The following is a 220,134-nucleotide window of genomic DNA, read 5'->3' as shown; positions in this document are numbered from 1 at the left end:
AAATGAGAGCGGGTTGGGAAAGATATAAAACGAGTGCGTTTATACCAATTTCTCCAACTTTCATTGAATCTAAAATCTGTACCGCCATGAACACTTATAACGATATATTGATGCCGCACACCTCATCTACACAATATATATATATATATGAAACTGTGGGAATCTGACTTTCCAGGGAAACATCCTTTTGGGTTCCCCTTGATATGTCCTTAACACAAACCTCAGCAAACAACCAAGAGCAGCTTTATTAAAACCACTCAAAGTTAGTCTAAAATTAAATGATAGGACATGTCAAAGGGTTCTAAATGAGGTTAAACTTTGGAAAAAAGAGTGATACTAGCCATGAATTCTTTACTAACAACCTATAGAATTTTGTGTACTGTAGACCCATGTTATGATATACTGAGTATATCAGTTATACTGTACGTGTGTATTTGTATTTGCAGTGGAAGGCATGCTGATCGTGACCAGTGGTAACGTGGTCACTGCCATCACCGCCCTCTCCATGTCTGCTATTTCCACCAACGGCCAGATCAAAGGAGGTTTGTCATCCACTATTTCATATTTCTCCCACTAATTATATAGCAGCATGCCCTTGGTTCATGCGTGTGATGAATGCACACCCTGTCTTCCCCCAGTATGTACCTGCTGCTTCGAGCGCTAGCTCCTGAACCCCGCCTTGTCATCAGTTGGTTGTCTAGAGTAGTGTAGTGACTCCCTCTGAAGTTTTCAGTCATGGTTTTCCATTATTTTCTTAGAGTCGTCATATTAAGCACGTCTTCTCTGTTTACTTATTCCGTCGAGTATCTTGATGCAATTACCATATCACATCACCTCTATCCTTTGTGTCCTCCTGTGTACATGGTGTATTCGTGCTTAATGGTACTCAGGTGTGTAGGTCTGCATACAATAACCATTTGCTCCACAACTCCACTCAACTTCCATCGCCACTCCACTCCACACCACTTGTTGCCCCACTCCACTCCACCTGTTGTCCCACTCCACACTACTTGCCCTCCCCCCCATCATTTCTCCACCCTGCTACCTGCCACTGCTCACATATTCATCACTAAACAAAGCAAGAATACGTTTCCGTCTTTGAAGACAAAAAGTAGAATGCAAGTCAGCGTTGTTAATATTTTAGAATGTAGATCAGGCATTGGAGACGTCACTTAATATGACTGTTGATTACTGACCTTGTAGCTCGTCAGAGAGAACATATTCCCTTGATAATTGTTGATCAAAGATAATGTTTAATGTGTATGTGTCTGTATTGCAAATTATTTCACATTGTTGCCATACAGTAAAGGTAATAAAATAAGTTTCTAGATCAGTTGTGTTCTGATTGGGTACACGTGACCACCTTTCCCTGTTCTTCCCTCTACTTTTCCCTCACCTCACACATGTGCTGCATGTCACTTATACACTAGCTTCATTGATTGTTGCTGCCAACAGTAGCAAGTTTATTGTGTGCACTCCACACTCATCCTGTGAATGGTAGTATATTGTGCACCCCATATTCCTCCTGTGAGCAGTAGTAAATTGTGCACTTATGTACCTGGGATGTATATGTGATAAGAGGTAGTTTATTGTGCACTCCATGCTTATCCTGTGAGTGGAAGCTTATTGGATGCTCACAGAATGCTCACTCATCCTGTGAGCAGTAGTATATTGTGCACACCATACTTATCATGTGAACTGTAATATATTGTGCACACCATACTCATCTTGTGAGATATATATAATATATTGTGCATACCACACTCATCATGTGAGATATGGTTGAAATATATTGTGCACAACATACTCATCTTGTGAGATTAGTATACTGTGCACACCATACTCATCTTGTGAGATGTAGTATATTGTGCAAACCATACTCATCATGTGAGATATAATATATTGTGCACACCATACTCATGTGAGCTGTAATATACTGTGCACACCATACTCATCATGTGCTCTGTAATATATTGTGCACACCAAACCAATCTTGTGAGCAGTATTTGGTAAGTTATCTCTTCTCATCAAATACTGTAGTTTACATCTGATTACATGTCTCATCTATCCTTCTCCCAGGCACTGAAGTGCCTTTCCATCACTTTTCATATTAAAATTCCATGACTCTCTGCAGGTGGGACTTACTACATGATCAGTCGCTCGCTGGGACCGGAGTTTGGAGGAGCTATTGGCTTGATTTTCTCCCTGGCCAATGCCATTGCTGCCTCCATGTACGTCGTCGGGTTTTGTGAGTCCTTGAATGACTTGCTCAAGTCCCAGGGACTCCTGATTTTCGACAATGGTGTAAATGATGTGAGGGTGATTGGCAGTATTACACTCGTCATCCTCTTTGCTATCTGTATCATCGGCATGGAGTGGGAAGCTAGGGTGAGTTACTGTGGTGTGCTCAATTATTCTCTCATTGACTAGAACTTTCATGATTCAAGATGACAATTTAAATCACAAAACTACTGTACACAAACTTTAGGTACCTGTACTGGTAATTAATTAGTTTACTAAGGACACAATATCTATTTTGTAATGGGTGGCAGAAAGATTTTAGAGTTCAAGAAGTAGACCTCAGTGTTCCATGGACTAAGCAATTTACAGCTGTGGTGAACTAATTAGATTTATTTTATTATATCATTAATAAAAATTTTATTAATACTGTACTGTATATATACTGTATTTATTATTACAGTATAGAGTATGTGCATACACACAAGTCAGAGCAAAATATTTAAGTAGAGTATTATTAAAATGTTGATCTATGTACAGGCACAAGTAGTTCTACTGGTGGTGCTTCTGGTGGCCATCTTGGACTTTATCATCGGTGCCTTTGTGGGTCCTCTTACTGATGAAGAGATCGCCATGGGTTTCGTCGGCGTCAATGGTAAGGATCCTGTTTTGGCATTGGACTTTTGTTTTTCTGCTGGGGCTTGTCCCAAGTGCTCTCTAATGTTGTTGCCAGGAGTGACAGAGATAGGCACATACCTGTAGTATAGTAGTTAGATCAGTCGACTCGCAACCTATTGTAACCAAGTTCGATTCATGGGCAGGGTGAGGGGATATGGACATGTTTCCTTACACATCAGGTCTCTGTTAACCTAGCAGTAAATAGGAAGTTTGGTAACTATAATAGCTGGCATACTGGGAAAGATCAATTTTTGGCCTAAGGGGACCTTGATAACCTGCAAGGCTTTCTGTTCCCAGCACTAGAAAATTATTATCAGATTGAATGGAGTACATACAGCAGGGACAAGGGTGAGGGGAGAGGGAACAAGAGCCCTTACCAATGCTCAATGCCTTTTACTTCTTGCTGCAGGGACGGTGCTGTCCAACAACCTCTACTCAGACTACCGTGATGAGGGAGCCCAGAGTGGGGAGGAAGGCAACATGGGATTCTTTGGTGTCTTCAGTGTTTTCTTCCCTGCCTGTACCGGCATCCTGGCTGGTGCCAACATCTCTGGTGACCTGAAGGTATGTACAAGGAAGAGTGGTCAGGACTAAGATGCATTGCAATGTTTGGATATATATATATATATATAAGTACTTGAAGGAATTCACAATGGCATCTTATTTATCCCATTTAATTAAGAATGAAATAAGTTAAAATATAAAATTTGTATATTCTCTTTAACTGCACTCAGACTAAAGATATTTTCACATATGCAAACATAATGTAGATGTAATATTTTTGTTGGATCTTAAAATAGTATTAGTAAATTGTACAATGATTCATCAGATCTATTAAAGATTACTTTGTTCTTTAATTAGGTTTTATCATAATCATATCAATACAGTATATATATAGACTCATACATATCAAAACATAGATCAATACACTCACAATATGTGTAAACTCTCATACTGACCTGACATTTATGGATCATCAGGACCCATCAGCAGCCATCCCAAGGGAACAATTCTGGCCATCGTTATCACCTACATATCCTACATGTTCCTTGTGGTGTTGGCTGGGGCTGTGGAATTGAGGGATGCAACTGGAAATGTCACTCAAGTCTTGGACTCGTCTTACAGCAACTGTACAGGCATAGTCTGTGAATTCGGTCTTCTCAACAGCTCTCAGGTACGTTGCTAACACACTAATTATGTGCTGAAGTGAATTTGTATTCCGCAATAACACATAATGGGCATTTAAGTTTGTACTGTATTGTCCAGTTGGACGCTAAAACCTTGTACTTTTGTCATGTCACCTCTTGTTCATTTGGCTTCTGAGTCTTTTGCTTGTGTTGCATCAGTCAACCTTCATGATGAATCAGTTAATAAAAAATACTGTATTGGACTATTATTTGTTTAATAACAATGGGTTTGCTAATACAGTAAGTAGTTTACCATTTTGGAAAAGAGAAAGAAAATTAGACAATGTTGTTCAAGTGTATCAAAAGGTAGGAAAAGTTGAATAAGAAAAATGTAAAAGAAATTATTCCAGAAAGAAGATATTCCAGATATACATAGTACCAGAAAACATTTAATGAACATGGAAAACTATAATCAGGCTTTGAGTTATATGAAATGCAAAATTCTGAGCAGATCATTTGCCTATTGTCTTAACTTAGGTCTACTGTTTGTAGGACCGGATCATGCTTAGTCAGGCAGGACAGCATACTGGCACAAAAGCCACGGAGAACTTCAAGCAGTCTCTGCAGGGTCATAATGGTGCTAGGGAGTCACTGGAGAATATTTAATCGGCACAGAATGACTGATAACAGTCCATTCGTGAAAACTCAAAACTTTTTATGTGCTGACACAATCAGGTGGCAGCATTACACACACTTCTGGGTTTCCTGGCCTTCTAATATACTTCATACAGTAATAAACATTCTGCTCACAGGAAGTGGGACAGGAAGATTGGGTTTCATAGCAGTCAAATGTTATGCTTAGAAAGGCACTTTTCACGCAACTCGAAGTCTGATTTCAGAGCTCACTCATCCTGCTGTTAGCTAAAGAAAGAATCTGTAATAAATGCAAAGATAAATAACAAGCAAGATGCCTGTATTGCAGAACATTGTCCTAAGGGAAGGTATCACTTGCAGGGGAGATGGTAATGAACTTAAATCATTTGTATACCTAATGGATCACCTGTCTAATCGAGACAGAAAGCACACCAAGTTATAGTAGAATGAGAGGCTCAACCTTGCTTTGCCCAAGTCTCAACTGGAAACATAATCTAGCATTCCAGAATCACACTCATGAAAAACCTTCAAATTGAAGTGATGTTGATCTGGGCATTGCCTCTTCTTCTGCAACAGCACAACTCATTGCTGTAACCTATCCAATCAGCCTGCCTACATAAATTTAGTTTATATTAATTTTGATCTTATGATTTTCTCTATTACGTTTATTCAAATTTAGTATTCTTTCAGTTATCAGTGTAGTAGTGAGTAATATTAGAGCACAGAGGTAAAGGTCAAATTCATGAACACTATCCACCCAAATCACTACCAGCTTTCCTTGCCTCGTCCTCAGCATATGATCCTGTCCTATGCATACAGTGATCTTACCTTAGGGAGCAGCTAAATGAGATGGCTCAGATAATGTAAACGTTGAATGTTTCTTTTCAAACTAAGTTATGGACAACTGCAAGTGCAAATGACAAGATGTTGTGTGCCAAAAGAATAGAAAGTTTCAAAAGTAAATTGAGTAAATACTCTGACAGAGAACATTTGGCAGTTCCAAGTCCTTGATGCAATTGATGTAACAATGAATGATGACTGCCTCTTTCTTTATTGTGTGTAATGATCGCTCTTCCCCAACATACATTCATTCTCTCAATTTGACCCACCCCTCTCTTGCAGGTAATGGAGCTGGTGGCCATCTTCGGCCCACTGATCTATGCTGGTTGCTTTGCTGCCACCATCTCCTCTGCTCTGGCCTCCATTGTCTCGGCACCCAAAGTTTTCCAGGTAATGTACTGCACCTACTACAGTTCAGTTTGATGAATAAATTAATATTATTTTATATACTAGATTTCAAGCATGGGCAAGTTTGCCCACTCAAAGTATACGGGACAGAAGTATTTAAAATTAAATTTATTCATGGGTTTATTATATTTGCTAACCTGTTGGTTTTTAAAACAAGCAAGTTAGGATGTACGTGTACTCTGGAAACTAAAATTTTTAAACTGACTTTAAAACAACTTCAATTATTTATGATACAGTATACTGTTACACCTGATCATGGGGGGCCATTATGTAGCTATATATATATATATATAGCTACATAACTAATACAAAAAAAGTTATATAAAGTTTGTTCAGTTTTATTTGCATGTACTGTAGTAGTTTGTGATTTATTTATTTATATATTAAATTGCTTTACTTTCCATGAAGACTTAAGATTTTTTTCCTTGCAGGCTTTGTGTAAGGATAAGCTGTACCCATTTATTGAGTTCTTCGCTAAGGGCTATGGCAGGGGAGAGGAGCCATACCGTGGCTACGTCCTTACCTTCGTCATCGTGCTCGTCTTTACATTGATTGGTAGGTTGTGAAGTTCATGCAAGGGGCAGAGGCGTCTCTGTTGGGTCGTGGGTCATGGCATGTAAGGGGACAGAAATATTTGTGTTGGGTCATGTAAGGTGGCAGAGACATCTGTTGGTTCATGGCTTATGGTATATAATGGTCTGAGACACCTGTGCTGGGAGCATAGTGTTGGGGGGGGCACCTGGGTCATTCTGAGTAAATTAAATTTGACTGGAAGATAATATTTAATGTTTTAAGTTTAGAAAGTATATTTAATTGTCAAAATACCTCAAATACATATTAAGAATATAGTAATGTATAATAAAAGTATAGTATATATAGTAAAATATATAAAATTATAATATAGTAATGTATCATAAAGGTATATTAATAGTGAATAATTCAACAGCGACCACAGTCCATTAATCATGTGCCTTCTCTCCCTTCGCCTTGTCAGCTCGCCTCGATTCAATTGCTCCCATCATCACCAACTTCTTCCTGGCCGCCTACGCCCTCATCAACTTCTCCACCTTCCATGCCTCCCTACAGCACATTCCCAGCTGGAGACCCACCTTCAAGGTTTGTTCCACCATCTTGTATTGATTTTGTTGATACAACATGATGGAGTCTTCCCCAAATAGATAATTTTGGAGGGGACCCATCATTGAAACGGATATTTAATGTCCAGGACCCGGATTTATGAAGCAGTTACGCTAGCACTTACGAACCTGTATATATTTTCTCAATCTTTGGTGGCTTTGTTTACAATTATTAAGCAGTTAATGAGCTCCGAAGCACCAGGAGGCTGTTTATAACAATAACAATAGTTGATTGGCAAGTTTTCATGCATGCAAACTGTTTAATAAATGTAACCAAATCCGTCAAAGATTGAGGAAAGATGTACACGTTCGTACGTACTTGCGTAACTGCTTCGTGAATCTGGGTACAGAGACTTAATTATATGCTCTTTTTAAGTAAATTCTATAATACAAAATATTTTTTGCAGTTACACAAATGACAGATTATAATACAGTATTTGTTTTATTATTGCATGCTTATTCCAGTGGTATATTAATATATTTGTGCATTGCAGTACTATAACAAGTGGCTGAGTCTGGTTGGGGACTGTTGTGTACAGCCATCATGTTCCTCATCCAGTGGTACACAGCACTCATCACTGTCGTCATCATCCTCGTCCTTTACATCATTGTGTCCTACAGAAAGCCAGGTAATCTTCCATTCCCAGCTTTTGTTCAAATTTTCCTCTCTTCTTCTCTGTTTGTACTTTCTTACTCAAAGCATTTCCTTTCTTAGCCTAACAGGAAGGGTATTGAATTTGAATATCAGGACAAGAAGTCGTTTAAGCTTATCGAGGTCCCCTTCATTAAGGATGAGGCTGTATATACAATCAACTATTCAGTGCTGACCTTAACCTGTCTGAATGACATACATAGTTCCCTGGTTCCACACCTTTGGCATAAAATTATTGTCAGTGGCAGGAACTTGCTAGTAATTATTAGTCATCTTGCCTGGCCACCTGAGCCGACTCCCACCAAAACAACAGCACCACACCACCCTGACTTAAGGCATGTCACATGCTTCCTGACTGTATGTCATGTTAGCAGTCAGGGACTGGATTTTCAGTTAAATATGGCCGAGTTTTTACAGTCTGAATTTTTGCATTCTGTGTTCAAGAGTTCGACTTGCTAGCAGTGCCTAAAGTTGTGAATGTTTACAGCTATGGCTTAGCTCTGTGAGACTATACCATTTGACTGTGCATTCCATTCCTCTCTTATCACACTATCACACCAAACTACATGCTCTTCTCTCACTTATGATATCTGTATATAAGGCTTAATCACTGCAATCACCTCAAACTCACTGGTAACTATGAATTGTCTTCTCATAAGCTTACTTCTTGCATAAAGAATAATTTGTTAAATAGCTACATAAGTTCTCCGAAGATGTGACTTATGGCCAGCAGAGTTTGTCGACTGGGCTCTGACAAATTATTTTGTTTTTGTGTTAGCAGGTCCTTTGCCTTAGGGACCAAGCAGTAGACTCAGAAAATATCATTAATAATAAAATTTTGCCGAAACTAAAAATTATTATAGCTTCAGGAAATATTGAATGTGTAAATGAATGTCAGTAGCTTTAAGTGGAAATAATGTTGAGGCTCACTACTGAAAATGATGTTTTATCTGTAAATGCTTTATCAAATCAAATCCTTTATTTGAAAAAAGCCCTTACAGCCAAAATGTCATCTTCAGTGATGTCTTCTCTCAGATTTGTATTTCATAATAATTGCATGGCTTTTGTCTTCCAGATGTAAACTGGGGGTCATCAACACAAGCACAGACGTACAACCTTGCTCTGAGCTCAGTCTTGACTCTAAATCAGATGGAAGAGCATATCAAAACCTACCGTCCCCAGATCCTGGTGTTGAGTGGGTCACCCTCCTCCAGGCCGCCTCTTATCCACTTTGCACATTCCATCACGAAGAATATGTCCCTTCTGGTCACAGGTCACTGCTTCAAAGTAAGTTATTTGCACAAATTAGGTGGACAAATGATAGACAACAATTGTTCTTATGATAATGGGGTAGATACAGTAAAAAGAAATGTATTTAAATAGTCAGATGACAACAAAATGATAATAGGTAGTAAGAAAGTTGACACTTTACTTTATGATCACAGGAGCAACAGTCACAAAGGTTACGGGCAAGACTGATAGCAGAAGCCACTAGCTGGTTGTATCGACACAAGGTGAAGGCCTTCTACTCCATTGCTGACGGCCCCTCTATGGATTTGGCTGCCAGGATGCTAATGTGTAATGTGGGACTGGGTAAATTACGACCCAATTTAGTCCTCATGGGTTACAAGTCCACCTGGCAGACATGCCCATCTGAGGAACTACAGAGTTATTTCAAAACCATCCAGTGAGTGACTATACTATGTTTTATTTGTATAAATATTTATGTATTTTGCCATAATTGTGTTTGTTAGAAATTGTATAATGTTTCTCTTATGCCTTGTATTTCTTATATTTATAAATGTGATATCCCTACAGTTATGCTTTTGGCTTGTACCTGGCTGTTGGAATCTTGCGCGTAGAGGGCGGCCTTGACTATTCTAACCTCACAGAGGTGCCACAGGAGGAAGAAGAAGCCACCTACAATGCTAATGCTGCTGCCAACCCTACGTCTTCCAGTGCCCCCACTACATCCAGCCCCAATCCCTCAGCTTTACCTTCATCTGTTTCTGCAGGCAGCTTTGATCACTACCAAAATGAAGCTGATCTTCATCCTGATTCCTGTAAGTAATGACATTGATCAATCAAGTTTTTGTCCAAATTTTCCTTGATACAAGTGAAATAACTTCAGAAGCACTATTCTACTGCGTAACGTGTTTTCCATACTCACTGGGTACATGGCTCAGATAACAACTGAGGGACTGCAAACAAAATATATAGTTTTTCAATACTTTCATTACTGTTTTTTTATTACTGTTGATGTAAAAAATTTTGTATTGCAGGTAAAATGTATAATTTAAAAAAAAATTATAATTTAGAATATCCATTGCCTATTATATAACTTTGACACTGAATCAAATACACCCTAAATATTATGACCAGGTCATGCACGATTTTGCAGAATAAAGACACATGGAATTGGTAAAGATTTTTTAAATCTGCAAAGTGTGGATGATTTTTTACTACAATTAGCACAATCGGAGTCAGGGTTTGATTCTTAGGCAGAACAAGACATTTGGGCACACTTCCTTGCATGCACACCTGCCTGTGTTGTGAATTGTATTCTAGGAAAGATTAGCCATTAGCTAGGAGGATTTTGATGCTCCTCATAGACTTCCTGTTACCGACAATGAGAATCGTACATAGTTTGTTTATTGGAGACAGGAAGCCTGTAATTAGGCTTATCGAGGTCTGCCTAAGCCTGCTTTTACCTTCCCCAAGAAGCAACTTAAGCGATGCTTCGGTCCAACTCCTGGATACCTATATTTACTGCTAGGTGAACAAAGACATCAGATGAAAGGAAACAGGCCGAACTGTTTCTATCCTGCCCAAGAATTGACCCAGAGTCCCTCAGTTGTGTGCCATGGACATAGACCATTGAACTCCAGGATCCGTGTCTCTAAATATTCATCCCTTCTGGAAATATCACACTTGTTGTGTGCAGCTTTATCAGTCCTGTATTTACAGCGACACTGGTGTCAATGTGATACCATAGTGACACCAGTGGTACCACAGTGCCAGGCCAACACACTTACACATTTCCAGAGATTGAATGTGTATGAAAAATTTAATGCAATATATTTTAAAACTGCCATTCTTCAAATGGAAATTCACAAATGCATATGAAGGTCCACAAACCCTGATCTTTGTTGATGGAAATAAATTAGAAGAAAAAAACAAAAACAAATTGCAGCTTGTTTTGAGAAGATAATAAATTCAAGTTAATACTATAGCACACAGTCAGTTAAAACAACTGCAACAACTAATTTTTAGTAAGTTTTTGATCTATATAATTTGCTGTTTGTATACTTAATGTATTATTAATAATAAAATTATTATAATGTTAATTATCACTAATTATTTTTATTATAAATAATTTTTTATTAAAGACAGAGCTACATTAAAGCCTTACATGGCCATATTATATAGCTGCATAATGCTCAGGACTACATTAATTAAAGCTCAAGATGACATTAACCCTTCTCAGTAGGAAATTGCCTTGAAATTGAGAAGCGATGCTTAAGTTTACGTGATTTGCTAATACAATATTTAAATACTTCACTTCTGAAATCTAATTTTCACATGCCTTTTATAGAATTTGTAGCATACACTTCTGACTGTTTATTCTAAAACAGCTGCTGCTGGGGGACAGACCAATGCTGCAACATCAAATAATGATGAAAGCAACCCATCATTCCTGGAGGGCATGAAGATGGGCAAGAAGAAGAAAGACCCCATGTACCGCCTGCCCAATGGTGAGGTTGTTGCACCGCAGGTTGTGGACGCTATGCTTCGCTTCACTCGTAAACAGCCCAAGGGAACCATTGATGTGTGGTGGCTCTATGATGATGGCGGTAAGTTGCTAGTTGATGGAACTTGTTGTAGTTGGGTCCTGTCAGCATCCTAACATGATGACCCAATTTATTTTAGAAGGCTTAGACCTTTAATTCTTTTTTTTATATGAATAACCTAAACCAATTATTTTTTATATATGCACTATATCAAACTTAATACCATCATCAACATCACTACCACATTTCCACCTTTCATGGTGTGGGGAGATATCAGCCAAGAAGACATATAGGATTCCAAAAGAAAAGAAAAGAATAAAGATAGTTCCCCCCTTCCCTCCAAAAAAATTATTCATCATACCCTCCATACTACATATTGTAGCATTATGTAGAACCAGCATTGCTACACCCCAATAGTACATCCATTAATGCCCCTCACTACTTAATACGAGTTCAAGAAGGTGTCAAGTGCTTCGTGTGAGCTGTCATCCAAACATTGTCAAATGTTTTTAACAAACTGATTCTAGCTTTCATAATTCTGTATCAGTTTTCATGCTTAGTTTCTTTCTCCACACATGCACCCTATCTGTCCAGTGTGTTCTTCATATTTGAAATGATTTTTGCTTATGTGATGATAACTCGTTCTAGTTTTCTGTAATTCACTTTCTGTATATCATAACCAACAAATTACCATCCTGATCCTTGCCCTCAGGTCTGACAATGTTGATCCCTTACATCCTTACTACCCGAGCAGCCTGGTCCTCCTGCAAATTGAGGGTCTTCTGCCTTGCTAACAAGAAGGTAATTACAGTATAACCTTTATTTTAATTGTATACATTATTATGAGAGTTCAATCCTGAGTGTTGAACAATACTATACTGAAGTCTAGAACCATTTATAAGTTTGGATTCTCACTTTTACTTAATGTGTTCTCAAACTATAGTTTTATTTCTTTAATTTCATCTGGTGAGTGTTTTACTAGTGTAGTGGTAAAGTGTTAGTTTTCTCTAGTGTAGATGGTTCAGTACAGTATTTGGAAGGAATGGATGCCAGTCAGCTTATTTGTGCTCACTACCTATTGTGCTTTGCCATCACTGATAATAATTTCAATTTCATATTAGGCCATATTTTTGTGTGCAAGGTCATGGGAAGTTAAACGAATTAAAACATTTAAGAAATACTGCATATAAAGGTTCAGTTTTTAAAGTAGTCTCATATAAACATAGCAAGAAGGTATCTTTTATATAGGTGCTTCTAGATGTATGGGGGATTTAGGCTAGGTAGGAAAGGTATGTGAAGCATTTTGTGGGTGAACGAAACAAGTGGGTTTCCACTAGGTGAGGCAAACAGGTTCATGACTTGAAGCAGGAAATTGCTTGAAATTAATAGGAGGACATTGAAGTCAAGCGTTACAATGTGAAATACCCAGACAAGGGGTTTAGCACAACCTAGATTGTGTATCAAGTATTAGTACAGGGTAAGCAAGACTCTTGGGATTGCTTTATGACCTTTCCTAAGTAGTGCAATATAGTGAGGAACAGAGGGCATGACAATGATTGCAAGTTGAGAAGGATTGAGCTAATTTAGAACCAAATCGATCTGAAGCAAGGAATCTCTCTGCCATGGATCATTACATGGGAGGAAGGGCAAGACCAGAAGTCAATTGCACATTTATGGAAACACTAAATACGGCATATGATAAGTGATTATTGTATGTCCAATTAAATGTGAGCATAAGGTGGGTAAATAATAAAGCAGAAGGAGGTCATTGATTTTAAATAATAAACTATTATAACTTGTCAATTCATTTTATCACACATAAAATGTATCATCATAGATAAACAAGCACTTCAACACTCCAGACGTCATCCACTGCCAACCCTACTGCTTCAGAAGACCAGACATACAGTGCTCATCATGAATCACTCGAATGCACTCTTCAAGTGTCTTCCATCATTCGTTTATCTGACATGCCCAAACCTTCTCAATATGCTGTCTCCAGTTTTGCTATTTCTTGATTTTTGTACTCTAGGCATAAACTTGACAAAAATAGGAGACAGCATGGAGAATTAGTACTACTTTACTACAGTAAATCATGCACAGCATCTTGCCATTGTAAAAACCTAAATGACAGAACTTCAGTATTCATATGTTACGAACAATACATTTAATCCCTCTTTACAAACTGCTTCCACTTAACTTTACTCTCTACCACATCTTTAGTGCTGTTGGCTCTTAATTTCTACTAGATCACACACTGTCCTCTTTGTGATCATCCTCTCCTCTTAACCTCAGATTCATTCAAGTACACTTTTCTTCAGTTTATCATCATCCATTTTTTAGATAGTACTGTAACTCTTCTATCTTGTGTAGGATGACTTGGCCTCTGAGCACCGGCGAATGATTGAGCTGCTGTGCAAGTTCCGAATTGACTTCTCTGATGTCGTGATGGTGCCTGATGTGACACGACGTCCCAGGGAAGAGTCTGTGAGGGATTTCAATAACCTCATCAGCAGCTTCAAGGTTCCACCAGAGGAAGAAGATGGAGGTATGTTGAATATTTTTGTAACCATGCCTTAGCTAAAAACTCTGAAAAGGTAATACTTCTAATGGTATGTCTTAAATCAGTGTGATCATGGTTCTTGTTATGTTTAATAAGTTTAGTTTTGAATAAATTTGAAATGGTAACATTTTTCATCAAAAAGTATATTTGACCTCTTTCTCCTAAATATAAACACTATAGATTTCTTAACTGTGTTTTTGCTTTGACTCTTTGCATGTTAGGTGAGGTGCTTCAGGAGTTCAGAAATATGGAAGAGAAGGTCCTTATTTATTTATTTATTTATTTATTTATTATACTTGTTCCTTTAGGTGCTGACTAGCAGTTTCTTGTTAGTTTTGTAGTACTGTAATGTCTTAATTTCTTTAATTACATAATCTTCAATCTCTTCAGTATAATGGGTTTGGAGGGTGTCTAGTGATTATTTAGAAGACAGCTAGATTTAGAGGATGCTGGATGTCACAATATGAACAATACTGGATGTTTAGTCCCAATAAATTAAGTGTTAAGTAATTTTCAATATGAAGTTACCTGTTGGGTAACTTCATATTGAAAATTTGGTTGTCGAGAGGAACAGAGGCCCATAGTGTCTGTGGGGCTGGTGTGGGACATTGTGGAGGGCTGGAGTGTCATCTAGGGTAGCTGCTGCTGTTGAAGGAGTACAGTTGCTATGTTCTGATGCAGGTCTGAGGACGAGTTGCAGTGTACTGGATCCATGGCTTATTTATATGATCTAGCATCTTGGCTGATGTAAACAAATCTTTAGCAGCATTGGGATTGTTGTCAAAATAGGAACCCATTAATGGTGATCGTTGTTACAAGTCTGTAGATGCTGGTGGTATGTAGTGATAGGAGTGTCTCTTACAGTTTCTGAGTTGTATGCGAGTTAGGAGTTCTAGGCAAGATTTGCCTAGAAATCTCTTATTCATTTCACAGTACGTTCACAAATTATGAATCATACACAACTTATTTGTTCATAATTAATTTGTAATAATAATTATGATAACTTTGGTAACAGAATAGGTCTGTCATTCTTCTACCACAATAATTATAACCACTATAATTTCCATCTCCATTTTTGAACCCTTTGATTTTCATGACTTTTTTTTTTCTCCAGTCAAAATCTGTGAGGGGATCACGGAGTCAGAGTTAGTAGCTCTGAAGGACAAGACCAACCGCCACATCCGTCTGAGGGAGCTGCTGCTGGAACACTCAAGAGAGGCCTCTTTCATTGTTATGTGAGTTGGGAAAGTTTTTTGGGTATTGTAGATCATGCTTGCATGTTTGGGGAAAAGGGAGAGTGAAAGGGTGGAAAGGAGGGGTAAGTGAGGGATGGAGAAGGAGGAAAAAGGGATGTAGAGAATGAAAGAATCAGGAGGACCGACTGTTACTAGATAGTTTCTGGACAGACTGAGGGCAGAAAATCATATACCATTCATCAAACAAATGACTCCTCTCAACGGACAAAATACAGGGATGCCACGAGAGAAGAAATAGCCAACCTAAAGCTATAATGATAAAGACTATTAACCAACGATAAACGATAACCGATATAAACGATAACCAAGCCCCTCAGGACTGAACTTGGGGCAATGTATGTCACCACATTTCCAAGCCCTTAACAGAAATATAAGCACAGCCACCAAAACACTTTCCTCTTCCAACAGGAACTCCCCATAAAAAAAGATACTCCCCCACTGACCATATGAGAGCTCTGCTAAAGATGACTTTAACTCCACCTTACACCTTTATAATTAGCCTATTAATAAAGCGCACTAATATATAACAATTAAGACAAACTTATATTGTTTTACTAGGAAGGGAAGGTGGGAGAGTGAGAGTGTGTGTGGGAAGGGGAGGTGAGAAAAATAGAAGCAGGAGGAAAAAAGGGGTAAAACATTTTCCTAGTACTTGCTAGCTGTTGCTGGTCCATGTCTGTATTACTACCAAGAGCTCGTTGTATAGATCACGTATTGCATGATACTGACATCATTGATAAGCAATAACCTATAGCAGTCTCATGCAAACTTTGAATTTTCTCCTCATTTGAGGATTATGTTGTAAGAATTCACACTTCTATTCAAATGACATTGCACCTCTTTTTTATTTCTTTATTGGCATATTTAAACAAATAACCCAACTCAAGTTGACAGGTGTCATTTATACAAATAGAGTAAATTGTCTTGAAATTATATGTTAGTCCTACTTACTTTCTCCTGTGTTTGTGTAAACCATATATGCAGTAGGTAGTTTTAATATTTTAATTCTCAAATTTTATACTGCACAGTAATCATCTCTATTACTGTATATTAACCTTCCTGTATACAGTAATAAGACCTGCATAATAAAATATTTAAATTGTTTATTAGAAATTCTGTACTGTACTATAATTTAAATGATGCTTCAGAATTTTGCATTTATTAACTCAAATTTTCCCTTGAAATAATGTGTGCAATATGGATTACATCTTAATATTATTGATGGATTAATAGATAAGGTTGTCAATTCCAAATATGAGTGAGACATTAATGTGTATATGGTTGACAGGACCCTGCCCATGCCTGCTGTGGGGACGGTGTCGGCGCCACTCTACATGGCTTGGCTGGAAACCCTCACGCACCAGATGCCACCCTTCCTCCTCCTCCGTGGCAATCAGTCCTCAGTTCTTACCTTCTACTCTTGAGAACCCCCACGCACTCGGTGCTACACTGGACACTGCTTCAACCATTGTGTGTTGCTCATCCAGCACTCCTCCATCTCTTATTTAAATTTACATGTTTTCCAAGGTGCTCAGGATGTATCCTACAGCCATTTGATACTTTTGTTCAAGAATTATCAATTTACTTCATCCCTTCATCCATATCTCTGTAATTCATCCTGAAGTAGCAAGAATTCCTTAAGTTATAAAATATTGCTCTTAAAATTGCTAGGTATGCAAATAGGCTATGGAACTAACAATACTAATGGTGCTAGATGTACCAAGTTATGAGCTATGGGATCAGTCTTTAGTACTTATTATTAATGAATTTCTTCAGGAAATGTTTAAAATAAATATTTTCAAAAGACAGTGTGGAGACGTTCAGTAACAGAATGTCAGAAATTTATTTTAAGTTGCTCCTTATATTCCACAAAGGAATAGGGCATGGAAGCTATAGATACAGTTTATAGATACTCATTATGTAGATGTAATGAATTTGTAGTGCAGATTGAGGAGGCAAGAGGGTTTAGCTGTTAATTTGAATATACAGTAGTACTGTATCACATGTAAACGAAAACATATACATAATGATATGGGGTGATTATATGGATGTGGCAGGTTAAAGAGCAAATAAAGAACAGCACAAAAGTTAGTATGTAAGATGCAAAGTGTTTTGGCAAACTGCTACGAGAGACCATGACATGACAGTTGAAGTGGTCTCTTATGAGACTGGGAGCTCCTCTTGCCTCTTGAGGTTGGAAATGGAGAGAAGGTTATGGGGAACAAAAAAGTGAACAATCTCATGCCATTCCCTTGTTCATTTTTATATTCATACCCTTAAAGATGTCCGCAAAATTTATATACAAAGCAATAAGCCTTTTATTTTTGGTAATTTTTCTGTGATAGTACAATAAGTAATGTTGGGTTGATGTGAGGGACATTGTATGGTTAATATAATGATTATACATTTGGTGTGTATAATAATTATGCATATAGTTTCTTTGGCAATTATAAATTTGGCCTGTCTAATAATTACATTTGATTTGATTGATAACAATATGCATTTTGAGCATTTCATAAATAAATATTTGATCTCTATACAGTATTTGTTTAATATGTTGGACAATTCTACAATTGGTCTCGTATCTACATTTTGTGTGATGACTGTATAATACATGGTGTCTGTTAACTATAATTTGTTATTGGAGAAATGTATATTTTATCCAATTGCTATAGAGTATGTTTATCCAATAAATGTACAAATTGTGTGAGACTTGCACACTTTGTCTGACACCCAGCAATAGAAACGTGTACATAAAAAATTTTTTGCTAAATTTGTCAGACAACTGACATTTTAGCGGACACTGTCTTGCTAAGTGTCGATTGTGCAGGCTCGGTACTGTACTGTGCAGGCTCGGTACTGTACTGTGCAAGTATATTAAAAACATAGCCATTAAATTGATACAAACCAATGCATGTGTAATTTATTTATTTATATTAGGTTATTAATATATAATGATACTTTTCACAAATAATGTTCAAGCATTAAACAAAAATTACATATTTTGTTAGTTATTTTTCCAGTTATTCCAGTTCCAGTTAAAGTGTATTAATCTTACTAAAGTAAGATTAGATTAAGTATTGCCTTGGTTACCAATTCTTTGTCCAGTGTATATATAAATGATTTAAAAATTGATTATACCAAATCATAAATACATATGCATTGTTATACATACTGTATTGCTAAAGTAACGTAAATCAAATTTAAATGGGCTAACCCCAACAAATTTCAAACATGAGAAGGGAGAGTGTGTGTGGGAGCCTGAGACTGCCAAAAGTGAAGACAACCCAAAAATTAGCACAAATTATTCTTGTTAATCTATGCTTCCTCTACTCTCCAGCCATTCAAAATAATGTAGATCAATAAAAGAATAAATATTTAATATTCCACAGTTTGTTAATGTACATATTTTTCAAGGTATTCTCTCTTTGGATACAAGCTGTTATCATGCTGGGTTGGGAATATATAATTGTTTTCTCTTCCATTTGATGACATCCATAAATATAATATTTAATACAGTATTCATCCTCAAATTTTGATAATTAATTCCCAATAAAATAAATCCATTAACCATCACAATATAATGTTTCACTCAACAAAAGTGTCCTTCCGTTGGGAATGCATTGACAAACTCGAGTATATATTCTTGATGTTCACTCAAGCTAATATCTTGCTCATTACAGTCATTAATTGAAAATTTCTTTATTTTTTTTTAAATATTTTAATGAAGTCAAAATAATTGAAGGGAAGTGTCCTGGACAAGGGGTACACCTGCTGGACATTCACCGTAATGTTAATGTAACGTTTGTCGCTACTCTAGCCCATTGATCAGGGCACTATATCATTCTTTAAGCTAAACATCAGGATGTTTAGCTTTAGGATGTTCATCAAATAATCCAGATAAGGCTTCCCGTTAAGAAATTTGGAAGAGCTACAACATTAAAGTACAGTACATCATTTTGATGTACTGTACAGTACATCAACCAGGTAACAGTACTTACTGTACTGTAATTATAAGAAATTGCTAACCCAGTATAACTATATAGCAGGTATACTAAGCTTGCTCTGAAGAACATTAGCTGAGCATGGAATAAAGTGAAGATAATGACCTGAATTTTGTTTGGCAGAAAATATGGAATGTGTGTGCACGATTTCAGTAGTTTTATTGTAGAATTCCTCAAATGGTCAAGATTATGAGACTGGGTCAAAGGCTTGGAGAGAAATTCTTAAATAATCTAAAAAGTGAAATCTTGGAAATAGAGCCTTTTGAGGAATATCTCTGTGTGGACATGGAGCTGACACATAAACAAGAAAAAGAAGTGGCGAGGACTTCTGACTCCAAGATGGACATTGACTGAAGCACATGGGTAAGTTCTTTGCGGAAGTGAACAAAGTGATTTAAACTGCAACAGAAATGAACCTGAATTATCAGTTTAGTTTACAGATTAGGAGAGTTGCTGAAAATTACATAGCACCTTACCACAACACCTTCATGGAAAAGCAAAAGGTAGTAAGACATGCCAGCATAAAGAATTATTCAAAGCCCACTACATGGCCAGCAGCCACACCAACACCTCAGTCACTAAAACTGCAGTTACTCCAACACCTCCAGTTGCATCTAACATCTATGGTTGTCATCAAGTCAGTCATTAAGTTTTGCAACCCTGATGATGAATAAAAGCTCAGAACCTTCACCCCTGGATTCAATGTTCAATCAGTCACCAATTGATGGATGAGTTAATATCTAATTATTATCCACCAAATGGATACAATCCCTCTTTTAAAGCAACATATGCCATTGATGTGGACCAAACCACACACTAGAAAGTGAAAGGACGACGACGTTTTGGTCCGTCCTGGACCATTCTCAAGTCGATTCTCAAGATGTTTATACATAAGCCATTGATGTTAGGTGTCCACTCATCCCCGTCCCCTCACTCAGAACATTTAATATTAAGAACAACTAGAAACTCTATGGAAAATAAAACAATAATTTCAGACTTCAGTGAGTCACAAAGCCTTGCGGTGTAGAGGTGGCACCACGCACATGAGATATACCTTCAAATTATTAAAATAATAATATGAATTTTAGTATTAATTATATTTTCATGTCTGCGTAACAATACTTAAACTGATAAGCATTAGATAAAATTAAAACTACGTGGAATTTGATAATGCACATGATCGAAGGAATTGTCATGAAATTTAAATTGACGCAAAAGTCAGTTATACCAATAGAATGAATTAAATTATATATTTGCTCGTTCGTTCATCGTAAACAACGGAATGATTTATATTGTCTAATTGTGTGTTTCAACACGTGGTTAGATTTTCTCTTGACGTGACTTTGGCCTACTTATGAGGTCACATGTCTTCTATATACGTTATTGAATAACGGTTAGATCAGTAGTTTTAGCACAAATCTTCTCTATATTTATTAGGTTCTTTACTTTGGAATGAGGATGAAAGAATAACTTTTAAAGTTCATTATAATAAAATAAAATAAAGGTGTTACCGGAGAAGAGCTTGAGACGCGTGGGAGCCGGGCAGTGGCCCACAGACCTTACCAGGTAGGTACATTAAAGTCACTTGCACACGGGATTATACTAACCCGAGGACCACCAGCTCTCTCTCTAGTGCCCACGAAAGGTACAGGAAGCCGGGGGCTTGTCAGAGGTAGCTCCATTGTTCCTGAGGATGTTTAGCCAGCTGGATTTTGAACTGTAGCAATGTCTGCATTTATGGCTCGGGCGGGTAAGCGGTACCATGTGTTTATAACTCTTTGGGGAAAAAAAATGTTTTTCTGTCCTATATTGTGGCTTGTTGAGCTTGAAGTTATTGCCCCTTGTATGTGGTATGTGTGACTTTTGAAAGAAAACTTGGAGGTCCGTTTCTCGGTGTATATTTGTCACATAATTACCCGCATTATTGAGGAGTAATTATCCGCATCGATTACTCAACGTCCATTCAGTTCATGTAGGCTGTCTTGAGGTTATCTTGAGATGATTTCGGGGCTTTAGTGCCCCCGCGGCCCGGTCCTCGACCAGGCCTCCACCCGCAGGAAGCAGCCCGTGACAGCTGACTAACACCCAGGTACCTATTTTACTGCTAGGTAACAGGCATAGGGTGAAATAAACTGTGCCCGTTGTTTCTCGCCGGCGCCTGGGATCGAACCCAGGACCACAGGATCATGTAACTTCCATTTGTATAATAAAAGTGTATCGTATTATGCAACACGACAGTCTATGTCGTTCGTTGTGATGTTCCTGCACTGACGGTAGATGTGTAATCACAATGTGTTATTGTGATGTGTAATCACCGAGACGAAGTTTATGGTCACGCCACCGTCCTCTCGGAGGTCAAGCCTATAGTCAACGTCAGGTAGGGCCAGCTTTCTCGAACTGGTCAATTCGGCACTTGTCAGGAGTCAACACTTTGGTCTTGGTAAATTGCCATGGCAGTTCAGTAAAGAGTTGTCGTGTTGGGTAAAAATATATTGTAGCTCTTTGCATATTATACTTTGTTGCTTTTTCAGTGTCTGGGTCATTGAAAGTTGAAATTAGTGTTAATGACTTTATTTTATTTTGTCTTATATTACGTGTACAAAGATAGATGTATTGCAGGTGTTAACAAGTTCAAGTATGCTTATTGAGACAAGAAAAAAATACATCTCAAAGGTATAGAATAGCTCAGGCTATTTCTACCCCTCTTTTTTATTTTGTTTTATTCAATTAACTTTTGTTTTTACTTTTGCTTTTTGACTCCTGTTTCCCATAGTCACATTGAAAGTTTAAATGCGGCTTTGTTTATGCTACGTGAGCAGACCATCAGCTGGGTGTAACTGCAGTACCTACTTAACGCAACAATATACACTTACGAGAGCGTACTTACTCAACTTGCACTGTGTTCAAGAGATACTTGTTGATCGGTAAAGTATAAGTATACTTATACAAACTAAGTATACTTGTTGATCGGTAAACTAAGTGGGTGACCATAATAACCTCCATGCAGAGATTGATTAAGCCCAACACCAAACCAAGGATCAATTATTTGTAGCAAAGCACATACAATACATCACTCGAGACAGTACATAATCACACCTAAGGATTATTAATGACAAATTGGGACAAAATCTGTGTTCTCACCTTGTTACACACACTTCTTCAATCTTGGTCACATTATCAGTAATAACACGATATAATGTAGATGAAAGTAAACTTCTGGAAACTTTATACCAGCTAATTCCGTCATCACAAAACTGTCTTCTGCAATTTAATAATTAAACTAGAGCTTTCTCCAACAAACTACTGTATTCATTAACGTATTTCAATACAGTATATTTCAACATGTTAGTAGTTATTATTATTGTTGTTACAGTTGTCTATTATTATTTATCGTGCCCCTCCCCCCAGACTACACAGCCATATGGTCTAAGTAACACATTCCAGCTCTGGAACCATTCAGTGTTTATGGATTATGCTGCAACCTATCGTGAATAATCAACACTACATCATAACCTCAGAGTCCCATGACGTAAAGCAAACACATCAATAACAAACTTTCCACGACAAAAATATACCTTTAGGGAAAAGGTGTGGTCAGGAGGCCTGACTAACCTGATATTGCTAAGCTACTGAACCTCTATAGGAGTTCAGCTTGTATGTGAATTTGAGTCACATAAAATGTATAACATGTCAAAGCCAGGGTCATGCACTAGAATATTTAATTACGTCTTAGATTTGTTTGAAATTCAGCCGTTACAGGTAGGTTTTAACTGTTAATTTTATAATACCTGAAATTCTTGAAACTCTATATTTTCTCTCTCTAGTAGATAAACAAATTAGCTACATATAAAAGCTAAGGTTATTATTTATTTAATGCTTAATCATTATAGAAAACATTTCCAGTACAAAGTGATTCTGTAAACAAAAATATCGTTATAATTCTATATAGATTATAAATGGAAACGGTAAAAAGTCGGTAAACAAACGCTAAGGTCTGACTATGACCTCTTTTTACAAAAAGCTACTACTCAAAGGTAAAGTATAGGGTAGTGACTAAACTACTCTCACAGGACAAATATCCTGTGAGGTGCTCAATAAAAAAAAGTCGGGGCTCTCGTCAACAGCGTTAACACGACTAAAACAAGCGAAAACGAAACGGGAAAAAGGGAGGAAACCCCACCTCCATTTAAAACTTTGACCCAAATATCAGAGTAACAAGATTATCGCGAATAACCGAACTCAATTATGGGCTCACCATAGCCTGTGCTACATGGACATTGCGTTCTGAGTAGCTAAATCTAAAACAACAACATCGTCAACAGTTAATCGGACGGAGCCACTTCAAATCAGCTTGAGGCCAGTTTAGGATATGGAGCCTTCATTTTTTTTTTTGCAGGGCAATCAAACCAGAATAATCTGGTTCTGGTCAGACTGAATAGTCTGCCAAATTTGCGCCTTACTAGCATTTTTTTTATATTTATATTACTAGATTAATTTCCAGCACTACACTTTTTTCTGGCCATCACTGCACTGTAGAGGAAGTCAGCACAGTTTGAAGGAAATTTGGTTACAAATTTCCAATACATTGATATTAGTTAAAGTATCAATTGGGTCTGGTAAAGGCCACCCCAAAGTTGACGTCATTATTTCAATAAATTGTAATACAATGTAGTCTGTAATACCCATTTTAAGTAGTATTTAATCTAAGGATAATGCTGGGTTTAAGTGCGGCACCTTGAGTGAGGGTCGAGCCACCATGGTCAACACTCATATTGATATACAGTATTGATAATCTTTACTTACGAAGTAAAGTACATAAGATGACATTTTGCTAAAAGTTTCATGAAGGATAAACTTGACCCAATCAAGTAGGACCCCAACCACTAGAAATATATAATATATTACGTGATGAATACAAAGATTAATTCGGGTACTGAGCTTGGTGGTAGGAATACTGGTGCCGTCTGGTGACGGGGGGTTACATATGGTCTTGAAGGGGCTGGCTGGGGTTAGTACACACGAGACCTGCGTCTTGTACACTCGTGCGGCTCGTCGTCGCCATCTTGATTCACCTTGAAGATAACGAAGGTAGGCACTATGAACTCGGTCAGTGTAAGAGTAATGGAGAAGCTGCAGAGAACAATTTATGAAAATATTATTTTGATTGTAATTATTAACATTAAAAGAGGCTCAACATTTTTATTGTTTTGAAGAAATTAGTAATAAGGTTCTCAATGGGCGCGATTGGAGCATTAAGTGGATGAGATGTCTTCTCTGGAACAACAATACTCTAGGAACAGCTTCGCCTCTAGAGTTGTCTCATGATACGGATGAAGGACTGATGACTTGCGAATACTGAGAAATAATGAATACTTCTTATACATGTAAGTCTGTTCAAAGGAGTCATCTTCTATGCTACGGAGGAAAACTGATGACTTGGGAACACTGAATACTTCTGTTGACAGTTACAGCAAGAAAGATAACTTTTGTCGCTTTACAGAAGACAGAATTTACCCTTTAGGGCACCGGTCTTGAGTGGTATCTGGTTGGAGTGTTTGTGAAGCCGGAGCCAAGATGAAGAGGGTGCTGAGCTGGAAGAACAGGAAACTGTTCCATATCAACCGGGTGGACACGGAGGAGCAGCTGAAGGCGGCCGAGGTCAACCATAAGAAAAAAATGAAGGGTAGGAATATTGACATCAGTGTTAAATATGTAAAGATATTTCATATATTTGTTAGACCCTTAGTTGATAACCGCGCCATATACGTGGTTAACGTCCCCACCTGTCCCCGAACTATACTAGTCTAACTAGTATTTAATATGAAGCTATGTGTATAATTCTTGGTATCCCAAGATGTATAAGAATCATGAACAGGAAAGAATTAAAGCTCCCAAGTATACTAGAAAGAATTATGCAATTTAGCATGAAAGACCAGACATTTCTAGCAATCCTACTCACTTTTTGCCTGCATTATTTCACTTTGGTGTAGTGTTCCACTCACCGGCTTGCTAACCCTCTATTTCAACCCGGCCGGATCAGCGCATCGTGATTTTGTTCGCCTCATTGTTTGCTCGCCTGTCTTCACGGTGTGTGTAATATACGTTTCTAAGCATGAGTGAAACCCTGCCATTTTTTCTAATAGTACTTATCCACCATTTTTTAAATCTTTAGCTCTGGTACTGGAGAATGTGACATGTTTGTGATATGTTGTTTTAGATTCGGCTACTCGGAACATAAAGCTCCAAGCAGCACGGGCCATAGTGAGCTCGTCGTACTTACCTGGCACAGGAGATGTGCTCATGATTAGTGATGGGACTTGAAATCCCTTTGAGAGTTTCTGGATCTAAACACCCTAATAAATACAGTACCTTAACTCTAGCCTGTTTTCAATATATATATATATATAATATATATATATATATATAATATATATATATATATATATATATATATATATATATATATATATATAATATGTCTCCCTTCATGTGACATTCTTTCCTCGTGTAACCCATACATTACTACAGTACACATATTTCAGTGATAAGCTCACCGTCATATCTTCCTAATTAGCTTTCCTGTTTAGCTAGTTTCACTTGGCATGATTAAATAATTCATTGTGTCGGGGGGAACAGGCAACCAGTATATACATATAGTATATATTAGGCTTATATCAAGGTCCCTCCCCAGAATGCAACCCCATAATCTAACTCCTGGGTACCTATTTACTGGTAAGAGGACAGGAACATTAGGTGATAGGAAACGCGCCCAACCATTTCTGCTGCGCCCGGGATTCGAACCCGGAATTCTCGATTGTGAATCGAGAACTAACCCGACTGTGCTACTGGGACCCAACTAGGTTAAATAGCGACCCAAATAGGTTACCAGAAGTGAAATTATCGTAGCCACCATTCCTGAGCTTCCCTCCTCTATCTTCCTTTATTATCTTAATTTCTCGGATCATGCAGCTTTATTCCCAAATTGTCAGCATCAGTGCCTCCTTCACACTTTGTTCAATCTTTGTTCTTTTTACATTAGCTGCTCTGTTCTCTGCTTATCTTGCTAGTTTTGGTCTAAATTGATCTTTGTTTCCTATTTCTATCTTATATTTCCCACTACACTTTATATAACCTCTCATATTTCATATTTTTGTTGTTTTGATCATGTGTGCTTGCGTGTGAACGGTTGCATGTGCTTGTGTGTGCATGGTCTCATGTGCATATGAATGGGCTTGACTGTACATAGCTACATGTGCACTGTTATTAACCACGCTATCGTGAATTTGTAGTTTGTCATGGATGAATAGTTTATCCCAAATACTGTTGAGGGTTTAAATCTTGGAATGAGTAGCAGCTAACTGGTGTCTGGGACACTGCTAGTTGTGAGCACCCTGGCAAGAATAAGAATAAAAACAATAAACATTCAGAATTTTAGTGTCATTTTTCCTACGTGGATACTTAGACATACATATATGTCGTACCTAATAGCCAGAATCGTACTACTTGGCCTAGTATGCAAGGCCCGATTTGCCTAACAAGCAAGTGATTTTCGTTATTTTTAAATAGTTCTTTCCAAGTTGGTTTATTCCGGTTAATATTATTTTATTAAGAAAATTAATTACTGTATTATTTATTTATGAAACGTAACCATTAAGGAAAACTTCTCTTAATGATGTCACTGACTGCTTCATGTTAAGCAATCTTTCTCACTGATTTACGATAGATGAGACCATGGTTGCCGTATTGGTCTGCCGATGCATAAACGCAGATACACTAGTGTTAGTGGAGATAGGGACAGCAAAGTGCATGGCAACACCAATACTCATGGTCCGATGGTCTAGGCGGGTTCCCACAGAGGAATTAGGAACAGCCAACAGAAAGTCCCCAGCATAAGGGGCTGGGGAGCATGTTGGTGGTCTTCTTACTCTTGTAGTATATGGTGAGTTGTATATAGCTTATAGTATATATCCTCTTGTATCGGGCGTATATTGCTCACCATATAATAAGAGTAAGAAGACCGCCAATGTGCACTGGTCGACGTTTCGGTCCAGGACGGACCGAAACGTCGTCATCCCTTCACTTTCTAGTGTGTGGTTTGGTTAACAAGACCGCTAACTCAGAGGTGTACCGTAACTGTGTCTCGACGAATATATACTGAGATACACCTTCAGTCCTGACTGTTCAGGATTAAAGGCACTTGCTGGTTGGTCAGTAACCTATTGTGGTGCCTTTAGTGTCTCCTCTTCACCTTATCCTACATGGTTTTCAACCCGTCCTCAGACCAAGTCCATTCCATCCAGCGGTCGGCCACAAAGACGCATTCATCTATTTTATCATGCTGTTCAATCAAAATAGGAATTTTCTCATATAAATTAATAGTTATATATTAGCATACTGTGCATATCTAGTCATAGGTTAGGTTAGGTGTTTAGGTTTTGTTGGCGGTTATTTGTATTTGTAGTACGTGGATGGAGCATTTACAGCCTCGTTGTTCGAACAAACGTCTTCAGCGAAGCACTTGTTCCGGAAGTGTTTGAACGTCATCAGTTGAGTCGTGTATAAACCGTTTTTCATTCATAAACAAGGGGTTTTGGCGGGTGCATGGAATCACTTTGGCCTTTGTTTATGAGGACGCGCTGCGTGATCACAAACAGCGGGAAGAGTGACCTGAGCGGTAAGATACTCAATTATATTATCACAAATGCGGTGCTTAAAATTCCGTGAGGTATTCGCCACGTATCGAGCTGGACAGCTCAACCATTTAAATAATTAAACACCACCAGATCCAAGACATAAGACCCACGGATCTACATATTGTTTATATAAGAGACAGTAATTTGTAGATTAGTAAATGCAAGCTAAAATTTAATTTTCGGGTACTCCTTAATAGTTTGATCAAGTAAGGCAAAATGCTATTATAGCTAGGTAATAATTGGGAACGCAATATATATAGCAAACGATAGTTTGTAACGCAATATATAAGACGACAGTTGGTGATACAATGTATAGCAAGGCGATAGATGGTGTCTCAACGTATAGCAAGGAGAGTTGAACCACTTGTCTATGCATAAAGTAATAACGAAGTCTGTCGATGTATCCTATTGCCTCAATATTTTCTACCCGCTATATTCCTCGTATATTGTGGTGTTCCTCCATTTCCGTACATCATTCTTATCACTCTGCCAACCACAAGTGGCAGTGCAGACTCTCACTTTGCTATAAAGCGTAATCTGCTGTACTCACCTGAACTTGGATTTCCTAAGTTCTCCGTTGTCGAGAAATGCAAGATTTATCGAGGTCTCCCTAGCCAACGACTAACCTTCCCCAGGATGCAACAAACAACAGTTGACGATTGATTGATTGATAAAGATTAAGCCACCCAAGAGAACAGTTGACGAACTCTCAGGTACATATATATACTGCCGGGTGCACAGAGATGCCAGGTGTAAAGAAACGTGCCAAAACGTCTTGCCCTGCCCGGGAATCGAACCCAGAATCAATAGATTGTGAGCTACCTACGTCAACCTAGGAACGTGGGTGTGACCTCATAAAATAGTCGATCTCAAGGTTACTCCCTAACACAAGATGATGCAGGTTCTATTGCGATTGAAGGTTATGAGGACGTAATAAATATCAGATTTCTTAACAGTATTGAAATCAATTTATTTAAAAGTCAAAAGCACTCACGATTCAACATTTTGTATATAAACGAGAGCATTAATGAATAACCGCACATTTAAAATTGCATTCCTCTTTGTGCCAATTACCTAGCTTGCAATTGCATCAAGAGTAGCTCAATTACTCAAATAATTGACGGACACAGTCGTGCTTAAGCACGCGCGTGCGCACATCGCCCCCTGCCTACACTGAATTATGTCAATAACAGGGCGATATTAAATTTTCAGTCCGATCGAGTTGAGAGAATGTTTGCGGAGGTGACCAGTTCAGTCGGGGTGCAGTCGAATAACTGGCGTTTCACACAGCTCATTGTATAATCAGTGAAACTGTAAAATATAAAGTTAGATTGGATTAGGATATGCCAGGTTACACTGGACTAGGTAGATATGTTTTAGTACAAAAAAAATTGTGGCTAGTCATCTATTGTAGAAAATAACCTCTATCCATCCATTGTAGAAAATAACCTCTATCCATCCATTGTAGAAAATAACCTCGATCCATCCAATCAGTTACAGTCTATCAGACATCATCGATAACTCACTTCTGCACTAAAGTCCCAGACTCCCTTGCACGCAAATTCACTTGTGAAAAGACAAAATAATACCCGCATCGTTTGTCAAGAAAATAGTCCTTTTGACAGGAAGTGACTAAAGTAATTATGGAATGGTTGCGGAATAAAAAATGTAAAGGGGTGGTAAATGGGAAATCAGAATAGTAATAATTGAGTAAAATATAAAATGTGCTGAATAATGTGTAGAAAAATCGAATTGTACATTACAAAATGTAAGACAGTAAAGAATACTATTTTTTTAACACTATAGTGGATACATGAACAGTGATCTGACGTATTTACAAGCTAGGTCTCCCTCCTAAAGCTCATCTTAGTCTTACCCTACTTAATTTCCCCAATACACGACCAGACAGGCGAACAGTGTGTGTCCACTCGTCCCTCTGTTCCTCCCCTGCTCAAACCCGGGTTGTTTGCACTTGGGAGGCGAGCTGTTCGGTTGTGGTGGTTCGAAAAGGTTCGAACAACCACAACCGAAGGTTCGAAAAGACTAAAATACAAATTTAAAATTTTTCGGATGACAGACGTGTACCTTTTCTCTCCCATGGTGTCCAGGTACTGAGGGACGATGTGCTTCCCCGCCAGGAGACACGGATGTGGACTCGCTGACATACCCATCCAACATGAATACCTACACAGGCACTCAAGCCACATTCCGGTCCCTACGTCAGCTGACCCGAGAAGTGCTGCCGAGACTTGAAAATTACCGCAACTTAGCGAGCATTGTGCAAGCTCCAGGCGCCGGCCAGAGACCCACCCTTGATGACCTCCACCAGCCGCCGCCGGGCAAGGTATACTCTGCTTCAGTCGTTGTATACAAAATTTGGAATGGTATATAGCTGAAAAAAACAAAGAAAATACATAGAAAGTTTACAATTACATAAGAAATAAAGGTTTCTAACTCAGATTGATCTACCCAATAAAGGTTATTTAGGGGTCTACATGCGAATAACAAAAACAAAATTGAATAGGTAAACTATTAAATGAACATTATGGAGTAAATTATGAAAGAGGCTTGCGAATGATAATGGCAAGTGATCTTGAGCCAAATAAACCATGCATTACGATTAATAAGGCCAATAAATATTAGGCTTCTTTGCTACTGAAGACATTATGGGTCATTACTTCGTCCTTTTCTGGAATATTTTACTAGTATTTAAATACAATGACCAAAACAGTAGTCAATATTCCAGAATAGGACGTAGTAGATAATACTTTCTTGAATCGAAACTCGAAATATTTCCCAGTACCGAGAGCAAAGATGACACCAAGACAAAATTCATCCAAACCCGCTGTTTAAATATAGCTGAATTGATTTAGTCTTGACAGGAGACTAAAGAATATTTAACTTTATATTTAAGATTACCAAAGAGAATAACACTTTCGACCCATTAAAATACTTTAATAGACCACAAATATTAAACGCAACCAGTATATTTTTTCAAATTAAACTTTCCATAACTAAGCAGCCTAGTTTGGCTGTAATGAGCTGCTGCTGTTTTTTGAAATGTTAAATTTGTAAACAGAAACAATTCAGATACGAGTATATTTGTGCCGATATATCTCGAGGAAACTAATTGTAATATCGTCCGCATTATAGGTGACTTAATGCTGACACCCCAGACATGTTTTTGCCTCCAGCCTTGTGTTCTCTCCCTCAGGATCCGGTCGGGGCGTCAAGGGAAAGTGGTGAGGAAAAATCTAGCGGAGAAGGTAAATTCGGCTGGATACAGGGTGTACTATTACGCTGCCTTCTCAACATCTGGGGAGTTATCCTCTTCCTCAGACTCCCCTGGGTGGTGGGTCAGGCGGGAGTGTGTAAGTAGCCTCGTACACGTGTAGTGTGAATGGTGGACCGGACCAGAGTGTGTATGTGACCTCATGCAGTTAAAGTGTGGCGGTGGACCATAGTGTATATATAGATCCGTACACGTGTGATATGGGTGGTAGGACAGGCCGGTGTGTATAGTGTAGTACACCTATGCGTTTGGTTCCTACGTGTGATAACCTGTAAAGGTGAAAAGTGCCCTGACGCTGAGGAGATAACTGCTTGAGAAAACAAAGAGGATAAGCTACCAGTTATCCTAGGACGGTTTGGAAATAATCACTGGAATAATTTTTATTTATATGATGTAAAATATTGATTGCTTACCGACCTGCAATAGGATGCATTAAGCACACAACGAAAGGTTATTTGTTCAGATCTGTTTAACTCTTACAGAAAATATTTAAATCTCTCATCCTTCCATCTTAGTAATGCTTGCCACATTCATAGTTTATAAATAATTTAAAGTCTATGGTATTGAGCAGTAAACGAAATAAGTTTCATATTTAAATTTATACATGAAACACGGTAACGTGAAGTGCTCACACACTCCCCATTATATGAAAACTATAATATTTTTGTATTAGAAGTTTCGTATATAATGTATTACTGGTAATTTATTTTCTTTTGAGTATCTATGCAAGTCTACTGGAAGGCCGTGTTAGAAATAACGATTAGTAACCTCTGTTTCGTCTGTAGAAACTATACCATGCGCTGTTTATTCGATTGTGATCAGTGTATATGGTTTAATTAGTTAGAATTATGTACATAAATTGACCTGTATAGGTCTTGGACAAGCTGGTGTGTACTCGCCTATTTGTGCTTGCGGGGGTTGAGCTTTGGCTCTTTGGTCCCTCTCTGTGTGTGTGTGTGTGTGTGTGTGTAAGTGTACTCACACCTGGATACGAAGATATAGGTGTAATTATGGGTGACATTATGTATAGAACTACTGATCAGTTTTTTGTGTCTCCTAAACATTCCATGGTGGTTGTTGAGGCAGGAATTGCAGAATTCATGGTGCTGGAGGATTAGTGTCACGTTGAACATGTTTCCATAAAATATGTTGTCACGGATGTATATAGATTTTCGATTACAAAAAGCATCTGGCATAATTTATATATGCGAGTGTAATAGCATTAATATGCTGAAGTGGTAGAAGTCCATGTGTGGCTACGTCTGTGGTAGAAAATAATAATAATAATAATAATAAAAATAATAATGTCCAGAGTCCCGCTTACCAAATGTCTGTTGCCTAAAGCAATGATTTCACCCTTCTGTTTCCTATTAGTTTCTTTTAGAAACTATATATTGAGTTTGCTATTTTCTAAATCGTGGTATGTGTGTGGTGTTTAATTTTGTATAGTGTACTTATGCACGAATATAAACTGTTCCTGTGGCGCAGTGGTAAAACACTCGCCAGGTGCTTCTCGCGCGCTTTAGCCTGGGTTCGTATCCTGGCCGGGGAGGATTGACCGGGTGCTAATCCTTAACTGTTGCACAGCCACTAGCACGCATAGCACCTTAATCCTAATGTTCCCCGGAATACGACCCGCCAAATCGTTTAACAACCAAATACCTATTCACTGCTGAGGAAACAGAGACAGTTTCCCCCATATGTCTCTGTTCACCCAGCAGTGAATGGGTACCTGGTAGTTAAACGATTTGGCGGGTCGTATTCCCGGGAAAATTAGGATTAAGGATCTGCCCGAAACGTTCTGTTTGGTAGTGGTTGTACAATAATGTAAGAACTCTTGTATATATATTGAGACGTGATCTGGAATAGCGCAGTTACTATCCTGGCAGGTGTTGTACCAAATCTCACATTAATAAAAAATAATAAAGCTGCCGAGTCCTTTACGGTGTACCAATTACGGGCAAAAAACGAGAATAAAAACTTTAAAAGATTTAATATAACAAAAAATGACTAATTTTACACAAAATAATAAACACTGACAAAAAAACCTTGACCACTTAGCTTAACACAATTAAAAAGAAAATGCATACAGGTGAATTTACGTTACTGACAAAAAGGTGAATGTGAAAAAGGTGAAAAGGTGAATGAAAGAAGGTATAATGTGCTCTGAATGTTAACCGTCACCCGTTCGTAAGAACATCAAGATAAGGGAAAACACAAGTGAGCTGAGAGAGCACCAAGAGGCTTTTGGTTGGCCACGGCCCTGCCCAGGGCGTTTATAACTGCGGCGATGTCATACTGACGCGAAGCTGAATCGTAGACGAGCAACCGGCAGGGTAAGTAGCAGTTTGCTGGTGGTAAATTGGAGCCGGCGAGTCGCAGGTGCGCGTCTCTCGTGGTGGGAGGGGGAGAAGGAGAGACTGACAATACGTTTTGGCACGTATTGTTGGAGATTCTTGATGTTGGTGGATAATGTAGAAGCATACTGATACTGGAGTGGCCTGGTGAGGCCACTCTAGACCGACAACCAGAGCGCAACTCCATAGTCTCCTGAGACTGATGGATGCCTACTACTACTACTACTGATACTGAAGATATAAGGAACAGGTATAATACACTGCTGTGCAGAGGATAACCGTAACGATATAAGTAACAAAACTGGTAATTCGGTAGCGTATAATACATTATACAGTTTAGATTTTTCCCACAATGTGCGTTTAGCCTGCTTTAACGAATTGTTGTGAATTTTAATGGTAATATTAAAATGAAGTATGAAGATTATTGTATCATTTATTTGTTTTCTGAATATTTCATTGTTACCTTGTATTGTATTTATTTTTAGGGATTATATCATTGATTTTCTGGGAATTGAGAGTTGGTAAGTGAAACTACATAAATATAATACGTATTGGATATTTTAGCTGAGAATTAAGGAGAGAACGCAGCTATATATATATTAAAAAAAAACTGGTTTTGTACAGTGGCAAAGATTTATTTGTTTATACACATGAGCTGATCCTGTTACATAACAGCCTTAGCATTTTGTTTACTGTGGACCCATGATATGATATACTAAGGTGTGGACGTGTGTGTGTGTTTGCAGTTTTTATTATTATTATTTTCTACCACAGACGTGGCCACACATTTACAATTTGTATTTGCAGTGGAAGGCTTGCTGATTGTGACCAGTGGTAACGTGGTCACTGCCATCACCGCTCTCTCTATGTCTGCTATTTCCACCAACGGCCAGATCAAAGGAGGTTTGTCATCCACTATTTCATATGTATCCCACTAATTATATAACAGCATGCCCTTGGTGACCAAAGAACCCGGATTCTGGATTAGAGTCGCGGGCGCTGATTAACGTAATTGTATAAACTCACCTATTTGTACCTGTGAGTGTAGGTTACTCGTCTATATAAACTTGCCTGTGTGTTTGTAATAGGATGCGTGTGAGTACTTTCATGCAAATTCCCCCATATATATTTGTAGGGAATGATCAACTTGGATCCGCCTACTATACATTGGTTAATTTGAGTGATGCTTTATTAACTCAAGTATCTTCTGTCATATTTATGACTGTATCGGGCTTGGCGCCTCCACGTTTTCTTGTAGTACAGTCCAGTTAATGCTGGCGTCTACACCCTTTTGTAGCGCATTTTACATGTCTCAGTATTATGGCCTTTCCTGCACTACCTGTTACATCTTGTAAATTCTAACTTGTTCCAGTGCATCGTGTGTCACCGAAGCTGCACTTTGTTCAACAAATTACATGTCTCGTTTATCTTTCTAATGCTACATAAATGCCTGTCATTAAAAGTTTGTCTCCCACAGGCGGTACCTACTACATGATCAGTCGGTCGTTGGGACCGGAGTTTGGAGGGTCCATTGGGTTAATCTTCTCCCTGGCCAATGCCATTGCTGCCTCCATGTACATTGTTGGCTTCTGCGAGTCCTTGAATGACTTGCTGAAGTCCCAGGGATTGCTGATCTTCGACAATGGTGTAAATGATGTTAGGGTGATTGGCAGCATTGCCCTAGTTATTCTCTTCGCGATCTGCGTCATCGGCATGCAGTGGGAGGCTAGGGTAAGTTGTGATGCCGGGCTGTTGATACTCTCCTGGAGTTGAGCTCACGTGATTCACGATGACCTAGTTAAAATGTGAAGTAAATTAAATTAGGAGATTTTATTTACTTGGCAGCCTATACAAATCAAAAGTGCATTTCAAATAATTGTTCAATATGTATTTTTTGCATAGAAGCTAAAACAAAATATTGATGAGCGTAATATCTTGACCAGCCTAATTTATATACAGGCACAAGTGGTTCTCCTGGTGGTGCTTCTGGTGGCCATCTTGGACTTTTTCATCGGTGCCTTCGTGGGTCCTCTTACTGAAGATGAGTTCGCCAAAGGTTTCGTTGGACTCAATGGTAAGTGATCCTGGCCCGGTTTTGGTATCTTATCATTAACCTAATGGGCTCTGTCATATTTATATGACTGTGTATATAGAACTTGTGCTGTAATCTATGAGAACATCGGTACTCATTGACCAACAAACGTGCACTCCTAGTACTTTTATAGAGAGGTAGTAAGGGGACGTGTAGTATAAGTAGTGAATGGGGGACAAACACAGCAGAGGGACAAGGGTGAGGGGAGAGGGAACAAGAGCCCTTACCAATGCCCAATGCCTTGTACTTCTCGCTGCAGGGACGGTGCTGTCCAACAACCTCTACTCTGACTACCGTGATGAGGGAGCCCAGAGTGGGGAGGAAGGCAACATGGGATTCTTTGGTGTCTTCAGTGTTTTCTTCCCTGCCTGTACCGGCATCCTGGCTGGCGCCAACATCTCTGGTGACCTGAAGGTATGTACAAGGAAGAGTGGTCAGGACTAAGATGTGTTGCAACTTTTTAGTCATATATGAGTACCTGAAATAATTCAGCGGTGTCTGTATATCCTTTCTAATTTGGGAAACATAATTTAAAAATAAATGTAAACATTTATGTACTGTATATTCTTTTATCAAATATTATTACTGTAAAATTTACACCACTGAACCAAAATACAGAAATATAAATGTTGAAATATGCATTAATTTAACATTATATATATTAATGAGTTAACACGTTAATAATAATGTATTAGGAAATAAGAAACTAGCCACTGAGTGCAATGTTAAATCATTTAGTTACTTGGGATTTGTGGCAATTAAGTTCTTGAAATAAAAAATATCTCAAGTCAATTAGGAAATTAAAATTATATCATTAGGCAGCCACAGTGTTCATGTATTTGTTTAATCTTCAAGAATTTGTTAATTAATTTACATGGATCATCAGGACCCATCAGCAGCCATCCCCAAGGGTACGATTCTGGCCATAATAATCACCTACATATCCTACATGTGTATTGTGGTGTTGGCTGGGGCTGTGGCGGTGAGGGATGCCACTGGCAATGTCACTCAAATAGCAGACTGGTCTTTCACCAATTGTACAGACACTGTCTGTGAATATGGTCTTCTCAACAGCTCTCAGGTACGTCGCTAGCATACTGTCATCTACTGCAGTGTTCGTACTCTACAATGACACTTACTAGTCGTTAAAATCTTGTATTAATGTTATAATCGATTTCTTATGTTTCCAGTTCTGTTGTTTCTCGCACTATAATCTACCTTCATGATGAATCGGGTTAGAAAATGATGCACGTAAACTTATTTTTTGTATAGAAATTTCATACATTGTCACTTGCATGAAATTATAGTATTGACTGCCACTTGTCTACATTCCGTGTAATGATGCCTCCCCCACACATCCATTCTCTGTCAATGTGTTTACCATCTCTCTCATTTTAATTGACAGTATTAGAATATAACTGACCCCTTCAGGTAATGGAGCTGGTGTCCATCTTCGGCCCACTGATCTATGCTGGTTGCTTTGCTGCCACCATCTCCTCTGCTCTGGCCTCCATTGTCTCGGCACCCAAAGTTTTCCAGGTAATGTGCTGGACCCTCTTCTGTGTAAATCGATATAAGTATAGCCTATTATATACATTTTCTTCAATAATAAAACATGAAAAATATGGCCTTACATACCACAACTCAATCACAATAAATGAAAGCAAACTTTGTTCCATAAAATCGACACAGAAATTTCACTTTCCTAGTCACTCTTGAGCTAGATTTTAAATAAAGACATTTCCCAACAGGAACATTTCTTCCTTACGGGCGAATCATTAGCAACTGAGCATGACTTAGACCTCTGCTACATACCTATACATTTTGCCCCTGCGAACGACGTGTCCCTCACAATTATTCCAAAACTCGTGAATTGGCGATGGGTGTCACGAAGCCGTGGGCAAATGCAGAGTTATCAATGATTTTAGACCAAATGGCATGAGATGCTCTTTAATTACAGTATTTGATTCATTCGGAGATATTGAAAAAGATTTTCATAATCTACCCTAAGTTTGATAATGTAGGTTTGTAGACTAGACTTTCATCTCATGTTCTCTTGATTCCATGCATGACTAACCAGTCTGTGAGATAAGTTGTTCATATTAAATGAACTTATAGCTAGCTCTGATCTAGTAGTAGTAGGCATCCATCAGTCTCGGGAGACTCTGGAGTTGCGCTCTGGTTGTCGGTCTGGAGTGGCCTCCTCAGGGTGCAAAGCCAGGGTTGGTTGATACGAGGAAGAAGCTGTCACCCATGCAGCAGGCACACCCCTCCACATAAGTGTGGAGACGGAGGGGACCCTCTCCTACCTATACTCTGTAATTCCACACATGGAATAAGCCTATATCATCTCAAGAAGAAGATATAATACACTGCATTGTAAGCACACAAACTAAGCCGTGGGTTGTTGAGTTATACAACCCATCTTTCATCTCGAATAATAAACATAGCATTTTGACGTCAAAATCCCAAACGGACAAAATATAATGTACAATATATCATTGCGGCTCACAAGCACCATTTTCTCTCTGCGTGGGTTCATCGGTTGTCGGATTCCGGCAGTTTAAGACATCATATTTGTGACGTGGCAACTCGATAGGACGGGCTGACTTATAATCTAATAAAAAAACACCTATCGTGCTTACTCGGGGGTCTCTCCTTTCTCTTATTCCTCTTCCATACACACTTCACTCTCAGACCCATGCAGAGCCTTTTTTTTAAGACATTTCCCCCACCCACCCACCCCCGAACAAATACAAGGATACCAAAGTAAAGCATGGACACGCAGAATGCAGCATTCAGCTTATTTTGCTTCATGTCTACTTATTTCACTCGTATAAATACACACAATAAGAATATCTCTTGGAGCTGAGCACACTTCATATACAAAACATATTATCAATATTATATAAGTAATAATTACTGTAGTAAAGCAAAATTGAGGCATTTCAGCTTTACAAATAAGATATAAAAAAGGTAAATCTAGAGAATCTGATGGATAAAATAACTGCTGTAATAGGTTTTTGGTTCATGTATATTATATTGGGATTTGTTATTTGTTCATTGATTTCCACACACATCCATGGAGACACAAGATTTTTTTTCTTGCAGGCCATGTGTAAGGATAAGCTTTACCCATTCATCGAGTTCTTCGCTAAAGGCTACGGTAAGGGCGAACAGCCTTACCGAGGCTACGTCCTCACCTTCGTCATCGTACTGGTCTTTACTCTCATAGGTAGGCCCACGGGATGGGTATGGGGGTGCATAATAAAGAAAGAAATTGAATTAGTAGGCTGCCAAGTTGTCGGACCTGGGAAATTGTGGTGTGGGAATCTGTTTCACCCTAGCATTTAGAGGGGGAGGGGACTGAAGATTCTATTTATCCATAGTTGCAAAATGAACAGTGGACAGTGACAATTTATACACTCAGTATTAATGCTACTTACTATAAGGATATTTTTGAATGGCTCCCGGTATGCACGGTGTTTCATACAAGTGGTGTTGCTGTATGTGATCGTGAACTCACGGGTCAGTGCAATGTTGGGATGCTTGGGTCATGGCAGTGTGGGGAAAGGGCTCATCTGGGTCATGACAGTGTGGTTATATAAATCATTGCAGTGTGGGCCACTTGGGTTATTACTGCGTTGGGGGTTGAAGGTCATCCAGAGTAAATACTGTATTCAGCATCATTGGAAACAAATTTTTGAAGTCTTAATTTCAGGAAGTTCATTCAATTTGTTAAATATTTCAAAAAGTGTAAGATACAAATTGATTGTCTTTTAATTTACATAAATTAGTGATATATAAAGTAGTTGTAATATTGTAATCAAGGCAGTGGTTATTTTAAAACGCCATGTATCATTTTAAGGCTATAGCATTAATTTGCTGAATTGAATCATATCCCAGCTTTTTAGAAATTTGAGAGACTGTATCTAAGCTTGTGATAAATGTGAATATGGAGACCATGGCTAAGTTTGTCATAAAGGTATATTAATAGTGAATAATTCAGCAGTGACCACCGTCCATTAATCGGGTGCCTTTTCTCCCTTCCCCTTATCAGCTCGCCTGGACGCAATTGCTCCCATCATCACCAACTTCTTCCTGGCCGCCTACGCCCTCATCAACTTCTCCACCTTCCATGCCTCCCTACAGCACATCCCCAGCTGGAGACCCACCTTCAAGGTTTGTTCCATCATCTTGTATTGATTTTGTTAATACAACACATTAGAGTACAGTATAATTCCATACCCTTTGGGAGGGACTCATGAAATAGTTTTGGTTTAAACCCTACTTTACAAACTTTTAATTATTTATTTTTGTCGCTTCCTTATTAAAGATTATGTAATGCAAAAAAGTTTTTTTCAATGGTTCGAAACAGTGTGGATGTTTTGTTCAATTAAAATGCTTAATGCTTAATGGAAGAAAAGTCCGAAAAATACAATGTTCACTTTTTCGGAGCTACAGGTGTTCTTCGTTTCCCTCTGGTGTGTGAAACTGCTGGACCACCTTGTAGCCTACAGTTAATGTAAAAGAATCTTTCCGGTATCATTATTTTGTTATAATTGGAATGTTTTCTGACCAAACTCGCCAACTTCCGGAAAAGTGGACTGGATAACCCTCCCCTCGGTGGCTTAGATGCTGTTTTATGTGTTTTCTAAACCTCTCCAAAAAGAGTTTCAACTCTGTATTTTTTTATTGGAAGAAAGCTCCACTGTGTGTTTCAATTCGAATTACTGGTTAGGGTCATCAAGCATTAATGGTTAGCTAAAAAGAAAAATCAGTATAGTTTTGTGCTACATTGTAGTAACAATTGTCTTGCTAACAAAGGTTAAATCACATAGTGAGATATGGGATTTGTCTTGTCTTCATTTGTCCATCATTAATCTTGATTGACTAAATGTTGTCAATTCACTTTGAGAATGTCTTAAATTAGTTGAAGATTAGTATATGAGTGGAACGCCTTACGTCAATTTGCTTTTTTGGCCTGATTTGGTTTTGAACAAACATTAAATGTACTGTAACTGTTATTTATTTACTTTGTAACAGGAATTGTAAAATGACTGCCATATAATGACCTTTTTTTTTAGTTGCTCTGGCATAGTTGGATTGGTTTTATTTGATCGTAGTGCATGACTGATCCAGTGGTATATTAATATATTTGTGCATTGCAGTACTATAACAAGTGGCTGAGTCTGGTTGGTGGACTGTTGTGTACAGCCATCATGTTCCTCATCCAGTGGTACACAGCACTCATCACTGTCGTCATCATCATCATCCTTTACATCATTGTGTCCTACAGAAAGCCAGGTAATCCTCTCCCTTCGGTCGAGTTCTTCTCTATCCTTTCCATTTATATGTATTAACCTTCTTTCTTTCCCTTCTCTCTCCCATGGTTTTATTCTTGTCTTTCCTAGCTTTGAGCCTGTATTTTCTCTTACTACTTTTTATCTTCATTATCTTTCTCCTATCATGACAAATGTTGCATGTGGCTATTTAATATTTTCAGCGTTGAGGGCTAAGAGTTCTATCGAAATCCTTACTTGCTCTTAGTCTAGTGGATATCACTTTATGCCTTTATCACCTGAAACATCAGTTAAACCCAAGCTGTTTCATTTGACAATCATAAAATAATTATACAGTCATACATTTGGCACCTATTCTATTTACTAGGTTAAAATGTAATATATATAATCTGCCTATGTTGCATTAAATTATAATAGTTCACGATGAAATGTTGCATTGGTGTACATGTACAGTACTTCATGAATGTTGTATAAGTATTTAGCATAGTGTTAATGAACACAGTAATGTAAAAGGACTACAATAATGATAAAACTATTACTCCGTGTTTTGGGGCAGAACTCTCTACGAAGTCGAGAACTTCGTGGCAAGTTCACATAATTTTGTATCCAAGTGTGGAACAAAAGTTTGATTCCACAGCAAGTGAAATCAAATATATGAAATATATATCGCAGATGATACGCGAGACTGAAGTTAAGACCATCTAAGACCAATGATGTCTAGGCGAATTCTGGTACTGTACATCGACGTTATATTATATAACGTCGATACTTATATAACGATTATATAACGACGATTATGTAAAGTCGATTATGTATCGACGTAATATATCGTCGATACTTGTATAACGATACAATTATATAACGACAGTAAATACACTATATAGTGTATTTGCAATACACTATATAGTGTATTACAAGTATTTAGTAGTGAAAGATTTTTGCCAAAATAACTGAGAATACACACATTTTAAGAACGTTAAATAAATACAGTATAGGTATTGTCATGGAACATTTTTGGGGACAGCGAGGTGACACTTCGCATTTTAAAAAACAAAATTAGTTATGGAAATATTTAAGTTAAATTGCGTTTTATGTTCAGATTCAGATGTGGATGTTTAGATTCTGATGCACATAGCACAGAAATTACTAACATTTAAATGTAAAAATATACCCAATTGTTTTAAGTAATGATTATTAACTGCGGTCAGCCTCCCGAAGATAAGTCTGGCCTGAATAGTTATTATGCTTATAATAATGGCACACTTTTCGGTTAGTCTACAGTAGTAAAATATAATGACATGAGGGAGAGATATAAGAACACAGGAGCAATACAACCTGCTCTAATGTTAACTAAATGGTTTTGTCTTCCAGATGTAAACTGGGGGTCATCAACACAGGCACAGATGTACACTCTGGCATTGAGTTCCGCCACATCTCTAAATCAGATGGAGGAGCATATCAAGACTTACCGTCCCCAGATCCTGGTGTTGAGTGGGGTGCCCTCCTCCAGGCCGCCTCTTGTCCACTTTGCACACTCCATCACCAAGAACATGTCCCTCCTGGTCACTGGACATTGTTTTAAAGTAATTTGCCCGAAAGTTGTTATTTTCATGATCACTGGGTAGATAAATAGTTATGTAGATGACCACAAAATTATAATAGTTTGAAAGTTGGCAATTTACTTCATAACCACAGGAACAGCAGCCACAGATGTTGCGAGAGAAACTGGTAGCAGAGGCCACTAGCTGGTTGTATCGACACAAGGTGAAGGCCTTCCACACCATTGCTGACGGCCCCTCTATGGAGTTCGCTGCCAGGATACTCATGTGTAATGTGGGCCTGGGTAAAATCCGTCCCAATTTAGTCCTCATGGGTTACAAGTCCAACTGGCAGACTTGCCCAGCTGAGGAACTACAGAGTTATTTCAAGACCATCCAGTGAGTGTTAGACTCAAAGTTATTAAACTCTCATTATACTAGATAATGCCTGATTAAGTTGTCACTGTTGTCCAAAGTTTAATGTAATTTATTTATAGTAGTTACAATAATAAAAAATGCAACCCTGTCAAAAACGCTCTGTTTTTACTTGTAATTCTGACATTCATAGCTGCTACGTCCCTACAGTTATGCCTTCAGCTTGCATCTGGCAGTTGGGATCTTGTGTGTGGAGGGTGGCCTTGACTACTCTGACCTGACAGAAGTGCCACAAGACGAATATGATGCCAACTACAATGCTAATGCCTCTGCCAACCCTACCTCCTCCAGTGTTCCCAACATTCCCGACCTCAATGCTTCGGCTTTACCCACGTCTGTGTCTGCAGTCAGCCTTGATCACTACCAAAATGCAGCCGATCTTCATTCTGGTATTGTAAACTTGTGTACCAAAGTTTTTGTAATTAAGCCATGTTTGAACATAACTCGGTACAAATTTGCATTTTAATTTTCATAGACGATATGAACACGAACAAATATATTACTAAAATAAACTTGTCAGCATGATTTGTTTATACTGAATCGTAATGATTTCTTACAAACCATGGCAAGTGAAACTTGAAATATGGCATTATGTTCATAAAAAATAAGTCTCCTCAGAGTTACCATATTTGCGCTGTTCACTAAATTGTGATTATTATTCACTGACTCAAATATTTTACTACACTGATTTATTGATAGTGTTGATGTCCATCCATATTATACACTTCTCTAATGTTCTTTACGTTTGTCTGACTCAGTCTACTAAAGAATCACAGTTTGACTGCTATATAGTCGAAATGGTTTAGCGGTTGTTCTGATAATTGCCTTGCCTCACAGTCTGACGATGTAAAGTGATAAAACTCGTGTCCTGAGATGTGACGACCTGGAGATACTCCTCTTGACCGGGTGTTAACACACTTGTGTTTAAATATTTCACTCTTGAAATGTAAGCGCATCAAAGTTCACGTGTCTTGAAGATTTGTGGCATATGATTCTGATTGTTTATTTTAAAGCACCTGCTGTTGGAGGGAACATCAACGTTGCACCATTCCAAGAGGGCAAGAAGATATGCAAGAAAAAAGATATGAGGATAGGCAAGAAGAAAGATCCCATGTACCGCCTGCCCAATGGCAAGATAGTTGCACCGCAGGTAGTGGATAATATGCTTCGCTTCACTCGTAAACAGCCCAAGGGAACTATTGATGTGTGGTGGATCTACGATGATGGAGGTAAGTGGCCACCTCGTGGAACTTGTTACAGTTGGGTCCTGATAGCATGTTAACGTGGTGACCCAACTTATCTTGTAACGCGGGAACTCTCTTTGAACGCGCTCTTAACCCTCCCAACCCAACCCAAGTTGGTTTTGGTATGTTATTTAGACTTGTACATATAAGTGCATACATACTCAAGGCTTTATGCATACATGCTCATGCTTTACATCCTACCATGTCGAGAGCTTCAGTGTTTTAACAACACTGTTAAATTTTTATACATATGTACTGTAGCTATTTAGTACGATAAACTCTGTAACGCAGTCATCTCACACGGATTGAACCACAGTTTTATTTCTGGGCAGGGCGAAACGCTTGGGCACATTTCCTTACGTATGATGCATCTGTTCACCTAGCAGTAAATAGGTTCAATGGAGCTAGTTTTTTTTTTTTTGTTTTTTTGAAATATATACAAGAGTTGTTACATTCTTGTACAGCCACTAGTACGCGTAGCGTTTCGGGCAGGACCCTGGAATACGATCCCCTGCCGCGAAGAATCGTTTTTCATCCAAGTACACATTTTACTGTTGCGTTAAACAGAGGCTACAGTTAAGGAATTGCGCCCAGTAAATCCTCCCCGGCCAGGATACGAACCCATGACAGCGCTCGCGGAACGCCAGGCGAGTGTCTTACCACTACACCACGGAGACTGTACACCACTAGTCAACTGTTGTGGTTGTATCCTGGGAACTGAACAGTCACTCGTGGAAATTATGGGGACCTCGATAACATAAGCGACTTCCAGTCCCTTACAGTGGGAAACCCTCCACGTGGTATTTAACAGTTATCCATGTACATCTTAAAGAATTGCAATTTACATTTTCTCTATCACAGCGCGGAAAACATGGTATTGCAATACAGGACTAGGCTATTTTCGAGAAACTGGATGTTTAAACTGAAAAATAATTTTCTGTAGCAAATAATAAAATTTCTAATAAGATTTTTAATTTATTTGTTCAATAAATTAATATCAAAGATCTGATGATAACTAGTTTTAATTTTCTGTAACTCATTGCCTATATTTTATAACCAACAAATTACCATCCTGATCCATCGCCTCAGGTCTGACTATGTTGATCCCTTACATCCTTACTACCCGAGCAGCCTGGTCCTCCTGCAACTGAGGGTCTTCTGTCTAGCTAACAAGAAGGTAACAAACTTTTATTTCAGTGTTATACGCTAGTTTTAGATATCATGAGTCTAACCCTGCTTGGTTCCTCAGCATTACAGTATTTTCAACAATCAGAAGTTTGAATTTCAGTTTTACTTAATAGTTCTCATTATAGTTTTATATCTTCAGTTTCATTTAATGAGTCTTTTTAAGTCTGGTGGTGTAGTGCTAGTTTCCTGTTATGTCTCGAGGGTGAAAGCATTTAAAGTCACAAATGTATAACGAGGGAAGTTCTCACGAAATTAAAAACTAAAATCAAGTAAGTGATCTCAAATCGTCCAAATTCAATTACACATCTTACTTGACTTGAAATAAGTTATCAGCATAGCATTAACAAGAAGCTTCTTAAAGTGATCAATAGCCAAACTCTAACACAGGAGGTTGTACAGCCTATCATCGTTCATTTGATAACTATTAACTTCTATCTTGTGTAGGATGACCTGGCCTCTGAACACAGGCGGATGATTGAGCTGCTGTGCAAGTTCCGATTGACTTCTCAGACGTGGTGATGGTGCCTGGTGTCACACGGCGGCCCAGTGAGGAGTCTGTGAGGGATTTCAATAACCTCATCAGCAGCTTCAAGGTGCCGTCAGAGGAAGAGGGTGGAGGTGTGTTTAATAATATTTTTCTAGCAAAGCCTGAGCTAAGACTTTGAAGATATAATACCGGTACTTATAATCATACTTGAGTTGCATTTGTATGATCTTCGTGCTTGTTAGCATTTTGTATTTAAGTATATTCAATTATTTGTACAAGTCGGAAATGATACATTTTCTCACCAGAGAATATCTTTTGACCTTTTAATTAATACAAACACTAAAGAGTTTGTAACTTATTTATTTGCTGTAACTCGCTTCATATTAATCAAGGTGTTTCAGTTAATAGATTTGGGAGAGAAGGCATTGATAATCAAATACTGCAGTTCTTTTAGTTCAATTGTTTCATGCATAGGTTAAACTATATATGTGTGTGTGTGTGTGTGTGTACTCACCTAGTTGTACTCACCTAGTTGTGTTTGCGGGGGTTGAGCTCTGGCTCTTTGGTCCCGCCTCTCAACCGTCAATCAACAGGTGTACAGATTCCTGAGCCTATCGGGCTCTGTCATATCTACACTTGAAACTGTGTATGGAGTGAGCCTCCACCACATCACTTCCTAATGCATTCCATTTGTCTACTATTCTGACACTGAAAATTCTTTCTAACGTCTCTATGGCTCATTTGGACACTCAATTTCCACCTGTGTCCCCCTAGTGCATGTGCCCCCTTGTGTTAAAAAGTCTGTCTTTATCTACCCTATCAATTCCACTGAGAATCTTGTATGTAGTGATCATGTCCCCTTTAACTCTTCTGTCTCCCAGTGACGTGAGGTTTAATTCCCGTAGTCTCTCCTCGTAGCTCATACCCCTCAGTTCGGGTACTAGTCTGGTGGCAACCTTTCAACCTTTCCAGTTTAGTCTTATGCTTGACTAGATATGGACTCCATGCTGGAGCCGCATACTCCAGGACACATACTCTGTGTGTGTGTATTCGCAGAGTTATGCTTGCGGGGGATTAAGCTTTAACTCTCTGGTCCGGCCTCATACCCTCCACCTGAATGATCCCAAAATTTTATATTTTAATATATATATTATATATATATATATATATATATATATATATATATATATATATATATATATATATATAATGTCGTACCTAGTAGCCAGAACGCACTTCTCAGCCTACTATGCAAGGCCCGATTTGCCTAATAAGCCAAGTTTTCATGAATTAATTGTTTTTCGACTACCTAACCTACCTAACCTAACCTAACCTAACTTTTTCTGTTACCTAACCTAACCTAACCTATAAAGATAGGTTAGGTTAGGTTAGGTAGGGTTGGTTAGGTTCGGTCATATATCTACGTTAATTTTAACTCCAATAAAAAAAATTGACCTCATACATAATGAAATAGGTAGCTTATCATTTCATAAGAAGAAAATTAGAGAAAATATATTAATTCAGGAAAACTTGGCTTATTAGGCAAATCGGGCCTTGCATAGTAGGCTGAGAAGTGCGTTCTGGCTACTAGGTACGACATATATATATATATATATATATATATATATATATATATATATATATATATATATATATATATATATATATATATATATATATATATATATATATGGGATGTGGAAAACTCCACATCCCAGAAAGATTTCTGGATGTGGAGTTCATTGATTTCATTGTTTTCTAATCTATTTTTTACAGGTGTGGGCAACTTTGCAAGGAACTTTCTTGTCTGTGAAAAAAGTTGTCGACGTAAGCCCCCATCAGCAGGACCCAAAGCTCTGCCTTGGAGAAGATTCAAGTAAAAACCAAACGTCCTTCACTGGATTCATCACAGCTATTACTCTTCAAGCAGCTCTCAGCAGCACCTCTGATCAAGCCTCCACAACTGCAGCAACATTGTAGTAGACTCAGACGGCGTTGTGTCAGTCACTGCCGATTGGAATGATATTGGCCCGGTGGAAATAGTTGATGTTGAAGAGGAGGAGTTGTGTGATCAGACATATAACAGTTTTTTCCTGGCTGAATCTCAAGGATACAAAGGACTTTTCAGGTCCTGCAAAAGTTATGGCGGGTATTTCCTAACAGACGAAGAGGTGGCGTCTGGAGGCTTGGTGGTGGTTAACAGTGTGGCCAGCAACTGCATCACAGACGAGACTCAAGTGTCGTGGGTGGGCAGCGAGGGCGGGTATGGTGAAGGTCTAACGACTCTGTGCCCGACCTTGTTGACTAACGGCACCTTGGGGTCACGCACTTGTCTCAGCGAACTGGAGTGTAGCGTATGTCGTATTCCCGCCACACTTCGCTTCACCATCTTTGGCGACATCCATGACTTTGACAGATACTACTTCTTGCGTATAATGCCCGACGGGAATGTTTACTTCCAAGGACAAGAAACATGCAATATCACTCAAGAGGGCAACAAATGGATCCTGAGATCTCGTCTACATCGCCGGGAGTGGCAGCTACAACGAGGCTCCCAGCCAGTAGGGCGCCGTCGCTGGTGCTCTGGTGACGAAAACACAACTCTGACATTGACGTCCTGCAACATCTTACAGTTCTCCTCCCATGATGGCGTCTGTTTACCTCGGAGCCAGCGATGTGACGGTAACAAAGACTCTCCTGACGAAGCGACGAAGAACATTGTGGGGAACGACTCATAAATAAGGGACCCGGATATAACACTTTCAACAGTCCATTCCACGGAGAAATCAAGAAAGGATATGTACTTTACCAATTTTATCTACATAGCATTGACAAAATAACAACGGAACACGGAGTGGCCAAGGTGCAGGCGGGTATAAGGTTAGTTTGGACCGATGCTCGACTACGGTTTATTGACACTAAGATGAAAGCCAACTACATGAACTGCACCGATATCTGGATTCCCAAACTCGTTATGACCGCCGGCGAATATAGCGGACCACATCTCGAGCCTCAAATCTTTTTTGACTACTGCTTCGTACACTGGAAGAAGAAACCACCAGAGGAACAAAACATGAATGATCCATTAATGGGTAAGTTATGAACACAGTTGTTAAATTAAGATGATAAAGTTCAACAATTATAAGGCAGCCTGTTGATATTATTTTACTTTTGTGCGATGATATTCGTTAAGATAACCTTGACCGGTTTTCATATATTTGATCCCAACCCTTCACACCTACTACAACACTACCACACCCACTACAACACTACCACACCGACCACAAGACTACCACACCCACCACAAGACTACCACACCCACCACAAGACTACCACACCCACCACAAGACTACCACACCCACCACAACACTACAACACTACCATACCCACCACATATTGCAAATACCTCAAATTTTAATTCAAATGTTTTATTAATAAATGCTTGTACATATATACAGTTAGGTTAGTTTACACAAATTATTTACTTAAAGTCGTAATAATAATATTATAACACGTAATATATGTATGCCGTATACTATGTAAGGTGTTTAGAAACTATCCCTGCAATATAGGATTTATGACGTTGTGTAGTTAGTGCTGACAATAAAGATGATATAACTCTCAGCGATCAGAGAGGTAGGCATATTATTAAAGTTAAGGTTTGGGCGTGGGAAATAGGTTCTGTTGCTGAATGCACTGCTCTGTAATTTTTGTTTCAAGGATTTTAAAGATAACTCATCAAGAGACTCCAAATTTGCCACAAGAATTACAAGAGCATTATTGGATTGCCTATCACATCCCAAACAAGGTTCACAGGTTTCAGATTGTAATGTAGTTATTTCTTGAAAATATTTTTTAGCGATTTCGTATATTCAACATTATTTGTGTTTTTCAGCATTATTTTTAAATATTGTAAAATGTATAATTCATGATTTCATGACGATATGTTTCTTTCATCAGGCAAATTAACGTCTTCCAGGCAAGTCAACATTACTCGGTACATGAAGGTGAGCATGGAATACCCGTGTCATCTTAAAGTCTATCGGTATCCATTCGGGACCTACTTGTGCAACATTTCCTTCTCTCTTGTGAGAGCTCACTTGGAGATGTCGCTGAAGCCAGTTGATGGTGAAGTAGGGGCGTACAATGTGCCTTACGTCTTTGACCACGACCTACTCGACTACCACCTGATGAACGTCACCGCCGAGGCCCATCCTGAACACGTCATGTTGACCCTCCACCTGACGGGCCAGTTCGACTACCATCTCCTCAATAGCTTCGCCCCGAGCGCCCTCATGTTCTTCATTTCGTATGCGACGCTCTTCTTCCCCATCACAGACTTCAACGAGAGGATCATGGTGTCCCTCACCTCCATGCTGGTGCTGGCAGGTTTCTTCGCCCAGGCCAGCGACTCCTACATCAAGACGCCGTATTTCAAGCTCATCGATATCTGGTACTTCGTGCTCATTATGCTGTGCTTCGCCGTGGTCATCTCCAACACTGTGGTCAACTCCATGCGGATCAAGGGCTCCAGGTCCTTCTCCAAGATGTGGCCAGCCTCCTCCAACACCTCCATCGATGATCAGAAGCTGAAAGCCAACACCAGGGCCCAAGTTTTTAATATAATTTGCAAAATTGTTCTTCTTCTTTGCTTTCAGTTGCTTGTGGTGTTATATTTCTTGTTCGGCAATGAAATTATATAATATATCAAATATGTGTATATCAAGAAGAAATTAACACATAATGAATATTGTGAGTGTACGACCATACGTAGTCGACCATACGTAGTCACACTAGAATGTGTTGAATAGTTAAGCCTAATTGAAGTAAGGTTCGAGATTAGGTTCAGTTGGCAATTTGTGGCATTTGCACAGCCTGTCCTTAGACCAGGTTCGTTCGAACCTCATCAGTTGTGAATCGTGTGTACAGCCCGTCCTCTAAACAAAGACCCAAAGACCATTCCATGTACCCGCCAAACCCTGGTTTATGGATGAAAAATGGTTTACACACGACTCACAACTTATGACGTCCGAACACTTCCGGAACAAGCGCTTCACTGACGACTTTTGTTCGAACTACAACGCTGTAAATGCTTCACCCACGTACTACAAATACAATAATCGCCAACAGAACCTGAATACCTAACCTAACCTAACCAGTCCCTAAATATGCACAGTATGCTAATATTTAATAATATTAATTTGTATTTGAGAAAAGCTCTGTTTTGAATGAACAGAATGTAAAAATTTACGAGTGCGTCTTTGGGGTCGACCGCTGGATAGAATGGACTTAGTCTGAGTACGGGCTGAATAATCACCAACAGAACCTAAACACCCATCCTAACCTAACCAAAGCCCATTTATTCCCTGTTTTGTGCTTTGTCTACTTCTTTGTGGTTTTGCTTCTTACGGTTTTAGGGTTTCTGTACCATGTTTGGTGTTCCTTGTGTGTAATTTGTTGCTAAAGTGTGGGTGTTGTTTTTGTTCGTCCTATGACGTGATTTCTTGTATTTATTGTGCTTCTTTTATATAAAAAAAAAATCCTCTTGGGTGATGGGTTGTGTCGGTGGCTGAGTTTGTGGTTAAGTAGGTCCTTCCCAAGCATTTGACTGAAGTGTGGATGCACAATTTTCCAGCAAGGCGGAGAATACAGAAGCTTGTATGTTAAATGTGGTTGTCGAACGAGTTTTCGGGCGGGTTGTTGCAAATGCTTGTTATGCCTCAGATTTACTTCATTTCCGCCTATCTGAGTGGACACTAAAGTGAAATGGCGATTTGTTGTGCTTGCGGGGGTTGAGCTTCTGCTATTTGGTCCCGCCTTTCAACTTTCAATTAACTGGTGTACTCTTAAGTGTGCACTTAAGAGTGTAATGATCGTAGTGGAAGCACTTGTGGCACTGTTTTAGTGGATGAGATGCCAATACATCTGAATCCATGTAGAGCAACATGGGTTTCCTCGGCTGGAGAGTTTAACTTTAGGTTTAGAGTCGGACGTTGATTGGCTTCCTTCCAAATGAGTTCTTCTGACACAGAAGTTGGGTTGTGTGTTGATAATGTCAGGAATAGGCGTATAAGATATGAAAGTACTAATACGTCGACCGTAGAAGGTCCTCACAGCCTGGGTTGTACTCTCGTAGTGGGATTAATATCAGACTGGCTTCTTCTAGTGCAGTGGCGGATGGCAGGGGGGAAGAACCCTCAGGCCCCTGAAGAACCTCTTCGTTCTTGAAGAGTCCACTGCCGTCTTCAACGATGTCATCAATGGTTCAACGTCGGTGATTTCCTCCGTGTGTAGAGTACTTCCGGTTGAGTGAATTGGCGGGAGCCCCGGAACATCACATTTATCGTGTGCATCATGATATATAAAGTACCAGAAGCGAGGGCAAGAGTAACCAGCTCCTGCCGCCTCAGCGGCTCAAAGTAGCAGTGGAAGACGACGACTGGCTGTCTGTAGGGCTTGCCTGCTATTGCTCTCCAATGCTGTACTAATGATAAATTTCTCCGGCACTAACAGAAGTTGTCTGCCTACCTCAGAGTATTCTGCTTTTTTTTTAACTCGTTGTGGGCAACAAACTTTTTTTGTAGTAAACAGTTTAACTTTGCACCTTCATTTAAATGAAACTAACTTTTATATAGTCGTGTGATTGTAAATTGACTTGACCAGAAATTTATAATGTATTTAACAGTCGGATTGGATCGGATTGATGTCCATAGGAATGGAAAGGATGGGGGAGGTAGAGGGATGGGGAGATGAAATTCAGGAAGAGGATGCGGGTGTAGAGAGAGAGGAGGTTTGAAAGTTCGGTGGCCTGTCCACCATGGGTTGACATTTTTGTATGTGTTGTTTGTTTGCGTATGTGTTATGTTGGGTTGTCAGTACATTGGCTGGGGGGGCTAGTGTTTGTGACCTTGTTGGTGTCCTAAAGCACTAGAGCCATGGAGTTGGCTGAAGGAGGCTAATCTTAGAAACATCAGGGTAGTTACACTTCTGCCGCCACGACAAATAGTTTTTTGGTTTTATATTTTTTGTAGGTGTTTTATTTATTTATATATTTTTTTTTTTTATTATTTTTTTTTTATTTATTTATTTTTTTTTTATTTTTTTTTTTTTTATTTTATTATTTTTTTTCTTTCTTTCTTTATTCTTCATTTGGTGTAGATTGGGTCTGGGATGGGCCACTCATCTGGATCGTCTGGCAGACCGCTTAGTATCTGAGGGCTTGGGAAGGCCTCATCATGGATATGTCTGATCACTTTTTGTTGGAGAGTGATTCTTCTGGTTCTGTGTGGTGGTTCGTGGATCTCGTAGTCGCTGGTGGTGTTTTCTGCTACGAAGGGATCTTCTGGGTCTGGGACATACATGTTCTTCATACGGTACAGCTGTCTTCTGGCCAGGTAGCTGAGCCTAATGTTCATTGGCTTCATGTTGAGCGTCTCATGGATCAGGTCAGTTCTTACCCTGTCCCTCAGAGTCAGGCCCTCTGCAAAGCGAAGTGCTTTGTTTTGTACTCGTTGAATCTTCAACATGTTGGATTTGTTGGTGAGGTTCAGGGGAACGTAGGGGTATTCCAAGCTAGGCCTTATGATCATTCTGTACAGGTGGAGCTTGATGTGGGATGGGGCTTGGTTTGAAACGGAAGAGCCTCTCCAGTGAGCCCCGGGCCATCGCTGTCTTCTGGGATACGTACTGGGAGGAGTTGAGTAGCCTGTTGAAGTTGTACCCGAGCACTGTGTTGGAGTTTGAGATGGCTATGGGTTCACCCCTGATTCTTATTCCCCCCTCATTTTCAATAGATTTAACAGTAATTATATAATGTGGCTCGATGTGAGTCGATTAGTTCCTTGTTGTAGAGCAAACATTGCCACCATGTCCTAAAAGATGAGGCAGTCCTTGTCAAGTCCATTTATAGGAATAGGTTAGATTTTTACTATTGATCACTAAGCAATTTCTACTAATATAAATAAACCTTCAGATATTTTCGTCTAACTCCCTACAATTGTGGCGTATTTTATAACTTAAATACTGTAGTCTAACTTAGCTTAGTGCCATTTATTATATTTATAGTCAATAAGGAGCAATAGGTTATGGTATTATAGGTTTTGGTGGTTGTGGTCCTTTCTCACGAAGCCACTAATACACGTAATATTACGGTACATGCTTTCATACATGACAACATGTAGAGGTTTGTGATCTCTTACGTGTTCTGTGGTCAAACTCATTTATTTATTTATTTACTTTATTATTCATTTATTTAATTTATTTATTTAACCTTTTTCTTTTTTTTTCTTTTTTTCCTTTCCTTTTTTTTCCTTTTTTTCTTGTTTCTCTCTCTCTCTCTCTCCAAAATTTTCTGTTGACATAGAAAATACTGTAATCCTAAATGTAAGTTATGTATATTAAACATTGAAGTCAGACCAATCCATATTTTTATAACAAACATCAAGCTAACCTGGTTGCTTGAAAATGTACCTTTGTTGCTACTCAATTAAAATAATTTGATTAACCTTTGAATCTAAACTTTCCAGAGTACATGAAAACAATTGCTTATTTGTAATGTAAAGATCATTACAACTCATAATTTTAAACCCTTATATACAGTATTATTACTTAAATACAAATTTGTTACAGCTCTGAAAAAATTACTGATAATAATGATACTTAGTTTAGTCTGACCTGATTGGGTGTGTAACTAATATTTTTAGTAAATCACTTCAAATGTCTTGGTAAATTTTGTTGCCAATTACATTCGCCAATTAGTAAATAATAAACTCTTAAAAAAAATACTATCAATCTCTTAAATTGTGATGTAAACCCTGATTAGCAGATTACATACTGTAGTACCAAAGCATTTTCTCTTAGCATCCATGGCAATATCTAGTTTGGCCCTATCATCATAATTATCAAAATCCATTGCCCATTTATTTAGTTTCTGTGGCTATACTGTAATCCATTGTTATATAGTATTGTATCTATACATCTATTATTGCCCATGCTATGCTTTCTCTCTCCACTATGTTGAATTAATGTTTCTCCAGTGCTAATCTAACATGAAACCAACATTAATAACTGATATTACATTAATTCAATTTGTTGTTTTGTATTTTAGGAAATTTGCTGGAAATGAGACAAATTGAATATTTCGACATTTTTTGTGGTTTTATTAGCTTTCAGTTTTCAATGCTCCAATTTATAAAAATGGTCACAGATACTGTAAAGTACTTGTATCATTAATTCAGTAATACTGAAAGCACAGACTAACAAGCTGCATCATGAAGAAAATGGTCATAGAGTATAGTACTGTACTGTCCTTCATGAGAAAATCAGCAGGTACCATGAGGAGGAATTGAACCCGCACACTTGGTACTCCCAGCCTAGTTGATACAGCTTGGAAGTACCAATTGAAACTTACTTTTTTATCGATACATCACGTTAATGCGATTTCATTGTAATTACACAAGTGTAGTTGCAGGATGAGAGCTACACTCGCAGTGTCCCACCGTCTCGGTACTCTTTGTCGTATAACGCTTTGAAACTACTGACAGTTTTGGCCTCCACCACCAGCACACTTAACGTGTTCCAACCGTCTACCACTGTTTCCAAAAGAAAACTTTCTAATAATTTTTCGGCACCTTTGTTTCTTTAGCTTGAACAAGTTTTTTTCTTAGTCCTCTTGTTCGGTGTTGTGTACTATCCTTCGTGTCGCTAATACATTGCACATCCCAAAAACCATGCTAATGAATAAGGAAACTAATTCATCTACAGTATTGTACTTTTGAAATGTATTTTTTATTTTTAGTACAATAAATTTAATTCTCCCAGTGTGTCTATAAACTGTACAGAAAAGAAACAAACATTTTGTTGCATTAATTATTTTTAGAAAAATACGGCATAATTTTACCTCGATACACAATACAGTACTGTATATGTACCTCATATCTGCAAGTGTGTAGGATAACTCAGCACTACTGCACATTATAAGGTAAAATGCCAACACTTATGAGCACTGTTTCCTGGTACAACTTGAATTTCTCTAGGATTCTCAAAAGACCACGAGGCAAGTCAAAATGTACTGCAAAAACATTGGTCATAGTAAAGGTGTTGCAGGATATTGTGCACATACACGTGTGATGAGACGAATTACTGTACTGTATTGGGATTTCTCTCTAAATGTTGTGTTAATTCGTGTAGAGTATTTTTTTTTAACAAGAAGAATTGGCAGGGATTGAGCTCGGCTCCTAGGTCCCACCTTACAACTGTCAACTAAAGCAATGAACCTCAAATCTGGTATTTTATTGTGCAGTCTCATATCTTGCAGTGTAATTTGTGTGTGCAAATATTAGCATGTGGACACATATGTCCAATATGTGTATGTATATCTGAATTTAATGATACTTTGCTATTCTCTATGTAGCTTGACTTTAATATTTATTTTATTTATTCCTCTAAATTATCTTTTACAAAGAAGGAAAGGAGAATAGATAAAACTATTTAAGTAGAAACATATAGTAATACAAAAAATTGGCATGGATAAGTGAACTTAAACCTGCCTTTAAGCAATATGAAGCAATGCGAAGATTCTACTATATCACCACAGCAGCAATTGAAAATGTGTTGAAACATTTTGGATTTTTTATGAAATAACTAATCGTAGCCAATTATAAAGACTGCTATTCTAGCCTATTCAGTACTGTATAAGTAATATCTTTGATCTGCATAATATAGCTACTAGAGCATTAAGAAGCATATTAATGCCACTAACTAAAACAAATATATTACAAATTACATAAACAAACTAGTAGCTACTGTACAACTCCACTGTATTTAAAATTTGGTGCCCAATTAAAACTGTTGTATTAAAATGCATAGCTTTCAGAATATTTTGTAAAGTAACTCATACCATTTAACATCTCCAAAAGTAATATTAATCATTAAAATAGGCAAAGATTTAATCTTCGCTACAAAAAAATATACAGAGTACAGTATGCTCAATACAATACATTTCAAAATCTTCAGATCCCTTTTAGCAAATATTTGCATTATCTAAAAAAAATATACATTGATATTCAGTCATAAATGAACACACATACAGTATGTATATACTAAAGCATACAGATAAATAACAAATATTGATACCAAATATAAATTCCAGATAGTAAACATCCTCACTGTGTTTTGAATACCTGAGGTATTGGTGTATCCAGCAACTGCACCATATATTACTAGTATGTTATTGTCCCATACTTTTATATATATGCTGATCACACACTAGGCTTAAATACCTGGATGAAAGGCAATATTAATTTCCATATTACAGACTACCTAGTCAACAGAATATTCTCATACTTTATGACAGAGTCAACATCATCTGTTATTTTGCTGTCGCATTACTCGTGGCCCGCCACCCAATATTACACAATCTGGTCGAGCAACCTTTGCCTCTTGGACAGCACCACTTGTTACTTTTGTGTTGGTTACATCAAGCAGCCGCAATGATGGAGCCAGTCGAATTATCTCTTGTAAGCCATAGTCAGAGATAGCACAGCCAGACACTACTAAAGTGTGCAGATGTTTAGTTGTTGAGCCAAATGCACGAACTAGCTTATCAGATAAGCCTTCATCTGGAACCTGACAAGCTTCACAATGCAAATCATCCTCGTGGTCTCCTGCTGGCTCTTCTCTGTTTTCTCCTGTATCATCATTATCCTCCTTATTCTGATTGTTTTTACATGAATTATCTTTCTTTCCTTCTCTTTCATCTGAAATTGCCCGGCTTGAACTGTCCCGTGCTTTCCCTTGTGCTTCACCTGTACAAGATTTATGCTCTCTCTTCTCATATCCTTGCACTGCACCATTATCTTCATCATCATCGCAATCATCATCTTCATCATCCTCTTCATCATCATCGTCATCATCACTGTTTTCCTCTGCTTCAACTGGCCTTCCATCTTTACCAATAAAATAGTGCCTGTCTTCATCTTCCTCTTCTGCACGGTGCTGTTGGACAACAGGAGCATTCCTTACCCACTGGAGACCCATTCCATCCAGTTCCTCATCATTTACCTGTCGCCACTGAGGTCCATTTGGTCCAACATTGATAACCACAACTTGCTGCCTTTCTTCTTGCCACCGAGGATCTGGCATAATGAGGTTGTGCCCTCCTGGTGGTTCCTCTGGCAAACGTTTAACTGGTCCCATTGGACCTAAGTATAGGGCTCTCAGTTTCCCATTTCTCACTACTGATATCACTTCATTGTCTTCTAAGCTAGTTCCTCTCAAGTCCAATTCCTCTAAATTCTGAAAACCGAACCGAAAACCAAGTGCAAGGTACGCCATTGCTCTGCCTACCTTTGGTAAATTTCTTAATACCAATTTTTTTAAAGAATCAACTTTACTAAGCACCATGACATCGTAATCATCCACCCAAGTACACTTGATAATTTTCAAGCACTCTAATCTAGGAAGAATTTTTTGTGTTCTCTTAAAATATGACCCATCTCTTAAGGGTGAAGGCAGATTCACAAACTCACAGTCAACAAGACTAAATTTACTGAGAGACTGAACAGGCAAAAAATCTGCCATTTTGAGTTTGTTGGCATCAATATAAGCTTCACTTAATGTTAATTCCTGAAGGTTTGGGCATTTCTCTCCAATAAGCTTTAAAAGACCTGCACTTATGAGAGGAGTTTTCCACTTGGGGGTCCCTGCATATTTCTTCTTGTGTCCTCGCAGAATTAAACGACGAGTAGTTGCACGCAAAAACACATGGCAACGCTTTAACTGCTGCAAAGATAAGCACCCTTCACTGAAGTTTACATCAATCCACAATGACTTGTCACCTGCCACTTTGTTGAATCGTTCACATGTTCTGAAAATAAAGACATTAAATTTATATCAAGCATATAATACCACAAATCAGCAATTTACCTTCAACATTATCTCAAACTTTTAACTAATTTTATATTAAATATTTTTAAGTAAATACTTTATTATATCCAACAACAGTCCTGTTGACCTGGACTAGGCACGTCCTATTTAAACCCAACCCTTCTCCCCCATATACCTATCCAATCAATTCACCATCTATACCTATCCACCATCACCCCAAAAGGTGGCGCGGCAAACAGACCTCCAGCAAGGACAAATATTGCCTACCCTTGGCTGAAGGGTAGGCAATATTCTCTCTCTAAAAATGCAGCAGCAGCATACAATGAGTTGTGGGTAAATGTTGGAATAACTGAGATGTTGTGCATAATATTGTGAATTTGTTTATTTTTGGACATTCATGGTGTTCAAAAAGAGAACTTGATAAACAGCACTAAAGGATACCTGATCATCTAGACTGATTCATACATAAGATTGAAAGCAGCAGCATCTAACAGCCTGGTTGACCAGACCACCAATCAGGAAGTCTGGTTAGAAACCGAGCTATGGAGACATTCATTCCCAGAACCATAAACAGGTAGACAACAGGTAGGTTAGTCAAATGTTCAGCTAACACAAATGGGAGGTTGGCCCCTTATTTGTATTACCGAGTTTTGATTGTATTTGTATATGTATACTATTCTATATAATTTGTTCAGTACTGTACATGGGAAAATTAATCAACTCCCTTCAATAAGTCTAAGTTGAGAATCAAGTCAAGGACTATTCAGACACTAACACACCCTGAGGAAAACAACTCAGAAAGAACACTCAAAACCTCCTCAGAAAAGATAACGCTGGTGAAGAAATGCAAAATGCAAGCAGACACAAAGGTATACAACCCTGAAATAAATTCAGGGAGAACTATTAACTAAGGACACACAAGATGGGGATGCATAGGCACAATTGTGAAGCATAATGAATAAATACATGCTATGTATAGCCCCGCCCCATGGGACAACCACGTTCAAAAGAACATGAACCCCCCCCCCACCCCCCTTGATCTAAATAATACAAAGGATATAGGGTGTAAAGTTACTGCCAGCTATGTGAGAGGTGGAATGCTTTAGTGAACTACAGCTGCCATCTGGTGATCTCTCGCCTCTATGTGCACACCAGATTCTGGTCCTGGCGCTTGGTAGACCTGCACAAGTTCCAGAGACCTGGGTGCTTTGTGAATGTCTCAATGGTGCCAGAGCAAATGCACCAGGAATTTAAAAAGAACCAGCCCAGAAAGATAAGCAAAATAAATGAATTTTTGTGTATGTTATCATTCATAATTATTTATATGCAAACAAAATAATTGTATATTACGGCTGAATATTCTAAAATGTGCATTATATAATTTACTATAAGAAAAAGCAGAAAAATTAGATGAACAGCCAAAAAAAAAAAAAAAAGAGCTCATTTTATGAAATCTGGATTTCACTCACATCTGGCTCTGATCTGGAACAATATGATCTGCTTTTTGAGGAAGTGGTGAATGTGGATAATATTTTCTTCAAGTGACCCTATTATGGGAATTATAATATAGGCTGCAGTGCAAAATATACTGTAGTCGATTACTATAAATTTGCCTTAAGTATATCCCTATACTGTACACATATACTGTTCAATAATTATGTAAATTGAATGTATTATTATTATTATTATTATTATTATTATTATTATTATTATTAAAGTACTTAAAATTTGCTTTGCACATTTTTTTTAGTAATTTTGTCACCAGCTATTGCTAAATGAAGACCACTGGTTATTATAATCCACAATCTTTGTTGCAATGAACAAATTACATGAAAATATTTATTGACCATGAAGTACATTGTGGCTTACCGACTTACGATAGTGTCGTCAACTAACGATATTCGTTGATACATGTTCAGGTCGACCGAGCACATGCTTTCCGGTCGCATGGGCCGACCTGTCTCAGTTTACTAGAGCCGCCCTTTTAGTGACGATCACACTTATAAGAAATTCCATTTTTGTGGTGATTCTTTGCTTTTTGAACATATAAGTGATTATTATATAACACGCCATGGGTCCCAAAAAAGTTTGTGGTAAGGTTTAACCCAAGAAAACACATGTGAGGCTGACCACAGAGAAAAAAACAAGTGATCCTTTGTAAACATGAAAATGGTATGAGGGTTATTGATGTGGAGAATGTCCCTTCTTGATTTATTATGAAAATGCGTGCAGCATGGGAAGAACTGCAAACTTTTGTTGAAAGGACTCACCCAAACAAGCTGCAGTAGGTCGTTGCCTTAACCTTTTCAATGACATTGTGATGCATCACTACAGATAAATGTTAAAGCAAAGGGAAAAACAAGTGTTGCTAGACAAATTTTTAGTGAGACAAACAAGCAGTGAACCACAACCAGGTCCTAGTGGTATGCAAGCAAAATGTTGGAGAGAGTGTACCCCAGAGAAATCATCACTGCCTGATGTTATAATGGAAGGGGACTCCTCTTCCAAACAGTAACACATCTCCTCCTTTCCCCCTCATCACCATCTTCCATATACCATCAAGAGTCCTCCATAAAGGTAAGATAAACATATGTACTGTATTGTAGTAAGAGAAAAAAAATTGTATTCAGTATAAAATGTATTTTTAAATTAATATTTTTGGGTGTGTGGAACGAATTAATTCAATTCTCTTTATTTCTTATGGGAAAAATCGTTTTGACTTATGATATTTTGACTTACGATATGTCTCTGGGAACGGATTACCATCGTAATCGGGGCCCCACTGTATAGCCTATTTTAAAAATGTTATACTGTATTCTTAATTAATTAAATTCCATATTGCATACTCTTTAACATGCACGTTATATACATGATTATATTTGTCAAGATGGTATAGATGATTACTAACTGCATGGTGATCTTTACTCTTAAATTTGTCAAATATATGCCATCTATATATAATTTGGACTGGTATATTTTAATTTGTAAATGAACTATTAAAAAATCCAAAATGGTTTAGTATCATACAAGTTAATGATTAGTCTGTATTAAGAAAGACTGAGAAACAGGGCAACTTGTTCCAAGTTCTCCTAACAACTGGTCGACATGTCCCTCCCCCCCAAAAGCAGGGCAAAATAGCTGTGCATGTTGTAAAGAGCACAAAAGTATCTGATACCTGCCAGAACTTCTGGCTTCAGGCCAGGTCAAGCCTGGCCTCAGGCCGGGTCGAATATGTCCTCAGGCCGGGCTCAGGGAGTAAAAGAACTCTCAGAACCCTCTCCAAGTATGCTCCAGGTAACTTGCAGGGTGTTGAAGCCTGTGCTGTTAGCTGACAGCTGAATGTTTTGAAAATAGTAATATGGATAGTTATTTGTCAGCAAGATAAGCCATCCCATTTCCAACCCAAAGTTTCCAGCAAACCATGCTGTTGTAATTTTCTTTGGCTTTTTTTTTTTTTACTATTTAAATGAGTTAGGGTGTTATGTTGGGCTTAAAGCAGGATAATGTTGTGAGAGATCAGGTTAGGTAAGGACAAGTTAGGTAGGGACACATTAGGTATGGGCAGGTTAGATAGGAAAAGGTTAGGTAGAGAGAGAGGCTAGGTAGAGAGGGGCTAGATACGTAAAGGTTAGGTAGAGAGGGGCTAGGTAGGGAAAGACTAAGTAGGTAAAGGTTAGGTAGGGACCAGTTAGGTAGGCAGAGGGTAGGTACAGACAGGTTAGGTAGATGCTAGGTATGGATAGGCTAGGTAGGGACAGGTTAGGTAGGGACAAGTTAGGTAGGGACAGGTTAGATAAGAGCAGGTTAGATAAGAGCAGGTTAGATAAGAACAGATTAGATAAGAAGATTAGGTTTTTACCAAACTAGAAATAAGGTAAAATATAAAACAACGCAACTTGTGGAATATAATCAGCCATATTTAAGACTGATGATGCTTGGGAGTGTTTTAGCAAGACTCAAAATGTTTATGGAAAATCAGAGATAAGTTCTGGCTGTGCTTCTGTGCTCAAGTTTCAATATACCTAAACAAAAAATGGATTTAAGATTTGTCAAAATCTAAATCGCCCTTTGAGCTAGTTTTTTTTCTAAATGGTTTGATCAAATAAGTCATTGATTGCGTCAAGGTCTTATGAAGAGTGACTTACTGTGAGAGAGTGAGAAGATCCCGAGACTTGAGGTACGAGAATATAAGTAGAAGGACGTCATCTGAAAGGTCAAGTATGGAGGCTGGGCCAAAAAAAGCCATACTGGCCTTCTTTGAGTGGAAAAACTACAGCGAGCCAGACACCACAGAAACAATCACAAAGCATCAGCCTCGCGCGAGTCCGATACCTCCGTCATCACAACACAACCCAATACACAACTGAAATATACTAACAAAATACTTATTAAATCAAACAAAATTGCATTTATATTTATATTAACATTAAGACAGGTAAAGCAAAAATCTAAAAAAATATTTTGCTAATTATGACCGTAGTAGCAACGAGTCTTCCTAAGCCAAAGCCACGATATATGAAGCGAACAAATCTATTTGGTGTTGACAGCGTTCATTGTGTACATTAAAAAACCTAAACAAAACTCCCGTATGTCTCCAGTAATTTGTAGCGTCATTCAGATAGTCTTTTAGAACAGCTGAAAGGATATTAATACCAGGGATTTTATTTTAGTTATCATATTCAAAGTTGTTAATGACCAAACGTGAATTCATTCCATCTACAGCGGGAATTTCAAACACAGTGAAGGCAAGGAGGGTGTTGAAAACTATATTTACACAAATAAATAATAATAAAATATAACTTTTTGTATAAACTAGCTCAGATACACATAATTTTACTGCTAAGCTAATCCATATGACATGTTCCACTGGATGGATGGTCATAGCTCGAATGTGAATCTAGATCTAGTCTACTCGTTTGCACTAGTAAAATTCTAGTACTTTACTAGTAAATTCAGTTTAGCATAGTCTCTGGGCAGAGTATGAGAACATCTCCTAATATCCGTGAGTGCATTAAACTAGCTACAACGCTCCAGGTAACTCACGTCATTTAGTGTAAAATCATTCACTATAACATTGAAGAGCGAGTTCTGTATAGTTTCTACACTAACCCCACCAGCTCCATAACTGATACAGCCAGCTCTCCAGGGCTGGAAACCACCATGAAGACCCCCATCCATCGCCAGATCTCTAGTATCAGCTATTGATACAGATAATGGCTCCAATCGAGCCTCCACTTACGGGCTCACCATAGCCCGTGCTACTGGAACTTCTTGTTCTGAGTAGCTGAATCAAAAACAACAAAACAACCTGTACAGTATAGTTAGTTGTTTTATCGACGGAGTATTTGGAGTATCTGCTGTCAGAAGACTCGTAATACCGCTCACAGGATGAATATGGGGTGTGTAATAAACTACCGTTCGCATGAGTATGGAGTGCACAATAAATTTATAATTCATAATTCACAAGACTGAATAAATTGCATCTTTGTCTTATGTTCTGTGTATGTAAAATCTTATGAATAAATTATTTTATTGTTGCTATTATTGTTATAAAAAAAATTGTTGGTGGCCTCCACGTGCGTGCGAGCGGCCACCTGTACGTTGTAGTCGTTCGTATAGACCCGCGTAAACAAACACAGGTGAATACGATAGTCCTTGGTGGAGATCAACACGATAACCGTAGGGAGGGAGGAAGGGGGAAGGTGTATAGGGGAAGACGAGAAGAAGAGGGACGGATAAATGAGGCATGAAGGAGAGACGGAAATATGCATGTGTGAGTACACACACACACACGCACAAACACATGGGGCGTTAGGGCGCTGAGTGGACAGCGCGCGGGTCTCGTAATCCTGTGGCCCGGGTTCGATTCCCGGCAACGGCGAGTAACAATGGGCAGTTTCTTTCACCCTGATGCCCTTGTTACCCAGCAGTAAATAGGTACCTGGGAGTTAGACAGCTGTTACGGGTGTAACAGACTGCTTCCTGGGTGTATGTGGAAAAAATAATTAGTTAGTTAGTAGTCAGTAACAGATGATTGATTGATGGGCCGAAGGCGGCGGGCCGAAAGAGCAGAGCTCAACCCCTGCAAGCACAACTAGGTGAATACATACACACACACAAACAGAGGCTACAGGATGACTTGGACAGACTGAAGGAATGGTCCAACAAATGGCTGCTAGAGTTTAACTCAAGCAAATGCAAAGTGATGAAGATAGGGAGCAGTAGGGAGCAGGAGACCAAACACAAGGTACCAACTGGGAGAGGAAATCATTCAGGAGTCAGGACGAGAAAAAGATCTGGGGGTTGATATCACACCAGGACTGTCCCCTGAAGTCCACATAAAAAGGATAACATCAGGGGCGTATGCAAAGCTGGCGAACATAAGAACTGCCTTCAGAAACTTGTGTAAGGAAGCATTCAGAACCTTGTATACCTCATATGTCAGACCAATACTGGAATATGCGGCTCCACCGTGGAGTCCACATCTAGTCAAACACAAAATGGGGTTAGGAAAGGTTCAGAGGTATGCCACCAAGCTAGTTCTCGAACTGAGAGGAATGAGCTATGAGGAAATATTACTGGAACTGAACCTCACAACACTGGAAGACAGAAGAGTTAGGAGAGACATGATCACAACCTACAAAATTCTCAGAGGAATTGACAGGGTAGAAAAAGATAAACTGTTTAACACGGGTGGTACGCGAACAATAGGACACAGGTGGAAACTGAGTACCCAAATGAGCCACAGGGACCCTAGAAATTATTTTTGTGTGTCAGAGTATTTAATAAATGGAATGCATTAGGCAGTGATGTGGTGGAGGAAGACTCCATACACAGTCTCAAATGTAGATGATAGAGCCTAATAGGCTCAGGAATTTGTACACCGGTTAATTGCCAAATGAGAGGCGGGATCAAAAAGCCGAAACTCAACCCCCGCAAGTAAAACTAGGTGAGTACACACACACACCAATAAACACTATACAGGACTCATATACATAAGTAATTATTACACCATATATTACGCTTGATGGTGAGCGAGATACCGACACAAGAAAGAAAACAATCAATTAATGATAATTCCGGCCGTTTATATCCATGTGGAAGAGTATGAATCCTTAGTTCCAGGTCGGAGAGTGGCCAGAAGAGTTGATTCATCGTCTCCTGCCAGGCTCAGTGTGTATATATATCTTGGTTAATACAACCCGTTATTATTTGATGATAGGGCCACACTCCCGGTCCCTCCTGTGGTGACCCACACTCACACTGACCGTCACATTGCAGCAAACTTAAAAACAATATTCGGAGTATTTCCTGTTTTACAGGAATGCTTCGACGAAAATTAAACTGCAGCGATTGGGATCGTCACGAAGGGTCACTGACCCCCAGCGTTCGGGGCCACCATGAGGGGTCACTGATCCCCAGCATCCGGGGCCACCATGAGGGGTCACTGACCCCCAGCGTCCGGGGCCACCATGAGGGGTCACTGACCCCCAGCATCCGGGGCCACCATGACGGGTCACTAACCTCGACACTTCTTTACTACCCTCGTCGTCACCTCCGACTCCGGCACCTCTTTCTTCTGTTGGCTTTCCAGATGTCTTCAGGTGAGTGGGTTTTTAGTTTGGTTTAGTTCATTTATTATACGCCCCATACCCATCTTGTGGGCGGTAGTGTAAAGTTTAGGCTTAGGGATGGAGCCCCACAATTCATTTAGCTAAGCAAGTTACAATCTTGATGAGCTAGTTACAAAATTCAGTATAAGTCGTCACATCATCAATGAGTTCGAGATCGATCACAAGTACAGTTTTTTTAATTTAGCAACTGACATATGTGGAGAGCTAGTGTCACAATTGATATTAGGCTATTAGGCTATTAGGACAATATCCAATTCTGGCCCCAGACACCACTCGGTACCCCTACTTAAATCTCTGAATATGTTAGACATTAAGTCACTGCACATTCTCTCATGTGTATTATACATATATAAAACGCTAAACTATAATGCCAATCCTGATCTCAAAAGCTTCATAGAAGGTTGTATCAGAACCCATGAGCATCACACCAGAAATAAATACAGTTTTGATATTCCTAGAGTACGACTTAATCAAACTAGAAATGCTCTACAAATCAAGGGGCCCAGAATGTGGAATGACCTTCCCAACCATGTTAAAGACTGTACCTCTCTCAACCAGTTTAAGTTAAAAGCGAAGCTATACCTAATAAATTCCCTGTAACCTACCTTACCCTTCTATTGTCAACCAATGTCTGTTTTTTTCTTTAAAGAGCGCTGTTTGTCGACATAATTGTATTTGTGCTGCTTTTTCATCTATGTTTTCATTTCTTGTTTTCATTCTACTCATTATGCTCAATTAGTATTAAGCTTGTCATTTAAGTTTATCATGCCCGAAACGCTTTGCGTAATAGTGGCTTTAGGCATTGTATGTACTAGCTATACCTATAAGTTAAACAATCCTTGTAAATATTTATTGTATGTATGTACCTTACCTAAATAAAATTGTATTGTATTGTATTGTATTGTATTGATATATTTGTCCTGCACACCGCCCCCCCCTCCCCCTCATCCACTGGGCAGCGGCGGATAGGTTACAATCACTTAGTTTCTACCTTGATGAGCTAGTTACAAAATTCAAAGCACATCTTCACATCAACAATGGCCTCGAGACCGACCACAAGTACAGCTTCTATTTTAAGCAACTGTGAGTGAGTAAGTAGATTTGACCGTTATATATTTCCTAAGGAGTTCGCTGGCACTAGTGAATCAGACTTACACCGAGTGCATTAACACAGGGACAACGAGGCTAGCAGGCGGGGCATAGAGAGCCAGACCACATTTCCCCGTAGACAGTTAGGTCAGTACTGTTGAGGACGTATTTCTTTGACGCAGTTCCCTGCCTTCCGCCAGGAGAGTGTGTTGGTGTGGTGGCGCTGGCCGGCGGGTCAGCCTCTCTGTGTGGCACTAACAACACTGTCCACCGCCCCCCCTTCGTCGACGTCGACTGGAATAACTTGGCAGTGTGCGCCCTTCTGCAGCCCCAGCAGCAGCAGACGGAGAAACCCAAGCAGAGGCGACAGCAGCAGATTAAGGCACAAACCAACCAACAGGATGGTCAATACTTCTATTGCAACACTAAAGACATCAGTCTTACAGCTGGTCAGCTTCTTGCGTTCCTTACTTTATTTCACATTATTTCCATTTTCAGTAAAATTGTAGACTACTGAATGTATGTTGACTGATTCAAAAACAATACCTTGGGAAGGATCCAATAAAGTTGTCGCAGTATAAACAAAAATATTCTACATCAAAATTAATTTTTGGAAGCATCGGTACATATTTAGATAGCTAATATTGAGAGATATATCAATGAATTTTTTATTTAGATAATAATGTTATGTAATGTGGGGTGATTTTAGATGTTTGAATGCAAAAACAATAGTCCGGTAGCCATAGGTATCACGATAGATACATATGGAATAAGTAACAGCTTTCATGTTACTTCCACATGTTGTAGGGTTCAATGACTCCAGCCTGTGGGTGAGTGTTGGCGGGAGCCGCTACACCTTCCCCGCGACACTACTGACGGACGCTTGGAACCTCGTGTGCGTCGGTTACTCCACTCACCAAAACCAAGTTATTAATATAATTTCTTTATGGAAGTAGAGGGAAAGGGGGGGACCGTGTTCGGGCGAAACAATTTAAGTCTACGGTCTCGATACCAATATCAATTTCGTATCGGGGGGCGGGTTAGAGTGCGTTACCACGAGGGAGGTCTCAGGGGTTATGCTGGGTGCATGTAAGGAGAAAAAGAGTGGCATTGAAAAAGGCGATGGAGAAGACTGGTGGTGTAAAATGCGAGGCTACGTGTAGCCTGTAGCCTCGCATTTGTAGCCCCTGTAAAATGCGAGGCTACATGACGGTAACTTTGGGTATGAGGAGGGGGAAAGGTTTGTTGGAGTTGGGAGTTGAGGGAAAGGAAACTACCAGCAGAAAGCGCCAAACCATTACAACTCTTATAACATTTGGAAGGGATCAGGATAAGGATTTGGGATGGGACGGGGAAAGGAATGATGCCCAACCACTTGGACGGTGGGGGATTGAACGCCGACCTGAATGACGTGAGACCGGCGCTCTACCGTCTAGCCCAAGTGGTTGGGCAGGTAGGGATTGAGTGAAATATAGTTCGGTTTCCTTATGATATTTAGGATCTGTGATTTTTCCCAGATTGTCAACGTCGACGGGAGGTTAGAATGACATCTGTAATGTGAATCGAGGATTGTGTCATATTCGTGAGAATTGATTTGGGCTCTTAATCTTCAGCCCAAACACTTGGGGTGGACGGTAGAGCGACGCTCGCTTCATGCAGGTAGGCGTTCAATCTCCGACAGTCCAAGTGGTTGAGTACCATTCCTTTCCCTCGTCCCATCCCAAATCCTTGTCCTGATGTTTTTGTTGTTGTTTTAGATTCAGCTTCTTGGAACAAAAGTTCCAAGAACCAATATGGTGAGCCAGTAGTGGACTTGCCTGGCACAGAAGCGGGGCTGTAATTGTGTGTTGTCCTGATCCCTTCCAAGTGCTATATAGTCAATGGCTTGGTGCTTTCTCCTCATAGATCCTTTCAATGATTTTCAGAAAACAGCCTTACTTTGTCTTTAGTATTTTACTCACTAGTTTGTTATCATCAGTGACACTGTTTTTCAACATCTTCCATCTCCTAAAATAAGAAACCAATACCATAAGTGGTTCTGTTTAAGTTAAGGTTAACAGTTTCTCTCAAGTTTTGCCTTCCTCATTGTGGCTTTGCAATTTATAGTTCCTTTGAGACAACATTGGTGTTCAGGAAGTTAACTTATTTTTTTCGTTCTCATCACCATGTTCCAGCTGAACGTAAGAATACATCCAGAATTTACGTTAGCGATAGTTTGCACGTCTTTTATAGACTATTGAATACTTTGCTGCACTGCTTGTAATGTGTGATCGCTTAAAATTTTATACAGCATGTTTTCTAACTTATTATTTGATAGCACCATTTTCGCCTTCTAAGTACCACATATATTACAGGTCTGGGCACGTGTAGGGGAAATCCTTTTGAACTGGACTAACGTTGAGAAGACTTATGGCATTGTGTCTGAGGACAGAGGGGTGTGTGTGGGCTCCCATCTCAACCACCAACGTTCCTTTACTGGGTTGGTTGCTGCTATTTCCATCCAGCCACGGCTCATCAACGGCTCCTCTGAGCCTGTTACTAATTGTAATAATCTTGTGGACAACAAAAAGGCAGCCATCCCCATCAATTCAACCTGGATTAGTCGAGGAAATGTATTGCTAGTTGATTATTCACTAGACGAGCTGTGTTCTCAATCAATGGATAGTTTGCTGCTCAAAGAACCTTGTGATTATAATGGAATGTTGAGAATATGTAAAGGGTTTGGCGGACATTTTCCAACGGAAGAGGAGGTGGCGTCTGGAGGCTTGGAGGTGGCTAACAGTGTGGCCAGCCACTGCATCACAGACGAGACTCAGGTGTCGTGGGTGGGCAGCAAGGGTCGATATGGGGAGGGTCTAACGACTCTGTGCCCGACCTTGTTGACTAACGGCACCTTGGGGTCACGCACCTGTCTCAGCGAACTGGAGTGTAGCGTATGTCGTGTTCCCGCCACACTTCGCTTCACCCTCTTCGGCGACATCCATGACTTTGACAGATACTACTTCTTGCGTATAATGCCCGACGGAAATATTTACTTCAAAGGACAAGAAACATGCAACATCACTCGAAATGACAACAAGTGGATCCTGAGATCTCGTCTACATCGCCGGGAGTGGCAGCTACAACGAGGCTCCCAGCCAGTAGGGCGGCATCGCTGGTGCTCTGGTGACGAAAACACAACTCTGACGTTGACGTCCTGCAACATCTTACAGTTCTCCTCCCATGATGGCGTCTGTTTACCTCGGAGCCAGCGATGTGACGGTAACAAAGACTCTCCCGACGGGAGCGACGAAGAAGGATGCCGAAAGAGACTTGTTGACAAGGAACCAGGCTATGAACGTGAAGTTACTCCAGTTTATGACTCTAATGACCAAGGGATAGTGACATATAGCTATGAGATTTTTAATATCGATCAAATTACCAATGAGAAAGGCATGGCACATCTTGACATCGGGTTTTTCATGTCATGGCATGATCCAAGAGTCCGTTTCTGGGATTTGGGAGAAAATTTGCATTTCATTTCGTGCGATGAGATATGGTATCCAAAACTTGGTATGTTTGCTGGATATAAGCAAGGACCTGGTATTAACGTGGAATGCTACAGTTCACGCTGCAATACAAGGAAGAATATGAATTCCATTGAGCAGTACGACTTCAAGGATGCATTTATGGGTAAGCTGTGTTGACAACACTTTAGTTATTAGAAAACTAATCTTTATTTGAGTTTCTAGAATTAACCTTCAATATGAGCTGTATACACACATTTGGCGTTTGCTTTTAACACTGCATACGACCAGAGTGCAAGGAGCATCTTGTGCCGTGTTAAGATAAGGAATTAATGTAGGATTTCATGCGAGTATATTGGTCTTATAATACTTTGTAAGGTAAAATGTCAAGTTCTTGCATTTTTTCATGAGTTTGTTTGCTTATCTTCACTAGGAAGGTTCCTGACAGGGCAACAACAGAGTCTGAGGGTTTACTCAGAGTGTCGTGTCAGCTTTCCTTGCAAGTTCCATTTGCACCGCTTCCCTTTTGGTAGTCAGATGTGCAATGGATCATTTTACATCGTGAAGGCTATCACCGAGATGAAGTGGCAGCATAAAGACAATGCAACTGGACCTTACGAAGTGAATTATGAAAATGAAGACTACCTCCTGGACTACCGACTCATTAAGATAACTGGAGAGACCACCGTGGACTTCCATTGGAGTGGGAGACAAAAGACCTTTGCCATCATTACTCTGCACTTACAGAGCCTGTGTGACTATCATCTACTCAACAGCTTTGCCCCAAGTGCCCTAATGTTCATCATCTCTTACTCAACACTCTTCTTCCCCATCAAGGAGTTTAACGAGAGGATTATGGTGTCACTGACATCCCTGTTGGTGCTTACAGGACTCTTTGCTCAAGCCACTAACTCTTATGTCAAGACACCCTACTATAAGCTACTAGACATCTGGTATGCCATCCTCATCACCCTCTGCTTCTGTATCGTCATAGCTAATGTTGTTGTGAATATGGCGAGGGTGTCCAGGATTCAGACCACCTCCTCTGTTCATGACAATGAGAATGATGATGATGCCTTGATCCTCAGGAAGCCCAAGAGGTTTAACTTCCTGAGCCTTTCATTGTTTCTCTTCCTATTCTTGCTTTTGGTTGTTATATATGTGTGCTTTGCTCTAGACGTTCTATAAGCTAAATTTAGTTTTACGATTATCATAGACATGTATTGTAATTAGAATAAAATTTCTTTAACATTTACTCCATTTTACCATTAGCAGCTTTTTTCTCAATAAATAGTTCTCATATTTTATCATTTCATTCCTACTTCATCCCAATATTATAATCTTGCCAAGCTTCAGTGTTTAAATATAAGCATCATTCCATACAACCTTTGCTGTTCTAGCTGCTGCCTAAATATTTTATTGTTGGCCATTTTTATTATACTAGTTGTGTCTGTCTCGGCCAGTAATTGACCTGCCCCAGGATGCAATCCACAGTTGACATTCTCCTCAGTATATATATTTACTGCAAGGTGAACAGGCACATCAGAGGAAAGGAAACTTTGTATAAAAGTTTTAGTCCTTCCCAGTTTTTTTCAGCAGGAAGGAGAGATTCCAGAGGCATAGAAGATGAGAAAAATAAGGACCTGTAATTATGAAAAAGGTGCCGTCAAAATCGGAAGACTATACAGCAGTCATAGAATATTCTAAAGTTCCAAGACATTCAAGATATCTAGGAATATACATGAACAAAGACTTAAGACAAGCAATGTCAAAAGTATCACCACCATATACACAATGCGGAGGAAAAGGGGAGAACCTGGTTTACGATTCTGACAGACAGGTGTGATTATTTCAAGATACTCCATTGCCTCAGGCAGTAAGAGAATGAGACCAGGTGAAACAAGGATGGCTGGGAGGAGGAAGATGCAACCAAGAGTCAGAGAGCGAACTCTGACTCGGTTCAGAGTGGACATAGAAGAGTCAGGTGGAGAAGTGACAAATATGGCAGGTAGGGAATGACTGAATAGTAGAAGCACCAGCCAGAGATACCAGAGTTATCTCCAGATACCACCCTCTGCTTCAGATTATAGATGAGCAGTAACGGAGCTGGTGGTGGTGATGGGGGGGATGTCTAAGGCTTGGAGGCAGTTGTGGAACCGAGGAAGGAAAGAATAGTAGGGTAGACGAGCATGAAACAATGCATGAGTAAAAGTCATGTCAGAATAGACGGATGTCATACCTGGTGTCTTACCACAGTGAAAGATATACAATCTCTATATTTTAAGTCAAGGATGGATTCTTCAAAGTTATAGTGCACACACGAGCATGAAGAGACAGGATGGGTATTGATGCAGAGCTTGGGGGAGAACAACAAATCATGCCCTAATTTCCAACACCCATTGCAGTAGCATGGAGGGAATGAACTCATGAATGAAGCCTTTGACACCAGCAAGAATTACTGAAGATGGGAGGGTCTAACAACTCTAAGAGATTGATGACAGGAGCCAAGTGAATGTATCAACCTGTAGGATAAGATAATCTTGGGCCTTGATGTATTTAATATTCTCATTGAAGTCTTGAAAGACTGTGTCCAGTCACTACATGGGGTGGGAGAATGAAGGTGCCAATGATGGCAATTAACTGGACATTTTTGTAGACCCAAACTAGCATCTCACCAGTGCAGATCAGGGCAGCTAAGCAGTCAGCTGCCTCCTTAGAGGGAACCTCAATTAATGTGTGCCAGTTCAGGAGGGATTAAAAGTAACACACATCCACAGAGTCAACAAGGTGCTGTTTGGTTGGATAAGGTATTCATAATAGACATTAAAATATCTCGGCCATGTAATGGGGCTACACATATTGTATATAGCAGTGGTTAAGGGAAAATGCATGTGATTGAGAGGATGGCACCATGTTTCCTCATTAAGAAGGGCAGTAAAATGTAAAATTGTAACAACTAAAGGAGAAATCACTCTAGGTGATGGGACTTGCAAGTCATCTCTACCAAGGAAGTGGCAGGAAAATGGAGAGGCTCAGTAATGTGAGTCAAAGATGAAGCTGGGTCTGGGACCACCGGAGCCCGATCTTACACCAGTCTACATGCATTATTTTTATCAAAATTTGGGCCCCAAAACCCAGGAATATCACCTATCAGGGTAGCACGGGAGGAAGGATGCTGGCTAATGCAGGAAAAAACATTGTCCTAAGCAGTGCTCCTGCTTTTTAATGGTTGTCCTACCACATCAATTTTCAACACCGTTGCAAAGCCCCTTTTCTCCCTCTCACCCCAGCTCAGACACAAAGACCCCTTCTTCGGGGGTAACCCATCCATAGTAGTAGTCTCATTATCCGAACTGGCACCTCCACATGGTTTCTTCGCACATGTAGTACCTGGAGATTGACAGAAGAGGGGGCATAGGCAACCCCCCCACCTCCTACTCAGCTTATGATAGCCAAATACACCACCACAAGGTGAAGCCCCATTGAAAGGGTGGTTACCAGTAATATTCTGTGTATCACTTGCCTATCTGCACCAGTAGTTAAAGACTTAGCCAAACTGCTTTAATCAACTAAATTGTGTGTGGCATTTAGGTTCACATAACTAAAACGTTAATTCTGGCTTGCAGTGAAAACTTAAATTATACAGAAAGGGCAAGTGATGGCTGAAACACACACATACAGCATAACAAAAAAAAAATTCTGGGTGATTAGAGGAAAAATACAGGGAAAGGAAAATGGTTTATTACTCAATGCAACAACAGGAAAGCCTGGCTTTATGCCCAATAAATCCTCTTGAATCTGGGCACAGAAAAACCAACAGCCCACAGAATGAAGGCTACTCTTCTTAGTACAGTACATCAATCTATGTACAATATATATATACAGTACTGTACATGTTTCCCATTTGGATTTAGAAAACTTTTTTATATAAAATGTATAAAAGTAAATTCTACAAGAACATAATATACATAAAAATATTGGGTGATTAGAGAAAATACAAGAAAAGGGAAGAAAAATGGTTTATGTATAATAGAACAATATTGTAGCTCATTATCTGCAACATAATAGTTTCCTCTTACCAGCTTCTGGCAAAAGTTCTTCACTAAATGATGCATTAACACTCTTAATACAATACTGTAATTCTGAGTTGATACAACCCTTAATGTATTATTCTCTTTCAAGATGTGCTCTGGTAGTTATATTACAAAATACCTGCACATTAATAAATGCAGATTTCAAAAACCTAACAAAAATTTGTACTATAAAATAAAGGATAATTTACAGATATGAAAATTATCACATATATTGCTCCCTCTTTAATACAAAATCCATAGCACTGTCATAATTAAGCATTTGTTGTTTGAATTTGATGAGTTGTTCATAATTACTCTTGTGTACCTTGGACTTTACATTTTTAAAATAACAGTCAGACGTCATCTTTTCCAGGATATAGTGAAGCCATAATACGTTAGTGTACGGTGTAAAGGCCTCCCACTCATTCCTGCAAAGCAAAAAATAAAAATACTAGTTAAAAATTTAATTCCTAATTGACAACTATTATTTAACACACACACACACATCTGTTAGTCTCTTCTCATGGATTTAAAAAGATAATTTAACTCAATACATTAACAAAATTATTTTATCTTATAAATTTAGCTGCCATTGAGACTTGAAACGTATTTAAGAATGGCAATATGACATGTGTATTTATACACAAAGCAGGAGACAGGTTACAATCTACACAGAAAATACATTTTAAGTACACTACTGTTTTCTGTAATAAGTCAATATTTACAGACGAGTCACAGTGTGGCTGAAGATATAAAAACTAAACCACACGTCAGAAGATGAGGAGACAACGGCGTTTCGATCCTTCTGGACCATTATCAAGTCGATTTTTGTGTGCCGATTAAAGTCTACTGTATAACGGTACAGGAAAGTGAAAGTTCTGCCAAGGACGTTTCAACGACGTAACGTTGTTTCCTCATCTTCTGGCGTGTAGTCTTCATCTCAACATTTATGTATAATTTCCCCAATAGGCAAACTTGGGCAGCCTTGATCCTATAACCCACAAATCTACTAGTAAGAAGACTTACCGACATATTATATACGTGACTATAAGTGTGGTGGTGCTTGTTTATCCATACTACTATATACATTGTATTGTGTATACTATTTGAATGGACAAGTGACCTTTATAACACACTTGTATTCTGGCCCCTCACCTGACAAAGCCACAAATGTTCCAGGTCTCTTGGGGCTCTGAACAAAAATTTCAATCTTCATAATCCTTGTACATTTTCTAAACAATATTTTGTGTTCTATCTATGAATTTGAGAAGTGTAAACATGATTGGTCTACATAGCTATATAAAGAAAAACAACTTTCATACTTCTCCATCGGGTAATTTGCACAGCAAATTACAAATACGCACTATTAGTCATCTTTCAGTTGGCTGAGGTGATCTCTGGTTGGTCCCCTCCAATAAGCTCTACTCACATTGTGGTCATTTATTTCAAGTTTTGCCATGAGTGAAATTAAAATGGTCAAGTGATTTTTTGAAAATTACGAGGTTGAGTGACACTGTCACTCAACCTTGTCACAAAATATGAAAAATTACATCTAACACTAAAAGCCAACCTACTCATGGAAGTGAAAAATAGAGAAATAACAGTATATAAAAAACTTACTTATTGGCTTTCATCATTTGCCTGTAGATTTCAAACTGGTAATCACCCTCGCCAGCAAACAGCGACGGGTCCTCGGCCAAATTGTTGAATACAACACAATGTGGCAATTTCATCCTTGACAAAGTAAAATCTATCACTGTTGCTTTTACTCCCTGTAAATAATAAGTAATAAATAATAAGTAATAAATAATAAGTAAATAATAATAATTTTCTGTTATACTTGTTTAAATACAGCTAATAATAGAAGAATTATACCAATCTTGCAAAACAGATTATTAACCATTTGTGGCATGTGCCCCATGGCATGTCACACTAGAAATAACAACCCAGCAATATGTGCTCTCAGGCAATTTCACTTGTGATGGTCTGCTAATCATAGTCAGCTGATGTTGACCAGATCACACACTATAAGGTGAAGGGACGACGACGTTTTGGTCCGTCCTGAACCATTCTCAAGTCAATTGTGAGAATGGCTTGTGGCAAGCACAAGCGACTTGAGAATGGCCCTGGACGGACCAAAACGTCGTCGTCCCTTCACCTTCTAGTGTGTGGTCTGGTCAACATACTTCAGCCACATTATTGTGACTCGTCGCCTGCATAGTCAGCTGATGCCTTTACATCTGTAGTCAAGAGAGATTTAAGTGATATAAGAACCTGATGGAAAACAGTTTAAATCTGTTAAGAAATAAAGGCGACTCCCTAGCCAAAGCAGGCAGAGCAACAGTTGAGATCAACTGAGGCCCAACCTTGAGCAGGAGACTAAGAAGCAAAGCAAAAGCTCTCAATCTTTCAAGGAAGAAGTTACAGTGCACTGCAGTTGGAATATATGAATCAATAGCAGAAAGAACACACACATGACCTACTTAAGTCCCCCTACCTCAGGAGAGAAAGGCATGGAGAGCAACAGCAAAACTTCAAGCCAAGCACACTTACAGGTTAGACCCAGAGAAGCCAGGATCCTAATTCCAAAAGAACAGGAACCTGGACATTGAACTACTAGGCTGCCTTCCTAGTCAGAACGAGGCCACCAAGTCCAATTTAGAAAATACGTGTCTTTCCTACTCCTACCACATGAAAGACACAGAACGCCTATATCTACTCAAAAACCAGTCAGCTCCCATTACCCAAAAGAAAATGCAGTTAGAGAACTAACACAAGCAAAAGTGGATTTATTCTAGACAAGCGAGTCTTGTCCTTTATAAGTAACAAGAAAAAAGCCCACCAATACTGAGCACCAGGAAGGTGACAGATGAAACTGAAAAAGCAGTGGAATACTGTCATCCACCACAGGAGCAGAAAAATAGCATCAGAGTCTGCACATGGCAAACTGGCCACTCTTGAGGGTAGAAAACTAATTTTGAAGAACACAACAGATGTAAAACTAAGACAAATTATAGGCAGGAAAACAAGAACCATTCAAATAAGCTGTGCCAAATCAATGATGGTGCTCTTAGACACTAGAACTGCCCAGAGTGGAAATTGTTGCACATTAATGGCACCATTCAAAGCTTCAGAAAGTGCTGACATGGAGAATGTGCAGAAAACTTTCAATGAAACATCAAGTTATTAGACGTGAATACTGAACCTGGATGAGCTTTCGTTGTTCTACTTCCCAAGCCCGACATGGAGTCAGGGTTGACTTGTGATAAAATGTGAGAAATCATAATTTATACCCAACAAATATTCGAGGGATCAATTCTAAAAAATCTATACTTTAATAATATTTTGCAAGACCAGGAGGTATGGCAAAATGTGTTCAATAGTTCTAATGAAAAGGAAACAGCAAGTACAAGAAAATTCTGTAAACATTTGCAGCTAAAAGCACTTCAAGACTATACAGGTGTTCAACAACAGATTCTGGTCTCTTGATCAGAAGCCCTTGGTCAAGAGACTGGGCTGTGGGGACACTGATTTTCTACACCACCTCAAAATAAGCTAGACTCAGTAAACAAGTGAAATGAGTTTGAACAAGAAGTGGTTGAAGATACCACCTTTCAGAGCTTCTAGAGGAAGTACAGTACTGTACTGTATAACAAAGTACAGTATTGGAATGTTTTGGAGATAATGTAGTAAGCTAGACTTTAGATAACTTACATTAGTCTGAAGAGTGTAGCATTCCCCATTCAGCTTGAAATTAATTGAGGTCTCTTTAGTTTGAGCAACTAAAACGTTGCCCCAGTGAAGATCTCGGTGCTCAAATTCCAATTCTTGTTCAGCTACAGCCAAGCTATATGCAATCTAAAAAGACAAAAACACAGTATTGCATTACTTTCAAAGCAAGAGTTAAAAGTGGTTTCATATATACTGTAAAAGGAATGCAATGAAATCACAATGGTACGATATATCAATGAAAATCATTTTGAGGCAATGGAGTGACAAATACCCTTGCGATCTGGTCATTCCCAGACGCCTACCTTAACCAACTCAGCCACAGTCGTACAAAGGAAATATTGTATTACTGTACATGTACTATAGTATATAGTAAATATTATAGTAATAAATGATCCTTCTATTACTACCCATTACGTATTGCGGACACATGACAGTGCATTCACTCATCCCCATTTTTATAAATTATTAGCGCTAACAATTGCATTTGCATCGCGCATACCTGGGCACAGATAAAAGCCTACTTTTAAATAAAAAAAATCTTAATGTGGTCGGGGCCAAGAATTGCCAGTTAACTGGATATTTTTAATATGAGGTATCAACCTGTGAAAAAATAAAACAAAATTAATAATAGTACTCACCCTGTTTATGATATACTCTCAACAAGTTGGTGGAGTGGCTATGAGTTGGAAGAGGTGCTGCTTGGCGGCTAAATATGTCCGACAAGATGCTGCAGTATCATTTGATAAACCCGAGGCAGATAGTTCATTTGCCGAGCCTGACGCAACTGCTTCAATGCCAAACCTCTTCCAACAATCCTTATACAAGGCTTGTAACATGCCCTCTTGTTTAATTTTCAGAGTGAATAAAAGTACATTTAACATGCTTGCCCTTACATGCACATGAAACACACTCCTCTTCATACAAGTTAATTTCTCAAAGTAGCTCTTTAGCTCAAACATGGAATCCATAAACTATTGAATTTGCACAAGTACTGTATCTTCCTCAGCCTCAGTTGACTGTCACCACATCTTGTGGAAGAAGCCGTCAATGTTGCTATTCAAGGAAAGGTGCCAAGTCAATCATCCAGTATACAACATTCATTTCTGGCAACCACACAATATGAAGATATTTGGGTTTTTTCAAGAGTCCTGGTAGTACAGACTGGTTCGTTCTTGACGCACAATCGAGAATTCCGGGTACAAATCCCAAGCGGGACAGAAATGCTTGGGCACATTTCCTTTCACCTAATGCACCAGTTCACCAGCAGAAAGTAAGTGCTCAGGAATGAGTCAGCTTGTTGTGAGGTTGCATCCTGGGTGGGGTCAGTAATCAAACCTCGATAAAAGCCTAACGTGTATGAATATATTCTGGCTTCCTGTCCCGGACACAATTATTATATTTATTATAAAAAAAAAAATTAATAGTTGTATCACTTATTTGTTGCCAAGTCTTCAAAATCACCATCTACCGCAATGGCAAACTGAGGAAACATGCAAGATTTTGGCCATGCATTCTTCACGGATGAACTTTTGACAATTCCCCAAACTCTTATCTATGACCCATATGGCTGATTTGATAGATGAACTTCTATACAACTTTTCACATTACCACCATCTTCACAAAGGCCATGTTTCTTGTGTTTCAAGCTATTAATTATGAATCAAAGACATTTTTAAAGTTAATAGCTGTTATACCAATTGTTAATTAATGAACTTTAAAATGCATTTGTGAGTTACCTACAAATAAGACAGTGCACCTTATAAACACACAATGGATTGGTCCCCATTGTTCCCTTGTTACAACTAGTTTGAATGGTGTAGCAATGTCGTAGTTTCATCATGTGATTGGCGGGTGTTGTCTTGTTGAAGCCTAATCTTTCAAGTGAGTTTGCATCTTGAGCAAACTCACATCAAACCACCCCTGGTGAAAGATATCTCTACTCCTTCATGCATATTTCTCAGTCTTGTATCACCTGGCCCATTTCAATACCCTTTGTATTTGACACTTATTTAATATTAGCCATGTGAATTTATACCCACTCACAGCATTAATGCAGCTAATTTTTCTCTACTCTGTTTGTGGCCAGAAGAAGCAAGAGGCTTTAACAAAATTAGCTTGGCTTTACCTAATAAAATTTCCTGGCAACAAGCTTTGTGCAATACAGCAACATATAACTCACAGTACATTCACACACACTAAATCCTCACATACATGGACATGTCAAATTGAGCTAGCAAATTTATTTATGCCTGCTAATGCTTTGTTCCCTTGGATGACATCTTTAATGACAATTCTTAGTTTACAAAACAGCCAAACATAATACTGCTTGAAAATTGCAAAATTTGTAGAGAAATAAGGGAAACACAAATTACACTAGCCAAAATATGGTAAAAGCAAAAACAAAAAATAGATTCCACAAGAAAGCTTCATAGTGAAATAAATCAAAATTAATGTTCCCTGTACATAGCTGTTAAACCATACAATATATATCCATGCCTGACAAGACAATTCAAGAGTGTTAAACGTCATAACCAAAACATAATTTATCACGTGGAAAACTACAACTGCCACATTGTATACTCGTCAGTTGGACTGGGTAACCAGACTTGAATGAGTAAGCAATCTAGTCACAACAGAAAAGAAATGTGCACTAGACTATTACCCACCCAACCCCGACACCCTCTTTCTCCCTTGGCAAAATAAACGTAGCAGTTGATTCACTGTTGCAATTGAAAATAATACAATCAAGTGATATAAAAGACCAACAGTATTAAATACAAGTACTTCCTTAAGTTTGTAATCTTTATTGTGTTACAACTTCCACATATCTTCTTGTCCAAATAAAAAATCTAAAGCACAACAATTTCCTGGAACCAACCAAAGTAATTTCTAAAATTCTATATAAAAATGAGCCTTATCAACCCTTGTCAAGTCAAGTAGAATTCTGGTATTGTTTAAGAGTGCAAGTATGGAATCAACTTTTTTTTAAGTGAACTTGAACAAATCCACAAGGACAGGGGGGGGGGGGGGAATTTGCGAATGGGGGAATTGTGTGAAACCCCAATTGGGCTTCAGAGAAGCTTCGGGATTCTAGTGAGTGCAGTAGCACTAGGTTGCAATTCTTTTACCATGTCGTGGCACAGTTGACTAAGGCGCATCCCGTGCGTAGGTTCGAACCCTCATCACGGCCCTTGTGGAATTATTCATTTGATATATCACATTATTGTGATTTGTGTGTGTAAAGTGAATATGATTTCATCACATATGAAAATGAATTCATAAACTGTATGAAGAATAAGACAAGGGATGCATAACTGCTTTTACATCTTCTGTTGGTAATTAACCTTAATAAATAACTATGAATAATAATTCAATGATTCATATACATCTTAAAAAGAACAGAATTGTTTGGAATAAATGCAATAAAAAAAAAAAGCATAATTTAAGAAGCATGTGATATTAGGTGAATAGAAAAAGAATTTTTTAAATGAACTTGCCCAGCAGATGTGGAGTACGATTGTCTATGTGTGGAAAATTTGAGGAAAGCGCATTGAAATGGTTAGCGATTGTTATACAAAAGGATAATAGAAGACCAGTGAAGAGAATGTTTGAGAAAATTTTAAGGTTGGAGTGGAAATGTTGGACTGTAGAAGGATTCAAGTGTGAAGAAGCTGGGAGTCATTGTTCATGGGACAGGGTAAGGAACAAACATAGGTGGATGCAGTTTGTAAAGGAGTGTATTTGTCATACACCCCTACTGTATATGACAATTTACGAAATACACTAGATCTCGTCTCACGATGCTGCCGTTGACAACTACTGTACTAGTGTGTGTGCTTTTTTATCCGTTATGCATGATATAATGAAAGGGCGACATTTTGGTTTTAATACATATAACCTTCATGCATTATGCTTTTCACAAATATAGAGGACAGTATACATGCTACAGAAATTCAAACATTCCATTCCGTGTCCTAAGCAACATATTTTAAACCAAAATTAAATTATTAAACAAATCAAATAAGCAAAATACATGTATAGTAAAAATATATGTGAAATACAAATCTACAATAGACTGCACAAAAGATTACCTGGAGAAAGATTGCCAAAGCATCTCGGGCATTGTTGAAAACAAAACTTTCCAAGTCGCCACCACCGTGTCCAAACTCCAGCACGATGTATAACTGATCCTCAAGAAATATATCGGGACGATCATTATCAGACTCTGGGGACAAATAATGTCAATGTACTTGCATGAACGCACTTCATTACATAATGAAATTACAGCCTATGGTGAAACTCATTTAAAATTTGAAATCCTGATTAATACAATATTGTACATGGTAAAGTTGCCCACACTGAGCCATCTGTGTCTTATAAAACCTACAGCACCTTCAACATTGGATAAAACAAAGACATCCAGACACATTGCCCTTCTTAAACAAAAAATGATGCAGCAAAATTCATGCGCCATGGAAACCTAAGCAGTAGTGATCAGCCACCAAAAATTAGTGGATAACAGTTTCTCCAAATTAATTGAAAACATCACAGCATGCTGCCACACAATGCCAGTTTGGATTTCAGAACCAATCTTAATGCTCTGTGGTTTCAATGATACAAACCAACAAGCATTTGCTTTGCCAGTGTTGGTCAGGGACATTAGTTTGATTCCATTGTACAGCCTCAATATATATTTTTACCATCTCTAAGTATCATACCTACAACCAGGAATTTTTTTTAATTTTATAGATCAACTGACCATTAATGAGGCAACAGAGCATTGTACCTCAGTGCTGGAACTTGCATAACACAGGAAGCAATATAGAGACTGTAAAAAACAGGCACATGTAGGTTCCTTGTTTGCAGCCCAGAATTAATATATTCAATGTCAATACACACAAAATTACAATAGCGTGATGCATCAAATGAACAAATCCACAAGGGCCGTGATGAGGGTTCGAACCTACGTCCGAGAAGATTCCAGATGTAACTTAATTGATTGTGCTGAGAATGTCGTAGCTTGCTGCGCTACCAGCAAAAACCAGCATACCAGCCAAAATACCAGCAACAATGGCCTTCAACCCTCCCATTGGTTTGTAAAAACTGGGTTCCCCCCAAGCATACAAGACCACACCCTGAAGGAGCTAGCAAGGAAGGTACTAAAGTGATCCAAGCTACCCCCCCCCCCCTGCAAGGAATAAATTGAGGAATAAAGCCAAAATGATGTCGAATCCAGGGAAATGTATGCACTTAAACTGTAATGTACACGCCCACAAACATGATTGCGCTGCCTAAGTAGTCATGCAGGAAGGGGGCTCAGGCAGAAGGCAAGTCCACCCGACAGTGGTCACACACAAATGGTTGAAATTTATCCACATTAAACACAACCCAACAAAAATGCTCAAGGCAGAATCAGGCTCAATACCAGCAGGAAATACCATGGGCCCCAACAAGGAGAGATGTACAGGAAAAAACTTGAAGTATGGGAGGTAGAGCAATAAATGCAAATATCAATCATAATGAGGCAGCCTAGATGAGTACTAATAAGGATAGCTATGGATTAAATGAATAAATACTTAAGGCGCTTTTACACCTTCAAGCAAAAGCAACCACATAATTATGCCTATACAGTTTAATCTAGAATTTAATATTTACCTTTCTTCTCATGAAATTCATCCCAGAGACAAAGCAAGTCCTGATGATAACTGCCCTGGACACACCAGCACTTTAAGACATGAACGAAGTTCTCACACCAGTTCTTTTCATTGTCGGCTTCCCGTAGGTTGCTTAATTCTCTATGGGGTATAATACATTGTGTCATTAAAGCGAGTTAGGAAAACGTTTAAAAAATAAGTGCAATAAGAAGCATTTCAAGGCAAGTAAATCTTTGGAGAGTCCAAGCTTCAAACAGAATGGGGTTGTTAAAGTGGTCATGCACAGTCAGACAATGAATGCTGCCGTTCAATCCTGACAGGTCAGGAATATGGAGATCAATTAGAGTTAATCAGTAATAGAAGGCACTGTAGCAGGAAGTTGTGAAGAAACAATTATGTATAAGAAAGAAAAAAGATAACAAGAAAAGCCCTGAACAAATATATAATCCTTGAAGACTATGTGGGTGAGAAAATGCCAGTGTTGAATGTAGTGAAACTCCTATTTGGTTGGGCCTCGGCTCCCTGACATTAGCAGCACCAAAGCACATTCTATTACCCATCACGGCTGTACATGTTATGTACTGTATTAATTTACAATACAATAAAAAAAGTATCTTTTTTTTAAATAAAATTAAAATATAATAGCAGTTCAATTAAAAAAATCTTTTTGGGTTTATACTTTATAAATTATAACTATAATTTATAAAAATTTAAATTACTACCTGAAACGAAAAATAAATTATTAAATGTTAAATAATCATTTTATGAATTTGAAATCAGGATAAATATTTATTTTATTCTATCAATTCTCACTACTGAAAATGCCCGATTTTTTTGCAAATTTGGACTAATTGTCACATACTTATATAATAGGGATTTTTTTTTTTTTAGTAAAAGACACAGATTAATAGTGTAAAAGTGAATATACAAAATGTAATTTAATGTTGTTGAAGTTTCTATGAGTCTCTTGAGGATATGTGCACAAGCTATGCAACAGTAGCTTGCAATAACCAATGATGGGAAAATAAGCATTCAAATTGTGTGTGTTAATTTCAGAAAGGAAAATCACTACACTACCAGTAAGCAAAGAGTTAAGAAGCATTACACAAACTGGTAAAGGCAAGTTTGGATTTGAATACTTTGCAATAAAAATATTAAGCCTATTAAAAACAATGTCTGCACTAGGTAAAATAAAAATCATTGTGTAAAATTTTAGTTAGTTTAACAAGTTATAATAGGTTGATTGCCTTTTAAATGATGGGTCATGTCAATAACCATTTTTCATTATACAAATTTGTGAATTGGATTCTGCTTATAAATTCAATGTGTCATTTCTCTGGCAATTATTACAAATAAAATTACATTAATTATTTTACATACAAATGTATTATTGGAGTTTAGAAGCATGTGGTACCATCATGCACAAAAGTATTTAGTAAAAATAATTAAGCTTAAGAATAATTATTGTAATTATCTTCACACCCATATTTATTAATATTTTCCCTTAAATTTTACAAGAAAAATGTTTAAAATAAGGGCTATCTTCCTAAATTTAAGAAGTCTATATCAATATCAGAATTCAATCAATTTGAAATTTTGTTTATCCAATTAAATGATACTTTTATTAAATATTTTTCCAGATATTCCACAATTTTAACTTACTTTGATAGAAGCTAAATTTGTTATTTTAATTGTGCACTTTAAGGGTAAATAATATGAACTGGTCACCAAATGCAGGTCATCCTATCGAGTGACAGTATTCAAATCAGAAAGCAAATAGTAAATGTATATTTAATTATTAATGCCAAGTGGTCGCACAAAGCACTATCATTAAGCTTAGTTTGTCCTAGGTATGTAAAAAATATAATTTATCAGCCAACTAAGTCTAACCTAGGATACTGGGTAACCTATGCAATACTGTGCCTGTATTTAATTGCAAACAATATCTAATTCTCTGAAGACTGTTCTTAAAATTAAGGATTACGTATATTGTTTTAGCACGCATTTGCAAGAAAAAACAGCCGATAACAAAAATGGCTAAAATCATTGTCAGTAATACTGGTAGTTATGTTAAAACATTATTTTTAATCATTAAACACCAACTTCCAAAAGTTGCTTTACTCACAATGAAATAACAATCTCAGACAGAATTTCATGAAATTTCTTCTGTGGTTCTCCATTTACATCTATGTTCCCTTCTATGGGCATAATCTTCATAACTGTTGCTCCTTCCAAGGAAGTGGGATTGGGTTGCGTCATAAACACTTCACCATACACGCCTTCCCCAATTTTCTTGCAGCAAGCTAGACGGCTGTGGAATTAAAAATTAATTTCCGTTAAACACAATTTTTCTTTTATCAATAATATTGTGGTCATTATAAAGTCTATGTACATTAATGTAGCTGTGCAACAGATTTGTGTAATGCTACCTTTGTTAATAAATTTACTGCATATTATACTTTATAGGGCAATGTTGCTAGGTCTCAACCCATTATCATCAACTCATTACCTGTGGAAAATATTTCATCGACTACAATGAAATGCCTCCAATTTGAGTAGTACTTCAGTAGCTTCCACAGACACTGATCCTAACCACACTGATAAAAAGCTACGCATGAGCGACTTGTAACCCAAGACGGACTAGAAACATTACAAATTGTCTTGTCCCCTTATTAATTAATGAGGCAGGAGGCTCAAAGAGGAGAATAGGTTCAAATCCCATCTAAGCAATGGGAAATAAAATCATTGGACATTAAATTAGTGATGCATACCCCAGGAAAAAATCATGAGGCTTATTTGGACAGATGCCCATGCCCACAGGGTAAACAAATTATAAATAAATACAGTACTGCACTGCCATTTTACTATTATAGTCTTCAGCAAGCTGAATAATGCATTACCAACAATTGTGCTTGTTAATTCAGAATTATATATGTGAATAACAAAGAATGAACCAGGGATACTCATTTTTTAATATCTGACTTTCTTTATAGATGTGTATGCATGAATATTGCTAAATCAATAACAAAAATGTTATCAGATAATATCAACCATTCAATTCACAGACTCACCTAGCTGTAAAGCAATCAGTGAGGGGTAGAGGCTCCTCTTGATCACACAGCACCAACACATGATCTCGAGGATTTATAGATATCAAATTAGCCTCAGTACTATCATTCTCAGTGATTAAAGAAATCTGAAGCTTTGTTTTTGATCGATTGTGAATTTCCCTTGGGTTAGCGCCCATCTGGTTTATTCTGTGACCTTAAAAATAATAAAACAATAAGTTAAAAATATTTGTAATGAAAAATCTATATGCTAACCCTATATACCTGCTGTATATCCAAGACGAGTCTTACTTATACTGTGAGAACCTTCAGCACGAGAGGTTTGCCCAGGTTAATAGCATGAATGTAATCATATCAGTTTTGTATTTCCCCATTGTGTGGGGAAATATGTTATTGATTCCATGAATACTATTCTTTAGCATTAAATAGAAGACATAGCTAGTATAAAATAAAAATCCCCAAAAAATAAAAACTTACAATAACAATACCCCATGAAAACTTCCCAAAAAGTCATTTCATATATTAAAATTATTCTTAATGGAAAAACTGTCATCTTATATTGGTTACCATGTACGCAGTCTCGAAGCAATTTGTTTACTCACCTATATGTTCTTAAAGGTTAAGCTTCAGCTCTATGGTCCCACTTTTCCTACCTCCTATTAAAACCATTCATAAAGTTTTACTCAACCACCTCCCCAATTAACTCATTTTAAATGCTCACTATTAAGACACACACAGAGGAAATGCTTCAACCCTATGATTCATCCAAGTTTCTAGCTATTACGCATATCCTCTGGTGCTACCGGAGTTCATACCAAACATTTTGGTTCTGCCAGCTTTATAAAAAGAGATATTAAAAACTTTATAATGTAGCCTCTTTTTCCCAGCATGGGTAAGTTACTTCTAGACTCTTTTAGTAGCTCTGTTCTATTGGTTCAGGGATCAGTCTTATAGCAATCCTTTGGACATTCAAAAGTTTGGCTAATTTTTTTTTTCAAGTGGGAATTCCACACGGAATACATATTGTAAGACTGGTATGGCACAGGTAGTGCCTATGTTAGGCCAGCCTTCCTTTGTTGCTGCTGCTCCTCCCTAAACAATCATAAACACTTCACCAGACTAACATCCATATTTTCAACGCTCTCCACAAACAGGTGATCGACTTTTGCACTCAACATTTAAAATACTAATCTCTCTATTCTCCCAATAATGTACGTGCTTCTCAGATTGTCCATATCTGTAGTTTCAAGTCTTGAATTTTGACATTAATACAATACCATCGTCTCACATTCAAACAAATATCATTAGCACTTTCTTTTCTAAAGAGCTTCCCATTTTCTAGATACCATAGTGACTTATCTATTTCCTGAAAGTCAATTATCCCTTAAATCGAGTACAAAATCTTTCACAGCATTCAGGCAACATGCTAGAAAATACAAAATTAACATGTCTTATATTGCAAATACTGGACTTTGTCCGATGAGTAATGTAACCCTTAGTCGACAACTTGCATCATGCTGTACGACATTTTGTGTCGCCTAAAAAAATACCATGTGCAGTCAACAGGTCCCTTTCAACAACCCTAGATAAATTAACCTTTGCAATGTGCAAAGTTTGCATCAGGTATTATCTGTATGTGCACAGGAAAACAGCATTGAAAACAAGGCATTTGTTTTCCTAAATTGTTAAAAACAATTCCCTGAGCATAAGAAAATTGCCCAAAAAAATCTTGTCACTTTTCAAGATGGTAGATGTTTACTTGACCTTTAAAATAACAAAGGCAACAGTTAACGATGGCAATGATGTTCAAAAGTTGCAAAGAACAGTACCTAAATCATCTTAGGATATTATACATACCATGGCTCAAACGTTGTAAGAAGGAATGTACATTTCAAGAGTTAAGACCATCAGCATGTTCCACTTCTTCTGGTGCTATACAGTACAAGCGTCGATAGTAAAGTGAAATAAAAAATGTTTGTCTACTAATGTCTAATAACATTTCAATACAGTACTCACTTATCTCTGATGGGTTGGATGACATACGCAGGACTGAGGATCTTCTTAGTCTATTCGACATGCAGTGCACCGTTTGTCGTCGGATATCTGAATAAAATAATTTGTATTATTTGTTAATTTGCTGTATGGGGCCATCAAAATTATATCACCTCTCTTAAATGAAATGACAATATTATGCTTAAATATGTAAAACTATTAATTCCATTCACATCAATAAGTATCAAAGATTAACAATGTTCATATTTCATGAAGAATCATGCATCTCACTTTAGTTATCAATAAACAAATACAATACAATTAATGAGTAACAAATCAGTTTGAGAAAATGAATGATAAAACTTGTGAAGCAAGAGTAATAAGAGAAAACTGAATGACAATGGAGGCCAAAAAAAGACAGGCAGATCTGGTGTGTTATGATGAGGGAAACAAGTGTGAACAGCACATGATAACCGAGACCAAAGCTAGATATCTTGAGGTTATCTTGAGATGATTTCGGGGCTTTTTAGTGTCCCCGCGGCCCGGTCCTCGACCAGGCCTCCACCCCCAGGAAGCAGCCCGTGACAGCTGACTAACACCCAGGTACCTATTTTACTGCTAGGTAACAGGGGCATAGGGTGAAAGAAACTCTGCCCATTGTTTCTCGCTGGCGCCTGGGATCGAACCCAGGCCCACAGGATCACAAGTCCCGCGTGCTGTCCGCTCGGCCAACCGGCTCCTTATGGCCATTGTTTATGGAGAGAAAGAATGCGTTATGTTTTACCCTATACAGCATTTGACAATTTGCCACAGGCCTTCTACGCTAGTCTTATGAAGTTGCACGGTGTTGCTGTAAAAGATTTGCAGGAGTGTCAAAATACTGGCACACACTGATGCCATAAAATGAATAAGTTAATGAATGGGTGTCATTATTAAATATTTTTAACTGTTTACCTATGCAGTACTGCTCCCCTATTTCTCCATGTCAATGTTTCCTCAACACGCACACTTTGCCACAACTAACGCTGCTACAGTCATTAATACTCTAGCCAATTTCAATTAATGAACAACAGACTTAATAACTCACCGTCACTCTGCCCAACTGCATTATGTGAAGCCTGAAAAAAGGGATAATTAAATTAAACATTTTTGCGCTGACAAAGAGAAAAACTTCTCATTTAAACATAACTTGCATACTGGAATCACCAAAGTTAAGAAATGTGGACAAAGTTATACCGATTTAAAGTATTCCAGGGTTGAGTGAGAATTATACTTTGGCACAGTTGTATCATTTTATATGCTATTGTTCTAAATTCTGCTTTCATCTACTGTCTTTGACTGCATTTCCAAGCAAGCTACCTAGCTAGTGCACTTCATTAGTCGCTGCATACACCATGATTTTTTTGTTGTCACAATAACCATTAGCCTCCATTTATTCCTAAAATCAATAGCAAATACCCTTTCATTCTATACAGTGAAACTAAATTCTTAAAACATTCTTAACAATTTTTTTCAACATTTTATCACTGTGCTTATTAATTTGATCCTTAACTTCTACCAACCTCTTTTCTAGAGATGACTGACTATCCTCACAGGCACCTCTACTTACTTCCCAAACACTATACCATTTTACTCTCAACGTGTGTTCTACTTCCAACATAGACCTTATACATATACATTATCTTCATAAATATATTAACTACAGCCCTCAAATTCTATAAACAAAAATCAGCAAAAATTCTTAAGAAAAAGGCACTTCAAATCTTATATACAAAACATCCATGTATAAATGGGTGTATGTATACATTAGCACAGTATAAAGAATGTATACACAAGCATATCTTAACTAACCTCTGGAACAACTATGCTAGAAAAGGGTCTTCGCCATCCTTTTCCCGGCTTCATAGGTATTGTGCAGATGGGCAACAATACATAGTCCTCAAGTTCATTGGTAGAACTCAAAAATGGAGGCAAATGCATGAAATCTCTGGACTCTGCCTTTGCCTTACCAGAATTTCTAGTAGATTCTCTACTAACCTCGAAACCTTGAGATGCTGCCCGTTTGCATCCCAGAAGTGCGATACCCTCTTTTATTTCAGTTAGATTTTCAGGCCTCTCCAGGTCTTCCTTGACTGAAGAAGCTTCTTGACATTCAGATGACATTAATGCACAAGATTCTGGCAACAGAAGGTCACTGGTAATACTGACATCCCCATCTTTTGTTAAAGCTTCATTACCACTGAACAAAACATTTTCTGTATCCACTTTGGTTGAATTACATTCCTCATAGGAGTTTGAAGAACATTCCTCATAGGAGTTTGAACTACAGGAATCTTTACTATACCTTCCCTTACGATATACAAATTGGTCTGCCATACTTTTTCTTCGTTTTTTGAAGTTGTCAATAAGAGAGCTCTTCAATAAACTACCATATGATGAAGTGCTGATTCTAGAGCAATTAAATCCTACCTTTCTACTGTTTGCAGACAATTTGCTTATGTTAAATACTCTCTCTACTTTCTTTCCTTTGTTTACATTTCTACGTGTAGTAACATACCCCTTACAAGACATTCTTTGTGACACTGTCAATTGTGGAAGATACTGTGAATCTTCCTCACCAGTTGTAACATTAACAGAGATGGTACTTTCTCTTTTTGACAAATGCCGAGAAACTCGCTTTCTAGTCAAAATAATGGAAAGCTCAGCTGCAGATAAATTAGCATTTGCACTACATTCCAATCCTGGTTTCACTGTGAGAAATGATGAATGCTCATTGTCAGACAATCTTAATGAGCAATTACTAGATTTCGCATTTTGTGCGGAATTATTCAAACGTCTGTATATTCTCTTTGAAATTCTTCTTTTAGGTAATGCAGGTGATGGTACTACAAATAGTTGCTTCTCTCTACCAAGTGTAGCTCTAGATCTTCGTCTTAGAATTATGGACTGGTCATCATCAGTCGATCCTCGAATCTGGCATACCGATTCCAAAGTTTTTTTCTTGGAATGACTATACGATATCGGAGAAAATTCAAAGTTCGACTTTAGTGCAACTGCTGAAGATTTCCTTGTTTTTCCTGGCAGGATATAGTTTAGGTTAATTGTATCCCTCTCTCTCTTTGTTACAAGGATTACAGAGTTTTCTGCTGCAGAGAAATCTGTACGTGAATTTAATCTTTTGACAAGCCTTTTATTCTCACGTTTTCTTTTCTTTAATGTAACTAGTTTAACAGACTCTTCTATATTAATCTCTCTCATTTTCTCAACTGCAATTGCTTTTGACAGGTCTGCAACATGAACTTCTTGGCAGACTTTGACAGAGGATGATTCTGTTTTCAAGCCCCTCAAATTAAATGCAGGAATTAACACACTCTTGAATGGCTCCCTTGATATTTGATTGGAACTATTGTAACAACTTCCTTGTGGCTTATTATTTTGTGTCTCACAACTAATGTTATCACTAACTCCACATGTATTAGACGATTTGCAAGTTTCATATTTGCTCACTGAAGAGGAACTGTGATCACTGTCATTTTCTGCAAGAACCAATGGGCTGTCAAATACTGAAGATTCCAAAGTAAAGTTTCCGCTCTCCTTGGGTACTGGCGAGAGTATATTTTCATCTGAAGATGTGGGAAAGCTCAAAACTGTTTTATGCCTACTAGAATCTGCAGGAGTACTTGTGCACATATCACTTTTAACACTAGATTTTCCAGAATGTTGTGACCCATGGGACTTCTCAGATATTCTGCACGTTTGTTTCTGGTACAATGAATGCTGACAACCTATTGTTAAACTGTCGCTATGGTTTGAAAAACTCTGTGAAGAGGGGTTTCTTAATTTATTTTCTATAGATGACACATTTACAGAATCAAGATATTTTTTAACTACTGCCTCCGAAAGTCGTGTTACGTAAATCTTGGGTACCTTTCTCTCAAAGATTTCACAAGAATTTAATTTCTTTGTTTCATTAACTATACTAAAATCAGGCATAATGTTTTCTTTCACTGCATCTTTATATCTTAAAGAGGGAGAAGTAACTATAGCCATTACATCTTTCTTTTTCTTATGCCTTCCTTTTTTAGCATGAAGATTTTGTCTGCCTTGCATTTCACTGGTGACCTGCTTTTTATTATGCCTGCGCTCCCTGCAGACTGGTTGCCCTGCTGCCTTCTCATCATCAGTAATAGCCAACAATTCATCCTCTGATGAAAACAGCTGGAAAGATTCTGTTAACTTTGTGTCTGTTGAGGGCAATGGTAACTTTTTCGGGGTAAGTTGATTAGTATTATCACCACTTTGCACATGTTCATCATTAGCTACATCAGAGTAATCATACGAGGAGAAAAGTGACGGAGATTTTATCAATTTTTTCTTTGCACAGGAGACAGCACATTCTTTTTCGAAGGAGAGATGATCACTATCTAGCTGAAGAGCTGCACTGCCAAAATTTACATCAGTTTCAGTGTCTTTAACTTCTTTAACTTCACGTAAAGATTGCAATTTTGTACCCCGTGGCTTCTTTGGGTTCCGAGCAGGGACATTTGCATGAAGGGATTTATACAAGATACCACTAAAATCAAGGGAACTTCCTGATGTTGATGGGCTGTTGATGACCCGAGATGTTTGAGGAACTCTGAAAATAATAAATTCAGAGTTGTAAAATAAACAGCTAAAAATTAAAAAAAAAAAAAAAATTCTTTACGTGTATCAAACGCGTACGTGATGCTCAAGTCACATTCATTATATCTTAGTTTACCTTGATTATACATCATTATATCCACATTCATAAAAGGCACATTTTGTGAGAAAACATTTTTTGGTTTGACACCCCCACCAGAAAATTTCTTCAACCTAAGAACCCAGGATACAGCTCAATAATTCAGAGGCATTGCTGCAGACTTAACAGTTACTCATTAGGTTAACTAATCTATAACAACATATCATAAAATATGAAGTTCCAGGAAATCTGGATAGACTGAACTAATATTAAGAAAGTTGACAAACCTTGGTTATTAAACTACAGTACATGGATTTGCTCCACCACTTATTTATTGTTTTCCATTGAAACTTAGTGCTGAAGTTTTATAGCCAAAATGGTATCTTATCATTGTGGCTAGACATCCAGTGAACCAGGTTGCATTGACCAGACCACACACTGAAAGGTGAAGGGACGACGACGTTTCGGTCCGTCCTGGACCATTCTCAAGTCGAATCGACTTGAGAATGGTCCAGGACAGACTGAAACGTCGTCCTCCCTTCACCTTCTAGTGTGTGGTCTGGTCAATATACTTTAGCCACATTATTGTGACTCATCGCCTGCAACCAGGTTGCATTTAAGCAAGACTCCAATACAGTACACCGCTTTGACACCATTAATTAAAAATGAGTACAAAATAAATTAACTGAAATAGCATAGTGGAGAAATTACTGTTACATAAAACTAATATTTATAACGGTAGATGTATTAATTAGGAAATGGAACAAATGTATGCAGAGTTAAAATGACAATGTACACGTACCTCTCATCCCCAACAAGCTTGTCAAATGTATCATTCGCAGAAATGCGACTCACACTCAAAGTAGAATTACCCAAGAAACTGTTGAATGCAGGAGGCTTTCTACGGCGGTTAGAGCCGATCTTCAGCCGAGTATCTCCAGAGATATCCACAGACTGAAACAGTTAAAAGGAAAGTTCTCAATCAAATTAAATGTTACTCTACAGTATTGTACACTATAATACATGCACATTGATTATTAACAAGCACACAAGTTTAATGAATCCCCATATACAAAACTTTCAAATGGCAATAGTTCAGGAACAGCCTCCATGATAAACAAATGCAGTACTGTACACCTAAATGTAGATCACACATTCAAATGTTTAAGAGGGCATAATAAAGCACTCATAGATGAGAAACATTAACAGACTGCATTGTAACAACCCCAGCACTGAGTATGAAAGTGATATCACTAAGAACTCTAAATGACCCCGACCAAGATTCGAACCCATGACGTCCAGGACCACCCCCAAACGTACACAGTACCAACCGTGACCTCCACACCATTCATCGAATCCGGCTTGGGTTAGTTAGAGTTCTTGGTGATCTATGGCTTGCACGTTCCTGCAGCTTTTGTCACATGAAAGCGATATTTATAAAGTAACAAGTCTTGATAAAGAAAATACTGTATTTTTTAACAATGAGAATGTTCAGGGAAAACCACTATCTTCTTGACTTCACCAAGGTGTTTACAAACAGGAAGTGCCCCTCTACACTAGCCTGGGTGGAAAAGCTCTTAAGCAATATAGACTGTTTATGGTACCTGTCAAGGTCAAGTATAAAATGATATCAAATGGTCTGTAGGAAGGGGGTGTCAAGGCATCTACCTACTGTCTGAATGACTCATACTGTACGTGAAAGTGGACACATGTAGTCGGCACTTATCGAATTCTCTGGCAGCTTCAGCACAATAAAGATAAAATATTTATTGCCAATTATATCAATGGTTGCATTCAGATGTATATATATATAATTCTGTTGTGGAGACAATAGCAGGCTGATATTAGTTAACTGAATTAACTATTAGAAAATAATCAAAACCTTTATTTGTTCAATGTGAAAAACTCATTTTAATGCCACTACTCAAGAACGTAGGTCATTGTGATTTTTTTTTAATATAACCCAACGTAGGCCGAAGGAAATTATGGATCCAAAATCAAATGGGCAGCCAAAAGCTAAATATAAAAAAAATGAAGGTAATAAATAATTTTGGGAGCTTGCAACATGTGTGAAATGCAAATCTATTTTGACCACTTGAAATTTTGGCCTTACTGGGAGACAACCAGCAATCCAAGAATAAGACTAATACATTACTGTATAATCTTATGCATAATCATTCATTACTTCTTTAAGAGATTATGTTACAGAACATGTTAATTTTTCCTTACCTTCACTCCTTTAATAAGGGTATCAATAAAGTCTTCTGAAGAGTCAAGTCTGGCATTTTCATTTTTGTTAAGAAAAAGGTCATCAAATCTCGGAATAACTTTACGTTGCTTGTAACGGGCACGTTTCTCTTCCTCTGTCTCTGAGACTACCGGGGCCTTCGAATATGTCCCCTTGCATAAACGACGACGACCCATGCTGAATCATACTGATAAAAAAATAACATTTGCTGTACACTAGTCAGTTCGTCTGTACACTAGTGCACTTCTAAAATAAATGCACAAATTAAATAACATTTAAAATACTGTACTACAAAATAAAAACTAGTATATAAATTTGTTCAATGCCTTCGTGAAAATTTACATTATTAATCAATTACTATACTGTATTCATTAGAACTAAATCACTAAGAAACTTGGGTACACAACAGTGTGCTGCTACCCTATTCTATGATGGGGTATTATGGAGTACAGGTAAAGAGCTAGCAAGGTTCACCTAATATGCCATATTACAGGATAGTTTGCTAGACATGTGATGTGAATCTACTAGCCTGCATTAGCAAACTTTTGGGTACAATATAAAAATATTTTCTAATATCCATGAGTAAGTACCCCAGGGCACAGTCCTTGCGCCGCTGCTATTTCTCATTCTTATCTCAGAAATAGACAAAAATACTAGTCACAGCTTCGTGTCATCCATTGCAGATGATACAAAAATCAGCATGAAAATTTCCTTTGGAGAAGACACTGAAAAACTGCAGGCAGATATTAATAGTCTTCAATTGGGCAACTGAAAATAACATTATGTTTAACGATGACAAGCTCCAGGTACTTAGGTATGGTGGAAACGAGGAACTTAAATGAAACACGGGGTACAGGACACAATCAGACCTACTCAGAAGAAAAGCAACATGTAAAAAATCTGGGAATTATGACGTCTGATTACCCGACATTTAGTGAAAATAACCGAGCAAATACAGTATAGCAAAGGCCAGGAAAATGAAAGGATGAATTATGAGAATGTTCAAATCCAGAAACTCAACAGCAATGCTAACACTATTTAAATCACTGGTGCTGTCCTGTCTCGAGTATTGCTCAGTACTCGCTTCCCCTTTCAGAGCAGGAGAGATCTGAATTAGAGGGAATACAAAGAACATATATGGCCCGCCTAGAATCGACAAAATGGCTAAATTATTGGGACCTCAAAGCTCTTAAAATGTATTCTTTGGAAAGATGAGAAAGGTATCAAATAATATATACATGGAAGATACTTGCAGGCCAGGTCCCAAATTTGCACAGTATACTGGAGCAAAAGATAAGGAGGGAAATGAGGAATAGAACTAGTAAAGAGTAGAGGTGCCATAGGAACAAGCAGAGGTTCACAGCTGTTCAACACCCACACTGCAAGCATTAGAAATATTGCTAGAACAAAGGTGGATGTATTCAAGAGGCACTTAAATTCAAGACGTTCTTGCAAATGAATTTGGGTAGATATAAATAGGAGCTGCCTCGTATGGGCCTATAGGCCTTCTGTAGTTACCGTCATTCTTATGTACCTATAGTGTAGGTTAATACACCCTTGGCCACATAACCCTACGGCCGCGTTAGGGTGAAGCAACCCACACCCTCCTACCTCTCTAGTCACAAGTGAAAACCAAAGTAAACACGGTTGATATTTGATATAAAGATGAAAGAGAGGAGAGGACGATGGACATACCTGCAGGAGTCGAGCAGTTGCACACACAAACACACACAACTAGCACAGGGTCCCTAAGAACACACTAACCACCATCATTCCCTTCGAACACATTGTTGTCAACTGCACCCAACGCTCTTCGTCCCGATCCTCGCCTTGAAGACTCGGACCTGTGAATGTGTATATTGCGTGCGTGGGTGTATGTGTGTGTGTTGCGTGTATGTATGTGTGTGTGTGCTTGAGGGTTGGATACTGCGACCTGGGTGATGATAACAGTGTAGCAGTTGTCATCCAATATTAAGAGAATGGCGCTCCAACAATTGCGTTCGGACGAAGTCTCCGCTTGTCCCTCTCATTGGTGGAAGTTTTGAACCTTCGCTCCCTACTGGTCGGCTCTCCATAATTTCTTTTAATAAATGAATCAATCAATTAATAATAATAATAATTGCCTTACTCCCGGGTAATTTTTTAACTTATTTGTATACAATTAAATAATATATAGAAGAATGAAAGAATATACTATATATAGAAAATTAAAGAATATTAGTATATTTTGGTAGCAGTCTTTCTTGTAAACATATGTTGTTAAATATGACCGAAAAAGTAAGATTAATAATTCTAACACGAATTTTCTCAGTATTTCTTTTGCTTCTTTTTACTGTCGATTGTAATTGAAAAATCAATTCTCCAAAATTCATTTTTATTTCTAGTCTGACGCGACGCTTGAACGCGTTTCGTAATAACTTATTGTATTTTCAAAGACTTTTGTTTACACACATACAACTGTAACCTGAAAACACAAAACAGAGTTTTACTTATGCTAACACTAAACAGCTTGTCTTATATACTCGCATTTGGGTGAGGTGATATGTTGCAACAGTTTTGGATGAGGTGAACAAACTTTTGACCAACACAAGACAGAACACGGAACAATGGGTATTAATTGGATAAATGAGAGGGAAGAATGGAAGTAACTGCAAAGGGCCTATTGGCCCATACTTCCTCTTGATGCTTCTATATTGGTACGGAGTCTTGAAGTGGGTAAAACAGTAAAAAGAAACATAAGAAATATTGAGAAAATTCGTGTTAGAATTATTAATCTTACTTTTTCGGTCATATTTAACAACATAAAATTAAAGAATATATAGAAATCCTTGATTACCCTCATAACCGCGACCATTTCCCCATCCTAATTCCCTTCTTTTCCGTTTGCTCTTCTCTCCCTTCCCTCCCTCGGAGGCGCCTTGATAAGGCGGACTGGAATATGTATTTTTTTTTTACTCTCCGTGCTGCTCTTCCCTGCCCTTCTGTTGTCTCTCAGGAGGGAAAAGGCTCCCTCCTTTTCCATGACACCTTAGTAGACACTGTCCCTCGCAGCATGGGGGAAGTGTGCATCGTATGGTGGCGATCAGTGTGTGCTTGGGCTACGTTGCATTTCACACTCACTTAATGAAACACCGTCCATTACATTACGGGCTATTCATGCCCGTGCCACCTTTAGGGTGGCTTAATCTTCATCAATCAAACAATGTCCAGCTCACTTTTATCCAAACTACATTGTCCCACTTACAGTCGTGTACCTCCTTGTTGAATGCCCTGCCAGGGTTTTCAAGATGATCGTATGTCATGCTTTCCTAATGTTCCGAGAAAGTAGTTTGTCCCTCGATAGTACCCTTGGCGAATCTGATACTGTTGATATTGTTCGCCTTATGTCCTTCTGTTCTCGTATTGTCATCATGAGTGATATTTAGCTCATGAACAAATCCACAAGGGCTGTGATGAGGTGTATTGAAGGGCGAAGAGGTAGAACAGCTTGTTGACAGAGTCCGAGTGCATTGGGGAATCGTGTAAAACCCTGGTTTGTGTCTCAGAGAGGCTGCAGGATCAGTGTGAAGTCAGTACAACTCCCGGTTGCAATTCGTTTGACCATGTTGTGGTGCAGTCGACTAAGGCAGCGTCTGGGATCATCCCGGGTAGAAGTTCGAACCCTCATCACGGCCCTTATGGATTTGTTCATTTGATATATCACGCTATTGTGATTTGTGTGTATTGATATTTAGCTCTTTCTTTGAGTAATATCTAGTGATTCACAGTGCTATATATTCTTCCCATTTTTGGTACCTTTTGATAATTACTTACTTCCCATCAGTTTGGTTTTCAACACACGAGGGAGTTTTCTTATTTAAACTTGAGCAGCGAGCGTGGTGCTTACTCCGCTAGTACTACCTTCATCAGTACATCCAGCCCTCCCCAACACAGCCTTCAACAACAGTGCCTGCATAAACACAACCATGTTTCTAAATCCTCCATATAGGTGCACTTCTAAGCCTCTATGGCAATTTAAATTATCTGGTATTGTTTTCTGTCCATTTTAATAATTATAATTTTGTGACAGTTAATAATGGTAATCATTTGAAGAGACGCTGAGACAGGGTGGCTATATAGCACCATTCTAGTCGTAGGTTAAAAGTACAGTAACATAATTCTCAAATATTACTCAAGATACTGATATGAAATGAGAAATACATTGAGATGTTTCACTGAGAAGTGTACCTCATGTCATCTAATTTAAGGGGAAATGATGGGAAACAAAACTTATGGTCATCTTCAAAAGCTGGGCATTTAAAAATGTTAGAGTTGTGTAACCTAGGAGTGGAATGAAATAAATTGAGCAATAGGGGGCATGTTTCCTTTCCATCAGGCTACCAATTTGTGTTAATAAGCCAGGGCAGTAACCTTTGAAAGGAATGTTAAGTCCACAGAATATAAATTATCACTAAATATACTATACAACATGCCTAATGATGAGTCTTGTCAAACCAAGAGCTGTATGTATGTGTGCATGTATTTTAAATATCTTCTAAACTGTATATTTAATGTTTTTCATGATTGATTATATTATTAGGCTAATGATATGATGATTATTTCTTATGACTAATGCCAGTATCAATGAGCATTTATTTAGTTACATGCATTAGTAGTCAAAAATTAGTCTTTGGTATGTGCAATATGCATCCTTGACAATGTATTACAATATTCACATGCAACTGACATGCTTTAACACTGGGATATTTGGAAAAAATATAAATATTGTACTGTTATTTCTCATGAATTCCACATTATAAACTATATATATATATATACTGTATATCCTTAATGTATCTGTGAAGTATTTGAAAACCAGTAATCGACAATCAGAGACATTGGTGTTATAGGATAAAGTTATTGGCATGCAGGATAACCTGGACATCTGCAGCAATTTAATACAAAATATAATTATTTGAATAATTATAAAAAACTAGTAAGATACTTTCATAAGTGTAACAATCAAAAGTTAACATATTCCAAAGTTTCCCAATTAGATAACCACGTGCTTTCCGGACGCCACTTATCTGAACATGCCTGTTATCCCTTTTGGGTTTGTCAGAATAAAAAGTTCAATTAACTAGTGAGACAGGCAGTCTGAAGAAAAATGTTCAATAAAGATGGAACTTGTTTGCCCAGTGACCGTACATGGTGCCACTTGAGCAGTGTTCATACACTAATGGATGGCTCAGAAGATTTAAACTCTGCCATGGCATTAGGTACATTAGAATACAGTACATGGTGAAAGGCAGTCTACTGAGGTTACCTCATCACCATTAATCTTCACTTCAGTCAACCCAACACTCAGCATCCACCACCACCTTTTCCATCTACATAACAATGCTCCATCAACCACAATCTTCAAGTAGACAAGTGGATCAGAACTTCTCATATTAAGTACAAACAAAATAATGTTGAATTTATGCAACAAAATTGTCAAATTTGTTTTCCCTAGCTTTACAGGATGATGAACCACTTATCCGGACACAACAGGTTATTCATTCATTCTCAGCCCTGAGAGGTTCGGAAACCATGTGGCCCTCTACAGATAAATTTAAAAAAGCAAAAACTCTTAAATGTTTCTCACTTTGGATGCATGGTCCAGTAATGGATATATCCTCATCTTTTGCAAGTAAATCAAGACATTAAGAACAAACTTTTTAATTGCCATTTAATTGCCTCCAAAATTAAGTGCTTAATGGATATTTACATTTTTTGCAAATATTTTCTCTTAAATTGTTATTTACAGTATAAATTTTCTTTCTTCAAACAATTCTCATTTTAACTTATTTTTGTAATTTTGACAGCTCTTGGAATGAACAATCTCACCACTTGTCCGAGTTTAATCTGAGAGTTGGCATGCATACGGTATAACATGAAGTATAACTTCTGATGATTTTGGAAGAGTAAGCATTTTTGCATTACATGAGCTATGCACAGAAAGCAGTATCATGCTCCATGTGGAATTACTGCTGTGTGTTACAGGTACAAAACAGCATCAGTATTTTAAATGACTAATCCACCAGATAAAATAATTGTCCTAATTTACACAGTGAAACTAAAAGTGTAGAGTGCATATACTTGCTGTGATCACAAATGATCACAGAGTTCCAAGTAATACTTATTTCCTTTGCACACTAATAAAGCTGTTTTATCCCAGTTAAATTATGCCATTATAAGATTTATGGTATTAGTTATGTTAGAATTTAGACCCAGAATCAAGTTCATGATGTACAATAACAACCCAAAGGTGTAAAATCTGGACGGGTCGATCCGCCTGCAGAAACACTGGAGCGTTGAGAATGATAAACGATCAAAACTTGTAACAGATAAAACGTGTCTAGAATTAGACAAATTCAGACACCAGCTGCTAGTTACAATGACACTTTTTTAATTACTGCAGAGCACCAGTAACTAATTGTTTGTGAATTTTTGTTATTAACATAGCTTAGATTAGCAACAGTAAGCACACATTCACTACTGTATACAATATATTTGAATCTAAGAATAATTTGTTTATTTTTATTAAAACACATTAAAACCAAACTGATGTGTATGGTATTATCAATTATATGAAGTTCTTTCCTTTTAATCAAGTCTGAATCTGATAAAACAAAATTTCAACTGCAATCCTAGGTTTGTTGATGAAATATTATGTAGGCATATTCAAATTTAGTAATTCATACTGGAAGTACATCTTTAATGTCGTGTAGTATCACTGCTTCCTGTTTGCCAAAGTTGAAACAAACCTACTATATAAAATCCATATACAGTTTATTATTCTAGAAGAAAACCACATCTTTAATAGACTTACACTAACTGTCTTTATCATTCAGAAATCAAAACTTGTTTGAATTAAACATACAGTATTTGGGGAAATTCAGGTTTATATCATACTCCTATACACAACATAGATGATTTCTATGAGAAGAATTATACATTCACAGACATGAAGTTTGAAAAGCATCAGCATATCTGAAACAATCCAGTATTAAACCATCCATAAAACCTTATCTAGAATAATGAAATACAGCCGTATATTTCTAAATATATATATATACATATTTTGTGTGTATGTGTAGTTTTGTTATGTTTCCAGAATGCTGTATCACTGTCCATCCTTGGTTATCTCTGAAGTGGGTCTACCAGTCATCTTATTAATTATACACTAAGTTAACAGTTCTTTTACTAGCATGACCTTCATGCCTGATTTTGAGGAATACTCTCTTAAAACATATACTGCTGTGGCCACCTCTTTGCATTCACTTGATCCATGAGACAGAGCCATTGATTGGCTACGTAGATTTCATCATCGATCAATGCATCATTGGCTTTACATCGAGTGTCTCGGTAACCTCGACAGCACAGACTGACTTTTCAAGACCCATTTGCATCACAAGAACAATAAGTCATTAAACAAGTGAGGTTCAATCATCCCAACTTGGACACGTCTATAATGTATCAGCACCTCACTGAAAGCGGTGTTAAAAAAAACTCATTTCAATTTAACCACAATTGAAATTTTGTAAGAACCATCTCAGGGTTATCTGCAGGACTCTGCAAATTGAAATGTCAGTTTGTGATGTTAGTGCACGTTTTATTAAATTTTTATCATGGGGTTTCACCTACACTGCTTATTATCTAACAATGACGTCTACAAATTTAGCTATTAGATATTAAAGGAATTTTAGTTCATCGTTTAATCATCCCATCTGGATTTTCTCTTACGTTCCCGCTGTGGCGTATTTTCAACAACCTTAGCGTCACCTAGTGTCCACGAGGTTTCTGCGCTAGCTGCAGTGAACTGAAAAGGAAAAACAAAATGAAAATCAAGCATTATTAAAAGTTGTGTTCATGAAGAAAATATTTTAAAGAAATATAGTGAAGTGTAATTTAGAGTTAATAATGAAATTTACATAAATTAACCCATAAAAGCTGAATGGAATAATTTCAGAAGAATGAGGAAAGTAAGAACAGACAAGAATGGGATAAGGAGGGGTAAAAAAAAGAGAGACAAGGAAGAACTAAGAAAAACAAATGCAACATGGAAGAAAACAAGAGAATGGAAAAGAACAAAACAAGAACTGAGAAAAAATGATAGAATGAAGAAGAATGAAATACACTGAGAAGAAGTGTATACACTTGTTACTGAGAAGAAACTGACAAGAAAGAACTAGACAAATTAAAAATCTGAAAATGAACAGTTATGAATACTAATCTCTTTACATTATAATGGGATTCATTTAAGGGTCTTCAAAATCTTTAATCAATCACACAAAAGTACAGTCTGCTACTGCATATATGAAAAGATGAATTCTTACGTATAATGTACGCACATGTATCTGACACAATATTACCCTTTTATTTCTTATGACTTATTTCTACTTTTAAATCTGGAATAGAACAGGCATCAACTACATTTTTATTCAGTTCATGTGTGTTCACTACTAATGTACTGAAGGGGTACTTCTTTTACTTCTTTATATTCCTGTGACTCACTTGTATTTCAAGATTTCAACCATGCTATCTAGAATTACCTCTCCTTATTTCAAATGATATACCCTTATGGGCTCTCTTTAAAATTTTGTACAGTGTGACCAAGTCTCCTCTGGATCTCATTTACTCCATTGTTTGTACATTCAATGTTTCTAGTTTGTTCTCGTAACTTTGATCTCATAGACTCGCATCACGTCCCAAGGACAGCCCACCTCTCATGTTGTGATCTGCCCAATCTTCTCTTTCCCCCCAAAAAAATAGTGAGTGCTATTATGTCTTATCTTTTTAGTACATACCAATGCAACGAGGTCATCCATCTTGCTCCTCACACTTCTAGAGTTAGTATAGCATACCTGCAGACATCTTTTCTGTGCTGTCATATTTTTCACTACATTTTTTCATGGCAAAATTGTTTGTAATTGTTCTTATTTCCCTCCCCACCTTTTTTTTTAGGTGTCTTAATTTTCCGATTATTTACACCTGTATCAGTATACATTAAATGTTTGAAGCTTTGCATACTATTCCTTGCTATGAGTGTGCAAAAGCTGCCCCCCCTCCTCCTCCCTTGAGATGAACCTTGTCCCTTCCATACATCATGTTTTTGTCAATGTAATACTCCTAGTTATCCATAATTGGTATTGCATTATTCATGCAACACTTTTCAAGTGGTTGGTTTACAGTAATCATTCTTAACATCCACTCACTACTGGCTCTCAACCATGGCACAACACTGAAAGCAATGTTGTCAGAAATGTCACAAAAATAAAATATTAAAAATTATCAGTAACAAAATAAAATTTAGATTTGGTGATACATACATACTTTAGAAATATATATATATACATGCATATTCGAAACTAACCTGGTTCTTGTACTGTGAATGGAAAGCAGCCTTCATTGCAGCAAGGCGATTGGTAGCTGGACCTGTCATGCTAGGGTCGCCACCTCCATAGGCTTGACTGGCTGGCCCTACTGCCACACTGGCCCCGCCGCCACCGCCGCCGCCCCCCCCACCACCACTACCTACTAACATAGCATGCAAAGAGGAATCTGAATCAATTAGTTGAAGTTGCATAAACACAAAAATGCTCTCATTAAAATTTTAGGACACACACAAAAAATCCATTTTCACTGAAAAAAGATCTAGCAATAAAGTTAATTTTTGACATTTTCAACAGTATTTTCTTCTTTTAGTTCTACAAAGTATAGATGTCAAGGGACTACTGATATATCATAACAAGGTATAAATACTCAGACGATGCGTCACAATAACGTGATTGAAGATATGAAGACTAACCACACACCAGAAGATGAGATGACAGCATTTCGGTCTGTCCTGGACCATTATCAAGTCAATTGTGAGGGAACGAGGAAGGCACAGGCATTACAAGAGAGAGAGAGATCAGGAGGAGGAAATTCCTAGAAGAAAGTAGGAGCAAGGCAAAAAGGTACGGATGGGATGGGTGTAATAATGGGGTGTAAAAAAAAAAGAGGGGTAATAATGGGTATAAGAATGGGAACGTAAGAAGAGAAAGAAAAAAAAGAGAGAAAAAAGGGAAGCAGGCTTATGTTTGGTCACATTTGTTAAGAAAGGTTAGAGCATTTGAGAATGTACTGTGAAAGGGAAGAGTCAACAGCAACAAAGCCAGGACTAAGGTTCATGTTGAGTATGTTGTGTATCAAAGCAGATTCAACAAGACAGCGTCTATGAAGAGTAGAGGCAGGAAAGATTATTTTGAAAGAAGACCAATCAATAGGATGATTAGAATCCCTAACATGACAGAAGAGAGCAGTGTTATTGTTTGCAGACTTAACACTTCTTTTGTGTTCCTTAATTCTGTGGAACGGAGCAGAAGGAACAGCAAGACTGAACGCAAGCGAGAGCAGACCCGCCAGCTCCGCCTGAAACGAGGCAACAGCACTCGGCACCAAAGACAGTCCCAGAAGAACCCCGAAGGGAAGGATAAGACAACCCTATCAGAGATCGTAGTACACCTACGCAGTGATAGGAAGACCTGAAGGACCACAAGGAACCACCTACTGCCGCTGAAACAAAACACGCAGGCAGGAGACCAACAACGAAGCCACCAGTGCCCACACAAGGGACGAGAACCCGAGACAAAAAAAAACGAGAAGCGAAGACTCGAGGGGAAGAATGAACCAGCCAGTACTGGGCTGGACTGACCCGCAAGAGAAGCGGAGACGCGGGAAAACCCGCAGGATCGGACACCGAGCAAAGAAGCACCCCTAACCAAGGGCAGCAAAGAACCATAGAACAGGAAGAGGCCAACAAGGAAATGAGGACCACGAACCGAAATGCGAAGCGAAAACAGCAACCCTGTAACCCGCAGGAGCAGCACAAGCAGCCCCAGCAGGGAAGAAGGACGCACGCGTCACCGAGGCATATATGAGAACCCCAGCATGTGAACTTCACGAAAACAAAAAGAACGTTCTGGAAAGGAACAGAAAACAGAAGCCAGGACCATAAACCCAGCTCCATCCATCCCAACGAAAAGGAATTGTAGGGGCAGGAGTGGGCGAATGAAAGCAACACCCACCCGCAGGCAGAACAAGCACCTCGTATACCACATACAAAAGACCAAACCCGGAATATGCGGCCCCAGCATGGAGCCCGTACCCCGTTTGGAAAAGTGCAGAGGTAAGCCCCGAGGCCAGCCCCAGAGCGAAGAGGCACAAGTTACGAGGACAGGCTGTGGGAATGCAACACACAACACGTAGACAGAAGAGGAAGGGGAGACAAGAACACAACTAACAAAATTCCCAGAAGAATGAAAGGTAGAGAAAGATAAAATGGTGAACACAGGCAGTACACAAAGAAGGGTGAATATTCACTCTCCCATGTCATCAAATAATGATGACATGGAGAGTGAAAAGCAAAAAGGCTAATACTATATTACCAACTTAAAAAAATACAATAAAATTGAGAGGGCATAGAAAAAAGAATGGAAAAGACTAACCATAAACAACTACGTCAAATATGTACAAGAGTATTTTTAGTACTGTATAAATATGCATGCACCATTTAAGAATTTTTTTATAATATTTTTGCATCCATAACTTGAAATAACATTACTACTAAATGAAAGCTTGAACAATAAAATGGTCTACCCACTGACCTGTAGATTCACTGACTGGAGTAGACCCAAGGCCTGGACGCTCTCGGAAGCCTAAACCTCGTCCCCCAAGAGCCTTAGCCTTGCCCTGCTTGAATCGAGACTTGCGGAACCACGAACTCTGCATAGCCAACTCCAGTAGCTCAGATGGAACCTCTTGGGCAGCTCCTTCAAGGTTCCGTACCAAATGCCCTGTAAATTCTTTATCCTTATCTGTAACAAGTGTGTAAGCTGTTCCCTTTTCTCCAGCACGACCTAAAAGATCAGAACAAAAAGCAGTGTTTAGATTTTTTCCATTAAAATAATGTTTAACATTAGATATACTGTATTGTAATCATAACACAACCTATGAATTTAAGTATACCTGTACTCTAATGGTTAATTCATACTAAAAACAAAAAATACTTAATACAGAATTTGTTATTTACAAAATAACAATTGCATTAGATAATATCTGATAAAGAGTCTTACTGGGATAGATATCTATTATAATGGATGACCGGACATCTTCTAAAATAATCCAGACCGTTATCCTAGTTTATTATAAATGTCTTAAATCCAATAACTCCTGTACATCCAGAGTTTTCCTCACATTACATTATGCAGTAAGGGTTAGAATGATCTTCTTGAAAGCATTATGAATGATTGCAAGAAATATAAGGAACTTGGAAGACATTACGTAAGAGAAAATTGTTGCATTTACGTCCATTGCAAGCCTGTATGTGCCTTTATATGTGCAATATTCAGAATATTATTTTTCATTGGAAATACCAATTGTTGGTCAGCTGAAAATGTAAGTTTAGCTTGCAAGTTAAGGATTATAACACAGTACTGTAATAATGTTAAAAACTTATAAAATAAATAATAATACTGTACATGTACTACTTTATTTTCAACCTGTACTATATTTGCTTTTGATGATTTCTTATGTTTCAGCACCTGCCTTATTTTTTCCCTTACCCCTTTTGTTAATGGAGAAAGCCCTACTCACCTGTCCGGCCAATTCGATGGGTGTGTGTGTCTATGTCTCTGGCTACATCATAGTTGATAACAGTTCTGATGTGGGGTATGTCTAACCCTCGAGCCGCTACATCAGTAGCTACCAAAATAGGTTTGTCCTTCTTTTTGAAAGCAGTTATAACTTCATTTCTTTCAAACTGACTCATGTCACCATGTAGCAGAAGTGCTTCAAATTCTTTGATTACTAGATTCTTGCTTAGCTCCTCCGCATTTGCTTTCTTAGTTACAAAAATTAGCACACTGCCAGAGGACATATACTCCACAAGGTGCTGAACGAGCCAAGACCATTTATGACCAGCCGAATTCAAAACCCGAATAATCTGTGGAGATGAAGAGTTGATTATTCACTAGAAAATCAATATTTACAAAATAATGTTAAAAGTTTGAGATAACAAGACTCTAGCTAATGTAATTCTAAACAACATACCATAAGCACTAGTCCTATAATCAATCTTATTCTGTATTTTCTATCTGTGCTGTATATGAAAACAACTAGATTACATAAGATTTATATTGTATAAACATTGACCACTTCCATGCTTTTACTACACGACTAGATAATAATACAGAATGCACTGAAACATTGTAAATTATTTTCTTTTCACATTTGTGGGATGGGTGTCTTCCAGGACATGTTCAAAGATCTGGTCTCGGGGGTTGTGGCTGGTAACTTCCCCTCGCATCACAGTATCAGCTTCTTGTGCCCCATCCTTATTGCTGCTGTGTGGCTCTTAGGTGTCTGTTTACCATTTGCCTACTATTTGAAACCTTTGTCTTTGTTCTTTGGGTCCTGGTCAAAGCCTGCCACTTTGACACTCTTCCTGGAGTTTGCTGATCAGGTAAATTTTTCCCTATTTAATAATCGTTTCTCTACTGCGCAGTATTTTGATGCCTTTCCTCCATCCACAGCAACTGGCATAAGCTGCCACCGAGGAGACTAACTCAAAACGGTCATCAAGATAATTTAAATATTGCTTTATAAACACTTTCTTAGCTGCTCCTGTTTCTCCACTTTTTATCCTGGCTTCCACGAGCATGTTGGATGGCTTGGAGCTTCAAGTGAAAGTAATAGATTCCCTTAACCCTATTTTTATAAAGGGTGCTGCCATCTTGTGCCTAGTGGTCTGTTCAGTAGTTTACAGAGCAATAACTGATTTGATACAAAAACAAAACTGAATACTAGCCATCAGATTCATAAGGATCACGAATATTTTTGCTAGACGAAAAAATAAACAATATTCAGCTGAGGTAGCTGATGACACAGCAGTTTTTCGCATCATCTTAGGTATGACTTAGAAGAAATGCATACCACCCAATTTTTGGTGCCACTGAAGTTTTTGTTTGGAAATGTACTTCATCTGAAAAACTTAGTCTATTAACATGGTTGTCCATATACATCTAGCCTATCTGACCATATTATTTCTTTCTGAGAATGTGTTAGTAAATGGTTGCTTAAATCTTTATGGATGTAGCAATCTGTCAAACCAGGCCACACAATCATCAAAATCATCAGCTGGTAATATCCTGAGAAGATTATGAATATAAGAAAAAAAATTTTAGGCGAGAAACAAAGGGAACATAGTATAAACAAAATATATTAATATGTGAATTAATAACTCAGCTTTATTAATACCTGTGTGACATCCTGGTTAGCCTCCCCAAGCTCTCCTTGCACAACACGAACTGGATCTATTAGCACGTCTCGAGCCAGCCGCTCAACTTTTCTTTTGAATGTGGCAGAGAAGAGCAGAGTTTGACGGTCAGGCCGGACATGGTCACAAATGGACCTTACCTAAAATAAATCATTATTATTGCACCATGTTTTCTTCAATAACAGTATTATAGCTGTGAGGTAAGGGTCAGGAGCTGGACCTTATTCTCTACGAACATAATTAGGCGAGTACGCACACAAACCCCATAAAGAGGCACGCATGCATGTACACAATCGATGTAAATATTATTAAAGTATGAGAAATGAGTCACTGCATTAATCTAAGAATGTTTGGAAGGCAGGACTAAGAGCCTAGCTCAACCCTGTCAGCACATCTAGGCGAGTACATACACACACAAAAATGTACAGACAATATTTGGAAAGCAACATTAGAAAAAATACAAATACTGAAATTACTTCTTGAAACAACGTAAAGCAGCAAACATGTTAGTGAGGAGGGGACAAAATCCCCCTTTTCTCTGACTGACTTGGTCTGAATTGTGTGCTTATTTTTTCCCAAACTTCCCAACAATTATTCTCAAAATTCCTAAGAGCTAATAGGTCTTTGAGTTTTATGAACAATGGTGGTCTGGGGAGAGGATTGCCAAAACAATGTCGAGGGACAGTACCTACACTGATACTTCCTTAAATGGCCAAAGCCATACTACAACACTGTTAAAAAAAAAACTTACCTGTGGTTCAAAGCCCATGTCAAACATACGATCAGCCTCATCAAGAATTAGGAAGGTGACACGTTGCAGATTAGTAGCTTTCATCTTGATCATGTCGATCATTCGCCCAGGCGTGGCAACGACAATTTCAGCACCAGCTTCCAGTGCTTTACTCTGCTCCCATTTACTGCCACCACCATATGCACATACAACCTTTAAGTCAAATATAAACAAAAAAATAATAACTACAAAGTTACAAATAAATATTTAATATGAGCATATTTGCATCATGTAACACTTACCCAATTTACCAAAGAAACATCTTCAGCTATCTAAGCATAAATAACATGAAATATGGGGAAAAAAAGTTCATTGTTGAGCAATATTTGTGTGAAGGGTTGCCTGAAATTCCCTCACTAATAGCCTAACTGGGCTCCTCCTTCAATTAACCAAATGCTCAAGTTATCGGCATTATGAAGTCACATTGTATCAAAGAAAAATGTAAATTAAAACACTTTAGATTATAGCAAATTACTATTGTAGGCAATGTCACTAAATGAAAACATAAAATTAAAAGTACTGTACTCTATTTGATTAACCACTGCACTGCGCAAAGCGCCTTTAGGCGCTCGGAGAGTTGTGCTTTTTGTTTTTTAATTTGGCTATATTTTAATGTTTTTTAATGTTTTCATTACTATTTGTGTTTTAAAATGGAAATAGTTGACTTTGGAAAAATTTTGACATTAAATTTACCTGAACATTTGTAAAAATAACAAAAATATGTCCTTGACAATGGCACCAAGACGTTTTTGCCGAAAATAGGTGAGCAGTGCAAGGGTTAATGCTTCCTGAACAAAATATTTCAAAGATAATGGTTATCAAGATAATGTTTATACATAGATATGTATTCAATTACAGGTACTTGTTTTAATAAAAATATTATAGTCAATAATTGCCAAAAACTACAAATTTTAGTTTTATCAGAAATATAGTTGCAAAGAAGAGATCCAATCCCAATTAATCCAAATTAATGGGGCTGTCCTGTACTGGGCAGATTTCACAAAATAGAAAGTGTTCGTCATTGTAACTCACCTGGATATTATACACCTTGCCAAATCTTCGAGCTTCCGTATAGATCTGCTGTGCCAACTCTCGGGTAGGGGCCAAAATGAGACCAATTGGTCCTTCTTCTGGAGCCAATTCTCTTTGGTCCATAATATGAACCAACATTGGCCAAATAAATGCAGCAGTCTTACCACTGCCAGTTTTTGCAATGCCAATAGCATCCCTTCCACTCAATGCAATTGGTACTGCCTGGGACTGAATAGGAGTGGGTTGAGTGTAATCTGATTTACGAATGGCCTTCATCAGTGCCTCATCAAATCCGAAGTGACCAAAACTGGTCACTGGCTTGGGGGCATCAAAACCTGTAACCTGTAATACAGAGAAAATGTTACAAAATAATAATTATCTGTCTATATCCTACTTCATACACTGTAAGGTAGAGGAAATCTCCCACTACGTATGCTGTATATGGTCATTTCCCCACATTTCACAACTTAATTTTTCTAGCAAAAGTACAACTTGACTCAATCATTCTACATAACCTCTAAAATTATTTATATTTATTTCAAGCAATCTACACTACACTTTATTTTTTATCATAAATGTATCATAAACATACGTCCTTACCACTACTACTACTGTACTATTGAATATACTCAGCAAATTAATAAGACTTACAAAATAACACATTATGATGAACTAACCACCACATACAAAAAAGTTAATGAACATTGTCAATACCTAGCAACTGTTTACCTTAATCCCTAGCTTGTTTCTCAGTTCATGAACCTGAGACGGCCCTAGCGCAGCAATATCCTCGTGCTCTTGATAGAAGTTTTTCGTAAAATCTGAATACTCAAAAGTAGAATGGTCAATAGGTGGGAGCGGATCTATATATTTGGGTTTCTTAGGAGCAATAGGGTTTCCATCTTCATCATATTCGATCTCATCTTCACTATCTTCTTGTTGCCTGTAAAATATGCTAGGGTTTTTAACATGTTAACAAAGCTACTAACAAAGATTGAGGCATAAATAGTTTGCAAGACTAATAATTTATTTTAAATGTGTAATTTGATAATGCATATTCGAATGAGCATGATAAATTTATATCAGCAAATTTTCTTTTAATATAAAACGACAAAAAGATTGAATGAAAACAAATCTTTATCTATTTATTTCAACCATACTAAAAATCTAAACCAATCATGGTTATCTCCTCTCGTCCTTAAAGATCATATGCAATAATAAATTAAATTTTAAATGACCCAACCCCACACACATGAAATGCAATGAAAGTGACAATGTTTTGGTCACAATGTAGAGAAGCCAATATAAGGCAAGAGAGAGAAGGCGAGATGAAAGGAGATTAGTGAAGTAAAGCATGAAACCAAAGCATATGGCAGGTCTCTACGAGAAGGAAAATCTAAATAAAATAAGCAGGAAAAGGGGAAGAAAAACATTTCTCTTCCAATAAAAATATAAAAAAGATGGGTGTGTGATGATAGAACCTCGCAGAGAAACTTTGACAGCAGCTGGATCCTCCTGGGAGTATGGTATAAGGACTATAGATATACTGTACTATACTGTACATTATATAAATGTATTTATTGCAGTACAGTACTGTATTTATTTAGATGATACAGGTACAAAAACCATAGTGTAAATTTTCTCAAACTGCAAATGCAATACACGAAGGAAGGGAAGCAAACAATCAGGAGAAAGAGCTCAGCCATTATGACTATATAGCACCTGGAAAGGATCAGGAAAAGGATTTGGGATGGGACGGTTGGAAGGAGTGGTACCCAACCACTCAGATGGTTAGGGATTGAACACCGAACCTGCATGAAGCGAGACTGTCGTCCTACCATCCAGCCCAAGTGGTCAGGCGATATATGAACATACTGTAACTTCAGGCACAGTAAAATATTATAGCTCACCTTCCAGCATTGGGGTTTTCCTGTATATATCTGTAGTAGGACTCTTCGTCATCCTCCTCGTCTATGTCATCACGTACCCCTTTTATTTCTTTTTTGTCTCCTGCACCTTTTTTAGTTCTCTTAACCTGTACAAGATATAAATTAGCCATAAATATCTATCCATATCTAGAGAATCACATTCCACTTACACAAAAAATACAATACCATTTAAAATTTTTAGTAACCTTGAAGTCTATTATATAACAGAAAGATTCAAAACACTGATAAAACTCTCAATGCTTTGTTCATTATCAATGTACAGTACTACAGTTACACTATGCTTTGACGTTCATTTTAAGAGGTATATAATGAATCTAATTATACCCACAAATATCCAAACATGCCAAGTGCTCAACTCTGATACTACTCAAAACAATAGTTTTAAACTCTAAATTGTGCAAGACAAGTTTGTTAGGTGGATGGAGTACATCAGCTGCTTTGCTGGGAGTTGGTACTTTTATACACAGCTTACAACTTGGAGAAAAAAAATACTGCACCTCCTGTTCAATGCCAGCCATGAAAGCATCCAATGGATCTTCATCAGAATCCGAGGAATCCTTTCTTTGAGGTCCTGGGCTACCCGGGGCGGGCTGATATGCTCCCTCAAAGCTTTCATCCTCATCGTCAAAATACCTGTTAAATTTAAGACTGTTAACTTTGTATCTGCAACAATAAAGGATGAGATTGAGGCCACCCTTCCATATTCTCCCCAAGTAAAGATCAATTGCTGCCTACCCCATGCAAATGGGATAATGATCCTCATGATGTTAGCTCTGGAATGATGATGGAAAAGGAAATATAATGGAAGAAGCTTTTAAATTGACATTAATTTTAATTCAAGCATCTATTTTGATTTGATATGATAATCCCTTTGTCTTGATATTACAGAATATTACATACAGTAACACCTTATTATCAGCATTTCAAGCATAAAAGGTTCTTGAATGTGGACTAAAACAATTAAGAGTACTGCACTGTTAATTTAAATCACCGAGACTGAATGTGCTATTATTAATGTAAAACATTAAAAAGAAAAGGTGAAACTTTTGAAATGTCTGAGGAGCAATACATTATGTAGGTAAAGCCAGGAGGAACAGGATCAATATGTCTTACGAGGTAAAGTTTTCCAGAAAACACACGGGCCTTCCCAGTGAGAAACATAATAAAAACATAATTGTTAAAACGTTTTGACTATTGCTGATATTTCTACTTGCCACCAGAAGGCCAGAATGCAGAGCTGAAAAAAAAAAAAAAAAAAAAAAAAAGAGTTCAGCAGGGTCACTTAGTGAAAAGCAACATTCCTGCTTGATGGGGTTCTGGGAGTTCTTCTACTCCCCAAGCCCGGCCAAAACAGAACAACTTACACGGAACAACAAGGAACAACTTACATGGAACAACAAGGAACAACTTACACGGAACAACAAGGAACAACTTACACAGAACAACAACAAGGAACATTCAGAAGGAACAACTTACTCATCTTCATCCCTCGGTCTTTTGCGGGGTTGGCCATAGCCACAGCCTCCAGAAATTGCATTTTGGCTAATAGCAGTCATTGTATGATAGCCATGCTTGCTAAGGGTTGCATTGGGTGGGGGTGGGATTGCCTCTTGTTTCCTGGCAAATGAAAAGCCTCCAAAGCCAAACCCTCGACCTCTATTGTAGCTCATTGTTTAAGCTGAAAATAAAATAAAAAAATTATATTTACAGCAAATACAGTACTGTACAGTATACAAAACTTTTTTACACCACCAAATAATTAGACAATTCTCTTATTAACCATTAGGGATTCATGCACTACAGTTAACTTCATCAATTTATAAAATATATAAAGAACTGGACTGTATAATGTAATATCAAGTACATAGGCCCATCCTGTTCAACTCTATTTGGATACACGCCCATAGAGTGAAGCCATATTAGTCTAAAGCATTGTGTAACAAAGGAGTAAAAACTATGCTTCTGGCACAATAACACTGGTTGTTTTACCATTGAATTCTTATTTTAAAAATTTAATAGGCATACAGATAAAATAGAATCTTGTGACCATTTTGTACACCAAAAGCTATACAAAATTCTTCAAATACAGTAGTCTCAACTTATATCATGAATTAGGTTAAATCATGTTTTAAAGCCCACAAGCAAACTATCGGCTGTACGATGGGATATAAGCTACTGTCTAGGCTACTGCAGATGATTCCCATTTCAAATTAGTTTTAAAACCTTACCTTACCTAACCTAACTGTACCTCATTATACATTAATAATGTATGAAGCATATTGTTCAACAGCATTGCTGTAGATTTTTTACAAAACAAAATATACAGATTTTAAAATTAAAATTTATTAATAAAATGTCCAGTGGGCAAGACTGCACATTAGAAACATGCCAACTGGAAGCAGTTCATACCTCCTAGGTATTGTGTGCTGTTTTGAAACAAGCGAATGAAATGTAAATTAAATTAACAGTGCACTTGGTGCAAAAACTAAACGGTAAGGCCAACAAGCAGTATGAAATCCCTTGATGACATACCTGTACATCCATTCTGGTCCAGATTTTATTCTACTAGTTTCCAGTAGATCACTTAAGAATGCAAAGGCTGGATGAAACATATGTATGAGAAATATATCCCCCACTGAAATTTAAATGAACCCTTTGGCATTCACAGAAACAACACAACCTAATGCAGGCACAAAATACAATCTGGGACTGTACTGTCATCAAGATTAAATTGAATAAAAGTGAACCATTCATACACAAAATGTGTACATTTTCAACCAAATATATTATAAAATCTTACTACACTGAAAAACTATGTAGTCTAGTGCTTGATTTCTGGCTGAAAATCAAATACTGTACCACACTGAAAAAATTTTGTGAAAAGAACGTCACTCTTTAAAAGCAAACTTCTTTCATTACAAATACCTAAATACTGAGACCCCTAACTCACCCACTTTCATAATTAACCAATTTTTTCTATATATCAGTTCCTATAATTAGTTTCCTCTCGTGTTATTTTCAGTATCAAGACCACTCGCGATTTCGATGTAAGTTAAACTCAAGCTGTGAGCTCAAGACAAATGACCTATTGTTTTGGCTAATACAGGAGACTTACCGAGTGTCTCCTATGTGGTGGAGGAGCCAGAGGAGACGAGAGGAGGAGCCAGAGAGAGAAATATTCCTCGACAATAGAGCAGCGCCTCGGCCGCTCCACAATCAATCGTTGTTTACAATTGTAGCACCCGAGCCAACACTGCCGTCTCTCTACCGAAAATATTAATTAAATTAAATTAGTCACATATAATGTACATTTACACCATCTGATCTATAATTAAAGATAATAATTTACCTCGTGAACAATGAAGTCAAAGTAATTAGTATTTTCAAGATCTTTGGAAGCACCGCACATGTGCGCGGCTGCATATGGCGTCCAGCCTCGGCAACGCTCTTTTAAATTGGTCTTTGGTGAGGGAGCTGCAAGGAGTAGATGGCACTGGCGAGGGGCACTGAGTACGGCTGGCTGGACACTCTCTGGCACTTAGCCACTCACCTCCCTCCTCGTGGAAATCGGTGTAGTACATATATTCATCAGCCATTGTAGTTGGGTGCAGTGAAACTCAAGGCAACAACACCTGGAGGTGCTGACTTAATTGATAATCTACGGCCACATAGGCACTTCTTACATTGATGGCTCTGTTCAACTGTCAACAGGCCGTACTGCACAAGTCTGTAAGTACTGCAGTTAGCCACTGTACTGTAATACACGAAGAATCAGGTAAAGAGATAGGGATGCGGGGTTGATATCACACCAAACCTGTCCACAGAAGCCCAAACTTGTGGTCGATCTCGAACCCATTGTTGATGTGACAACATATACTGAATTTTGTAACTAGCTCATCAAAATTGTAACTTGCTTAGCTAAATGAATTGTAAGTTCAGTCCCTGAGCCCATTATGTGCCTCTGTAACCCTTTCCACTACCCACCCACAAGATGGGTATGGGGTGCATAATAAATGAACTAAACACAAACTGGAGAAGAAAAGGAAAGGGAAAGAAAGATAAATGGAAGTGTAAGCTTATGTTAGGTCACGTTTGTTGACCTAACATTCATGCCCGTGCCACCTCTTGGGTGGCTTGGATCTTTATCAATCAATCAATCATCACAATCGACTTGAGAATATTTCAGGATGGGCCGAAACGTCGTCGTCTCTTTACTTTCTAGTGTGTGGTCTTGTCAATAAACTAACTAGATAAAGATAGATTATTTAACATATGTGGTTCTCGTACAAGGAGACACAGGTAATGAAATTAAGGAGCAAGTAGAAGTTTGCAGAGAAAGTTGAGAATAACAGAAACTTGAAGGAAATCTGGCAAGACGTAAATAAAGTAAGGTGTAAAAAGCATAATTTTGTTGCACATCCTGACCCACAAGGAATTGCAAATGGTCTCGTAAATAAATGGCCGGAAGCTGCCAAACTTAGTTCATTACCCGCTGTAACGAGAGAGTCATAAGATTCTTGGAAAGATCTTAGAAAAGATTTTATACTTACAGCAGGTAACAGTAGTGATGTCACTTACACAGGTATTACCAGAGATGAACATGGCGATTAAAGTTGGGAAATCTACCTCCCCTGGGGAGGATGACGTAACTTATGAGATACTTAATGAACTTGCCATTATGAAGAAAAGCACACTGTTATAACGCGTTAATATTAGTTATAAAGAGGACAGTATTCCTAGTAAATGTAAAAAAGCTATGATCATCCCTATCCCTAAAACCAATGGAGAGTACAGACCTGTGTCCTTAACCTCGTGTTTTTGTAAAATGATGGAGAGGATCATTTTAAATAGACTTTTATATATAATAGGTGATCAGCTGTCTAGTAATTTGTTCGGGTTCCTCAGAGGCAGAGGTACCTCTGACTGTAATGTCTAGCTAATGATAATGATTACTATAGAATTTTTATTGATTTACAAGGAGCTTTTGATAAAGCCAACAAAGAGGTTATCTTATATGAACTCGCTGGTCTTGGTGTTAAAAGGAGATTATTGCGTTGGATAGGGGATTATCTTCACGAAAGGAAGGCTCAGGTGTGGTATCAAGGTTATATGTCAGGTGTGAGATCTTTTGAACTCGGCACACCTCAGGGAGGAGTGTTGAGTCTCACCCTATTTAATTTACTAATGAATAAGATAGCATCTGAGAGATACTCAAATGGGGTAACTCCGATCATATATGCCGATGAAATTTTGTTCCAGGGAAAAGATATTTCAAAGGTTCAAACGGTGTTGGATAATTTCGGAAATCTGTCACCATATGGGACTAGTGGTTAATGAAGACAAAACTAAGTTTGAATGTAGTAGTCGGAGGCCCATTATATTGAAAATAAACGGTAAAAATATAGAAAGAGTTAATATATATATATATAAATGCGAACAAGCCTGAATGGTCCCCAGGACAATATGCAACTGAAAACTCACACCCCAGAAGTGACTCGAACCCATACTCCCAGGAGCAACGCAACTGGTATGTACAAGACGCCTTAATCCACTTGACCATCACGACCGGACATAATGAGGTGATAGCCGAGACTATTTGAACCACCCCACCGCCGGCACTCGGATAGTAATCTTGGGCATAGCATTTTACCAAATCACCTCATTCTTTGGGGCACACGTGAGGAACACAAATGCGAACAAGCCTGAATGGTCCCCAGGACAATATGCAACTGAAAACTCACACCCCAGAAGTGACTCGAACCCATACTCCCAGGAGCAACGCAACTGGTATGTACAAGACGCCTTAATCCACTTGACCATCACGACCGGACATAATGAGGTGATAGCCGAGACTATTTGAACCACCCCACCGCCTGGGGGGGTGGTTCATCCCTATCCCTAAAACCTCACACCCCACTTCTGGGGTGTGAGTTTTCAGTTGCATATTGTCCTGGGGACCATTCAGGCTTGTTCGCATTTGTGTTCCTCACGTGTGCCCCAAAGAATGAGGTGATTTGGTAAAATGCTATGCCCAAGATTACTATCCGAGTGCCGGCGGTGGGGTGGTTCAAATAGTCTCGGCTATCACCTCATTATGTCCGGTCGTGATGGTCAAGTGGATTAAGGCGTCTTGTACATACCAGTTGCGTTGCTCCTGGGAGTATGGGTTCGAGTCACTTCTGGGGTGTGAGTTTTCAGTTGCATATTGTCCTGGGGACCATTCAGGCTTGTTCGCATTTGTGTTCCTCACGTGTGCCCCAAAGAATGAGGTGATTTGGTAAAATGCTATGCCCAAGATTACTATCCGAGTGCCGGCGGTGGGGTGGTTCAAATAGTCTCGGCTATCACCTCATTATGTCCGGTCGTGATGGTCAAGTGGATTAAGGCGTCTTGTACATACCAGTTGCGTTGCTCCTGGGAGTATGGGTTCGAGTCACTTCTGGGGTGTGAGTTTTCAGTTATATATATAAATATTTAGGCATATATGTTGGATATACCCATGAGAGTTTGGAAGCTGAGATGAACAGACTGTTGGGTCAATGTCGGAAGAGATTACAACCTCTGAAGGCCTTGGCATGCTGTGGAAAGGGAGTGGGAGTCCCTAAGATCTCTTATTGATTATGCTGCACCTGTCATTTCTTGTTTTGGTAAAGGTAGGATGAGTAAGTTGGAGAAGGTACAAAATGAAGCCATGAGAATTATCTTAGTATGCCCAATAAATGCTATGACTGAGATAATGAGGATGGAGTTGAATCTGAAGAGTATTGGGGATAGAATTTCAGAGATAAATGTAGCCTGTGCCATTGGATTAATGAGAGGTGGGGGAGGGGGGTAAAAATAGCCAAATCTACTCTATCCCTTTGAGATGTATTTCTTTCTTATCTCAATAAACATACTTGAACTTGAGGTGGGGGAGCTAATGAATTAATCCTCTCAGTTTAAAAGGTGGGAAGTAATGAACAATGTATGATAAAGAAGAGAGCATATATGAATACCTTATGTTCTAATGTTATAAAATATGATGTTCTTACAGAATGTATTGGTCTGCCTAAGAGACAGTTCACACCACCATGGCTTTATTTGATATTATTATTTATCACCACCAATACTGTCTCTCTGCTTCCCTCCTCACTCTGAGGTACTCATTTCTGGCCCTCTGGTATCTCTCCCTACTCTCCGGTGTTCTGTTATTTCTGTAGTTTCTCCATGTTCTTTTACTCAGTTGCTTCGCTACCTTGCATTCATGGTTGAACCATGGGTTTTTCTGTTTTTTTTCGTTTTTCTCCTTTTGGACTGGGATAAACCTGTCTGCAGCTTCCTGGCACTTCTGGGTGACAAAATCCATCATGTCCTGCACATTCTTGTCTCTAAGTTCTGTTTCCCATTAGGAAGTTCCTCATCTCGTCATATTTTCCTCTTCGGTAATTTAGTCTTTTCCCTCCGCTCCCATCCTTGGATAGGTTATCCCTACCTCCACCAAGTACTCAAAGGTCAGTACACTGTGGTCACTCATTCCTATGGGGCTTCAACTTTGACTTCCCTTATTTCTGGCTCATTCAGGGTGAATATCAAGTCGAGTCTAGCTGGTTCATCATTGCCTCTCACTCTTGTGGGTTCCTTGACATGCTGGCTCAGAAAGTTCCTTGTTGCCACTTCCAAGAGTTTAGCTCTCCATGTATCTGCACCACCATGTGGGTCCCCATTCTCCCAGTCTATCCATGGTTGAAATCGGCCATGATTAAGAGTCTTGAGCCATTCCTGCAGGCAACTGAAGCTGCTCTCTCTATTATATTAATGGTTGCCGTGTTGTTCCTATCAAACTCCTGTCTGTGTCTTCTGTCATTTAGGGGAGGGTTGTAAATGACTGCCACTAATATCTTAGGTCCACCCATTGTTATAGTTCCTGTTATGTAATTTCTGAACCCGTCACATCCCGGAATTTCCATCTCATCAAAACTCCAGTCCTTCCTTATCAGCAGGGCCACTCCTCCACCTCCTCTCCCTTCCCTCTCTTTCCTTACTATATAGTAGTCATTTGGAAACACAGCATCTGTTATGACTCCTGACAATTTTGTATTTAATTTTGACAATTAGTGTGTGCGTGTGTCAAAGAAATGTAGGTAGTGGACATAATAGAGGAAAATAGATTGGTTAGAAAGCCTTAGTCCAAGAGCTAATAGCTCGATCTGCAGGCACAAATAGTAAATGGTGTGCATGCACAAACACGCACACCATTCTGCCTTTTATCAGCGAGCAACACATGAGACAGCCTCACACGAGCACCTTGCGTCACCCAGGCTGGCCACACTCTCCCACGGTTATCGCACATGTTTACCTCTCCAACACTGCCAAATAAATTATCTTAGTGAATGCGCGTGTTATATCGTACGAGACAGGGGGCGGGGCCAAGAGCGGACTTCAGAGACGCGCAGTGGTAAGACCTTAGCTTGGCATTTCGCGAGCGCTTTGTCCTGGGTTCGTATCCTGGCCGGGGTGGATTTATTAGGCGTCAATCCTTAACTGTAGCCTCTGTTTACCCAACAGTAAAATGGGTACCTGGTTGTTAAACGATTTGGCGGGTCGTATTCCAGGTACAAATCCATCTCAAATCGATGGATTTGTGCACTTAACAGTGCAAAAATCATCGTCTGGCATTTAACAGTGCAAAAATAATAATAAAACAGTGCAGTGTTTCGGCGTCAACATAAGCTTCACGCCGAAGAGCAATATTGTAGAGGCTGTAGAATGCAGCATTTCCCAGGCTGTAATCAGCCTCATAAATACTGATGAAACATAATGGTCCTCAACCCTGGCCATTGCTGCTTGAAGGGAAAAGAACTTGTTGGATGTGAGAACTGGGTTATGGGCACATACAGAGCTGACACTCCAGGGCTTCTTCCAGTCCTCCTCCTCCCACGCCGAACCATATCTACGTCCCCTCCAGCCTCACACACCAACCCTTGGTCTTGACCACTCTCCAACTCTAAGCTTTTGTCTAGACCCCCCCCCCCCCTCTCCAGCTCGTAAGTCCAGGCATCCCTCCAACTCTAAGCCTTGGGTTGAAAGTCCATGACATCCCATACTCGTACTCGGAGCCTCTGAGCCTTGGTCCAAATATGCACACGATGGGAATGAAGATAATCTCTCATGTTCCATGGCGCTCTTCGGCACCGACAAAAAACCTATACAGAGTACTGTACATTCCTAGTTGACTTCGTCGGTAGCGCCACCCGGCTAAGTGAGTGTTGAAGATGTAATTAGATCAGATCAGCTAAATTCTGAGGAAGGAGATACCCGTCCCTCAGTATCCCCCTCAGGAAAACACAGACTAGGGACGTGACCCGATTCTCAAGATGAAGGTACGAGACGTTACTACGGAGAGATGTTGAAACACACAAGGCACGACTGGGAAACTGGATTATAGGAAACTTGCTAAATCCAAGGCAAATAATAGAGTTTTGGTCCACTATTCGGTGCAAACATTAAACGAACTGAATACTGTTGTTTTTTCTAACAATCCCAACATTATATCTCTAAATTAAGTATGGATAAAACAGGATAATCATATATTATCGAAATAATCCATTCCTAAATGCAGCGTTCTCAATAGATACCATATGTATAACACAAGAGGTGCTATATATATATATATTGTAACAAATATTAAAATTTGTATAAATTCATTAGCAAGAATTAGACACCTTCGATAATTTTTGTTTTATGTGTATACACATCCTGTATAAAATTCGTTTTGTATGAAAATTTATATAATTCTAGACAACGTCTGTGCTGTAACAGTAGACAACTTTAATAACCGAGATATAAACTGTAACATTAATTTATGATAACTGTGCAGCCCGTCCTCCTAAGGTTTCCCAACGTCAAGAAACTCTCGTACTTATCCTAACCTGCCAGAGGACCCAAAACAGAAAACTGTACAGTACGTCAATTTCGCGAGCCGCTACCCTTTTCTAGTACGACGATTTTTGGATTTAGAGTATACGTCAAGCTGCGACGTTATATGAAGAGGACGGGTTGAATTGTGACATTATCAGGTTAATTAGCATAAATAATTGGCATGACAGATTATATCTTGGCCCGGACATGGATCCAACACAGATACCCGACGAACCCAACACCAATGGACCCAACATGTAGACCCAATGGACCCAACACTAATACTACACACTATGTGAGGTACCCAGCAGCGCCCAAAATAGTCTGGCTCTTCCCTCTCCCCCCCACCCTCCATTCCATCCGTTTTCTTTCCCCACATTTTCCTTCGGAATCTACCCTAACCCCTACCCCAAGCCTTCCTTCGAACAGATAGACATCCATTTATATAAGTTGAAGAGGTACCCGGTTGTATCCGGGTCTCTTTTCTCCCCTCTTTCTGCCCTTTCTCCCTCTTCCCCCCACTCTTCACCCCAACTCCCCTTTGACCACCTCGTCTCCATCCAACGCCCTCTTTCGTCACTTCCCTAGTCCTACCCCCTTTAACTCTTCCCTTGCTTCTACTCCCTTCTCCCCCTTTCCTCCAGAAAAATTACACTTAAGCGTTGAAACAACTATACGGGTCCTTCGTAAAATATATTATTACGATAACTGAAAACTCTAGGGAGAATTACACCATATATTTCACACTTGACCTCATGAAAGTCGCATGTGGGTGTCTATAATTTCAAATAATTCTTGAGGCATTTGACGTAGGCCCTAATCCAATATTGGTCGGATTAGGGTCCGTGGTTTAGGGTCCGTCCTGTACCCTAAACCATTCCACTGACAAATTTGGGTGAGGCTAGCCCCTAGCGTCTGGCCTCCAACTTTGGACAGACAGATAGACAGACAAAAAGACATTCTCTTATAGATATTATATAATTGTAAACACACACACACACAAACACTCTCTCTCTCTCTCTCTCTCTCTCTCTCTCTCTCTCTCTCTCTCTCTCTCTCTCTCTCTCTCTCTCTCTCTCTCTCTCTCTCTCTCTCTCTCTCTCTCTCTCTCTCTCTCTCTCTCTCTCTCTCTTTTACTCTTCGTCTCGACAAGTTAGTACGCTATTTACGCCAATTTACATGAGCGAGGCCTTCATCTCCTCGGCCATAACCCACCACCTCCTAACGCGGACGCTGTAACCTCTGACTGGTAACGACATATAAACTCTCAACCCGGTCAACCCCCTTGTCATCTTTCTCATTGGAATAAACGGTGCATCTTATATATATCTCAGCATGGCTTGAACACAACGGTACTTGACTTGACGCAATCATCAAAGACCTTGATGTGACGTCACAGACGCGCATCGAGTACCTTTATTCCTTCAAGCTGATTCCTCACCCCATCTGCTGTAACTTCCATGTTGTTTACTCTCTCACTTAAGGGCGTCCTCTCCTCGACCTCTGGGGGGTGCTCAGCTTCAAGTCTGTGCACTTTCTTAAAACTTTTTATTTAGAATTTCATATACTTCTTTCCCAATTTTGTTTAGTCGCCTTCTTCCCGAATTAGTCTAATTAGATGGTCGTTTATATACATTTTCCTCCTGGTGTGACCGTAGTAGTAGTCTCCGTTATTCTTTAGCTCTGGATGCTGTATTATTCAGATTCAGATTCAGATGTTTATTCAGGTAAGGTATATACATACAAGTGATGTTACATTAATGGATTGATATATAGATAGAGCTAGTACATACAATGCCTAAAGCCACTATTACGCAATGCGTTTCGGGCAAGAAAAACATTAATATCTAGAACTTAATACTAATTGAGCATAAAGAATAAAAGATGTTGAGAACAAATACAAATAAAGATAAAAAAAAAGGGGGAACATGACTGAAAAAGCAGCACAAATACAATAGGTTGACAAACAGTGATGATTAAAAAAAAAGAAAAAAAAAGAAAATAACAGACATGGGTTGACAATAGAGGAGTGAGGTAGATTACAGGGAATTTATTAGGTAGTGTTTAGTTTTTATCTTAAACTGGTTGAGAGAGGTACAGTCTTTAACATGGTTGGGAAGGTCATTCCACATTCTGGGCCCCTTGATTTGCAGAGCATTTCTAGTTTGATTAAGACGTACTCTAGGAATATCAAAACTGTATTTATTTCTGGTGTGGTGCTCATGGGTTCTGTTACAACCTTCTATGAAGCTTTTAAGATCAGGATTGGCATTATAGTTTAGCGTTTTATATATGTATAATACACATGAGAGAATGTGCAGTGACTTAATATCTAACATATTAAGAGATTTGAGTAGGGGTACCGAGTGATGTCTGGGGCCAGAGTTGGATATTGTTCTAATAGCGGCTTTGTGTTGGGTAATTAGAGGACGTAAGTGATTTTGGGTAGTAGAACCCCAAGCACAAATACCATAGTTGAGATAAGGATAGATAAGGGAGTAATAGAGAGTCACCAGAGCAGGGCGTGGTACATAATATCTGATCTTAGAAAGAATGCCCACAGTTTTTGAAACTTTTTTTGATATATTTAGAATGTGTCCCTGGAAATTCAGCTTGTGGTCAATGAGAATGCCAAGGAATTTGCCATCTAATTTGTTACAAATTTGGGTATTGTTTATTTTGAGATTTATAAGACTAGAGGATTTATTGCCAAACAGAATATAGAAGGTTTTGTCAATGTTAAGGGTGAGTTTGTTGGCAGTTAGCCAAAGATGGACTTTATTTAGCTCAGTATTTACTGTGGCATTATTCTATTGCTTCTCAGTTCCTCTTGTGATTCTCACATATTCGTCCTTTTCTCTGATACAGTTGTTTCAGTTTTCCACTGTCCTACTCTCCCTGTATTTCTTTTTTTCCTTCCAAGTCCTTCTGCTTTTCTATCTTACCTCAAGGTTCTGTCTGTTAAACAATGGATTGACAGTGTGTTTTGCTTCTTTGTCTCAAAGTAATGGAATGACTATCTTCAGCTTGGGAGTACTTGTATTTAATATAGCCTATCATGTCATGCACAGACGCGCTCCTGAGCTCTGTTGCACATTGCACTTTTTCCGAAAATGTATTTACTCTGCCAGAGTCACGGAGACTCCACAAACACACAACTGTCCCCCCCCTCCCTACCATAACTGACCTACACACACACACACTCATATCACAACAGCCTGGCTGAACAACTCGGCACTAAACGAGGCGGAGGTGGTTAATAGATGCTTCAGAATGAAGGTCAAAGGTCGGTAATGGCGTGATGACAAATGGAAAGATGTGACCTTCCCTATGTGGCATTACACACACATGGAAGCTGCCGCCGCCAGCCTAGCGAAGAAACCTTGAATGGCGGATCAAAGCTCACTAAAGGAAAAGTTTCATACCGGAAAAATGCCTTGCGGATATAAGGTGTAAACCTAATGATAAGTCGAATGCTAACACTTTGTAAACAAAATTAAAATAATTTAATATCTATAACAGTTCTTAATATATATAAAGTGTAAGTCACCTATTTAGTTATCAACTAACAGCTTTTAGTTAATTTAATTTATAATGCATCTCCTACCCATCCTGCTAACGTTAGTGGACCTCATATTTATCCTGTGATCAGTAGTGGATCCTATACTCATCCTGTGATCGTTAGTGACCATACTCATCATCTGATCATTACTAGACTCCATACTCACCTGTGATCGGTATTGGACCCTCATACTCACCTGTGATAGGTAATGGACCCCCATACTCATCCTGTGATCGCTAGTGAACCCTATACTCATCTTGTGATTGGTAATGTACCCCCTACTCATCTTGTGATCGGTAGTGTACCCCCTACTCATCTTGTGATCGGTAGTGTACCCCCTACTCATCTTGTGAGTTGTAGTTTATTGTGCCTACATACTAATCTTGTGAGCGGTAGTTTATACTCATCCTATGAGCGCAAAAAAGGAGTACAGGGGCGCAAAATGTCTTAATGAGCGTTTATTTTTACATAATTAATAACAAATTCTCATAATTACAACGACAGCATGCAACAGACGTCTTGCACTGCAACTACTACGTATTTACAATATAGTATTATGTTAATTTTGTGTTTTTACTGAACTTTATTTTCAGTACTGTATATAACTTCGGTTGTCGGGAACTGGAAGCCTATGTATATACAGGTGTCCCCCCCCCAAAACATACACACTTTAACAGCTCAACTGATGTTTCATTTTTTCAGATTTAACTAGTTGGAATTAATAAAGGCAGCCAGACTAAGCTTTGAACAAAGGGAATTCATCCTAAATTGCTAATCGAAGTTTGAAAACGCAGTTGAAGTACAAAGACAGTTTAGGTGAGAGTTTTACAGAGATCCACTTACGCGACTTACTATTACTCGAATTAGAGATAAGTTTAAAGCCGATGGAATTATTCAAAATGTCACAAGAAGCGTTCCAGAAGATCACGGACATCGACGAGGCCTACGGAGCAAGAAGGGATACTGGAAACATATCAACTCCAAGGCCATTACCGACCTCCAACGTAAACGTATCCAAGTCCAAGACAATCTGTGCGGCAAACGAGTTGTGACGTAGGAATTTTGAAACCGTCTGTTCATCGTATTTTGAAGCGCTGCCATTGGAAAAGTTACATTCCAAGGTTAGTAAGTGCTATCAATGAAGATGATCCGGACCGTGGAGTGGAGTACTGTGAATGGTTCTTGGCAAAATGTGTAGAAGACGCACACTTTCCAACAAAGTGTGGAGTGATGAGGCTACATTTAAAATAAATGGCTCAATTACCCGCTACAATTGCAGTTACTGGGGACCTGAGAATCCTCATGAGTGGTGGAACATCATGCTAATTTACCATTAGTTACACTGTGGTGTGGCTTATCATCAAGAGGTTTAATCGAACCATTCATTTTTTTTTTTTACGTTTCTGTGACTGGTCCCATTTACTTACAGGATGTTCTACAGAACCCTATAATATAGGCACATTGTTGAGTAATATAAGAGTTACTGTATATATTACTAAAAGCTGTTTATTGTTTGAAATAAACTGCAGAAATAATGTACTGCAGAACACGACTGATGGTTGACATTATTATTATTATTATTATTATTATTATTATTATTATTATTATTTTTACAAGTTACTAATGCGTTTTCTTCAGTCTGCACATTTTCTGTAGTTATTTGTAACAGCAATGCTGGGAGTCTACATTTTGTATTGAATAGTATTGTGTCTTTACCCATTAATTTATAAGATTTTTATTATTATTATTAAAGTGACAGAGTTGTTTAATCGCCAGGGAGTTGCCAAATTACGCCCCACAATTTTTACGCATTTCGGAAGAAAAAAAAAATTGCTCATCTCGTCCAAAGGGAACATTTTATTGGTTGTCACACACAGCACCTTATGTTTGGTAGTTTATACTTGAGGGCGGGAGTTGAATTTACCGGAAATTAACCAGTGGGCCACTAGCAATCTAGTTGCCTCAATGAGGAAAGGAAGCCGGCGGCTTGTCAAAGTTCCCCCTCCCCCTCCCATTTGCCCTGAGGATTTTTCCCCGCTGGATTTTAAAGCTAATTGGGCGATTTGTATTGTAATGTTGTAGAATACATACATGTCTTGTATGTTGGAGTCTGTGTGTATAGCAGTGGGGTCAGGCTCGTTATCTGTGCTTCTCACTGTGCAGTCCATCTTGTACATTGTCTAGCAGCTCTAGTTTACACAGTGAATAACAGTCCTCAAATTAATGTGAGTGCTCCGTTATTATTATTATTGAGAAATCGAGAAAATCAGTAGCAGCCGTGTTGAATATTCGAAGTTGAACCGCTTCCCGCGCTACCCTCTTTTTCCCAGGATTGACAACCAACAGTAAATGGTAAATTATCCTTCCTCAAGATCACTGATGACAATGATGGAGACGTTATCACGGTCTCCCTCCCACGATACTGCTTATTTTGATGTCATTAGCCATTATTGTAAACCTTGCAAGAATTTACTCCCCATAAAAAACGGAGTCTGGGTATTGTTCGGAAGACCTTGTTTTTCTCAGGAGTTCCAAAGATCAAAAGCTTTACTAACGAAATATCAATGGTGCTGACGGCGTTATTATATTAACACTTGTCTTAAAAAAATGTACAACAGCAGATTTTTGGTACATTATTTCGAGATATTATTATTATTATTATTATTATTATTATTATTATTATTATTATTATTATTATTATTATATAGTATAAATTAACAATAATTATTAGTATTGTTTAGGGTTACCACACGTCTGTGTTTTCATTAGGTTAGGCCTAAGATATCATTGTTTGGAAACAGGGTTGTTGATTTGTGGAACAAATTGCCATATAAAATAATAGACGTGAAATGGCTGGGTTGTTTTAGGCGAAGGTTAGACACGTGAGTGAGTTTGGATTAATAAAAGTATGAGCTGCCTCGTATGGGGCATTAGGCTCTCAATGACCAGTGCTGGTGGTGGGTATAGTGGACACGTCCTGTACTGACCAGTGTTGGTGGTGGGTATAGTGGACACGTCTTGTACTGACCAGTGTTGGTGGTTACATTGCGGTTACCTGGCGTTGGTTCCCAGGATTTAAAACTACAAGTTAACATGGAATGTGTTTTAACAATGAGACAAATAAGAATCAAAATAAGATATATTCAGACACAGGCGGAAGTGGCGAGGAGAGGTATAGTGTATGAGGGAAGTTAATCCATGCAACACTACATGTATGTGAGTCAAAACAACAACATTTTACTTATGGTAAAAGGAGAAATGCATGGAGTGACTCTGCACATGCGGCTCAGGCTTGGGTACAAATATTACTGTGAATTTGGAATAGATGTTAATGATAATGACACCAAGTGTAAACTATGTGGTATGTTAAGGTCTCACACCCTCACCCATTATGTTCTTGATTGTCCGTTGATTAATGTATACAGAAACAGAGATAAGGACTGTTCCTGAACAAATATGTGTCACAACGGAAAGATTGATTATTGATGATATTCTGGAGAGATGTAAGAATTTTGCACAAAGATTGTATCTTTGTTGAATTGTCTGAATGTCTCTTGTTAATTGTTATCTAGTAATAAAAAAGTATTATTGTATACGTCTGGTAACATACTTCATGTATAAAGGAAAAAATGTATATGTTATTACTCAGAATGTAAAGTTATATGCTTATTGTTTGTGATATGTGTCTATTTAAAATATAGTTGTTAATGCTCACAGCCTATAGTCGATCAAGTTCACTTATGAACAGCGTGAGAGGTCGGCCATTTATGTTCCTTATGTGTAGCGGGAGTATTGAAGTCTTTAGCCCTGAATGTTGATCTTTCAGCAACCTTTTGCACCTCTGCTTTTCAACGGGGCTATTTTGCACTTCCCGCAATGCCTTCTGGTCTCATATGATATTTTGGCGTGTAAAATTGGAACCAGTCCCTCTAATATTTTCCAATTGTCAATTATTATATATCTGTTCCTTGAAAAGTATCATCATTGGTATGGCATCTCTTAGCCACGTTACTGTGACTCATCGCCTGCACATGGCATCTCTTGTTTGAAAGATTCTTGTTATCCAACCAGTTATTTTTCTTGCAGTTGTGACATTATTAATTTTAACATCTTTATTGACAAAAGTAATTACAATTTTGCTTAATGTGAGTAGTTCAATTAGGTCTTATTAGAGTGAGGATGATGCTGGTATTCACCGTCACACAGGACACAGTACACAGGATCATACATAAGTCAAGAAGTCTAAACTTTAGGCTAAATCATGGTTGTGACAGCTACTTTATTGAGTTCTTTAAAAGTAAGGTCTTCCAACATAATTACTCCCAGATCTTTTATGTTCCTTTTTCGTTCTATAATGTGGTTTGACGGGGTTTTATATATGGTTCCCGTTTTTATATTTTCGTTTTTTCCCATAGCGCAGGAGCTGGATTATTAAACACCATTTAATTTTCTGTGGCCCATTGAACGACAGGATTTAAATCAGATTGGAGGTTTGATGTGTCCTATATATTGTCTACTCTCATAAAAATCCTAGTGTCATCTGCAACGGATGATACAGTGCTATAGTTTGTGTCCTCATCTATGTCCGATATGAGGATGAGAAAAGGTACTGGAGCAGGCACAGTACCCCAGGGATACTGTGCTTGCTCCAGTGCTCTTTTTCATCCAGTTTTTACTTTGTTGACTATTAAACTCTTGAGTTGTGTTCGATAGGAAATTAATAGATCCATCTTCCTACTTTGCCAGTAATTCCTTCTGTAGACAATAAATACCATCGCCACACTTGTGCCGGTGGCTGAGTGGACAGCACGCCGTTCACGTAATCCTGTGGTCCGGGGTTCGATTTCCGGTGCCGACGAGAAACAATAGGCAGAGTTTCTTTCACCCTGATGCCCCTGTTACCTAGCAGTAAATAGGTACCTGGGAGTTAGACAGCTGTTACGGGCTCCTTCCTGGGAGGGGGGTGGAAAAAATAGTTAGTAACAGTTGATTGATTGACAGTTGAGAGGCGGAAGCACAACTAGATAAATAATTGTCGAAGGCTTTCGTGAAAACTGAGTGTATATTATATCAGCGTTTAGCTTGTCTTCCATGGCAGCCAAGACCCCGTCATAGTGAGTGAACAGTGGGTACGTCATATTCTGACCAGTGATGGTGATGTCAAGCAAGAAGTTAGCGAGTGAGGGGGATATTCCATATAACCCAAGGTAGGGTAAGGAAGGGCTCTCTGGTGGTGGGGGGGAAGAGGTGAAGATGAGGGAGGGAGGGAGGGGGCGACGCGTTTCTATATAAGCCAGCATGGAAAGTGACGGGGGGCAGTACTCCTCTGTGTTCGTCACCCTGCACATCGCTCAGGTAACTCATGCTCCCCCTCCTCCTTCCCTCCCACTTCTCATTATCAGCTCTATACCTATATGTCTCTTACTCCCCCATGGTGCTGACTCCCAGGCTGTATACCCATGGCAATAACTACCCTCTTTTCCACTTTTCATTCAATTGCAGGTCAAAGAATTGATTAGTGAATTTTTAAGTGAATTGTTTTATACTGGCGCTTGTTAAAGGACGTCTCTCACCTTGTTCAGTGTCTCACCTTGTTCAGAGTGTCTCACCTTGTTCACAGTGTCTCACCTTGTTCACAGTGTCTCACCTTGTTCACAGTGTCTCACCTTGTTCACAGTGTCTCACCTTGTTCACAGTGTCTCACCTTGCTCAGTGACAATAGGACAACTTATTGTAATTGACCTGTTGTGATATTTTCTATTTCTGAGGTATCATGTAGACAGCTAGAATCCTTATGTGTGAAATTGCAATGAGTTTATTGAGGTATAAATACACACGAAGGGTTAGAGACAGACAGATATCACAAACAATAAACATATTACCGAATATTGTGAGTGGCTGTGTCTCTCCTGATGTGCCCACATATTCAGGTATTGAAGTTCAAGTATGTTTATTGAGACAAGAAAGAAATACATCTCAAAGGGATAGAGTAGGTTAGGCTATTTCTACCCGCTCAGATTCAGGTATTAATGTTGCTCTCGCTCGCCTATCTCCAGCCTGTGCTTGTTCCCACACTGTCTGCTCTTCCCATTCTTCACTCTTCCACTTTCACTCTGGCTCCTCGTTTTTTACTTGCATTCTTTTCTGTCCTGTGTGGAAATCTCCTCTTTCGCTTCATAAACACCCCCTGCGTACACACATACATTCTCGTACACACTTGCGTACATACAATACCCACACACACGCACACTAGCGTACATACAATACCCACACACACGCACACTCGCGTACATACAATACCCACACACACTCGCGTACATACAATTCCCACACACACGCACACTAGCGTACATACAATACCCACACACACGCACACTCGCGTACATACAATACCCACACACACTCGCGTACATACAATACCCACACACACGCACACTAGCGTACATACAATACCCACACACACGCACACTAGCGTACATACAATACCCACACACGCACACTAGCGTACATACAATACCCACACACGCACACTAGCGTACATACAATACCCACACACACTCGCGTACATACAATACCCACACACACGCACACTAGCGTACATACAATACCCACACACACGCACACTAGCGTACATACAATACCCACACACACGCACACTAGCGTACATACAATACCCACACACACGCACACTAGCGTACATACAATACCCACACACACTCGCGTACATACAATACCCACACACACTAGCGTACATACAATACCCACACACACGCACACTAGCGTACATACAATACCCACACACATGCACACTAGCGTACATACAATACCCACACACACGCACACTTGCGTACAATGTTTGCTGAGGATGCAAATATTATGAGAAGAACCAAGACAGATGAAGATAGACAGAGACTACAGGATGACCTGGACAAACTGGAGGAATGGTCTAGAAAATGGCTACTAAAGTTCAACTGAGGAAAGTGTAAAGTAATGAAATTAGACGAAGGGAGCAGAAGGCTGAACACAAGTTACCATCTGGGAGGTGAAATCCTGCAAGATTCAAACAGAGAAAGCTCTAGGGGTTGATATCACACCAAACCTGTCCCCAGAAGCCCACATCAAAAGAATATATATCATCAGCGGGACATGCTAGGTTGGCCAACATTAGAACTGCCTTTAGAAACTTGTGTTAGGAATCGTTCAGGTCCTTGTATACCACTTATGTCAGACCAATTCTGGAATATGCAGCTCCAGCCTGGAGTTCATACCTAGTTAAACACAAGAAAAAGTTAGAGATGGTTCGGCGGTATGCCACCAGACTAGTCCCAGAAATGAGAGGTATGAGCTACGAGGAATGGCTAAGGAAGCTAAGCCTCACGTCCCTTGAAAACAGAAGAGTAAGGGAGACATGATACCCACCTACAAAATACCCAGCGGAATTGACAGTGGACAAAGACAAATTATATAGCACGGATGAAACACGAACCAGGGGGCACAGGTGGAAACTTAGTACCCAGATGAGCCACAGAGACAGAAATAATTTTTTTCAGCGTCAGAGTAGTTAACAAATGGAATGCATTAAGCAGTGATGTGGTAGAGGTAGACTCCATACACGGTTTCAAATGTATATTTGATAGAGCCCAATAGGCTCAAGAATCTGTACACCATTTGATTGACAGTTGAGAGGCGGGACCAAAGAGCCAAAGCTCAACCCCCGCAAGCACAACTAGGTGAGTACATACAGACATTCACGCACACACTCGCTTACCTCTAGACATCCTCGCACATATCCGCATATGCCAAGCACATCCATGGGTGCAAGTCTTGTGTGATAAACTATATACTTGTCTTACTTCTACCTACACTAAACAAACGTCCTCTTCCTGGTCTCGTAGAAGTAACGCGAGGCTTTAGACACTCGCTAAGACTACGTCTGCTGAGGCATTGCTCCTCATCCCGCCTAGCGCCAGGGCTCCGTTTGGCTGGCGCAAGTGCTCATCTGGCGCCGGTACCACTGTCTGGCACCAGTGCTCCTCCTGGGTGGCGCCGGTACCACTGTCTGGCACCAGTGCTCCTCCTGGCTGGCGCCGGTACCACTGTCTGGTACCAGTGCTCCTCCTGGCTGGCGCCGGTACCACTGTCTGGCACCAGTGCTCCTCCTGGCTGGCGCCGGTGTGATTTATGACATAATACAGTAGTATATTGCCCGTGCTCCTTCCCTGAGCTGACCTTACTTTAACACTGAGTCTTCCCGGCTCCTAACCTGAGCCGTCATTACCCCTCCCAGGATGGTGTCCCGCGTGTCGTCTGTGGGGTCGCTGCTGGTGGCCATGGCCGCCTCCACCTTCGTCATCGCCTCCGCCAGGGTGAGTTATCATTATTGCTTCCTCTTTTCTATCACTTCTTCCTCTCGTTTCTTCAACTTTCTTGCTTATTCCTCCTAATGCTTACTTGGCTAATTTTTTATTTCCAATTTAACTCCTAAAATTTAGCATTACTTTAAAAAATTTCCGTTTTCTCTCTTTCTATACAACCTTATTAATTCCCTCAAATATTAATTATCTTAATGAACATTATTTTTCCTGCGTTAATTAGTAGGCCTATGTAGCAACAGTGGTTACCTAATGCACTTGTTGCTTGCGACAATCTGTACAAAGAGTGTTGACAGTAAACACGAAAGACGGAGGATTGTAGGCTACTATTTGGTCAACCAGCGAGCCTTCACGAGGTGTATAATTTCCCCAGTCGGCAGATTCAGATGGTGTACAATTTGACCAATCTTCAGCCCCCCCCCCCCCCCCCCCCCCCCCAGAATGCAGCACAATCTGCGAAGCCCAGCGAGTTTAACGCTTACCAATCGATGGGTTGGTTATATTACTTTGGCACCCAGTCACGTGGCTAGACCAGATAAGTGTAAAGCTCGCCAAACCAGAAGCCTCGATAGGTGACACTAGGCTAATCAATTACCCCATTATATGTGACACTAGCAACCAGCGAAGAGTGTGTTACGCTCGACCAATCAGTGGGTCCCAAAACGGCGAGAGTCATCCAATCAGCAGGCCGCGAGAACGGTGTTGTGTAACCCGGATATATAATAAGTCTTTTTGTTTACCTCAGAAACGTCTCGTTCAGCGGCAGGTCCCACGCTTTAACGCCACCTGGAATTAAGTTCGCGAACACAAACCAATTTAGGAAAGTGGTGTCAAGTATGCAGGGGAAGGAGGAGGGCGGCGGGCGGGTGCTGATATTAGTGTGCTATAACTTATAACACCCTTGACGGCTTCACCACTATCTCTCTAAAATGTCAAAAGTTCTATCCCCAGAATGCCAGTATGTCAATCGCCAGTATGGCACAAAGATATACTACTTAAGTCAAAACCTTTTCGGGTCTAACCAGTAACTGGATGGGTGACAGGGCGGATAGCATCACCCTTGAAAGGGGGGGACCACTTAAAGTTTGACAGGGTACTTGTCCCCGCCAATTAATATATCCTTACAAAGATGCCAGTGCCTCCCCAGTACTTCGACAAGTTACCAGTACACAGGTAACCTGTACTATTATTACATTAACCTGGTTATACCAGGATATCAGTGTCTCACTAGAATACCAATACCTGGCCAGGATATCAGTACCTCGTTTGAATATCAGTACCTCACCAGGGGGAACAGGACCTCACCAGGGGGACCAGTACCTCGCTGGTACCTCGTCAGCACTGCCAACTTCCATTCCCAGCTAATGTCCTCTTAGAGCAGGAGTCAGCGCTGTGTGATGCCTCCCGAAACACACATTACCACTAAGAGGGGAAGAGAGAAGGGTAAGGGAGGGAGGTCGAGGAAGGAATGTATTATTATCCCCTAAGAGTTCCTATTGTCACTTAAACCGTAACTCGCTCGCTCACTTAAACTGTAACTAGGATGTCGTAAATTAACACGAGTTACGATTTGAACGGAGGAAGATGGCGTAGGTTAACACGAGTTAGGATTCGAACGGAGGAGGATGACGTAAATTAACACGAATTACGAAATGAAAAGATGAGACTGGCGAATATCAACAAGAGTTACGAACTGAATGGCCTGGAAGCTGATTATTATTTGTTTTTTCCTTGGGGGTAGGAGAGGGGCGTGTTAGCCCGGTGGGAGGAAAATGGGCGCCATCCGGAGAAGACCCGCGAGGAAGTGTGTACTACGCGGCATGACCCTTGACTCCTGGTGTGTGTGTGTGTGTGTGTGTGTGTGTGTGTGTGTGTGTGTGTACTCAGTCAAACCTCTCCTCCTTTTACTGTGCTGGGAGTCTGCTCTAGCTCCTGGGTCCCCGCCTTTCACTATCATTCCTGTGTAAAGAATCTCCGCTTTTGGGGGGTGAGGGTCATGTATTATCGTAGTTTCTCCTGCATAAAGTTTTTCTCCGCTGCTTCTTCCGCCAGGGGGCTCCTCTGACGTTATCCTTTACGGAGTCGCCTTAACTTTTGCTTCCTCGTCATGGTGTCAGAACTATCAGATAACTCGTCCCTACCATCGTTGTCATTTCCGCTATCTTGTATGTTGGGATCATATCCCTTATGTGTTTTCGCTGCGCCAGTTTAGTGAGATTTCGTTGTATGACCTGATATCCAAGGTTTTTTTGTCTCGAGGTCAAGCTTGCTGGTAAAAATATTTGTTTAAGTTTTATTGCATGCTTGAGTTGTGTAATTACCTAAGTGTAATTACTTAGGCGTAGTTACAGGATGAGAGCTAAGCTCGTGGTGTCCCGTCTTCCCAGCAAAAAAAGTGTGTGTGTGTGTGTGTGTGTGTAATTACCTAAGTGCAATTACCTAAGTGTAGTAACAGGATGCTACGCTCCAGCGAGCGTAGAGCTACGCTCGTGGTGTCCCGTCTTCCCAGCACTCTTTGTCGCATAACGCTTTGAAAGTACACGTGTGTACTTTCAAAATACTTTGGTGTGTGTGTGTTTATGTGTGTGTGTGTGTGTGTGTGTGTGTGTGTGTGTGTGTGTGTGTGTGTGTGTGTACTGTCTAACAATTGAACAAGCGTCTGCGTGGATTAAGTGTGAGGGATTTCAAGGTACCACAAGTAGTTATCTCTCAGACAATCGAACATTATAGTAATAACCTCGCCTTGAACCTGCCATGGCCCGGTGACCTCTCCCATCACGCTTACAACACTTACCCTTTCTCGATAACAGTTGCCATGTTATCCCCGCGGTGATCTTCACTCTCACAGGACGCTCGTCTCGACACGTGTCACCTTCGTTAGCAGATGCAGGATTCTGATTGTGATTAGTATTGTTGTAACTATGCTCGTTATGAATGCCGTTAGTATTGGTTAATATCTGAAACCTCCTCTTCTCATTATCTTGATGTTGCATCGCCAATATCCCTCCCCCCCCCAATCCTCTCCAGCCTCCTAGGGATTATAATTATAATCCTTTAAGCTCCGTAGGCTCATGGCTAAAGTCCAGGGTCTTGGGAGCCCGCCGAAATGAGGCGTAAAAATTAAGTACGTACTCTAAAAAACGTACGTTACACGTACGTTTCTTTTAGAGTACGTATTGCTTATCATTATAATAAGCAGTGTTAGTTTAGTTCGTTTATTATGCACCCCATACCCATCTTGTGAGCGGTAGTGGAAAGGGTTACAGAGGCACATAATGGGCTCAGGGTCTGAACCCCACAATTCATTTAGCTGAGCAAGTTACAATCTTGATGAGCTAGTTACAAAATTCTGTATAAGTCGTCACATCATAAATGGGTTCGAGATCGACCACAAGTACAGTTTCGAAATTAAGCAACTGTATAATAAGCAATAATAATGATAATAGCTATATCTGCGTAAAGGAAATCTCACAATACGGATTTAAGGCAAATAAACCGGTACAATAACTCACCGAGTATGTTGATATATGGGGGATGACGACACATGGTTTGGAGGGCGCCACGACGAACATTATAATTGAAGAAGTAAGTTGTTCGCTCATTAAAGTCACTTCCCGCCAAAAGTCGTGAGGACGGTTGTGGACTTTCACTTTCCCGCCGCTGAAGGTGTGGCACGGAAAACGGGAAGTTCATGTAATAAACAATTGTAAAGAACAATACTGATGCAGTTTTGGAAACGAAATTTATAATTTAAGTATTGTAGAAAATACGTTACCTTTAAAACAAGTAAACTTAAATAACAACATATCTAGTGCTTCATTTTTTTTTATATTCAGTGGAGCTTTCTTTAATAATAATAATAATAATATATTCACAAGAAGGTACAATGGATTGATGAGATTACATAGTATTGGTATTTGTACATTCTTGCAAAGCCACTAACATGCACAGCGTTTCGGGCAGGTCCTTAATCTAACATATCAGATAAGATGAAGAGGTACATCTGCCCGAAACGCTGTGCGTACTAGTGGCTTTACAAGAATGTAAACACAATACTATGCACTCTCACAAACCGAATGTACATTCTTGTATGTAAATAAATAAATACATTGTAGCAAGGTTATATATAAACATAACAATGTAAATTGACAAGAGGTGATTACACTGGTAAAGATATATGTCTTAAGTACTAATATTGGGGAAGTGGGTAATACAAGATACAGTGTGAGTGTGAAGTACTGTACAAGGTAGGAAACTATGAGGGTGAAATTATGTACTTTTTGGTTTTAATTTTGAATGTGGCATAGGCTGGGCAATTTTTTAATTCGTCAGGGAGTGAGTTCCGCAGACTGGGTCCTTTTATTTGCAAGGTTGTGTTTGCACAGATTTAATTTGACTGAGGATATAAAAAAATATATAATTTAATAGTTAAAGAAGTAAACAAAAAACCTGTTATTTATAAATTAATGTCAGCGTATTTATACTTTAATTAAAGATATACGTACATAAATGTTTGGTGCAAATCAAGCAATCGATCTTTAATCGAAAACTACCATTCCATCACCCCACCCCCCACCCTTCCTCTATCCAACCATCCCTACAGACTATCACCTATCCTTAGTAATATTTAGCGCCCTCTGATTATTCCGCACATTTGATGGTGCTACATAGGCTTCCCTGCTTGGTGCCTTCTAATGATAATTACTTACTATCACCTACAATACATTATCCCCCTTCCATCTAACTACCACCACAAGTGCATCACCTCCACACTATTCCCCTCCATCCAAGTACCACCAGAGGCAACCCCAGGGACCAAGTAACACCCCCAACACACGCCTCTCCCCCCACAGGAGCGCCGGCAGGTGCAGGGAGCCGCTGGGGTGGACTACCCCACCTACTCCGAGGTGCCGCCCGGCCTTACATTCTCCTGCACCGACAAGATCCCTGGATACTACGCTGACCCCGAGGCTCAGTGTCAGGTGAGTGACAGGGTCATCTGGTGAGTCACAGGGTCACCCGGTGAGTGACAGGGTCATCTGGTGAGTGACAGGGGTCACCCGGTGAGTGACAGGGTCACCTGGTGAGTTACAGGGTCACCCGATGAGAAACAGGGTCGCCTGGTGAGTGTCAGGGTCACCCAGTAAGTGTCAGGGGCCACGTGGCATGCGCTGAGTATGAATACAAGAGAGCGCAGTGTACTAGAATACTCATGAAGGAATTTATAGTTCTGTCATCATTTTATACTATTTAAATATGTTTAAATATTACATATACTAATTAATATTTGTTTCTATATTTAACAGATGTAAATGTAGCTTAAATATAGTGTAATTTATGTGGCTAATTCTCCTGTCACCACACAGCATAAAGTATATTTTCATATAGACATACAAATTCTGAATTTTTTTAACCTTAATGGTTTTTCCACTTTATATATTTGAGAAGACTTGTATGACTTAGTATAGGTATCAAAGATGAATTCACATTTGATCTTAAGAGGATATTCATACTAGAGATAATATACCATCATTGTGTCACCGGTCACGTGACGCCGAGTTCAGTTACTTTCGTCAACCTGTGATCAGTCTTGTTTTCTCTAGTATGTATATGTTATAGCCTTAACCCCCCCCCCTCCTCCCGCAGGTGTGGCACTGGTGTGTGCCAGGCGGACAAAAGTACTCCTTCCTCTGCCCCAACCAGACGCTCTTCAACCAACTCCACAGGTAATTTCCTGCTCACTGGTATTGATCTCCCCACTTGGGGGACCCTCAAGGTACCAGGAGGAATGTCTTTAACTATCAGCTAGCACCTTAGCTATTGCTTCCTATTCCTCAGTCAGGTCGCACTCTACCGGGAGCTTTGGTTACCATCTCCCTCCAGGCTGTTTTCGTTTTATTTATTTATTTATATGCAAGAAGTTACATTGGGTTCATGAGAGTACAGAGACTTGACTTTTTTTGTTTTTACATTCTTGAAAAGTCACTAGCAGGCATAGCGTTTTGAGCAGAGCGCTTCTAGCTCTCCAATCACACGTGTAGGTAGGGGGAGGGGAATAATTAATAATTAGTCTTCTTGCTCCATTGATCACTCAGGTGCCAGGGAGATGATCAATTATAATGCTTTCTCTTTCGGATATTAGCATATCTACCATATAGTATGCTATATGGTATAGTATATACTGTATGGTATAGTATATACTATATGGTATAGTATATACTATATAATATAGTATATACTATATGGTATAATGTATACTGTATGGTATAGTATATACAACCACCTTACCATGTTAAGTCTTCATACAAAGCACCTGTTACTATTTTATATATAGATTAAAGGATAATACATGCCCAAAATTCCTTGAAGGCTATATGTAATAAAATGGAAATTGCAATAGTATATAACGATAAAAAAAATTACTTTTCTAACAGTCCGACATATTGTTAAACTATTTATTTATATACAATTATATAAACAGAAAAGAGGTTGATATGATCTGATCCAACAGAAATAATGTGAGGAACTTTTTTATAGGTTAAATGCCAAGTCTGTAGTTCCTTAGTGATCTGCATTGTGATAAGATCATGTTGTTTACACGTACGAGAATGTCAGTTGCAATGTAATCTTAAATTCGTTCATAAATAACAAAGGTGAGCTTAATTAACTTGTGTGTTGGATGCAGGGTATGCGACTGGTGGTTCAAAGTGGACTGCTCTGGCTCTCCTGACAACTACAACATCAACGAGGACCTCTACAAGATCCCCGACGTCAGGGTTAGCCGCTCTAACAACCCTGACCCCATAAAAGTAGAAGAGGACGAGGAGGATAAGGAAGAGGAAGTCAGCAGCGAGGCTTAGCCTTTATAAGACGTCTACCACGATCACTTAAGGCACATCTACACAACCACTTGTGAGACGTCAGCTATGTGACTTCTCATGGGAGGGAGGGAATTATCAGGAGAAAGTACCAAGCCATTATGACTATATGGCACTTAGAAGGAGTCAGGATAAGGATTAGGGATGGGACGGGGGGAAGGAAAGGTGACCAATGGGGCCAGCTTCACGAAACAGTTAAGCAAGTACTTACGAATGTGTACATCTTTTCTCAATCTTTGACGCCTTTGATTACATTTATTAAACAATTTACGAGCATGAAAACTTGCCAATCAACTGTTGTTATTGTTATAAACAGCCTCCTTGTGCTTCGGAGCTCATTAACTGTTTAATAATTGTAAATAAAGTCGCCAAAGATTGAGAAAAGATGGACAGGCTCGTAATTGTTTGCGTAACTTCGTGAATCTAGCCCTTGTTGGACGGTCGGGGATTGAACGCCGACCTGCATGAAGCGAGACCGTCGCTCTATCCATGATCCATCCAGCCCAAGTGGATGGATCATGGGACAAGTATGAAAGAGGCTTTTTAGCTAATGTATATTTTTAGATATTGTTTCTTTAATGTCTAAAACTTCAATAAAAAACACAACTTTATTCAGAATTACTATAATATACAAAACCTATGTAGCCTACTTAATTATCAGATTGGCTGTTATACCCTTCACGAAAAGGAATTAAGGCTACACTACCAGGAGAGCGTTATACTATACAGCAATTATATACTGTGGCATATAACATACTCTGCTATTAAAATTACCTGTGGTATTAAAGTGTTTACTTCCAGAAAATGGTATATAAAACTGATATGATATTGTTTTTAGATTCAACACCGAGCTTGTTCGCATAGCCGCAAACTGCAGTGTACCCAAGATTGTTAATAATTAACAAGATATTCAATGGCAGCTCCTGTTTACTTTCCATAATGTGATGCTCAGGCGGTGGATGCAAACACCATGAACGGCCAGTAGTGAAACTTTGGGGGGAAATTTTGTGGTCATTAAATGGCTGGGAACCCCCCCATCCCCCTTATAATAGCACAAGGTGTGTGTGTGTATATGTATATATATATATATATATATATATATATATATATATATATATATATATATATATATATATATATATATATATATATATACACACACATACATACATATACAGTGTACACACAGTACATTAATCACTTATTTGCCTGAATTTACCTGAGGGCCACTATCATTAATGATCTTGTCTGGAATGCCAGCAGCTTGTCAAAGGAACTTCCCCCTCCTATATTTCTGATTTTTTTCCCCAGATGAATTTTGACTACTAGGGTACTTGCAGTTTTAGCAGATAGGTGATTCCATGGGTTTATTACTATGGATTAAAAGGCGTGTCTTGTCTTCTATCCTACATTGTAGCTTGAGCTTAATAAAGTTGTTCCTCTCTCTGCGAGTTACACTGAACCTTTTAAAGATTAAGTGGTTTAGATTAATATTGTTCCAATTTTTTTAATTGTTTTGAGTGTATTTTGATTGTTTAATGCATTTTTACGGTTTTTGAGTTCATTTGAGTGAGAGAAGAGAAGCTTCATAAGCCTCTCCTCCTTGGGGTTGTAAGTTTCCATGGTGATACAGGGAGCATTCTCCAGATATGACACCAACACAAATCATAAAACATTCCTACTGTGGATACCTGACACTTGACCGAGTAGTAGAGTATCAAACGCCAATGTGTAACTCTTAGAAATACACACTTCCGTGGGGAAAGGGAAATTTATGCAACATACAAATTGTTAAATTCAGGAGGCTAATCTTGGCCATGTAGAGCATCAAATACAGAATATTAATTTTGAACATTTTTTTTTTTGTATAAAAACCTTAACTAATAGTGGTTACCATAAAACTACAAAGAAAATCAGCTCTATTTTTATTCAGGAACTATAATAACAATTCAGTACCAACATGAAGAATATTGTCCATTAAAACAGAACAGAAACAAAATGACTTCTAACACCAAAAAACTTGTATCGTTTGAAAAAATATAAAATGTACCAGCTCACAAAATTCCTTTTACATTCTAATATTAAAGGAATGGACATACAACTTGTACTTCAGAGATAAAAACACACCAGTGAAGAAATACTAATAATTCAAATACAATTATTAAATTTGTTTATCTTGTCCTAAATTAAACTTATTGTACTACAGTATACTAAACATAGTTACTCAAAATTATGTCCTATCATTTATTTGCCTTAATGCTCTGATCATCTAAGATCTGTTGAAGTATAATTATAATAATTACAAACATACCTACTGTATTTTGAATTGAGGTTGGAGAAGTGTATAGGCGCTGGCTTTGAGAACACAAGAATACGGGTATTGTATATAGTATACTTTGAGGCACAAAATATATTTTCACATTGGATATTGAATTTCTACTGTATTTACATAATACTCTTGTCGTAGCTAATAGCCAGAATCGTATTACAAGGCATAGTAGGTAAGATTTATTTTGCCTTATAATGAAAGTTTTCTTTTATTAGTTTCCTCTGGAAAAAATTGTAAATTTTGATATGAACAGAATATGGTGTATAACACTAGGAAGGGTACCAGGCTGTGCACGGGTCTATCTTTCCTTACTCCCTCTCCCCCCTCACTCCACCTTTCTTCACCAACAACCTCTTCCCCTCTTCATCTTTCTTTCCCCATCTCGTCCCCTCTTCAAACATCCCCCCCTCCCCCCACTCAGAAAAATTATATACGTAATGAAGGAATGAAGCCGTTACACAAGTCTATAGCCAACTTGGTTACACACGGGTCTATTCCTTCCTCTTCCCATCCTTTTCCCTTCTTCACTCTATCCTCCCCTTATCTTCCTCTTTGTCTTCCCCTTCTTTCAGAAAACTTGTTATTATAAAGCACTGAAAATGCTAAACTATGGAAAACACAACCAATATTTCAGACTTCCCTCCATAAAAACTGCATGGGGATGGGACTCCATAATGCCATTATTTCCATACATGCCAATCACATGACTTGATAATGGTCTATGATGGGGCGAAACATTGTCGTTTCTTCCTTTTCTGATGTGTGGTTTGGTTATCATATCTTGAGCCACATTACTGTGACTCATTGTCTGCAATGCCAATATTTCTTAAGGTACAGTATAGTATTTTACTTGGGCTGACCCTGCCCACCAAAGACACTCACCTACCCCCACATCCTTCCTGTGTCTAAGTTAGGCAAGGCTTAAGCTCCAACTTCGAACACACACACACACACACATTTTATTTTATACAGAAAGATACACACACTGTACCTTTTGGTATAATTCAGACAAATTTAATAAAACTATTATTTTTGTCATGTAAAAATTGTTGTATTCCATTTCTTGGACTAGCATTTACTCAGAAAAAATTGTATACAATGGTATACATAAATATGTGAAGTTTTAATATCCTCATGCATAGGAACAAGAACCAAATATGTACAGTATACAGTACAAAACATTCAATACTTTTAGGAATATAAATTTTGTCATTATATAATCTGATCAACAGTAAATTTAAATATTTTGAAGTATCACAAATTGATTTGTACCAAGCACACACAGTTGCTGCATATATAAACACTTTTACTTACCTGATACGTGGCTTTATTGACCACAGTAAATATTTCACATCAACACCAATATACTGTATATTTTCATGCAATTAAAATAATTTGCAAGGTAGTCCATGCAAAACCACATTATTATTAATATTTACTGGGACAAATATATATATTTTAAACTGTATTATAAAGACAAAACAAAAACTTAAAATTTGCAAATTACATTCTACATAAATATAACAAAAGGCTTATCTTGTATCCTTGAGATTACTCTAGCATTTGCCCGACACAAGCTAGCCTCCACTATAATTATAGTATAGAAGGCTAATTTGGTAAATCCACCCATTCATTAGCATTAAATGCAGTGTTACAATTTTATTATAGTACTCTAATAACTTTTAGTAATAACACACATGGCCCTAAGTCTTTGTGAGGGTCTTCCCACTTTAGTTGAAATACAATCTAAAATTACCTAGCAGATGTCAGGGTCCAGCACCATTGCAAAACTTGCACATTTTAGAATGTAAATATTTGGGGTTAGAAAATACTTTACTTTTTGTTTTGCACATTATTTTATGCAAGTCTGTCTCATTCATATATATATATTATATAATATATATATGACAGTGTCAGACCACGGAGGATAATTGAAACAGGAATTTCCTTAAGTACTTTCATATATTAATACATCTTCAGAAGAAGTCTGAAGATGTATTAACTCCTTCAGACTCCTGAAGATGTATTAATATATTAAAGTACTTAAGGAAATTTGTTTCAATTTTCCTCCGTAGTCTGACACTCACATTTTTAATCACGTGTTTATTTTTCGTGATTTACACACATAAAATATATTATACAGTATATTTATATTTATTTTATACACACACACACACATTATTTTTAAAAATTAAGTACTGTATATCTTGCATGCCGAGTCCAGAGAGGTTAACTAAGTACTGTACTGTAACAGTATATCCAATTCAGTCCTCAAAGGGTTAAACAAAATAGTGCTTTTCTATGAAGCTTGGTGTAATGCTGAAAAAAAACTTATTATGTACTGTATACCGTAATGTGTTCATTCAACAGCTTTTTATTGCAAAATATTTTTAAAACATGAATACAGGTACAGTATTTGTAAAAATTATGCTGCTAGCCGTGAAAAACAACCTCACCAGCTCCCAGAAAGAAATTTATTATAAATGTTTTAATTAATTCTCCCACTGTATGTTTACATTTTTCTTTCTATTGCCAACAAGAATTGATTTAAGAGTACATTTTTCTTTATGCATTTTATGGTGCTGTTTGGGGAAGGGTGGGGCACTAGAATGTCCTGGTTCCATCCCATTGCTCTTTTGTCCTCTTTCTTCTCAACCCTCTTGGCTGGCTTCCCCCTTGTCTACTTTCAACATGTCTTGACTAGTACATTTCCTTGTAACTTAGCCTCTTCTCACTCAAATACAGTACCACCTATCAGCATCAAGGCCACACAAGGTTTGGTTCATAATGAGTATGTCACTGGTCACCACACACACAGTGTAAGATACCAGCTATCTCTATCCAGTCTATTTGATAATGGTTGTCTAGTTGGCTTTGGCAACTTGTGAATGGGCTTTTGTCTCCTGGCTGGTGCATTGTACTACCTATTTGGTCTTTATAACCAGAAGTGTAGTCAGTTTGAAACCAGGGCCAGGATTAAATTCCCAGCAAAGCAAGAGGTTAGGCATGTTTCCTTACACCTCATTCTTCGCCTGAAGCAAATTGATACCTGGGGACCAGGATTCATCAAGCATTTACACATCTACTTATAAACCTGTACATCTTTTCAGTCTTTGGCAGCTTTATTTACATTTACTATGCAGTTTATGAGCATCAAAACTTCCCAACTAAATGTTGTTATTGTTATAAACAACCTCCCAATGCTTCAGAGCTCATAAACTGTTTAATAAATGTAAACAATGCCACAAAAGGTTGAGAAAGGATGTACAGGTTCATAAGTGGTCGAGTAACTACATAATAAATCTTTGCTCTGGGAGTTAGTCGACTGCTGTGAGAGATGCATGCTGAGACAGATCAATCATTGTCTAAGGGTATCTGTACAAGCCTAATGGGCTCCCTGTCCACAACAATGAGAAACCAACATTTTTTATTTAATTATCTTCTCTACTCCTGCACAGGAATTTATTGTGTATTGCCCAACAACTTTGTTGTTAAATTAACAAATCCACAAGGGCCGTGACGAGGATTTGAACCTACATCTGAGAGCATCCCAGACGCTGCTTAAATCGACTGAGCTACGACATGGTATAAGAATTGCAACCAGAAATTCTACAACCAACAACTTTGTTGCCGTTCTGCTCTCTTTTATTCCTACAATCTCCTTGGTAACGTTATTTCCCTTCCTCCTTCGTGCTACCTTCTGTATACTTTCAGCTTCTGTTTTCTCAATTATTTTCCCCTTTTTTTATTTTTCTTCAGAATTTCTCTACTTCGTTATTTAATGAAATCTTTCCACGGGATCACTTTTTTTCCTTTCCATTTCCCCTAATTTCATGTCCTGTGTCACCTCCATTTCTTTAATAGCTTTCCAAGTTCCTCCACAGCAGCCTCAATACTATTTTATCACTTTCTCTTTGGCTCTTTCCTCTCATTTTAATTTGACATTTACGTAAAATTAGCAATTTTAGCTACAAATCTATACTTTCATTGAGTTAGCTATTAATTCCAATACACATTTTCTTTTCAAAATTTTCATTGTATTCTTTTGTATTGAAAGTAAATTATCATCAGAGGTAGGCACCAAGCCTTTATGGATAAAAGCACTAACAAACTCAACAAATTGCATGCTTTACCTATTACGTACCTTACCATATTTTTGTTTTCGTATTTCACACAACTGTACTAATAATTTGTTCATAAATGGAGCCACATCTTTGAACAGAATTGCCTATATCCATCATTATAAACATGGTTAAAGTCATTTTAAAAGAAGGCACCAAGTCAGGAATGTTTAGACTAAACATCCAGCAGTGAACAGCTATTAAACCTGGAGACCAAACATCTAGTAGTAAACATGGCTTATTTAAACCTGGAAACACAAATTGAAAAAATACAAATGGAACCCTTTAATGATTTATTTTTTGGTATAAATGTTATAGGCACAGCATCCTGCTCCACATGACAGTCAAAATAATTATAGTACAGTATTTGAAACTACCAATTCATGGTAGTGCTAAATTTTTTAACTAATGTTAATAATGTTACACTGTAAAAGCAATGAATATATGTAACTTTAAGAGTGAATAAGTCAGATTTGTGACTTCATTGTTCTTCATATTTATTTATTTATATTTGTTAGACCTAATAGCCAGAATGATCTACTTGGCTTACTATGCAAGTCCTGGTTTGCCTAACAAGTCGAGTTCTCCTGAATTTATATTTTTCTAAATTTTTTCTTATAAAATGATAAAGATATCCATTATATTATGATTTTATTTTTGTAATTAGTTAAAACTAATGTGGAAATATAACCAAACTTAAACTACCTAAGTTGGTAATTCATGTTCTCAATATAATATACAGTAATAATATTAATTCAAATAAATATGAATTTTTTTGTTAAAATAACGAAAATCACTCTGTCTATTAGGTGAATCAGGCCCTGCATACTAGGCCAAGGAGTGTGTTCTGCCAATTAGGTATGACATATAATATTTATTATTACATTCATACTGTATAGTGGTATATCAACAAGAAATAAGAATTTATTTTACATTTGCCGAAGGCATTTTAGTGAAAGATATTGTGTTGCTCAGTTTTTATAATGTTCCTTAAATAATCTTCATTACACGGCATAAAGAATACCTTTCATGCAAACCAAGGACCATGCATTAATACAAGCACACACACACACAACACATGTATTCCCTTATATCATTTGTCAGGAATAATTTCTAAATTTATAGATTGGAAATAACTTTTATACCGAAATATCTCCTTTCTTTTATACATCATGTGTATATATATCTTCTATCTACAGTTCACTCACTTTAACCACTAATATCATAAAAATGTAAGACATAGGCCTACTTATAATCAAACCTGAGATAGTTAGGAGGTGTGCCGTGACTAGGGAATATGAACCTTAATGTGAAATGTCATTATGATTTCTTAAGAATATCACAATAACATTTTTCAAAGTTTTTTAAAGCAGGAATTCTGCACACTAGAAAAATGCATTCAAAATCTAATTTACGCAATAAAAGCCAATACATCTTACACTAGCTGATCCTGCATGAAGGCCAGAGGGCCACAATCACTCTTCACGCCACTGTATAACTATGTGCTATATTGTATAGAATTTGCATATATGATACAGGATTTCATCTTAGAATATAAAAATATTGTTTTATCTGAAGTGAAACATTTAGCACTTACATAACTTCATATATTTTTATATATAAAACAATTTGTAATTTCTCAACAAAGTTTGCCAAACAAATTTGCTTATTTTTAATTAAAATGGCATAAAAATCCACAAGTGCTTTTACCCTAGCACAGATAAACTTAACTATCTTAATATAGGGTAACAATAAATGACACGGTATAATCTCTGGTAAGTGTGGATTCATATTGCAACCCTTTTTTTCATAATATCTTTACAGTAATAAAATACTGTAATGACAAAAGACTAAAAACTACGACTGGCCAAAACTACACATTTGCTACAAATTTTCCCCATAGTTAGGAAAATCATATATTTACTAATTTAAACATTCTAATATTAGCTATATTCAGCCAAATTACACAATCAACTTATTTAGGCACACTAGTAGGAAAAACTTTATTTGAAACTCTAAGATTTTTAAAGGAACTGTGTAATTATTTACCATCTTCAATGCCAGTAAACTGACCTGTGTACCCACATACAAACCCTCTTGGAAATCACTCTTACTAACATACACAAAAATCACAATCATGCATCAACACTTGCTCCGAGAAGATTCAGAATATAACTCTGTTGATCAACAGTTTACTTGTAACATCACTATTATTAACACGTTCTCTAGTATAATCATAACTTATGCAGAAAGCCACAAGAGCACCTCTGAATTTGTTTCTTTGACCAATAAATAATTAACAATATCCACTACACAGTCAGCCTCATTAACAAATACAGCAACAAAATATGTTATACAGTGGTACCTCGAATAACGATAGCCTCAAATGGCGAACATTTTAGGTAACGACCGACCCGATTGCCAACAATTCGTCTCGTATGGCGACCGCTCGTTTGAATAATGAAGACACTACATTGTGGGGTCGCGCTGCTTCTTGCACATTCTCAGACGACTCCGACGATGCAAATAAATTATGTTGTTTTTGTTTAAAGATGCTAATGATGGCAGGATATAAAGGGGTGACTGCTGAAATGTTGCAAAGCAATGACTTTTTTGTTGAAAAAAAAGTAATTAAATTTTTTGAAATACAACAAATGTCATAAAGGTTCATTCGGTGTTCGGCAGGTAGGCTGCTCCATGTATCCTAAATAAAAAAACAAAAAATAAAAAAATGAAAAATTTTGTAAAACAGAACAAATGTCAAAAAGGTTCGTTCGGTGTTCGGCAGTAGGCTGCTCCATGTTTCTTAAATAAAAAAACTAAAAATAAAAAAACGGTTGAAGCAATTTGAAAACAGACAAATGCCATAAAGATTCATTCAATGTTTGTTGGGTAGGCTGCTCCATTATTGAGACGTAAATGAAAAAATACAAAACAAATGGAATACATTTGAAACAAAGAAAGATTACTATAATGGAGCAGCCTACCCGACAAACACTGAACGAACCTTTATGGCATTTGTCTGTTTTTCAAATTGTTTCAACCTTTTTTTTTTTTTCCTTTTTTTTTTTTGTTTTTTTTTTAAGAAACATGGAGCAGTCTACCTACCGAACAAACCTTTTGCCATAATACAAATGAAAAAAAAATATTGAACAAATTTGAAGAAAGAAAAATGTCAAAGGTTTGTTCAGTGTATGTAAAGGAGGCTGCTCCATTATTTAAAACATTGAATATCATATTGATATTTTTCGGTGGTTGAATGGATTAATTTGAATTCCATTATTGTCAATGGGGACATTCGTTTTGTATGATGTCTGTTTCACATGACGATCACGGTGCCAAAATGAATTAAATTCGTTATTCGAGGTTCCACTGTATATAATTATCATAATTGCACATCTGGTCACATTAATACTTATACAGTACAGTAAATTAATTTATATCATCCAGGGCAATGCATACCAAAATTCTCATTACTCCAAGCTTCTTATATACACTGTGTCCCTCTTCATCAATAACCTCTCTTGCCACAAGTTGGGTGATCAAACAAAGTCAATGCCACAGTTGTTACGCACCTTGCCTCCCTCTTTCATGCTTATTGCCACAACTTATTATTTAGGCATAGAAACATAGCATACATATTCATTCAAAGTCATTTGAACATCACAAACTATAATTATAACATAATGTAAAGTCGTTAGAAATTCACAGCAAAGTGCTGAAGTTTCTGCAGAAGAACTTTAAAGGAAGTCAATGAGAACAGTTTTTCCTACATCTTAATTTCTTACAATGAAAGTACATTTTAAATAGCAAGTTTCCTTCCTTAACCATTTTTGAATACTTTCAGTACATTTACAAGTATAAAAGTAGCATAAACTAATTTGTGTATATAACTGATGGCTATCACCAAAACTTTTAACACATTTAAATACAATTTCCCAAAAAAAACATCAAAAGCACATGCATCGTTAATGCAACACTTGTGAACAAAGTCCCCATTCAGGATTGCAGCAGTCTTGTATAATGTTCAAGGCAGTACTGTATATCAGAAGGTTGCCCGTGAACATTAATCACTTTCTTGGCATCAATTTTCCTCTTACTTTAATTTGCATTAAACACTTGATATTAACTAAGAGATTTTAAGAATGCATAATTATTGCATTTACTTACAATGTTTAACATTTGTAAATTTATAGTTGATTCTATTAGGTTAATATTTGTCAATTATTTTTAAATTACTGTTTCATGTTTCGCAATTCTGCCAATTATATACATTTTTCTCATATACCTGTACTGTACAGCATTTGAAAAATTCCGTTCTGGGAGGATAATCGGGTTTTGAACACGCCATCGTTGAGGAGCTAATAATTACAATTTATCACACCAATAATTGTTTCAGCCCAGATTAATAACTACAGTTAACCTAGTTAATAAAAATGAAGAGAATTTTAGTGTAGAACAATTCATTTTGCTTCACATGCTAACAGTTATTGCAGAAGAAAAGTAATTCACTTTAGATCATAAAGAAATAAACAAAAAACAATTCAAACAACTTCGTGCATTGCAGTGAGTTTCCCAACATAAAATGATGATGATATAAAAAACTGAAATATACTTTATAAACAAGAGTAACTCATGTCAAGAGCTACAAGGTGGCATCAGTGACCTACCCTGTCTAGAGCACTACTGCATGTATACAACAGTGCCCAACAGCTGATCAAACATTGTAACTAAAAGAAAGCTAGAGAAGCTTTTACTTAAAGATTATTTCACACTAAACAATCAAATGCACTTATTGTGCAATTTTGTGATACTATATTATATTAATTGTGCTGCAACAATATAATTGTATTCATGAAATAGTTGTTACAACTATTAAAAAGAAAATTAACACCCATATTTTACCAGAAGTTTACACAAAAGTGTTGGGGCGGGGGGTTAAAATATTGGGAAAGAATGTTAACAATTTGTTATGCTGATCTGCTACCAGAATCTGAGACATTGCTTAAACTAATAACTAAGACAGAGGAAAGCGTTGGAGAACAACTGACTTCACTATCATCCTTTTCATGAATTTCTTTACAAAGATTTAAAAAATCTAATTTGACTTATCTCTAATGATAACATGAAGCAGGAATTACAATACTGTATTTAAAAATTCAAAACCTTTAATGAGGTAAGGCAAATGGAACCGGAATGTATTCTAAAAAAATAGACAAAACAAATACTGTATTACATAAAAAGCAACCATAAATTATATGCTAAAAAATATAAGGATTAGCTGGTCTGGGGGTAATGATCGTTTGGCTACCATGCTATAAATATTGGAAAAAAAATCACATTAACTGTTTTTGTTTTTGCTTTTTAATTAAGCTGCATATTAACCTTTGTGCACTGAACCACACAAAAAACATATAAATTACCTTCAAATTTATTAAGAAATGTTTAGAAGAAGTAATAATCACGATCTACAGAGCTCAGGAGCCATATGCTCATGCAATCTGCGGTCAACCTTAACGAAGAGCGCAACTGTTCTCTGGATAGACCCACCCCCATATGTGCAATTTTAACAGTATTAAACCTCGAAAACTGCTCTTAACAGCACACACACACTGTAAAACTCCCAGAACAAAGATAGTGGCCGTCTTAAAGTTTCTGCAGTTTATTTCCTAACAGATATCTTTATAAGTTTACCTTCCTGCATAAATATATATTTGTATTTGTTTTTCTTATTTTTAAACATCTAATATATGGAGAAAAGAATTTAAATAACAATTCTACATTTCCTTGGATATACAGAATTTCATATTAGTTAAATGTTGAATTTGCCAATATAAAGTTTTGAATTTTTGTATAAATATTGCCCATAATTTAAAGTTCTCTTACAGAATTCAAAGAAAAATATACAGTAAATTAGAAAAAAAAATTCAAAATTTTCAAACATAATTATAAGCAAATGCTTTTATGAGCAATGATTCTACTTAATCAAAAATTCTAATAATTGAAGACATTTATGTATAATATCAAGGTTTATCTTTTCATTATGCAATAATATCCAGAAAAATGTCAAATCTTGGTAATTATAGGCATTTATGATTAGAACCCAATTCTCAAATGTTTGTGTAGTGACAAACGTCAACTGATGCTAGCTGTGTTGATTTCAAAACACCCCTAATATGTCAATTGATGTAGGCCATCATTCAAGGGTTAATGCAATGTAATTTTGATGTTATTGGCCACAGCATCAAAATTATGGTGCATTAATGAAATAAGAGGCACCATAATATTGATACTTTCTCAAACTAATGAGCACCAGCTTCGAGAGATTGGGTGGATGAACTAGGTTGATACGTTTCTGGTTTGGTAAATCCACTCCAAATCTGACACTTGTCAAATTATGAGAACAAGGTGGTTCATGAGCTGATGCTCATCTTTTATCATTGTAAGTACTCAAAGACCCAGGAAATAAAGTTTATGTTTTGAAATGCAATGCCTTGACCATCAAAGTCCTAATACTTGATCACTTTGTAATTTCTCTTCCAATAAAGTCGGACAAATATTACACAGTGTACTTTAAATACATAAAATTTTCACTAGACTGTAAGAATAAATCAAGCATTTAGTATAAAGAAAAATCTTCTCTAAGCAGCCACAGTAGCTCTCCCGTGTATTGTCTTTGATACGACAGACATCTACTACAGTGCTAGGCCTCGTGAATTGTGCAGGCCTACCCAACACCATGACTAGAATCTGGTGTGCCCACAAGAGGTAATGGGAGCATGACATTGACCCAGAACAGATTAAAATTGTCCATAAAGTACAGAAGCAAAACAAATTACTTTTTGCATAAAAAGAGAAAAGCTGAAAACAAGATAAGTGAAAGTTTACCTAATGTCAACAAACCATGCACTTGTACTTAACCATTTCACCAGGTGGTAACTAAAATCAGCCAGGGATCCAAGATGCCTGCCTGCTTCACTCGTGTATCACCCCCAACACATTCTGTTTGCCACCCCCCCCCCCTTCTCACACACCAAAAAATGGCCAAAGTCAACCAGGTTTGGTGACCTACCAAGGTCACCTAAAAGAGAGAATTTCATTTAATTTACACTTGATTTCTGAGCTGGCCCTCAGTAACTACTCAGTGCATACTCAAAACAATGCCTCAGAAAGGTACTCTAAAGGCACAAATAAAGATGGAGGGACTTTGGGTTAACCATTGGGTTAAAAGGCTGGAAATCTAGGGTTCAGGAAAGGAGAAATGCAAAGAATGGAAAGGTAAACAAGAACCACATAAGCCCAGTGAGGCTGAGAGAACATCCAAAAGGTGAGTAGCTATTTTTTTTTGCCAAATTCCTGGCATGAGGACCTAGTCCAAAGTACTATCCAGATATTGGGACAACTTTAGAGAAAGAAAGCCAAGGAAAGGACACTCAAACCCCCTCAGAGAAGGTAACTCTAGTTAGGAACCAATAAGAGCTAGGTGACGCTTAGGAAAGTTACCCTGAAATAAAGTTGGGCGAACTAATAAGATATTGACACACAAGATGAAGAGCATTAACAATTGTGAAGTGTAATGAAAACAGAAATATTATGTGTGCACCCACCACCCACCTCTTCCATCGGACAAAGTCCCAAGGAACACCAATCCCAATCGGCACGAGAAAAAGTATGTTCTTGCAGAGGAGTAATGTGTTTGGTACCATGCATCTGTCAGAGAAGGCAGGTAGGTTAGACCCATGGTTGACTTGAAATGGAACCCTAGTGCTGCGCTCTGATACTATTGCATGGTTCTCTGACATTGGGACCACTCCCTACCTACCTACCACTCCCATTTAAATATTTTCTCTTTCCATCAAAATAAGTACCATTAGTTTGTGTGTGCTTCATTTGTACTTTCTGGACAGTTTTACTTTGTTTTGGGTCAATCTTAGATCCCCATGCTTCCTCGACTCCATAAGCCCACCAGATTCTGGTTCAGGGGGCCAGATTCACGAAGCAGTTACACAAGCACTTACGAACCTGTACATCTTTTCTCAATCTTTGGTGGATTTGTTTACAATTATTAAAGTTAATGAACCTGAAGCACCAAGAAGCCGTTTATAACAATAACAACAGTTGATTGGGAAGTTTTCATGCTTGTAAATTGTTTAATAAATATAACCAAAGCCGTCAAAGAATGAGGAAATATGTACATGTTCGTAAATACTTGCGTAACTGCTTCGTGAATCTGGCCCCTGGTGTTTGACAGGCTTGCATGATTTTGTGGGTATGTCTGTGGTACCAGAGTCAATGCTGTGGGAAGCTACTGAAGGCCAGCCCAGAAAGTGGTTTCTAACTGACAAGTCCACTATTAATAACCTGGTGACCTCTGTTTTACATTACCTTTTTCATAGTGTTAATGAAGAGAGCACAAAGTCGTGACAAAAATAAAGTAAAACCAAAAAGGTGAAAGTAGACTAGTTCCATATCATCAAGATGAAATGTAAATTTCTTCTGATAAAGCATACATCTCTCGCTGCACCAGAAGGGGCAGATCAGCCCACTGCACTCTCCTGGTGGAAGGGGAACCCATTGCACTCTCCCAGTGGAAGGGAAACCCACTACACTCTCCCAGTGGAAGGGGAACCCACTGCACTCTCCCAGTGGAAGGGGGAACCCACTGCACTCTCCCGGTGGAAGGGGAAACCCACTGCACTCTCCCAGTGGAAGGGGAAACCCACTGCACTCTCCCAGTGGAAGGGGGAACCCACTGCACTCTCCCAGTGGAAGGGGGAACCCACTGCACTCTCCCAGTGGAAGGGGAACCCACTGCACTCTCCCAGTGGAAGGGGAACCCACTACACTCTCTCAGTGGAAGGAGGAACCCACTGCAATTTACTGGTGGAAGGGAAAACCCACTGCATTCTCCTGGTAGTGTAAATAACTACTCATCCTGAAGGAGGGCAACTCACTCATGATCGTATCCCTTTATCATCAGTTTAATTACCGCTTCCAATATTCACATACAACTTCTTTTCATTCCTGTCTCTTTACACAAACATTTCTGTACAGCTATAGTATACCTCCACTGTTCTCCATTGTAAGATTATTCATAATTATGGAAAACTTCTTGAATATGAAGTTTCAGGAAAGGTCAAGTTAACAAGCCTTCTAGCAACTTAATATTGTACTTCTGCAACAGTACCGAGTACCAAACTTATTTACTCATTTAAAGTATAAAATATGCTAAACCATTTCAGACTGGCAATAAACTGACTACACTCTGACCCTAAAACTTCCAAGAGTGTTAGCAGCATTTTCCCCTAAATGCATACTCTCACCTGTAATCCTCATATTCTAATAAAATACAGTCTCTGTTACTCATCTACAAGTGTGAGCATAAAATTTGTCCAAAGCCATATTACAAAGCTTTGGAGGTTAGTTATATCTGGCAGTACTATAATGATACTTTGGTAGCAGTTCCCAGTTCCTTTAATCACAGCCAAAACCTTTTGAACTTTATGAAAATAAAAGTTATTAACCTCTCCAGTGCTTACTGTGATCTTTTATCTTCAACCCTGAGAATGCTATAGGCTGGTCAGCAGATTTGTCAACAACATACTGTGTGAACCTCTTGAGGAACTTTGGATATTCACGCTTGTACACCGCCCTCAGCACAGAGGCTGGAGCCCATCCGCCAGGATTCACTGCAGAAAACAAATTCACAATGTATCACACAAGCAATTTTCTGTTACTGTAAATATACTGAGTACTACATGAATAATCTAAATTTGCATGACGATTAATTAGTATTATAATAAAAAAAGGTAGCCCAATTTCAAATTTGTGGTGTTACCCACACTCACCTACAGAGCAGTATGTTATCTTTGTCAAAAGATTGTCTCGTGTCACAGGTTCACCCTCAGCAGGTGGAGGTTCGATGAATGTTTGACACACGAAACAAACTGTAAGGTCAACCCGAACACATTTTCCATCATTCTGTAAATACAGAAACATTTTATTATGCAAGCTGCAAAATTACAACTCACATTTTTCTACATAAATTACAAATTATTTCTCACATCGAAAACATTGGACCAAAGTCAAAATCCTCCAAACAGTAGCCAAACTGGACACATCTTCTTCAATTAGCTACAACTAAGGATGTTAAGAACCTTAAACATATTCTGGATGAATTTGTTTAGCCTAACCATGGAAACAGAAACTTAGAAACTCACTTTTTATTGTTTCAAGAAAAAAAAAAGAAGTCATAATAAATAGCAAAACAAGCTCCAAGAAAACTGTCAAGATGGTGGTAATAATAAAAAACATCATGAAATCACAAAATACAGTACAAAAGGATTTGTAGTAGAGGCCAATTGAGCCAAGTAATGTCCATCCCATGGCAATCAGTAAGGTTCAGTACAGCAAAGTACTGTACATCCTCTAGCCACCAATGATTGTCCCTGACCATGAATAAGAACCAAAAGAACCAAGTACCTATCCTGACCATGAAATTAGGGCCAGCAGCTCTAACTGCTGGCCCCGACTCCCAACTCCGTGACCATCAATAGTATATCACGCAACCACAACTTCCCTAACACAACACGACACATCCTGTACCAAAGAACACACATCATTTCATCCTAGTAATAATAAGAAAGCTCAACAAGAATTTCACACATTTTAGTCAACAATCTGTACTGCAAAAAACATCAAACACACTATCACAAAATATTTTGGTCAATATACTTATTGAAATGAAAAGACCAACAGCTGAATGTTTAAACAGTTGTGACCTGTGTGAAATTTATCTTCTGGCTGTCTTGGTCTGACTGTATTTCACATTTAATTTCTCTAAGAAAATTCTAAGAAATGAGACAAGATTCACTGAAAACATGAAAATACACAAATAAACCCCCTTTTATTTCTATAACTTCATCTGCCTGCATGACTGCAGACAATGACAAGACCTATACACTAACATGTTCAACACATTACCAATACCAATTTACAGTACCAAGCATTGAATACTGTAACCTACAATAACAGCATACTGAATTCATAATCCACTTAAAATAATACATTTTCTACCTCAGCTATTAGTAGATATTACTTACAGGGGCATCTGGATGTTCTGTGGATTGATTACATACGATCCATGTATCACGAGCACTTCCATTGGCAGGATCTGTGGAGGGTATCTGTCGTATATGTGACCAAAAGAGAGCATCACGCTGTGCTGTTGGCCAAACTCTCTTGTGTAATTGCAAGAAAATTATCGTATCATTTGATATCCTGTCCAAGACTGTCATCTGTTCAATACTAGCTGAAATGGAGAAGGTAAACTTGTAGATATATAATGTTTCCAAACAACACAAGAAAATTCTACATACAACAAACAATGTTTAAAAAGAGCAATGTACATACATCATTATTAACCCACTTCCTACTTTCACAAGGCTGAGAAGTAGCCGAGTGAAGATAAAAGGTAAATAATAGTGAGATTTATAAATATCAAAATTAAAAATACTGCATAGCTAGGCGATTCGATTCATCATTCATATGCCTGCAGATGACTCAGTGTTACTACTTTGCAAGGCATGTGGAAACCCCATTACTATTACACACAGAAATCACAATAACGTGATGCATCAATGAACAAATCCACAAGGGCAAGCCCTTGTGGATTTGTTCATTGATGCATCACGTTATTGTGATTTCTGTGTGTAATGAAGTAAGGGCAAAGAGGTAGAAACAGTATGCACTTAAAAGTACAAAAACAAAATATATGACACTGCTGGTATCAACAACTGTCAATGGAATGCAAACTAGTGTCATCAATTACCGACTACATTAATGAGATTTTGTTTGTCTCACAACAGTGGTCTCCTTTTAATTCCTTAATGTACATACCAGGAGCCACTCATGCTTTACACTACCCAAAATTTAGACCTAATAACTGCCTTTAACTGAATGTCACAAAGAAAATATTACAAATTAATAGAAATGATTATACAATGTCCGCCCCCTCCCCCCACTGATGGCAGTACCTACAGCTAGTCCTGGATACACTGAGTAATAATACTAATGTGATACAGTGATGAGAAAATCTGAAGGAGCCGTGATGAGGATTCAAACCTGTGCGCTGGGTGTTCCCAGGCGCACACTCCAGACAACTAACCCATGACATGGTCAAGACGATTGCATCCTGGTGTACTACTGCACGCGCAAGGATTCCCGAGGCTTCCACTCGGGAATCCTTGTGGGTGCAGTAGTACCCCATGTTGCAATCCTTTTGACCATGTCATGGCCTAGCTGTCTGGCGCATGTGCCCAGGAACACCCAGCATACAGGTTCGAATCTTCACCACAGCTCCTACGGATTTTCTCACTGATGCTTCACGTTAGTGTGATTACTCTCTGTAATGAAAGAGGCGTGTCAGAGGTAGAACATTCCTAGAGGACAGAGCCAGAGTGCATGGGGGGATTGTATAAAACTCTGGTTCGGCTTCAGTGGAAGCCTCAGGAATCCTCGTAGGTGCAGTAGTACCCCAGGTTGCAATCCTTTTGGCCATATCGTGGCCTAGTTGTCTGGAGCGTGTGCCTGGGATCACCCAGCACATAGGTTCGAATCCTCATCACGGCTCCTACAGATTTTCCCCTAGTTCTGGATAGAACGTAATCCAATATAATGCCTTGGAGTTAGGAACGACTGTACACTACTGAATTTGAAAGGAAAGTATCGAACTTTTTGTTATGTACAGTCACAATTCCTCACAAGAGGAACAATTTTGCTGACCACTAAATACTTACTATCCCATTCAAATCTAACATCAGGTGACCAGAAATGGTGAGCCATCTCGTGTGCTGTAGCTCCTCTTACTTGATGCACAGCCTTCAATGGATCCACAACCAGTCCATCTTCCTCCAACTCTCGCCGATACATCTTCATTTCCCCTTCTTCTGCAAAGATCTGCCAAATGCCACCCTCCACACCTTGCTGTGCATAGCCAAGCTGCTCCAGTGTCAGTTTTTCAATCTGAAGGAGCAAAAATATAGATCTTAAGTGCCATTCCAAAGTGTAGATAATTTATTGGCAGAAAATAGCCTTAAACAGTTATACATAAAAAGGTTAAATAATGATTAAGCAAAATGTCTGAATTACTATTACTATTAAAACACAAAAACTTGTTTTCTAAAGCATAACTGCTATTTACAAACAAGCATCCTTCTTAAGGTCAATAATTTTGCTTCATGTAAAATATATAGCTAAATTAGGTATATATATATATATATATATATATATATGCACATGTATATGTGAACAAATGCATTTTGACTCTAATAAGCTAAGTTACTGAGAAAAATTATAAGTTAATTTGAAATGATCCCATGCTAAAAAAAAAAAAAAAAAAAAAAAAAAAGAACTTTCCAGTGTTTAAAAATTATTAAATTTTTTGACCAGGATCCAAATGAAGACCTCAATATGGCCTAAAGAAAGTGTTTAATAATTCAACTGAAAACAGAACATTCTAAAATTAACAAAAACCTACACTTTCTTTGCAATTTTCTTAAAATCTTTACCACAGAAAATTAACACTTACTTGAGGCCAAAGAGGGTGAGCGGCTGCAGGTTTCTGAGGCGTTGCTAATTGCTTCAGACGTAAACGTTCCCTGAACTCCTCCTCCTCATCCATTTTGTCCAGAGCTGATTCAACAGCATCATAGAACTCATCCTCTCCTATTACACTATGGGGTCCTTCCTACAATAAAAAATGAGTGTAACTCATTTAATCTTACGATGTACATCATGATTAGGCAAAAGGTAAATAACACTTAAGTCTAGCTTTAACAAAACCCTGCTTAGAAATCAAATAATTATTCAAATCAAGATAAACCTCATTAATAAGTCCAAGACATCTTAAGTATGTAATTTATTACCTAAATATTCACACAAATATTCATCACTACTGCTTCTAATGTTGTACTTTTATCAAGAAAGGCAAAGATAAAACACACCTCATAATCAGGTCCTCCCATGACTACCATTCTTCTGGAAGTTGGCATTTCTTTCACATTATCAGCAAGAGCATGCTTCAACTTCTCTTCTAGTCGCCTGTGCTTCTCTCCTTCACGCTCTAAACGTCTCTTGAAAGACTCTTCCCTCTGGTTCATAACTTCCACACAATGGCTTAAGGTAGTAAGGATACCAGCTGTTGTTGCCTAGAACAAATGCTTTAAACTGTTATTTGAAGAATTCAGCCAACACGACTAGCAACTATTCATTTTTACAGTAATCCTAAAATGGAGAATGTACATACTGCACTATATTAACAATTTCATTCTAGTTTTGCACCAGCTCTTTCCCAATACCTAAATGGGGTTTAAAAATAAATACAGTGCAGGTACTGTATTTGATTTTCAAACTTTTATTGTATTTTTTCTAGGAAGAAAAGATTTCAGCTTTTGATCTCACCCATTAAAAATACCAGTTTAGGAGGAGAAAGTGTATCACATTTCTATCCAAAGCAGCTTTGTGGTTTAAGTACAGTACTTATTATAACAAGTTTTTCAAAGACAGAATATCATTCACAATATAATCAATAAGTATCCAAGGAATTTGATGTACAATATTTTAGTCATAAAATACCATCATTAATTTACCCTCATTTCCCTTATACTAATTTGAGTTTCATTTTTTTATTTCTAGTAAGAAAAAGCATTTTATATAAATATAAGGGACATAACTAGCAAACCTCTTTTCTTCTCTATCAGACAACAGCAGCTACTAGGTCTTAACTCCTGTTCTGAAGGCCATAAGTCTGGATAAAGATTACAAGATTTAAAAACAAAAAATCAAAGCCCTGGGGAAAGTCTGATGACTCAGGAAACGGTTATGTGCCTGGATGTGTTTCTGGAAGTTCTTCTACTCCGCAAGCTCGCCCCGGGGCCAGGCTTGACCCTGGGTATCTGTTGACTATTGTTAAAATTTGACTATTGCAGAGAGAGAGAGAGAGAGAGAGAGAGAGAGAGAGAGAGAGAGAGAGAGAGAGAGAGAGAGAGAGAGAGAGAGAGAGAGAGAGAGAGAGAGAGAGAGAGAGAGAGAGGAGTGACAAAAGTTTATGATCTACAGTAACACCATATTACCCTAATTTATATACAGGATAATTTAGACATGCTATATCAATATTTTGCAGAATTAAAATTATAAGTGTATTAAATGTATCATTGCTCAGCATTTCAGTTACAAACTGGGCTGGGAAGAAGCAGTTAATGTAGGGATTATTGTCAAATCTACTTTATATAACCATGCGTCTTGATTTCTTCCTTCAGACAATCAGAATGCAATCTTTGTGTGTACTCGCACAATTGTCTTACTAAATATTTTTTTGGCCAACACAACTAATTATCATCTTGAGAAATGAATTAATGTACTGTACCATCCAACTTACCTTGAAAGTGAGTGCTTCTCCACGGAAATCCAATGCATAAGCCCCATGTTTTTGTAGAGTTTCTTTACTAACATGAGAATGCGGAAGGTGAAGAGGGGAAAACTTCCTGCCCCCAGCATTAGGAGATTCTCCGAGGCCACATTCAGCAGCCACACCTACTTCTATCATGCCATCGTGCTCTGGTTCATGGCCATTACCTTTGATAAATTTTTTCAAGCATGAGTAACATTTAATTTATTCAACACTTGTACAGTATTTTTCATTATAATACTCAACAGTTCTAAAAGAAATAAAACCAGCATTAAATGTAATGAAATGCCATTTTCTGGGCGAGTCCCTGAGGCTCCCCAGAGCTTACCAGATCAACATGTGCTTCAGAACAGCAAGTGAACAAATTCGTACTTTTTTAATTACTATTTTTTATGCACTCAAAATAATTATTTATATATTTGTTATTTGTTATACATGTATCTAAATACTGAATGCTGATCTATGTATTATATCCATTTACTAAAAGAAAAATCTGAAAAATTTGGAGGCAAATAGTGTAAAAGTAATTATTCAGATATCCAATTTATTCAGATATACTGAATGGACAGGATTTTTGAGGGTGAAGTGTATATGACCTCCATAATAATAATAACCTTTGCATCATGAGTGGGTGTGATGCTCATGTTATCTCAATATAAACCCCAACACATGAAACATTTCCACGATGGATACATTCCGAAAAATCCTAGCCACACGCGAGTTCAAAAATATCAAATTAAACATTAAATAGGGAAAGAAGAGGGAGAGGGAAGAGTCCCATGGCCTTAAACTTTGGGTATGGAAATTCGACTAAAAATGAAGTGGAGGGACATCATGAAAGGAACGAAAAATAAGACAATGAAGTACTTACATTACAAATATAGTACAGTAGCGCCTCGATTAATGAATTTAATCCGTTCCGGCACCGAGCTCGTCATGTGGAAAACTCGTTTTGTGAAACAACAACAACACTGTCGTCGCGGAGGTGTCCGAGAACCAGCAGGAACTCGCATTAATCGAGCGATAGCTCGTCAGTCGAGAAATTTTCTGCGAGTGGCTTGCTCGTAACTTGAAATGCTCATAACTGGAGTCACTCATCACTCAAGGTTCCACTGTACTTATATAATGTCTAAGTCTAGTAAATACAACTACACTTACATGTGGGTTCAGTAGTCTTTCCATCCTTGACAGTTTCAGCACAAGCATCAAAATACGACTGCAAGGTGTCCATCTGACGCAACAAAATATCTCGGTATGTCTCCAGTTCTGCCAGTTTCTCTTTCAGTCCTAGAAACATAAATATCAGAGAATATAAAAGAAAAGACAATGCTAGTTTATCTTTATAATGCTATGATGCATAAAAACCCTTATCTGGCATACAACTTCATTTCAACACAGCAAATGAAAGTAATATGCATATGAGAGCATTAATATTAAATAATCATTATTATAAGTCACATACAGTGCAGCTTTTTAACAAAAACACACAATTATATGACACTGCAGAAGTCCTATTGGTCCATATAAGGAACAATAAGGCATTATGATTGTTAATTATTTTATGAATAATTTTTAATATTAAATATATTATATCTGATGGCAGGAAGATAATATGAGCCATCAGACCTTATAGTTACTAACCTTTTGATTTCTTAAGTGAAGAGCCAGATGTAGTGGATAAGGTATTGGAGGTGAGCGAAATAGTACTGCCATGCCGCCGAAGACCTTCGCTCTCCAGGTACTCGAGGGAAGTAATATTCATGGTCATTCTGACATAGGCCCACTACATACTTAGTCTTAGAAAATAACATGGAAACAGAAATATGGCCTTCCTAATCATTTAATTTCATTTCCCCACAACTTGCAACAGAAGTGAAAATAAAAGAAAATTTGTGTACTCCTTTTCCTACTAGTTAAGATGCTTATACTGTATTAACTAGTAGGAAATATTGTACAGAATATGTATGATCTTCAGTGTACAATATGTTTCAACAAAGCATACAACAATATTAAAAAAACTAGATAAATTGCCAAATCTTAATAATTTCTACTGGATTTTCATTTTCTTTTAATTTACCATATATTCTGTACAATGATATTTTCTAACCATAACAAAAACTGACCCTAGTATTAGTTATATATATTGAACCGTATATTAATAAAATAGTATGTAATTAACATTATCATATTCATTCATTAATGTGACATTTAAGGAAGTCCTCTTACCTTGTGCTGTTCAATGGCATCGACCCACTGGTGCTTCTCCTCCTCAGTGTTGGTCCGCAAGTACCACACGCAGTCATTCAAACACACATCAAAACGACACTCGTCTATTTCATGGGGCTGTGAGTACCAGTAAAAAAAAATAATAATTTCTGAACCAGACACACACACTCTCTTAATTTTGTTTACAGCTAAACAGTAAATTAATTTTATGTAACTGCCAAAATTCTGAACTGCAAAATTTACCATATTCTATGAAGAAAGAATGGACAAAAATTGTATTAAAATGCTGTACAGTATATGAATAATAAACAAACATACTGTATTTACAAAATCCAAATCTGCTTATCTTACAGTCTTGTTCAAATTCTGTTGTCACATTTCACAAATAAACTCCTTACACTTTGTAAGGAAATGATGTGTTCTAGTGTAAAATATTCTAACAGTAAATGGAGCAGCTTTCAACTCAAAACACATGTTAAATATAGCAAGATTAAATCTTGTACTTCCAGTCTTTCTCCATTTTCCATATTGCTAGGGTGTTTCTCCTGCTCTCTCCTTAATGAGCAATTTATTAATTACAAGAATGTAACAACTCTTGTATATATCTCAAAAAAAAAAAAAAAAAATCATGTTCTTCAGAGCTAGCAGCAGAAGTTTCTTAATCAATTGAAGAGAACTCTCATCATCTAACAGCTGCTGCTGCTGCACAAAATTATTGCATTAAGATGTCTCTGGTGATGGTCTGGTTGTGTGAGGAGATTATATGCTCCTTGATGGAGCCCTGTTGCTTGTCCATTTGTTAATCACCTAGAGAGAAGCGTTGTCTTGCCTATAAACCGAGATATTTGGGGCTGACAGTCCCAAAGTGGGCATGTGAAGGCATAAAAGACGTTGGTCTCTCTCTTAAAGCATTTTGTTTGCTGTCTGGAGAGTTCTTCATAAGTAGGTTGGGCTCCTTGATGGAGCCCTGTTGCTTCATCAAGGAGCATATGATCATCTCACATAACCAGACCATCACCAGAGATATCTTAACAAGCAACACTGAAAAAATTGACAGGTATAACTACAGCAGAAGACTGGACATCAGTGAGGCGCTACACATCAAAAAGTCAAGACCAGCAATCAACAAACAGTTAACACATAATTACATTCTACCTACTTCAAGACCCCGAGCCAACGCAGAGACAGGAGCCCATGACCCTGCCTTAGAAACACAAGCAACCGTAAGAACATAAGCTGTTTATATCGATGCATGTAATACCCTATCAATATCCCCTATGTTATGCCATTCATCCACTTGTTCTGTACAACTCCACCTAAAGATAATATAAGCCTGTGCAAAAGCATAGTAAATCAGTCTTTGAGAATGTAAGGAGTGACTTTGCAAAACTCATCCCTAGGTGTCAAACCAAAAATAAGTGTGAAAATGAACTTTGAAGAGTTCATTTTTCGACTTCCCAAGACAGTGAAGAAAAACAGAAATATTGAAAAGATTCGTGTTAGAGCCATTACTCTTACCGATCCGGTCATATTCAATAATATATATATACTGTATGTAAATATATATATACAGTATACAGTGGAACCTCAGTTGACGATTGCCCTAGATGACAAATTTTTTGGTTGACGATGTCAAATTCATCATAAAATTTGATTTGATGTACGACGATTTACTTGGAAGACGACGTCTGTTCATACATGTCTGTTCGTACACACTTCCAAACACTAACACCGTTCCTCCTCCCCCACTCCTCACCGTCTTCCATACGCCAACAAGACTCATCAATAAAGATAAGCTATAACTTGTACATATTATAGTACTAAATATTTGTGTTTATTATGTTTGAAATGCATTTTGAAGTTAATATTTTTGGAAATGCGGAACGAATTAATTCAATTTACGTTACTGTATTTGTTATGGAAAAATTAGTTTCGGGTTGCAAATTTTTGGGTTACAAACCATCTCTGAGAACGGATTAAATTCGTAAATGGAGAGGCCACCTTACCACTGACTTTCTTGGAACCCATGGTGTGATATATAATAATTACCTTTATGTTCAAAATGCAAAAATCAGAAAAACACATTCTTTACAAAGAATTCAAGCACAATCGTCACTTATTAGGAGGCACTGGTAAACTGAAGTGCAGGTGACCGTGTCACCAGGAACCATGCGCTAGGTCGTCCATATGCTTATCAACAAACTACATAACTCGGAGCAAAGCTCGTAACCCGAATCAAATTTTACAAAGAAATTGGGCTCGTAACCAGAAAAATTTGTAGAGGGACATTCATAAGCCAAGGTACATGGCTTACATATATATGTACGTATATATACAAGCCTAAATCTCATACTTGGACATGGCACACATTTTGCCTGAAATATGTAATGGCAATCACTCATTTTCTATTGATAAAAAGTTGAGTGGCTCCTAGTATGGTCGCCTTGCACGTTCACACACTGGATGGTGATCTTGCCAGATATGGTCCTCATTTTTTAACTAAGGCCCTAGAAGGAAAGTGAGGGACTCAGACTTTTTTTTTTCAAAATGGGGCCATGTTCCTGTTGGCCTGAGGAAGACACTGAGCCATATGTAAAAGACTTAAATTTTAGGTAGTTCCCTACTTCATCATATGGTGTGATGCACAGTGAACATATTTAAGAACCTCATCATATGATGAGATTTGCAGCCGAAGGGTTAAAGAAGTATTAGTGCGTGAATGACTCTCTCCAATAATTTAATTTATAATAAAATAGTATTAAATTTAATATTTATTTTAAATTATAATAGTTTTAATCCTACATGCTTTCATTCACATCACCCAATTGTACTTCTAAAGCTATTCTAGCAATTATGAAATAACTCTAGTTTGACCATCTTAATCACCCACTTGTTGACATTAAAAAAGGGGAAAATCTACACAGTTTAAGGAATGAATACGCATTGACTGAAGTCAAGACGGATTGCAAAAATATCATTATACAGTACTACTGTAAATAAATCTTGATAAAAAAATAAAAAAATGCAAGTTACTCTCACTTACAAAAATAAATGACCTGAAGCAGGTGTCTATTGTCTCACTTCCAAGTCACAACTGTGTCCATGAAAAAAGACATGCAAAAAAGTATCACTAAGAGAATGCTACATTAGGTTTCACTCAGTAAACATCATAAAAGAATAAACCTGGCATTCACATCTGTATCAGAAAATATGGACCAAAACTGCAAATGATACATCACTGTACTTAAACCAGCATTTCACAATCAACCCTTCACACAAAACCATATGATTCACTTACCCTCAACAATATCCTTCAGTCAAACCAGATAACAAAAATCATGACTGGCAACTCTTTCATCAGAGTATCCTTGTTTCAAATCATAATTTTTTTTTCAAGTGCAGTACTGTACAATAGGAATCTAGGTTGAAATTAATTAAATCTCCCACATTAGTTATGCATTGACATTGTAACAACAGTGAAACTAGCATCTGAACTAATTATATATACAGTATTATACAGTGTGCAGCTGACTTGGAAACTGTAGGAGCTAAGTCATGGTCACATGTTTCAAGTTCCACATGTCATGTGAGAAGCACCAACACTAAGTCAGGTGTCTGCAACTATGTGTAAACATTATTTCATTACCATTCACAGTGGATGAAATATAGCACATATACTTCAATAATTACACAATAAACCATGAAAAATCAAATTTTCATCTTTGCTGTTTATTCTAAGTTTCCTATTTTTCATTCCAAGCCTTAACAATGTGCACCTTTAATGTGAACCAAATATTTAAGGATCTAGTAATGACCACAAACACCCAGCCACCAACACTCAAAACACTGCCCCTCCCCCCTCCACTAACCCCCCCCCCCTCTTTTGTCCAGACAACACCTACCACATCACCAGTCATAAACACCAACTCCCCCCCCCCCCCCCCCCACACACACACACATTGGCTAACAAAGTTGCAATCTACAAAAGTGGCAGCAGGGAAGACCCTCCTCAATTATGGACCTGTATCATTAACAAGTGTAATAGTCAAAATATTGGAAAAATAGTCAAAACCAAATGGGTAGAACACTTGGAGAAAAACGATATAATATCAGACAGACAGTATGATTTTCGATCTGGAAGATCCTGTGTAGTGAATTTACTCAAGTTTCTATGATCGAGCCACAGAGATATTACAGGAAAGAGATGGTTGGGCTGACTGCATCTATCTGGACCCAAAAAAAAAGGCTTTTGACAGTCCCACATAAGAGGTTGTTCTGGAAACTGGAACATATTGGAGGGGTGACAGGTAAGCTTCTAACATGGATGAAACATTTTTCCTAATAGAAAAATGAAGGCCGTAATCAGAGGCAATGTATCGGATAAGAGGAATGTCACAAGTGGAATACCTCAGGGGGTTCAGTTCTTGCACCGGTAATGTTCATTGTCTACATAAACGATCTATCAGATGGAATACATAATTATATGAACATGTTTGCTGATGATGCTAAGATAATAGGGAAGATAAGAAACTTAGATGATTGTCATGCCCTTCAAGAAGACCTGGACAAAACAAGTATATGGAGCACCACTTGGCAAGTGGAATTTAATGTGAATAAATGCCATGTTATAAAATGTGGAATTGGAGAACATGGACCCCACACAACCTATAAATTATGTGAAAAATCTTTAAAAAATTCTGACAAAGAAAGAGCTCTAGGGGTGGTTCTAGATAGAAAACCGTCACCTGAGAACCACATTAAGAACAACGTGTGTGCGCTACACTTTCTAACTTCAGAATTGCTTTTAAATACATGGATGGAGAAATACTAAAGAAATTGTTCACAACTTTTGTTAGACCAAAGCTGGAATATGCAGTCGTTGTATGGTGCCCATATCTTAAGGACATCAACAAACTGGAAAAGGTGCAAAGACATGCCACTTAGTGGCTCCCAGAACTGAAGGACAAAAGATCTTCAAGGAGAGATTAAAGGCATTAAATATGCAAACACTAGAAGATAGAAGAAAGAGAGGCGATATGATCACTGCGTACAAAATAGTAATAGGAATCAATAAAATTGATAAGGAAGAATTCCTGAGACCTGGAGCTTCAAAAATAAGAGGACATAGATTTAAACTAACAAAACAAAGCTGCCAGAGAAATATAAGAAAATTCACTTTTGTAAACAGAGTGGTAGATGATTGGAACAACTTAGGTGAGAAGGTGGTGGAGGCCAAAACCGTCAGTAATTTCAAAGCGTTATATGAAAAGTGTGCTGGGGAGACGGGACACAACTACACTTAGGTAATTACTTAGGTAATTACACACTATGCAAGAGCAATGCAATTAAACTCCCTCAGCTAGTTTAGACATTCAACTCACTTGTACCCCTTTTAATTGGATCATGACACCAAAAAAGCACAGGCATAATTTAAAAAAATCCAATATTCAATAAATGTACTCTATTACAATATTACAGTGTAGAAGTTGATTACCCTGATTGGTTGATCAATCAGGGTAATCTACTGTACCACTACTTTATAGATTTGTTAATCCAAAAAGCTGGAGAGCACTGTTTCTTACAGTTCCTCTCCTGAATTCCAGCTGTGTGTGTGTTCTTGTAACTAGATGCCTTCAAATATGCCCATTGTAGAGTGACAAATACATAATTACAAATAAATTTGTAATTACAAATAAATTTCACCAAATTGAATGGCAAATGAAACAATCAAGAACACATGAACAAATATTGATGGGATGGAATGGGATGAAACACCTCCCTAGACTCCCTAGGCACACTCACCACGGACTTTTATTTTATTTATTTATAAACTGTATACAAGAGTTCTTACATTCTTGTAAAGCCGCTAGCACCCATAGAATTTTGGGCAGGTCCTCCTCAATCATAATTTTCCCCGGAATACGACCCACCAAATCGCTTAACCAGGTACCCATTCACTGCTGGGTAAACAGAGGCGACAGTTAAGGATTGGCACCCAGTCAATCCTCCCTGGCCAGTATACGTACCCAGGCTAAAGCACTCGCCAAGTGCTTTACCACTGTGTGACGGGCCTCAGCGCCGTCTACAATCCAGGTGTCGAACTATAACAGTTAACCCTCCCATTAATTTTAGTTTCCCCATCTTCTAGTCTGCTGTGCTGGAAGATGACGAGTAACCAGTGTTACGGAAATTCCTTGCTTAGGCAAGGAGATTCTGCCCATTCCTTTACCACCTATTCAACAGCATATCTGCCTACTCAAGTGTAAGAAATTAACATCAAGATCAGACAACAATACATGCTCAGAAGCTATGTCTAGACAGACACCACCAAAACCCACCCCCCTCAAGTATCTGACATACCTGCTCACCTGCTGTCTGGGGGCCAGCTCCACTCGCTGGTCAACAAGCCTACTGGCTCGTTTGAGACTGCCGGCTAGCAATTACCTGCACTTCAGCGCCACCTACACGGGCTCAGCCGTGTAGCAGCTCACCACCAGCTAGACCTCAGAATACCCTTCAGTGCTCCAAGCTGCAAGATCTACTCTCGCTCCCCCTGGATGTCGGTAGTCTCCAGCAGCTATTGCATATATTTGTTGTGCACCTTTTCTTTAATATTAACGTAACTGTCACATGCTTGTTTCTCTTGCATTTTTGTTTGTGTAACATCAAGTATCATAGAGGATTTGTTTTATTTGTTAGTCATTTTTTAGTAAGTATTTAAAGTTTTTCATTCTTTGCACTTTATTCCGCAGCTCTCACACCGTCAAGAGCTCGGAAGCAGTTTTATTTACTTTGTTATACTTTTTTTATTTAATGTTATTGGCATTACACCAGCCAGAATAGCCACTGCTCCATTCATCCACTTTTTCCGTAACACCAGGGACAGGCAATGTAAGTCAATGAAGCTAGGAGAGTGGAGGAGTACTTAGGTCAACCTGAAGGTGCTAGCCAGTGTAGGCTACTTGAGCGCTGTGGACTTTGCTGGTTGAGCGTACTAGCAAGTGCGCTAAGGAGAGGAAGCATTTGAAGACGTCTCCATAATTGCAGCTAGCGTAAGGGCTAGTGGCGCATTGAAAACCTCGTCAGAGGCATATAGTGTCCATCATCTGTGAAGCTAGCTAGCATGAGGGCTAGTGATGCTGCTCTGGATGACCTGACATAGAGACTTGTAAATATAATTGGTGATAATAACTGGTACTTTTGAGTGCTATTATTTTTATTTACCTTAAACATTACACTATATTCCCACCAAGGTTAAGGTCCTCTGAACTTGAGCAGGATCATAGAGTTTAAAGAGAACCCGGTTACAAAGGGTTCGTAACATACTGCGCCATGGAGTCTCAATATTTTCTTTGATACAGTACACCATGCTCCTGCAATTTTATTGTGCAGAAATATCTCATTCGTACATTTTTGAAGTCTGTTAAACTCTCACTGCCCTAAGACTAACTCTAGATAAACTCTAAAGCCAATAAGTTACTACAGTAATGTATTATACTGTGCTACATGTAACAAGATAAAACCTTAAACAATATAACAGTTTCCTATTTAATGCAACTTACCTTGACATGGGCTTTCTGAACACTTATGGAACCTCGACAACCAAATGGTGTTTCGTCGTGATTCCTGTAGTAACTCATGGTGCCATCTTTCAGCACCATATATCGATTTTGCCATCCATGGATATAGTTTGTCCATTTTGATACAGTGCCCTGTAACAATTTTAAAAGTTAACTATTGCATATTATTAAAACTTGACTGACATAGTTTTATTTTAATTTGCTAATATAATTGAGTAACTGTTGAATATTACGTACCGACAAATCAGTTAACTGGATCACAGCTTGTAACTTAAGCATGGAAATAAGCACTGATGACTGCTCTCATGTGCAAAACAACAAGAGGAGGTCCAGTTATTATGAATAAATCTGATAAAATATAATACAGTAGTGAAAGAAGATAAAGATATATATATGTGATATTTTGCAGAAGAGAGACTTCAGTGCATGATATAAATAATGTACAGAAGCTAAGCATACATTTTAACATTAAAATATCTATGAAATAATTTAAACAAAGACAGAGAAAGATAGGCCGAGAAATCAGGGTAAAATTCTGAAATACTGTACTGTTCAGAGAAAGCAGGAGCCTTTAGAAGTTTGAAAATACTGTACAGTGTTTCAAAGGTGCTGAAGGATTCAACCAATTATTTTTAATGGACTGGTATGAATCATACATACCATACATTAGGATAGAGCAACTATTTGGCAAGTGTACAAATTAGTAGTGTACTGTGTATCATTATAATAATTTATGTTGAAAATACAGTACTATATGTAATAAATTGGTTATTAAATTGCATAGATTGTATAGTTAATGTGCCTCCCCCAAACAATTTTATTTGTATTTCTTTAACTAATAGCTTTTTTACTATTTTCTTTTCTTTTTTAACAGTCAGTTGTTGTACAAGTTACCAATATGTGTCACCACTGCCCCATTAGTGGGGTTAAGTGGCAAAATTGATTTTTTAATGTGCTTTGAAATGAGAAGAATGAACAGAGTTCAACATGTTAGGAAAAAGTATATAATTACTATTGATGGTGCGGCATCCAGAGACTGGAGGAGGAGTGATAATTTATGGCCATAGCGGAGAAATAGGGTAAGTGTACACGTGGATAATGGCATGTTGGAATGATGACACAGATGAGTGAAATTATATTACACTGATAATTCTGTTCATTATTGAATTGGAAATAAAATTACTGAATATTACAAATAATATAGAGCATGTTTTTCATAACTATGAAAAGGCAAATATTATAGTACTGTATACAGGTAACTTAAAACATTCTGTAAATATTTTGAATCACAGTACTGTATCAAAATGACCAGATGTAAGTGGGCCATACAGTACTTTTAAAATATGAAATACACAGGAATACAGTATATGGAATGGCTAAAACAGCATTAATGTAAAAGCAATGTTAAAAAAAGGCCTAAAGGCTTAGAAGAAAAATGAAAATGCACATTTAACGTAACAAAAATAATACTGTGTTAAATTCCTATATGTTAGCCAGTAGCCTGTCCTCTTAAACAAAGGCCAAAGTCCATTCCAATCACCCGCCAAACCCCATTTATGAAGGAAAAACCTTTTACACACGACTCACAACTGATGACGTCCGAACACTTCCAAAACATGTGCTTTGCTGACCACTTTTGTTTAAACCACAACGCTGTAAATGCTTCACCCACGTACTACAAATACAAATAATCGCCAACAGAACCTAAACACGTAACCTAACCTAACCAATGCCTAAATCTGTATAGTATGCTAATATATAACAACATTAATTTATATTTGAGACAATTCCTATTTTGAATGAAAAGCATGTTAAAATTGTTGACTGTCTTTGGGGTCGAGCTCTGGATGGAATGGACTTGGTCTGAGGACGGGTTGTAGCCAGAAAGCAAGTTAAAAAAAAATATTTGCAATTGTGAAGAGCAATTGGTTACCATCTTCAGTCTTAATGCTTACTTCCAAATAAAAACAGTATTTATAGACTCATGCACTGATAACATGTAGTGACATGTTTTTTGTTTACATCGCAATTTCAAAGTCAACCTCCAGAAACATGCATACAATTGAAAAAATTTTGTTTCTTCCACACACACAGTATGTGTATGCATTCACAGTTTGTGTATGCCTTATATATATATTTTTTTTTTCCATTAATCACATTTTTCCATTTATTTTGCTCACAATACATATCAATGCACACATGCCTAAGTGCAGGTATATATATATATACGGTTTTCTATAAGTATTTATTGTGAGATGAGGTAATTTGGTCCCAGATTTGGAGATTTTTTTAAGGTGCTGTACATGAAATAGTGGACTTTAAATACAGTAATTAGATTTTATTATAGTTATAGCACTGTGCAGATCTATGCTATTGCAATATATATGTTGTGGCAGTTTAGACGAATCATTAAACATTTGCCATGCAAATTATTATGGTGGCCTATTTCTAATGGTTTAGGGTGATTAGGCCACCTCTGCATATAAAATACTGTACATAGCTTTGCATAAAAAGGCATTTGTTGCTCAAGTCACTCATATGCTTCTAAAACAAGAAACAAATAATCCTTTTTATTGTGCATAGTACAAACAATATGTTAAAAATTAAAAAGCAAAAACTGCAGAAAACTTAATTAAACTGAATCTATTATATAGCTTGACCTGTATTAACTAAATTCCTCAGAGGCTCAATCTGGCTAAAACAGTCCTTTCACGAATAAAAGCTGTTCTTCCACCACCTGCACCTGTTCCACTTCATGTTTTCAAGGATACACTCCTGACACTCAGTGAAGCCTGTAAACACAGATTCAAGTTGTTTAGGCCAACCAAAGCTAGTTTAAAATTTTGAAATAAAATTATAATAAAGATGGTGGGAGCACTTACCACTCTCTCTAGGACCCAATCATCCAAATTAAAATTATTTGTCCCTGCATCAGACATAAGTCAAGCAAATTATTTAATTTTTACAAAAGAGGTACATCATATAGGTTATTAATTATCAACAATACGAAGATGTTAGTAGCTTCCTTAATACATGTACTGTATCACACTAATACTTAGCATTTCCCTACGTTGAAGATATGAACAAATAAGAAATATGAGTAACAGAAAAACTTCTTACCGAGAAGGTCATTTGATCAAGCCCTTCGATAATACAGTATCCTACTCTTCTAGCAACATTGCAGTTTTCAACCAGGTTCATTACAGTGTACGACCTTATGATCTCAATGCAATGCATTTCTCTCCAAAAAACCATGCCAGGTTATTTATGAGGTAAGGAAAGCTAGTGGAAAATTATCAATCTAGTCCTGAATGACCATCAGAAGGAACATTCTTCTATAATTAAAACACAAATTCAAAGTAATAATTGAATTGAAAGAAACAGCAAAATGTTACTATCTCCTGTATGATGTGGACTGAATCCCTTTAAATGCAGTAAATACTGTCATTAACATACTTTAATGCAGGTTGCTGATGCATTACATTACTGGTGCAGTTGTTAGGTATATAGTCCAACATGACATTGTCTACCTAATTGTCTATTTTCTATTTCTATTAGGGGGCTGTATAAAGCTCAGGAAATCCTGACATTAGACTTCTTAGTCCAACGCTCTGGCTAAAAGGATAATTCTGAGGACAACAATTACAGTAGATGAATGTATAATATATCCTACATGTAAGGCAGTCTATGATGTGTCACAAGTTGTCAGAACTCTTGAAATGAAACCATGCTCATCCCTTCAAGTTACCATCTACTGTACTTTGTTTCTCTTTAATAATAATACTCCTCCAATTAAATTACATAAAAGTCACCATACAGTATTTATGTATTTTGTGATCTGATAAATGTATGATTTACTAGTGAGAATGATACATAAGCCACAAACTAAATAGAGGCGAGGTAAAACATTTCTCCAGGCGGAGCGAACCAACTAGTGAAAAACAGGACATAGTCAAAATGACTCTCAACCCATCATTAGCTATGATGGCCAGAATATGATTTTGTGTATTATAAATCAGTTAACACTAGAGAAGATTAGCCACAGGCTGGGCTCGATGAACAGCTCTCACAAAATGCATTGCATGTACTAGCTCTATCTATAAATTCAGCCATATTTGTATCACCCCTTGTATGTATGTACTTTACCTGAATAAACATTTGAATTTGAAAACAACTACAGGTAAACAATACAACAAAGTTCAATCGTTGGATTTTATTCAAACACTTTTTTTCTATGTATTCATAGTTAATAATGCATGACTCAACATTAGGAAAGTACACAATAGTTGACTATTGTTGAAATCTTGTTTGATATGGAAGCTGGGGATGACACTTCCCAATTGAAATGTATATCAGACCCAAGTCTCATGCAGGCAAGGCAAGGTTATACAAAAATGCTAAGCCAGAGTGGTTATATAGTGCTTGGAAGTGCATATGAATCGTCGCCCATAAGTCAACCAGTGCATAAGAAGCCACACTAACAACTGGGATGAGAACCAGAGCCAAGGAACAGTACCCAACTCCTTGAACCTTCGGGAATGAAACGTAAGACTCTGACTGAAGCAAGACCATTGCTGTATAGAGCAGTTTATGAAGAGGTGTCATGCAGGGTGGCCAAGTGTCACGCGGGGTGGGCGGAGGCTGGCATGGCTCACCTGCAGTTCAGTGGGTTGCCTGGCATGGGCGTAATGGAGGTAGTGGAGGTCTTCCTCACTGTCCTCGTCACTAAGCGTCAAGCTCCCGTGGTCCTCAGACATCTTACAGCCTCTCACGCCTTCACAGGTGCCTAGATCCTCAACCTCAAGTGGCAATGGTGAGTGACATGAGTATTTTCCGACTTGTTTGCGTCCACCTCACACCTGTCTGTGCTGTGAATAGAAACTGACACAGATACATTCCGTCAACAGTGAAAGATGACAGAGGAGCATCGCATTAGTGGCAGGGAAGGCGCATGGAAGCTAGCCCGAGGCGCACACTAACACCCTTCTTGTCCCAATGATCCCCCACCACCACACCCTCTCCTACACTTATAGTAATAACAAAATTGCAAAATACAACATCCATTAAAATACAAATAGTCTCTATTTCTGCATTTTTAAGTTATTCTGGTTAAAATGTATTTTGTTTACCTCCTTTAGCCATACCATAATATAGTTAAAGGACGAATTCTTCAAGGATGATTAGTAGGAAAAAATAAAATTATGTGGGACAGTGTCGAGAGGAAGGATGGAGATACGACAATGATGCACAGGATTTTTGACTTATCACTCTTGTTTTTAAACAATCACCTCTTCTATAAATAACCTGAAGGGCGACAGGAGGATGTGTTTATACTGACTGTTCAGATCATCCATCAACAACGATCGCATTAGATATGATCGCTAGCTCGCTCAATCTCTCTCTTTATCTCTCAATCTCTATCTATCTATCTATCTATCTATCTATCTATCTATCTATCTATCTATCTATCTATCTATCTATCTATCTATCTATCTATCTATCTATCGCCTTCTCTCTTTTTCGCTATGTATATCTGTGTATGTATATTCAAATTCAAATTCAAGTCTTTATTCCGGTAAAAAGTACATACATAGAAAATGAGTTACAAACATAATGTTGGATTTATAGATAGAGCTAGTACATACAATACCTAAAGCCACTAATACGCACAGCGTTTCGGGCAAAATATATGAAAGCTCTGGCTCTTTGGTCCAGAGGTCCATGTGTGTATGGGGGGGTCTCCTCGACTCGACTCTCCAACTCCAACATACACTCTCCATGTCTTTCCACACAAACACCCACACTGTCAGAATTCGGCTCAAAAATCACGCTCAGGAGTCAAATTTCCGACATTTCAGATATTTTGAAAACTGCAGGGGGGTTTGGGCAAAATATGACCCATCGCCGTTTCCAGTAATTGGCATATTTTCGGTGTAAAAAGTCGTAATTTGATAATGAAAATAGGTGCAGAGAGTCAGAATTCGGCTCAAAAATCACGCTCAGGAGTCAAATTTCCGACACTTCAGATATTTTGAAAACTGCAGGGGGGTTTGGGCAAAATATGACCCTTTGCCGTTTTCAGTAATTGGCATATTTTCGGTATAAAAAGTCGTAATTTGAAAATGAAAATAGGTGCAGAGAGTCAGAATTCGGCTCAAAAATCACACCCAGGAGTCAAATTTCCGACATTTCAGATATTTTGAAAACTGCAGGTTTTTTTTTTTGCAAAATATGACCCCTCGCCGTTTTCAGTAATTGGCATATTTTCGGTATAAAAAGTACTAATTTGAAAATGAAAATAGGTGCAGAGAGTCAGAATTCGGCTCAAAAATCACACCCAGGAGTCAAATTTCCGACATTTCAGATATTTTGAAAACTGCAGGTTTTTTTTTTGCAAAATATGACCCCTCGCCGTTTTCAGTAATTGGCATATTTTCGGTATAAAAAGTACTAATTTGAAAATGAAAATAGGTGCAGAGAGTCAGAATTCGGCTCAAAAATCACGCTCAGGAGTCAAATTTCCAACATTTCAGATATTTTGAAAACTGCAGGGGGGTTTGGGCAAAATATGACCCATCGCCGTTTTCAGTAATTGGCATATTTTCAGTATAAAAAGTCGTAATTTGAAAATGAAAATAGGTGCAGAGTCAGAATTCGGCTCAAAAATCACACCCAGGAGTCAAATTTCCGACATTTCAGATATTTTGAAAACTGCAGGGAGGTTTGGGCAAAATATGACCCCTCGCCGTTTTCAGTAATTGGCATATTTTCGGTGTAAAAAGTCGTAATTTGAAAATGAAAATAGGTGCAGAGTCAGAATTCGGCTAAAAAATCACGCTCATTAGTCAAATTTCCGACACTTCAGATATTTTGAAAACTGCAGAGGGGTTTTGGCAAAATATGACCCATCGCCGTTTTCAGTAATTGGCATGCATATTTTCGGTGTAAAAAGTAGTAATTTGAAAATGAAAATAGGTGCAGAGAGTCAGAATTCGGCTCAAAAATCACGCTCAGGAGTCAAATTTCCGACATTTCAGATAGTTTGAAAACTGCAGGGGGGTTTGGGCAAAATATGACCCAATCGCCGTTTTCAGTGATTGGCATATTTTCGGTATAAAAAGTCGTAATTTGAAAATGAAAATAGGTGCAAAGAGTCAGAATTCGGTTAAAAAATCACGCTCAGGAGTCAAATTTCCGACATTTCAGATATTTTGAAAACTGCAGGGGGGTTTGGGCAAAATATGACCCATCGCCGTTTTCAGTAATTGGCATATTTTCGGTGTAAAAAGTCGTAATTTGAAAATGAAAATAGGTGCAGAGAGTCAGAATTCGGCTCAAAAATCACGCTCAGGAGTCAAATTTCCGACATTTCAGATATTTTGAAAACTGCAGGGGGGTTTGGGCAAAATATGACCCATCGCCGTTTTCAGTAATTGACATATTTTCGGTATAAAAATTCATAATTTGAAAATGAAAATAGGTGCAGAGAGTCAGGCCACACACACACAAACACCCCTCCTTTCCCTGCACACGTCTTTCCCATCTCTCACCACACACGGGGGTCTGATAGCTGAGTGGACAGCGCGCGGGACTCATAATCCTTTGGCTGGGTTCGATTCTTGACCAAGGCAGAGACAAATGAGCAGTTTTTTTCACCCAGATGCTCCTGTTACCTAGCAGTAAATAGGTACCTGGGAGTTAGACACCTGTTACGGCTGCTTCCTGGGAAGGGGGTGTAAAAAAAAATAGTTAGTAGTTAGTAACAGTTGATTGACTGCCAGTTTAGAGGCGGGCCGAAATGAGCAGAGCTCAACCCCCACAAGCACTACTAGGTGAATACACACCCTCCCTGTTCCCTTCCACACACCCTTCCCCAGGTTTTCTTTTGTAACGCACGATTATGTTACGTTGTTGGGTAGATTTGATACACAGTGTTTAGTGGGGTTTCGTATTTATTTAGTAGTCTTGGATACAGCAGTGTCGTAGACGTTGAGACGGAGCTTGGAGCAGAGCAGAGAGCTGAATGAGGCCGGAGTCGCGGAGCTCTATGCGGGTGAGCGTGGTGGCTCAATGGGAAATCGTGAGTGTCTAAACTCGATGGGGAGTGAGAACGTTGTAGCTGGATGCAGTCGTAGTCTGCTGTCTGCTCTGTGTCGAAGCTGTGGTATCTTGGGGTCGATTAGAACTGCAGACGCAGAGTGCTACATTCTTGAGTTTTTTTTAGTGGGTAACTCCCAAGCGTCTGTGCCGAAGTTAACTGAATCACTGTGGAAATTGTACAGTTGAAGGTAACTAGTTACCTTAATAGTAAATAGGTATCGGAGACAACTGTTGTGGGGTTCTTTCCTGGGACGAAAGTTACTAGTTCGACCATGGGAAGGGACCTAGATACAACACTAAAAATACATATATATTCACAAGCTTTCTGTCCCCGAAATAACTAATTCTTTAGACTTTAGAAAGCGCAGCTTTACCCCTAATATGGTTCTCTCTCCAAGATGCGCATTGTCTCCTGTGAAAATATCTCATTCGATAGAAAATAGCAGTCGCTTGACTGTAATAATTATCTATTGATTTATAATCAGATAAAAGTAATATATTAGACAATAAGAACACCTGATGTAATAAAGAAGACAGAACTGCGTGTAGGGAGAGCATTTTGTCGGTGAGAATAATGGAGTAGAGAGGGAGCCGTGTTGATGGCAACCGTAGTGGTGGTGGTGGAGGAAGAAGAATGTCAGCGATGGAGGTCGACCCACAGGAGGAAGAAGTCGAGGTGCCCTCCTCTAGCACCTCCAAACAAGACAAGAAGAGGTTCGAGGTTAAGAAGGTGAGGGACGGGGGGATGAGCAGGAAGGCCCATTGTGGGTTATAAGAGGACTGGTGAGGCTCCCAGGCAGGGAGGAAGATGAAGAGGCTGCTTGTTGTTGGTCACCCCCACGCCTCGCTCTCTTGCAAGGGGGGATGGACTCGTGTTTGGTCTGCTCTCGTTACGAATATATCTGTCGTTAATCTATCAGGTGCCAGTTCCTGCCTGGCATTATCAGGTGCCAGTTCCTGGCACTACGGTTCGGTGCTGCTGTGGGCCACCTTCGTGCATACTTCCAAGTCGCCACTCGATAACTTCCTCGAATTGGTCAACTCTCTTTTTTGCACATTTGTTAATGTACTAATATCTGTTGTCAGGGACTATTAGTCTGTACACGTACTCGAGCTTATCGAGGTACACCTATGCCAACTATTAATTTTCCCCTTTCCCTGCTACAGTTGCTAACAATTTACTGCATTGGGTGAAGAGAAACTAAATTTGTTTTCCCTGCCTTTGGGATTGGCAGTGGATCCCTTGCTTATCTTCATAAGTAAAGGACAACTTTGGTCATCATTTGTGAGGAAAGAATATTGCCAAGACTCTATGGTTATGACACTTAAAAGTACAGTACACTGCTGCACAACCTGAGGGTGTAGAAGCCGATTGATATTAGCAAAATTATTGCAAAAAGTTGTTATAAAATAAAATAGGGCCCCCCTGTGTGTCAAGATAGACCAACTGCAGATCATAAGTTACTGGCATGGATGGGAGCTGGTGGCTGAGCGGACAGAACACTGGACGCATGATCCTGTGGTCCTGGGTTCGATCCCAGGCCCCGGCGAGAAACAATGGGCAGAGTTTCTTTCACCCTGATGCCCGTATTACCTAGCAGTAAATAGGTACGTGGGAGTTAGTAAGCTGTCACGGGCTGCTTCCTGGGGGTGGAGGCCTGGTCGAGGACCGGGCCGCGGGGACACTAAAAAGCCCCGAAATCATCTCGAGATAACCTCAAGAATCTCAAGATAAGGATGCTCTCGATTTCGCTGAAGTAACTGTAAAACAAAATTTGAATAGGTACTATATCTCTCTCCACATACCAAACTTCCCAATCAAAGTAAGGCAATTTATGTAATTAAGTAACTTTTGCTCGGTTCCTTTTCAAAATGTGTTGAAAATTCATCAGAGATGTATCAATAATATTTTAGGATGCCGGTACTATACGGCACTGTTATCAGATACTAATAGTCTAATTGTTATAAAGATCTTGTAATACTGTCTACAGTTTTCCTTGATCATTTACATTTCACATTTTGTAAATGACTAAATTGGCAACATATAACTACGGTACAGTATGATGATCATATTTTTTCCTGCAGAATCTAGTAAATGAAACTGTTAAACCCCCATCATTAGTTTGACATTTTTTTTAAGTGAATAGAATTGTGTGTGTGTAATTACCTAAGTGTAGTAACAGGATGAGAGCTACACGCGTGTGTGTGTGTGTGTGTGTGTAAGAATTTGATACCTTCCTGCATATACAGAGTGTTGAAATGCATTTAAAATACCATGCCTAAAACTATATATTCTTCTTTTACAGTGGAATGCAGTAGCACTATGGGCATGGGGTGAGTATAGTTTTTGCTTACAGTTACACATTAAAATACTGTACAGTACTTTGTACTATGGAACACAATTTTTGCCCCTGGGTAGCAAGTGTTGTTTTTCTAATTGCTTATGCCTTCAAATTATAGAAAATGGACGTGACAAATTGGTACAACTCTAATGTCCCGGTAGTACAGTCTGGTATTGTTCTCGATACACAATAGAGACTGCCGGGTTCGACTGCCCGGTGGGACAGAAATGGTTGGTCACATTTCTTTTTGCCTAATGCCTCTGTTCACCTAGCAGTAAGTAGGTATCCAGGAGTTAATCGGCTTGTGTGGTTACATCCTGGGGGAGGGGGAGGACCTCGCTATAACACTAACATGTATGAATACACTCTGGCTTCTGTCCCCCAACACAATGAATTGATTAAAATAAGGTGTCGGCAGCCTTCAAGCACCAGTACAGTACTTTGGACGTCTTCCTGAAGCTGGCAAGGGTCAAAGTTTTGAAGGAAATAATTGATATTTTCAGTACTTTGGAGACATAAGCAAAATTAGAAAATAACACAAACCAAGAAACAAAACTCAAAGGTACTTAGTGCAATATTTAATCATGTGGTGGCTGTTAACAATGTGGTTCTTGACTTACCATGACTTTTCTTTGATCATTTTAAGGCCTTTATTGTATGATATTAACACCGCACTAATATGACCCAAATTTATATTGGCTACTTGCTTGACACTGGTTATTTTTTCTCACTTTAATAATTTTTTATAAATTTTTTTCCCTTGACAACTCGACTCCATTATGGGTGAATATGTGCAATATTCATAACATTTCCAGCACTAATTGCAATATATATTCATGACAAAATACGAATTAAAAAGTGGTAATTCTCGGTGGCTAGTCCAAAAAAAAATTTGGGGGGGGGATGGGGGTGAGTTAGTGTCTTTTACAGTATAGTACCAGTATACTCTTAACCATTTTTTTTTTAATGGTGTGCAATAGAGTATTTGATTGTTACAAAACATAATGATTGATGTTTGATTTGAGGATATTTAAGATTGGATAACACTTAAGGATTGGATAAAATAGCTTGACTAAGGATCCATCGTATGGGGGTAAATTCCTCAATATCGGTATTTAGACACTGCACAACTGGTGAGGTGAGAATTGTGAGCGCTGCAGAAATTCCTTGACAAACCATATATTCAGTAATTGGATGCCAGGCTTGACTTGTGTGAGCGTGGTCAAACAGGCTGTTGCTTGGAACGGCCCGCAGGCCCTTCCACCAATAACGCCCTGCTACTGGTACTTTTACACCTCGCCAACAATCTGGCGGGTGAGCAATGAACGTCAATCTATACATTCACACCGTCAACCAGCTGCAAATGGACTGCCGACGGTACCAGTACCCGGTGACCTTCTCCCCGCTCCTAAAGCTGCCGGTCCCACAACCAGTCTGGAAAAAGGGACGCCAACCACCCTGGCTGCCCTTGTCAATATAGACATCACATCCAAAGGCGACAGAGGATCACTCTTGACTCTGAAGCGTCTCCAAGTGTCGGTCAGTTGTTAGAGCTGGTACCGACGTTGCCTAGAATGGCCTTGCGACTGCCGATGACAAAAAAATGCCTATATTCTCTGCACTGCACCCAGCGACTTCAATGGCAACACCAGACACTCTCAAATGTAATTAGATAAGCAGCACGAAGAACATCAACAACCACCCATACCCCATGTTAGTCCATGCCTTCTCTGTGAATTCCTACACTGACCTCGCCAAACTGAAGATTGAGTACCATGACCTGGAATGCCACTGCAAATTCCCAGACGGACACGTGGAATTCGTCAAAGGACAATGATACTGATGGTACCAACCCACTGATGTTATTGTGTGCAAATGTAAGGCGTCGCCTTGCACATAAATAAAAGTATTTGTGTGTGTGTGTCTCATAACAAACTGCATGTGTAAAGGAAGAAATGTGTGTATCTGAATGTTTGGAAATATGTTGATTGCTTCTGATGTGTGTGTGTGTGTGTATACACATGAATACGGTGTGCTGAATGGGGTGAGAATACAGTAGCTTGAGCTACCTCATCCCTTTGTGTATTTATACCTCGATAAACTGATTTCAATTTAGATCCTTGTGCACTTTGCGCTGCTGTTTGTATCCTGAGATGCCTTGTCTAGGAGACCTCTTAAATATGTAAAATCTAAATTTTATATCAGACTGTATGATTTGTTTTATAAAGGTTTCCAACCATAGAAACTCTGATCCTCTTAACTTGCTTTTTCAGATATCGTCGTCGACAACTGTGCTATATGTCGTAATCACATCATGGATTTATGCATAGAATGTCAGGCCAACCAGGCCTCTGTCACGTCAGAAGAATGCACGGTAGCTTGGGGTGTGTGTAATGTAAGTGTCAATTGTAAAAGCTTGTGGGTAAAAATGGCAGATAAGATATTTTTTTGGTTAGTAATTGTTAAATTGACAAAGTACAATTTTTTTGTAATGGGGGAGGGGGGAGAACTGGGTAAAATACAATCTGATGATAATGCTCTTTAAAAGTTGCCATAATACTCCAATATGTAACTCTATCATGACAGGCATATGGATTTAGGCCAAACTTAAAACCCTAATAGAAAAATTTGATTAAATATTTTTTATATACAGGACATTAATTATGTCGTATCTAATTTGAATTAGAAAAATCCTAATTCTGGCAATTTCAAATCTAGTATATTTTGTATTACAGCATGATTAATAAATTAGGTTGCATGATACAGTACTACAGTATTTAAGTTATATATTGTCTGCATAGTCTCTCAAATGTACAATACTATAATGTTCTGCCAGACATAACATTCATACCCCTTGGGAGGAAGAATAAACATATCGGTCTGTATGAATATCTTCTTTCCCCTCTGCTAAATTTCCCCCCTCCAATGTGTGGTTCTTTGATGTGGTGAGGGGCTCTTGTATTCCCCGTGTGGGTATGTAGGTATGGCTCTTGCTCCCCTTTCCAGCTTGTGGTGGTGCACAAGCAAATTGCCCTCCCATGTGTTCACTATGCAGGGAGACCTGTGCATTCCCTTATATTCGCCTAAATGGTGGTCGAGCCCACCCAGCAGCCGAAACCCTTGAGAGCAACGCATTTCTTTGGTGGATGGATTGGGGGGGGGGGGAGGGTAAATGGGAGGTTCGGTGTGGTTGATGTGAATCGATCGGCTCGTCTAGTTAGCCATAGGGTCGCTTGGGCATTGTGGCTTGGTATTCCCTTTGGTCCTTTGGATACCATCGGACCCTTTAATGGTGACCAACATGTACTGTTCCTACCCGCTAAGGTTGCTAGCCCACATACTCGTAACCCACCTTGTTGAATCCATTGGTGGACTGGGGATGCAGGGTACACAAGTTTAATTCTGACTGCATTTCTCCTACTGTTTCATGGTGTGGGTTACCAGGTCCCCATGTCAGACTGATGGAAGAGCGGGTTCCATAGCTCTGGCTATGATTGATCCAGATTAGGCTATGTCTTCTGTTCCTCTTTCCCAGCCTCTATTGGCAGGTAGTGGTAGTTCTCAGTGGTGACTGCCTATTCACCCGATACAATTCGATCGTTTTGATGGTTACTCTGGTGCCTTTTGTCCCCCCCCCCCCATCTTTCTGAAGGGTTTGAGACGACATAGTGTACACATTTCTTACAACTGCTGATACCTGTACATTCCGCTACCTGTTTGGCCATGTTATGTTTCCTAAACATTTGAAGTCTCGCATGATGTTCATACTAGTCCTAACGGTTTACACACACACACACACTCACACACACACACACACACACACACACACACACACACACTCAGACTCTGTGGGTGGTAGTACTGTATAATCTTACCCAGACTAGCACCCCACGTCATTGTGGTAGCCACTCGCTTAGCTGCCCTGCATCACGTTGGTGAAGTTCTTGTTGGAAATTCGGGCATGGAGCCTGTTGTGTGGTGTCTCGGACCGTACTAGCTCGGTGTTCTTTCAAGCTCCTTAACTCGACGCTTATAATGCCCAACTTGTATTTTTCATGTTGTCTACCTTATAAATTTGAAATGAGCTATCCTCCACTTTGAAGCCCAAAAATTGGGGATGCATATCTTTGCTCAAGACGAGAGGCCAGGTCCACCTCCTTTCCACCTGCCATGACTTGTCCTTGAAATGTCAAGCTCTACCCAACTTTCCTCCACTTCCTCAGGTTAACAACAGTTCAATCCTTGAACCTTGACACCTCCATGCACTCTTACCCCTGTCCCCCTAGGGTCTGCTACGGTGATTGTTCTCCTGTTATGTTCTACCCTGTCTTTCCAGTCTTCTCCCTCTACCATTTTCAAGTTGCTTCTCCACTTCTTGTAAATTGTCTGTGCACCTAGTCATAAAAGTATTTGTGTACATCTGGTAACATACTGTATGTATTGAGGAAGAAATGTACAGTATGTTTATTATTTGTAATGTTCGGTAATATGTTGATTGTGATGTGTCTGTTATTCACGAACTCGTTGAACTGAACGGGGTGCCAATTGCTTGAGCTACCTCATCCCTTTGTGTGCACTTATACCTTAATAAACTTTAATTTCTTTTATCCACTGTGGATCCCTCCGGCTCAGTCCTGTCTTCCTTCTCGGTCCTTCCCCGTTTTTTGGCACTCCTCGGCATCTGACCATCCTGGCCAATATCCATCCTCTGCCCTTCGATCCTCGTGATACCCACTCTCGTTCTCCCTCCCTACCTGAGATGATAGCTCTCTCAAAACCTTGACACTACTGCACCTGTGCCGCTGTCACAAATGTCACCTAGTCCCTCTTCCTCCCCAGCTGGTAAGAAGGCATTGGTCATTCCTCTGCCTCACCCCCTTCGGTCTTGGTCCAGCACCTACTTCCATCTTGGTAGATGGAGTCGTCTGACTCGTCCGAGTTTTCACTGTCCTTATTCCTTCCTCTGATGCTGCCTCTGCTCTTATGCACGCCATCATTCATGTCTTTCCTCAGCGTGAATCCCTTGACTGCTGCTCCTCGGCACCACTTTCCTTGCTGGACCTTGGTCGTGAATCTCCTTGTTAAATGTCCTGATTTTTTTGGCGTGCTCGTATGTCTTGCTTTTCTAATGTCCCTGAGATCATTGGTGAATCGGACACCTTTAATATCACTTGCCTTGTATCTGTGCTTGTATTGTCATCTTGAGTGATATTTAGTGCATTTTGAATATCCAGCAACACAGGCGGTGCTTCATAGTCTTCCTGGCTTGGTGTATTCTTTTGATAGTTCACTGGTGTACAACCCTTCATATGCAGTATTCTAAAATCTGAGTTTTGTCCTAGCTAATAGTTCCAATTTGTGTTGCAGTTTATGCCATAAACAAGCAGTGCTGCATTTCTTGCCTTCTTTGTAGCTCTTGATTATTTTAGATGAAGCTAGAGATGGTGAGTTTGCTGGCTGAGTAAATAAAAATAAGTATGGGAGAATATTCCTTTGAAATAAAATATATGGGAGTAAATGCCAACTTTATTAAGTACAGTATAAAGTATCGTTTATTACCAAAGTACAGTCTTACTGTATGAGTAATGTCTTGAACTCCTATGTAATGTAATGTGTGTGCATTGGATGACCTGGAAAGACATTATGGCAAAGTTGTTGGAATGTAGATGTACCATTTCCTTTAAAATAATTACTTTACCTGCAGGTGTTTAGCATCTCATATAATGGTATTTATTTATTTCAGCATGCTTTCCATTTCCACTGTATATCTCGATGGTTGAAGACGCGTCAGGTATGCCCATTAGACAACAGGGAATGGGAGTTCCAGAAGTGAGTCCTGCCATTTTTTGTCCTAGTTTAATTTAGCCATAATTTTTATATCTAAAGTTTTCTTGTACAATTTCACATTTTGTAAATATAGTATAAAAATATAAAGTACAGGAGGGGGTTGGTGGATGTGTTAAGATACCTTAAGTATATGATAGTCAAGTGTGGATATTTTAGGCCTTGTCAGAGACTGGGCCGTAAGGACGTTGATTCCTAGAATAACCGCAAATTACAGTAACTGCAAGGTAAGATAAGGTAGTGCACGGGAAACACAATTGTAGGATTTTATAATGTTGCAGAGATTTGGTAGAAATTGGTATACTCAGGGATTGTGGGCACTGGGCTCTTCATCCATTTTGCCACTACTCTCACCAAGTACTCCCATACCAGTATTTAATGTTTTGATACCTCCAATTTTATCTAAACACTAATGAAGTGTTTCAGTCTTAACCCTCCATAACTTTTTTTCCCCCATTTTTATCCTGAATTTCAAATTTCTTACCCTGCTGTTGATATCTACAAAATTCACACCTCATTCCCTTTTCTCCAATAATGCATTCTTACTCTTGTCTATTTTCCCCTCATGTCAGACTGCTGGTTGGCGTTCAATCCCTGAACATCAAAGTGGTTAGGCACTGTTCCTTTCCTTGATCCTATTCTAAATCCTTATCCTCTTATCTTTTTCAAGTGTTATATAGTCATAGTATCTTTGTGCTTTCTTCTGATACAGTACCTTGCCTTACCCCCCCCCCCCCTGCCACACTTTTATAATTTGGGAAAAAATGTCTGATCAGGATACTCGCCACTTGATAATTCTCAATGATTCAAATAACTCTACTAGTACTCAGATTTTAGGTTTCATAACCTACCAGAAAACATTGCACAACCCACTGCTTGGGAACCACTGCTCTATGGTATGGTAAGGGGGCAGGCTATTCACATTTTTGGTAAAGTATTTTATTGGACAAGTGGTTGGTGTAAATTTGTGTGATGGGTATAGTAAGGTAATTGAGGAGAAAGCATTAAGCCAGTATGACTATACAGTACAGCACTTGTGAGATGGGTATGCTAATGAAGTATGATAGGTGTAATGAAAATGGGGGTGTGAGAATGTAATGTCTAGTGGGTGAAGTGCAGTGCCCTTGGGTGGTGTGGGCATGTTGGTAGGATGCCTAAGTATTGTTTGAGGAAGGGCATACAGGGGTAAGTTTCATATTGTTGAGGCAAGTTAACAGTATCTTGGGAGGGGAGAGGGAGAGATGTTGGTAGGGTTAGCGCTTGGAAAAAGTGAAAAGTTTGTGTTGATTGAGCCTCCTGGAGAAATTTCTAACGAGACTACAGTACCACCAAATAGAGAACTGGGAGATGTAGCAACACAATTGGTTAAAGTTGTCTTGTGGAAATTTGTTACATAGCTGGAATGCACTGTAGGAGCTCTTAATATGCCAAGTTAACTGTCTTTCCTTTTTTTTTCAGGTATGGTCATTAGAGGAATTTTTAAATAAAATCCCTTAACTCCTACCAGTCAAACTAACATTTCTTTCGTTAAAAAAAAAATAAAAAAAATCTTCATTATAGAAATTCTTTGACTTGTCATATCGTTTAGTTGTTACATGCTTACTTGTCGTCAAGTAAGGAATAAAATAATTATTGTATTTTTACAGTGGATTTAATTATTTCCCTAAGTGTATTTTTAAGGATCATATGGAGAAAAATTAACTTATGTGGATGAGAATAAAGCTTTAATACAATTTAGGTGTTTTTAAGTGGTTTAAACTACAGCACTTCATAGGTTGTCATATTGCTATCTATACTTTTATTGTTGTCCTTTCTTTTAGTCTTTGTATGTCCCATAAGTCTCTAGTCGGTGTAAGTACTGTTACACACTTCCTGAGTAACTGAACATTGTAAATAGATGACAATGTGTACATTGGCACTCCTATTGACAAATTACCCACCCTTCTACTTTTCTCATTAAATCATCTTTAGCTACATGGAAAGTCAGCACATTAGTTTAACTCTGGCCACTCCAAATTCTCGTAAGTTGCCTACATATTGGGCAGCTTACACGTCCCAGGTGGGTCGGAAATGATTGGGTGCATTCCTATCGCCTAATGTCCCTGTTGACCTAGCAGTAAACAGGTACCCAGGAGTTAGTCAGCATGTGAGGTTGCATCCTGGGGAGGGTCAATTCAACCTTGGGGGGTGACCTTGATATAAGACTTGCATGTACTCTAAGTAAAGACTGGCGGTCGGTCCCCTGACACTAAATTCTAGAATTATATTCCCTTAACAATTTACTGTATCACTTGCTGGCCTCCCATACAATAGGCATTTAATATCGGAAAGTAACCTAATGTTCAAAGTGTCATTGATCAAGTTACAGAAATTAATTTTCTAATAGGCATAAAAATACTTGGGCTAGTTCATCCTAACTCGTACACAAAAGCCCTCCAGACTATTTTTTACTGAAGATAGTGTTTAAAATGAATTGCTAAAATTGCAACTGAACTCTACACGTGTCACTTATAATTAATACAAAGATACAACAACTGCACCTCTCGCCCATCCTCCGAATATGGGGAGGTAAATGTAACGGCACAAGTGTTATGTACTATTCCTAGCAGTCGGGAATTGTACTCGTTACACTTGCTATTAAACCGTATTGTCAATTCGGAAGATGCATAGACCTCTTACAAATTTTAATCCTCTTGCTGCCTCCCCCCCCCTTTCCACCAAAGAAGCATATTTAAAAATCAGCTTGAGCTTAATCTTTAGAAAAAACATCAATGTGTCCGAGCCATATTCATACTCTGCTCACAGAGCATACCTCTCTCAAACCATATACTGTACACTGATGGTTCCCTATGCCACCCTACTGGTGCTGCTAGAAGTGCAGCTGTTCTGAGAAATGGGTGATGGCTTAAATTTTGAACGGGGAGTCCATACAAACTACTAGGCTTATATCCTTCTGACCAAACTATTTGTCTCCCGGTCAAACCTCTGACCACACTTTCATATTCTGATGACACAGACTCATCAGCCACACTCCAATGGTAAAGGTTCCAATAATGGTAAAATGCATCATTAGACTGCTGTTCATAAACATTATTATTTTCAGTGCTCTCGCTCATAAATTTTTATATACTGTATGCGCTTCTTTTTGCATCTATTTTGTAGAGAAATGGTTTGCGGACATCTCGATGACAAATTTATAGTTATAACCCAACATAAAATGCAACAACTTATTAATGATGGTAACAGTCCAATGCATGTGAATCATTTGTTGACCGAATACATATAGCTGACGAGTTGGCCAAAGAATTTGCCTTCAAAGGAAGAGTTTACTATACCCTTGAAGTGCCTGCATGCAACCTAAATATATGTACAATAATGCTCAAAGAACTAACAAAACCTTGTAGATATGAAAGAATGTGAAATTTACAATAACAGTTCCATCAATCATGTTATGCAAGTAGGGCCACATAACTATGAATTATATCCAATATAATCGCCACACTCCTAGATGTTACAAGTGTTTGTCTTAGATTTAGTTATAAATATCTCTGGAAATTTGCATTACCTGTTGAGGTACACCTCGCCAAATGTAAATTGTTGGGAAATTATTTGCGCACACACCCTGTCACTGTGTGATGGAGTGTGGAAAGATAAAAGAATTTGGAGACAATTCGGTAACAGATGTTAAAAAATTATAAATATTTAATTAAAGATATGCAGTACCAGAAATTTAAACCAAATACATTACATATCCCCAGTTTGCTAACTAGGAAGTAAATGTGTAACCTTTTGTGAGTGAGTGAGTAACCTTTCCACTGCTGCTAACTGGATGGTGGGGACCCCCCCCCCCCATCCAGTTGTGCATGATGAGGACATCAAAGGGTGAAATTTAGCTCGCTCTGTATATGATACTTAACTTTAGAGGCTACTTGTGGTTATTCTTGAACCCATTGTTTGGAAAAAAAAAAAAAACTAACATGCTCTCCTAAAGGAAATTTTGAGGTTCAGTTTCCGAACCCATTATGTATTTAGGTAACCTTTTCTGCTGCCACATAGGATAGGTGTTGGGTGTAAGATGAATGAACTAAATAACTAGTCACTTCTGTGAAAAGCAGGAAGCCAGTACAATGACAGTTAAACCAGTTAAATGAATAGATGCATTACATGGAAAAGATTAAGGCAAATTAGGAGACCTTCGACAAGTCACTGGCTTCCCGTCCTCGTCGAGGCCACTAGGGTTAGTGGCCCTCTTGTAAATCAACATTGGTTTTTCATTGAATGTACAGTATTTTGCATTTGCTGCCATTATTTAGTTTATTTTGTATCAACTCTTGCAATTAAAAAAGTTGTATTCAATGACGCAACAATTACTACTGACTGGCAAGTTAAGAGAACAACGCTCATTTGTAAGCTAATAGTATAGAGCAATCATAAGAAATCCTCTAATCTTTGGTTCAGTTTATGCCTGCATATATGCATACCTTATTTTTTACTTCCATATGGTAGGGAGAGAGCAGTACTATAATGAAAAGTTGTAGGTATTGTGTAATGCATTAAAATATAATTTGCCTATTCATTATATTATTTACAGTACAATAGATAGCAACAGAATGTAGCCATAGCAGAACACATCTTCCAAACGACCTGGTGTATAGTACAGTACTTGTAAATTGTCATGTTATCAGACTTAATGTACAAAAGAGAGAAGTTGCTTGCTCATGTGTGTAAAAAAGATATTTACATTTTTTCTTTTGGGAGTCATTTTTAGGTAGGACAGAAAATCCTTGCAAAATCTCTTAAATACATGCAATTAATTGTTAAACCTGCTTGCCTGAATAAGCAGGAGTGGAAGGGGAAAAATGTTGCTATTCTGTGCTAATTTAAATGCGAAACTGAAGACAAATGTGTAAGGCATGATTAACGTAGGGAGCAAAGAACTAGAGCAGTTCTAGGTGGAATTACAGGCTTGTGTAATGTGGTGAATTTGTTTTCTTTATGAAAGGGTAGATTTCAAGTGTGTTCAGTTTCTTTGTGTTATGAATTGTCTCGTGTGTGTGGTCTTGTTTTTTATCTATCTTGATTTCGGGGCTTAGCATCCCCGCGGCCCGGTCCTCTATGTAATACATATTATATTAAATCTGGTTATTTGTGGTGCAGCATAATTATTCACTACATTAAATTTACTGCCAGTCCCATGTTAGCACAATCTATAATGTTTTGCCATACAATACTTTCATTTATGTATCTTCTAATGACTTTGGTTTTAACTATTAATTTTACTTCTCTTGATTTTTGATTGCCCGTACAATATTTAGCCTTCAACTTTGTACCTCTCATAATGTTAGTAGTGATTTCAGTAACTTACATCCAGTGAAGCCAGAATACACTACACTAAATGACTAAAGTGGTTTTCCACACAGTATTTTGACAAATAAAGGTAACCTTGATAAATTTAAGTGTTAAATGGCAAACTGGAGAAATTGTGTGAGGAGAACACAACAGTATGGCAGGGACCTTTTAGTTATTCAATGTTTTGGTGCTGCAATTTCTTTAGGAATACTATACATAGTAAAATGAAAGAAGTATATAACAAAAATGTGCTGCCAATCCAAAATATCTGGTCATTGTTTACAATTAGCATGTTAACACATGCTGTTTGTGCACCCTATATTAGTTATCCAATTTTTTATTACTACTGCAGTATATACAGTACTAAAGACCATAAATTTTCAAACATTTTGTTGCTCAAATCATTCCAGCTACAGTGCTATACTATATATGTAGATTTGCAAACAGCAAATTGCATATAACCACTTTCTACCGCTGAGCAGTCAGCTGAAGTGGACAATTTGCTTTGGAAAATTAAGAGTTCCACCACCTTAACTGAAATATTAATTTGTTTCATATTATCCCAGAAATGGTCATTACATTTGTACCGGAACTTTCCTGTTTTAACCCAATTTCATAAAGTGTGTGAAATATGTGCAAAGGGTTGTGAAAAATGCTCGTTAAGCAGAAAATTAAACTTTCAGCAACTGGAATGGGGCTATAAATAGTTAACCACAAGTGCAAGTCTTTTAAAATGTAGATGTACTGTGTAGAATACACATTCTTTGCTGCAACAACTTTCTCATTTGTTCTGCTATGTGTTGTTTTTAATTAGGTTGGCTCTCTTTGCTTATGGTCACCTCCACAGGCTTTTTGGACTTGGGTCCCCACGATGGCATAGCCTTTGTGGCAAAGAGTCATTCACATGCCATTTCTAGATGGGTGTGACTTTTGATTTCTCTCTCCTTGATGATCCAGTAATGTTATCCTCAAATGTGAATTCCCATTTGAGTCATCAGAGGGGTCGCCGCGTTTTGTCTATAGTACATAATATATTGTATAGTACTGTACAGTACTGTATATCATTTTCTTCTGCTGTAAATATACTCTTCCAACTATATACACTTAGTGATGCTTCTCATATTCATTATGTTACCATTATTTTTGTACAAAGACATAATTGCAGTTAATTCTTAAATCATTTGACAATAAAAATTCCCCCTCCTCCCCCCTCCCCCTCCCTCCTTGCCTTCCAACAAATTCTCCGTATCCATTCCATAAATGTTTTGCCACCAAGTTTATTTAAATATTTCATCGATACTAGCAGCTATCCACATTCTTAATTGTGTTTTTCTTTTCTTATAAATGTTTCGTTACATAATCCGTAATTTAAAAGATAAATTTTCATCCATTTGTCCTAGTTTTATTCCAAACCTGACAAAACCTTGCGATCGAGGATAATGCGGTTTCTTGACTGAATATACTAAACCACTAAGGTTAAGTCATTTATAGTTGTATACCAGCTGAGTAACTGGATAACTGTGACTCACTATCGAGCGTCCCAACACAGAATTAAAAAAAAATAAACATTCTGCAATAACTTGGTCCGGATGTGACGAACCTTGATTGATTTAAAAAGTTAACCTGGGCTAATTTAATGAGTAAACCTGGGCTAATTTAATAAGTAAATCTAGGCTAATTTAATAAGTAAACCTGGGCTAATTTAATAAGTAATAAATAAGTAGTGGACATTAACAATTGCACGATATGAATCTTAATCGCGAATGGCTTCGTAGTGTGAAACTTGTACCGGTAGTTTGTGTGTGTGTCACTCACAACCTGTACACCTGTTAATTGACGGTTAAGAGGCGGGACCAAAAAGCTAGAGCTCAACCCCTGCAAGCACAATTAGGTGAGTACACACACACAGCCTCACAGCACGCTGGTATTCCTTAGAGATGGTGTGTAGTATAAACTGCTTGAGTCAGGTTGTAACGGCCGCCGCCCACACCCGCCCACTCTCCAACCGTCTTCCTTTACCCGGGAATTTCCTTTACCTTGATTGACTAACCCGAGTGACGCATGATTATGTTAGTGTCATTATTATTATGTTGTAATTTTTGTGCACTAGCGCAACTATAACACGTGCTTATGGAGGGTATTGCAAAGAATCCCATTGGTGTTTATGTTTTAATATTAACATGTTATGGTTTCTACAAAGTAACGTATGTGCGTAGTAAATTGATTTATAACGTGAATTAAGGAATTAGATTTGATCCACTATAGTTGATACTGTCATATAGTGTACAAATTATGGATTCCTTATAGTTTCCCTGATTATGTAAAATCCAAGGAGTCTTCTTGCATTTGATAATGGGAGATTAAAGCATTGCTTTGTGTCACACAAATAAAATACAAATATCCAAACTATATCAAACGGCCGAGCTTCTTAGGACTGAGCTTGTCAGTCAGGTTATCTAACGTTGAAGCTGGCTAAAAACTGGATGGGTGACCAAGCGGACACAATTTTGCAAATGGAGCGCTTCAACAAGCTAGAATATCTTGCAGGTTTCATATTGGAGCATTTACAGTACACCGATGATACAGCTGACTGTACTACAGATTATTTGTGTCGATTTTCTAATTCGGTGTCGTTCAGATAGTCTCTATAATAACACTAGGCCTACTGAAGAAATATTCGCCATTGACACACATTGCGCCTTACTGGTTATCCAGTAGGATAGCGGTTCCTAACTTTTTCCAACCACGTTCTCACCTGTGGACCCCTACAACCACGTTCTCACCTGTGGACCCCTACAACCACGTTTTCACCTGTGGACCCCTACAACCACGTTCTCACCTGTGGACCCCTACAACCACGTTCTCACCTGTGGACCCCTACAACCACGTTCTCACCTGTGGACCCCTACAACCACGTTCTCACCTGTGGACCCCTACAACCACGTTTTCACCTGTGGACCCCTACAACCACGTTCTCACCTGTGGACCCCTACAACCACGTTCTCACATCTAGACCCCACAACAAAATAGTTCGTAATTGACAAGTGGCCATTGCTGTAACAAATACATACATTCATATATCACAAGCCCTGCATTGTGATATATGCAGTTGGAGATTTGCTCTATAACTGATATTGGAGCAGGCAGGTGTCTACTATAGCCGCAAATACTATGTAAAAATCTCACCTTAAAGAATTATAGGAAAAAGTTCATCATAGTGACAAACCCCTTGGAACTCAATGCAGTTCTTTAATCAGGAATGACAAAGAACTACTGGATCGGCTAATCATACTTGAGAGGCAGGACTAATCCCAATGAGATACTTGCCACAGTGAAAAAAAACACGAATAATTTTGTAAGATAAAAATAATCTTATGGAACAGCCTATCCGCCGAAGCTGACGTTACCAAGACCACACTGCAGTTTAAAATACATCTTATCTTGAGATGATTTCAGGGCTTAGCGTCCCCGCGGCCCGGTCCTCGACCAAGCCTCCTTTCTGAAGCCGCCCGTAGCAGCTGTCTTAACTCCCATGTACCTATTTACTGCTAGGTAACAGAGGCATTAGGGTGAAAGAAACTGCCCATTTGTTTCCGCCGCCACCGGAGATCGAACCCGGAATTTCAGGACTACGAATCCGAAGCGCTGTCCACTCAGCTGTCAGGCCTACATTTGGAGAAACTCGTCAGAGAGAACAAGGACCTACACAAGCCCTCCATGATCAATAAGTAAAACAAAAAAGAAAATTGAATAGAGGAAAATAAGTTGGAAATTATAACAGGTGCAGTAGTGCTACCAATATCAACAAGCAAGGAGACAGTCGTGAAAAAAAAATCGTTAGTTGAAAGAACGGAACTTGTTTCAGAGGGCTGCATCTTCTGCCGGGACTGGCCGTCTGGGGCAGACTGCACCATGTCTTCCCTGGACCCGTGCCAGCCAGTGAAACACTGTTGAAGGAAGAGAGAAAAGTTCATATTAGCAACTCCGTGTGAACGTGAACGAACGCTCACCAGGGCAGAGCGCCCTAACCAGAGCACACAGAATGTATTCATCAAGAACTATGTACTCCAGAACTATATTCAATTATAATTGCTGGTTGATCAGAAACCATTGTGTTTGCCTTAACTCCTTTCACGGTTGATAGGTCACACCATCACCAACACCAAACTAGACCAAGAACCGGAACATATGACTGGATTCTGCTCTATTGTCAAGTCTGGCTAGACTAATGAGGGCAGGAACCGACTTCTGACATTTTAAAGTCAATTTAGGATAGCCTGTGAAGCAAAAACCTTTCCTATTATAAAAAAATTCTTTATTAAACATTATACAATATAAAGATCAAATTTAAATCAATTTACAAGGGAAAATACTACATTATATACAGTTTATATAATTCTCAGGAAACTAATTTTTCATATGACAGAGCATGAGCCTGAAATCCCAAATGTTATATTTGATCCTGCCTCGAAAAAACTTTAATATTTTGTCTACCGAGTAACCCTTCTGCCTGCCTATCAAAAAAAAAATGTAATCAGAAAGTAGCATAATTATTGTATTCTTAATTTTCTTATATTTTATATCAATTTGAAACATTAAAAACCTCATTAAATCCACTCTAATGCTTGGTCCACATAAAGCTTTAACAGTGTCTGTAATCTGGTTTACAAGAACAACTTTCGCTTACAGAAATAAAATATATATGCATATTATTCACAATTTCAGTACATTGGTCACACCTGTTTTTGTCCTTAATGCCCAACATCAACAACCTATCATTTGTAGGGAGGGTTTCATGAATATAGCGATACAATAATTCACGTTGTTTTGGAGCAATAAATTTAACATGAAGGTTTGCCCATATTACTCGCCATATGTGGCGAGTAAAAGTAAGTGGATATGCCTCCTCTACTCTAGGAATTATATGTGGGAGGAGAATATCATACACTTGCTTATTGTTCATCATTAATTTAAAAAACCTTCAACAATACAAATCTGCATGAGAACAGCTATTGCACAAGAATTAAAAGTGAGTTGAAATAAAGGCAAGGTCAGTATACTCTGGCATATGTATCAAGTAGCTAATATGTATTTTACAAAAATAATGTTCTAAAGCATTTACACTATTCCTTTCTAAAGGTAACACGTAAGATAGCCAATGACTTATGATATAAATTTAGTATCCCTATTCCACCGTATTTCTTACCTTTACATAGTCCTTTACATTGGTTGGTATCTACCATATCATACATATCGAAAAATAATTTTGTCAATCTCCATAGCAATTTTCTTATCAACTGTGAGTCAACTACCACACTTTATATAAAATTTTACAATTGATTATTACAACCTTCTGAAACAGGGTTAATTTCCTATTTGACAACATATTCGTAGCTACTATTGTATTTCTACATAGTACTAACCAATTCGTAACCAATGTTGTTCCATATGTTTGATACCAGCAAATGCCGAAAGTCCTTTATTATTATTATTATTTTCTACCACAGATGTGGCCACACATTTACAATGCTAATCAGCATTTATACATTTTCTTCAGTCCTCCATGGGCAGGGTGAGAGATTTGTCAAACATACAGTTCAGGGATTTATTGAACAGTCAACCAGAGAAGGTGACTGTAGTGCTTTTAAAATGCTAGCCTAAGCTACATACGTAAATACATAGATACACAGATTTATGTATGCTACATAAAGTGTTCGATGTGTAGACTCCACTTCCCTGAACCTGTCTTTATTACACCAACTGTCAAGACCCATCATACATGTTTTGTTCTTGTTAATGACAGCACCTGTTGCCCTATCAAAGTTGTTCAACTCATCCTGAACATTATTATCAATAATTGGATTATAATTCACAAATATAATTTGGTGCAGTCGGAGATGAATGAATAAATTGTATCATAATAGTGTAACTGTACAGTTGGTTCAGCCAAGGCTTGGCCTAATTTTTATTATGAATTTTTATGACAGATTTGAATCATTTATATAAATATATATATATACAAATATGTTATATATAACTTCAATCCACCAGTCACTAAATTTCCGTTGGCATCCATTGGTATTATATTGTAATATCATATACTTAACAAAAACAATACTTCATGTTGAACGGTGTGCAGATGTCAGCGAGGGTGAATGGTCTTTAAAACAGAAGAGAGTGAGGTGTGGTAGTGGGGGTTGGCGCCAGTAGACAGGACCCGCCCACCTAGACACTGCTGCAGGCCGGCCCAGTCTGCGGACATCGATCTCTATCCTAGTCTACTCAAGGTTACGCTCTCTCTTAAGCACTTGACACCACTTGTATGCTTGTATTTTCATAGACCGGTACCCAAATTAGGTTATGTTTCATTGTGTAAATACTAGACACCCTTAAATATATTTTATTTTTGTATAACTTGAAGCTCCTGCAGTCAATTAGTAAGGACAACGCAGTGACAATAGATCACAAAATACTCTCAGCCTGTAAGGGAAAATATTGAATATTGGAAGAGTCATATTGGCTTAACGGTTCTCCTAATATTTACATTTCATTAAAGAATATTGAGAATTTATAGACTGAGAAAGTCGAGTTGTTCAAACAGCGGTATTTAGCGGCTGCGAATGTTTAAGGTATACACCCAGTAAGCAAGATATAGGAAAGGAAGCGCCTCCCGTGGAAAGAAGGACCAAATTCAGTTTTTAATGCAGGAATATATGGTTTGTTGGGTGTATACCTTAAACATTTGTGATAAAGGTATATACTATGAGTTCTCTCCGGGCTTCTAACGTTGTCCCTTCTTCCGGCGACTTTTAGTGTGTGTTGAAGGATAGAGTTAATGTTGGAGTGATTTGCGCAACTCAATTGCAAGACTCTGGCAAACACTTAACTTCACGTGGTTGTGATTATATTCAGACTAAGTCACGGCAAACACTGCCAGAGCTAAGAGTGATGAGCTACGAAGACAGGCTAGTGAGCTAAATCTCACCACCTAGAGGATAGAACAGGAATGTGATCACAACAATTAGATACCGAGGGGAATAGATAAGGTAGAAAAGGATTGCCTCTTCAGGTCAAGAGAAAGCAAGACAAGAGGACACAGGTGGAAGCTGGAAGCGCAAATGAGCCGAAAGCACGTTAGGAAGTACTTGTACCCTGTACGGGTAATTAATAAGTGGAATGCTCTAAAAAAAAGGAAGTTGTTGAAGCCACCTCCACCCACAACTTTAAGGCCCCATTCGACAAGGAATTCGAAAGCCAGAATAGTTAATTTGAAATGCAACGGGTATAAAGCTAGTTGGCAAGGCATGAAGAGCTAGACCTCACTATCCCGTAGGCACTGATAGTTAAGTACTACTACTAGCACCACTGTCACCACCACCACAACCACAACTATCACCAATACCACTATATTTCCGCCACTACTACCACCAGCACTGCCACTACTACTACAACCACCCACCCGCACTGCCACCTGCACTACAACCACCCACCACCACTTATCCACTATCACAACCGTAACCACTATCATAACCACCACCACCACCACCAGTATTGCAACCAACACTACAACCATAGTGACGTGCGTGTTGTGAGCTAGACAAACAAACAACATTATGTGAAAGGAGAACTGTGGTCGACCAGGAGGGCGGGCCGCAGCCGTGAAGGCAGATGATCGATTTCTGGGAGGGCGACCTGCCACTAGAGCTGCTGGGAGATGCCGGGGTGTACCTTGCTTGTCTCTTTATGCCCTCCTGTTCTCTTCATCTGCCTGCCTCAGTGCTTCCCTTACCTGCCTCATTACTCTTAGCCCCTGTCCGCAGGTCTCCTGACTGCCTCATTGTTGTAATGATTTCTTGCTTGCCAGCCCGCCTCACTGTATTCCTGTCGCAATGTCTTCTTGTCTGCCTCGCTTCTTGCCTTCCTCATTCTTCCTGCTTCTCTCTCTCTGTCTCTGTCTCTCTCTCTCTCTCTCTCTCTCTCTCTCTCTCTCTCTCTCTCTCTCTCTCTCTCTCTCTCTCTCTCTCTCTCTCTCTCTCTCATAACAGCTAAGGGCTTTGTCTTGATAATCATATTATATGCTTCACTGTCTTCTACCCACCTGCCTGCCTGCCTGTCTGCCTCACTGTCTTCCGGCTTAATTCCTCAATGACATACCTTCGTGGATTTCTCACTGCCTTCACGATTACCTCTCCCTTCTCTACCTCATAAAGATTTTTCATCAATTGAATAAAGTCTTGCAACTTAGTTAGCGGGATGGTAACGGTAGAGCAACGGTCTCGCTGAATGCAGGCCGACGTTCAATCCCCGACCGTTCAAGTGGTTGGGCAAAACTCCTTTTCCCCGGTCACATCCCTAATCTTTAACCTGATCCCTTCCCAGTGCTATATTGGAGTAATAGCTTGGCGCTTTCCCCTTATAGTTCCGTTCCCTTTCCTCTCTGCCTTTCCCAAAACATGTTTCACCTCCACACACACATTTCTAATTCGAAAGTAATGGTACCATTCCGAACAGTGCTCCTTGGTATGTGATTTCTTTGTATACAAGAGTTCTTACATTCTTGTAAAGCCACTAGCACGCGTAGCGTTTCGGGCAGGTCCTTAATCCTAATTTTCCCTGGAATACGACCCCGCCGAATCATTTAACAACCAGGCACCCATTCACTGCTGGGTGAACAGAGGCTACAGTTAAGGATTGGCGCCCGGTCAATCCTCCCGGGCCAGGATACGAACCCAAGCCAAAACGCTCGCGAAACACCAGGCAAGTGTCTTACCACTGCGCCACGGAGACTGCCTAAGCCATTTGTATTATTCGTGTAAACTGACGCACCTGGAAGCTTGCGAAATGTTATATTCCTGCGAGAGGCTGCTGTTGATCGTAATGATGTATTTTCTGAGACCTATACAGTAATTTCAGTGATTCCTAACAATACATTTTCTGAGAGAAATGGGTGGGGGGGACGGAGAATCAGGGAAAGGGGGTATTAAAGGGATGGGGACGAGAAGGTCAAGGGAGAGGATAGTGGTAGAGGGGGGGGGGAATTCCCGAGTGTAGCCGGGTACTCCATCTATATATACCGTATATATATGTAGGGAAATGTGTGCCTGTTCGAGCTTGGAGGGCGAGGGTAGGGAGATGGGAAGGAGGAAAATGGGGGAGATAAGAGGGAAGAGGAGGGTGGGAGGGAGGAGAGACAGACCATCACGGGTACAGGTTTGCCTGGGGCCATCAGTACCATTCTTAATGAGCTCTAGTCTCGGTTGTAAAAATAAATGTGTGAGCATACACACGGACCGAGTGGAAATGAGTAAATTCTCCTCAGCTGGTTGGGGATCGATCCACGTCCCGAGTATACTGAGCTCATGACAGCTGCCAAATTTAAAGTGAGAACAATTTCTTCATTATGTTTGAGTTACAACGAATATTGTCTAGTAGAATAATAAAATAAATGCACAATAATAGCATCCTAAGGATAGGGTTGGCAATATCTGGGACGTCAGAGGGAGGCGGGGTGCTGCTGCACGGGGTGAACGGTCACTTTATGGTCCGTGGCGGTGAAGAATCACCCTCCTCAGGTCGATATGTCAGGTCCAGTCAGGTCGCCGTCACCAGCGCTATTTCCCCTTAAACACACGTCTCCCTACTGTCCTGTGTCTGACGTAGAGTATGTATGAAAGAGAAAGAGTGAATTCGACAAAATGACCACTCCGCACCTGCAGGACATTACCAGGAGTTAGTTGACGGCAGCCTCGGTGTTTCGGGAATATTTCCTTACTCTCAACGTTGACCACTCTCAGGCAGGCAAAATAACAGCAGCTGCCATGTATATACAAATATTTTGTATACAGCAGCAATTTACTGAAGCACCGAGGATCATGCAAGTGTTTTGTACGCGTCTGAAGGTCATAACAAAACAAAAACAGTGTAAAGCTAACTACAGTCTCCTTGTAAAGCAAATACTACTTGATAGTAGTATTTACAAATAAATGAAACTAAAAAGATCAAGTTACATAATGTAGCCCAATGTGGGTATTAAATAATTTAAGTAGTATGCAATATAATTATATAAACAAGACGCATGTTAGCTAATGTAAGTGAGATGGCAATATACGTAATGGAAACTTTTTTATTATTTATAATAGAGCAAACAGACTTAACCACCAACGTCAATACACCTGCAACATTTCTGCCAAGTTAGAGTAAGAACCCTGCAGGATGGAGCCCCAGCCTGGGACAGTCTTGTATTGTCATGCCAGAGTGGTAACACTGCCAGTGACGACGACGGCTTGGGTGGCAACACTGCACCCTCTCCCTCTAGAGACCACGACCGGGATGGTAACACTGACTACCCCCTCTCCCCCCCCACCTCCCCCCTTAAGGGCCGACGGCAAGGGGTAGCAACATTGTCTCTCTTCCGGGGACACTCTCTTCTCATTCACTACATCCTTCTCACACATTTGTTAATTTATTAATGTCTTATGTTCAGTTTTGAAGTAGATGTAGCTCCAGGAAGGCAGAAGTAGCTCCAGGAAGGCAGACGTAGCTCCCGGAAGGCAGATGTAGCTCCAGGAAGGCAGAAGTAGCTCCAGGAAGGCAGACGTAGCTCCCGGAAGGCAGATGTAGCTCCAGGAAGGCAGACGTAGCTCCAGGAAGGCAGACGTAGCTCCAGGAAGGCAGACGTAGCTCCCGGAAGGCAGATGTAGCTCCAGGAAGGCAGACGTAGCTCCAGGAAGGCAGAAGTAGCTCCAGGAAGGCAGACGTAGCTCCAGGAAGGTAGACGTCACTCCAGGAAGGCAGATGTAGCTCCAAGAAGGCAGAAATAGCTCCTTGAAGGCATTAAAAACCCGACACTATCAGACTTTCTAAGGTTTATGAGGCTATTTTCTAGTATCCGTCATTAAGTAGAACAGTTACAAAGCTCATGGAAAGCTATTTCATGTCATTTTGGTCTAAAATTATTAACTGAATATTCATTTATGATGTTGGAGTGTGTGTCTTATTTCTTTTTTTGGAGCTTGTAATTGGCGTGATCTGAGTTGGAAGACACTACCTGCAATTACCTGCTATAAGTAAACGAGTTATCCAAAGATGATAATATTACTTATAGTTACTGTGGTAGTACAAAATATGAACTGTTGCACCCCAAACAAAAGTCCATGTTTCGTAATACTGTATTAATTTTGTAGAGGGCCGAGCAAGATGACAACGACCAACCCTAATTTGTTGTCCAAGCCTAGTACAGTAAATATATGTACTAAATAATGTCTAAAATTATGAATATTAGACCTAGGATTGTTTATTTAATCCCATGACAGGTTTGGTGATGTATATGGTTACTGTGTTCCAATTTTATGTCATACTCTTTAGCATTCTAATATCACAAAATTAACTTTTTGTGTGTAATAGGCTATAATTTGTACAGTTCATCCACAGTATCTTGTAGATACTATATAATTTTTGGAAGATGGTTAGCGATATCCCAGGTAAATTCTGGTAATTTATATTATTTGTGGGGTAGTGTTCGTGCATTGGAGTTTCTATAACCTCTGTGCAGAATTCAGATTACGTATAATTGTTTTTAGATGGTTTCTATCTATTTTGCAAGTGAGGGTATTAAATGGGTGAAGAGACGACGTTTAGTCACTTATAATATCTCGCAAACTTAGATTATCCATCCACTTTGACTGGTCGATACGTTGACGCTTTCGCATTTTTTTTTATGATGTCTTATGTATAATTACTGTACGGTAAAGTAATAATAATTATGTAAGATTTATATTGGCATTTCAGCCCTGATGGGGGCTGAGTCACCCATCATAGTAATAATAATAATAATAATTATTATTATTATTATTATTATTACAGTTCTAAAATTTCAGACATTTAAGTTTATGCGTTCATTCTTATACAGTTTACTTATGTAAAAATCATTAACTGAAGTTTTTATATATAGCGTTTTATAAGAAAGGTTTTCATTGGCATTTACACAATGATCTTTAAATCCAATCCAGTAGTTGACGAGTTGTAAATGTGTTGATCAGGAAGGACTGGAGGGAAGGTCAGGCAGGCTCTGCTGGTCTGAGCTAAGTGGTGTTGAATTAGGCGGGGCGTGGCGGGGTGGGGTGGAATAGACGGGTATTGTTGAGCTGGGATGGACGGGGTGGTGAGGTACGGGGCTGGGCTCGGCTGTTCGGGGTGGTGTTGGCGTTGCTGGGGGCGGTGAAGAATTAGATTAACCGAACCCAGTACTTCGCACCTCTGCCTCCACAAGCGTTTGCTGGCTGTCTCCTGCTGTGATCTAGAACAGCATGAGGTGGCCACCACACAGCGTGAGCTACCAACCCCACGTAAACTGTGAACAAGAGCTAGTATACACTCCTCAATAATTTATATTAATGAATGTCTATTAATGGTTTTACACCTACTGGCATGAGAGACTTTGAATTTGGTAATTATTTAATTTACATAAGGTTACTTGAAAATAGTCTCGTAGTCAACATTGAGTTAGTTGATGCGCAGGTTAGAACAATTTGTTTATATGAAGCCTATACTCCTAAACTGAAAGAACTTATAGTAACGGACTACGAATCCTGAAGGACTACGAATCTGAAGCGTTGTCCACTCAGCTGTCAGGCCCCTATACTAGGGGGGGGGGGCCTGCTATACTAGGCTTAGGAATATTTAAGTTTCGTTTTAGCTTTATTTTGTTCAGACCCTATAAAATGAATAGTACCAAATTTTACTTTCTGTGTCCATCACGTCGATATTCGTACGAACGTCCAGATAGTTACAAAAGTACTATTTTATCAGGAGGATGGGTAGTTATATACCATGCTAATTACCTCGGGTTGATGTGGCACCAGAATTTGTTTTATTTAATGTCAATCCTCTATATATTTACATTTATGAATCAGATATTTCACAAGTTAGTGAAATATAATTATACCTATCTAAAATTGAAGGAACAAATTAACACTGACCTTCAAGGACTTTTCAAACACTGGACAATCAGATTACTTGGACTTCAATACACAACCATTGCACCTTGAGGTTGCTGGTGCTGGTGTCTGTCATATCTTTATTAAAACAGAGCCTCGGACAAAATTAAATGCAAGAGGTGAACCCGGTACAGAGAACCCCTGTTCTCTCTCAGTACACGGGGCACAGAGCTTCCTGTTGTTGTTAGGGCGGCTGTGGTCCCTTGTTGTCGCCAGCTGAGACTGGCTTATTGTGCACCTCATACTCATTCTGTGAACGTGAACTATCAGGAAGAAGCGCTAAGCCATTACGACTATCTAGCACTGGGAAGGGATCAGGATAAGGATTTAGGATGGGACGAGGCGCAGGGGAGGAAGGAATGGTAGCGGTAGTTTATTGTGCACCTCATACTCATTCTGTGAGGTGTAGCTTCTTATGCCTCCTTACTCATTCTGTGAAGTGTAGTTTATTGTGCACCCTATACCCTGGGCGCTTAAATTTTCACATAGTATAAGATGTAATGTTTTATATTGTTTTACAGCTCCTTAACAAAAGATGTAGGATGCATCCGAAAATTTGTTTTTAATACACATGCATTGGGTCTTTCCTTCACCTTCACGTTTATGATTATCGGCGAAAACTGAAAAATACTTGCCGAGTCATGCCACCTTCCTATCGACTACCACAGCCACCCCTCTCTTGTAGGTCATAAGCGTGTTCTGTGAACATTGGTAAGAAATTGATTACCCGTGTAGCCTATTCGAACACACACACACACGTGTGTGTGTGTGTGTGTGTGTGTGTGTGTGTGTGTGTGTGTGTGTGTGTGTGTGTGTGTGTGTGTGTGTGTGTGTGTGTGTGTGTGTGTGTGTGTGTGTGTGTGCGTGCGTGTGTGTGAGGTACACAATAATTTTACGGGAATTAAACCTCACTTCGTTGGAAGACAAAAGAGTTAGGGGGGACATGATCACCACATTCAAGATTCTCAAGGGAATCGACAGGGTAGATAAAGACAGGTTATTTAACACAGGGGGCACACGCACTAGGGGACACAGGTGGAAACTGAGTGCCCAAATGAACCACAGAGATATTAGAAAAAACTTTTTTAGTGTCAAAGTGGTTGACAAATGGAATGCATTAGGAAGTGATGTGGTGGAGGCTGACTCCGTACACAGTTTCAAGTGTAGATATGATAGAACCCAATAGGCTCAGGAACCTGTACACCTGTTGATTGACGGTTGAGAGGCGGGACCAAAGCGCTAGAGCTCAACCCCCGCAAGCACAACTGGGTGAGTACAACTAGGTGAGTACACACACACACAACCGATAGCTAGAGAGGCGGGATCCAAGAGTCAATGCTCGATCCTGCAAGCACATATAGGTGAGTACACACAGCCGGGAGCCGGCCGGCCGAGCGGACAGCTCGGGGCCTGGTAGCCTGGTGGATAGCGCGCAGGACTCTTAATTCTGTGGCGCGGGTTCGATTCCGGCACGAGGCAGAAACAAATGGGCAAAGTTTCTTTCACCCTGAATGCCCCCTGTTACCTAGCAGTAAATAGGTACCTGGGAGTTAATCAGCTGTCACGGGCTGCTTCCTGGGGTGTGTGTGGGGGGGTGAAATAGTAGTAGTAGAAACAGTTGATTGACAGTTGAGAGGCGGGCCGAAAGAGCAAAGCTCAACCCCCGCAAACACAACTAGGTGAATACATACACACACACACACACACACACACACCACGTGTGCTGAGAGAGGTCGGAGGAGGGAGAGCTTGGGCTGGGTCGATGTCCGCGCCAGTACCACCGCTGTCTGGCGCCGGACCTGCGCTCAATAATACATGCTTTATGTTATCCAGCTGGCCACAGTGCACCAAACTTAACTCACGGTATACCCGCTAAAGGTGCTTTAATACCTAAACATCCTTCTGACGAGACCGGATATGAGAGAAATGCCCAAAACACTGAGTATTAGTGGCTTTATATAAAATTACATTGTTTATCATATATCAAATATGCTTTCTATCAATAATTATTACCATTATTGTTTACACAATAGGCCCCTGGAAGGAAGGAGAAAGCTGGTACACTGGTGGAGTACACCAATGTCTTGGAAAATGTTGCTTCTTGGGGATTTATCTAAGTCAGGAACGAAGCCCCCATTGTGGTCACTCATACAGTTACTGACCAGACCTATAGGTTGCTTAACCTGACTGATCGAATGACGCGCACATCATCTGCGAAACCATATATATATAATAACTTGCCGTATACTTGTTCATCAAATAGTAATAATGTAATAAAGGCGTTAGTAGAAGCTAGATTTGGTTCGACCACATTAGGACGCACCTAGTCAGTTCAATCATATCTCATGGCAAAAAAAAAAACTGAACAAAATCTATAAAAAAAAACTGACTTTTGACACGCACTCTTCCTTTCCCAACTCTCTCTCAGCACCGTGGAGATTCCCTCCCCCTTTTATACCACATTCACAACAATAACAATTCGTAATAACAATTTATCTACAACAAAAATAGTGCAGTGAAGCCTATTCCTATATCATATCCTTCACTCCCTAGCAGAGTACCTTCCCTTACCCCCGATATCGGTTCATTACCCCCCTAACATAATAAACATTTCACTAGAATCTTAACAGATCGAAGGCCTAAATTCTCTTGATATCTGGCGAGTTATAAATTGTTCTGCCGTTCGAGTTCTTTGTCCTCGAAGGCCTAAGTGATCGCTGGTCACCGGTAGCTAGCCTAGCATGGCCAGCGTTACTTCACAAGATGGCTACTGGGACGCATAATGCATTAACTATGTTGTTGTTTTAGATTCAGCTACTCGGAACCCAAAATTCCAAGTAGCACGGGCTATGGTGAGCCCGTAGTGGACTTACTTGGTACAGGAGCGGAGTGGGTGAAAGCCTACGTCATGACGCGTGTTTATATTTCTCCTTTGTCTCCAACTCCTCCAGCTTTTTTCTTTATTCTCATTTTCCTCTTCCTGTATATCTTCTTCATGTTCATTCGCTTCTTCTCTTCCTATATCTCTTCATTTTCAAGTAGCAATATATCTCCTCGTAATATAGCTCCCCTTCTATAGTATCTTCATCTACCTATAGATTTTCATCTTTCTGTATCTTTAACTCTTTGAACATCTATTCCTCTCTCAGTATCTCTACCTGTTCCTGTATCTTCTCTTCCTTGTGAATCTCATGTTTTGCCCTGTTTCTTCCCCCTTTTCCTGTATCTCTTCCAACTTTTCCTCACCACTGCCGCCTACTTTGTCGCCTGAGGCGTCGCTCAAGGTTGTTGTGGTAGTGAAAGGGAAGACGGGAGGGGGGAAGGGAGCTGGGGGGTATTGGGAGGACGAAGGGTGTCCAGGTCGACAAACTTTCTAACTGGGACACCTGTCTCTCCTTACAGCTTATGTTATCTTTATATATATATTGCGGATCTCATTTATACTTTTAAACTACTGAACAATGTGAAGGATGGTGATCCAGACAATGTCTTCAAAAGGTCAGATGTAACATAAACAAGGAGTAACGGTTTCAAGCTCACAGTGTAGGCAGGAGATGCGTTTTCTCCCAAAGGTAATAAACCCATGGAACTGCCTACCCGCCAAAGCCATAAATACCAACACTGTTTTATTTTTAAAATCCAACTAGAAAAATCATTAGGGCAAATGGGGGAGGGGTGACCTTTGACAAGCCGCCGGCTTCCTGTCCTTGTCGAGGCCACTAGAGTGTTAGTGATTCCTCAGGTAAAAAAAAATAAACCCACCCTGGCTGACACCTATGTACTCTTCGGTGCTGATCAAGCAGGTGGGGCGGCCAACCACAGAGGAATAGCAAAATCAGTCAAATACAGGCGATTGGAAGGTCAGTATTTACGGGCTCACCATAGCCCGTGCTACATGGACACTTCGTCCTGAGTGGCTAAATCTTAAACAACAACAACAAAAGGTCAGTACACCTTTATTCCCATAGCGTCTGAGACGCTCGTCTCATCGTATTCCTATCTCAGACGAATAGTGAGCATAATGACTAATACATCGTATTAGTCATGAATAGTGACTAATACTTCGTATTCGTATCTCAGACGAATAGTGAGCGCAATATGAATAGTTCGTCTCAGACGAGCGTCAGTATTGCGTCACTCGTCAGTATAGTCAGTATCGTCTACTGTCGGTATCGTCTACTCTTGACAGTATTGTGGAAGGAGTGCCTTGGGATATCTCAAAAAATTGGGTTCCAAGGTCGTTGACATAACCAGCGACCCAAGTTTCTAGTTTCAGCGCCTCAGTGTTGCTTGTCAAGATGTCTCAGGTGATGGTCCGATTATGTGTGGAGATTATATGCTCCTTGATGGAGCCCTGTTGCTTGTGCATTGTTAATCGCCTAGAGAGAGACGTTGTTGTCTTGCCTATATACTGAGATATTAGGGGCTGACAGTCCCCAAGTGGGCATGTGAAGGCATAGACGACGTTGGTCTCTCTTAAGGTGTTTTGCTTGGTGTCTGGAGAGTTCTTCATAAGCAAGTTGGCGGTCTTCTTGTTTTATAGTAAAATGTTAATTGTATCTTCTGATTGGTGTCTGTGGGGATAACGTTCTTGTCAATATCTTTCAAGATTCTTTCCTCTGTTTTATAAGCCGTGGAAAAGAAGTTCCCGTAAAACAGTCTAATAGGAGATACAGGTGTTGTTCTGGTTGACTCTTCAGAGGTTACATGGCGTGTCACCTTTCTTTAATGACGTCTTCAAACATAACCGTTAGAGAAGCCATTATTGACTAAGACCTGCCTTACTCTACAGAGTTCCTCGTTGACCTGCTTTAAACCAGAGCCGAGAGTGAGAGCTCGGTCGACTTAGCCGTTGACAACACTCCACTTGTACCTGTCTGGGCAGTCACTGTTAGCATTAAGGCACATTCCTATGCTCGTTTCCTTAGTGTAGACAGCAGTGTGAAGTCTTCCATTCCTTTCCGCGACTCTTACATCTAGAAAGGGCAGCTTCCCACCACTCTGCATCTCGTAAGTGAAACTTAACACCTAATTTTGCTGGAATACCTCTGTCAGCTGTTACAAACATCTGACATCAAGTACCCGCATCATAAATATGTCGTCGACATACCTGCAGTATATGGCAGGTTTTAATATATATATATATATATATATATATATATATATATATATATATATATATATATATATATATATTATATATATATATATTTGCACACTTCGCAAGACGCTGTGCATGACTTCGCCTTGAGTGCAGACGAGTTCACATCACAGGCACACATATTCTTGCCACAAACAAGAGCCAACAGCATATAGCCTATTCGAAAACATAAAATAAAGAGTTAAATAGTTCCCGAAGCAGATGCACACTATATCAATTAAATACTTCATTATTTTAAGTTACAACTAACGGCAAATGCGCAGATGTGTCAGGCTTGCTTGCGGGCGCGCACGTGGACGGGTAACAGGGCAGCCCCACAGGCTTACCACATAAGGGAACTAGAGTCGTTACAAAACTGGCAGCTTTAAAAGATGGTACCGATTCTTGTCTTCGGTTTTTTGTACCTAATCTCAATTGTATGTCCCTTTATGCTGAGTGAGAGCCTAGTCTCTACATTTATTTTTCTTTAGCGTGCAAGGTAATGTATTTAGGATTGTCATGTAAAGAAACTACTTAGGTAAGTATAGGGGGGGGGGTGGAGCAGATTGATTGGCAGTTGACAGATGGACACCTAGTTAGGTAGACAACTGTATAGACAGCCAGATGAGTAAACAAGCGGTTACCTAAATTAAGTGCAAGGTAGAGAATTAGTTCAGTCGACAGCTAGTTATGTAGGTAGCCAGTTAGGTAAACTGCCAGTTAGGTTCACAAGCAATTAGGTAAACATCCTCTAGTTAGGCAGACAAGCAATCAGGACGACAGACAGGTAAGTAGGTCTGATCTAAGGTGTTGTGTTAGATATGATGTACATGAGGAATTTTCTTCCCTTTCTTTTTCTTCATATTGTATTATTGTATATTAAATAAAAGGGGGGGGGGAGTAGGTCTGGTTTCTCCAAGAAAAAAGGTAATAGCAGCCCACTCAGGTGTGCCCGGGCGCCCACACACACACACACAACAGCACCTCACTACGCCCACTCCGACCCTTATATGCCCCTCTCGACCAGTAGTAGTACCCAGGTCGAGGCTTTGTCTCACGCTTTCACTCCATACATTGTGTTCTGTTTTTAGTCATTTGCGAATGTTTAAGGATTTTTCCACTTTTGTGCATAAATGTTTATAAATTATCTTAAGTGTGTATTGTATTGCTGGTCTGTCTGCACCTTCCACCCCTTCTCTTACACTTTGGTGATGGTTAACAACAACAGAAACCCGCCCTTGTGAATGGTACATCGCATTTTGACGTATAATTTCTCTAAGACTAAAAACTGATGTACTAAAAAAGAGCCCGTTCTCAGACCAAATCCATTACCATGAGAAACCACGCCCACCCTCAAACCACCTGGATAGTTATCATTGATATTTGTGATGGTCTGGAAGCATATTACGGTTTCATTAATAGTCTACATGTAAACTGGCAACTGAACCTTTGTCATAAATAGAGATTATTCTCAAGATATAACTTTAATGTAATAGAAATCGTTGATTTAAAGTATAAAAAGTGTATGCGGAAAATGTTTTCTTTGAAGAACTTTACAAAGGCTCAAGTAACAAAGCCATTCTTTGTTACGACTCAGGCTTCTTTGTAACAAGCGTCTGTAACACTGGCTTCGACAATGCTTGTTCGTATCCACGCATCCATGTCACTAGCTTCATATTTTTCTAACTTAAAGATTTCTCCCATTTTCTGGGATTTTCTTTTTTACCTCTAGCATTGTATTTCTTCGGCAATTAATAATAATTATTAAATAATTATTATTAGAACGAATTTTAACTGGTTGAGTTTCCAGTTTTCTTGTCCTTATGAAGGACAAGAAAGATGCAGCCTCGCCTATCAGGTGTATTCACCTAGTTGTATTCACGTAGTTATGCTTGCAGGGGTTGAGCTCTGCTCTTTCGGCCCGCCTCTCAACTGTCAATCAACTGTTACTATTTTTTTTCTCTCCCACACCACACATACACACACACACACACTCCAGGAAGCAGCCCGTGACAGCTGACTAACTCCCAGGTACCTATTTACTGTTAGGTAACAGATGCATCAGGGTGAAAGAAACTCTGCCCATGGTTCGGGTTCGGGGTTCGGGAATCGAACCCTGGACCACAGGATCACGCGTCCAGTGTGCTGTCCAGTCTGTCACCGGCCCAGGAAAGGACAGGAACAGGAAAGGAAAGACAGCCTGTAGGACAGGAAAGATGCAGCCTCGCCTATCAGATACGCAACAGTACCTACGTGCAAAATCCGCAAGATTGTTACACCAACTATTTGTCAAGAATATGCAAGCGTCCTAGCTTAGCGGATGTAGCCTATCTCTTACAAGATATTACTCTTGCTTGCACAGAGTAAGGGTTTTATTTCTCCTTTCTCTGCATTCATATCTGGTTATCTCTTATAACTTATAACTAGTTCCTATCTTTATAGTCCTACTGGCTTAGTTATCTCCCGATAACGACCTTACGTTATAACTAGTCCCAATTGAGGCCCATACCGCTCCGCGGGTATTCATTGTGGTTTAAATGTTGACAGATAGACCCCGCGATCAACATACAAACATAATTCGATGGTGCTAGTGTGTTTATCAATACACTGACGTGAGACTTATATAATGATAATTACTGTTCTATATATATTCAAGTAATAATTCACTGCTAGCACCCCCGAGGGTCGTTCGTCTGCTAATTTGCTGCTAATCTTCCCCATGGTTCGAATATGCTAATAGACATGTTCTTACATTATTGTCCACTCCGGTGATAATGCCTCCCTCCCCGAGCCTCCATCTTATGTTTTTTTTTCTTTCTCCCACCCTTACTACCTCTCCCTACCTGCCTCTATCCCTGCCTGCCTCCTCCTCTCCTACCCTAACTACCTCTCACCTGCCTCACTCACCTCTTTCTCTCTGCTTCATTTACCTTTTACTCTCCCGTCTCCACTCACCTCTCCCAGATGAGTCATATCACCCTCGCAGCTACGACTATTTAAATCCTAGCTACCCACCGGCTGCCCGGCTGCACTGTTTGAATATAACGCTCTTCCTGGGCTGGTTTGTTGTGTGTGGGAGTTGTGTGGGGGAAGGGTCGTGGCAGAGGAAGTTGCCTGGGTAAGGGGAAAATGTGTATGTGTGTGTGTGGGAGGGAGGGGTGTTGGGGGGGGGATATATAAGTTGGTGGTGAAGGGAGGGGGGAGGGAGGATGTAATAGTGAGGGGGCGCGAGGAATGGATGCCTGTGTTGTTGTTATTTTAGATTCAACTTCTCGGAACAAAAAGTTTCAAGTAGCACGGGCTATGGCGAGCCCGTAGTGGACTTACCTGGCACAGGAGCGGGCTATGGCGAGCCCGTAGTGGACTTACCTGGCACAGGAGCGAGGCTGTAACTGGCATGCCTGTGATTGATTAAGATTAAGCCACCCAACAGGTGGCACGGGCATGAATAGCCCGTAAGTGGTAGGATGCCTGTGATCCCGATCACAGGCAAATGGGATCCCGCATTTTAAACTTGCATTGACTCATGTTTGTCAACTAATAATCTCGCCCCCCCCCTCCGTTTGTCACCCCCCCCCCCCCGGGACATGTGCTTTTGAATCTTTGCACGGAGTGTGTCCTCACACTTGCGCTACCTGCTTCAGGCCACTTTTCGCTACCTGCTTAATCGACCCCTTGTGTATTGTGTACGTTTCGATCATGTTTGCTTTATTTTTTTCTGAACAGGTTAGTGTTTCATGTATTCTTGCAATTCTGTGGCTCTTTGACTAGTCTCGGCGTATAAGGAAGGTGTGAGATCCAAGCTTGCACTACATGTTCAAGCATTATCAAAATATATATGGTATTCAGCATTACGTATGAACCCTTGTTCAAATTTCTGAATTAAGAGAGTCCTTGTGTTAGGTGATCTCGCATGTGTCACTTGTGTTACACTGATTCGTGGTCATATTTACACTGGGTGTACGGGCTCCATTACAAAGATTACTAAGAACCAAATTGCAATGTATATATGTGTGCGTGTCAAAGAGAGAGAGAGAGAGAGAGAGAGAGAGAGAGAGAGAGAGAGAGAGAGAGAGAGAGAGAGAGAGAGAGAGAGAGAGAGACACTCATGAGTCACACTCAACCGGTTTAACTGTCATGCATATTGATGGCCGACCTGAGCGGAATATTCTGCTTTATATTTACAGGACGCTGCTGGTGACATGTTGACTGTTGCTCTAGTATTTATAGTAATTAACTACCAATATTCATCTATACCTCAAAATATAAATTATATATATATTATATATATATAATATATAATATAATAATATATATATATATGCAATGGGCACGCGCCTAGATCCAGAATCCCTTCGTGTAGCAGTGGCCCTCCGCCTTGGTGCCCCAATTCACACTGAATACAAGTGTATTTGCAACAGGGTGGAAGCAGACCAATACGGACTGCATGGGTTGCATTGCGGAAGCACAAAGGGCTGGCATGCAAGACACAACGAGGTCAATGACATCATCAAGAGAAGCCTCGTCTCAGCTGGGTGCCCAGCGGAGAGAGAACCTCGCATCCTAGGGGTCCAAAACCCGGATTTCCCAGCACTTCGCCCTGATGGCATCACCTATACTCATGGAAGGAGGGTAGACAGTTGGTGTGGGACTACACATGTGTATCCACCCTGGCTGACACCTATGTACACTTCGGAGCTGATCAAGCAGGTGGGGCGGCCAACCACAGGGAAACAGCAAAATCACTCAAGTATAGGCGACTGGAAGGTCAATACCTCTTTGTTCCCATAGCGTCTGAGACGCATGGCCCCTGGGGCAAGAGTGCCTTGGGATTTCTCAAGGAATTGGGGTCCAAGCTCATTGACGTCACCAGAGACCCAAGGGCTTCCAGTTTTTTATTTCAGCGTCTCAGTGTGGCGATCCAGAGGGGAAATGCTTGCTGCGTCCTCGGTTCCTGTCCAGAAGCGGAGGAGCTTCAAGAGATCCATAACCTTTAGGCATTTGTCTTGTATGTTTTGTAACCTTTAAATACACAATAAAGGAAAAAAAAAAGGGGAAGGGGGTGGTAGGAGAAAAGCACACAGAAACTGTATTGGAGGGAATACACATTCCCTCCAATGCGTTATGTGTGGTTTCCTCCGAGGCTATGGGTCCCCCTTCTTCCAGCCAGAGGTGGTACTCCCTTCCCTAATTATAAAAAAAAAAAAAAAATATATTATATATATATATATAATATATATTATA

At 38.8% G+C, this 220,134-nt stretch overlaps 10 protein-coding genes across 20 annotated transcripts; 6 read left to right on the top strand and 4 right to left on the bottom strand.

The window, feature by feature from the left end:
* The first annotated feature begins 409 nt into the window (after nt 1–409).
* Nucleotides 410–18,730, top strand: LOC138369011 (bumetanide-sensitive sodium-(potassium)-chloride cotransporter-like). The gene is given in 19 exon segments (XM_069331846.1): nt 410–542; nt 2,135–2,388; nt 2,779–2,893; nt 3,326–3,480; nt 3,897–3,909; nt 3,912–4,090; nt 5,820–5,927; nt 6,377–6,500; nt 6,940–7,061; nt 7,576–7,606; nt 7,609–7,710; nt 8,809–9,020; nt 9,179–9,420; nt 9,552–9,796; nt 11,369–11,587; nt 12,237–12,325; nt 13,898–14,072; nt 15,202–15,322; nt 16,632–18,730. Coding segments are annotated over 19 exon segments (2,730 nt in total). The 5' UTR covers nt 410–454; the 3' UTR covers nt 16,768–18,730.
* A 5,877-nt stretch (nt 18,731–24,607) lies between these two features.
* On the top strand, nt 24,608–45,452 carry LOC138368705 (bumetanide-sensitive sodium-(potassium)-chloride cotransporter-like). Its single transcript, XM_069331427.1, has 17 exons — nt 24,608–25,030; nt 30,149–30,384; nt 31,255–31,411; nt 34,497–34,592; nt 35,167–35,420; nt 35,649–35,763; nt 36,041–36,195; nt 36,668–36,862; nt 37,213–37,320; nt 38,893–39,016; nt 39,842–39,963; nt 40,953–41,088; nt 42,456–42,667; nt 42,780–43,021; nt 43,208–43,446; nt 44,071–44,286; nt 45,391–45,452. Exons 1-17 carry the CDS (start codon nt 24,922–24,924, stop codon nt 45,450–45,452), a joined length of 2,778 nt encoding a protein of 925 aa, XP_069187528.1. The 5' UTR covers nt 24,608–24,921.
* A 3,254-nt stretch (nt 45,453–48,706) lies between these two features.
* On the top strand, nt 48,707–51,446 carry LOC138368746 (gamma-aminobutyric acid receptor subunit beta-1-like). The gene is made up of 2 exons (XM_069331466.1): nt 48,707–49,068; nt 49,937–51,446. Exons 1-2 carry the CDS (start codon nt 48,900–48,902, stop codon nt 50,677–50,679), a joined length of 912 nt encoding a protein of 303 aa, XP_069187567.1. The 5' UTR covers nt 48,707–48,899; the 3' UTR covers nt 50,680–51,446.
* A 4,294-nt stretch (nt 51,447–55,740) lies between these two features.
* Nucleotides 55,741–63,197, bottom strand: LOC138369010 (uncharacterized). Its single transcript, XM_069331845.1, has 2 exons — nt 63,007–63,197; nt 55,741–58,841 (listed from the first exon to the last, which is right to left on the bottom strand). The coding sequence occupies exons 1-2, from the start codon at nt 63,105–63,107 to the stop codon at nt 57,338–57,340; spliced, it is 1,605 nt and encodes a 534-aa protein (XP_069187946.1). The 5' UTR covers nt 63,108–63,197; the 3' UTR covers nt 55,741–57,337.
* A 6,667-nt stretch (nt 63,198–69,864) lies between these two features.
* On the top strand, nt 69,865–72,344 carry LOC123756618 (glycine receptor subunit alpha-4). The gene is made up of 2 exons (XM_045739847.2): nt 69,865–71,256; nt 71,524–72,344. Exons 1-2 carry the CDS (start codon nt 70,242–70,244, stop codon nt 72,276–72,278), a joined length of 1,770 nt encoding a protein of 589 aa, XP_045595803.2. The 5' UTR covers nt 69,865–70,241; the 3' UTR covers nt 72,279–72,344.
* Nucleotides 72,345–74,815: 2,471 nt separating this feature from the next.
* On the bottom strand, nt 74,816–98,608 carry LOC123756754 (uro-adherence factor A). 3 transcript variants are annotated; one of them, XM_045740055.2, is made up of 13 exons: nt 98,342–98,608; nt 96,559–96,764; nt 95,132–95,283; nt 91,461–94,245; nt 90,697–90,727; nt 89,634–89,720; nt 87,621–87,813; nt 86,675–86,860; nt 84,551–84,690; nt 82,987–83,120; nt 78,878–79,021; nt 76,784–76,935; nt 74,816–75,591 (listed from the first exon to the last, which is right to left on the bottom strand). In XM_045740055.2, exons 2-13 carry the CDS (start codon nt 96,751–96,753, stop codon nt 75,387–75,389), a joined length of 4,404 nt encoding a protein of 1,467 aa, XP_045596011.2. In that variant the 5' UTR covers nt 96,754–96,764; nt 98,342–98,608; the 3' UTR covers nt 74,816–75,386. The 3 variants fall into 3 exon arrangements, with proteins under 3 accessions (XP_045596011.2, XP_045596010.2, XP_045596012.2); XM_045740054.2 differs by having other exon boundaries at nt 98,273–98,414; XM_045740056.2 differs by having other exon boundaries at nt 91,647–94,245; nt 98,273–98,414.
* A 3,653-nt stretch (nt 98,609–102,261) lies between these two features.
* On the bottom strand, nt 102,262–140,175 carry LOC123756752 (ATP-dependent RNA helicase DDX42). 4 transcript variants are annotated; one of them, XM_069331838.1, is made up of 13 exons: nt 140,033–140,175; nt 117,805–117,953; nt 116,166–116,367; nt 115,187–115,322; nt 114,651–114,775; nt 113,470–113,683; nt 112,741–113,082; nt 111,670–111,861; nt 110,900–111,058; nt 109,238–109,586; nt 108,250–108,501; nt 105,975–106,162; nt 102,262–104,420 (listed from the first exon to the last, which is right to left on the bottom strand). In XM_069331838.1, the coding sequence occupies exons 3-13, from the start codon at nt 116,357–116,359 to the stop codon at nt 104,316–104,318; spliced, it is 2,256 nt and encodes a 751-aa protein (XP_069187939.1). In that variant the 5' UTR covers nt 116,360–116,367; nt 117,805–117,953; nt 140,033–140,175; the 3' UTR covers nt 102,262–104,315. The 4 variants fall into 4 exon arrangements, with proteins under 4 accessions (XP_069187939.1, XP_045596005.1, XP_045596006.1 ...); XM_045740049.2 differs by lacking the exon at nt 140,033–140,175 and adding an exon at nt 118,039–118,174; XM_045740050.2 differs by lacking the exon at nt 140,033–140,175 and adding an exon at nt 118,039–118,174 and having other exon boundaries at nt 105,975–106,138.
* LOC123756753 (U-scoloptoxin(01)-Er1a) lies at nt 118,261–144,842 on the top strand. 5 transcript variants are annotated; one of them, XM_069331840.1, is made up of 6 exons: nt 118,271–118,418; nt 128,851–128,964; nt 136,436–136,514; nt 141,374–141,502; nt 142,167–142,246; nt 143,206–144,842. In XM_069331840.1, exons 3-6 carry the CDS (start codon nt 136,437–136,439, stop codon nt 143,378–143,380), a joined length of 462 nt encoding a protein of 153 aa, XP_069187941.1. In that variant the 5' UTR covers nt 118,271–118,418; nt 128,851–128,964; nt 136,436; the 3' UTR covers nt 143,381–144,842. The 5 variants fall into 5 exon arrangements, with proteins under 5 accessions (XP_069187943.1, XP_069187941.1, XP_045596008.1 ...); XM_069331842.1 differs by lacking the exon at nt 128,851–128,964 and having other exon boundaries at nt 118,261–118,418; XM_045740052.2 differs by lacking the exons at nt 118,271–118,418; nt 128,851–128,964 and adding an exon at nt 123,044–123,123.
* A 465-nt stretch (nt 144,843–145,307) lies between these two features.
* On the bottom strand, nt 145,308–180,019 carry LOC123756751 (ceramide transfer protein). Of its 2 annotated transcripts, none has more exons than XM_045740048.2 (12): nt 179,776–180,019; nt 175,103–175,252; nt 167,541–167,657; nt 166,956–167,055; nt 166,473–166,601; nt 165,285–165,481; nt 163,852–164,055; nt 163,437–163,595; nt 162,646–162,871; nt 160,951–161,159; nt 159,697–159,829; nt 145,308–159,537 (listed from the first exon to the last, which is right to left on the bottom strand). In XM_045740048.2, exons 1-12 carry the CDS (start codon nt 179,875–179,877, stop codon nt 159,368–159,370), a joined length of 1,896 nt encoding a protein of 631 aa, XP_045596004.2. In that variant the 5' UTR covers nt 179,878–180,019; the 3' UTR covers nt 145,308–159,367. The 2 variants fall into 2 exon arrangements, with proteins under 2 accessions (XP_045596004.2, XP_069187940.1); XM_069331839.1 differs by lacking the exon at nt 179,776–180,019 and adding an exon at nt 175,358–176,323.
* A 3,772-nt stretch (nt 180,020–183,791) lies between these two features.
* Roc1a (Regulator of cullins 1a) lies at nt 183,792–193,049 on the top strand. Its single transcript, XM_045740046.2, has 5 exons — nt 183,792–183,950; nt 185,527–185,554; nt 187,836–187,957; nt 191,306–191,391; nt 192,865–193,049. The coding sequence occupies exons 1-5, from the start codon at nt 183,855–183,857 to the stop codon at nt 192,875–192,877; spliced, it is 345 nt and encodes a 114-aa protein (XP_045596002.1). The 5' UTR covers nt 183,792–183,854; the 3' UTR covers nt 192,878–193,049.
* Nucleotides 193,050–220,134: the final 27,085 nt, after the last annotated feature.

This window comes from Procambarus clarkii, chromosome 26, assembly GCF_040958095.1.
Source record: "Procambarus clarkii isolate CNS0578487 chromosome 26, FALCON_Pclarkii_2.0, whole genome shotgun sequence".
NCBI classification, from domain to species: Eukaryota; Metazoa; Arthropoda; class Malacostraca; order Decapoda; family Cambaridae; genus Procambarus; species Procambarus clarkii.
This window is presented reverse-complemented; position numbering and strand designations above follow the sequence as displayed.

Excerpts from the sequence above, each read along its gene's own strand:
- LOC138368705 (XM_069331427.1), top strand. The coding sequence starts at position 24,922 with ATGAAGAGGGTGCTGAGCTGGAAGAACAGGAAACTGTTCCATATCAAC. Across the intron at positions 25,031-30,148 it reads CCATAAGAAAAAAATGAAGG|GTACTGAGGGACGATGTGCT; the intron begins GTAGGAATATTG and ends CATGGTGTCCAG. Across the intron at positions 43,022-43,207 it reads AGTTATTTCAAGACCATCCA|TTATGCCTTCAGCTTGCATC; the intron begins GTGAGTGTTAGA and ends ACGTCCCTACAG.
- LOC138368746 (XM_069331466.1), top strand. The coding sequence starts at position 48,900 with ATGAAAGCCAACTACATGAACTGCACCGATATCTGGATTCCCAAACTC. Across the intron at positions 49,069-49,936 it reads CATGAATGATCCATTAATGG|GCAAATTAACGTCTTCCAGG; the intron begins GTAAGTTATGAA and ends TTCTTTCATCAG.
- LOC138369010 (XM_069331845.1), bottom strand. The coding sequence starts at position 63,107 with ATGGCTTTTTTTGGCCCAGCCTCCATACTTGACCTTTCAGATGACGTC. Across the intron at positions 58,842-63,006 it reads GATCTTCTCACTCTCTCACA|AACATGTGAACGATTCAACA; the intron begins GTAAGTCACTCT and ends CTTTATTTTCAG.
- LOC123756618 (XM_045739847.2), top strand. The coding sequence starts at position 70,242 with ATGGATAGTTTGCTGCTCAAAGAACCTTGTGATTATAATGGAATGTTG. Across the intron at positions 71,257-71,523 it reads CTTCAAGGATGCATTTATGG|GAAGGTTCCTGACAGGGCAA; the intron begins GTAAGCTGTGTT and ends TATCTTCACTAG.
- LOC123756754 (XM_045740055.2), bottom strand. The coding sequence starts at position 96,753 with ATGGGTCGTCGTCGTTTATGCAAGGGGACATATTCGAAGGCCCCGGTA. Across the intron at positions 90,728-91,460 it reads CTAGCATAGTTGTTCCAGAG|GCTTCACATAATGCAGTTGG; the intron begins GTTAGTTAAGAT and ends CCCTTTTTTCAG. Across the intron at positions 87,814-89,633 it reads ATCCAACCCATCAGAGATAA|GTCACAGAATAAACCAGATG; the intron begins GTGAGTACTGTA and ends ATTATTTTTAAG.
- LOC123756752 (XM_069331838.1), bottom strand. The coding sequence starts at position 116,359 with ATGAGCTACAATAGAGGTCGAGGGTTTGGCTTTGGAGGCTTTTCATTT. Across the intron at positions 111,862-112,740 it reads GCAAGGTGTATAATATCCAG|GTTGTATGTGCATATGGTGG; the intron begins GTGAGTTACAAT and ends TTTGACTTAAAG. Across the intron at positions 109,587-110,899 it reads CTAACCAGGATGTCACACAG|ATTATTCGGGTTTTGAATTC; the intron begins GTATTAATAAAG and ends TCATCTCCACAG.
- LOC123756753 (XM_045740052.2), top strand. The coding sequence starts at position 123,059 with ATGCGCGTGTTATATCGTACGAGACAGGGGGCGGGGCCAAGAGCGGAC. Across the intron at positions 123,124-136,435 it reads GACTTCAGAGACGCGCAGTG|GATGGTGTCCCGCGTGTCGT; the intron begins GTAAGACCTTAG and ends TACCCCTCCCAG. Across the intron at positions 136,515-141,373 it reads TCGTCATCGCCTCCGCCAGG|GAGCGCCGGCAGGTGCAGGG; the intron begins GTGAGTTATCAT and ends CTCCCCCCACAG.
- LOC123756751 (XM_045740048.2), bottom strand. The coding sequence starts at position 179,877 with ATGTCTGAGGACCACGGGAGCTTGACGCTTAGTGACGAGGACAGTGAG. Across the intron at positions 175,253-179,775 it reads GGCAACCCACTGAACTGCAG|GGCACTGTATCAAAATGGAC; the intron begins GTGAGCCATGCC and ends AAATTGTTACAG. Across the intron at positions 163,596-163,851 it reads TGGGAGGACCTGATTATGAG|GAAGGACCCCATAGTGTAAT; the intron begins GTGTGTTTTATC and ends TTTTTATTGTAG.
- Roc1a (XM_045740046.2), top strand. The coding sequence starts at position 183,855 with ATGTCAGCGATGGAGGTCGACCCACAGGAGGAAGAAGTCGAGGTGCCC. Across the intron at positions 183,951-185,526 it reads AGAGGTTCGAGGTTAAGAAG|TGGAATGCAGTAGCACTATG; the intron begins GTGAGGGACGGG and ends CTTCTTTTACAG. Across the intron at positions 187,958-191,305 it reads TAGCTTGGGGTGTGTGTAAT|CATGCTTTCCATTTCCACTG; the intron begins GTAAGTGTCAAT and ends TATTTATTTCAG.